Here is a 239,749-nt window from a genome sequence, read left to right as displayed (position 1 = left end):
TATGAGGTGAGTGGACAGGAAAATCTGCTGGTCCCAGCAGCAACAGACGCGGCAACGGCAGCGGCCCTGTTAGCGGAGCAGCAATAGCTTCCGCAGACCACCGCGGACCCCAAACCTAACGCCTCCAAGCCTCTCTGGGGTCTGCAGAGCTATTTCTACATACAGGCTTTATAACAATAGCTTCATTCTATAATCTCTGTAAGAGAACGCTAAAGCTCATCTGTAATAGGCGGCAAATCTGCACTTTAAATCTAGCAGTGGCACAGGGATCAGTGAATCACAGACTTATATACACTTACAGGGTGGGATGTATGAAGCTGAAAGTGTGGCCAGATACACGAAAACTACTCTTTTTTGGACTGTGGACCTGATTCAGAGTAACTCTGACCCTTTCACAACTCTGTGTCAGTCACCCTTCAGGAACATTGCTTTTACGAGCCATACGCAATTATTGTTGCTATTTGGGCTCAGGCATTGATGATGCTTACAGTACACATGCATAGTCATTCAATAATCGCACGATCTGAGAATTTGCTGATCAACAATCAGCTCTGAATAAGGCCCAGTAGCTGACATGTCTTGATAAAGGGCTATCCGCCCGAAAGGTCGATTTGCACCTTATCTGTGTATTTTGCTTCTGTTGATTGCTGCCGCCGAGCAGTGCTAAAACCCTTAGAGTGACTTCAGTGTTTCATGTGTTGTACATTTCCCTAGCGGGATTGAAGTGCACCTAAGTCTGCCAGATATATCTGTTTGAGTGCCGGGACCCACACCCTGTATATATATATAAATATATATAAAATACCACATGAAAAGCCTGTGTTTGTCCCTCTGTACCTTACTCTGTAGGAGCCCTGACATGCTCAGCACTGCCTCTGATTAAAAACCCTCCCATGTTGAGGCCACTGCTGCTGCTGTCCTCTGTCAGCCTTCAAGGAGAGAGCTACTCTGTCTCAATTGTGGGAGATTCACCCTCTTTCTCTTTGCTGGGTCTAAAATTTGATGAAACCACGTTTTTAGGTGGTTCTATATATGAATTGTATCCATACGGGCGATTCCCTAATTCTGCTGGGACTATCATTCTTAAAAGGACATGTAATAGGGTGGTTCCACTTATGAGCGCGAACCATATCAATACGGCCTTTTTTACTCATCCAGAGTCCTCACCACCATTTAGTGAACTCGAATTTATACTTTTACTTGGCATAAGGAATGCCCCTTTGTTGTAAACCTGATATCTGAATTTATACTTTGCGTGGCCCCTGATGAAGTTGTGTTGACGAAACAGGTTGGGATTGTTTTAATAAAGAAAATACCATTTGAACGAAGTCTACGTCTTATTACCAAACATCTCTAACCGACTACGGCAAATCAATGATTGTGCGATCATGTTGAATATTGATTAATGTTAGGTGGTACAGTTGGTAGCACGATCTTTACTTTCTTCATATATATATATATATATATATATATATATATATATATATATATATATATATATATATATATATATATAAATAAAATACCACATGAAAAGCCTGTGTTTGTCCGTCTATACCTTACTCTGTAGGAGCCCTGACATGCTCTGCGCTGCCTCTGATTGAAAACCCTCCCATGACGAGGCCACTGCTGCTGCTGTCCTCTACGGACCTGAGAAGCATATGATGAGCTCCACTAAGCAGAGCTCAGCACAAGCCTCTCAGCCTCTGACCTCTTGTGCGAAATCTCATGGGACTTAGTCAACTTCCAGTAATGCACTGCACACTTGTGCAGTCAGTGTGTCTTGGCCAGACCAGCCCTAGAACAAACTTGGGTAAACTAGAAGGTGAGAATGTCTGTATAACCCCATTGCTGATAAGTGGAGTTTTTAAGAAAACAAAAACATACAGTAGAATAAACCCCCTCCCTCTTGCCTGTCATGGTATATACTGCTCTGTCAGCCATGACATAGGCTGAACCAATATTCATGAATAGGTAGAGATTACTATACAGTACTTGCCTACTTTTTTTTCCTCTTTGGGAGAAAGAATACGAAAAATATGCAGCGCTAAAATACTGTTGGATTGACTTTATGGGGGAAATTTACCAAAATGGATTCGTAAAAAATAGGTGTATTCGTAGGCAGAAATACATCTATTTTTGGGATATGTAGTTCCTCGACATCTGGAGGGCCGCAATTGCCCAGCCCTGCCCTAGTGGATGGTAGGGCATGAGATAACGCCTGTTGGCACATGTCGGCTAATAAAAAAAAAACAGTGAAAAACCCCATGTCAACCTAATGCTTGTAGACCTAGTGACCGTATCCCATATTTTCATAGCCAGCACACAGCTTTGGTTTATGGCCATATTTACCAACACTTGCAATTGTGAAAAACCAAAGTAAAAAAACACACATCCTCATCCAACAAAGTCACCGGCTTATGCCCCACCCACTTTGGATGATGACATGCCTATTTCTCCAGAAGTCCTCTAAGGCAGTGGTGCCCAACCTCAGTCCTCAGGATCCCCCAACAGTGCATGTTTTCCAGGCCACCCAGCAGGTGCACAGATTATTCACAGACACATTTGAAAAGATCACAGGTGGAGCTAATTATTTCACCTGTGATTCTGTGAGGAGACCTGGAAACACGTGCACTGTTGGGGGTCCTGAGGACCAAGGTTGAGAACCCCTGCTCTAAGGTGATGTGAAAATCACACAAATTGTAACTGCAGGAGTTTTGACAAGATCAATGGCGGCTGTTGCCAGTGGGCTGCAGCAGAGCACAGGTTACGTGGGTGGGGCAGAGAGGCTGGGGGCATAGATAGCCACTCCCAGAGCACTGGGCATGCCCCCATAGTGTTGGTGGGTGTGGCTCACAATAGCGCAGTTTTTACAAAGCCATGCCCCCTTAGCTGAGGCCACACTTTTTTTTAAGGCACCTGGAGTCCTGACTGACACCACTGTGGCACCCTACTGCCCCCATTGTGAGTTTACAGGTGCATTACAATGCCATGCCCTCTCCAGTCTATAACTGTATAGCTCCAGCTGGTAAGATCCATGCATTACTACTGGTTAGCCCCTGCATATCAGTGTTGTGGTGAATTACTCCAGCTGGTCCTGAAGAGTACAACCGTCAGCAATTTAGGGGTGCCAAAATGATATCCCTCCCAAACTAAAAACATTCTGCTGGCCCTGATGCCAATTCATCATGCAAGTGAGTTCATGTGGACTATTTGTGTGCCACTTTCTTTGGTTCACTGGAACATCCACACAGTGCCCTCTGCTGGCACTGAGCAAGTACTAACATCTGGTGCCCTCCCAACTTGGCCCTAAATCATGTGTCTTGGTACAAATACTCATTTGACACTTGCAGATAGGAAGGCCTGGCTTGTGCTGGGAATGAGCGTGTAAGGAATATAAAAAAACTAAACATTGGATTTAAACTAAGCTGCTCAAAACATGACCTTAAAGCGCCATCTGCAGGTCCGAACTGTAATAGCATGTTTAGTATTGGCTTTAGCATAAAAATGTGCAAAATACATCAAACATAACACTTACAGCTGTATAAAGACAATTGTCTTACACAGGGTACACACTAGATGACCTGAAAACGTTGACCTGAACTTCTGGAGAAATAATACAGTGAATATTTGCAGTCTTGCAAAATACATGGTCAGTGGCCACAACCAATAGTCTGCAGTCATCGATGATGTCCTCATTGCTAGATTAGTAGGCTGCAATGTAACACAGGATGATCTGATCTGCAGGTACTTAAACATGTAGGGCAGAGGTTCCCGACGCACGTCAGTGGTCCAGATGCCTTGAGAACTGCATTTGGGAACCTCTTGTGTAGGGAAAGAAAAGGTTGAGAGCAATTTATCAAGCAACTAGTCACCAGCCCATGAAAATGATGAAACAGAACAGTAATGTCAACACTTGATTTGCTCCATCGAGCGCCAACAAAACAACTGAATTCCCCCTATAGGTGTGAGGAGCAGCGCTAGCTTATTGTATTAGATTGTCATGTTATGCTTACTGCATACATGACCTACAACTGTACATTGTAAGCTTGCAGCAGGGCCCTCCTACCTTCAGGAGACTCTCTGCCTCCAGGGGGCAGAGAGACGGGCAGGAGAAGAAGCTGCAGCGGCAGAGCACTTCAAACAAAATGCCCATACAAACGAATAGGAAGCCATTGATTGGCTAAGACCTCTCTCAGCCAATTAGCGAGGTCTCAGCCAATCGCTGGTTGGCTGAGAGAGGTCTCAGCCAATCAATGGCTTCCTATTTGTTTGTATGACTTTTTTTTTTTCGGTCTGAAGTGCTCTGCTCGCGCTGTGCCGCTGCAGCGTCTTCTCCTGCCCTGATCCCTGGTTCTCTGTGCCGTCCCCCTGCTCCCGCTGACGGCAGCAGCTTCCTCCCCAGCACGACTCCGAGCTGCACATAAGATTTAGCAAATTTTATGTGCAGCCCGTCCGACCTCCCGACTCCGATCTGATGCGCACGGGACCGTGCATCGGGTCGGAGGGGATGTCTCCATATGCGATTTGGGCCGTTTTCACAGCCCAATTCATCCGATTCCGGCGAAATTGTGCCCAAATCGCATAGTGTATGGGGGCCTTTATACTGTTTCTCCCCTTGAAGCTGCTGGTGGTGCTAGTGTGGGCTATCTATAGCTTTCAATTTAGCCCCTGCTGTATTTGCCAATCCCACTCTTGCACATAAAGCCAGGGTTAATGGTGGGTGTTCTCTCTGCTGACACTTGGAGATGACATCTTCAAACGCTGGAGCACTGCCTCTCCATTGCGTTTTAACAGACCCATTCACTCTGCACCCTTACCCAGGGTCATTCCCAGGTCTGACCCTGATAGCTACCTGGGATAGAGTCCCATATAAATGGATCAGATTATTTTCAGGGACAGACCCTTTTCCAATAAGCCTCACTACACACAGACCCGGCAATAACCCAGGTTTCTGCAGCAGTATAATTGTACCGTTCACATTTTCCTGTAGTTCTCAAATCAATTTTAATAATCTGAACTACAAATGCAAATCAATAAAATATACATAATAGTTATTTTCAGTTAAGAGCAAATAGAGCTGGTGAAACCAGAGAACCCCAATTGACCTGTACAAAAGAGGAAGGAGGGTAGTTAAGCTAAAAGTCCCTTTAAATCAGGAATGGGAAACCTTCGACCTTCCAGCTGTTGTAAAACTACACATCCCAGCATGGCCAAATAGCTAATCTGTTGCAGGGCATGCTGGGATGTGTAGTTCAACCCAGGATCGGATCTAGACTTTTCTTCTAGGGGGGGGGGGGGGGGGTGCAGAATCTTGACACCCCCCCTCCAATTCTGACCCCTTCCCTTCTGAGTTCTGACTCCTCAAAGTAAACAGAAAATTAATTCGCAAATCGTTACATAATATGATTTTTTTTCCTTTTAAATTGACAATTTAAAAGGTACATTTTTTTTAGGAAAAAAACAAAAAACATGACTCAGTTATTTGTGGGCCATCCCCTGATCACCTGAACACACATTTTACAAAAGCGAACGATTGTATGGACCTTATGGCACCTCCTTTAATACTATCCAAAGCTATTGATTTTCGGATAAGCAAAACAAATGTATAATAAACAATTTTCACAAAGATAAGAAAAATAATACTTCCATTAAATGAATCATCATTCCTTCCCGTTACATAAGATTCATTCATTCTCATATGAATCCAACATATGCAAATAACATAGATGAAGAAAAAAACTTGATATAGTGAAGCAAGTTTTTAAAAGATTATAGTATTTTCAAAGTGAGCAGTTACCAGCTAAACGAATAATTGCTCGCTTAGAAAATACCCCCTGCAGATCAAAACAAATAGTAAAAAAAAGCATCAATGTGATTTTTATTGTCTATTAAAAACTTACTTCACTACAGATGCAGCTGCTCTCATCAATTTGCCAATAGCCAAATGGGGTTTGCGCTCGTCGAGAAGCTCGCACACCCCATTTTCAGCAACATCCACCAAATCGCCATCTGCAAGATACCAGTGGATGGCGCGCCGGCATACACACAGAGCAGCACCATCTGTATATCAGTTTTTTTTTCTTTCCTTCTTCTATGTTGTCCACCTACACATGTTGGATTCATATGAGAATAAAGTAGTGTTGTGTACCAGGAAGGAATGACCATTCATTTAATGAAAGTATTACTATGCTTATCTTTGTTAACATGATTTATTATAAATTTTTTGCGCATATCCGTTGAAGTCTGTCTGTAAGTCTGCCGATTTACAGACAACTTCAATGGCATGTGCAGTAGCGCAGCAGCGGGGTGTGGTATAGGGTACCGACAGTCGGGATCCCGACTGGCCGGACTCAGACAGCATGGTGAGCACATCAAAGCCCCTTGCAGGCTCACTGCGCTCGCCACGCTGCGGGCACAGTGGCTCGCTACGCTCGCCACCTATTCTATTCTCCCTCTATGGGGATCGTGGACCCCCATGAGGGAGAAAAGCCGGTGGCCGTCGGGCAACCGTCTGTCAGAGATTTGACAGTCGGGATCCCGACATCGGGTAAATGACTGTCAGGATCCCGACTGCCCCTTAGCTCCTGGGCCTCATCGCTTCCTGGTGTCCAGCGGCATTTCTCCCCCATGCCTGCTGCTTCCTTCAGCCGCACGGAAGTCACCCTTTATCGGCCGCCCGGGAACCTCAGCAGCGGCTGGACCCTGCCCTCCACCTCTGCACAATACAGGCATCTCCTCGCCACCAACGATAGCTGCACCAAAACCCCGCAGCTCCAGATCAGCAAAAGAGCATGCTGCAGGAGCTGCCGGGATCTCCTCTGCTGCTGGCCACTCGCAGCTCTCCGTCGTTGGAGACTTTAGCAGCTACCTGCATTTTCAGTGCCACTGGCCATCTGGAGGCAGCACCAGTGGCGGCCGGACCCGGTCCTCCATCTTGATCCCAGTGTAGAGAAGGATCCATTGGTCCCCCCTGCATTCATCCCTAGTTCAACTGCAGCTGGAGAGATGAAGGTTCCCCATTCCTGCTTTCCAGGTGTCTATGCAAAGACGTTATGGTTCTGAAAAGCACTGCATAGTAAATTCAACATTCGGTACTTATGTAGTATCTGGGCGTCCGATTTAGAAATCTGGTCGGATCGGTAGCATCGCATCGCATGCGAACAAATCGTATGCGATGGTCCCGATTTTTCCATAGGATTCAATGGGAAAAAGGGGTCATTTTCCTTTCCCCACTATCCAAGTGGGCATGGAGTTGGATATAAACCTGTGGCGAGCCCGAAGCTTGGCGAGCGTAGCAAACCCCGCGAGGGGACACAGAATACTTTTTAAGAAAGCTGCGCTCGCCACGCTTTATAAAATCAACTCTATGCCCACTTGGATAGTGGGGAAATGAACAGGACCTTGTTAACATTGAATCCTATACAAAATCGCATCGCATGCGATTCAATGCAATTTTGCAGAAAATCGCGTCGAATCGCATCTGATTGTATGCCTTAAGGTAAGGCATACAATCAGAAAATCAGCAGCCCAGATACTACATAAGTACCCAACATTCATTTCTGCTAGCACCACAGACCTGTCCAGGTGTAAATAATGTATGTACTAAGGGAGACCTTGATTGTGGCCTAATATGTAGATTTTGGGTTAGCGAGCAGCCTTGATTATTTGTTACTGATCAGAACCCCCTACACCAGGCATTCACAACCAAGGTCCTCAAGGCACACCAACAGTGCAGGTATCAGCAGAGATGGTTTAATCAGAATCACTCAGGTACTAATTAAGTCACCTGTTCTCAAGCCTGGATATCATACACGTTAAAAGATCATCTTTCCAATCTGGCTGGTTGGAATGAAAATCTGGAAATTTCTGGGAACAAATTACAATCAACCGTTTGCTCCCAAACGCTGGAAAATGAACAAAAGCGGTCATCTGCATAAATTGAGTGTAGGACCAGTTTGTGTCTGCTTTCCATTTTAAAAGGCCTATACACACTAGAATATTATCTTTCCAATCTGGCTGGTTGGAATGAAAATCTGGACATTTTGGGGTGTAAATGACCATTTGCTTCTAAACATGGAAAATAGACACAAATTGGTCCTACAGACAAATTGATCAATTTAAGGCACATACACACTAGAAGATATAAAAGAAAAGATATTAGTGAACAATTTAGCTTGAGCGGATCATGAAAGATATTGTGCATCCACACTAAAAGATGGGTGCAAATGGCATCAGCAATATTGGCAGATTGACCTGTATATCCGGAAGATGTCAATATCTTTAACAATGAGATGAGCGGAGAGTGGGGGTTAGTCTCTCCAACCTTTTTTGGGGCGTGAGCTACTCGAGACAAAATAAACCGCCTGAAGAGCTACTAGAATAAATAAATAAAAATCTGCATAATAATCTAAATATGCCCTTTACAAATGATGCCACACACTGTAATGCCCCTGACACATTATGCCATATACCGCAATGCCCCAGACACAATGCCACACACTGCCATGTCCAATATGCGCTCTGAAAGCTGGTGACCATGCCCACCAGCCTCTCTGAATAGACCCTGTGCCATATATACACATGCCACCAGCAGTGGCAGTTACACAATGCCCCCAACACCCAGAGTAATGCCAATAACACAATGCCCCCCAGTACTGCCAGATAAACAATGCCCGCCTGATTATGGTGCCATTCTAAATAAATACTCTGGCTGTACTGTGTGCACGCACCAAAAAACAGGTGTAGCCACATGGGGTGTGGCCAATGAAAAAGGGTGTGTGATACACATATGCCCCCAATAGTGCCAGGTCTACTCCCACAGTGCCATAAACTGGTATGCCCCCACAGTGCCAGTTTCCCAGCAGCAGCACTCATTGTTGCTGCCAGGGAGAGGACAGTCTGGCGTTCCCCTGCAGTGCTGTCATGATGCAGAGGGGAGGAAAGCACAGCGCAGCGCATGCCCCCCCCTTCCCTGTGACTGTGCCGTCGACCAATCAAAGCTTGCGGCTGGCTCCTGATTGGATGCCGGCCCAGTCACAGGGATGCATAGTGAGGGGTAGGAGAGACACGCGATGCGCTCTCCTCCCCTCAGAGGGAGAAAGGAAGCGGTGGGTAATGGAGGGACGGGCGTCAGGCCTCTGCAGAGTGGTCGAGTCACCCAGATCGCTGCCACAAGCTACCAGTCGCTCATGAGCGACCACTGTTCTAGTGTGTATGGGCCTTTATGCAGATTCCAGTGTTTGTGAGCAAACGGTCGATTGTAATTTGTTCCCAGAAATTTCCAGATTTTCATTTTAACCAGCTAGATTGGAAAGGTAATTTTCTAGTGCGTATGGGCCTTAGAGTGCCTTGAGCAGGGCAGCCGAGAGGGAGGGGGAGCAGGTACTAATTACCCGGGCCCAGGCTTGCTGGAGGGGCCCTGGTCCACCCCCCCCCCCCTTACCCCTCCATCCCTCCCGTGCTGCACACACCTACAGCATGTGCTGTGCTGACAGCAGGCTCAGCATGAGCATCTCACTGACAGTGTGAGAGCTCATGCTGACTGAGCACAGCACATGCTGTAGGTATGTGCTGCTGCTGAGGGGGGAGGGGGGGGGGGCTACAAGAACACCCGCATCGACTTTAAAGTGTGCTTTCACCGCCTAAACACTTTGGGGGCATGGCCTAATTGTGGGAGTTGGCCACACCCCAAGAAATTTACCGGGGCCCAACATACCTCTCGGCTGCGCTGGCCTTGAGGACCGTGGTTGGGAATGCCTGCCCTACAGGTTAAAACATATAACTATGTGTTAGGTAGCTGGGGTACAATCAATACAGACATACAGCAGCAGTATATTTGCTTGTGCCCTATTACAAAACCAAGCTTGACCTTAACCCATCAATGTAGCTGCATCTAAAGGTGCATACACACACTGCCATTTTGCCCAGGGTGTATACAGAGCGATAAAGGGGGAAAATGGCTGAGCTGAAAATCACTGTGCATACACACAAGCAAATTTCACCCATCCAATTGATTTCCCCCAGGATGGATGGCTTTCCCATGCGGGACACTATGGAAAGCCATCCATCCCACCGCTCATCTGCTGGTAATACCGGTGGCCAGCGATTATGTGAGAGCACATCAACCTGGGCCATACACACTGGGCGGCTTTTGAACTGAAAGCAGCTCAAACTATGTATTAAGCCTTAACAAGAGATAACTTCAAGTGTGATGAGGAGAGATAAACGTCCAGCCAATCACCTGCTCACTGACTTTTTTTCAAACACAGCCTGTGACATGGCAGTTGGCAGCTGATTGGCTGGGCGTTTATCTCTCCTTATCACACTTGCATTTATCTCTTGTTAAGGCTTAATACATCTGCCCCCAAATGAGTGGCTTTCAGCTGAAAATCACCCAGTGTGTATGGGCCTTAACACTGCCTGATATTTCTTTATGGACAGAAAGAAATCCTACTCTAGCTCTTGGATACACATTGCACTAGTTACATCAGACACGCTCCCATTTCCTTCCCATTTACTCCTATCAATTTTATTTTTCTAGTGTATCCGAGTTTTGCAACAAGTATTTTGCGCATCTGCCACCTAGCATCCCAACAAATCGATTTATTCTTTTACCAAACATTTACCTTATTTGTGGATTTAATATCTATTCTGTGCCATTTATTCTTTAGAATGTTTCTTATAAATAAACCAAGCCTTTAAACTGGTGGTTACTAAATTGGTGCGATACATTACATGACATCTACCCCTCACAAAACCGCACTAATTTAGCCCTAGATTCTTTCTGCCAGAACTGGAAATGTGCAGTGACTGTGGCAAGTCTTTGGGCTGGAACGCCAGTGCACCGGTCAGATATCATCCCCCCCCCCCCCCCCCCCCCCCCACAGCCTAGTTGTAGCTAAGGCAGCGACTGTGCTCTTTCCATTAGATCAGTGGTTCTCAACACCCCCCCCCCACAACAGTTCACGTATCCACACAGAATCACAAGTGAAGTAATGAGCCGCACCTGTGGGTCTTTTAAAACGTGTCAGTGTATAATGAATACACCTGCTTGGTGACCTGGAAAAGTTTACTGTTGGGGGTCCTGAGGACCGAGGTTGAGTAGCACTGCATTAGATCATTACTTCATGCCTTGAAAATGGGTGATTCCGCAACCTATGAATATGATGGCTTACATGCAGCGGAAACCACCATTTTTTTGTAGTCCATCCGAATTTTTTATTGTCACTTTCCAATACCTTATAGTAGGAACTTGGAACCAAGAATATTAGGTGAGCCAGCTTTTATGGTGTAGAATTTTGATTTGCGCACTTTAAGGAAGGCAGTCTCATTACATGGCATTATAATTGGAACACGAAAATGTTTTGTCTAGTGGCTATGGGAGATAGGTCGACATACAGGAAGGATGAACAGGTGTCTAGGTCGACATGGTTCTAGGTCGACACATGCGTTAGATTGACATGGGTTACGTCGACAGTCAAAAGGTCGACATGGGGTTTTTCACTGTTTTTTTGACAGTGAAAAACCCAACAGGCGGTATTTCATGGCCTACCATCCACTAGGGCGTGATGGGAGAATAAAATAGTGTGCTGAGCCCGAAGCATGGTGAGCGCACGTCGTGCACTTATAACTGTGTCCATGTTGACTGTGTCGAAATCCAGAACAAAAAATAGTGAAAAACCCCATGTCGAACCTTTGAACCGTCGACCTAATGCATGTGTCGACCTTGCAATATGTTGACCTAACAGTGTCAACCTAATGACTGTCATCCAACATGAGGTCTACCCAATGATCCCATTCCGATAGATCAAGTTCCACCATAAATTCTATTGCGTTGAACCATAAGAGGGGAGCACAGATTCCCAAGAAGATGGAGACACTGCCTTACCCCAAAATATGAATCAGATAAGCACCCGGAATTAAACAGGTGAGGTATGACTGCCCGACGGGAGATCCCGACGTCAGAATCCCTAATGCCGATGCTCCGACAGGAGGGCGAGTGCAAAGAAGCCCCTTGCGGGCTCAGTGGCTCCCCACAGGTTATATTCTCCCTCTATGGAAGAATAAGGGAGAATAGCCTGTCAGTCAGGATCCCCCCTGTCGGAGCACTGGCAGTCGGTATTCCAACGTCAGGATTCCCCCCGTCAGGCAGTCATCCGGCACCCGAATTAAACCCCTTTCATAGCAATTCTTATAAGGAACAGCATCTCAGGTGTTCCGCTTTTTCTGCCCTTAATGTAAAAACCCCTTTCCAAAACCGATGGGTTCTTCACGTTTTCTGTGTGAACCTTGACCTCTGTACTGAGCTGTAAGCACCGTGCCCCATTACTTGGAAGGTACGTTACTCTTTGGTGGTAATACAAATTATGTTTTCCCGTTTATTGCCCTTTACTCATTTATAATCTTTTGAGGAGGGATAAAAACCTCATGTAAAAATATCTACATTCCAGCTTAAATCAGAAGTCACAAAAAAAAAAAGTTAAATTCATTGTCATTTATTCACAAGAAAAAAAATTTACACCACTTTTTCTTGAGGTAGGGTTGCTATTATTTTTAATGCTTACATAAAGAAATATTTCAGACAAGGGGGGATATGATGCCATTTGAGTACTGTCTGCATAGTGCCAATTGGGATGGGAACCAAAAAAAAAGCACAAAAACCTTCCTCCGAAAAAGTACCTGTTTAAAAAAAAAAAAGTGCAAAGGCATCAAAAGCAGCGTTTGATAGGACGAGGACTTCAACTTTACCAGTGTATTCATTTTCCAAAGCTTGGCCACCATAACCAAACTTTGTTACATTCCCCAGGATGTGTGGCGTATATGTAATACTGCAACATGCAGCTAAAGCAGGAAAGGGTGCAGCCTGCTTGCAAGTCAGTCTGCTTTATACATGTAACAAATGATTCAACATTCTACCACATCCTTTTGAATTTGGCGTCTCAGTTCCTAAGTCCGCAGCGCTTCCCCTTTCTCGCCTTTGACTGATTACCTCAGGCAGAAGAACGCTTCAGTGCAATATACATTATTTTCTCCCATAAAGCCATTTCTAATGCATTGCACCACATTAGTCAATGTAATACCGCCAGGATCGGCTGAAGGGAAAGCCTGTCTGTTCATATACAGAAAGCAGATAGGGCGACACAAGGCTGCTTGCTTCATATTCATAAAAAATACTTACTCGAGGGTTAATTTCTCCGTGGAAGCCTGTGATCAACACCAAATAAAATGTTCTTAACCGGGCATGATGGAACAAGATAATGCTTTTCGCTTTCACATGATGAAAAAAAAAAATCATAACCAGATCTCTAAACCGTCACCTGTGGCAGAAATAACTTGTACATAGGAAATGCACTCACACGCCACACATCCATCTTGCTGACTTTATAAGGGTGGCTAAATTCAGCTGTGTTGAGGTTTCTTTATGTAAATATATACATATTAAAATAAAGAATCCTCAACACAGCTGAATTTATATACGTATATAAATATTATATATTTTTTTTATTGGCATGGAGAAGATGGCTTCTGCTGATAAATCTGGACGAAAATGACATAAGAAACAGTTAAGTAAAACAATAAAAAAAAAATCTTATTCCAAGACTTGACAGTGCAAGTTATTGAAGGTGTGAACGGCTCAGGGCTCTGGACAAAGGGTGACTGATGCTCCAATTTAGCAAATATCAACATAAATGAGGCTAAAACGTAGAGGGATTTTTTTTCACAGTACATAATTATCCACCTAATTGATGGACAAATGCAAAATGCCAAGGAGATAAATAATAAAAAAAGTAACCCAAAGAATTTCCATTGTGCACAACACACAGAGTTCTGTACAAAAACGTTCTTTATAAAGCTCTTATGTAAAACTCATATAATCAATATATTAGGTGTGGCACAGTTTCCAATTATTTACACAGCAATATTGTTTACATTACATGGAAAATAACAAATTAATACAGGTGATGTGGGTCAAGTTCTTCCCTGCTGTTTGTAGCCACATTACAAGGGGGTTGGAGGTTTGGTCTTCACCTCCTCTTTCTCAGTCTCTTTGTCTTTGCTTTTCTTGGATTTTTTCTTTTTGTGTTTGTGTTTCTGGCTCTTTTCAGTCTCTGATTCGTTACCGGTGTGCTTCTTATGTTTCTTGTGTTTCTTATGCTTCTTATGTTTCTTCTTTTCCTTCTTCTTTTTCTTTCGGTCTTGGCTGCCTGCTGAGCTGGCACTACTGCTGCGGCTGAGTGTACCCTCTGGGCTGTGGGTATGACTGGCAGTTGGACTGCTTGGGGCGGTAGTGAGTAAGTTAGTATCACCTGCTTCGGTAGTATCCATGGGTTCGGTGTCCTTGTTTTTGGTTTCCTGAGCGTCTTGTGTTAGAACATCATCTTGTTTAATGGAGGCCTCACTGTCACTTTCGTTGTAATCGGGCACAAAAGAAGCTTCATCCGTCTCTCTTGTTAGGTCTGTAGAGAGCCGTGTTGATCGGCTTTGAGGTACCTTCGTCTTTGCAGTGTCCTTCTCACCAGCTTCTTTGTCAGTTTTTGTCTCTGGTGGGGAACGTTTGGAGTGTGGTGATTTTTTGTCACTCAAGTCTTCAGTGGTTTTTGATTTGGAGACAAGTTTTTCCCTTCCCCTTTCAATGCTTTTGTCGTTAGATGCTTGGTCTTTTCTTGGGCGTTTAGCGTCCAATGCTTTTTTATCAGACTTTGGTCTTCGCTCTTGCCCTGGACTATGGCTGCTACTCTTAGTGTCCCCTTTAACTTTTTTAGTGGTTTCAATGGATGTTTCTCTAACTTTTACTTTTTGCGAACTAGAAGAGGAGTCTTTGCTCCTCACCGGAGACTCATTCCTCCTCTCATCTCTTCTCTTGGAACCTCCATGGTCGCGGTTGTCATGTTCAGACTTTTTATCTTTGCTATCATGCTCTGGTTTCTTCTCTTCCACCTTATTGTCATGTTTAGGCTTCTTGTCTTTGTCTCTATCATGCTCTTGCTTCCTGTCTCGGTCTTTCCCATCATGCTCCTGCCTCCTTTCCCGTTCCTTGTTGTCATTTTCCGTCTTCTTGTCTCTATCAGACTCTTGCTTCTTGTCATGCTCGTTCTTCTTCTCTTTTTCTCTGCTCTCATCGATCTTTCTGTCCCTGTTGTCATGCTCTTGCTTCCTCTCTCTGCTTTCATGCTCCAATTTTCGGTCTTTACTGTTTGCATGATCAGACCTTTTCTCACGTGTAGGGGTGAAATCTTTGCTGGATGTGCTGCGAACTGGCTCGGGCTTTTCAGATATCCTTTCTTTAGAAGACTGCTGGCTGCGATCAGAATTGCTATCAGCCTGGGAGCTTCCTTTTCTTTTATCGGAAGCTTCCCTTTCAGCAGCTGGGCTATCCTTATCCTTTATTCTATTTTTGACTAGAGAGACCGATGTATCCTTTGTGGACTTGGCATGCTCTGTTGTGCCCTCAACTGCCGGCTCTCTAATTGGTCTGGGTTTATCCAAAGAACCTGGCTCTCTCTCTGGCAGAATTACAGTAGACATTGGTTTTGTTATGACGCTCATTGGCTTCCCAGTGTTAGGTGTTCCCTGTGAGTTCTTGGCATCAACATCGTCGTCAGACTCAAAATCATCCTTGTCCCACTTTGACTGTGGAACTTGGATCATTATAATGACATCTTCAGGAGGAGCTGTGCTGTCATTGTTGTACTCCTCCATTGTTTTAATAACGGTTCTCTTGATGTCTTGCTTTTCCTCAGCTTTGCGGACAGGGCTTCCACCGGTGGAGCTTGTGCTGTGTAAAGAGAAGAGTCAAAAATTACAAAAACAATAGAAAACTTATAACAAAAATAACACAATATGAAATGACATATCCCAAAGTTAACATTACATAGAAAAGTCTAAATCAGTAGTTCTCAAACTCCGGCACTACAGTCTAAGGGGGGTATTCAATCGTGGCTGCTATTTCTGCCGGTGGAAAGAACATCAATTGCCTAACCAATGCTGTTGTTTCCAACAACATGGAAGGCAGTTCCCAACAAAACAGATCCGATTTATAAAAAGAAAAGTTGGATCTGTTTTGTCGCAAAAGGCCTCGGATTGTGGAATTCACGGCCATTTTTTGTTAATCCGCGGCCGATTTCAACTGTCCTTGGACTTTCCGACACTCGGAACATTGAATTCCGACTGTCGAGTTGCAGTGGAGAGGACCAAAAACGGCCAGAGATTCCGACAGTTGGAAATCCAGATTGAATACCCCTATGTTTTAATGCTATACTTGAGACCAACCCCCCAGAAACCCCCATTTTTGATATACTAGAGCGGACACCACTTCATGTAGTGTAAGAGACAGCAGAGCAGTGGTAGCAGCTTCTTCAACTAAGATTGTAAAGTGCAACGAAACATGCTGCGATATATAAAAAACTGTTAATAAATAAAATAACAAATTGCAGTGTGTGTGTGGAGACCTCAATCAGTGCACCGGACCAGAGAGTAGCTACCAGGAAGAAGGGACAGGTGATTTACTATGAGGAGGGAGAATGTGTGCTTTGAAACTGCAGTACTGGTGATCCCATTGTTTCATAACCCAGATTTTCCCCCTGGTCTTTGTAATTCTTCCTTTACTAAATGGATACTTGAAAATATTATCTGAACGATATAACCAGTGATACCAATTTTCCTTAGTTCTCGGACATTCGGGACCAGCAATCCCAACCACAGATTTCTTTTGATATCTGCAAATTAGACACTTCCGCTCAAAAAAATTATAACAGTTCTCACTGCTAGACCAATAACTTCTTTTGAATATATCTGCTGGAAACGATCATCCACGAGAGGACTAATATCTATAATTTATTCACTAGAACTCAGGTTCTACTCGAGATTTTCATGACCTAGCATGGGAATGAGATTTAGGACACTCTATAGATTCCAAAGAATGGTATGAAATTTGGAAAAATGCTGCCTCCAGATCAATATGTGTGAGGATTAAGGAAAATCTATACAAACTGCTATATTGTTGGTATTATGGTTTCGACTGAACAGCATGGTATTAAACTAGCGCTCCTATCAAAAGATTGATTGAGTCTGTAGGAGGTATTCAATCTGCACCACCCGACAGGGGAAATATCGGCGCTCGCCTATTCAATGCTGCCATTAATGACAGTGTCAGATCTGTTTTGGCGAAAACGGACGCAAACTGTCGAATTCAAGGGTGTTTTTCGACAATCTGCGGTCGTTTTTGCCTATCCGCACACTTTCCGACACACAACAGCTGGAATATTGAGTTCTGGCTTTTCGAGTTACAGTCAGAAGAATAAAAAACGTCACGGGATTCCGACTGTCGGGATGTTCCGACAGTCAGAACCCTGGATTAAATACCCCCCCCCCCCTTTACCTACAAATAAGGATTTAACACAGAAGTTTATACACTGTATAAACCATATGGTTATGATTTAAAGCTACCTCAACCATCAGCAGATTTCACCATCAATTGTTAAAGGCACCACATAGTGCTCACAGCTTCAAATGGGGATTATACATCAGAAGAATGAATTGTGATATCTCTCAAGTATAGTGAATAGACATTTTGGGTAGGGGCAAGTGGAGGTGAGTCACAGAGAGTAAAGGAAAATCAGTGCTCAAATCAGGAAAAGGGTGAGCACACAGACTTCGGTACTCTTTACCTAGATGGGCGCCAGCGATTGAAATCGCGGACGTCGGGGGTAAAAATCGCGGTCATCGCGGGTAAATCGGGATGCCCGCGATGACCGCGATTTTCCCATAGGGAACAATGTTAAAAAGGCAGATTGACCGCGATTTTACTGTTAAATGCCTCAATGGACCCGATTTGGCCATAGGAATCAATGTTAAATGGGCCACAGAGCCCAAATAGGCACAATTAACCCTTAAATGTCCCCCCCAATTTTTAACGCCACCCCACGATCCACGCCAACCCGAAGCGTGGCGAGCGCAGCGAGCCCGCGAGGGGCGGCGGTACGCGTCCTCCGACCTTTTCATGCCTTACTATCCACTAGGGCGTGGAGTGAGAATAGAATAGTGTGGCGAGCGCAGCAAGCCACCGAGCCCGAAGCGTGGCGAGCGCAGCGAGCCCCGCGAGGGGACGCGGATACCTTCACAGGTAGACGCGTCCCCTCGCGGGCTTCACAGGTGTCGGCGTCGCCACGGACACCTGTGAAGCCTGCGAGGGGACGCGTATAACTGTGAAGGTATCCGCGTCCGCTCGCCACGCTTCGGGCTCGCCACACTATTATATTCTCACTCCACGCCCTAGTGGATAGTAGGGCATGAAAAGGTCGGAGGAGGCGTACCGCCGCCCCTCGCGGGCTCGCTGCGCTCGCCACGCTTCGGGTTGGCGTGGATCGTGGGGTGGCGTTAAAAATTTGGGGGGACATTTAAGGGTTAATGGGCTCTATGGCCCATTTAACATTGATTCCTATGGCCAAATCGGGTCCATTGAGCCATTTAACAGTAAAATCGGGTCCATCGTGCCTTTTAACATTGATTCCTATGGTAAATCGGGAGCATCGCGTCGCGGGCATCGCGGGTACATTTATGGCCGGCCGCGACGCGACCGACACGATTTCCATGTTTAACATGGGTTTCAATGGGAAATCGCGGGCATCGCGTCGGTCGCGTCGCGGCCAGACATAAATGTACCCGCGATGACCGCGACGGGCGCCCAACTAAGTAAAGAGTACCCAGACTTCTTTTCTTCTCTAATGGTACCAAACATGAAGCACTTCTTACCTAGTATAGTCAACCAATGTGGAGCCAGAACCATCAGGAGCAGGAACTTTCTTTTTTAGTTTCCCTTTAGCACGCTCTGGTTTGCTCTTGGTAATGATGGTAGGGTCACATTTCCCCTGTGCTTCCTCTGATCCTCCAGCAACCTCAGTGTTTGTAATTTTCTTTCCAGTTTCACGGTTCAGTTTGATCTTCTTCGCAGCTGGCGCAGTGGCAGTAATTTTATCCCTTTCTGGGGGTCTTTCGGGTTTTGCAATCTCAGACTCGATCTTCACTTTTGAAGGGGGCAGCTTTGCAGTCTCTGTGGTCTCGGCTGTTGAGTTTTTAACATTCGTCTTTTCCAGTTCTTTGTCTGTAATTTTATCATCGGCTTTTCGCTTGCGTTTTTCAGGCTTGGACTCCTCCGTTCTGGATTTTTCTTCTGCCTTCTTTGACTTTTCATCTTTAATCAGAGGTTTGTCTTGAGTCTTTGAGTCTTTTGATTGATCTTTTTTGCTCTTCTCGTCCTTTGATTGTTTATTATCCTGATTGTCCTTCGTTGTCTTAACAGTGACTTTGCGTGGAAGCAAAACGGATTTGTCTTCTTTTTGCGACGTGCCATGTTTTACGTTCTCATTTTTTGGAGCCTCGTCATTGGCCTTCTTTAGAGGTGGTTCATGTCCAGCATGTTTCACTTTATCTACTTCACTACTGCTTTTTTCAGCCTTTACTACTTTGGAGGAACTTTCCTTCTTCTGTTGGTTACTATCAGTTCTGCGTTTGGTCTTCTCAGATTTCACTCTGGGTTTTTCCCGTCTGTCCTTATCTGACAGAGGTTTGAGAGCAACGGACTCTGCATCCATGGGCTCGTCTCTCACTGGGGTGGCATCATCTTTACTTGTGGGTACAAAGACTGGCTCAAGCCTTTTGGCATCATCACCATGCGAGTCTCTATGTTTTCTAGAGGAGTCTGAGACAGCTTTAGGCAAGCCTTCACCTTCCTCCCCTTTTCTTCTCTTGCGATGTTTCTTATGTTTGTTTCCCCTGGAGTCACTAGATGACACGAAAAGCTCCCTTTCTTTAGATTTTCTAGAATCCTTCATGACATGAGTATCACGTGGCAAAAGCTTTTCCTGATAATTACCGGCAACAGGTCGCAATCGAGGCATCAACGGTGGAGGATAATTGTCTCTATGGCCACGATTATAAGGAGAATGTTCCCTGCGGGCCTGTGGTGGAAGAACAAATCTGTTCTCAGGGAAATTTTCCCTATTGATAGGTGACCTTTGTCTTGGCATAGTATTAACTGCACATCCTTTATAATACTTCTCACACCAGTCTCTGCAGTTTCGTTCCCACTCTCTGTAGGTTTCCTTTTCATAAGTCTCTCTTAGATCAGGCTGCCGACCATACATAGCTTTGACTTCATATGGAGGGAACTCACGGTAGCGGTATTCCCGCTCACCCTCAACTTGTTGAAGCAGTCTCTTATTGTTAGGGGAAGGTGGCCTGTACACAGGGGACCTAGATCGTGACTGGAATCTCCTGTACGGAGACCTAGATCTGGAACGAGGATATCCATGAGAGCGGGACCTAGAACGGTAAGCTCGCCCTTTCCCGTGAACTTTCTTCTGGTATGAAGGCGATCTTGAAAAAGACCGGGACCGTGACCTGCTGAAGGAACGAGAGTAGGAACGCGACCTCGAAGAACCTGATCTTGATTTGGAATATGAATAAGAACTTTTGGAGTAAGAGGATCCAGAGTACGGAGATTTGGACCTTTGAAAGACAACCAAAAAAAAAAAAAAAAAGATTAAATAGAGAACACATATAGGGCCCTTTTATTTTCCTATAATAAAGGACAGATACATGGCTCTACCCATCAGTAAATCTACTCTTGAGAAAAACCACAGTATTCCTCCTCTCACCTTGAATATGATCTCTTCCGTTCTTTTTGAATTTTCTGATATTCCAATAGTTCCTTAGCAAAATCATTTGCAAATTCTTCAAGTTTAGATTTCTTTTTCTCTCTGAAAGAAAACCATCCAAAGTGCATATTACATATGGGCTACAAATCCACTTTACTAAATAGATTCAGGGCTAGATTTACCACAAGGTAACCTAGGTGCGCCTTGTATACATGCCTATGTATACATGAACCTAACATCCAGGAAGGTTCCTTTGCTGTCTACCGGCTGTCAGTGACAGCATCAGGCTGCTGCAGTGTACGACTATTTCATATATAACATGAGAAGGGGCTGACCGGCAGATACAGAAAGGGCTGCCATCAGAAGGGTTTAGGTGGTGACACCTGTATGCTGCCTGGGAACGTAGAGGGGGGCCTGAGGTTCCAACGAAAAAGACTATAAACTGCTTCTCTGATGCAGCATCTAGAATCAACAGTGCCTGCAGCATGGCCAGAAGGCCTCTCCTGGGAAACCCCTCTTACAGACAGGTTCCTCCCCATAAGCCCCCACAACACAGCAGTAGTCCCCCTTTCTCCTGCAGTCTTCTCATAGTCTCCTTATCCCATGCAGTCTCTCGCACTGTCCCCTCCCCATACATGCCTATGCCTTTTTCCCATAAATCCCTATGCCCACTCCCCAATAAGTGCCACTGCTCCCTTCCCATTTATACCTCTGCCCCCTTCCCTTACTTTGTGACATAAGTTGTAGAAGGAGCGTTACTGTGTGGCAGAACATACATATGGAGCTTTACTGTGTGGTGGAACAGGTATAAGGAGTAACGAGTACTACCGAGTGGAGGAAGGTGTGTTACGAGTACTACCGAGTGGAGGAAGGTGTGTTACGAGTACTACCGAGTGGAGGAAGGTGTGTTACGAGTACTACAGAGTGGAGGAAGGTGTGTTACGAGTACTACAGAGTGGAGGAAGGTGTGTTACGAGTACTACCGAGTGGAGGAAGGTGTGTTACGAGTACTACCGAGTGGAGGAAGGTGTGTTACGAGTACTACCGAGTGGAGGAAGGTGTGTTACGAGTACTACCGAGTGGAGGAAGGTGTGTTACGAGTACTACCGAGTGGAGGAAGGTGTGTTACGAGTACTACCGACTGGAGGAAGGTGTGTTACAAGTACTACCGAGTGGAGGAAGGTGTGTAACGAGTACTACAGAGAGGAGAAAGGTGTGTAACGAGTACTATCGAGTGGAGGAAGGTGTGTAACGAGTACTACAGAGAGGAGAAAGGTGTGTAACGAGTACTACAGAGAGGAGAAAGGTGTGTAACGAGTACTACCGAGTGGAGGAAGGTGTGTAACGAGTACTACAGAGAGGAGAAAGGTGTGTAACGAGTACTACAGAGAGGAGAAAGGTGTGTAACGAGTACTACCGAGTGGAGGAAGGTGTGTAACGAGTACTACAGAGTGGAGGAAGGTGTGTAACGAGTACTACCGAGTGGAGGAAGGTGTGTTACGAGTACTACCGAGTGGAGGAAGGTGTGTTACGAGTACTACCGAGTGGAGGAAGGTGTGTTACGAGTACTACCGACTGGAGGAAGGTGTGTTACGAGTACTACCGACTGGAGGAAGGTGTGTAACGAGTACTACCGAGTGGAGGAAGGTGTGTAACGAGTACTACAGAGAGGAGAAAGGTGTGTAACGAGTACTACAGAGAGGAGAAAGGTATGTAACGAGTACTACCGAGTGGAGGAAGGTGTGTAACGAGTACTACCGAGTGGAGGAAGGTGTGTAACGAGTACTACAGAGTGGAGGAAGGTGTGTAACGAGTACTACCGAGTGGAGGAAGGTGTGTAACGAGTACTACAGAGAGGAGAAAGGTGTGTAACGAGTACTACAGAGAGGAGAAAGGTGTGTAACGAGTACTACAGAGTGGAGGAAGGTGTGTAACGAGTACTACAGAGTGGAGGAAGGTGTGTAACGAGTACTACTGAGAGGAGGAAGGTGTGTAATGAGTACTTAGGGTATTAAGCTTGGTGTTGCATATGTATATATATATATATATTTATATATATATATATGGGTTTGGGTTAAGATATTGCGTATAGGGTATTAGGATTGATGTAGTGGTTTGTTACGGTTTTAGGGAAAATATAGTGCTGTAAATTTTAGGAGGGAAGGGGGCCCCAAACTGGAATTTTGCCTAGGGCCCCACAAGGTCTAAATCCGGCTCTGAGTAGAACCCAACACTTTTGAACCTAACCTAATATTAATACTGTTGTCAATTTACAAAGAAAAAGTGTACATTTGAAAAACGTTTTTTTTAACTATTCTTGATGAAAAGTCATGTTAATCACTCACTCCTCTTTCAAACGACGCTGTTCTCTATAAAACTCCTCTTTGGACAGAGGAGGCGCCAGTGACTGTGCCGGAAGAGCATTGGTGTGCGCTGCCTGAACTGCTGGAGAGACCCATGGAGCAGACACTGTAGCAGGAGCTGAAGGAAATCCTGGTGGTGGAACATTATAACCTGCAGCTGGTGGCTGTCCAGGAGGGAATTGTGGAGGGAATTGAGGTGGTGGTACACCAGGCGGCAACTGAAGACCATGTGGTGGCGGTGGCGGAAACATAGGTGCTGGAGGAGGAACATACACTGGTCCTGTGGCCCCTAGTGAAGGCCCTTGGTTCCTTGGCGGACGATCATTGTGTGGGTGGCGCCCACGGCTGTGGCGATTACCAAAACAAGGGGGAAAAATGGTTAGCTATCACTAAATAACTTTGTCATCTGCAAACCAATACTACAAATATTTAAATGTGTAATGAAGTTAAATTCTTGACATTTTACTACCACAACGGGATTGGCATTTACTCCTACTAGCATTAGGCTTGAGGTACGTATTCCAAAAATAATCTTTATTACAGTTTATTTTTTATCTATGTATCACTCAAAGTGATATTATGGCGAAATTAAAGCACTTACCCATCCCATCCCATATGAGGTCTTGGCCCAGTCGGTCTCGGAATATTGGCCCTCATGAGTGGAGCTTTGAAAATAATATGGCCGTTAGTATAAAGGCAATGACTTCCAATAGAGTAGCAGATGATAGTGTGCGGTTCTTTTCTTACATTGTTAAGTACTTACTTGGAGGGGGAAGGCAGTGAGTAACATTCGGCATCTGCCCAAGCACTGGAACGTGATAGCCCTGAAAAATATAAATCAGGAATTCCATTAAAAAATTTTAAATAAAAAAAACAAAGCAATTGCACAAGATAAAGACGGCCACACCCTACTCTGGGCTGAGGAAGAAAAGGAGGGAGGCAATGAGTGAGCAGCACTATACCTGGACACACCTAGGGGCAGTGATAGAGTAAGGGAACCTGGCAGTTAGCTACATGTGCCCGGGCTCAATCAGCCACACAGTTGTCATTTTTCACAAAAGAGCTATGGAAAATGGTCGCTAGGTCGACATACATTAGGTCGTTCACTAAAGGTCAACAGATGAAATAGGTAGTCATAGCTAAGGTCGACAATGTCAAAAGGTCGACATGCATTTTTCACTTTTTTCGAGCCGACATGCGGTATTTCATCTCTTACCATCCACTAGGGCGTGGAGGGAGAATATAATAGTGTGCCCAAAGCATGGCAAGGGCAGCGGGGGGACATGGTACACTGAATTTGTGTGTGTGTGTGTGTGTGTGTGTGGGGGGTGTGAAAAAATGCGAAAAAACTCATGTGGACCTTCCCATTATCTACCCAATGCTTGTGTCAACCTTCGCCATGACAACCTATTTCATGTGTCAACCTTTAGCTGTCGATCTAATGTATGTCGACCTTCATAGTGTCGACCCTATGACCCATACCCGGAACCATAACATTACCATTTTGCATACAGATGGAGCCAGCCTCATCTAGCCATCTCTGGATAGCCATGGTGAGCCAAGGCCTATTGTTCTCAGCTGCAATACAATACAGTAAGGGATTAGCAGATGAGGGTGGCTCCATATGTATGTGCAGAAATCTAAATGGTCCCCCACCCCCCTGGGTATTTGGCCATATTTACCATTTCTTTTCTATCATCAGCTGCATACTGTTACAATATTTATACAAAATACAGTTTTCCCAGCACACACTTCGGGCCTCTCGTCTGTTTCTATGCCAGGTAAAGACTCACTTTGTCCCCAATGAGAAGGTTGTTTGGCAGCGGTAAACCACTCGGTGATGTGACGGGAACGGAGGCAGAACGGGAGCTTTCGCGCTTCTCTTGACTATCACATGGAGAGAGAAATAAAAACACAAAAAGGAAACGCGTTAAGAAGAATGTGCAATAAATAATAAGCAACAACAGACGTACAATTAACAGGACTGGGACCTAAAACGTAAAAACATTACAGAGTCGCTGCAAACAGCTGCCCAAACTTACTGAAACACTGGCTCTGGCTTCTCTCTCTCTCGTTCTCTTTCTCTCTCCCTGTGGACAGGTAACGGTAGTGCTGGTGTAGGTTCTATAGGGGGCACAGCCTGAGGTGGAGGATTAGCTTGTGCAGGTGGGTGGCTGGGAGCAGTGCTTTGAGGGGTAGGAGTTGTAGCTGGTGCAGTAGTCGTCGTCGTAGTGGCGGCAATAAGAGGATCTTGCTGGCGAGAGGAACGTGTTGGCTGAGGAGCACTGCGAGATGGTGGCGGAGCCTGCTGCCGTGGAGCAGATTGTTGTTTGCGGATCCTCTTTGTATAACCAGTTTCATTCTTAAAGTTATTGACTGCCTAAAGTAAAAAAAAAGAAACTGTCATCTGTATTACCCTACATTGAGCATAAATTAAATAAATGAAAATGATCAGCAAAATGGTAGAGCCAAGAAGAGAACACAATCCCTTTAGCCCCCCCCCCCCCCCCCTTATCTTTCACTTCCATTATTCATACAGCGTGGTTAGAAGGGGCTTCTCTAGTAGGCAGGTTCGTTGTTCGGTCCTCTCCAAGGCTAGAAGAAGAGCTGGAGTCATGTGAGGAGTCTGCATCACTGGATAATGCACCAGGAACCGCAACGTACTAACCCACCGACCTCTGCCCAATGCGTTTTGAAGCCTGTTATAACCGGGATTTGATCATTATGATCGTCGGTATTTCTGAGACTCAAATAGTCCAGGAAGACAGCCACATGTTAAAATTGCCTTGTACGCTGCCCAAAAACAGCAATAATTTGTAATATAAAGTGACTTAGCAGGATAGATTAGGAGACAGGATTGTAAAAAGTGAATACATAGAACAGTCTTGAAATACCTGACGTAAGAATTTGTTGGCGATTAAGGCATCTGGCGAGGTGTCGCTCTGATGACAAGTGGGGCACGTGTGCTCATCAGATTCCAGTAACGCTGTGCGGATACCTAGAGGAGGAACAATTGGAACAAGTTGGTATTGGCTGAACCAGTTGGGAGGGCATTCTACTAATCACCCCTGCAGTAGGTGAAAGGACTGCACTTGTTGCCTTCATACATTGTGTGCGCCATGGAGAACCAGTGACTCTGCAGCATGAGACCCGCTGTCCTAAATGGCCACAATGAGATCTGTATATTCTCTTATGGTGTGCTCAGAGGACTTGGGATTCCTTTTTCTGGACTTCATGACTTCCTGACCAAAGACTGGATTTTGGTTTTGCCATATGTGATACAGCCGAAGCTTATAGGTCTTGTATTTGTTTCAGAACATAGGGACAGATTCCATTTCAGATGCGTTTGGGGCGGCCATCACTCTCTGTAAGGGAAGGCAGCAGGAGGCATCTATTACACGCATACGCCTCCTTTTGCAGTAGTGATCTGAGCTGCATCCAAGGACACAAGGCATCAGATCGCTCACGCACCATAGGGCTTCTTTCGGCACCCATGGGGACGCAAAAGACACCTGTCCCAGAGGCGGGCACTCTCCATCCAAAGACCTGGCCTCTTCCCTCCCCCTTAAATGTTCCTCAAACGACTGCCAATCACTGACAGTCTGCTGCCATCTTGCTCCTACATCACAGGACCTATTTGTGTACGCACAGAACGTGTCCTGCTCATGTGTAAAGTACCGATCCTCAGTGCTTCGCGCATGATGTAGCATCAACAGGGTTCTGGATGACCCTTAGTATAATGAAACACGGCAAAAGGAAGGCCTTTTGTGTGTATAAACTGGGGCAGTCACCCACATACTCATGGTCAGCCATAATATTGAGCTGATCAAGTCTGTCCAAAATACTTACATTCATCGCAGTAGCTGTTGCCACAACAGGGAATGACAACTGCGTCGCTCATCATGTCTTTGCAAATCATGCATAGCAGCTCGTCTGGGATGGGGTCCTCGTCTTCAGAAGAGGACGACGGATCCTCGGGAAGAAAAGGGGGCTTTTCCTTCTTTCCCATAGCATACGCCACACTGCAATGCAAGCATAAGGAAAATGTAAGAGGTCTTCTATACAGTACAGGTGCTGGTGCTCTTTAGTGATTCACCCAGAGTGGGACACCTACGCATCAATGGTTGGTATGGCGTATTTTCCAGTGTTTGTAAGCATGGCTCCCTTCATATTGGGATCCTCCACTTCAACCATGAAGCTGCGAGGGATTCCGGTGCTCTTCTTAATCCTGGGAGCAGACTCAAAACTTTTGTCCTGGATGGAGAAAGAAACATCAGGGATTGCTGAGAAACCATCAGAAAGAACATAGATATACTATATTAGATATATGCATTCCTTAATAAAAAAAGAACTTCCTTTGGGAAGATGTAAATTGGCTGAACAGAGGCCACAGTTGGCCCCCATACACTTGGCTGACTTGATGGTGGCACAAGTCGTACCTGATTTCCCTTACGCTCCCCCAGCAGCTCCCTGGGAGTGCTTCCATCAGAGTTGGCACTGGATGTGCCATTTTTATATCAAGTGCGATATATCACAGGTGGTAAAAAGCACCTGTGATATACCGCTGACGCCTCCAATTCCGATTTATCCTGATTTATGTGCTGCACATAGAATCTCCAGGCTCCAATCCGATGTGCACAGGAAAGCGCATAGGATATGGTCTGATATAAAACACCTCCGATTTGGGCACTTTTCATTATTATATATTAGGCAGATACATCGTAATCAGATGAAAACAGGGCAAATCGGAACTGTGTATGGGCACCGTAAGGTACAGTACAAATGAATGTTTGAGCGTTGCCTATTAACCTTTAGGATCGTATCTATGCCAGGCATGTCCAAACTATGGCCCTCCAGCTGTTGTGAAACTACACATCCCAGCATGCCTTGCCATAGCTGCACACAAGCTGGAGACACTTTGTGCACTGAAAAGATATTCATGATGCTGCATTAATACTCCGTTAGTATTTGCTGCACATATAGTGATTCTGCCTGCCTCCATGCTGAAGTCATCGTGTGCGATCTGTGGCAGAAAGCGATCAACTTCCAAGTGGTGTGTCTACTTTAGAGAGACATCCACCCACAACTAGAAGGTACTGACCAGTAGTGCCACAGTAGACTCATTAGATCAGTGGTTCCCAACCCTGGACCTCAAGTCCCCCCAACAGTGCACGTTTTCCAGGTATCCACACAGAATCACAAGTGATATAATTAGCTCCACCTGTGGATCTTTTAAAATGCGTCTGAATAATGAGTGCACCTGCCGGGTGACCTGGAAAATGTGCACTGTTGGGGGTACTTGAGGACCAGGGTTGGGAACCACTGCATTAGATGATTGCCCATAGCAGCATCACAGCTACTTTCTTCCAGAGTACTGCCCAAGCCTTCACTGCAGTGTGGGAATTTCTTGGATGTAACACAGGGGTAGAAGGCACAAGAAATTTCACCCAACTGTCACCTAAGATGAGCACGAGAATAGGGGTGCGTATTCCGATAAAATGAGGACTTAACCCATCATTTCACAGCAGACACGATATTCTCTCACATCACTTTGCTTAGAGAAGTCAGGTTGGTACACTGTATAACTGCACATCCGGCAGAACACAGCACACTGTATGCATTGCAGCATGAATGCATATAACTTAAGCTTGGTACACATTTGATGATATTCTGCATGAACACTATACCTAACAAATTTCTCTTGATCTCTTCAGAGATCCAGAACAAACTATATACCTTCAGTGGTCCCCTTCAGGAGCATGCTGTCGTGACTATATAATGACTAGCAGGAACGCGCATGGTTAACGACATTGAGCACACACACTAGACTTTTTGTTTGCAAGAGATGGCTCAGGAAGGCCCTTCTAAGCGATATCTTTTCTAATCTCGCCTATTGTGTACAGGGCTTTAGTGCGCCTTGAGGGCCGAGGTTGGCAAGGCCTGGTCTAGTGTGAACGCACTAAGGGCCTTATTCTAGTTCACTCTGACAAAATCCTTCTTAGATGGACAAAACCATGTGCACTGCAGGGGGGCAGATGTTACTTGTGCAGAGAGAATTAGATTTGGGTGGGGTTTTACTTCAAAGTGAGATATATTTTATTTATTTACAGTTTCTTATATAGCGCAGCAGATTCCGTTGCGCTTTACAATAGTAGACAGTGATAAGACAAACTGGGTAACAACAGACAGACTTGGAGGTAGGAGGGCCCTGCTGCAAGCTTACAATCTATAGGGATATAGGGGGGAAACATAAGGACAGGCACCAGTAATAGCAGTTACAAGTCCAGAAGGGAAGCAATATAATACATAAGTGCCTCGGAGGGTTATGCATGTAGAACTTAAATATCATAGGCTTGCCTGAAGAGGTGAGTTTTCAGGGAACGCTTGAAAGTTTGGAGACTGGTGGAGAGTCTTAATGTGCGTGGAAGGGCATTCCATAGGATGGGAGCAGCCCGATAAAAGTCCTGTAATAATGAATGGGAGCTAGTGATCCGGGCAGAAGAGAGACGCAGATCTTGTATAGAGCGTAGTGGTCGAGATGGGAGATATTTTGTGATAAGTGCAGAGATATATGCTGGTGCAGTATGGTTAATAGCTTTATAAGCAAGTAGAAGTGTTTTATATTGAATACGGTAATATACAGGCAACCAATGGAGGGACTGGCAGAGCGGATCAGCAGACGATGAGCGTCTTGCAAGGAAGATCAGCCTAGCAGCAGCATTTAAAATTGATTGCAGTGGTGAGAGTCTGTTCTTGGGAAGACCAGTTAGGAGACTATTGCAATAATCAATGCGGGATATAATGAGTGCATGGATAAGAGATAAGTCTTGTGTGAGATAGGGTCGTATTTTGGATATGTTTTTTAGATGCATGTAACATGATTTGGAGACAGATTGAATGTGGGGAAGAAAGGACAGTTCAGAGTCGAGGATGACCCCTAAGCAACGAGCTTGTGGGGTAGGGTAGATTATCGAGTTGTCAACAGCGATGGAGATGTCAGGATGGTAACTGTTCTTAGTTGGCGGGAATATAAGTAATTCCGTTTTGGAAATATTGAGTTTGAGTTGGCGAAAAGACATCCAAGATGAGATGGCAGAGAGACAATCAGAAACTCGACCCAAAACCACTGGTGACAATTCTGGGGTTGATAGATAGATTTGAGTATCATCAGCATACAAGTGATACTGAAATCCGAAAGAGCTGATTAGTTTGCCAAGAGAGGAGGTATAGATTGAGAAGAGCAGAGGACCTAAGACTGAACCTTGCGGAACTCCAACTGCAGTGTAAATATAAAGCAGCCAGTATTTACCCTGCACAGAAACAAAATAACTTACCCAAATCTAATTCTCTCTGTACATTTTACATCTGCCCCCCTACAGTGCACATGGTTTTGTCCATCTAAGAAGGATTTTGTCAGAAAGAGTGAACTAGAATAAGGCCCTATATCATTAACGATGTCTGCTCCAGTGGGTCATTAGTGACCTCCACTGTCGTCTGTATATGCAGATCAATCCTGAATATATAGTGAAGACCGTATACTGCTCCTGTATGTGATCACGGAAGATAAATCCGTTTTCATAAAAGCTATAGTTTGTCCTGGATCTCCGGTGCCTTATCACACCCCAGGTGTGAAGGTTTCAGTGATATCAAGACTTCAACGCAGATTGAAAAATTTCAATAACTGAGGGACTAATTAAGTCACCTGTGCTCAAGCAGGACCGTCAGTAAAACCTGGAAGACTGGTGTGCCTTGAGGGTTGAAGTTGGGAGTGCATGCACTAGATATGCACAAAAATACCATTAAAGATGGTTTGTTATTGAGCATATCGTTTACAGAAAAAAAGGGGAGTTGAACCAAAGGGTTGATTAATTTGCAAACCACTGCTACGATTTCCTACCACAAGTCATGAGAAGTGTTATCTCTGGGTAGCCTCAATGATAACTCTTCCAACCAAAGTATCTATAGGCGGATATTCAATCTCCCAACTGGGGGAGATGGATGCGGGTCCCTATTCTATGCGGTCTTCCTTGATAGCATTGAACAGGGGATCTCAGCAGAACGAGCCCGACTTCACAAGCAGTCTGGCTCGTTCTGCCTGCAGCTTGCGGCCACGCCCCCTTCTCGCCCCGCTGCAGTTGAGACATTGAATCCCGCCTGCGAATTCTCGGTCGAGCGGACCGAGAACGGAACAGGGTCAAGGCTGTCGGGCCAGCCCGACAGCCGTGACCCAACATTGAATACCCCCATAGTCACAGATGGCTGGTCTTACCCCATGGTATGGAATAAGTGAACAACTTTGGTGCTTTATCTTATCCTGTAAAGTGGGAAAAAAAAGGCTATATATACTTTTCCATTCCTTTTTAAGTCTAACTTACAGGTACACAATACGATATATCATGCAATATGCAAAAATCATTATTATGGGGCACAGGTTCCCAAACGTGGTCCTCAAGGTACCAAACAGTCCAGATATCCATTGCACATTATAGATGGTTAAATTAAATTGACCGCGGCGCTAAATAAGTCACCTATGGCCAAGCATGGATGTACTGAAAACTTGGACCGTTACATAGTATCGGTGTGTATCCGGCTTTATGGTGTGTACGAATGGTGCGCCGCCGATATTGATTCGATATAAGCGGCCACCGGGACCCGGCAACGCGGGTGGGACGGAGAGTGGGGGCCGGGCTGCACTGAGCAGCATGGTGGTCCTTTAAAACAAAGAATGACACCACAGCAAGCAAACATGGTCATGCCTATAGCCAACCTCTATTTAGACATTTGCCAGTAAATAAGTAAAATAACGTAAGCCCAAACGCCCCCAAACAATGAAACACCCGACACAGATTCCACCATCACCCACAGAACAGGATGTGTGTGACCGCGACATACACATACTTACCCCATTTGTAGGACAGTTCTTTATGTAGTGACCGGGCTTTAAACATCGATAACAAGTATAAGATGGAGGCGGGGGGCCTAGCGGTTTCTTCATATAGCTGAGGAAGAGTTAGAAAGGAAACCTTGGTTATCAGAGCCCACATAACTGCGCCAGCTGAGAGGGCATGGAGGGCATGACATGGGGGGCTGACTTACTTGACAGGGTCATATTCATGACCAGACTGAGAGATCATTGCTTTGATTTTGTCCTCTTCAGATGCATTGGCTTCAACCAGATTGGGGGTCTGTTTAATAGGCAATTGTTTGGGGGGGGGGGGGGGGGGAAGAGAGATTAGTCAGATCAGAAATGAGGAGGACGTAGAATGTCCAAACACAATCAGGCACTCACACATTCAATGCCACCAATGCCCGCTCGTCCGTCCTGGATGAGAGTTGTGGTCAGGAGGGAGACACTCTGGGTCCTACCACCTCTGGATAGGATGGAACATCGCTTAACCACTACAGTGACTTTTAGCATCAAAAGTGTTTGCGAATATTTAGGCCATGTTTATACCTGATTAACTCAAATGAATAAATAAAAGTATGAGGATGACTGAAATCTCAAAGTGTGGCCACATTCTGTAGGGTAACATGCAAAAAGTTACATGGCAAAGCACATCCAGGTAGGGAGGAGCCAAAAAATGGATCATTGTCAGTGTAACCTGCAGTAAACCTACTCTACTAACTGGAACATGTAGACATGTGAGGTACAGCTTTGTGGAACTCTAAGTAGTCATTGACTAGCTAACAGGTGTCCGTGGCAAAATCCTCCACCTCCAGACTTAGGGGGCAGATGTATAAGCCTGGATAAGTGATAAAGTGGAATGTGATAACGCAGCAGCCAATCAGCTCCTAGCTGTCAAGTCATTGCCTTGAAAAAAAAAAATATATATATATATATATATATTTAAGATCTGATTGGCTGATGCATTATGACCTTCCACTTTATCACTTCTCTAGACTTAATATGGCTGTGCTATTATTTAGAAATAAAATGCTTTGTATCAAATTGATTTAAATATAACTTAATATAAAAAAACTCACTACATTGATGGAAATATAAAACAGAAAACCTGCATTTGTGAAATAATTATAGCTGTATGCATTAGCAATGTGAAACTGACCAGTTCTGTAAGCATTCTGTACGACTTCATGAAAGTGAAGAGTGCTTGCATTCTAAATGCATGGCAGTTGCAAGGGAGGGGGCGCAATTCAAATATTCGCAGAGTTTCGCAGTAGCCGCGTGGGTCATGTCTGGGCCGGACTTGTAGGTATTGATCTTTGCTCATATTTGCACAGAAAACAGCAATGTTATCAGGCAATTGGCTCCTACACAAAGTAGTGCGGCTACTACGCAACCCGGCAATGTACCTGTGTGCCTTCAATGTTGCAAGGAGATAAATAAATCAAAAATGAGCATGCTCTGTAATACTATCTTAAGCTAGGCAGTACATCATTCCCTGCACACAAACCTCTGTACTGCTAACATACTTCATACGGCAAAGCTACTGGCAGCAGCGAGTCACATTGCTTAAACCAAGAAACTGATCCACTTCACGGAAGAGTCGGCAGCAGAGCAGTTTGTTGTTTGTAATGTGTGGTTACGGCCTGATCACACCCCAGGTTTGTTGTAATGGTAATTCTGTTTTTTAACAATGCTATAACAGTCTGTTAGCTGTGGAATTTAAAAAAGCAGGTATAAACATGGACTAATTCACAACTAGAATGGGTGGCCTCACCAATCATTGCACTCGCTGGACAGGATATGTAGCAGAAAACACAAACACCAGTGAGGATTTAAAAACGGCAACCGATACAGTGTGGATGGGCCCGGCATTCACTCACAAAACAAGCAAATTGTTGAAATCTTTTTTTTTTTTTTGTTTTTTTTTATTACAAAACCAAAAATTAAAATCAATATTTACATGGAAGTTAAAGTAAAATTGATAAGACCATTATCTCAATTGCAGCTGCACGTTACCATACAGAACAGGTGTAAAATCAGCAACATTTGAAGTGCATCAGGTCATGAAATACAGCAACAAGACAACATGAGCGAAACGCCAGTTGCAAAGTGCACAGAAAAATTTAAAAAATAAAAAGGATACAATCAACTTCTACCACAAATGTACGTTTCTGGCCATTACGCAATATTCACCTTGGCACATTTTCAGGCAAACATTTCAACATTAAGGACTTGGCATGAGAACTACATTTCGTAGTCACGTCTGGCGAGCAACAGTAAAAAGGAGATGACAACTGTCCATTATTATGACTCCTCACAAGAAAAGGTTGAAGTCCATACCGTTAAATGATAAATGCTATATCCCATAATGCTCTTCTTTGCGGCAATTTTTTTTTTTTTTACTGTATTAATTCTTCACATCCCGAAAAAAGAAAAAAATATAAGATAGGTGCAAAAACCCATCGTCTTCTTGTGAAGGTGGCTTCAGCTTGGAATCCTCCTGAGAGTGAGCGGTTATTAGGTAGAAGCGTATAGACAACTCCAAGTATTCTTTCCGTCTCCCACAACTTGGGGTGGGGGAGGAGGGGGGGTCCTATCGCAGTTTAACAGTGTGTGCATGCCATTTACATTGCAAGGATTAAATTGAGCAGGTCTACAAATATATACATGTATCTTACAATGATAGAACATCTTAGTGTGTTATGATCTTTATACATATACCTTAGAAAGCTGGGCCAGAGAAAGAGATGCAGAAGCGTCATCAATCTGTTCATAGAAAATTAAAATGAAAAAATGTTCAAGTATTAAAATCAAAAAAAGCAGCAATATCAATAAAAATCACAAAGGCTTACAAAAAAATAAATAAATAAAAAACCCAACAGTCCTTATAGTGACATGATTAACACGAGGGAGCAAAAAAAGTTCATTTTACATACAGTTAGTATTACAGCAACAAATAAAAAAAAAAACATTTCAAGGGAATGCATTGCAACAAGACTCTTCATTCGCCAACTGGAATTCTAAACATCTTTGAGATTTTTTGGATTATATAATTGAATAAATATCAACCTATACAAAAATAAGGGTTTCCGTAGATTGGATTTTGTTTCGGGTAAGAATGGCGAAAGATTTCGATTGTGTTACCGTGTTTAATTGAATACAGACCATAGCAGGCTATATCTTAACGGTAATACATGTATTTTTTCATTTGGGAAGCTCGACTACCACTGCTACGGGGTCATGGATAGAAAGAAGCAAACAACCTACAATTATAGAGATTTGCATAATACAATACAGAGATGATCGGTATGCAAATGGTGGGGGTGGGACTTGTTTGTCTGACGTGGAGGGCAATAAGTAAAATTTACATTTAAATGCTGTGGTGGCAGAAACTGGGATTTATACTTTATGTGTACAGTAAGTGACTGCAGTCATGACACTGCCAGGCACCAATATCACAACACTGTTGTAATGCCACTTAAAGCAATTTTAAATTTGCAGGCATTATAACATTATTGATGCTTTAAGCAATGTACACGCTCTGAAGGGCCCGCACACATGAAGGTTAATTTCAGCTATGTAACAATGCCAACAACCTGAATGTTCAGAGAGGGCCAGTGAGGTCACTGAACGATATTGTTTAGTGTGTACGCACTAGATCGTCATTGACGATATTGACACTGCCGCAGGTCATGTAGTATGTAAGGCGTGGATGTTATTCTCGTGTCCGCATAGTCACTGCAGACATGATGGTGCTAATTAATGGATGCCTTACGGAGTAATTAATTTATGCTCCGCTCGGGTGCACACATCGGCTCACAGCATACAGAGGTGGTGAATAAAAACTCATTTGGGACGCGAAACTGCGTGATATTTAAGGGGCACTCAAAAACAATTGAATGTCCCCTAATGACTACATACCACAGCAACCAGACATCGAACAGGTGCAAAGGTAAACGCAAAATACAATTCAGTGCAATGATCTTTACCCCTGGGTCACTAGCGGCACAAGGATTCTGTATTCATACTATGAGTCATTACGAACTGGCTTTACAACTTGGGTGTTGCAAGGGCGGCGTCCTTTGCCAGTGAATCTCCAGCACACACACGCCACCTATGGCTGATCCGCCGTGATGCTGTTAATGAATTGAGCAACTCACTGGAGGACGAGCGCAAGTGCCAGCAGTATGTTACCTTATCCCTCGATAGCTTTTACAATCAGTCTGCAAAAAGATAAAATGAGCAAGTAGCTGTATCTATATTAAGGGGCATACACACGATAAGATTAACTTTTGTGCTAAGCCATTTAGGCTAGGGAATTTTCCTTGAACTTCCCGGTGTCTAGATCACCCATACACACGCAGCGATGTGTGCTAATGGGCCCTACACACACAGAGTGATATTCACCCATTTTCTGAGCGATTTTACATTATTTCAATAAATCGCTTTGAAAATGGTTGAATCTCGCTATGTGTGTAGACCACACAGTGTTTCATATGAGCCTTCCTGCAAGCAGGTTATTAATCGGTCGGGGCCAGTGTTCTCAATGAAGAATTCTGCCCCTGACACCTCGCTGAGAGACCTGAGTGAAGCAGCATCACTCAGAACACTCGATGTGTGTTGGGCCCTTAAGCGATCTGTGCTTAGTGATTTATGCCAAGTTTTTTTTTTTTTTTTTTTTTTTTTTAATAAAGGTTATTTTAAATAGCAGCTCTCGCACTCCTGCTGTACACACAGAGCAATTTAAACTCAATAAGCAATCAGACTGCATGTAATAAAGGTCTGAGCAGGCAATGGTGATGCACAGGACCGCACATCGCCATCGGGTGTACATTAAACAATTTGTGCTTAATTTTTAAGTGGCCTAGACAGATCGCTTAGAAAATAGGAAATAACATACCCGTGTGTATGCTCCTCAACAGACCATTCCTAGGTTGTAAGTGCCTCTTCGGATTGATCACAAATCAACAAATACAATAGTACGCTTCCGATGTGTTAATAATAAGCCTAAACAAAATCGCCAACACCTAAAACCTGGTAAAAGGTTACATTTTGACCAGATTTCGGGGATCTCCCCATTTAGCATTCTCCACAGAATCAGATAACCATTATGGGTATCACTAGAAGCTACCACGCGCATATCTAACAGCGGTGCTACCTGTACCCCCAGCTGCGCTCCTACGCTCTTGCCATGGAGCATCTAGGAATATATACTTTACTTAAATCAAAGCAGGTTATCTTCATAATCCTGCCTAGTCACACATGCTAAATAAGGATCCCGACTGCTCAGCTATGCCATATGTCGGGGTGGCCAAAAGGTTCATGATTAACCCCCCACCTTGGAAAGTATCTAACGGATGCTACTGAGAGATCTAGAAAACATGAACTGTCACACGTCATTGAGAAAGGAACAATAAGTGACTTTAGGTGACCATATACCTACAGATTTATCTTCAGATCTGGCTGGCTGGCACAAACACCTGGTAAGATTTGAATGACCGTTTGTCAGTTTTCCAAGAAAATAGTCAGTCATTTGCTCTCATCCATAACCATGTTTTTTTTCCAACCAGCCAGATCTGAAGATATATCTGTAGGTGTATGGGCAGCTTTGACAAATAGGCAATTAACCAGCCCACACATCTGATACAATCAGATGTCATACGGATGGAGTTGCTCCTGTCAATAGAATAGACAATTGCCGCTGTGCGCCATCCGACAGAAGAGGGCACGCGTGCACAAGCCGCTCTTGTACCCATTCTGTCAGAGCCAGGCGCTGCCTCCCCGCTGCTCCCCAGTAGCCCCCACTCGCCCTGCCTATCTCCCTCAAGCAGATTGGGAAGTGCAAGCGCGTGAGAGGCTTGCGCTTTCCCAGTCAGATGGCGCTCCTGTCCGCCAACCTACGCCCACTAAGCAGATCTGGCGAGAGTTCAGGCAGGGTAACAGGCGCTCCATCTGTACATCTAGCCTCAATACACCAAGAAGTGCAAGATTCCGGGGTTAAATGAGTCGCCAGGTCCCACACCATTCTGCTGTCTTTTTGATGAAAATGCGTCTTAGTTGCACCACAATGACACTGAGGCACCAGGAGACTGTAATATTGGACACTTGTATACTGTGTGTGACAGCCTGTACACGGAGCAGAACAGAAATTGTATTGCAAAAATCTGCAAGTGCTACAAGGTAGCACTTTATATACAGACTCCCACATTAGCCATCTGGATATGCACACTGTATCCAGATGGCTGGTAGAGTCTTGGTAGAAAAAATATGGTAGACATGGTAAAAATGTTGACACGCCAATAGTCAATACAGCTATGGTCAACATGGGTATTCTGGGGATTGTTTAAGGTTTTCATACTTTACAATGAGGCACCTGGAGCAAAGCATAGCGAGTGGATGCAGTACATGTGGGCAGGTGTCGACATTGACAACAAAACCCATGAACTCCTCATGTCGACCTTTTGGTACACAACAGATATACAAGTGTCACATATGACAGTCTCCATGTACATGGGTTTCACATTCTGTTACAACAAAGACCGATTTTTGGGCAAAAAGGACGCCTGGCACTAGAAGATTCTTATGCGATCTGCCATGCCAAGAGGAGCGGTTTGTGGTGCGGCCATAGCACAGATGCACGATGACACATCTGTACATACACATACTTGAAATCTAAGGGGTGTACTAACTTCACTGCTTTGTATTCTGGCATCTAGGCAGTCCTCATATTTACTGTAGTTGCATAGGGAACCTAACCACCACAATGGCAAGGACAAGCCTGCCTACATATTATCAGTACTACAATAACCTCTGTACCCGCATAGTCCACGCAGAATCGCTGTGACATGTTACACTATTTTATCAGCTTGACCTTGGAAAACGGATGACTCCTTTACTCAGAATCCTGGGACTTGCTGTAGGGATTCTGTTGTTGTTTGGACAGTGGCATGTCAGATTATTAGTGACAAAGAGGAAAGCAGAGAATGGAAGGGATTCTTAAGCAGTATACACACGGCAGCGATAGGGGCCGATATCGCTGGGAATAAGGTCGCTGGCGACCATATTGCCAGTGATGGGAGTGCGCTCCAGTTTTCAGAAACGGAGCTTGCACCTGCAACCAGCTGATTACCTCTGCGGCACCGCTGACAGAGGTTCCTTTTCATCAGCGACCATCTCTGGTCGCTGATGAAAAGGAGAGACTGAGCAATATATTGCTCAGCAATATATCTCCCCCGTGTGTATGGGGCTTCACTTGTTATTTTGTTTAACACAGCTTTACCTATGTAATTGTTTAGGTGGGGCTTAGCCAAATGAAAAAAAAAACACTAAATATACTGTATATATATATATATAAAAAAAAAAAAGTGCAACTTATTTTATAGAAAGTGTTCATGAAAGCCTTAAAAACGGACCAGAGATGCATCTCTTTTCAAGTCGGCTGCTTTAATGTAGGTCCCAGACTGTTGATTCTGCAGGAACAAGAAAATCCAGGAAAATTACTAAAGCTAGCCAATCCCTTCCCAAATAGCAAACCAGTAGGGTTCTATACCCCAGAGGCTGCCTACAGTCACATGGAACTAACTCATCACTACTGTCCCCACAACAATAAAAGGGCATTAAAACCGTTAGGCCCTGGATCACCACTATGTAACTAATCTAAGCAATAGATGTGCAGCCAGCCTGTAAATAGTCTGATTTGTACAGTTACCGGTTGTTTAAGTTTGGAGGAGAAGCGGAGCGCTTCTTACTGAAAAATGAAGGCCGAACCAATAATCACGGCTCCGCTAGTCTCCAAAAGCGTGTGTTGGCTACAAATCAAAATGGTGGTCAGCTAAGGGCCAACATCCACTTGTCCAATTTGGGCCTGATTTCACCAGAGTCTGATGGATCGGGAACAAATCGGATGTGTCCAACATCCGATGCCCTGTGCGCATAAGAGAGGGCCCGGAGATAATACATGTTGCACGTATGATCTCCGTGTCGAACCCCCACCCGGCGGCAGGGAGCTGGGATCGCATTTGAAGGAACGTATGTGATCCTCCAGCCGTTGGCGGCTGGAGGGGGATTGTATGCGACTTCAAGAGGAGCAGTCGCATAGTGCATGGGCACCTACTCTTTATGGATCACTACAGAATCCGAAAAATACAAAAATCCTTCTACAGCCACATTAAGGAGCGCCAGGTTTAAGATTTAAATCCTAACTCGTAAACTAGCATGGTGATCCCAACTGGAGGGGGATTGTATGCGACTTCAAGAGGAGCAGTCGCATAGTGCATGGGCACCTACTCTTTATGGATCACTACAGAATCCGAAAAATACAAAAATCCTTCTACAGCCACATTAAGGAGCGCCAGGTTTAAGATTTAAATCCTAACTCGTAAACTAGCATGGTGATCCCAATTATGGCCGACATAATACTAAAATGTCTTTAAATGATCTTAAGAATGTCGCTCGCTGTACAATTCTCTAACATTAAAGTCTAGATAAATGTATTGCACAATTATATATTAATATCTGCTTCCATGATTGAAAGATAGAATGGGGATATACGTTGTGTGGGAAGCCAATCAAATTTTCAATTATCAAGGAGATCAGATGCCTTAGGGCTAAATCTCGCATTTCCACAGATCAATAAATATTGAAAAAACTAAATTCTCCCTTAGTATGCTACGGATAGGTGGCATCACCTATCCAGGACTACCAGCATCTTAAACACTGTACAATGACAATGTACCATCTCAAAAAGTGGCTATCTTAAAAATCTTTCCTTAGAATACATTGGAGGAATCCAATTACGCACGATACGAGTCGGTGCGGCCATAGGCCGCAATTACGGTATGGTACTTATGTATTATCTGGGCTCCCATGTTAAATGCACCCCATTTTTTCATACCCCTACTATCCAACTACGCATGGCGAGGGCAGCGAGCCCCTCGAGGGGATGCGGTCTCATAAGAAAAATGGGAGCCTAGATATTACATAAGTACCTACGGTATTGCTGGAGTCACAGATCTTTGTTTGCAGCCCCATAGGACCGAGAACAAAAATGTGAAAGTCTAGCAGGAGAATGGGCCACAAGGGAGGCGTGTGTGTGTTTAAGTGGCTAAACTTGTCTACAGTACTGCTTTGGGAACCCAGACGTTTTACCGCACATTTCAGGTCATGACTCAAAAGGCTGTAAGCTAAAACTCCCGCCCCCCAATAGCGCCATGCAATTGAATTGCAATGTTTGGTGCCACCTAATGGTAGCTGTGGGGCAAAAATTGAATTGCCCCCAATCTGTAAGATAAGTGCGCTTATTTGGCCCTCCAGATATTAAACTGCACACATCCCTGCATACCCTACTACAGTTTAGCAATTTGGCCATACTAAAACTGTTGCAGGGCATGCTGGGAAGTGTAGTTCAACAGCAGCTGGAGGGCCAAAGGTTCCCATACCTGCTCTAACACATTTTGGGGCATTTATGCAGGAATGCTTGGAGAGCAATAAAGTAACAACCAGCTCACATCAGTGTTCTTAAAAGGACAGGAGGGGATTGGTACTTTATCCCTCTCCAAGCATGGCTGTGTTGCAAAATAAATACATTTTCAGATCTATGGGTAAAATGTTAATATAAATGAATAGCACAAATCGTAGCAGTGTAAGAACACAAATGAATTAACAGAACAGAAGATGCAGCTTAGCGATTACACTCAAATGCAATACACATTTCAAGGAACACAAACAGCTAAAATAAATTGTAATTTTATTTAAAAAAAACACATGTGACTCATTTTATACACATGCTAACAAAAATAAAAATGCAAATTATTGTAGGGAACAGAACTGCATAGGAAGGTTCAAATACTTGCAAAGCAATGCAAATACAAATAACCACAGGTTAATTCAAACTTGGATAATTGATACAGCAAGAGATTTGCTTATTACATCATGTGAACATCACATAATCAACATAATCTTTTGGGCATGAAATGGAGAGTTAGTGAAATGTACTAGCAGAAAGATTAAAAAAAACATTAAGAGGAAATCATTATCACAAATAAGCAAAGGTCAATTATTCTATACGTTTAGTCGGCTTCGTTGGGGATAGTATATTTGACAAACGATGAAATGTGGTAATGGCAATGTGTTAGGGCCGTAGTTAAGCTAACAGTCCCTTTTATGTAACATGCCTCCCCCCACCTTCTGAAATGCAGCATTCCTCTGCTAGGGACCCTACAGTATGGAAGAATTGAGCAGATGCTTTCTCCTTGTCATTAGTCTGCTGAGAGCATGTTAAGCAGCACTGTAGATTCAATCAGTCTGCTACAGCAGGGAGCATGTCCTCTCAGCTGCTGGGGCCCTAACCCCCCGGGAAAACTGCTAGCTGGGTATATGGGGTATCTTGCATACAAATTACTTTGAATGGTTCTAATGCTTCCCGTTGCTTAGGCTTTGGAACTGCTCATTTAATTGGAATGGTAGTTCTTATGGTGTGTACATACACACACACGTACAATCATAATGTTCACTCTAGCACCCGCCATCTTTGAAAGCACATGCAGTTCCCTGCCTGGGGTGTCGCTGTCTGCTGTGGAGTTTCTAGCACAGGTCTGGTTTGCATATAAGTACTGATCTGCAGAGCACACTGTGCTGGAAGCACTACAGCAGACAGCTACACCCCAGGCAGGGAAGAGGAACTGCATGGGCTTTCAAAGATAGCGGGTGCTAGAAAGAACACTAAATCAGCATGAAATTTTGCCTAGATAGTCCAAATCGCATGCAGATCGCATATGTTTTTTTACCTTGCGATCCCGATACGCGCTCCCGTGGTAGCACAAATAGAAACCCAGATAGACAGGGCAGCAATGACTATATAGTGCAGATCTGCACTATATTGTCCAAATCACATGCATGTCGTGCGATTCGATCCCGATGCAATCTGATCGCATCGGGATTGAATAGCAATTCGAAATCGACAGTGTGTACACACCATTACTCAGGCCTAGATGTACGTCTATGTAAAGAGGGGAATAAAGTGCTTTGCTGCATACATTCAGTAAACTAAGCTATGCAATATATTCACCATTCTGCTATGGCTTCTCTGGTATAAACAAACAGGAACAGCCTGCTGAAGGACACTCGTGTTCTAGTACTGTGAATGGGCAAGGGAGGGGGCGTGACTCCGTATGCAGCTCACAGAAGATCAATAACTCCATTTAAATTTGCAAATCATTCCCAACCAAGGGGATATACTAGTGTAGCGGTCTTCCATGCTGGAACACTGCATATACAGTGCAAGGAAGATGAACATATTCCACATACAACAAGTGCACTGTGCTTAACATTTAACATGATGTTGAAATATAGTTATTGACTAACGAGAGGTGTAAGTCAGTGTGTGACCAGTGCAATAACTGCTGTATGCAGGACAGACACCAAGGTGTGCCTCTTACCACACCGAGCGTAGGAACTTTGTCTAGCCCAAATAATTTAATTCTTGTATCAAAAAGGTCTAATTGTCATGGGAATGGCTCATGTGACCCAGCATTTGTCAGTGTACGTTAAACATCAAAACAGTGAGTAAAGAATAGGAATACAGGTGTTATATAGCATAAATACCTGAATATACTACCCCCCTATGAATAACAATGCCATTGCATTGAAGATAATTAGAAGGTTGCAATTGTGAAAGATATAAAATGGTAAAAACACCTTCAAATGGTCACAACGGTACTTTAAACGACTGTCTGTTCTAGCTAGAAAGCGCTAGCGCTCATTGTTTCTGAGTGAAAGCCCTGCAGTGTGATAAGGGACGCCAACGTGTCAGCACGCGAGCACGTACGCTGAACACAGGGGGCATATTCAATTAGACGCAGGGCTTACTGCCGCCTTTTAGCAGCCGTGTTAATTGTCCTTTAATAACTGCCTGCGGTAAGCCCAGAGGGTGCACTTAGAGATTTCTGCATGCACCTCAGGTGGTTAAGAAAATAAATCTGCATGATAACTGAATAGATCTGGGCACTTAACCCAGGAGATCAATGCCTGCAGTACATCCCATGGCTAACTGAACATGCCTGAGTGTTGCTTAGCTGGAAAGCCACTGGAGCTCAGAGCATGGCAACACTCCAAGATCTACACTTGGGCTTACCAAACTGTGGGGTAAATGTATGCAGCTTGGAGAAGTGCTATCTATCTCCATAAAGAACGGTATGTGCAAGGTGATATTGCTCCAGCCAATCAGCTCCAATATGTAAATTGACCGTTAGGAGCTGATTGGCCGAGTCACCGAGCACATTATGTTATTTATGGGGATAGAGATCACTTCTCCAAGCTTCATACATCTTATCTGTTCTTAAGGCAGCCGAAAGTCCATGTATTAAGGATATCAATGCTCAACAGACCAGTTGGCTAAATCAAAGTGACAGATACCAAGTGACCTTTACTTTAGCAGATATGCTTAACCCTTGGATTGCTACGGTTAGTGTTTGTAGATTACGCAATAGTCCAAACTATAGAATTTTTACACCAAATTAAATTGTTTAGCCGCAGTGTGCCATTCCAAATTGGAAAATGTTGTCCAATGGCATGGCTTGCCTCAAGGTACGCAGGAAAACTTGTGCTGCTTGGGGTTATGTAAAACTGGATGGTATGTGCTCTGCAAAAGATCAGTAATACTGCTTTCAGACCGCAAACCCTGCATGTGCAGTCTGTTCAGATCGCATCAGCAAACCAGCAATATTACTGGTTCACTGATGTCATGTGGGGGCACGGCGGAGCGTCATTGGGGCAGGGGAGGAGGCAGCGCTTAGAGCTGGTGCTGCTCCGAGCGCTGCCTCCTCCATAGTGTGAACGGGAAACTGGTCGCTCGACCCAATTAAGCCGTTCACACTGCACGGCAACAGACCAGTAAGAACTCTCTTATTACCAGGTTTGAATTGCAGTGTTGCTACCGGTTAGCTGTAACCAGTAACCCCTTTCACATCGCACAAATTACCAGGTCGAACTGGCAAGAAACCGGCATGAACCAGTTAATTTTGTGCGATGTGAAAGGGGTATAATTAACTGAATCGTCTCCATAGGAGTACTCGATGCAACCACCAACAGTTCACTTTATCTAGGTCACTCGGTCGGTGCACAGGTGCACTCATTCACGGACACATTTTAAGATTCACAGGTGGAGCTATTTTACATGTAATCAAGGGGCAGACGTATTAAGCCTGGTCAAGTGACAAAATGGGGATATATTCAATGCAGACGGCTAGCCTCTGACTACGAGCAGTACCGATAGTTCAGTCAGAGTATTTAACAGCCTCCCCTTCACTCGCCTTCTCCCTGAGGCGAGGTGGAAATGGCGAGTGTGGCCATCAAAACGGTGGGGCTCACTGAATTTGCGGCGAACCTCGCCATTTAACGATGAGTATTCTCGCAAAAAAAAAAAAATGAATACAGCAGCCAGCATATCAGCTGTGTTTAAAAAATTACAGGAGGATCAGACTGGCTGGTGTGTTACCACATTTCACTTTACCCGGCTTAATAACTCTGCCCTGCTGTGTGGAGAACTGGAAAGTTGGGGTCACTTGAGGACCAGGTTTGGGAACCACCGCTCTACACATTCACTGTGAACAGATTACATAACCCTTCCGAACTCCGACTCTAGACATACAGTTAATATGTCTGCATACGGTGCAGATGTTCCAACATGGAATGCTTAAATCTTATCAATGTGATAAATGTTTCTATTTGGGGTTTTATCAGAGGCGAAGGTGGTGATGCAATAAGCAAAGGGTGGGGCGCATGTTGTGCTATTAAGTAATGACATGCAAGGCTCCACATCATGACCACACACAACTGCTAATAGGATCTTAAAATCAGCATTAATATCACAATGAAAATTCACTGAAAAAGAATATTTTATTGTGTCACTGAAATGTACACCATTGTATTTCACAGCTTGTGGACTCTGAAAGACTACCTGCTGGACTAGACTGCATGACTTTTGACAAACAGGGGGAACACAGTATCTGAGTGGTGAGGTGTATGTAAAAAAAACAGTTCACCTGTAAACTTGGCTCAGTATAGAAAAACGATTATACAAAACATACTGCAAGAAAACATTTTGTATAGAGAAAGGCAAGATTCAATGCACACCTTTTAAAACATGGTACAGACACAAAGCCAGGTGTAATAAACATTCCTTCCCCATGAAGAGCAAAAATTGATTTGGTTTTACGTTGGTGAAACACATGTAATACTTTATTGCAGTATACATTACAATTAGACCTATACAAACAGATCTCGTAGTGAAACAGAACATGACAGCATGTTCACAAGTGACCGATCATACAGACGGTACAAGGTCCTGTATAACAGGAAATCATTTACCATTCAATATAAAAATACAGTGTAAGGGGGGGCGAGCACTTTCACACAAAGTGCAAATTAGGAGCAGTGGGCAAAAATACATAGTATTTACAATTCACAGGTTTAACAGAACCACAAAGAGAGCAGGGTTTGTGCCTGTGGTGTAAAGGCTGGAGTTAAGAGGTATAAGGAAAAGGGTGATTGTGGGTTTACATACTGCTTTTGACGGTCCACTCACTGGCTCTGCGCGACTTCTAGAATGTAAATGAGGAAACACAAAGAGAAAAATCAATTAGTAATTCTTCAGACAAAACAACCAGACACTAAAACAGCTGCCTTCTGAGTACAGCCACTAGAGAATGCAGTTCTCTCTAGCAACTGTGGAATTACAAGAGGGCACAATGGGACATTTATAACTGAGGTAGATGTATGAAGCAGGGATAAGGGAGAAGTGAGCCAGAGGAGAAGTGGCCCATGGCAACCAATCAGCACAAATAAATTCTATAATTTGCATAATTTAAAATTATACAGAGCAGCTGATTGGTTGCCATGATCCACGTCTCTTCCCTTCTCACTGCTGCTTCATACATCTACCTCTGTGCCTCCACATTTTGATGCACAGGGGTTATTCAACTAGTTGCTGGCAAAAACTCCCACAGTGCAGGGAAATGCTATGCAACTAAATAGCCTTTTTTTGGTGCTGCAAAATCGGAACTTATGTGAAAACTGCCAGATTGTGTTTTGTTTTTTTGCTGACTAACTCACGGTTGAGTTCATCTGCGGGAACTCGTGTGCTGGGTTCTCAATGTTATTTGAATACCCAGTGTTTCATGCCTTTGTTGACCAAATGAATCTCGGTCATCACTATGCAGATGTGATAGCTATACATATCCGCTGCAACCCACTTATAACTACTGTAGTCATCATTTTAAGTGCCAACATCTGTGAGATGTGCAAAATATCTGCTAAAAATGGCGCTCACATTTGTTATATAAATTCAACTTAAAAGTTTTATGTAAAAAAAAAAAAAAGATTATATTTCCTATATAAGGTAAACATTACAGGTCATTATTATGTAAAAAAAATGTTTGCTTGGCAATTTTCACACTTTTTTTTGACAAATTAATTTGACAGTCAAAGGGTTAATCTGACATGAACTATACAGTAGTTATTCCGATGGCAATATGTAGGTTCATTCAAACCGACGGAACGGAAAACTGTTCTGCTGCTCACAGAAACAGATGTTGGCTTACTACTAGAAACATGACAGATTGTGAAACTAGAAGGCCCGTGTAACGGTAATGTGTTACACTAGAACTTACATGACATATGTTTTGGATGCCGTTCTCAATCCTCCAATGGGAATCCTCCGGACAATGACAGATGAGTTCTTGGGAATAAGGGCCGTTTCATCTGTGTACTCTACAGAGGGCAGAGAGAAGAAAGCAGCAGATTAGAACAAGTTGACAAATGCCTATTTGTATAGACTTTAATGAGTCTTTGAGAGAATATATAGATAATTGCTGTATACAGTTCTTCCTCTGTATCCAAAAGGTAACAATTATAGAACAGGTTGATGCAACACAACGCTTGGCACGTCTTTTAAAAGTATGGCACCATAAATATACTGTGCTGTAATACATAATGCGCATATTGAGTTTGCCTCATCTACAGCAGTGTTCATTCGATCATCTGGCTCCTTTTGTTAAAACCTTTGCAGCACCTCTTTCCTGCCGGTGTGTCGCTATCTGCCTTGGTACTTCTAGGAAATCCTGTTCTGTATCTCACTACAGACCAGACTGTGCTAGAAGCACCACAGCAGACAACGACACCCCCCCCCCCATATGCAGAAGAGAAACTGCACAATCTTGAAAGTTGCAGGGAGCTAGAATGAACACTATACTGGAATACGTGCCAACTTGCCCATCCTCAAATGTGAAACAGGTATTAATGCCACGCCTTTAATTTAGATTTAGAACAGAGTTGAACGGAAATGGGTGTTGCTACATCAAGCTCCAAACCATAACTAAATGGTTACAGATAGCAAAGTGCTACCAATCGAGCAAGGACATTTGCCACATCAGACTGTGGACTGTAAGTTTGTAAAAACATTGAGGTCAACCTGCTTTCCGACACAACAATGTGTAGAGACAAGGCCATATGGTCTTTGAGAGAAAACGGTATTGCAGAGTTTTGGAAATAGCGATTACTATAAACAGTTTTGTAACAGGTGGTGACAAAGGCGAAGTTGCAATTAAGTTCACTTGGGAAAAAAAACTAAAAACATAACAATTATCAGGTATCACTCTTCCCCCGAGAAGCCTTAAATATAGCTGCAGTAATTACAAAGGTTCCAATGATGCACATTCGCTTCTATGCTATATCAATACAAAATCAACCAGCGCCGGGAATTGGATGAAAAGAAGCCAAGTAGTACTCGTGTATGGACACCTGTATTTAGCTGCTAGAGATGAAAGCTCCAGAAGATGTGCCTTCTGCGCAGAAAATTCCGTATGGTAAATGGGGCCACAAAGAATGAAAGCCAAACAAAATCCTAATGCTAACTGTTAAATTTATTTATTTATTTACAGGTTCTTATATAGCGCAGCAGATTCCGTTGCGCTTTACAATAAATAAATGCAGGTCCTATAGTATTCCTTTTGGTTTTATTTCTTCCGGATGTGATGATGCTGCCTACCTGGGAAACCAGTTACATGGCAGTGAGCAGGAGGGCTTTGTAATACCCGTGAGCTCTATCTGCTTTGTGTATAGTCCCCATCATCCCCTGCCCTCATCACACACAATTTTGTCAGCTTCACATGAGATATCTGAGTCAACAACATACCTTAGACCAGGCATGTCCAAACTATGGCCATCCAGCTGTTGTGAAACTACAAGCCCCAGCATGCCTTGCCACAGTTTTGCTATTAGGGATTACTAAAACTATGGCAAGGCATGCTGGGATGTGTAGTTTTACAACAGCTGGAGGGCCAGTTTGGAAATGCCTGCCTTAAGGCCCCCATACATTAGTCCGACTTGTTCTAAGGACAAGTCGGACCTGATTTCACCCTGCAGCTCCCCGGGAGGGGGACACACGATTAGGCACTTGATGTGCCAAGGTTTGCATATGATAAATCGCATGGATTTATCATATGCGGTCCCCGGGGAGCTGCAGGAGGAGGGAGCCGTGCGGGGAGGTCAAAAAAAAAAGCCCATACAGAATGACTAGCAAGCCATTGATTGGCTGAGACCTTTCTCAGCCAATCAGCTGCCGCTGCCCGGCAGCCAGCGTCATCCTCCCTGCCCAGCGCGCTGCTACCGCTGTCACCCTCCTCCTGCCCAGCTCCCTATGCATCCTCCCCCTGCTCGGCTCTCTATAGCCGGCATCCCCCGCCCGCTGTCATCCCCCGCCCGGCTCCGGGCTGCACATAAGATTTAGCAAATCTTATGTGCAGCCCGTCCGACCTCCCGACCCCGATGCGCACGGGACCGCGCATCGGATCGGACGGGGTGTCTGCAAGTGCGATTTGGGACGATTTCACGGCCCAATTCAGCCGAATCGGGTGAAATCGTGCCCAAATCGCATAGTCGCATAGTGTATGGGGGCCTTTAGACCCACCAGAGAGATTTTGAAAGAGAGAGTTAATGATTTGTAGCACATTTTTTTTTAAAATTAATTTAAGGTGATATTTTACAAATCTCCCGGTTGGATTTCAGGGACAATATGAAGGTCAATCAAGCGCAGGATGTCTGACACGATTATTACAGTGGCATCAGAATATAAAGAAGTTAAAACAGATTTAACAATACTGAAAAGAATTAAAACAAAGCATAAAAATGATTCTCTGCCATCTACATTTAAACCTCCCGCAGAGGTAGTAAGTGATATAGAGATTTATATACAAGTAGCACAGCCCATTTATTGCCACTTTTGCACCAAAACATATGGATGTCACCAGCATGCTGCAGTTTACACCAGAATCAGGCATGCGGTCAGTGTTTTCACTGTAAACATTTCCTGATAATAAAATGCATCAAAGTTCACCTAATGGCAACAGCCAAAATCACACAGCCAGCAACAAACATCAACAAAAGACCTCAACTCTGATTACACACCTGTGAATAACAGCAGTAAAAATGTACAAACATTACAGACTGCAGCTTGTGGAGGGTAAGCAGTCAGTCAGCCAGTCAGCAATTGGCTGAGAGAGCGCTCAGCAGCCAATCACAGGCTGCCCATTCATTGTATGGGCTTTTTTTTTTTTATTCATTACTGACAGCTCCCGGCCGGCTCCCCCTGCCCGGCTCTATGCAGCCTGTGTCCCCCGCAGCGTCTCCAGCCCCCCCTGCTCCCTCTACCTTCTCGCCGCACAGACGCTGTCCCCAGCAGCGGGGGACACAGACGTGTCCCCCGCAGCGTCTCCAGCCCCCCCTGCTCCCTCTACCTTCTCGCCGCACAGACGCTGTCCCCCGCAGCGTCCCCAGCAGCGGGGGACACAGATGTGTCCCCCGCAGCGTCCCCAGCCCCCCTGCTCCCACCAGCTCTCACCTCTTAGCCCCCCCCCCCCCCTGCTCCCCGGGTTTTTTACATGTGATAAATCGAGACGATTTATCACATGTAAAAAATGGCACATCAAGTGCCAATCTAATCAAGCTCCCCCGGGGAGCAGCCGGGGAAGCTCAGGGGGAAGTCGGGGGCGACTTGTCCTAAGGACAAGTCGCCCTAGTGTATGGGGGCCTTAACATACAGTATGCTCTGACCGTATTAAAAATTGTGATTGCAAAAATGTAAACCTCCTACACCAAAATAACATTGTGGCATGTGTTGTAATCACAATTCTTCAGTACAGTCAGGAAATCTTTACAATAAACAGACCGGTATCCAATTAGCTATGGCAACCCAGCACTTATTGTGTACTATACTCTGGTTGTCTCAGGCACCTGGAGCATAATCCCTGAGAAGCAGCGCACAGATCCGTGATAACCCAATCCGTAATGGGCACGATATGTGCAATAATAAAGACCAATTGAATACCATCCTGCATGCTACCGTCACTTTTTTACATGTACATATCAGGTGTGATATAACAACGAAATACTGCCGCATGTGTTCTCACGCGAAAACAGGACCATGTTCACCATGGGAACAAGAACACTAAATGGATTGCACAATAATGGCCATTACCCTTTTTTGTGAGACAAAATTGTAATAAAAAAAGCATTGGGCATGCATTCACATTGACCAGAGAGCTTGAGGGAAGCCCAGCACCTCCGTAGGTGCAGAGCACGCCCCCCAACAGTGACATAGCTGGCCATGCCCACCCACATTATTGATCCCCCCGGCCAAGGCCACTCCCATCAGTGACATTATGGGCCTGGGCTGCCTTACTCAAGCTGCCTGCTTTCCCCTTGCCCTGTACCTGGAGGGATCACTACAAATGCATTCTGGGCATATTCAAATGTCACGTTGCACCAGATCTCCTGCCTGAAGCGACATGCGACCCTACGGACTTCATTTCGCTACCCCTGGGGAGTGTGATCTGAAATGCTGGCACTGGCAGTTTCACGCGCTGGAGCAGAGGTACATTTGAATAGCTCCACTGGGCGCCTGCTAGTGGCCGCACAAACACTTGAATACAGCCCTCTGTGTCTATACTTGGCTCCCATTCCCATTTATCTCACTATGATATGCCAAAACTCCAAACTTTAGAGGGGGAGAGAGGCAATCGGGCAACTTATGAAGAATAACTATAAAAGTTGCTTGCGACAACGTTTCAGTTTATTAACTTATCAAGTCTTAAGACTTGATAACAGTAATAAACTGAAACGTTGTCGCAAGCAACTTTTATAGTTATTCTTCATAAGTTGCCAGAGTGCCGCTGTTTATACTATCCCTTTGTGAGGGCACCGGACCAGTACTATATGTTGTTTGGAGTGCTGGACCCTTCCCACGCATATCTATCTCAATAGGGTATAGAACAGCTATTAAGTATTCTATCCAGGCAACAGTCAGATGTGGGTACTTAGACCACATAAAAAGAGAGTACAGAGAAAACCAACAAACTGCGCTAAAATAGAAAACAAAATTTAATACAAATATAGGCATAAGGTTTAAAACAATTAAAACACAAAATACAACATATAACAAAAGAACAATCTCATTCAGAGGTCGCTGCAGCCAGCATTTTCATTACTGTCAGTAGATCAGTCACATACAGTAACAATTATTTGTTAGATGGAATCCTTATAGCGCTATTAGGTTAGTTAGTGCATGCAATAAGCTCCAGCGAAATAAAGGGATGCAGTGGTTCCCAAACTGTGCGCCTAGGCTCCCTGGGGTGCCTCAGGTTGGTGGTCCAGAACCAATTCAAGTTATTTATGGCCAATGAAATAGGTCAAATCAGTGCTTGTGGCTTCAAATTAAGAATATGTGGTTAAACAGAAGTGAATCCTGTTTCTCACCACATAAGTGGACCCAATGAAAACATTTAAAATCACAACAAATTTAATATTTTTCCTGAATTTATTATCCAACTTTTGGCCGTGATTCAAAAAGTTTGGGAACCACTGGGTTAGTGGATAATTGTCCAGATACAGATCTGATCAGTCAGCAAGATGTTATGATTAAAAGTTTGTTAGTAATGTCCTGTATTATATCTACCACTTATCCGGTTGGGGCGAGTTTTGATTAGCACTCCACATACTTATCAGGGTCCGCCCATGTGATTGTTGTCGCTGTACAATTACCCACTAACCCAGGGCTGTGCAACAACGGCCCTCCAGATGTTAATGAACTACACATCCCAGGATGCTTTGCATTAGCTTTGCTATGTGGCCATGCTGAAACTGATGCAAGGCATGATGGGATGTGTAGTTCATCAACATCTGGAGGGCCGGTGTTGCCCAGCCCTGCACTAACCCATCCATTTATTTCATCCAATGGAGCTTATTCAATGCACCAACTAACCAACCTAATAGCGCTATAAGGATTCCAGCTAACAAAGAATTGTTATATTTGACTGATCTACTAACAGTACTGAAAATACAGTGACCTTTGATTACTTGTGTTATATATTTTATTTTGTGTTTTGTGTTATACATTATGAATATGTTTGGATTAAATTTTGTTTTCTATTTTAGCGCAGTTTGTTTGTTTTCTCTGCTAAAGCGGTGTACACAATAGACATCATCATACAATGCAATGCCATCAACAATTTCCCTTGAACTCTTGGATAAATGATATAGTGAATACCCACACTGCACGATCTTGCAAAAGACACGGTCATTGGCAACACCCAGGAGTATGCATCGTTATCGACCAGCGGGAATGTTCATCAGCATCATAACAGAGCATACACACTGGACGATGTAAACTATTTGTAGTTAAGAACCTGTTATATGTATGTGTACGCAGCTTAATGTCCCACACACAAGCAGCATTGTTCACAATATCGTCTAGCGTGTTCACTCAATAGCGTTAGTAATGTGCGCTCCTGCATGTCGTTAACAATGATTGACATCTACTGAACATGCAGGGCAATATAGACAAACAGACCAATGTACCCTATGAAATCACTGAACAATATTGGTGGCCGATATTGTTCAGTGTGTACCGGTGATATGGATCAGCCGTGGCCCCTGATATGTAGTGTGTATGGAGCTTTAGATGTTAGTGTTCATTCTAGCACCTACTATCTTTGAAAACCCACGCAGTTCCTCTTCCCTGCCTGGGGTGTCTCTGTCTGCTGTAGTGCTTCACAGTGTGGCTGTATATAAATTTGGCTGTATATAAACACCCCAGGCAGGGTTTTCGAAGATAGTGGGTGCTAGAATGAACACTAGATGTACTACTAGCATGTCTGCACTCAGAATAGACTCCAGGTATAGGTCATAGAAGCAAATGTGAGGCACCATTGCTCCAGGTGTGCCCAAGCACTCGCAGTCATTGGGTCCGCTATGATTTAAGGGGCACCAAATAAAACCTTGTCCAAGTCAGCTAGGCATGACCAAGTCCCTTAGTGGCCATTGTTCTACCAAATTAGGGGGCCATTCTGTATACTAGCAACAACAGTCAGCGACACTACATTTAAACTGAAACAATGAAAAATGTGAGTATTTGGACATGCAAGCTATTGTTGTTAAGGGGGAACATATTATAACCAAGCTACCCTTATGTCCAGATTCACTAAAATTCTTCACAGAGCACTTTTATAGTTTGACTGTAGCAAATTTCACTAGACCTATAGGGTGATGTATGAAAAAGTAGATGAAAAAAAAAGTGCTAATCAACCTGCTCCTGTCATTTTTCTAGCAAAGCCTTTAAGAAGTGGATTGGTTGATATTTTATCCAAGGGTTGATACATCACCCCCATATAAGCACAAATGTAAAACCAGCTACACTCCACACAATGATATAGAAAGAAGTGATATCCAATGGGCTTCCACTTTTTCACCGATTGTTGTAATTCGCAGATGATGACCTCTCAGTAGCATAGTAACTGGGGGCACATTTACTATGCGAGAGCAAATACAATGGGATCTGGGTGGAAACTACTGCCTAGGATTGCAGCGCAATATGAGATCCTACCACCCTGGATGTACTATATGCGTCTGCCGACACAGGGACACTGCCACCGAAAGTTTAGTTTGAAAAATTTACAGTGTATTTAAGTTTATTGATGTTTGTTTTGAAAATTGTGGATTGTTCCTCATCTACTACTTTTATCCCATATCTTCTTTATTTGTATGCTATGTGTTTGGTGAGGATCAATAAGATATATTTTGAAAAAATAAAAATAAATTGAGTGTTATAAAGTACCAGCCACATTCACAAATATGCCCGAGTATCATGACTGCCTTAACAGAAAAACATACCGTCGGTAAACATAATGGGTTAAATGTATCTACATCCTGGTAACACACAGATAGTCTGTAATTTACCCTGGTAAGCACACCGCAATCTGTGCACTACATGTGACTCATTCATGTTTATGCAATCGAAAAACTCCATGTATCACACCCAATTAGTGACACAAGCAATGTCAACAAACAAGCCAGCTTTTCAGCATAGTTTCTAATTGGGAAGTGCGTACTTTGTAGACATTCTAACTGTAAACTCCCAGCTGAAGGTTTAGTATCGATTCAATTTTGACTATCTGATTTTAACTAATTGAACGTCAGATGTATTTTAGATTAAAATGCCGTACACATGGGGCGATGGGGAAGCCAGTGTTGAGCAAGGTGCTTAAGCATGAGGCAGGGACTGATGTGAATGTTCAAATATTCTCTGTAAAGTGCTGCGGAAAGTGTGCGCTATATAAAAAACGTATTATCCAGTGGTTGCACCAAAATATCCCTTCATTAGGTTTGGACTACATATACCAATAAATTGGACCAGGCAGACAATACCAATCAGGAAATGTATGACAAATATAAATGGGCACTGTTACGATTCGGACGCTTTTTATGTGATTCGGACAAATTGGGCCGAGAAATCGGGTTAAAAGTGCCCAAATCGTATATGAGCCTGGTGACCAGTTGGTGGGTTATTGCATGCGATACCTCGCAGTAATGTATGGGCACCTTTAGAGGTGAATCGCTGGTGACGGCTGATCAAGGTGTAAATTTACTAAAGCTTCTAAAAATAAAAAAAAGTGATGTTGCCCTTAGTAACCAATTAGATTCTATCATTTCTCAATTGCATCCTAGACAAAAACAAAAAAAGTAATCTGTTCGGCAACATCTTCTCAATTTTACAACCTTTACAGCGTACTGTCCCCAAAAATGCGTATTTTACCTTACAGTGGCCCATAACCCTCCCCCCACATGTTATGTATTCTTGAGGTCACCCTAACAGCATAGTTAGTATAGTGTGCACTATACTGTGGGCATGGCCCCAAAAAGAACCCCTTATGTCAACATACAAGAGCATTGGCACATAAATGGCCGGTCCCATCTATAGGAAACATCTGTGCTACATACTGTACACGATTACAAGCCCAGCAGGAACAAGCAGTCAGAAGGGGGCTTTTGTTCCACTGCAGGCCCAATGCCCCCCGCCCTGGGCCCTCCCAGCACCCCCTGCCCGAGGCACAGAGCCATTACCTTCCTGGGTCTGCGCGTTCGTGATCTGCAGGTCGCAGTCCGCAGCCTTCAGCCGCTCCCGGCCCATGATCTGCTTCTTCAGGTCGGCCAGGGAGATGTGCAGCCCATCGAAGGTCACCGTGTCGTAGTTGAGCTTGGAGGAGAACTTGTAGTGCACACACGACATGTTCCCAGCGGCGGCGGCAGCGCTAGGAGGGAGGGGGGACGCACACACACAGGCCGCACACAGCACACACACAGGCCGCACACACACAGCAGCGGCTCAGGGAGCCGGGAGAGGGGCCATGGGGAGGGGGCGTCCTGCCTCCCGCACAGCAGTCCACAAATGTCCCAGAGTCCGCGCTCAGTCCTCACACAGGTCCCCCGCTTCCGCGCTGCTCTCCTCCCCGCTGCTGCTGCTCCGGGCTCCTAGGCCGCGGCGTGACACACACAATGGGCACCGGGCCTCCGGCGCCGCACACTGCCGCCCGCCTCTCTGGGGTACGAAGTCCAATTCCCGAAACCTGCGGCCGCCACCGGTGCTCTGTGTATCCTCCTCCTCCTCACGGCACCGGGCGGGCCGACGTCGCGCACGGTCTCTGGTAGCGCTTTCGTTCGATCTCTCCTCACGGGGTTTCCAGGCAGCTCGACGAGGGCGACGCACGTAAGGTGCGTGCGCGCCCCGGGGAGGAGTGGGCGGGAGGCGGTGCTCGTCACGTGATGCGGCCTAGGCTGCTGCGCGCGCCCGGGCTTTTTTTTAACCTTTGGCAGCCCGTTATAGGGCAGCAGAATTAGGGATGGGACATCGAAAAAAAAACCAGTTAAATTATTTTTTTCAACATTGGTTACAAAACATCTCTAAAGGTGCCCATACACGTTACAATTATTGTATACAATATCACATACAATATCAGTTTTGCGATGAGATGAGATCTAGTACAAAAAGTATGTGCAGCACCTACTTTTTGTACTAGATCTCATCTCATCGGAAAATCGAGATGCGATATTGTATACAATATTGTATACAATAATTGTAACATGTATGGGCACCTTTAAGCTGCCCATAGACGGTCTTTTTCCAGGCCTTCCGTTCTGTACTATGCATAGGCGTGCACACGGGGGGGTGCCAGGTGTGCACCTACTAATGACCCGGCACCCCCCACAGGATTGCACGCAAAGTAGATTTTCAGCAGCACCTGCGGCGGTCAGGACTGCTGCATGACTTGCCTGACGCCGCCGGTCTCCAGCACGCCAAACAGATCACGGCGGCTGGGGACATAATGGCTGCTGCGTGGATGGACCTGCGGTGCTGCATCGCTCAGCTCCATAATGTCAGCCCCCCGGCCCCGCTCTGACATTTAGACGTTACGGCGCACAGCGCTCACACCCGCTCCGTCCCACAACCCACCTGTCTGGTCTCCGACTCCTACCTGCTTTATCCTACCTCCCGCCCGCTGGGTCTCCCATTATGGTTGGTGGTTATGCTTGATGGGCATTAAAGTGTGTGTCAATATGTGGAATGGGCATTATGTGGAATGAGCATTTTGGTGTGTGGCATTATGTGAGATGGGCTTTAATGTGTGATGGGCATTATGGTATTTGGCATTATGTGGAATGGGCATTACAGTGTACATTTTTGCAGCGCGCCTTTGGCACGTACTGTCCAGATTTCTAGTGTATTTAAGGGGTATGATTCTTTCTACAGCGCATATACATAAATAAGTCACCTTGTATTTTGTGTGCATTGATGCCCAATAAGAGTATATAGACACGTCCAGAAGGCGGTGATGGACACACCCCTCAAATGGTGCACCCCCTAAAACAATGGGCTGCGCACGCCTATGGTACTATGAGATGCGCGCTCCCGCGCATCTCATAGTACAGTAAAAAAAGTATGTGCTGAACATACTTTTTGTACTAGCTGTTCATCACATCTCATCGCATTGCATGTGCATACCTCCCAACTTCTGAAGTTGGGAGGTCGGGACTCTCGCGCGGCTCTCTCCCAAAAAGGGGGCGCGGCCTCGTGGAAATGGGGCGTGGCCTTGCGGGATGACGCGTCCTCCGGCCACGACCCCGTTTTCCGCCGCTCGTCGGCGCTGAATAGACGCTGTGCGCATGTGCACAGCGTCTATTCTTGGCAGGCTGGGGGGACTCCCAACTGTCACCCCCCACCGCGGGACAATGGCGGCCCGGACGGGACGCGGGAACGTCCCCGAATATCGGGACGTTCCCGCGGTAAGCGGGACAGTTGGGAGGTATGCATGCACAATGCATGCGCAAGGCATGCGATGTGTACTATTTAAGTCCCGAACAGATCCGTTAAACGGACCGTGTATGGGCACCTTCAGACCTAAACATTGGTACTCTGAAACCGATGTTAACCGATGTTTATTCTTTTTTTAAATAAACTTTTTACTTAAGCATATAATACACTAATAAACTTCTGAATGATAAATAATCCTTCTATTAAGTTTATCTTGTTGGAGGCTTACAGTCTACACACACATTGGATATATTATTCATGTTTTGTGGTAAATATTATTTGTTAGGGGGGGGGGGGAATTAAGCATTAACTAGCAAAACTTTATTGCAACAACTCACAGCACAATCTGCTATTTTTAAATATTTTAAAGGTACTTCCTCATCTTTGGAGCCACCGCTTATGTCAGTTACGTTAGCCACTACGTGAATTGCCATTGTCCCCTCACGATCGCTCACCACACATCGCGCTCGGTGGCTCGCTCTGCTTCGCTCGCCACAACATTACTATGGGTAATAGATGATGGCATGGACCCCAAAACTTACCCTTGTGGCTCTCCGTACGTGATGTAAGTTCTGTAGCGTAAGCGGTGGCTGTAAAGATGAGGAAGTACCATTTTTAACTTGATTTATAACAGTAGCAACAGGCTAATAACTTAAGTTGAACATAGAAAATAACAAATAAGTGTGTGTTACTGTTTTGTGTCTGTTTTTTAAGTCGCCAATGAATATAAAACAAGGAGTGAGCTGGCTGCCGAAAGCAGTGGCAGCACCAAACAGTGACACACAAAGAAAAAACATTGGTAAATTGAGAAAAACATCGGGGGAGAAATCTAGTGATGTTGAGGAAACATTAGATCCTCAACATTGCAGGGTTAAACATCAAACATTGGAACCATAAATCCGATGTTACTGATGAAACATCATATGATTACCCATCCCTAAGTAGAATGCCTTTCATTCAAATTCAATTGTACTTCTATTGGAATGAGAGGGAGTCAATAGTATTTTATGGAAGCCGGCTGTACTGAAAGAGGGGGAGGCCGATATCTCTGATAGTCCCAGTATAGTAAATGGGACTTCCTTATACCCCTTTCACATCGCACCTAATTACCAGGTTCATGACGGTTTCTTGCCGGTTCGACCCGGTTAATTGTGCTATGTGACAGGGGCTACTGGTTACAGCTAACCTGTAGCAACACGGCAATACAAACCGGGTAAAAAAGAAGGGTTCGTTGCCGTGTTGCTGTGCAGTGTGAACGGGTTAATTGGGTCGAGAGACCCGTTTCCTGTTCACACTATGGAGGAAGCAGAGCTTGGAGCAGCGCCAGCTCTAAGCGCTGCCTCCCCCCCCGCCCCCAATGAGGCTTCAAAGCTCCGCCGCGCCCCCAATGACATCAGCAAACCGGCAATATTGCCGGTTCGCTGATGCAATTTGAACAGACCGCAAATGCAGGGTCACACCAGTAATGAACCATTTCAAAGTCCAGGTGCGACCCTGCATTTGCGGCCAGAAAGTAGTATAATTGTAATAGGATAAAAAGGGGGGGGGGGGGGGGGTTGTAACCCGGTATTTGTACTCATTGCACATGGGGTAGCCCGTAAGTCCCGTTGTTTGTAGGAGTTGGAAACCACTTGTTTTACGGGGGAAACGATCCCGATGCGATTGTGACTGCACTGGCGATTTACATGTGAATTTGATTATTTGATTTTGACTATACTGTAAGTTTGAATAAAAGGTTGTTAATCGCATTGGGATCGCATTGCATATGAATAGCAAGACATAACAGAATTTGATTCATACAATCCACATTCGATATGCACTATGTAGTCTTGGCTGCCCTGTCTATTTCGCTATTCTGCTGAACGGGAGCACGCATCGGCATCGAATTGGGATCGAAAGGTCAAAAACCTTTCCGATCTCCATTCGAGATATATGTGATCCTGATCCGATTTTTTCTATATACAGTAGTCAAAATCTACGCGCACTGTCCCTTTGTCTGCTGAGTGTGGGGGTTATGATTATGATTGATTATAAAGCCCATATACATAAATAAGTCACCTCTTTAGTTTGCATTGAAGCCTAGTAGGCAGTGATAGACACGTCCAGTAGGTGGTCATAAACATGGCCCTCCAATGGTGCACCCCCATTGGGCTGTGCACTAAGGATGGCCACTGGTGCAGTCACCATTGAGACATTGATAGTTAAAAACTCTGTGATAGGCAACCATCGATAGTTTTAGCTATCGGTGGTTAGCCATTCTCTTTGACTGACTGGCCCAAAGGCCAATCAGAATGTGGGGGTGGGGCTTCTGGGTTGTCGTGGGCAGCGCTATGCTACCTGTCCCGGCACCTTGAAGAAGAAAAAAACAGAAACATCGTTTCTACTATGCCATCGATGTAGGGAAACCATCTAGTTTCCCCCCATCAATGGCAAAAGGATTCTGGAATCATCGATTGTCGATGTCCATCCCTACTGTGCACACCTATGACCATCACTAAGGCAGAGTTCCTTTCAAGCTGCGCTACAGGGGTTCATCTCATATGTAATGGGGGGAGATGTAGTTTAAAAATGTTAGTTAGTGGTTGGTTGGTTGGTTGGTAGTTTACTTTATCTCTCTTTTCCCAGCCCCAAAAAACTCCTATCTTCTCAGGAAAATACATAGGGGTGAATTTACTAAAGATTCTAAAAATGAAAAGAGGGGATGTTGCCCATAGTAACCAATCATGTTCTGTATATCATTTTCTACGATGCAATAGAGCATTTACAGAATCTGGTTGCTATGGGCAACATTAACCTCTCTATAGGGTCCACGCGGCCTGATTAAAAATTGATCGCAGATCAAGCAATTATGAAATCAATGCGCATGCGCCAAATAATGTCAGAAAATGTGTATGAATGGTAAACGCAATGTGGCTGGAGGTGGCTGACAGGAAGTCGGCGTTTGGGGGGGGGGGGGGGGGGGGGCTACCGGCAGTTTTCAGGGAGTGTGCAGAAAATATATAGTTTGTGTTCTGAAATATATATATATTATATATTATAATTATACAGCATATTGCCCATTATTCTGATTCACTCTCAGAGGCAAATTCCTTCTCAAATGGACAAAACTATGTGCACTGCAGGTGGGGAAGATGTAACGCCCAGAGAGAATTAGATTTGGGTGAGTTATTTTGTTTCTGTGCAGGGAAAATGCTGACTGCTTTATTTTTACACTGCAATATAGATCTCACTTTGAAGTAAAACCCCACCCAAATCTAATTCTCTCTGCACAAATGACATCTGCCCCACCTGCAGCGCACATGATTTTGTCCATTTGAGAAGGAATTGACTCTGAGTGTGAACCAGAATAAGGCCCAAAAAGTGTTCTGAAATATATATATGTGTTCATATATAGGATATATACATACAGTATATTTATATAAGGTGGTGTGTGTGTGTGTGTGTGTGTGACCAATATTTATCATGCCACTGGGCCGGTGGCTAAGCACTTGCTGTCATGTGCAACTTTGCATAATAGCGATAAGGTCTGAATTGGGCCCTATTTGTTTTCACTTCACTTTCCGAGGGAAAAAGGGTAATACATGCTGCCGACATATGTGTAATGGGCATTATGTGTGTCATGTATAAATGCATTAATAATGTGCAACATATGTGTAAGGGGCATTATGTGTGTCATTATGTGTATGAAGGGCATTAATAAAGGTTGGCATAATGTGTGAGGGGCATTATGGTTATAAGGACATTAATAATGTGTGTCATGTGTGTCAAAGGGGTAGGGGGTACAAATTACCCAGGCCAAAGTCTCCTCTGCCCAGCACACACTGCTTTGTGCTGGGTTGCAGTGTGGCCATGGAGGTGCATAAAATACAATATTTTCTCAGGATATTTTTCTAAGGGTATAATGTGAATAATGTGAGGAGTAATGTATATAAGGTAAAGTGGTACTACTGTGTGATGTAACGTGAATAAGGGACACCATCGCATGATATAATGTGAATAAAGTTGCACTACTGTGTGGCATAATTTGAATTGGGGGTACTATTGTGTGGCTATTCCCCTTCCCAGCAAGAACACACCCCTGTTTGGGCCACGTACCGAATGTGTGCACTGTTTCTATTTAAAATATTGCGGGTAGGAGCACCAAAATGATGACTGCTATGATGAGGGTTGATGGTGCTGGGAAAGGGGAGCAGGGTCAGAGGCGAAACTAGTGGTGGTGTTAGGGGGCACCAGCCAAAATCTTGCCTAGGGCGTCATTCAGGCTAGGGCCTGAGTCAGTGAGGCTAAGGGGGAGAGTCCATGGGGTTGGGGCCAGAGTTGGGCCCTCTCAGGGCCAGTAGAGTAGCAGTACCTGCTCCCATGGAGGCCGCCACAGCTGGGTTTGCCCAGAGCTGGAGCATCGGGTGGAGGACAGCAGCCACAGCCTGCATGCCAGAAATCCATTGTCTCAGCCGGGTGGCGCAGCCTGGTGACGAGGCCCAGGGATCCTGCTTGGACTGGTGGATCATCGGGCGGGGGAGTATCATACTAGCCGATGGTGATCATGCTGGGGCCGTCGCTGATGCAGCCTGTCCTGGCCAGGGGATCGTTGCATCCTGCGCCGTGGGACACTCAGCAGTCCCCCTAAGCACTTCCATCCTCATCCCTCGTCCGCCCCCTCCGTCTACCTCCTCTGCAACTATCCACCATCTAGGCCACGCTTCTCCCTCCACCACCTCTGCCACACTTCTCCTCCGGGGGCTAAGGATGGGAGCTCGGAGGTCATAGCCCGACGTACATGTGACTATCCCCGGCCCCCACCGAATGTATACAATTTGATGTATTCACCTGCAAACATCACCTGCCGTTGAATTTAGCCTTGGTTGGATACATCACAGGTTCATGTTGGACACACTCTCAAAAAATGGGGCCCCCTTATCGGCAGCACCCCATGATCCTTATTAGTCACACTATCAGTTGACTTGTAATTTTGATCAATGCTGGGGAGGAGTTTAAGAATTTTAGAATTAAGATGAATTATGCTTAATTTTGAGAGCAACGATCACATTGCCATTGCGGTCCTATAAAGTAATTGATGATATCTGGGTAGATTTTATTCTGTAATTTGTCAATGTGAATTACTACGTTTCCCCAGGGCCGGCGCCACCACTAGGCAAATCTAGGCATTTGCCTAGGGCGCCGGCCACTGGAGGGCGGTATTCCGCCCCCCCTTGCCGCCCGGGTACCTGTCCTGCGGCGTAAAAGCTGGCGGCGGCAGCGGGGGGTCCCTGCAGTCAATAAGAAATAACGAGCGCTATCCACCGGGCTATGCGGAAGCGCTTCTGTTTTGGAAACACTGGCCACACGCTGATTGGCTGAGATTCAGCCAATCAGCGTGCGCCGTGCGGCCAGTGTTTCCAAACAGAAGCGCTTCCGCATAGCCCGGCGGATAGCGCTCGTTATTTCTTATTGACTGCAGGGACCCCCCGCTGCCGCCGTCGCCGCCAGCTTTACAGCGCCGCAGGACAGGTACCCGGGCAGCAGACACCGGGGCGCCCCCACCCCGACTTGCCTGGGGCGCTCTGGTGCCTTGCACCGGCCCTGCGTTTCCCATTTCTTTTGGGAGTGTAATATTTCTACTTTGCACACTTGCAGATATCCTCCAGGTAGTCCTACTGTGCAGAGGCGGATTGTCCATAGGTTTCACGTGGAAGATTCCTGGTAGGCTGGCACACTTGCGAGGCCACCTGTCAGCCAATTAAATCGTTACCCTGCCTAGAGTTTATCCCCGCCCCTCTTCTGTCTCCCACACAAACAGCCTTTGCTGGTTTACAGAGCAGCATACTTGCCTACCCTCCCGCATTCAGCGGGAGACTCCCACTTTTTGCAGGAGCCTCCCGCTGCCCCGCAAACCTGCCCCCACCTCCCGGTTTTTGTGGGGACTCCCGCAAAGTCCTTACTGCGCATGCGCGTGCACGGATTCCCGGAGGGCGCCGGGCGCTGCCTGCACGCTGCTACATGACAGCCGGTCGACGTGCTGTGGGAAGTCTGTGTAGCAGAAGAAGCAGGAGAGCCGTCAGTCAGGGCTTCCCTGCTGCTGGCCCCGCCCACCCACTCATAGAGTGAGTGAGCTCCGTGCAATGCTCTTCGGCTCTTCCTGCTCCTGTCACCGGGTGCCATGTGCTTCATCTACCACAGTGCCAGTTCCCTGCTGCACCTTCCAGGAAGGGACAACACAGCCAGGTGAGTGCTGTCCTGTGTACTTGGGGAGTGAAGGGATGTGTGCATACCTCCCAACTTTTGAAGTTGGGAGGTCGGGACGTTCGCGCGGCGAAGCAGCGCGCGCTCCCGAAAAGGGGGCGTGGCCTCAAGAAAAGGGGGCGTGGTCTCACAGGGTGCCGCGAACTCCGGCCACGCCCCGTTTTCGACGCTCGTCGGCGCTGAATAGACGCTGTGCGCATGCGCACAGCGTCTATTCTTGGCAGGCTGGAGGGGCTCCCAACTGTCCCCCCACCGCGGGACAATGGCGGCCCCGGGCGGGACGCGGGAACGTCCCTGAATGTCGGGACGTTCCCGCGGTAGGCGTGACAGTTGGTAGGTATGTGTGTGTAATGTGGCACTGTGGGGCTATGTGTACTAGTCTGGGGGAGGGGGGCTGTAATTACTGTGGGCACTCTGTGTAGTGTGTGTGTGTGTGTGGGGGGAGACTGTGTAATGTAATGTGGGGGGGCTGTGTATAATGTAATATGGGGCTGTGTATAATGTAATATGGGGGACTGTGGGGGGACTGTGTATAATGTGTATAATGTAACATGGGGGTACTGTGTATAATGTAATATGGGGGGACTGTGTAATGTAATATGGGGGGCTGTGTATAATGTAATATGGGGGCTGTGTATAGTGTAATATGGGGGACTGTGGGGGGACTGTGTATAATGTAATATGGGGGGACTGTGTAATGTAATATGGGGGGGATGTGTATAGTGTAATATGGGGGGCTTTGGGGGGACTGTGTATAATGTGTATAATGTAACATGGGGGTACTGTGTATAATGTAATATGGGGGGACTATGTAATGTAATATGGGGGGCTGTGTATAATGTAATATGGGGGGGCTGTGTATAATGTAATATGGGGGGCTGTGTATACTGTAATATGGGGGGCTGTGTATAATGTAATATGGGGGCTGTGTATAATGCATACTTGCCTACCCTCCCTCATTTAGCGGGAGTCTCCCGTTTTTTTCAATCCTCCTCCCGCTCCCTTGCAAATCCCTCGGTTCCTCCCGGATTTTTGTCCCCTCTCCCAAAATGTTTTACTGCGCATGTGCGAACAGCATGTTCCGTGGGCCACCGCGGGGCTGTGTGGGTAGCCATGGTGCGTCACTGGGCAGCAGTAGCAGCGCTGAAGTGAGTGGCAGCAGCAGTGTGAGCGGGAGCCGGAAGCACCAGGAGCAGGAGGGCAGCGGAGAGGAGGAACTGAGGTGCGGCAGCAGCATTAAACAGTGGCAGTGAGCCGGGCAGCGGGAGCCGGGAGGCCGGGAGCAGCAGAAGGTATAACATTGGGCCTTATTTTGGTTCATTCTTTCTGACAAAATCCTTCTTAGATGGGCAAAACCATGTGCACTGCAGGTGGGCAGATGTAACATGTGCAGAGAGAATTAGATTTGGGTGGGGTTTTACTTCAAAGTGAGATCTATATTGCAGTGTAAAAATAAAGCAGTCAGTATTTTCCCTGCACAGAAACAAAATTACTCACCCAAATCTAATTCTCTCTGCACATGTTACATCTGCCCCCCTGCAGTGCACATGGTTTTGTCCATCTAAGAAGGATTTTGTCAGAAAGAATGAACCAAAATAAGGCCCATTGTCTGATTATTTAACCTCTCTCCCACCCACTAAGCCTGATCCTTATTGATCCTCTCTCCCACCACCCCCGGCCCCCGACTGGCACCCAATACATGCTCCACTCCTCCTGTCATGCTCAGTAATTTACTAGCTGAATGCCTGCCTCACTGATTATTCCAACAAGGGGCACCTATAGCTTTAATATTTGGTTGTTGTATATTTTTTCATACTATTTTATATTTATGCTGCACATTTTCTGTATAGGATCTGTATAGGATCCCCATTAGTTGCTGGCCAGCGATAAATAGATGCCTCGTGTGACACCGCGATTATAGGCCACACCCCCTCCTGCGGCAAGCCACGCCCCCTAATGTCGGGCGCGCACCTGCGGCGCACGCAAGTGTGCCTCCTCTATTGTGATGTATGCTTTCATTTTGCTACCATCTAAAATCTCCCTCAAACTGCTTTTCAAAAGTAGGCAAGTATGCAGAGCAGAGTATCTGGTGCTGCAAATACTGATCTAAGGCGGGAGCCCATCTACAGTATGGACCTTATTCTGGTTGATTTGCTCGGACCTGTATCGGACACGTAGCCTAGTGTATGGACCGCACCTGGACACGGACAGTGAAAACACGCCTATAAAGATGACCGAACTCTGTTGTTCACACCTAAAGCCAAAGGGGAGTGGCTTGCGACAACACGTGCGGGACCGAGTTCATACGGAGCTCACCCGGTCAGCTCCGACTTCCATCGTGCGGCCGAGCGGACAGCCAAACAAACAGGCTCTGCGGATGTTTCACACGCCACAGCACATGTTCGCTCGGAAGTCATTTTCCTCCCATTAACCAATTTGTTGAAAATGATTGTGTTTATTGGATACCATTAACTAATTGACCTCCAAAATTACACTACAAATTAACCCTCAATATATGTGTCACACTAAAAACAAGTAAATATATAAGAGATATGAATGCAGAGACCTGCAAATGGTTAAAGTTGAAATGTGTGCTTCCCGTGTGGCTGCCATGTTAATTAACTAAATAATGAGAGAAACTTGTATCCTGCATGGGTGTGCATTGGGTGCAGGTGCATGTAGTTTATCAATAGTGCGTGTTGATCGCCCGTGTGAATGCGGGGCCTGAGAAGCGGCTGGGCTGCAACATGAGACTTACTTTTACAGACAGAGTGTTTTTGAGCTAAAACAGTCCAAGCGCTCGCACAGTGGAGCAAATACACCGCCTCAGCATTTGTAGTGACCACCCTTGTAGACGCCCCGGTGACCTCCCAGTTTTGTTGCCGTGCTCATCAATACGCCCACAATATGCCTACTCTACATGAGTCCCTTCACTGGCCCATTTCTACTCGGAAGGCCACAAGCGTGCATGGCTTACAAAGCCTGCACATGCACTTTGCAAGTGATACGCATGCGCAGCGAGCTTAAAATCACTCTGCGTACGAATACAGGTCCAAGCAAACCGATCAGTATAAGAGCAGGGCCGGATTAACAATGGGCCTGATGGAGCTACAGCTCCAGGCCCACTCTACAAGTAGGCTCATTTTGTAACTGAGGGCAGCCCCGTGTCACTAGCCCCCTGAGAACCGGAGATACCACCAGGCAAAGCTGGAACGTTTTCTCCATAGGATAACATGGGACCCGCTAATTCCATGACTGGCAGTTCCCCCTCCAGCATCACAGAAGCTCGAGGTTGATCTCATTCGAACCCAAATTGCGAGGCCTTCAATCTGATACCAGGTTGGTCCACATGGGTTCATTGGTTCCAGAGATATTGTGGGTAAACTGATTTTTTTCATTTCTGAAATGTAATTTCATGGCTGTTCATGTTTGAGGACAGATTTCTCTGGAACCAAACGGCCCAGTTTCACGGGACCAAAATCATTTGAAACCCGGATGTAAATGGGACAGTTGGTTCCGAAAATATAGCTGGTTGTTTAAAGAAGGGGGGGCAGTTGTTTTCTCTCCCCCTCACACCAGAAAATGCAGGGAGTATGCTGGTGTAAAAGGAGCCAGCCCTGGAATGTCCCTGCATGATCCTGGGACCATATTCCTGGGTAAATCCCTGCATTTTCTGGTGTGAAAGGGGTATTAAATAGCCGGGACCTGCAGTGCTCTGAATAGCCCGGTAGCCCCCCCCATTCTCTGCCCGGCTGTCAATGGCTGTCATTTCTGCCTGGCAGTGGGTGTCCCCCAGTTACCGCGAGCATGTATTCCCCCTTGGCAATGAGCATGTAATCCCACATGGCAATGAGCATGGAAACTCTGGCAATGAGCATGGAACCCCTTGCAATGAGCATGTAGGTAAGCAGCACTTATGTAGCACCATTTTTAATAGCCATTATAGTATTAGACATAATACGTAATGGACATTATGGTGTGTGGCTTAACATGTAATGGGCATTGTGGTGTAAATTTTTAATGCAATGCCCCTGTTTGTCGAGCATATTGTGCATTATTGCTCAATCTGTTTGGCATAGTGTGTATTTTGGCTCAATCCATGTGGCAAAATGTGAATTTTGCCTTAATTTGTGTGACATAACGTGAATTTTGGTTCATTCCATGGCATAATGTGTAAGAGGCAAGTACAGTATAAGGGGGTTACTATTGTGTTGCATGATTTGTATAAGGGGTTGTAACGATCAGATCAGGTGATCGATCAAATTAACGTATGCCTCCTGTTATGATTATCTGTGCAATCAATGTATGTCTGGTATGTTTGGTAAAATCATGCCGCCTGTGATTATTATGTGGGAGATCAGAACATGTCATGTATTATGTGTGTGGACTATTGGTGACCCAGGGAGTGTAGCCATCTGTGGACTCCTCTGGAGTTAGGATGTAAGATAAGATCTGAGACCCCTCATAAACCAGATTGGGGGGGAGAGCAATAGTGTCCAGCCAACCGGCCAAAGTGGCTCTGGCCCTGCACTAAATGACCTCTTATCACTTGAGGAATGTATAAGATCTACTTCAAAGCAGGGACAAATTCTTTATGGGAAAGATCTAGGGACCTTCACTAGGCTCAGCAAGGGAATGGTTAAAAATCCCAAGGGTGGGAGGGATGAGGGAGGCTGCAGATAAAACCTCTGTACCTTGGGATAGTCAGTGTCACTACCTGGGGGTCTAGCAAAACAGGCTGTAGGCGACGAGAGATTTCTTGTGGAGGATCCCCCCACGTCAGGATCTGTATTTAAGTGTAAGATAGGTTCTGTCTTTTTTCCCTTTTTATTTTTGAAATTGCATTTAAAACTTGTGTGTACTTTTAAAATCATTGTAAAATCTTGTAACTATTTTCTAAAGCTCTGTAGTATTTCTAGGAATAAATAATACATATTCTCAGTCCTGGTTCTGTGTTCTTAAGACTCATTAGCCTCATAAGAGAAAGGCTGGAAAACGTTACCATTGTTATCTTGTATTGTGTGGTCAGGGGCGAGCCAAGCCGCCCCTTGCGCAGTTTCAGGCGCTAAAATCAGGTTTTGGCTGGTGGCAGTGTACCTCAAGGAAAGGACCCGAGTGTCCTGAGTGAACCCCAGTCACGGCCGGCGCTGCTCAGATTGACGTATCGGAGCAGGCGACCGGTGGGTCCGTGACATTTGGTGGCAAGCGGTGGGGTGGAGAATTCATTTTTCTCTTTAAGAACTTAAGTGAGTGTGGGTAGAATTTTGTGAGAAATACCCACATCACCAGAATCAGAACTCAGAGCTTTACTATAGTTTTAAAAGTCACACAGTGGATGCAATTTCTGTTCCCCTCCCTTCTCTTGTTTTTCTTTCCTATCATTTTATTTGACAAGTGTGAGACTCAGGATGGCTGATTACCAGCAGATGAGGAGAGATGACCTGGCGGTCGTGTGTGTGCAGAGGAATATCCCTTGGTCTGGCCAGAGTAGAAAACGTATGATTCAGGCACTAGTGGATGCCGATCGGACTCTAGCTGCTGGAGGAAACCAGTCCATGGACAATCCTACCCCAGGGGCTCAGTCAGCACTGGACAGTACAAACGATGTCGTGCCAGGGTCAGACACTTCTGCTGGACCCAGCAAGTCTACACTGCAGAGCGACCTTCTAGCTGCTAGCAGGCAATTGAAGAATGTGAACCCCGTATTCGCTTTGCAGCTGGTGCAGTTCTGCCAAGGCATTGTCGACAGAGAGGCTGCGGAGCGCAAAGCCACTGTGGACAGAGAGGCTGCGGAGCGCAAAGCCGTACGAGAGGCTGCAGAGCGTCATGCCGAGCGTGAGTACCAGTTGGAACTGGTGAGGCTCAGGGGGCTGATCGCTGTTGGTGAACCAGTGGAGGATGATACAGGGCATCATGATGGCGAACCTTTACGTGAGACTTTATCTGCCGTGGCTACTGAGTTAGCAGGAGATGGGCTTCGTACTGAACTTTTACTGTCTGCGGAAGTAAATAATGTGTTGGATCATGGTGTGGACTCTGTTATCAATCATGGGGAGCCTAACAAGGGACAGAGGTCCCAAATGACCGCTGACGCGAATTTCACCGGACCGCGTCATGCACAGTTCCCTGTCTTGGAAGCAGACAGAGGAAGCCAAGTGAGTGTCAGCTTGGTTGTGAGTAAGGAGCTGGCCCTGGACACTACAGCCGATGCTCAGAGAGCTGACATCTCTGCTAGCACCAGGGAGACTGTAGGATGTGTGGCAGTCAGGGAGACTGCAGAGTACCAATCCCCTACAGCACCAGAAGAGCCCAGTGGGTATATTGACCCAGTGGAGGATGATGATATGTTTACCCTACTGAGCACAGAGGAACTAACGGAAGAATGCCAGCTGCAAGGTATCTCCTGCCACAACCATACTCGTGGGGAGATGATCATGCAGCTCATCCAGGCCAGTTATGATGAGTGCAATGCCTTCAGCCAGTATCGTGCAGCATTTCGTTTCTGGGGTCCATCCGCGTCTCCTTGGGTGCTGCTGAGAGAACTGGGACAATGTTACAAATTTGCGCAGCAGGAGGTCGATGCTTGGAGAAAGCTGGATACCCCATTTTGGGGGGATCAGTGCCGCCGGATAGGTGTGGAGTGGCGTCGCCTAGAACAGCTGTTGTTACCCGCTCTGGAAGCAGAGTTCCAGTTTAAACGGTTGAGAGAAGCAGAAGCTGAGGATGTCAGCAGCTTGCTCTCACCAGGGGTGCCCCACCAGGGCAAGGTGCCTCTGCCTACTACAGCAGTCATGGAACCTGCTCAGGAGACCTCACATCACAAGGCCCAGTTTAAACTGCTGGAAGATGTGAGCAGCATGTTCCCACCCGTTGCTCCAGATTTGTTGCCGGAAGAGGCTGGCTGCATAGTGAAAGTATGCAGGGGAGAGACTATGTCGGAAATAGGAATGGGACTTTCTGACTGTATGCACACAAGTATGTGTGGGACTACTGATGTGGGACTTTTATTAACTCCACACATATCTGTCACTAACCCTTCTGAACCATATGATGCATCTCAGGTAGTATGCAACCATGCTGAACATTGCAATGTTGTTATTTTGTGTGAAGCCCCTGGGATGATCTGTGATAGTGCCGTACCTTCGGTAGAGGTGGAGGATGAGTTAGAGACAGGTATAGTGGGTAATCCTTGCCAGTTTGTGGGGTTAAATGAATGCCCTAATCTAGTTGGGAATGAGACACCCTCGCTCACCAGTGGTAGGAGTGCTGATGGTGATGTCATTAAGGTTGCTGTGCTAGAAGTTAACCCTGTTCCTCCAGTGATGTCTGGTTGTGACATGGTGCCCGGGGACGCTAACTACACAAATGGGACCGATCTGAGTTGGTTGCAGGCAGCGCATGTACCTGCCAATCAGTTAATGGTGACAACATGCTCAGATAACCCCATTCCTGCTCAGAGACAATGGGATCCAGATATAGCGGGTTTGCCATGGTGCAATTGTAAGCCAGCAGGATGGGCCCCATGTGTTGTGGAAGATGCACAGGCTAATTTGCAGGTATTGCAGGATGTCTCCCCAGGTTATGATATTGATGTTACTGTTGATAATGTGATGTCTTGCGCTACTGTGGGAAATGTGGTACCAGGTATAATAAGTGACCTGGTGGGTCCTGTGTGCACTGTAGAACTGTCAGATAGGGAGAGAGTTTCCCTTACTGCAGCTTTCCCCTCAAACCCCCCTCCTTCCTGTAGACACACAAACACATATACAGGAACACAGCAGGGGTTCCCTCCAGACACTGAGAATCCTCCAGAGAGTGCATTTTTCCAGCATCACTGGATAACGGATGCCTCTCCTGAGAACCTCAGTGGCACCACCCCAGGCACAGAACCTGCGGGTCTGGGAGGGAAGGTCAGGCTCAGGAAGGTGTCCTGGACTGACATGGAAAGCTTGGCTTTCCACGCAGAACTGAGAATCGACCCTGCACAGGCTGCCCCATACCTGGGAAGTGGGAAAGATACCCCTGGGTACAGTGAGAGGGTTGTGTCAGGAATAGAGCCAGTGGCTAGTAGGGAAGCTGCTGTGTGTAACCAGAAGGGTGGGAGGGCCCGTGAAGAACAGGTAAACTCAGCTCCATTAACCTCAGAAAAGCTGAGCTGGGATGTTCCCAAGACAGGGGACAATGACCTGCTGGTATTCCCCCTTGCAGAAACGTGCCCCCCTTCGCAATTCACACACACAGACAAAGAGGGAGAATCTCCTCACAAAAGGATGAGGTGTGAGGTGTTGAGTGAGTGGACCTTCCCCCCAGTGAAGGGGAGGGGGGGTCAGTCAGCTCAGGAGAGGTGCTGGGAAGACATGTTTAAGTCTGTATATAGTGCTGGGAGAATGCCCCACAACTGTGGTACAGTTAAACGTGCCGAGTTACGAGTCCCAGGGGGATGGCCGTTTGGGGTGTGGAGGAATGGTCTGGTACTGATCTCAGTGAGTAAGGCCAAACTGCCAGCTGCAGGGGAGAATCCGTGCCCAGGAGTACGACGCACAGCTGTGGTGGGCTGTGTCATTGCCAGCCGGGATGGACACAGCTCCCACTATATCAGTGTGCTCACAGACTATGGGTTCGAGGACACCTGTGTGCTTTTAGTTTGCCATCTCCTGCGAGAGGGACAGGGACTATGCCCATTGCCCACCCTAGCCACGGCTATGGCGTCAGGTGGTGCCATGACCGACGTCAAGTATAGTGAAGTGTTAGTACAGATCCCGCAGAATCAGTGGCAGTCTGTCTCAGCACAGAGACCACTGCTACCTGTCCAGGTGATGTAGTTAATAGCGCACCGATGAGACGGTGACGTGGGTCACCGCCTCTGTGCGCCATTTTAAAAGGGGGAGGTGTAACGATCAGATCAGGTGATCGATCAAATTAACGTATGCCTCCTGTTATGATTATCTGTGCAATCAATGTATGTCTGGTATGTTTGGTAAAATCATGCCGCCTGTGATTATTATGTGGGAGATCAGAACATGTCATGTATTATGTGTGTGGACTATTGGTGACCCAGGGAGTGTAGCCATCTGTGGACTCCTCTGGAGTTAGGATGTAAGATAAGATCTGAGACCCCTCATAAACCAGATTGGGGGGGAGAGCAATAGTGTCCAGCCAACCGGCCAAAGTGGCTCTGGCCCTGCACTAAATGACCTCTTATCACTTGAGGAATGTATAAGATCTACTTCAAAGCAGGGACAAATTCTTTATGGGAAAGATCTAGGGACCTTCACTAGGCTCAGCAAGGGAATGGTTAAAAATCCCAAGGGTGGGAGGGATGAGGGAGGCTGCAGATAAAACCTCTGTACCTTGGGATAGTCAGTGTCACTACCTGGGGGTCTAGCAAAACAGGCTGTAGGCGACGAGAGATTTCTTGTGGAGGATCCCCCCACGTCAGGATCTGTATTTAAGTGTAAGATAGGTTCTGTCTTTTTTCCCTTTTTATTTTTGAAATTGCATTTAAAACTTGTGTGTACTTTTAAAATCATTGTAAAATCTTGTAACTATTTTCTAAAGCTCTGTAGTATTTCTAGGAATAAATAATACATATTCTCAGTCCTGGTTCTGTGTTCTTAAGACTCATTAGCCTCATAAGAGAAAGGCTGGAAAACGTTACCATTGTTATCTTGTATTGTGTGGTCAGGGGCGAGCCAAGCCGCCCCTTGCGCAGTTTCAGGCGCTAAAATCAGGTTTTGGCTGGTGGCAGTGTACCTCAAGGAAAGGACCCGAGTGTCCTGAGTGAACCCCAGTCACGGCCGGCGCTGCTCAGATTGACGTATCGGAGCAGGCGACCGGTGGGTCCGTGACAGGGGTATATGGTGTGGCAAACTTAGGTGACCACATAAAAGGTGCTGAGATGTTGTCTACCAAGTTTTGGCTTTCATTATTTTTTTTATGACTGGGGTGCCGCCTCACCCTCAAGTATCTTAGGACATCGGCATCCTACTGGTGCACCTTTGGAGGGCACCCGCCAATATATCTCCCTGCTTTTTTCCAATGCAAGCCCCCTGCCTTCTCCAGACTTATATAATTAGTTGAAAGTATTTACACAAATAGAGACACACCCATGAGCAGACCACCCAACCAGAACACTGGGTCCCCCCCCCCCCCTCCACACACACACATTATTAGGTGCTAGCCACAACCCCTATTATTGCGCATAATAGGCCCATGATCATTTTCAGCTCCAGGCCCATTTATACCTTAATCTGGCACAAAACCATACCCCTTTCTATGCCTATTGGGGTTATTCGTTGAGGGACGAGTCCAATAAACAATGGAATATCTTAATCGAAGCGTTAGACGACATGTAGAGTCCTGTTTCCCAAAATGTTCAATAAGTTTCAACATCCGCTGCAGCTTGTATGAGTCTATTTTCCAATGAAATTCATCAGGGGTAAATGCGGGGACACAGGACAGGCCTTTGCTTAATACCCTGTTTTCAGCCACTGATGACGAAGAATTTAAAATTAACTCAGGCAGAGGCGGAACTACTGGCAGTGCAGACGGTGCAGTGCACCGGGGCCCAAGCCATTTCATGGGGCCCGCTGCTCTGCACCGCTGCCGCTGTTTCCATCCCTTTTTTTTTTAAACTTTAAGTTTGGTGACCGGCGTGGGTGCGGGGGCCAGAGAATCCTGCGCGGGGAGGGGGGGGGGGGAATAGATATAGTGCACGGTGCACCCCAGAGGGAGGTTTGCGGATCGGATCTCTGCTGTGGATCCGATCCGCTGCATTGCTCCCCCCAGCCGTCCCAGCCGCCGGCGCTATAGATTCAGTGTGGCTGTGACGGCTATCTTATGTTCTGAGTCTGACCTCAGCTGTGCTAGTGCAGCCTGCGTGCGCCGAGAGTACGCAGGCTGCAGGAAGGAGAACAGAGCCGCTGCCCACGGCAACTAACTCCTCCTGCCCGGCTCCCCGAGTCCCCTATGTGTTGGTGAGTTTTTTAAGGGAACCAGTATAATAAAAATAAAGGGCATCATGTGGGATGTAAAAGGTGGGGGGATTATGTGTATGTTGGGAACAGTCAGTCTAAGTAGGGTGTGTAATTGGAGTTGAGAGTAGGATTATGTGCTGGGTGGAATAGGGTGTGTGTGGCCAGGATAGTGGGTTATGGGGTGTATGTTGGGGAACAGGAACTGAAGTGCGGGATGTGTTGGGGGTAACAGTATATGGATTATATGAAGGAGATAGGGGGAGTAGGGTATGTTGGGGGTATGGGGTGCATGTGGTAAGACATGGGCAGCCAAGATGCTAGGTCCTGGGGGGAGCAGCACATGGCCACTCACCACCCATGATTCCGGGTGATGTGCGCTAAGCTCCTTGGCTGATAAGGGGCTCAAACCAGCACTGACAGACATTTGAAATAAGGCACCTGCCCACCAGCCTATCATAGTTCACGGACCGGCAGCCACAATTAGTAATTGATTGCCGGACTGCAAGCTCTAATTGGTTCACTAGCCTGCGCCATATTTCAAATGTCTGCCGGCGATTGTATGAGCTGCTCAGCAGCATAGGAGCTGAGCGCGCACCACATAGGCAGTGAGTTCTCTCCTCCCTATTTATATATCACTAATATGGGAATTTAGTAAGGGGCACTAATGTGGACATTCTTTAAGGGGCACTACTGTGAGAATTATGTGTAAGGAACATTACTGGGGGCATAATATGTAATGGACATTACGTGTGTGGTGTAATGTGTAATGGGCATTATGGTGTGCGGCAATGTGTAATGGGCATTACGGTGTGCAACAATATACAATGGGCATTACGGTGTGTGTGGCAAAATGTTTAATGGGCACTACAGTGTGCGGCATAATGTGTAATGGGTACTGCAGTGTGTAAGGGGCTCTTTCAGATTGATATCCCCGGTTGGATCCCATATTTTGATCCTGGGTCCTACCCTTTTGCACTAAATCCCTGTCACTCATTATACACTGGGCCACCTGGTTTAACCCTTCTTATAACCCGGGTTGGTCGGCCTGATGATTCAGTGTGACGCTTTGAAATCGCAGCTTGATTCGGCAATAATCAGGGTGAAAAATGCGATCTGAAAGGGGTATCAGGGGCTCTGCCTAGAGCAATGGGCACAAGTGGTACTAATATGTGGTGTAATGTGAATCACGGACACTATATTACTTTGAAACTATTATGTGTCCACGCCACTTTCCCACAAGCTATGCCCTAAATTTTTGGCACACTGTTCGTATTTTGAGTATAAGGGGGGGGGGGGGGGGGGGGGAAGGGGGCCCGAAGCATATTTGTGCACCTGGGCCCACAACTCACTAGTTCCGCCTCTGAACTCAGGGTATTGTAGTTATCACACTGCATGCACCACAGCAGGTAGCTCAGCTTCCAAGGTTGCCATCATGTTTGTTATGTCTCTCACCCACTGCGTGCAAAGTGTCAGTGACCCACGTGAAAACTGATAGTAAAATCCTGGAGAGAGCTCTTTAATCAGGAATAAACTGCCTTCTTGGTCTGGACTCTCACCCTATCGCAGGGCTGTAGAGAACCATGTAACAAAGCACATGTGCCCCGTCACTCAGGACTTCAGCCCCCATACACACAAGGTGATATTGTTCACAATATTGCCCAGAAAGGGCTTTCTGACTGATATAATTTACAATATCACTTGGTGTGTACACTCCATATCGTTAACAATGCACGCTATCACGTGTTGTTAATGACCTTCGCGTTAACGATGGTCATGCTGCAGCCGCAGTATGGCCGTCGCTCCCTCCGCCTTACATCCACCTTATGCACAATATCGGGGTTTGTGGTGAATAGTTTAATCTGTATAGGCCTTAACTCGTGGATAAACCTTGCGCCGGTGCCGTCTTTAGAAGGGAATTTTCTCCATATGTAGCTGAGATATGAAAGCAGCACTCTGTAATGTGTAAAAAAAGTTTTTCACTCATAAATCAACATATTGGAGTTACCCCCCCCCCCATTGTCAAGATACAGAATACAAAAAAACAGAGCACAAAGAATTTTATAGCGAGGTTGGTGGTTTGTAGTAGGATGAAAGAAGAACCGGTCCGTTTGTAGCCATTTGAAGTAGCCGGGCAAATTGACCATCTTAAGGGGCATACACACAGGGAGATGCTGAAGAGTTCAGCGGAGAACTTAATCTTTAAAATGGTACCTCATTTATCGATTTTGGTTAAGTATGAACGGAGAAAAGGGATCATCATTTTCCTCACTTTCGTATGGGCCACCTTTTAGTTTGTATTTCTTTTTCCTTAAATTTTAGACATAACTCAGGAGGAGGCGCAGCACAAATCTAAAGTTGGGGGGTATGACTTGAGGTATATGTAAGCTATGCTACAACCTTTTAAGTTCCCTTATTTTTATATGCTCATTGAATGGGAATATCTGCTCACTTCTTTGTTGGCTGTGGTTGGCTCTTGCGATTTTGCCGCCAATTTTATGAGTATCTAAGGGTATTTAAGTTCACCGGCTTTATGTGTTTAGTATGCTCCTAGACCCTGGAGGATGTAGATGTCCTGTTGTTCTGCTGTTTGGAAGGTACGTTTGGAACCGAAACATCGCTGTGACTATATATATATATTCCATATAAGTATTTTCAATTTCCTATTTTTATTTTCCTTAGGCTTCTTGGTTACATAACATTATTTGCAGTCATCCCCACTAGAGTCCAGCAGAACTCCATACTATTCTTTTGGCACAGACAGAATTCTGTTATTCCTGTACACAAAAAATCAAGTGGGAAGAACAATGTAATAGATCATATCTAAGTTGACTGTAGTTAATTATGTCTCAAGTCCAGACCAGGTGTTACCCTATAATAGATCCCATGTACCTGGAGAAATGAGATTGTCCTAAACCAGGGCTGGATTACGGTCTGTGGGGGTCCTGGACATCAAACTTGTAGATGCCCCTATTAATAAAAGTGAAATAATGGTGGTTTTAAAAATAGAGGATAATTTATCGGTCAGCATTGTGATTGTGTTCAATTGCTTAAGAAAGAAGATATGGTACTTTTTTTGAAAACTAAAATGCAAATCACACTTTACAAAATGTCTCCTAATGTTCCAAATATCTTGCATAATATAAAGAATAACACAATAAATAAGCATCGGCAATTATCTATTAATCCATTACTTATAAGTATTTTGTTAGAATGCACCAATAAATCTTTGGCGCATTAATGCTAAGAAAATACCAATAATATAAGCAATGGATTAAGATAAACGGGAAGAAAATGGGACTCAATACATTTGTTAAAATTAAAGGACATATACAAAAAATGGATAGACATAAGGGGGGAAATTTACCAATATGAAAAACCTAGTTTTTCGTATTGTTTTTTTCCCTACGGTTGCATATGACTGTTTAAGTCGTATGCAACCTCGTGTTCCGGAGGGTCAGTTACAAAGCAGTCATATACGACTGCTTTGTAACCCTCCGATGGTGTAGCCATCCGTATTAGCGGCCGTATATACGGCTGCTAATACGAATTATTTCTAGCAGTCTGCACGGATCAGTCAGATCCGTGCAGGCTGCAGTGTGTAAAAAAAAATAGAAAAATTAAATAAATAATAAAAAAAACGGCGTGGGGTCCCCCCCACAGCCGAAACCAGCACCAGGCTGACAGAGCCTGGAGCCGGTAATTAAAAATCAGGGAACCCGACAAATAGGGGTTCCCCGATTTTTAACAACCAGCCCCAGGCTCCAGGTCCGGGGCTGGTTCCCAAAATACGGGGGACAAAATGACTAGGGGTCCCCCGTATTTTAAGAACCAGCCCCAGGCAAAACCAGCCAGCAGGGTAATGCCACAGCCGGGGGGGAGACTTTTTATGCAAGTCCCCCCGGCCAAAGCATTAACCCTACCGACCAGTCAGCCTAGCCAGGGGCCCTGGGGGAGTGGGGACCCCCCCAATAAAGGGGTCCCCCTCCTCCAGGACTTACCTGACCAGGCTGAAGCCTGGTGCTGTCCTCGATGCCCCTGGGCGGTGGGCATCGAGCTGATAGCGGTGTAAAAAATAGAAAAACCATTGTTTTTTACTGTGGCACTACAAGTGCCAGCAAGCTGGGACTTGGATAACCACAAGTCCCAGCCTGCTGGGCATTAAAGGGCCTGCTGGGTCTTGTAGTGCCACCGTAAAAAAAATAGTTAAATAAAACACACTGACACCCATTTAAAATAAAAGTTTAATACACACATCACAAACATACTGATACTTACCTATCTTGATCCCGTAGGTAGGTCGCTGGCTCTGGTGTCGGCGGCTTCGGGGTCGGCGGCTCCGTGTCGGCGGCTCCGGGGTCGGCGTCCTGTCCGAGGATAATCCATGTTGGACCTGTGGAAGGAAATCCTACTCACCAGGTCCACCATGGATGGTCTTCTTTCTTCATCTGTCGACATCCTGGAAGTCGTCAGCAGCTGCCGGCATCTTCCGCGACGCTCCCCGGCTTTCAGAGCCGGAGAGATCCTCTCTCTTCGCCGTCTGGGCTCAGAATGAATTCTGGCCAATCAGGAGGCGCCTAGCCGCCTAGCGGAATTGGAATTCCCCCTGCTCACAAGCGCCAAGTCTGGATTTACTCAGGGCTGCAAAGGTTGTGGGGCAAAGGAGGACTTCATCAGCGGCCCTCCCTTCCAACGGGCCAGGGAACACCTGCATTTTTTGGGACACTAACAGAAACTGCTGCATTACCGCTCCCAAAAACCCGCAAGGTGTCAATGAACCTGCGAGCAGCCAGCGAAGGCACGGCTCGCACACAGGCCCAGAGTGTAGCAATTTGATCCAGGCCAGAAAGTTTGGACCTATACCAAATTTAGACAGTACCTCCCACAAATAGACCCACTCCACGGATTCAAAGCACGAGCGGCATCTAATGACACTATAATAGCTTCAGTCATGTCCTCGCTGGCCCACTGTAACTGGCTCCTAGATTTTAAAGAAATTTGCCAAGCCCTGGTATAAGAGTAGTTTCGGGACTGGAAATATATAGAAGTATGTGATCCTCGAAAGCTACCACCTTGGATTCCTGTGGCCCCATGGATATTCCCCGAAAAACAGGCCAGGACTGAAGGAGACATAAGAGCGGGTCAAGCTCAAGATTAAAAAGGAGCGGGGAGAGGGGACAACCCTATCTTGTACCCCTAGCTATCATTATGGAGTGACTTCTTTCACCGTTGATAATTAATGATGTGTTAGGGGTGGTGTATAAGTATTCAAAAAATTGGAGAAATTCACTCTCAAAGGTGCAAATTCACATCTGAGTGAATTAAACAGAATACCCCCTGTGTCCCTATAAGGATAGAAATACAAGTCACACATACAGTATAGGAGTATTTGGAGAAAAATAGACTAAGGACGTCACCAATGGAATCTGCAATATGTGGATAATTCTATTGGAAAGTGAACATCCCCAGAGCCTTTTATCCATTGGACTCTGCTTATGTTCTGACTGGAAAGAAAGTAGGGACAAGGTCCTGCAAGCTCGCATTGCAGAATAATAGGATACAGACGATAGCGCTGAACAGCTGAATCCAAACATAGAGCTGGGGAAAAAAAACCTCCTTGTTTTTGTATGAGGCAAATGATGCATTTATCCCCTGAATGGCAAGAAGATAGGCTTCCTCTTTGAACATCTCTTGATGAGTTCCTGCTATTACTGCCGTGTTCAGGATCTTGGCTGCCTCGCGCTATTGGCTGTGGCAAACAAGGCTGAATATTTCTTGTCAGCGCACATTTCCTTTCTAATCACAGCAGCTGTAGAGGAGAGACACGTTTAATGCCTCATTGTCATCTGGTTCCACGTGGAGTGTGGAGGACAGAGCCAACATGGAGGATACAAAGGCAAGTCGCAAAGCTATAAATAAACAAAATGACCCACGATCCTGATAGTGTTGCATTAACCCATTAAGGGGCTGAATCACACACAACACCGATGTACCACATACATTAATAACCTCTTTTTGTGACTGCGAATGCATCTACTGGAAACCACCAAGAAGGTACATGGTGCATGCACTGAGCGGTCTAGAATGTGTTGGACATTCCCGGGTAGGGATGGCCATCGACCATCGATTTTTAGAAACCATCGATGGTTTATGACCGATGTTGAATAGTTTTGACATCGATGGTGGAGAACCAGATAGTTTCCCACCATCGATCTCAAGCTTCAAAGAATAGTTTCATTTTGCTTTTTTCCCCAAGGGGCCGGGGCACAGAGCATTGCTACGCCCCCGACACCCGTGTAGCCCCATATTTTGATTGGCCCACAGGCCAATCAATCCAAGAAAATGGATGACCATCGGTATGGGCGTGCTATGGGCGTGGCACGGGCGTGTCGCAGGAGTGGTTGTAACCGCAGACCCTTAATTGCTCACATTGGAGACCGTACTCTCACTGAGATTCTGGACCTAGCATATGTGCAGAGAGATTTAGATTTGGGTGGGGTTTGTATATCAAACTGAAATCTATATTGCAGTGTAAAAATAAAACAGCCAGTATTTACCCTGCACAGAAACAATATTACATCCACATCTAACTCTCTCTACACATGTTACATCTGCCCCACCTGTAGTACATATGGCGTTGTCCATTAGAGAGCGATTGTGCCTTTGCGATTGAACCAGAATAACCCCAATAGTGCATTCACCGTGTGATCATATTTACAGGGGTATGGGTCACAGGGTCGACAGTAATTATGTCGACTGTCAACAGGTTGTCCATTATTGGTCGACAGGCCAAAGGTCGACACATGAAAAAGGTCGACATGCATTGTGTTGATAGGTTCAAAAGTTAGACATAAACAATGTGTCGACAGAAAATGTCGACATTAAAAGGCTGACAGGAGTTTTCACGGTTTTTGGTGTCTATGTTGACAAATGTACTCCAACCCACTCACTGAGGCTGTTTTTTCTTGCTAATGAAAATCACAGGGAAAAGAGGAACATATTTTTATTCGCTATCATTTTAAATGATAACAAAATTGTATCATGTGGTATTTTGACCTTGCAATATTAAACTGTAATGCTGGGTACACACCAGGACGACTAGGGCCCGATCCCCTCAATCTAGATCCAATTCCGACCAATTGGATGTAGATTGTGTGGTGATTGGGCCCTTTTCTGTCCTGGTGTGGACCGATACCGATCCGATGCGCGGTCCCGCGGGTCGGTCGTTATTGAGATCCTACCTGCTGGAGGTAGGATCTCAATGACGACCATACAGCCGGGTGCGGGTCGCCATCGGATCGGACCCGCTCATCGTGAGCGGGTCGTGCCCCCCTGCGTCACCCTGAGCGGGTCGGACGAGACACTGACGACCCGCTCACGATGTGCATCGTGAGCGGGTCGTCCTGGTGTGTACCCTACATAAAGGTGCCCACACACTAGAACGATTTTTGGGCCGATTGGCCGATTTTCGATAAATATTTACAGATAATCGGTCGAAAATCGGCCGATGCTCGCTCCCGTGGATCTTTTGCTAAATCTTCTGATCTTACATGCTGCACAAAAGATCATAAGATTTAACAAAAGATCCATAGGAACGCACACGGGATCTTAAGAAAAATCTTTGGTAAAGATGTGCGCTTGCCTGAAATCTTTTGTCCAGATCGGACAAAAGATTTGAAGGCTAATTTATGCGCACATCTTATGATCGCAGATCTTTCTAGTGTGTGGGCACCTTAACAGAGCTACGTATGACAAATCTATACTTAATAAATACTTGATGCAGTTGTAGCAGGACAGCTGAAGGTCTGTACCTCTCTGCACATTTTAACCTAAGGCCCCCATACATTAGTCCGACTTGTCCTAAGGACAAGTCGGACCTGATTCCCCCCTGCAGCTCCCCGGGAGGGGGACACACGATTTGGCACTTGATGTGCCAAGTTTTGCAAATGATACATCGCATGCGATGTATCATTTGCAACTCCAGGGGAGCTGCAATGTGAAGGGAGCAGGGGGCAGGGGGACATTGAGGCGGCTGGGGGGACGGACGCTGCGGGGGACACAGCTGCGGCAATTACTTACAGCTGAGCCGGGCAGGGGGAGCCGGGAGCTGTCTGTACCGAAGAAAAAAAAAAAGACCATACAATGAATGGGCAGCCTGTGATTGGCTGCTGAGAGCTCTCTCAGCCAATTGCTGACTGGCTGAGAGAGCGCTCAGCCAATCACAGGCTGCCCATTCATTGTATGAGCTTTTTTTTTTTTTCCTTCCATACTGACAGCTCCTGCCGGCTCCCCCTGCCCGGCTCTATGCCGCCTGTGTCCCCCGCAGCGCCCCCAGCCCCCCCTGCTCCCTCTACCGCCGCGCCGCCCCACTAGGTCCCAAGTCGGGTGGTCGGACGTGCAGCAGGTCCGACCACCCGACGCAGATCCGATGCGCACGGGACCGCGCATCGGATCTGAGGGGACATCAAAACTAGCCGATTTTGGTCCGATTTCGGCCAGATCCGACTGATCTGGCTGAAATCTGACCAAAATCGGCTAGTGTATGGGGGCCTTTAGTGTTAAGGTGCCCACACACTAGAACGATTTTTGGGCCGATTGGCCGATTTTCGCTAAATATATCGGCCGATATTTACAGATAATCGGTCGAAAATCGGCCGATGCTCGCTCCCGTGGATCTTTTGCTAAATCTTCTGATCTTACGTGCTGCACAAAAGATCAGAAGATTTAACAAAAGATCCGTAGGAACGCACACGGGATCTTAAGAAAAATCTTTGGTAAAGATGTGCACTTGCCTGAAATCTTTTGTCCAGATCGGACAAAAGATTTGAAGGCTAATTTATGCGCACATCTTATGATCGCAGATCTTTCTAGTGTGTGGGCACCTTTAGTATTGCGCGTTCCTCATCGCCAAGTGGCATTATATTGGGAATGTCCACTGTCAGATATAAGATGGACGCATGTCAATTTTCTATGGCTGCTTATTTAATTAGATTTTAATGTTTACTTGGTTCTTTTTCAACTCGCAAAGATTATTCCAGATAAACAGAGATAAAGAGGCCCCTACATTATTTATACAATTGAAGTTTGACAATCGCCACCCAGCAGCATGGTCATCCGATTCTGTTTCTCCAGTCCAGTCAATCACCTGCTAACTGCCATGTTACAGGCTGTGTTTGAAATAAGTAAGGAGCTGATTGGCTGGACATTTATCTCTCTTTGGCCCTTATTCTGGTTGGTGCGGTCAGAGCCGCACACGGGGCTCCGACCGCACAAACCAAGGGCCGCCCACCCGACGGATCGCCACGGCCGTCCGTACACGGACGGCTGGCGATCCGCACAAAAATGGTGGAGGCTACGCCTCCACCATGGTGGGAGCTGCCCCCTGCCTTCGATGGTCGACGACCATCGAAGGCAGGCCCGCACGCCGCGGCAGCTCCCGCAAGCTCAGACCACACGGACAATCGTCCGTGTGGGAGCTTGAAAGGGGGCTGAAAGCTGACATCCGGCGACGTCAGCTTTCCGCCCCCATGTCATGGTAATGAGGGCGTCATGCCCTCATTACCATGCATACGCCCCGCGTTTGCATGGGAACGCCCATGAAACGCGGGGCGTACACATAGGGTAATGAGGGGCTGAAGCCCCTCACGCCCCTATACGCCCCCTTTGCGGCGGACGAAATCCGTCTGCGGCGAAGGGGGCTGCACATGCGCAGAATGACCTCTGCGCATGTGCAGAACAAAAACATCGGCGGTACGGCCGCACGCGGGCCGTACCGAGCCGAGTAGAATAAGGGCCTTTATCACCCTTGCATTTATCTCTTGTTAAGGCTTAATACATCTGCCCCATTATATAATAGTCCCTATAGATTGTAAACTTGCAGCAGTGCCCTCCAATCTCTATGTCTGCCTGTTTTACCCAGTTTGTTCTTTCAGTGTTGTCATCAGTTGTAAAGCGCAACAGAATCTGCTGCGCTATATAAGAAACTGTAAATAAATAAAATAAATAAAATATAATAAATAAAATAAATTGTGCGGCTCCCAATTGTAATCTGGAAATTACAAAGCAATAAAATGAGGTAGAGATAAAGGGGTTTATTTTGGTTCACTCTTTCTGACAAATTCCTTCTTAGATGGAAAAAATCATGTGCACTGCAGGGGGGCAGATGTAAAATGTGCAGAGAGAATTAGATTTGTTGAGTTATTTTGGTTCTGTGCAGGGTAAATACTGGCTGCTTTATCTTTACACTGCAATATAGATCTCACTTTGAAGTAAAACCCCACCCAAATCTAATTCTCTCTGCACATTTTACATCTGCCCCACCTGCAGTGCACATGGTTTTGTCCATCTAAGAAGGAATTGGTCAGAAAGAGTGAACCAAAATAACCCCCAAAATCTCAGAGAGTACAAATTGATTGATATAAAGTTTTAATAGTAATTAAAGGTAATAATAATAAATCCATCTTCTGAGGAAACCGCCAGATTGTGGAGGGCGGAGAAACGCGTTAAGATCCTGGGTTATACCTTATCCATCAGGAGCACTGAGCACTCTTTCCCTACACCTGGCATGCTATATTGAATGGTGCGGCAATACACCTCCAATTGCACATGGAGCTCAACGTCCAACTGCAGCTGACTACAGGATTACCCAATACCGCCAACACACAGAGCCCTCTTCTACCTGTCTGGTCTAAGCGGCAGTGAGGTGGAAAGACCGGCAAGGCGATCAGCTGAGAGCACATCATCTCCAGTATGGGATACGGTCACTAAGTCTACAAGCATTAGGTCAACACCACTAGATCAACATTGTTAGGACTCTGAAGGGTACCACCAACCCTGACCCATAAACTCTGTTGCCTCTCCCCGCGGTCGGTGGACATGTGTGGTGCTAAGCTTCACCTCTAACAGCCGTGTTCGAAGGAGCTTGCTTATGCCAGCTCCGACCCCGATGCCGCCAGGCTTTATGTGAGACAACGTGTCCCCCGAGGCGGAGAGAGCGCAAGAGGAAAGCTGACTAAAGAGGCAAACAGGATGGGGTACCCCTAGAGTCTACAAAAATGCGGGGAATACTCCCCATAGGTGCAACAATGCACTAAGGTGGTAAATAAACAAAACATGCCCAGAATACTGCACAAGGAAATAATGACCCCTAGAGGACAAACCAGACCCCCAGTGCGAGCTTCTGCAACAATGCAGAGATGGATCCATTCAATATAATAATAACAGAATCAGCTGCAGGGAGAAACCCCTGACTTATCTGGAATGATGGTAAACAGCAGACAGAACTCAGGAGGCTGCAACACAGGCAGGCAGGACTGCTGACCGGGACCAGGAACACAGACACCATAGCACAGGCAAGGCTTGGGGCTCAGGACGCTCGGCAGGAGTACTTGCTGGAGTACACAGGGCAGTATCCGGGCTATGACAGAACTAGACAAGGCTCAGGGAGGCTAGGGAGAACAATAGGAACTCTCTGCAGTCTAACAAGCAGCTAGGACCGAACTATAACTGGCAAGGTAGTGCTGGCCAGAATGCCTTATGAAGGGCTCAGGTGATCAACACACCTGTGACAGATCCAGTCCAACTCCCAGCAGGGATAACAAGGTCATTACCTCTCAGGCTTGTGAATATATAAGTTTACAGAGGATGAGCTGCAATGGCACAAACCCACCACCGGAGGCCACCAGAGAGTAAATACCAAACAAATACTGAAAACAACACAGAACAAACAAGACAGAAATGAGCCATTTATAATGGCTCCTAACAGTACCGTACCCCCAAGGAGGGGTCAACGGACCCCAATACCAGGTTCTCCACAACATGGAAACATCCGAAAACCCTGGCATGTGGGTACTAAGAGCAAAACAAACAAAAAAAACAAAAACAAGCTTGTAACAGTGCCCCCCTGGCCATAGGTCACAACAAGACCAGAACAAGTGCATATTAACAAGCATGGCAAAGGCAACCGTCAGTGCCTCTTTTTATATTTCTTCTTTTTCCCCTGTCCCTGCTGGAGACACCAGGAAAGGAAGAGATCTCTGGTTCAAAATAATCTTCAAAAAATATAGGTCGAGCAACCAGATGATTCTTCCCTTTCTTACTTAAATGCCTAGACACATTAGGAATCGTATCTGCTTTACAATCAAAGAATAGACCATAGATTGGTTCCATTCCCCTAGGAATTGAAACTTTAGGAGAGTTCCTGTAGGGAGAAGACAGTTGAGCACATCCAGCGGCAATAGCTATGGGCTGGGTGTTTTGTACTGACTGGCCTGAGTGCTTAACTGGGGCAATGGCACCAGTGAACTCACTTGAGGCAGTGACTTTTAGGACTCCCATAGGGGTTATAGTCTTCAAAATCTCATCTAGAGCTAAGAACTCCGAGACCCATCTTGGGGGCAGTGTTCTTCGGGACCCTTTCTACAACAGTGGCCTTCGGGACCTCGGCAAAGGCAGTGGCCTTCGGGACCACGGCAGAGACAGTGGTCTTTAGGACCTCAGCAGAGGCAGTGGCCTTTGGGACCTCAGCAGAGGCCGTGGCCTTCGGGCCCCCACTTGGGGCTACAAACTGAGACATGGGGAAGGTCAACAGTCAAAGGGTCAACATGGGGTTTTTCACTTTTTTTGGGGCCGACCTATGCTGACAGGCAGTATTTCATAAGAATAAAATAGTGTGCCGAGCGTAGCGAGTGCAGCGAGCCATGCAAAGGGATGCGGTGCTACGTTTCAGTATCCATGTGGACTGTGTTGACATTCGGGACAAAAAAGTGAAAAACCCCATTCAGTCATGTCGACCTTAATATGCATGTCGACCTAGTGGTGTCGACCTTAATGCATGTCGACCTAGTGGTGTCTACCTAGTTGCTGTCTATCCAATGATCCATACCCCTCCAGTCTGGTGCCGTGCTGCTCCGTATAGAAGCAAGCAGGTATTGACCTCCTCCCAGCTTTGAGACACTTCCGCTGCTGTCTCCGCAGCCCGGTGCACAAAGACGGAGCCTATCCTGGAAAGCCACTGACCCTGGAACAGCGGTGAGCATACGGAGATGTGCAGGTTGCTGCGCCATGTTGTATGGTGAGAGTCATTTAAACTTGCTGCACTTCTATCAATATTTATTCGGAGCTAATAACCACTAACCTTTCTTTGACCAGTATATCATTACTGTTTCATCTATCTCGGACCACAAAACAGCGTTTTCATCTCATCTTTCATACAAGTAAAGCTGGGTACACATATATACAATCCCTGCTTCTTTCAACCGTTCGGCCGACCGTACTCCCGTCGGACCGTCCACAAACAACAGCCGACACGCGCGTACACACCTCGTACACACCTGTACAATTTTCTTGCGACGTACGATGTACTCCCGTCCAAACAGTCGCAATAAAAAGATTGTACCACCGTACACACTCTCCCGATTTGGGCTAGTGACACGATATATATAAACATAATTATCATAATGGGCTGGGTTAAGGGCATACCAAAACAAAGGGGGCGTGATTACAGAACGTGAACAGAAGTGATTTTCTTTTCTTTTTTACATCAGTGCTGGCTGTGCAGAGAACACGTACGTGCGTTCATTCATTCCGTTGTTTTCTACCACTTTCATCATGAGCTTGATGAAAAGAAAGGCTCGGGCTGGCATTCTTGCTGCTATGGCCACTACATTGCTGTCTCTAAATAAAAAAAAGAGGAGCAAGAATCGAAGCTGCTGGACAAGAGACTGGCTACTGAGGCGAGACACCTTCTCTCATATGCCGTTGGTACAGGAGATACGGGAGAAAAACCCCGATGACTTCCGGAATTATCTTCGTATGGATGACCCTACCTTCATGGAGCTACTGGCACTAGTCACCCCTTTAATCGAAAAACAGGACACCTATTTTAGGCGGCCTATTTCAGCGGAGCAGAGACTGGTGGCAACACTACGTTTCCTGGCTACTGGGAGGACCCTTGCGGATCTGAGGTACAGCACCGCTATATCCTCTCAAGCTCTGGGACTAATAATACCTGAGACCTGTGATGCCATCATCCAAGTTCTAAAGGAGCAATACATAAAGGTAAATATATGTTCAGCAGCGGTAGTCGCTCCGTAGTCACTCTGCCGGCTGACTAAAGTGTAGTCGCTTACCACCCGTATCTGGCCGTAGTCACTCAGCCGGCTGACTACAGTGTAGTCGCTTACCAGCCGTATCTGGCCGTAGTCATTCTGCCGGCTGACTAAAGTGTAGTCGCTTAGCGTATCTGGCCGTAGCAAGTGTAGTCGCTTATCACTCTGCCGGATTGATTTTATTAATTGAACACCAAGGGGGGCGTGGCCTGCACGGGAAGGACACAGGACGCTTTTTTCAAGGGCTCCTGCTCCTTCCATCAAAAACCTTCTCCTGGGACACCCCGGCAGTCCCCTCAAGGCCCCTGCGTGTTCTCCAGCCCGGCGGGGACCCTCCGGTACCTGGGTGAGTGTGCTGCGGGGCCGGGGGAGGGAGAAATCCCTTCCTGCAGGTTGCGGCCTACACATTGCCTCAAGCCGCGGCCTCAATTTAGACTGCACCCGGCGGCGGGCTCCAGGCCCGAATCGCGGCAGCGCAAATCGCCGCGGACCATCAGCTGGCCACTCTGGAGGTGCCTACACCTGCCCCCCACCTGGCACTGCCTGCTCAGACCTACCTGTCCACCCAGGGAGCTGAAAATTCTGTGAGAGACCCGGGTCTCTCCCTCTCACTGTCCCCGCGGCGGCCATCTTGGAGGTGGCAGGTTGGGATTATATATACAGCTGCCTGCTCCTGCTGCTTCTGGGCTAAGCCTCCTGCGGGGGTAATACACTGTAGGGAGACTAAGAGCTGTCTGGGCTGTTGCTGGGTGCCTATGGGGGCAGCTTGGACCTGCAGATATCTCACCTGTGAACGAGCTGCAGCAGCTGCTGCATGGGGGACCAGCCCTGTGCTACTGGTGTCAGACCTGTGCAGCACCCATCTCTAATACTGGTCGCTACTTCCATAAGGATGTCTTTTCATCAGATGATTTGACCAGGCTCATGTTCCCCGTTGCCTGCCCTTAACATGTCACGGCTTAGACTTCCGGTTCCGGCTCACTACAAGACGGCCGCGTGAGAGCTGAGCTCCGTGGGCGGCACCCCTACCTCGCCGGATTGCTGTCCCCCTACTCCTCATTCGGAGGCAGAACATAAGGAGAGCTGGGCGCGGTGCATGGAGAGGTTTCTCTCTCCCATGCCGAAGCGCCAGAGCCGTCGCACCGCAGTGAAGCAGCAGCTACAGCAGCCCAAGATGGCGGCCACACCTCCGTCCCCTGCAGCAGGAGGATCACGCTCTGAGGCACAGCACTCGCCCGGACAACCCTGCCAGCAACAGACAGTGCAGCTACAGGTACTGGGCACCTCAGACTCCCTTACCCACTCACTCCAGGGTACCCCTGAATGCTTACTGCGGGACATAACCAGAGAGGAGGAAGACAGGGACACTGCAGCATACCAAAGCATGGTAAAAGCTATTAAAGCAACCATTGCGCCTATGTTTAAAGAACAGGCAGCAGCATTTCATGTGAGCTTTAATGACCTGAAGGGACACATTTCACAGCTCTCACAGAGGGTTTCCCATAATGAGTCACAAGTTGGAGTGGTTTTCCATGAGGTACAAGAATTGAAGGATCACAATGCCGCCCTCCAGAAAACTGTATATGCCCTCACCAACAAGGTTGACGACCTTGAAAATAGGTCGAGAAGATCTAACCTCAGGCTTGTGGGACTCCCAGAGACAGTGCGGGGCCCCGCTCTGCAACACTTTGTCCGCAACACTCTGCCTACATTGTTGGGGGTAGAGAGTGATTGCACTGATATGGTCATAGAAAGAGCCCACAGATTGGGACCTGAAAAGGAGGGGGTAAATGTGAGACCCAGAGTCACAATTTTTAAATGCTTGAGCTACCTGCATAAGGAAATATTATGGACAGCGTCACGCAAGCAGAGAACATTACAGTGGGAAGGCCACAAGTTGCACCTGTTTCAGGACTATTCTGCTGAGGTGACTAGGGCCAGAAAGGAGTTCACCAGCATTTGCTCTAAATTAATCGCAGAAAAGAAGAAATTCGCACTGCTTTACCCAGCCAGGCTTAGGGTCTTTGAGGGGGACACCTTCAGAGACTTCTCTACAGCGGCCGATGCGAGAGCATATCTCAGGATGGAATTTGCAGAAACTGCACAGCCGTGAGAACATGCATGTGATATATATGACTTGATGGATTCACGCCAAGGTTGTCCGGCGGGACTGCATGGGTATTTTAGGAGCATGCTCCTATCAATGTTACTAGTTTAAGACAGCCGCATGGAGATATTATTGCCGTTATAAGTGTGGAAAAGTTAACACTAATATATACAGTTATAGTTATGTTATAAGGTTAATATTGGGGGGATTGTGATCTGTTTGATAATATATTGAAATTAGATAATAGGGGTGCCGGCCCTGCTACGCCGCCCGGGAAACTGGTTTAATCTAGGGGCGTAGAGGTAAAGGAAGTCAGGTAAATACCAAAACAGGGGTGTTGGTGAGGGAGGAGCTTCACTGGTGGGGCTCAATCCTCGCTGCAGGAATAGGGAATATATTGATGTGTTATCTGAGAGTTTTTTCTCTCAAGGGAAAAGTTATTTTTGTTCTTATTGTTGGAGGGGAGGGGGGGAAGGCACAGGGACCTGTCCTTCCGGGTTCTATGTATATTTTGTGGGGAAGTTGGGGGGGAAAGGGGGGTGGGAATGGGGACTCGGTGCGTCAATGTCTAGGAAGTATCATAGTGCTAATGTGTTATGGCTAATATAAAATTTTGCTCGTGGAACGTGGGAGGCATTAATTCCCCGATAAAGAGGAAAAAACTACTCTTATACCTTAGAAAACAAAAGGCGGACATAGCTCTACTTCAAGAGACTCATCTCACTGATAGTGAACATGATAAATTGGGAGCCTTGGGGTTTAAAGTTGAGGCATATGCCTCCTTTACCTCTAAAGCTAGAGGGGTAGTAGTCCTGTCACGCAAAACACTGGGAGTGGTAGTCAGCAACATCATCAAAGACCCGGAGGGACGCTATGTTGTAGTAGAGATGACCATACACGGAGAACAATTTGTTCTGTGCAGTGTGTACGCGCCCAATGTATACTCAAAAAATTTTTTTGCCCACTTATTGACAAAATTAATGCCATATGCAGATTCCCGCTTAATAATAGGGGGAGATTTTAACATGGTAGCCCAACCGTCCTTAGATAAATCCTCTAAACCAAAAAGAAGCCCTGCAAAACCAGCATTGGGGTTAGGTGAAATTGCAACCCAGCTCCAGGTGGTAGACGGCTGGAGGTTGCTACATCCCACAGACAGGGAATATTCTTGTATTTCAGCGGCACATGGAACAATGTCACGCATTGACTACATACTCCTATCCACGGGTCTCTGCGGCCGCTTACTTGATACCGGTATGGAACCGATATGTTTGTCGGACCATGCTGTGATATGGGTACTAGTGGAGACAGCCCTAGATGTAGGGGGACATCGTCAGTGGCGATTCCCTTCTTATCTGGCGTCCTCCAAAACTTTTAGAGATGCTTTAGAGGCCAAGTGGATGGAGTATCAACATAACAACATGGAACATGATGTAGATCCGTTTTTAAAATGGCAGACGGCTAAAGCGGTGCTTAGAGGGGAAATAATCTCGTTTGTCAAGAAATATCGGAAGGAAAGATCTGAGGACATAGTCAAGGCCCAGGAACTACTAACATCAACATACGCTACCTATAGCTCATCCCCTAACTTGGTCCATAAACAGAAATATTCCCAGGCCAAGACTCAGTTCGAGGCACTGCTAGAATCTCAGACATTGCGGTGCATAAGCAACACAAACTTCCAATTTTATAAACATGGTAATAAAAATGGGAGACTATTGGCCAATTTAATGAGAGGCACTAGGCCATCAGCATATATTAAATCCCTCAAAACCTCGGGAGGCGCAAGGGTACATAGGGGATCCGATATCATTGATACTCTTAGGGGATTTTACTCAAACCTATATTCCCAGGGGGAAATTAATCGGGAGAAGAAGGAAAACTTTTGGGCTTCTATTTCAGTACCTAAAATTTCTAGTTCCGCAGCGGAGCGTATTGTAGCGCCTATAACAATAGAGGAAGTAACGCAAGCTATATCTAAGCTTAAACCCCTTAAAGCCCCGGGGCCAGATGGATACTCTGGGGAATTCTACAAGATACTGAAAGCAAGGGTGGGAGACATTTTGGTGCAGGTGTTTAATGCTATACTGCAGGGCCAACCAACCCCATTGTATTTTAACTCAGCAGTAGTCAAGGTACTCCCGAAACCTGGTAGGGACCCAGAGGAGCCGAGCTCGTATAGGCCCATTTCACTGTTGAACACTGACTACAAATTGTTCACAAAAATATTGTCCGAAAGAATGAAACATATTTTGCCTACAGTTATCTCCGAGGACCAAACTGGATTTATAAGTGGTCGGCACTCGGTGGTAAATGTACGTAAATTGCTGACCGTGATCCACCAGTTGGGAAGGGAGGGGGGCTCAGGTGACCGGGTCGTTCTGTCTATGGATGCTGAGAAGGCGTTCGATCTGGTCACCTGGGACCATCTATATGAAACGATGAAGAGGTTTGGATTTCCCCCGGCCTTCATCGGAACTATACAATCTCTGTATTTACAACCATACACGCAGGTGGCATGTAATGGTCACATATCCCCCCCGTTTCTGGTCCAAAGAGGGACGAGACAAGGGTGCCCACTGTCGCCGTTGCTGTTTGCTCTGGCCTTGGAGCCCTTAGCAATAGCTCTACGAGAAAGTACACACTATAGGGGCATTACATTGGGAGCAATAGAATTGAAGGTCAGCCTCTTTGCTGATGACATGCTTCTTTTTGTATCAAAATTGACGGAATCCTTACCTGCCATCAGGAAACTGATAGAAGAGTTCGGGTCCTTTGCAGGATATAAGATAAATTTCCACAAGTCAGAGATTTTGCAGGTGCTAGGGCCCCAGACAGATGAGCTTTCCGCGCAAAATACCCTTCCCTTCAAGCTTAGTACAGATACCATTAAATATCTGGGCATAAATATTCCAGGCAAAATTAGAGACTTATACAAAATTAACTTCTCCCCTATAATTGAAGATATCAGAAAGTTGCTGGAGGGGTGGAAGGAACTGCCACTCTCATTGCTGGGAAGAGCTGCGGTACTACAGGCCATAGTATTCCCCAAACTATCCTATTACATCCAAATGCTCCCAATCCGGGTATCTAGGCAAGATATAGGGAAAATAAATACGGCCTTCTTCTCTTTTTTGTGGCAGGGCAAGAAACCACGGATTTCTAGATCTAAAACATACCTCAAAAAGGCAGATGGGGGGTTAGGAATGCCAAATGTGTTGGCCTTCAGCCAGGCAGTCTTCATGAGATATGCCCTGGACTGGCTCCAGGGAACTAGCTCCTATACTCATAGAATTCTGGAGGAGGAAACTGTCTCACCATATTCTTTGGCGGGATTGCTCCACGTTCCACGGGCAAAGTTGCCACAGCAGGTCCGGGATAACATCATTGTCAGGGACACATACTCCGCATGGTTGGCAATCAACAAGTGCATGGGCAGAAACTTTCAAAACACAAAATATGACACCTTCTGGGGAAACCCCGGATTCACTCCCGGGATGACAGAGAAGGGGTATGAAAGATGGAAAAGACAAGGAATTTTGGCAGTTAAGGATGTGTTCGACCCGGGGGGACATTTGCTCTCATTTCAAGAGCTTTCAGCTAAATACTCTTTACCAAATAGGGACTTTTTTATGTATTTGCAAATCAGACATTTTATTCAGTCAAAAGGAAACCCAATGATAGACACTGAAAGACAAGACGTAATGCAGCAAGTATTTGCTTTAAGCTCTACTGGGCCATTCCGAATTAAGTATATATATGGCGATATACTACCAGTCACACCTGAAGCAGTATGGCAAGCAATGGGGCTTAAGTGGCAGGCAGACATTCCGGGAGTGGGCTCGGGAGATATATTACATAAACACATGGGAAAAACATTGAAGGTGTTGCAGTCGGCCATGCTGCAGGAGGTGCACATAAAGACGCTACATAGAGCGTATATCTCACAAGCCCAGAGAAAGCACTTTGTCCCGGGAGAACTGGGGATATGTCTTAAATGTAAAAGCTCAAACGCAACGTTCTTCCACCATTTGTGGGAATGCGGGAGAGTCAGAAAATTTTGGGACAAGGTGATGATGTATATAAATAATATATGTGGGTTGCGCCTAGTTAAAGATCCGTTGGCTATGTTATGTGCGAATTTCTCACAATGGAATCTTCACGGCAGGAAAACAGAATTGTTTCCATTTCTCACCATGATAGTGACAGTTGCGAAGAAAGTAATCTTACGCAACTGGACTACCTCAGCATCCCCATTATTACATGATGTTAAGTCTACGCTAACGCAACTGTTGTATTTTGATAGAAAAGCCACTTTGCAGATGGTGGAGGAAGGAGTCAAGAAATTTCATGCTAAATGGGGGGTATACATAGCGTCAATGGAGGAAAATGAAAGGAAACACGTTATGAAGGTGTTTGAAGGCACAACCTGGTACCTGCTTAGATCACTAACAGATAGTTGAGGCGCACCGAGTCTTAGTTGTGGGTGGGCAAGGGAGGGGGGGGGTGGGGGGTAGTTAATGTTGTAGGGGTAGTTGATTGGTTGTTGAAATTCATAAGGAATAAGTTGTATTAGACATGTAATCAGGCGAATGTATGTAGAGACGAGGAAACTAAAGGGTTACTCTTTTGAACACACCTCTAAATAAGAAAGAGGGGTCAAATATTGAGAAGGGAAAGTGGTGCAATAGGAAAAGTGGGTTCTCAGGGATTGAAGAAAGGAAATGTTATACATCTGACATGAATACACCCATGGAAAGAAATACCAATTATGCACAGTTTTCATAGGGTAATGTACTTTATTTGCTGAATGTTTTAATACAAGAGATTGATGTTTAGTTATGTACAACTACTATTACATGCAAAACTTTAATAAAAACGTTTTGAAAAAAAAAAAAAAAATTGAACACCAAATATTTTTTTAAAGTAAAATGTTTTATTATAAACTTAGCACACCTGTAAACTTTTAGAATATAAAAACTGTATAGTAAATAGAGAAACCAAAACTACACTTTTTACATTTGATGGTAGGTGGTGGTATCCTGAGGATACTGCTCCTGGTCCATCGCAGTATGGGAGGGGGATGGGGTTTCCACAAAGCCATGGAAAGGACTGCTGGTTGAACCTGCTGCCGGTTGCTGAAATGGTTGGGCAGATTTGTGCGCAAACTGGGGATAGTGGGGATAATGACAAGAGTGATAAACTGGACATAATTATTCTCTTGAGAATCTCAATCAGCCAGGTACTGTACTAGTCTGGCATCAACCAGAGTCCTTGGAAGGTTAATGCAATTACCCTAATCAACTTTATTAGGAGCTGCCAGTGTGAACATCATTGATAAGATTCACTAAGTCCTATTATTCATTCATACGATACAGTGTATATTTTATGTTTTGTTATATATTTCTATACTTGTAGATTTTTTATTATTATGTTTAGTTTAATTTATGTATATGTATCGCATTAATGTGCTTAGTGTAGATAATGGTGCATAAATGAAAACTATATATGATTTTTTTATTATTATTATTACCTCTAATTCCTTTTAAAACTTTATATTAATCATTTTACGCTCTCTGAGATTTTATCTCTACCTCATTCTGTTTTAGAAACTGGTAACACGTCTTCTCAATAATAATAATAATAATAATAATAATAATAATAATAATAAAAAAGTCTAATTTACATTTCCCAGAAGTCTGTTCTCCTGGACACACCTTGCAGAGCTCTGGACATGCCATGTGGAGCTGTACTATCTCCAATGATCATGTGCTCCTAAATCAGTGGCATAACAATGGGGTTTATTCTAGTTCATTCTTTCTGACAAAATCCTTCTTAGATGGACAAAACCATGTGCACTGCAGGGGGGCAGATGTAACATGTGCAGAGAGAATTAGATTTGGGTGAGTTTTTTTGTTTCTGTGCAGGGAAAATACTGACTGCATGATTTTACACTGCAATATAGATCTCACTTTGAAGAAAAACCCCACCCAAATCTAATTCTCTCTGCACAAGTTACATCTGCCCCACCCGCAGTGCACATGGTTTTGTCCATCTAAGAAGGATTTTGTCAGAAAGAATGAACTAGAATAACCCCCAATGTTACTGCAGTCAAAGTGGCTTAGGTAGCCGGCGCTGTGGAGGACACATGGTCTCTGCAGATTCCAATGGGTCTGGCTGTCCGTATGGAATATGATGAAAATATCCATCCAAAAATGTCTCCTCCCTTGGAGGAGACAGGTGCTAAAGGTTCAACTGGACAAATGGATAGATGCTAGATAGATGCCTACTGGTTAGCGTATATCGCTACCCTGAATTCACAGATTCCAGGTGAATATACAGTATACAGTTGTGCTCATAAGTTTACACACCCTAGCAGCAGAATTTGTAATTTTCTGGCCATTTGTCAGAGAATATGAATGATAACTCACAAACTTTTCTTTCACTCATGGTTAGTGGTTGGGTGAAGCCATTTATTGTCAAACAACTGTGTTTACTCTTTTTAAATCATAATGGCAACAGAAACTACCCAAATGACCCTGATCAAAAGTTTACATACCCTGGAGATAGCATGCAGATAAGTTGACACAAATGGGTTTGAATGGCTACTAAAGGTAACCATCCTCACCTGTGATCTGTTTGCTTGTGTGTATAAAAGGTCAGTGAGTTTCTAGTCTCCTGAAAGTCCCTTGCATCTTTCATCCAGTGCTTCACTGACGTGTCTGGATTCTGAGTCATGGGGAAAGCAAAGGAATTGTCAAAGGATCTGCAAGAAAAGGTAATTGAACTGTATAAAACAGGAAAGGGATATAAAAAGATATCCAAGCAATTGAGAATGCCAATCAGCAGTGCAGAAAAACTCTAATTAAGAAACAGAAAATGAGGGATTCTTTGGAAACCAAATCACGTTCAGGTAGACCAACAAAAATTTCAGCCACAACTGCCAGGAAAATTGTTCGGGATGCAATGAAAAATCCACAAATAACTTCAGCTGAAATACAGGACTCTCTGCAAAAAAGTGGTGTGGTTGTTTCAAGATGCACAATAAGGAGGCATTTGAAGTAAAATGGGCTGCATGGTTGAGTCACCAGAAGAAGGCCATTACTACGCAAATGCCACAAAGCATCCCGCTTACAATACTCCAAACATCACAGAGACAAGCCTCAAAACTTCTGGAACAAAGTCATTTGGAGTGATCAGACCAAAATTGAACTTTTTGGCCACAACCATAAACGTTACATTTTGAGAGGAGTCAACAAGGCCTATGATGAAAGGTACACCATTCCTACTGTGAAACACTGAGGTGGATCACTGATGTTTTGGGAATGTGTGAGCTACAAAGGCACTGGAAACTTGTTCAAAATTGATGGCAAGATGAATGCAGCATCTTGTCAGAAAATACTGGAGGAAAATTTGCACTCATCAACCCGGAAGCTGCGCATGGGACGCACTTAGACGTTCCAACATGACAATGATCCAAAACACAAGGCCAAGTTGACCTGTCCTTGGCTACAGCAGAATAAAGTGAAGGTTCTGGAGTGGCCATCTCAGTCTCCTGACCTCAATATCATTGAGCCACTCTAGGGAGATCTCAAACGTGCAGTTCATGCAAGACAGCCCAAGAATTTACAGGAACTGGAGGCTTTTTGCCAAGAACGGGCAGCTTTACCATCTGAGGAAATAAAGAGCCTCATCCACAACTACCACAAAAGACTTCAAGCTGTCATTGATGTTAAAGGGGGCAATACACGGTATTAAGAACTGGGGTATGTAAACTTATCAGCACAACTGTATATTACTCACCTTGAAAAAGAGACCAAGAGGTCTCGAAACGTTGGAATCATTTGAGTATGTTCTTCTGTACATAAATTTTTTAGCATTAATTCGTCCCCGGAGTGTCACTTTGCCTATACCTTGCCCGTGACCTGTGTTCTGCATTAATCTAACCTCAGCAAAATGAATTGACTCTGCTAATAATGCCTCTGCCTCTGTGCGCACTAATGGAATTCAGTTTTGCAGCAACCAGTTTACAGGCTGCAGACTTGAAGAATCAAATAGCTCTAAGCAATTAGGAAGGACTGGGAAGGGAAATCTCCACTGAGCCGGCGCGTTGGTGATGATTGAAAGAGAGTTCTCCTGGGTACGAGGCTGAGATAAACAGCTGGCCCCCCAAAAACCCCAAAGCTGAGTCTGTTTGCTGCTAACTGCTGAGATCATAAGCCACTCTCACAAATACAAAACCCTCGCTGCAGCTTCCATAAGCAAATATAGCGGGGATAGAACTACGGTGACTGTGATAAATACAAATCACACGATTGTTATCTGGCACAATGATGTGTTTGCAGCTGACGGATATGGAATCTTACGTTTTTGTATGGCAGGAAACAGTCAGTCTGCTGGATGGCTTTGTCTGAAAGAACTGGCAGAGTTAAAGATCCCTACCAACCTATTTATCAGGCCTCTCTTATTTATAAATCGTATGGAAATGGCAGGTCCTTATGATATAGGTATCAGCCAGGGCTGACAAGAGCCTGCCACAGGAGATATTTCAGAGGGGTGTGACTGTACACGGCATCCTGGTGGGCACAGGGCCAGGTTCAGACTACTCGCTGGTGTTTGGATCCCAGCGAGCAGGTAGTCGCCAGCCTGCCAAACACACGCTCTCACATTTCCCCGTCCCTGTGCACGGCTGCATAAACCAGGACTCACTCAGTGCTGCGAAAGCCGCGGAGAGAAGGAGGTCGCTGATGACATCATCAGCCCTCCATCCTGACAGCCGGGAAACACCTGCATTTTCTGGGAAATGCCAGCGGCATGCCCACAAATGCCCGCAGGGTGATTGGTCAGTGAGCAAAGGCTAGCCTTTGGGTGGACGGCACGCGCAAGCACACAGCGTACCACACACTTGCGCCGTGGTTTGATTATCGGACCAGACTGAATCATACTTGCCTGCTTTTGAAAACTAGTTTCAGGGAGATTATAGTTCGTAGTAGAATTTTGCACAGCGTCCCATTGAGGGGTGCGTGTCATGCTCCACCCAAAGGGTGTGTCTAGTTCCATATATGGAGAGATTGTGAAAAGAGATTGTGAATGTGGCACCTAGAAGCGTGGGTGTGCACTGCTACATCTGGGAGGAATATTTTAAATTGACTTATATCCAAATGTAGATGAGCCACAAAGCAGTTATTAAGAGCTACTATACTTGGTACAGTGCTGGGAAATGGTGCTGATGATTTAATGTAAATGTATCAGTCTCTCATTCCTTTTATTCCCCAAAAATGTAACAGTGTAATATGGGCTAGGTGAAATGAGGGAGATTGCTAGACTAATGAGGGAGAGAGGGAGATTGCTGTTATTTCAGGGAGTCTCCTGCAGAATGCAGGAGGGTAGGCAACTATGGACTGAAGCAGCCCCACAATCCCAATGCAAGTCAAAATCAGGGGCTGGCTGGCAGTTTCACCCTGGGGAAAAACACAAGCCAGTAGCCCTGGAGTGATAGAGACTGCAGCTATGCAGCAATGGTCGCTGTGAATGTGTGGTCAGTGGGTCATGCATGCACTGCGGCAGCACTTGGAGCACATCAGAGGGGCAGACTTCCTGCCAATAAAATTGCATATTGTTATGCAAATATCACGGCCTGATCATATTGCATACGTTAAAGCAACTGCAGAAGACAGGGGCGAGATTCACCAAACTAAAAATGCCGTAAAAACCCAGTTTTCGGGGTTTTACTGCATTTTTATATTCAGCAAAGCCCCACCGCCGGGGCTTCACTGCGGGGGGTTACGCCAGTTCTAGATGGCGTAACCCCATGGAAGCCTACGGGCTTCCATTTGCGTCCCCCGCCGCCCCGCACCCCCCTCACTTGTGTCCGGGCAGCCTCCTGCTGTGCTGCCCGGACCAGTTGAGCCCTTACAGCCAGGTAAGGGTGCAGGCAGTGAGGGGGGAACCCACTGCACATCACCTTTGAGTTAATAATCGCATATGTTACTGCATATGCGATTATTAACAACGCGAATGCCGGCGATGTGCACCGGGGGTTATTAGAGAATCCCGCCAAGGGAGAGAGCAAGAGATATCGCTAGTGAGATGAAGATAGCAAGAGAGAGTGCAGGAGCAAGGGAGATTGGGCCTTATTCTAGTTCACTCTTAGAGGCAAATTCCTTCTCAGATGGACAAAACCATGGCCCTTATTCTGATTGACGCGGACTTTACCGCATACTTTCGGATCGCGTCTTTACGGCGTCTGCGCATGCGTGGAGAACGCAACGCGCATGTGCCACGCATTGACTCGGTACCAGTTCGGCCAGATCCCGTCCAGAACTGTTCACCGCTATCATTCGGGAAATAGGGGCGTATTATGGGCGTCATGCGGAATGACACATGGGCGTAGTTTCAAAGTGGGCAAAACGGGGCGGAAACATGGGCGGACACGGGGGAGTACACTTATGTTGGGGGGCGTACATTCGGAAACCACTCCGAATGCACGCGATCAAAAAGGGCAGAAATGTGCGGTGTCCACAAGTGTACTATTGCTTTGCGGACACCACTCGTTCATGCGCTAGGCGAACGTACGCCTAATGACTACAACCATTAACACCTGAACCCAATAGAATCTACTCCTTTACTCATTACTCACTAATAGGCCGCTTGTCAGTGCTTTAATTGAAACCATTGCTGCTTCAAGGAAACCTTACTAGTCCCCCACATATGCTGTACTTGTCACAGTTGTTGGTTTTATTTGCACTTGAAACAGTATATGTGTAGATTGTTTATAATCTTTTACACAGGGTGTAATAAAAACCATTGCACTTACATTGCTGTAAGGGTTAATGTGTGCAATGCATGTGTTAGGCATGCTTGTAAGGATATATTGGAATCTAATTGATTCCAATTCCAAATAAGCAGTTTTTTATGAGGATAGGTAATTGAATAAGTGGGTCATGTGATGTATTGCAGAAGATACTTCATAGTGGGTTGTTTGGCGTAAATACTCCGCTTACGTGCGGTAGCACCGCTTGGCTCCCGTTCGGATGCGGTATTCCCGAGCATACTCTGTAATACTCTGTAATACCGTGCCGAATCGGAGTGTTTCTCCCGCACACGCATGGTTTGTATGTCGTCCGTAAACACGCCCTGTTCTTAAAGAGTGAGTCCGTCCGAATGCGGAGGACACGTGGGCGTTTCTACGGACGATGGCCGCATGCGGCAAAACACCGTTGCGTGCTGACCGCTCCGTAAGAATGCGGGAATTTCCGCACAGATCAGAATAAGGGCCCATGTGCACTGCAGGGGGACAGATGTACCAGGTGCAGATAGAACTAGATTTGGGTGAGTTATTTTGTTTCTGTGCAGGGAAACTAATGACTGTTTTATTTTTACACTGCAATACAGATCTCACTTTGAAGAAAACCCCACCCAAATCTAACTCTCTCTGCACATGTTACATCTGCCCCACCTGGTTTTGTCCAGCTAAGAAGGAATTAAGAGTGAACTAGAATAAGGCCCATAGTGACAGTGCAGGAGAGAGAGAGCATAGGGAAGAGGGAGCTAGCAAAGGAGAACGCAATCCAGATGGATATAGTGAGAGTGCAGGGGAGATAGCCAGAGAGTGCAGGGAAGAGCGCGTTAGAGAGAGAGAGCATAGTCGAAACCGCGTAGCGGAGAGGGAGATAGCAAGACAGCTTCCCAGGGAGAGAGAGAGAGATATCGGGAAAGTGTAGGGAAGCAGTGGCGTAACTATAAATTTTGCTCCCCCCTGCCAAAAAGTTTGTGGCGCCAAACCCCCCCACCCCCATCTGCCCATCCGCCCATCCTGTACACAGTAGCCAATAGCCGGCCCTGTGTACAGTCAATTGAATCAGTGGGGGGATTTGTCGTCTCTCTGCCATGGCCCCACCCGCGCTGCAGCTGACTCGCCTCTGGTGCTCAGTCAGTGGACAGCAGCATGTCAGTGCGTCGAGCGGGTGCCGGCGCTCACACAGACCCCGCTGCTGCTTGCTCCCCCAAGCGGCTGCTAAGGCTGCCTTACAGTAGTTACGCCACTGTAGGGAAGATAGCGAGAGAGATCGCAGGGGAGAAAGAGAGCACAGGTGAAATAACGAGAGAGACTGCATGGGAGATAGTGAGAGAGACATTTGGGAAATAGTGAGAGAGTCCACATGGAAGATACTGAAAGGCTGCAGGAGAGATAGACACCACAGGGAAGAGGGAGATAATGAGAGGCCACAGGGGAGATACCGAGAGAGGCTGCAGTGAGCTAGATAACACAGGGGAGATGGAGATAGTGAGAGGCCACAGGGGAGATACAGAGAGAGGCCGCAGGGAGATAGATACCACAGGGGAAAGGGAGATAGTGAGATGCCACAGGGGAGATACCGAGAGAGGCCGCACGGAGATAGATACCACACGGGAGAGGGAGATAGTGATAGGCCACAGGGGAGATACCGAGAGAGGCCGCACAGAGATAGATACCACAGGTGAGAGGGAGATAGTGAGAGGCCACAGGGGAGATAGTGAGTGAGGCCGCAGGGGAGATAGTGAGAGAGGCCGCAGGGGAGATAGTGAGAGAGGCCACAGGGGAGATAGACACCACATGGAAGAGGGAGATAATGAGAGGCCACAGGGGAGATACCGAGAGAGGCTGCAGGGAGCTAGATAACACAGGGGAGAGGGAGATAGTGAGAGGCCACAGGGGAGATAGTGAAAAAGACAGCAAAGGAGAGGATGATAGTAAAAGAGACTGCAGGGGGCAGGAAGTACCTCTGTATTTGGCTCCACAGCTGATCTCAGCTCCAGCCCTCCTCATCCTGTGCAGTGCCAGGGAAGCAGGTACCAGGGAGATTGAGACGAGAGGAAGCGAGTCAGTGGTGGAGCGACTGCACAGCTTAGGGAGGAAGCTGATCTAGTGGTTGGGGGGCCTAAGCTGGGAACCTGTCTGTGAGACACAACTCTGGGTTAATCTGCTGGGGGAGGGGGGGAGTAGAGTTAGGCTGTTTAGCCAGGATTCTGGCCGCCGGTTTGCCATACCCAACCCATCTGAGATAGGCAGCATTAGAAATTACATATGTATCAATAAATGATACTGATCAGAAAGGCCCAAAAACTGGGTGATGCCCCCTGGAGAGGCAGGCAAGTCTCCAAATGCCAGAATCTCAACTTTAGGGTTAGAATTTGGGCAAGAGGATGAAGGGTGGTTAGAGTTTTGCACTACACTAAATGTTGGAGTTAGGGATGGGGATTAGGGTTAGGGATAGTGGAGAAATACTTACCGGAACATCCCTATCTAAATGGTCAATGTCAACATGGTTAACATTGCCATGATAGTGTCAAAATAGTACTGCACTGCTGGCACACACCTACGGCCTGATCGGATGCGATACATTGCGGGTGATAAAAAGCACCAACGATGTGCTGCTGATGTGTCAAACACCTCTGATGTGGCCAGTTTTCATCCTATATATCTGGCCGATCCATCAACATTGAATGAAAACAGGCCAAATCGGACCAGTGTATGGGTAATTTGAAGTGTGAGGTGAGTGCAGTTGTCACTGACCTGTTCCAATGAGTGCCTCTGATTTAGCTCCTCCCGGTGACTCCTTGCATCGTGTAATGTCTCTAGGGTTCCTCTGCTGCCTTCACATCTCCTCAGCTGTTGGCCTCTAATTAGTGTTACTGCCATGGACCAATGATCCAACTCGGTCACCTCCAACACCAGCTCCCAGAGATAGCCTCCAGCTCCACCATAACCTATGGAGCCACATCTCTGCCCTGCCTCGCTGGTTAGGAATTACAGCAGCAGGCATGGCCTTGTATCACAGCTTCTTTAGTTAGGCTAACTCCCTAAGATAGCTGCCACCCAACTGCCAACTGGTCCAGAATCCCGATGTAATTGCCACTTCACAAGCTGTCTTTCTCCCTGGGATACATGTGCCTCTTGCTGACTAGTCATTGTCATTCATTCAGTGGGTGTCGGATGACATCCCAACAGTCAGGATTCCGACGGTCAGGATACAGACATTGAAATCCTGACTGTAAAACACCCGACAGTCGAGCGCAGCGATCCTGCAAGAGTCTTCTCTGCACTGTCGGAGTACCGGCGGTCGGGATTCCGATGTTGGTATAATGACCGTCAGAATCCCAACTGTTGGAGCTGCATAACACACCCCCTTTAGCAGGAAAAGAGCAAATATCAGACTAGTTCGTGACAGTTTCAATGGGGTGCCACATTCACACCTGTCAATGTGTTATTGGAGCGTCAAAGGGCTGCACAGATGTACAATACTGAGCCCAGGAGATATTGATGCCAAATAATATCAACTGTATCCTGCTATCTTCAATAAAACATACTCTGGTTTGGAGTCAACATGTGGACTAACCTCCTTATTCAAAGCAAGCAATGACAGAAGTGTGCGTTATATGATACACAATGTATTTGCCCGCACAATAATATCATGTGTTTCAAAATGTTAAATAAAATAATAAAACATTTGCCTTTCACTTTCAAGGAATCGCAAATTTTCAGTGGGAGAACCGTGAGATGAACACTCATACCAAACAAATATCCCAAACAAACTACCCTGCCGATGGTCATGTGCATAGGGCTGCTGCCAGTCTTAAAACGCTCTTGTCATCGGCGGTCATATGCACAGCAATCATTTGAAAACGATCTACAGGAGCACTAGAGATGCAAATGCTAGGTTTGTGAGCTGGAGACATAACGCCTTCATTCACAGCTCAGACAGACAGATTGCCAAAGCAAGTGGATCTGGAAGGAATATGGACACGTACATGCAGAAGACCATAATAGGCAGATGTGTCTCTTTGGTGTCTGGTGTGTAGAGGAGTGGCCATACCTGAATATCAGGGCACTGTGCTTAAGGTGCTGCTTAAGGGGGAGTGGCTAAGCCATTTTGTAGGTCTGGCTGCACCTTATGAGACCCCATACAGGCACCAGTACGCGCCCATTTTTCCTCTAATTGGATTGGAGGAAATCCCTTCCAAACAGATCAGTTCCAATCCGAGCTAATTTTAGATGGGTTAATTGTCAAAGCTGTTAATTGGTTTGGTGCCATACATTATAGGAGGCTGTGAACCGGTTGAGGGTATGCGTCTACCATAGAGCTAGTACCAATTTCCAATGGTGTGACCGATGGTGGCGTATAAGAATATACCATCTATATTACAGTTTGATAAATGTTGCCACACGGACACATACCTCCGAACATTAATGCGTGCCAAAAGTTTGGGGCATGGCCTAGCGGCAAGGGGCACGGCCTATATTTTCGTGATGCTCGCCCCTATACTCAAGGGGCACGCCCCAGTTTCGCCGCTGTGGGGGCATGGCTAGCGGCTCTGTGAGCTGCTGACCATGCCTCCAGCCCCTCAGGCTGCAGGAATAGATGTGGTGTGCATGCAAACAGCGTCTATTCACAGATGATGGGGGGGCTCCCAACTGCCCCCCCCCACCATGGGACACTGCCCGCCCCGGGCGGGACGCGTGAACGTCCCAAATAAACGGTACATTCCCCCGAAAAGCAGTACAGTTGGGAGGTATGCGGACATACACAAGGAGAGTCGATTGTTAGCCACTTGCATAAACTCATAGATGGCCGACCACCAATAGACACGCTTTCACTTGTGACTAAAAGGAACTAGACAACACTGTTTGCTATTATTTATTATAATTAGTAATATAACCCAAAAATATTGGAATGTTATCTTGGAGCGCCCACACCTGAACTGAGGAACAAGTATACCAATAATTCCTTCTGCAAGATTGTCGCTCAACGTCCTCCGGAGATCTGTTACGTTTTGTACAGTTCAATTACCAGTTGCTGTTAATTGGATGCTTTGGATTTTTTTTTCTTCCCCGCACATATTTGTAAATAGGGAATAGTCAAAAAAGTAATCATTTTGCTCTTTTGTTTCTAGGTAGCTTAATAACATGACATTGTTTTTGTTTTAACTCGCAGCGGTTGGCAGCGGAAGACGTGCAGTCCATCATCTGATAGTGCTGACAATGTCTTGAAGCCACATCAGTAATAGTCATCTTGTTATCCAACCCAAACTTCTTCTGGGAGACTTTTACAGAAAGTTTTAAGTTCTCTGATTGGCCTCAAAAAATCTTCACGATCCACAGTGTACTTGTTACCACCCCCACACTTGTCAAAACAGCACTTTAAAACCCGTTCAGACTTCCCTGGCAACTCATCGAACATTAAAATTCTGAGCACACACAGTTTGTCTTATTATTTTTTTTTTCAAATTTCAGAAAATAAATGGAATTCTGAAATATTGATAGATTGTGCAACATACAGTATAAGAGTTTTGGATCATTGTGCTTACCTCTTACAGTAGGTACATATATATATATATATATATATATATATATATATATATATATATATACTTTACAGATACTATACTCTCCCTATGTAGTGTTATCCACTAATTAATTTATTTTCCAAAATTTGGTTAGAAAATTGCAAGGATACACTATAGTCCTATTACCAGAAATTCCAAAATACTAAATGGAAATATTTAGTGATGTATTATTCTAATATGCTTATGCATGCCTATCCTGTTGGGTGTTATGGCATTATGAACAGTTATATTTTTATATTGCACTTTATGATTGCTTTAGACTGAGGATAGTTTAGTTGCACATCTGAATCCTAATTAATTAACAGACAATCTTCCCCTGCATTAAAATATTATTCCCTATTAAATGTATTCAGCACCTTCAGAAGAGACCTATAGATACTTAAAACTTTTCCTATTCCATCCTAAAACACAAGCACTTATATAATATATGCACATTTTCCATAAGTACTTTTTGTCGGGGGTACAACAGTCCAAACTCTTGCATTGATTCTGGCTTTGTAACATCCCATACAGGAAGTATTGTTCCATACAGGAAGTAATGTTCCAAACAGGAAGTAATGCTCCAAACAGGAGGTACTGTTCCAAACAGGAAGTGACACGTTAAGTGCAATTTTTAAATTCTGCCTCTTTGTAGCTTATCTTGTGGTCTTACTGAAATAAATGATGGAAAAAGCCCATCTATGACTACTTGAGATGCTTTCCATGTTTCCTATTCCTCCAGGCCTCATTTACCATAATTGCAGCCTTCAGACAGGTGTGGTGCGCCTGTTGGAAGGATTGTTGTGTAGGGACTCCTTGTATTCTTTAGGGATAGAGTTGTGAACCTGAAGAAAGTTATGTTCCCTTTCAGAATTTAGTAAGGTACCAACAGTCATCTTGGTGGGGTCACGGGCAGTTAACGTGTAGAGGGAGATGTCACTAGTTGGAATGGTATTGAAGCTTTTGCCAACAGGAGAAGGGTCTCTAGAGCGTGGCTCTGTAGAACGTGAACTGGAGCGTCGGCGGAAGCGATACCGGTAGCTCGGTATTCGGGAAAAGGCAGATTTCTTGAACAGATCGGAGTGTGACTTTGCTCTTATTTGCCGATGCTTTTCTATAAACATGTGCACAGCTAGGACTCCAACCATCTCTGCAATAATAAATGACAGAGCCCCAAAGTAGAAGGACCATCCGTAGGAATAGTTACTCTTCTTGGAGTCACTCTGACCGGGATCACCAGCATTGGCAGAAATGTAGACAATTATTCCAATGATGTTGCTCAGCCCTGGAATAGAGTCAATAAACAAAAAATGACTTTGATGATTCATTTAAACTCAGATGCATTAAATGCAATTTAAATGCAATGATCTAACCAATATCTATATATGAATTTGTCACTTGAGACAAAGGAGTTCGGTTTTATTTCTTATTAATTTTCCATTTATATGGATATGAAATGATATCAAAACATGAAGTTCTGTCTTTTTGACTAAAAGGTGTGGTGTTCAAATATGCCAGATTTAAAAAATATATATTTATTATTAACTTTCAAGTCAGAAATAAACAGTATGACAGTTGGCTCAACAAAATACAACAGAATAACATACAGAGGATCAGATCAGTTTGAAAAGCAAATCGAACAATCAAAGCTGTTTAACCCCTTTATAGCTGGTGACTTATCATTATTCTGTACCATACACAATGATACGGTAAATGCACAAAGCAGCCATTTTGTTTTCAGTTTTCGATACTTAAAGAGGAAATACTGTATAATGCCAATGCAGTGACAAACGCAGGGTTTTTAGAAGGGCAGCGCATTGGAGTAAGTTCGGGAGTCTGGGTGAGGGTAACAGCCCTGATTGGTCTTTTAGTTTTTATACACTGGTTACAGTATGGAATACAGAATTAATATTCAACATTACAGATGGGCTGATTCGAACATTTAAAGTGGTCAGGAAAAGGTTAAACATATCATAATAAATACACAAACATAATAGACCCAGTACTGCACTTTCTAAGCTCACAATCTCCCACTTCATGGTAAGGCTCCTGTTTCTTCCTCCTGGCAGCTGCTCTCTGGTCCATTGCGATGTTTGAGGGCTCAGATCCACACATACAGTAAATGTGGTAGAAGAAGCTGGTACACTGGGCATGTGCAGCAGCTCTGCTCTATCCCTTACACAGCATGGTGCGGTGGCAGCTCTACTGATCATATTATATACCAGTGCTATTGTTGTCATAATTTAAGGCACTTGCCAAGAGGAGGGGGGATTCCAGGCCACCAGAAACCCCCCCTGCGTTTGCCTATGCCGATGCACACTATAGTACCCAGGACTGCTATTCAGAATTATTATAATAAACTACAAACTAACAGAGCCAAATTAAAAAGTCCCCAAAAAAACCTATGAAAGACTCATTAACCATTGCTTGTGTCGACGTTTTGTCAGTGTCGACCTTGTGCATGTTGACATTATGCATGTCTACCTTTTGGTGTCAACCTATGTACTGTCTACCTAGACACTGATGACGTTATCATGCAGTGTGTGGCCAGATTAAGGCAATTGTCTGAGTTGTCAAACCTTAGACCTGGATATAGGGGCTCATTCAGACACATTCTTTATGGGCCTAATTCGGCCCTGTTCCCGAAGTTGGGGGTTTGCACATGTTCATACGCGAATAGGCACACCCCGGGTGCGAATGCCTTCCATGAGATTCACACTCGCAGAGCGGATCGCTCAGTAAGGGGAGGGAAGGGGGCGGGCAGGCGGCGGTAGCAGGGGAACACCCAGCCTTTTTAGGGCGTAGGGGGAGATTTATCAAAGTTTGGAGAGCGATACAGTGGAGAGAGATAAAGTACCAACCATTCAGCTCCTAACTGTTCTTTTTTAAAAAAACAGCCTGTAATATGGCAGTTAGGTCATAGACAAGCGCGGGGGGGGGGGGGGGGGGGGGTTTGACGGCTCCCCAGAAACCCCACTCCTCTTGGCAAGTGCCTTATATTATGACAACAATAGCACTGGTATATAATATGATCAGTAGAGCTGCCACCACATCATGCAGTGTAAGGGACAGAGCAGAGCTGCTGCACATGCCCAGTGTACCAGCTTCATCTATAGTACCAAGTTTGCTGTGTGTGTGTGTCAGACTTGCCTACTTTTGAAAACTAGTTTCAGGGAGATTATAGTTGGTAGTAGAATTTTGCACAGCGCCCCATTAAGGGGGCGTGTCATGCTCCACCCAAAGGGCGTGTCTAGTTCCATATATGGAGAGATTTTGAAAAGAGATTGTGAACATGGCACCTAGAAGCGTGGGTGCTACATTGGATAATGATCATGTAAAATGACTTATATACAAATGTAGATGAGCCCCAAAGCAGTTAGTAAGAGATCCTATACTTGGTAATGTGCTGGGAAATGGCGCTGATGATTCAATGTAAATGTATCCGTCTCTCATTCCTTTTTCCCCCAAAAATGTAACAGTGTAATGTGGGCTAGGTGAAATAAGGGAGATTGCTAGACTAATGAGGGAGAGAGGGAGAATGCTGTTATTTCAGGGAGTCTCCTGCAGAATGCAGGACGGTAGGCGACTAATTCTCTCTGCACATGTTACATCTGCCCCCCTGCAGTGCACATGGTTTTGTCTATTTGAGAAGGAATTTGCCTTCGCGAGTAAACCAGAATAAGGGCATATGTGTGTGTGGAGTCCTCAATCAGTGCACTCTGGACCAGATAGCAGCTACCAGCAAGAAGAGACAGGAACCTTATCATGAAGTGGGAGAATGTGTGCTTATAAATTACTGGTTCTATTATGTTTGTGTATTTTTTAAACCTTTTCCATTTATTTATATTATTACAATTTTGATACAGCCCATACTATAGACCACCCATAATGTTTAATATGTTCCATACAGTATCCAGCATATAAAAAGACTATGGTCTACATTAATGTCCACGGTCGTTACTGGGTTCTTCTACAACTACAACTCCCCCAGACTCCCGCACTTGCAGCAATGTTTCGCATAGAGGGAGATTGGGAACTGCATTTGGAAACCCCTCTCGAGAAATACATAGGAGATGATTGGCTTGTACTTTACCCCTCTCCACTTTATCTCTCTCAAAGCCTTGATAAGCCATGAGCACACAATTAAGTAGAATGTCTCGCAATGTCTCACACATAAATGTGGCTATATATTTAGGTACATTAGGCGCCAGACTTCCAAAGTTTGTTTAATCTCCTTGCAATAGTCCCACTTTCACTGGTTTGTCCTGGTTTACAGGTCTTGAAAAGGGTGTGGCCACTTGGAATGAGGGTTAGCATCAGGCAGTTTGAATACTGTGGGTGTGGCTCGGAGGCAGGTCTTATTTTTCTGATATTTCTTTTATTAAATTTCATGTGGTCTGCATTAAACCAGGACAAGCACTGACTGTGAGCCTGGAGTGCGTACTCACCTGCTGAGACAAAGAAGATTCCAGCGCTGAGAATAACATTGTGCTTGTTTTTGTAAAACTCGCTGGCAGCGACACAGAGACCCCCAAAGAATAGAAGGCCCACACTGAGAATTGGAAAGATGCTGGAAGCTCTAACGGCACCTAAACGAGAGAGATTGGAGAGATGCTGTATGATATATTCACAACGGGAAGATATCTATTAAACTAGTAACGACTATGACTAACATAATACAAATAGTTACCAGCCTGTCAAAATAACAAAACCCAAACAGAGCAATACCAGCCACTGGTGCGTAAAACACTTACTGTAAATGCACCCGACCCCCCATTGAGTGAGGAGCAGTGTTAGCCTTTTTTACTGTAAGTATATAGGATTTATTTTGTTTTTGTCATGGATTATTTTTTTAGATCCCTTTCCCATTTCTCCTTTCCCCCCATGTCTTTTATGTACCCTTTACCCTGAAATATTGCAACAAATACAATTGATGCTTAAAAAACCCCTAAAAAAACCCAATACATTGGTTCCAAAAATATTTTTGAAGTGGACCAAACAAGTACATTTGCATACCTCCCAACCTTTTCAATTGAAGAATAGGGACACTCGCGCGGCAAAGCCCGGAAAGGGGGTGTGGCATATGCAAATGAGGGTGTGGCTTATGCAAATTCATGGGGCTTTATTTACTTAGATTAGAGTTCTGTTTACGATGGGTTGCCCATAGCAACCCATCAGAATATAGTTCTTATTTATTTTGCACCTTCTAAAAGATAATAGATCAATCTGATTGGTTGCCCATAGCAAGATCCCATTTCAAGAGCTCCAGATAATCCCCATTGATTCAAACAATAAATAGCTATTTCTCCAACCAGGTCTGACAGCCACTAGAATATAGTTATGCTTATATATTTTATGTGCAGACAAGCCTAGGATGACTCTGTTATTAGGCTACGAAACCCCCCCCCCCCCCCTCCCAATTTATGACAGTTGTCAAGTTTGCTTCTCCACGTGTCCCCTATCAGGTTTCATTCATCTCCAACGTAGACCCTCAGCCCCTTCAATAACATTTTCCAGCTGTAAGCACTGTACTGATAAGCAGCCTGGTTTTCCCAGCAGGCAGTCTGTTCTCCCAGGATTTTCGATTCCTAACGTACGAGTAATTGAACATCTACTTCTATCCTAACTCTGATGCAAGGGAACAGGTTCAAAGTTTCCAGGGTACAAAAAGACATGAAGAAAAAATAGATGTCTGCCTTTCAATAAATAAAGAGCTATACGGCTAGCCTTGGAAATGCCAGGGGCTTTCCGATTGCAAGAAACTTGTTCCATAGCATCTTCATTAATACAGAATCCCAGCAAGTATCTTGTTCCAATCATCCAGCTAGCTCGGGGCACCCTCAGCAGAACGGACAGGATTGGCTGGCGACTGGCATGCTGCATTGACACGGATGTCACTGATTATTGACCGTTGAGTGACTGAGCTCTGGAGCTACAGTGGCTGTCCGCATGCTCGCTATTATTTAAATGCAGGCAGGTCAATGGCAATACTCTGAGATATTGATTTGACTGTATGAAGTGTGACATCCGAATACAGCCTTAGTCCGTGGAATGTTTATCTGGAAAATCACAATGTTTTCCTAATGGAGATTACTGCTGTTATTTGATAATATCGCACAGGCAGAGAGACCTGATGGATCATCTGCTTCTACAATTTAATTAGGAAAATGCCAACGAGCTTGAGGGGGAAAGCTGGGGAAACGCTTTACTGAAGCTTAGCATTCTGGGTAATAGACCCCCTTTAACCTACAATATATTAAAAAAAGCTACAAAGTAGTCTCTGTATACCCAAGCCTTAGATTAACCCTTTGAGTGCCAGCGTTGTTGTGAGACATAATATCCGCTAAAAATGGCAGCGCCGCAGTCGAGGAATATGAATCACTTTAGTAGTTGCCAGCAAATGATCTGAAGTCGATTAATTGAAGTTTTGCGCCGCCCCCCCCCCCCCAAAAAAAAAAGAACAGTTGCTGTGATCATAACTGTCATTTTTAGCAGATATTTTGAACATATTTCACAGCAACGTTGGCACGCAAAGGGCTACACAGTTATCCTTCTTCGGAATTAGGAATAAAAGCAAAAAAAGAGCAATTTGCACTTAATGGTGGGGCAGATGTAGGATATTTATAGTTGGGAAGCTCATTTATAGCTTACTTTAATTCTGAATTTCCTTGTAAAAACAAAGCTGCTCACTATTGTTTGCTGCATGCAGTGGCAATCACTATTTTCTCTGCACGCAAAAAAGAAAAAGAAAGAATTTGTTCTAGGGATGGCCAGCGACCATTGATGATTCAAAGCCATTGATGTTCTAGGGCCGGTTTTGAATACTTCAACCATCGTCGATGTATAACCAGATGATTTCCCGCCATCGATGGTAGCTGTACTCCCAATGTTTTGTATTTCCTCAGAGCTGCCTGCTGGCTGCTAGCCATAGCCAGGTCCCAGTGTAGGAGCCGTACCCGGCTATTACAATGTGAGCCTGGAATAAGATGTTCCTCCTATTCAGAGTCAGCTGTCAACCACAGTTTTTGACCATACCCCCGGCTCTCATACATTAGAATGTCACACCTGACAGTTAGGAGCTGAATGACTGGTGCATTATCACCTTCCACTTTATCACTTCAACAGGTTTAATACAGCTGCCCTCATAGGTGGGAACAGGTGAGTTGTCATTTGCCATATAAAGTTTAAAAGGCTGCGGAAGAGTCTAATTGGGCGTGGCCTGGAGTTTACTGGATTGGGTAAAAACAGGAACAGGATCAGACCCTGGAACGCCGGACCAGAGAGGCTCCGGTCTGGGGGGTGTGGTCAGGGGGGTGTCCCGTGCGGTGGAGGTGCCCCCGATACCTGTCACCAGAGAGACGGGGAGGGAGAGTTTACTGTCTGTATGGTCCTGATTTGTTACAGTTCCGTCTTACTTAGTCCCAGAATGTCCTAAGTCAGGGGTGGCCAACCGGTCAGAGGTAAAGAGCCGAAAAATATCTGTAGTCAAGCTAAAGAGCCGACATCATGCGCGCGCCAAAGGCGGGTGTGGGTGTGATACAAATATGCCTCCAATAGTGCAGTGCCATATATACATATGCCCCCCACGGTGCCAGGTATGCACCACACGGTGCCGGGTATGCCCCCACAGTGCCAAAAAGCTGGTATGCCCCCACAGTGCCACAAACTGCTAGGCCCCCACAGTGCCACAAACTGCTAGGCCCCCACAGTGCCACAAACTGCTAGGCCCCCACAGTGCAAATTTCCCAGCAGCAGCACTCACCGTTGTTGCTGCTGCCAGGCGGGGAGAGGACAGGCTGGTGTCCCCCTGCAGTCCTCCTGCCATGTCACCTATGGGAGGAGAGCACAGCACACCGCGCGTCTCCTTCCCCATCACTTCCCTGTGACTGGGCCGCCCACCAATCAAAGCTCGCTGGCTGGCTCCTGATTGGCTGCTGGCCCACGAGCTCTGATTGGTGGACGGCCCAGTCACAAGGATGCACAGTAAGGGGTAGGAGAGATGCGCGATGCGCGCTCTCCTCCCCTCAGAAGGAGAAGGGATTCGGGGAACCGTCAGCAGGAGGGACTGGGACAGACGGTGGGCGGCGGGCAGCAGTGGGAGCAGGAGCCTCACTTTACAAGGGGGAGAGCCGCATGAGGCTCAAGAGCCACAGGTTGGCCACCACTGTCCTAAGTGATCGGCATAAGAGTAAAATCTTCCAGGTGTCTAATAAATCCTATGTCCGGTATAATTGCTTCAATGTATGGAATGAATTCATAGAGTCAGAGGCGTAGCTACCGTAAGGCAGCCACCGCGGCTGCTTGGGGGAGCAAGCGCCAGCGGGGCGCTCCCGGTGCCCGGGCACTCTGGTCAGACCCCCCCCTTACCCCTCCGCATGCCGCCGCCACCGCATTCAGTCCGGCACCGCAGATAGCCTCCGGGCTCCGTCTCCTGCAGTAATGAAAAATGTCACGACAAAATGGCTGCCCCCTAATAGCAGACAGTTTTTACGGATGCTAGAGGAGGCCGCCGCCTCCTCTAACATCCCTAAAAAAACTGTCTGCTGTACGGGGGCAGCCATTTTGTCATGTCATTTTTCATTACTGCAGGAGACGGAGCCCGGAGGCTATCTGCGGTGCCGGACTGAATGCGGGGCCGGCGGCGGCATGCGGAGGGGTAAGGTAATTTTTTGGCGGGGGGGGCGCCACAATATTAGTTACGCCTCTGCATAGAGTGGCCTTTCATAAAGACTAAGGGGGTTATTCTGGTTGATTCACCAAACCTTGCCTTGCGAATGGTGGCCCGGCAAGGGCGATTCGCTTGCAGGGCCTGCAAATGGATTTCATACAGTAACATCCATTCGCAGCCTTGGGGGATCATATAAAAGTAACTCTCAAGTCACACTCGTGGACACTCAGGAGGAAGTGAGCGGGCAGCTGATGTCATCCGGTGATGTCAGCTGCCCCCCCCCCCCGCACCATCGGCGCATTAGCATGAGTACGCCCTGTGTTCTCATGGGAACGTCCATGAAACGCTGGGCTTTCCCATATGCAAATGGCCCGGGCTGCCGCCCCGTGCCCCTCTCCACCCCCCACCCACAAACTTGGGTACGTGCGCCTGGCGAACACCCTGTTCACCGTGGCCGCATGCCCTCGGCGTATGGACATGCGCAGAAATGACCCTGTGCATGCGCATATGCAACCATCGATGCCCTTGCGGAGATTCGGGTCCGATTTGAATGAGCCCCATTCAGATAAATCTAAGACGATCTTTTCCTATTTGTAGACAGAATTGTGAACCATGCACGCTTGCCACCGACAGACGGTTCCCTTTGTAATTACTCCTAGATAAAAATGTCTGAGCCTGGCCCTGCTGCCCCCTCCCTTTCTTCCTTTTGTCCCTGCGCTGACACTCTCCCGTCACAGTGGAATTCGCCAAGGAGATATTTGCCGTCTGTGAGCATGCAGCCTGGACCGTATTGAGGTTGGAGGGCAGAGGGGGTAATCCATTGAAGTAAAGTCCTTACGCAGTAAATACTCCGCAGTGTCCTGCTCGTAATCTGCGTCCTCGGGAAAATGATCAATTTTCTTGCACATTCCTCGGAAGGCTCCTGCGGGAGAGAGATAACTCGTTACACAAAAGCAGCAACTCTGCCAAAAAAATATATTGGGACTTAAAGCCCAGAAATCTTGGGTCCTGCAAGGCATTAATGCAGGAAAACACAAAACACAACTAATCTGCTTAGCTGTCTTCTTCTACTGTGTGTATGTCTTTCTCCAGTCCGATGTGAGCATAGCTGTTAGTTCACAACAGGACAAGAGCGTGCCATGAGGGGTTACCAGGTTCCAGCACTTCGGAATTAACATGCAAAATATTACTTTTTTTATAAATATATATTTCATACTTACCTACTTTTGAAAGTAGAATTTTGCACAGTGCCCTATTAAGGGGGCGTGTCATGCTCCACCCAAAAGGGCGTGGCTAGTTCCATATATGGGGTATATGTGTTTAAATGCTTGTTGCAATATATTTCTAGATAACATTAGTAACTCTATACTTTGGGAAATACAAGTACAAATTCCATCGGATTGTATATATCTCTTATTTATCCCCCCCCCCAAAAAAAACAACAACAACAAGGTAACAGCTGTATAAGGCACATTAGGAGAGATCTGGGAGATTTCTAGACTTTTCAGGGAGACAAGGAGATTGCTGCTATTTCAGGGAGTCTCCTGTAGAATGGGGTGCCGTATGTCTGCCCGACAGGGGGGATCCCGACGGTCAGTATCCCGATGTCGGAGTCCCGACTGCCGGTGCTCTGACAGGGGGGATCCCGACTCACAGCGGCTATTTTCCCTGGTGGGGGTCCAGGACCCCTATAGAGGGAGAATAGAACCTGTGGCTAGCGAAGCGAGCCACCGCGCCCGCAGTGTGGCGAGCGCAGTGAGCCCGCAAGGGGCTTCTTTGTGCTTGCTACCCTTTTGGAGCACCGGAAGTCAGGATACTGACCTTCGGAATCCCCCTGTCGGACCGCCATACCACACCCAGTAGAATGCAGGAGGGTAGGCAACTATGATATATTTCATTATGCTTTGTAAGATTTTTTTTTTTGCCTTTGTCTGCAGCGCCTTTATAATAATCGAAACATAAATTCACCTGTTAATTATTACTATTATCAACATCGCCTTTTTGATGATCAAATTAATGTTAACATGATTGCAGCTTACAAATAGACAAATAGACTAAATAGGGACAACACTGAGGCACGAGGCACAGCAATTACACCTGAATATGGTTACACAATGCTAAAGGAATAAGACCCCCCCCCCCCCTCATAGCATTGAGGCTGAGTGTGTGCAAGTGTGACCGCTGCTTTTACAATGGAGATCTGTGGCACAGGGGCGCCAAGAGGGTGTGGCCACTGAATGGGTGTGGCCACTGAAGGGGGCATGACCACTGGTGAGAGGCGTGGTCATCACCCTTTGAAAAAAAAACTCCTTTGTTGGGGGTGCAGGCAGCATCGCACACCACTGCATGCCGAGAGGACAGGCTACCGCAGCCTCTCTATGTCCCCAGTGAATGCTGATTCTGCATGCCGCTGACTGCTGAATCATGGCATAATTCTGTAGTATATATATATATAAATGTTCCAATGCCTTTATTCTGACATTTTTCATCATTTCATTAGGTATCATCATACTGATGAAAATGGCGGAATAAAGGCACTAGTACCAGTGTTTCTCCATCCGGAGTGCTACTGCCTGGGGGATATACAGAGGCGTAACTACCATTGGTGCAGCAGGTGCACTGCACCAGGGCCCTCGGGGACTAAGGGGCCCATTGCTGCCCAAACCTGCAGTTTGTACCTCTGTCACTCACTGGTGTGGGGCCCAAATTATACTTTTGCACCTGGATTCACCACTTACAAGTTCTGCCGCTGCGCACGCACGCACGCACGCACGCACACACGGACACACACACACACACACACACACACACAGATGGAGCCCTCCTCATTTAGCCCTTTAATAGGATTAAGTGAGTAATAGGATTACTCTGCTAATCCCCTACTGTATTGTTCTATGTATTGTATTGCTGCTGAGAACAATAGGATAGCCATGGCGAGCCATGGTGAGCCACGACCTAAGGAACAAAGTTGAGAATGGCTCCAACTGCACACACACACCTGAGTGCACTTCACGCTTGTGCCGGGGTTGAGTGTGAAATCTTCCAGTGCACCCAAGGGGGTGATTCAGGTTAGTTTGCCAAATCAAACTCCTTCTTTAATGGACAAAATCATGTGCAATGCAGGTGGTTCAGATGTAACGTGTGCGGAGAGAGTTAGATTTGGGTGAGTTATTTTGTTTCTGTGCAGAGTAAATACTGTCTGCTTTATTTTTACACTGCAATATAGATATCTGTTTGAGCACATGTAACGATCTGCACATGTTACATCTGCCCCACCTGCAGTGCGGCATGGTTTTGTCCATTAGAGAGAGATTTTGCGTTTGCAATCTAACCTGAATTTGGCCCCAAGTGCCCATAGTAATGATAACTGAAGATAACTGCATCCACCATTACAGAGGCGTAACTACTTTTTTTGCGCCCCCCTGCCGGACATTTCGCCCCCCCCCCCCCCGAAATATTAACCCCCTCCTTACCCGTCCCCATTGCCGCCGGCGCTTCTGCCTCTAACCCGACACGCAGATCTGTGTCGGGTGACGGGCGGTCCCCGGCTCCGACTGCAGTGCTAATATAATAACAGACACTCGGAAAATGGCTGCCCCCATACAGCATTATGGGGGCAGCCATTTTCCGAGTGTCTCTTATTATATTAGCACTGCAGCCGGAGCCGGGGACCGCCCGTCACCCGACACAGATCTGCGTGTCGGGTTAGAGGCAGCGGTGCCGGCGGCAATGGGGTAAGGAGGGGGAGGGCAGGAGTCGGGAGCCGGGACCAGGTGGTAACTATAGTCCCGCAGATCCCCCATGCGCCCACACCTGCCTAGTGCCTCCCCGCCACCGCGGGGGCTGCGGGACTGCACCATTATAAGGGATGCGGTGCAGTGTAGGAAATATACTAAGAATTACACCAAGAATGTACAATAAGGAGTAATGTGTTTAGCAGCCCACCCAAACACAATAACATACTGCACAAACACTGCAGCTTAATAATAATATATTACATATCCATTTTGGCACACAAGAAAAATAGGTAATGTGCAGGTTCCATAAGTATGTGTGCTGAAAGATTAATGTGCAAAGTGCTATACTGTTCCCGTGATTGCATATTAAATAGACCTATTGTCTAACCCAGTGATTTTCAACCTTTTTACCTTGCGGCACACTAAATAAGATTTGAAAATTGCCAAGGCACACCATGAGATCCCCACAGGGCAAAACACATTGGCCCCTACAGGACAAAAAAAACCTTATGGCCTTCATATAAAAAACAATCACACTGGTCCCCACATGTAATAAAAATAAAATACATTGGCCCTTTACATGAAAAGAAGAGACCAGTAAATAACAGTTGAACTGGTGGTGGCTGTAAACTGGTTTGGGCATCTCTAGATCTGGGGGCACACTTGAGAACAGCTCAAGGCACACTAGTGTGCCATGGCACAGTGGTTGAAAAACACTGGTCTAACCCATTATATATACTTTTATACAGCATATTATTGATATATAAATGCAGCCTTAATAAGGGTTGCCGACTTTTACAATCTCCTCTCTGAGAACCCCGGAGAGGAGACTGGCAACATCACTTCTGGGGGCGGGGCCTGATAGAGACATCATCAGTCCCTGCCCCCAGTAATGCAAATACCGCAATATGCGGGTCTCCAATGAGGGGGCGGGGCTAAATACGCGCAATTTGCATTTTTAGCCCTGCCCCCTTCCACCGAAAACGCAATTTAAAGCTTCCTCCACCAGGTACATGAGGGGGAGGGGACCCCCGGAATCCGGGAGGGTTGCCCACCTTTCCGGGGGGCCGGGAGGGGGACCCGATTTTCGGGATCCTCCCGGCCATTCCGGGAGGGTTGGCAACCCTGGCCTTAATATTAAGCATATTCTACAGATATTTCAAGCAGATAATATAGCATGGGGGGAGGACTTATTCAGACGCAGGTGCAAGGCCGACAGACTAGTTGAAAAAAAATCACTTTTCCGCCTTTTGAAGATTAAACCTATTCAATCAAAGTGATGATTTTTTGCAGTCGTTTTTACCTGTTTTTTTTTTTTATAATTTTTTGCTGATGGCAATTTAATCAAAAAACTTAAGCGAGTCGGCATAGGTGAATAAAGGCTAAAAAAACAGGTGAACACGCCAGGTTTGAATACTAAAGTCCGGCTTAATTGAATACCCTCCATACTATTCACCTAAAATTAAAGAGTGCAATGGGTGCGCTTGCTATGGGGACCAGCATTTAAATGGGCCCCATCGTCCAAGCAAGCAACCCTGTGCATTGTGCACTCCTTTGTTTTTGTTAAACATTTCAGTGCCAACATCTCTGTGAGAAAACAAAAAGAGGAATGTGGGGTTGTGAGCTGCTCTTAATTGAAAAATATACTTGTAAATAAAACTTGATATATATAATCCTATAGATTAGGATGAAAAAAAAATGATGGATTGGTTGATCTAGTACAAAAAGGATTTATTATCTAAAATTAGTACATAGCCAAAAATACAATTATAATAGTAAAATGCATTGCATATAAAAATTCATATCTCACCAGACCAAACTGGGGTGTGTGTATAGCCTGGAAAGTCCCAAAAAGTCCTGTATAGGGCTGGGGCGATGAAGCGTCCTGAATGAAGCTGGGAAGGTGAACCCAATTGGGGCAGTAGGGAGGGAGGACCAGATGTAGATATGAGGAGTGGCTCAAATTGGCACGATTTGCCGACTCCCTCCGCTAGATGTATTAAAGCGGGATGTGGTCCTCAACCTCTACCTTCCTGCTGAAGTTTGTAATCCAATAACGAACCAGTTGGGGATGGTAGTGCCCGACGGTGGTCTGTGGATGGCCCAGTGGAGCCCACAGGTGGTAGGGCTTGATTTGTGTCCCTGATGCGGCAGATGGTGGGGAGGACTAGATGGTGTTAGTCAGGAGCGGCCCAGAGTGGCACAAATAACCGTCTCCCTCCTCTCTGTGGCCCTTATTCTGATCTGTGCGGCCAGATCAGAATATGCGGCCAGGACCGTGCAGGCGAATCCCCGCCTTCCATACGGATCGCCACCTCCGTCCGTACGCGGATATGTGGCGGTCCGCATGAAAGTGGATGGGGATACGCCTCCTCCATCTTGGGAGCAGCCCCTGCATTCGATGGTCGCCGAACATCGAATGCAGGGCCGCACGCTCCCCCAGCGCCCGCCACCCTAGACCACACGGACACTTGTCCGTATGAAATCATGTATGGGGGCGGGCAGCTGACATCCGGCGATGTCAGATGCCCGCCCCCTACACATGCGTCACGGCTTCATTACCATGCATACGCCCTGCGTTTGCATGGGAACGCCCATGAAACGCGGGGCGTATGCATAGGGTAATGAGGCTAAGTAGCCCTTCACGCCCCTCTCCGCCCCCTGTGCGGCGTCTAAAGAATAGGTACGGCAAAACCGCCTGCACATGCGCAGAGTGACCTCTGCACATGCGCAGTCGGAAACCATCGGCGGTCCGACCGCATGCGGAAAAATACGCACCGATCAGAATAAGGGCCTGTGAGAGTTGTGCAAAATATCCGTTAAACATGTCAGCGTAAAAGAAGGGGTGTGGTATAGGGTTCCGACAGTCAGGATCGCGACAGTCATTAGCCTGACATCGGAATCCCGACTACCCGGACTCAGACAGCATGGCGAGCGCAAAAAAGCCCCTTGCGGGCTTGCTGCTCTCGCCACACTGCAGGCACGGTGGCTCGCTACACTCGCCACCTATTCTATTCTAGTCGGGCACCTGTCTGTCGGCGTTTTGACAGTCGGGATCCCAACGTCGGGTAAATGACTGTCGGGATCCCGACTGATAAGACCGCGTCCGGCACCCAAAAGAAGAATATATTTCCTATTTACAGTAAGGCATACCTCCCAACTTTTGACCTGAAGAAATAGGGACACTCGCGCGGGGCTTCCGAAAAGGGGGTGTGGTGTATGAAAATGAGGGCGCGGTTTATGCTAATTAGCCGCAACCTCATTTTCATACGAGAATAGACGCTGTGCGCATGCGCACAGCGTCTATTCTACTAGATTGGGGGGTCTCCCAACTGCCACCCCCGCAGCGGGACAATGCCTGCCGCGGGTGGGACAGCGGGACAGGACCCGAAAATCGGGACTGTCCCGCTGTAATCGTGACAGTTGGGAGGTATGAGTAAGGTATCATTAAAGGGAATTTTGATGAATAAATTGCTTGCCAATTTTCATAGCTGTTTTGACAATAACCAGGGTTATATGTCTACTGGACACTGGTTCAGACAAGGCAGTGGCCTGTCTGCCGAGGCAGGATTTCAATCATGAAAACTAACCCGGTACAGGTTGAGTATCCCGTATCCGTAGATCCCGTATCCGAATTATTCCAAAAAACGTGCTTTTTGGAACAATTTGAATCCCCCCCCCCAACCCTTTTTTTTTATACTTACCAAGTCCCCCGGAGTCCATGGCATGCCTTCAGCATCCTCTCCGGCGTCTCTAGCGGTCCCAGGAGTGCTTTGCGCGACGGCACCGGCGCGCCTGGGAACTCGCGCAATGCACTCTTGGGACCGCTGGAGACTCCTTAGACAGTGCTGAAGGGCTGCTGTGAAACCACCGGGCACCACCAGGGGACAGGTAAATTCCTTTATTCGGAATGCTTGTGGTCCCGAGCATTTCGTATAAGGGATACTCAACCTGTATTACTTTTTATAAATCTATTTAATATAATAGAATGATTTGGAAAGTCATTTCCATTTTGTTTACAAATATCGCCAAGTACTATTTGTTTTATGGACTTCCTTATATGGGTGTATTCAATGCGGCCGGTGAGGGGGTTAAACAGCGAGGATTGCAGAAAACCAGCGATCCTCGCTGTTTGACCCCCTCTCCAGCCGCTCGCCCTATTCAACGTTCTGGGTAAATCCTCGCCGGCGAGAATTCCCCAAAACAGCGAGACCCGGGGCTAATGCAGAAAAGCCGCTGTATTTAGCCGCAAGTCTTGCTGGTTCAGGAGCCGCATACGCAAATTCCCCCTCGCTCAAAAAACGGAGCAAGGGGGAATTGGCGTATGAGGGGGGTGCGTTGAATACTGACAGGGCGAGTGGTGACAGCGAGCAGGAATGCCCTGCTCGCTGTCGCCGCTCGCCCACGGCATTGAATACACCCCTATGAATCACAGTGAACTACTTGGTGGTTATGTAATGCAATTTTAATGGGATCTTTTAATGTATTTTTTGACGATATTTTTTAACAAAGGGGACATATTCTTTCAAATCTTTCTATTAGATTACCGGTAGTTATATTTATTAAACGTTTAAAAAAAAAGAAAGAAAAAAGATTATTGGGGTTTTTGACGCATTTCTGTATTCTCTGTTGCCCCTCCGCAGTGTCAGCGCTGCGGAGGGAATCCCTGCAAAAGCCTATGTGCTTCTTACCGCAGCGCTGTGTGAGGGACCCGTCATGGATCCTTCCCAGCATGCCCTGCAGCCAGCTCCGGTGCTCTGCGCAGACGGACTCACGGGTCACAGACCCGGAAGTCCAGTGCCAGAGCCACATCGCAAGGGACAGCTCTTATTGCAAGAGCTGTCCCTTGCGTTAATAATCGCATATGTTAGAGCATATGCGATCATTAACAATGGGGTATCCGGCGGAGGGGGCGTTAGAGGGCTGCAGATGTTAGAACATCCCGGCCTTAATGTTGGAAAGTATGATGTATCCAATCTGGTGGAGAACAGTGTCAGGGGTCCCCTTATAATTTTTTCTATGGGGCCCACCAAATTCTAGTTATGCCCCTACATATAATTATCTATATAAGGGTGTGGGGGTACCAATATTAATCTTGCCCCAGGGCAACTGGGATGAATTTATGCCACTGTAAGTGTAAGAAGTGAGTAATGGCCTTTAGACTTGGCAGTGACCAGATCATTCACTACTTTAGTCAGTGCTGCTTCTGTGGAGTCTTGGGAATGAAAGCCTGACTGAAGTGGGTCCTGTGAATTGTGAGAGTTAAGGCCCACACACACTGGGCGACTTCGAGCTGAAAGCAGCTCAGTTTCATTGTTTGAGCTGCTTTCAGCTGCAAAGCCACCCAGTGTGTATGGGCAGGTGATGAGCAGTGAGAGCTGATCTACGCCCCTGCATCATCACCAGCAGTCGCTGCTATGGAAAGCCGTTCACTGCAGTGAAAATCACTGGCCAGGGGTGTATGCACTGCACTGAGCGATTTTCAGTCCAGTGTGTATGGACCTTTAAGAAAGTGTGTGAGGAAAGCAGTGGCGTAACAATGGGCCACAGACCCCTTCGGTCGCGGGAGGCGCTGTGTAAGTGCATGGCTATTGTAATGGTGCCGCCGCTGCACAGAGGTCTGTGCTGTGGCCGGGACCCGCTTTGGTAGCGTCGGCAGTGCCCTCCCCCCGGCCGCCCATGCTCCCCCGTGCCTTACCCTTCCGCTTAGCAGCAGGGACCTGCAGATCTTGTCTGCAGTGCGGTCCCGGCTCCCCTCTTGGCTACTGGTGCTTTGGAAATGGAGCATCATAAAATGTCCGCTCCCATACAGCAGACAGTTGCTGTATGGGGGTGGACATTTTGTGATGGACCATTTTCATAGCAGAAGCAGGAGGGGAGCCAGGACCGCACCGCAGAGAAGATCTGCGGGTCCCTGTTGAGCGAAGGGGTAAGGCGGCACAAGGGGGGCATGGGCAGCCACGGGGGAGGGTTGCTAACTTTACTGGGGGGGGGGGCGCTGCGAAACAAGATGAACAGTGTCACTGAAATACAGCTGCCGAACATTTAAAATTTCCATAATTACAAGAAACTTGTTCTGTATCTATGGACACACGTGAAATATACTCCTGCATAATCTGCAATCCCTTGACAGACGCAGGATTTTTAGAGGGGGGTTTCCAGATGTAATCCAAAGTCTCCCACTCTTTAGTGCATTGGAGTAAGAACGGGTCTGGGGGAGCGGTAACAGATCTGTAAATTAGATTTTTTTATACACTGGATACAGTATAGAATAGGGTATTCATATTTAACAGTACAGATGGTCTATAGTATAGGCTGTTTCAAACATTTAAATAAGATAAGTGGTCAGGAAAAGGTTAAACATGACATAAATAAATAAATACACAGCTATAATAAAACCAGTACTGCACTAAGTTCATATTCTCCCACCTCATACTAAGACTCCTGTCTCTTCCTCCTGGCAGCTACTCTCTGGTCTATGGCGATGTTTGAGAACATAGAAAACTTGGTAGAAGAAGCTTCCTCAAGGCATGTGCAGCAGCTCTGCTCTGTCCCTTACACTGATGTGGTGGCAGCTCTATTGATCATATCATATCATATACCAGTGCTCTTGGTCTCGTTTATCATAATTTTTTTTTAAATTGAGTCTATATTTAGAAAATGTTTCACTTTTACAACACATAACATACATTTGACACACAAAAAAAAAACCATACCATACATCCAACAAATAGAGATTACTATAGCTCTTATCTAGGGATTTAACATAAAAACATGGTACATAACACTGCTAATTTAAGGCACTTGCCAAGAGGAGGAGGGTTTCTGTGCAACCAGAACTCCCCCTGCGTTTGCCTATGCTTGATTCCAAAATGTTACCAAGGAAAGGAAGTATCATACCTGTACTGTGACCAAACATACAGTTATACTGTACAACAGCGATAGACTGGTCCGCCGAATCGGCCCTGGCATTTGTGCATGCACGAGACCTCTGTCACGCGTGTGCCGGGCACGTGCGCACGCACACATGCACTGTGCATGCGCGTGTTGCCTCTCCCGGCTGCAGGAGAGAGGGGAATAGCGGCATGTGATGGACCTCAGCGACGCACAGAGAGAGCCGCCGGACCCGCCATAAGTCCAGCGCCTCTCTCTGTGCGCTGTTTGGGAGATTTGAAAGATTAAAATGGGCCCACCTGGCCATTGCCCCCTCTGGCATTTGCCAGAAGTGCCAGATGGCCAGTGCGGCCACTGCTGTACAAAGTCTCTGCCACCGCTCTGTAAAGTTATCTGTCTTGTGTATGGTCTAGTCTAGTGGCTTCACACATTATTCAGTGCACTACAGAAATCTTGTGGGGTTTATACTGTTGTCCGACGGCACAGTGGGAACTAAAAGTGGTCCTGGCGAAATGTCTAGCTGTGGTGTCATATAGGCGCCAGCAAATGAAATGTAGGCTGAACCAGCACCAAAATAGGCGGGATTAAAAACACTACACCTTTGTGGAAGCCGTTGGCAGTCTAGTAGCCCCCAGACCTTTAAGCTGCTGCGACAAACCACAAACCTCCCCATTTCAAATAATAACTCACCTGCCCCCACTGAGACCGAGCACAGAAACCCCAAAACCTCCATCAAGCAGACAGACATCTCCCCTATTACAAATATCAGAGGAGCCAAGAAACATCCCAGAAATTGTTACCAAGTACAGAATAATATATTATATTATTATTCTGCACTTTATGCTCATAACAGCCTTCCCCCGCACTCTCCATAAATAAAGCTGCACTGAGTTCTGCCATTGTGCATCGAATGCATTACTGGGAAGTGAACGGTTAACAAAGTTAATACACCAGTATAAGAGTGCGTGCCTGGGTTCGTTCCATTGTGTGTGAGTCGGGAGGAGAGGAAAATCGATTCTGCGCTGGAGGGAAGGGCAGATGTAATGAACCAGACATGATTTCCATGTCCTCACATTTATGTTGGATTAGGAGGAAGCGTTTCCGGCTGCTGTTATCTGTGGGTGATTTACAGACATGTGTAGAACTTTCTGTGCCCACATACTGTATAACTTTAGTGTCTCTTGTATAATAGCTTCATGCTCTGAGAATAGCTAATTCCTAGCGGTGGTTATAATTGTATAAAAGCTAGTATAGCAGGTGTTTCCCTATTCCTAGTACAAGCACATATCATCTCACTATGCTGGTTACAGCTCGGGTTCCAACATAGTTGTTAGCAGGACTGCAAATTAAATGTTCCGAGCTCTGGTGCTCTCAAGGAGCATAGACAATTGGTAGTCTTTGTGGATGGACTCTGTCATGCGTATCGGCATCCAATCAGATTTCATGCTGCTATGCAGGAAGGGGTGTGGCCACACAATAGTTGGTGCATGGCTCCACCTCCTTGGCTGGCCTAGGTCTACTGACAGGACCTAGCTTGGGTACAATGTAATGGTCCCCCTTCTGTTGGGTCCCCTGTGACCCATGTTGCTAATTCACAACACACCCAGAAGTGATACTCGGTGCCAGCTAAGAACAGGTTCTCCCCAATATAAAGGTATACATGGCAAATAAAAGTGTTCCTAAGCTGCACACAGGAGTTTGGTCCGACCCTTCTTCAGATGTACAAGCAATACCATTGTATGGATGGTGGCCCTCTATAATACATTTTGATACCCCAATGGATATTTTTTGGAGAAACCGCCTGTCTTGGATGTAAACCCACCATAATGGTAGTGATTAACCCTGATGAGTTCTTATCTATATGGAAACTCCAGCTCTCACCAGGGATAGACTGAATGACTGTGGGAAAGCCAGTCAGGAGGTCATTATCTGAGGGAGAAACAGAATAATCTATAAGCACAGCCTGTTGCAGAGTATCTGGCAGGCAGGTTTGTGTCCGATCGAGTGCTCACCTGTCAATGTCAGGTGCAAGTGTATTTCTATGGATGCGGTTTTATAAAATTGCCCTTTGAGAAGCAATGATATACCAATGCTTTATTTATAGGCTGTGTAGGAAGCAGTAAAGCGAGGAGCACATTTCATGGAATGAACTTTCAATTTATTATGTCTGGTAAATAACATTTGTCTCCTAGACCCCTGGCTGCAGGTACAGGAGGAGCTGCAAAACAGGCAACCAGGACTTGCTGCCACAGGGGCTGCTGGGATTTGGAGGAGAATGGGTAAGAATAGAGCAGTAGGTGCGGCAGACTGTTGGGGATTGGAGGATAATGGGTATGACTAAAGAGGTAGCAGTGGCAGGCTGCTGGGGATTGGAGGAGAATGGGTAAGAGTAGAGCAGTAGGTGTGGCAGACTGCTGGGGATTGGAGGAGAATGAATATGACTAAAGAGGTAGCAGTGGCAGGCTGCTGGGGATTGGAGGAGATTAGGGTAGGATAGAGCAGTAGCAGTGGCAGGCTGCTGGGGATTGGAGGAGAATGGGTAAGAATAGAGCAGTAGGTGTGGCAGGCTGTTGTGGATTACAGGATAATGGGTATGACTAAAGAGTTAGCAGTGGCAGGCTGCTGGGGATTGCTGGATAATGGATATGACTAAAGAGGTAGCAGTGGCAGGCTGCAGGGGATTGGAGGAGATTAGGGTAGCATAGATCAGTAGCAGTGGCAGGCTGCTGGGGATTGGAGGAGATTAGGGTAGGATAGACCAGGAGCAGTGGCAGGCTGCTGGGGATTGGAGGAGATTAGGGTAGGATAGAGCAGTAACAGTGGGAGGCTGCTGGGGATTGGAGGAGAATGGGTAAGAGTAGAACAGTAGGTGTGGCAGACTGCTGGGGATTGGAGGAGAATGGATATGACTAAAGAGGTAGCAGTGGCAGGCTGCTGGGGATTGGAGGAGATTAGGGTAGGATTGAGCAGTAGCAGTGGCAGGCTGCTGGGGATTGGAGGAGAATGGGTAAGAATAGAGCAGTAGGTGTGGCAGGCTGTTGTGGATTACAGGATAATGGGTATGACTAAAGAGGTAGCAGTGGCAGGCTGCTGGGGATTGGTGGATAATGGATATGACTAAAGAGGTAGCAGTGGCAGGCTGCAGGGGATTGGAGGAGATTAGGGTAGCATAGATCAGTAGCAGTGGCAGGCTGCTGGGGATTGGAGGAGATTAGGGTAGGATAGACCAGTAGCAGTGGCAGGCTGCTGGGGATTGGAGGAGATTAGGGTAGGATAGAGCAGTAACAGTGGGAGGCTGCTGGGGATTGGAGGAGAATAGGTAAGAGTAGAGCAGTAGGTGTGTCAGACTGCTGGGGATTGGAGGATAATGGATATAACTAAAGAGGTAGCAGTAGCAGGCTACTGGGGATAGGAGGAGATTAGGGTAGGATAGAGCAGTAGCAGTGGGAGGGAAATGGATATGACTAGAGCGGTAGCAGTGGCAGGCTGCTGGGAAAATGGATGAGAAAGGGAAAGAATAGATTTAGCAGTGGCAGGCTGCTTGAGTTGAACCCAATGGGAGAGAGCATACAAAGTACCCTGGCCTCCCCAGGATTCTGGTGGTGATTAAATATGATGGATGTCCTTTTGCCCCAACCATGGTCCCATCACAGCGGAATTGTGGGTGGCAGAGAGTTGAACTGATGACCTATAGCTTCCTATTGACAAATAAGGTCACTAGACTGTCCACGTAACACCGGGTGCCGGACGTTGTCCCGACAGTCGGGATCCCTACAGTCATTTACCCAACATCGGGATCCCCACTGTCAAAATGCTGACGACGTTGGGCTAATGACTGTTGGCGTCCCGACTATCAGAACAATATACCACACCCGTAACACTGACATTTGCAGAGGCTGCTTGCACAGATGCTAATGGGGCCACACAATAGTTTTGTTAGCCACGAGAGGAGCAACGGGTAGATTATTCAAGGGAAAAATGGGCCTAAGGGTCCTGTACTCTGGACTTGGACCGTAGGAATGTTAGGGACCCATCTGATGAGGACACCTGGTCATGGTAGATGGTGGATGGGTCAATTTTTTGGACCAAACATTATGCAAATAACCTCATTTGTATTCCATGTTAACCCCTTCCCGACATTTGACGTACATTTACGTCATGGTCGGGAAGTACTTCCCGACACATGGCGTAAATGTACGTCATGGCTTGTAACTGTCACCGCGTCTATAGACGCGGTGACAGTTTCAACATGTCTGCTGTCCCTGACAGCAGACATGTCCCTGCATGCCCAGGGGGGGCTGCGATGCCGCCCCCCCGTCGGCGATCGCTGTGATTGGCTGTTCAGTGTGAACAGCCAATTACAGCGTTTTCTGTGTCACCGGCGAATAACGTTCGCCGGTGACACGCGATCGGAGGTGATTGGTGCTGTAAAGTACAGCACCAATCACCGCGGGGTGTAAGGGTGACACTGGTGTCACCCCACCTCACCCCGCCCGCCCCCAAAGGCCGTGATTGGTTCGTCGGACCGACGGACCAATCACAGCCAAGGAGGGAGATTTAAACTAACGGTGACTGCACTGCAGACGCCATTCCGGTCTGGAATTGCGTGCAGTGCGGTCACCGTGCCTAGCTGCCGCAGTATACTGACCTGAACTGAGCAAAATACTTACCTGATCACTGCTTCATTACTGCTTGTAGTGTGCTGGATGCTTCCTGGATCCTGTTACTACTTGTGACTTCCTGTGAACTTGTGCTGCTGCAGTGTAATAGCGTTAGATAGAGAGAGATAGAGAGAGAGAGATAGAGAGAGATAGTGTCAGAGAGTGCTATATTTTGTGCTGCTGCAGTGTGATATAGTTATAGATAGAGAGATAGAGAGAGAGAGATAGAGAGAGATAGAGAGATAGTGACAGATTGTGCTATATATTTTTTATATAACTGACTGCTGCCCCCCCTTTTGTGCTGATCAGTATAAATTAACTGATCAGCAACTTTTTGGGGGCGCAGGGTTTTTTTTATATATATATATACCTGTCAGTGCTGCTGCTGCAGTGTTATAGAGTGATAGATAGTGAGAGATAGAGAGATAGAGAGATAGAGAGAGATAGTGACAGAGAGTGATAGAGACTGCTATATTTTGTGTCTGCTGCCCCCATTTTGTGCACCCCCAGCAACTTTTTGGGGGTGCAGGGGTTATTTTTCATATATATAACTGTCAGTGCTGCTGCTGCAGTGTCATAGAGTGATAGATAGTGAGAGATAGAGAGAGATAGTGACAGAGAGTGATAGAGAGTGCTAAATTTTGTGTCTGCTGCCCCCGCCTTTTGTGCTGATCACTATATCTGAGGTGATCAGCAACTTTTTGGGGGTGCAGAGGTTTTTTTTTTTTATATATACCTGCCAGTTGCTGCCAGTTGCACTGTCAGTTGCACCAAAGGTTGTGCACCTGCTGCCCCTCACTGGTAATCAGTGTCGCATCACTGATCACCTTTTTTTTTTTTGAGGCTGCTGTGGGGTCTTTTTTTAATTTTTTTTTTACACACACTGTGATTTTGTGGGTGTCCTGTGGCCACTGTGCGCTGATCAGTGACGTACATCACTGATCAGCTTTTTCGGCACAGGGTTGATCTTTTTTTTTTTTTTTGATCAAATTCCTGTTGCCTTTGAGCACTGTTCAGTGACGGACGTAACTGACCAACATCTGTGCTCAATTTTTGGCGCAGGACCTTTTTTTTTTTTTTTTTAACCCCTTCAATTTTTTTTTTTTAACCCCTTCAATTTTTTTTTTTTTAACCCCTTCAATTTTTTTTTTTTTGTATAAAGTATTTTTTTTTTCTGCACTACATACACACTACACACTACATACCCCCCGGGTTGAAATAAAGTTTGTACCCCCCCCTACACTATACACGTGTTGAAACATTTCACTACCAGTAACACAAAAATAAAAATGGCATCCCAAATGTCATCCCAAATGTCATCCCAGTCATCCAGAAGAATGTATTCAGCGGAGGAGGCATATGCCATGCTTGCCTCTGACTCTGACACAGCCAGTGATGCAAGCGGGGAATTTGAAGGCTTCGTCTTAAGCTCCTCTTCCTCCTCTAGTGATGAGGGACCCCCTCAAAGACGCCCCCGTAGAGCAGCTGAGACCCCCCCCCAATAATTGATCTCGTATGGACCCCACCACCAGACAATTTTGAGCCCCAGGTTCCTGAGTTTTTGGCCATGCCAGGAATCCAATTTGATTCCACAGGTCTCAGAGAAATTGACTTTTTCAAATTATTTTTCTCTGATGATTTTATAAATTTAATGGTGGACCAAACTAATTTATATGCCCAGCAGTTTATTGCTCAAAACCCCACGTCATCATTTGCTAGGTGGACCCCTGTAGATGCAGTAGAGATGATGACGTTTTGGGGTCTGGTGTTTCATATGGGCATAGTAAAAAAGCCAGAAATTAGGCAATATTGGAGTACAGATGTTCTGTACAGCACCCCATTTTACCGTATGGCCATGCCCCGGGCTCGATTTGAGACGATCCTTAAATTTTTGCATTACAACGATAATGCACAGTGCCCACCCAGAGATGATCCCACCTTTGACCGGCTATTCAAAGTCAGGCCGGTCATTGATCATTTCAGTGCCAAATTTGAAGAGATGTACATCCCAGATAAATTCATTTGCATAGACGAGTCCCTTATACATTTTAAAGGAAGGGTTAAATTCCGCCAGTACCTTCCCAGTAAGAGGGCAAGGTATGGCATAAAAATGTATAAGCTGTGTGAAAGCACCTCAGGGTACACCCACAGGTTTAGGGTATATGAAGGGAAGGATTCAAGAATTGAACTGCCAGAATGCCCCCCCTCCCTCGTAGGTGTTAGTGGAAAAATTGTCTGGGATTTAGTGCACCCCTTCCTGGATAAAGGTTATCACCTCTATGTGGATAACTTTTACACCAGCATCCCCCTGTTTAAGGCCCTTGGTTCAAGAGGTACAGCAGCTTGCGGTACTGTGCGCAAGAACCAAAGAGGTCTCCCAAAAACGCACATTGCCCAAGTAATGAGAAGGGGTGAAAGCAGGGGAATATGCACCGAAAATATGTTGTTGGTCAAATATAAGGACAAGAGGGATGTCCTTATACTGACAACAATTCACGGAGACAGTACCACCTCCGTCCCTGTACGAGGTACCAGTACCCACACCTCAAAACCTAATTGTATCCTGGATTACAATAGGTACATGGGCGGAGTGGATCTTTCAGATCAGGTACTGAAGCCGTACAGTGCCCTGCGGAAAACAAAAATCTGGTACAAGAAGCTCGCCGTGTATATCATCCAGATGGCACTGTATAACGCTTACGTGCTATTCCGTTCTACCGGCCAGAGGGGGACATTTATGCACTTTCAAGAGGAAGTCATAAAGGGCCTAGTATTTGGGAACCAGCAGGCAGAGGGCCCCAGTACTTCTAGTACTGGCCCCCGTATTGTACCAGGGCAGCATTTTCCTGATGAAATCCCCTCCACTGGAAAAAAGGGCAGGACACAAAAAAGGTGCAAAGTTTGCTATAAAAAGGGAATAAGAAAGCAAACTATTTTCCAGTGTGACACTTGCCCCGACAAACCCGGCCTATGTATAAAGGAGTGTTTTAAAATATACCACACATCTATGGATTTTTAGGTTCATCATTTCACCGTGCTTCGGGGGTCTTGCTAATGCCACATAGCACCCACCATTCATTCCACCAGAATCTGAGCCGCAAAATCCAAAAATCACTCCTTCCCTTCTGAGTCCTGCCATGCACCCAACTGGTATTTTTTGGTCACATGTGAGGCATTGCCGTACTCGGGAGAAATTGGGGCACAGATTTTGGGGTGCTTTTTCTCCTTCATACCTTCTGAAAATGAAAAATTTTGAGCCAGAACTGCATTTTTGTGTAAAAAAATGTAATTTTTCATTTTCACTGCCCAGTTGTATCAAAATTGGTGAAACCCCTGGGGGTTTGAAATGTACACTATACCCCTAGATGAATTCCCTGAGGGGTGTAGTTTGCAAAATGGGGTCACTTGTGGGGGGGTTCCACTGTATTGGTGCTTTGGGGGTCTTGCTAATGCGACATAGCACCCACCAACATTCCACCAGAATTTGTGCTGCAAAATCCAAATATCACTCCTTCCCTTCTGAGTCCTGCCACTTTTTGGTCACACATGAGGCATTGCCATACTCGGGAGAAATTGGGGCACAGATTTTGGGGTGCTTTTTCTCCTTCATACCTTCTGAAAATGAAAAATTTTGAGCCAGAACTGCATTTTTGTGTAAAAAAATGTAATTTTTCATTTTCACTGCCCAGTTGTATCAAAATTGGTGAAACCCCTGGGGGTTTGAAATGTACACTATACCCCTAGATGAATTCCCTGAGGGGTGTAGTTTGCAAAATGGGGTCACTTGTGGGGGGGTTCCACTGTATTGGTGCTTTGGGGGTCTTGCTAATGCGACATAGCACCCACCAACATTCCACCAGAATTTGTGCTGCAAAATCCAAATATCACTCCTTCCCTTCTGAGTCCTGACACTTTTTGGTCACACATGAGGCATTGCCGTACTCGGGAGAAATTGGGGCACAGATTTTGGGGTGCTTTTTCTCCTTCATACCTTCTGAAAATGAAAAATTTTGAGCCAGAACTGCATTTTTGTGTAAAAAAATGTAATTTTTCATTTTCACTGCCCAGTTGTATCAAAATTGGTGAAACCCCTGGGGGTTTGAAATGTACACTATACCCCTAGATGAATTCCCTGAGGGGTGTAGTTTGCAAAATGGGGTCACTTGTGGGGGGGTTCCACTGTATTGGTGCTTTGGGGGTCTTGCTAATGCGACATAGCACCCACCAACATTCCACCACCAAAAATCACTCCTTCCCTTCTGAGTCCTGCCATGCACCCAACGGGTATTTTTTGGTCACATATGAGGCATTGCCATACTCGGGAGAAATTGGGGCACAGATTTTGGGGTGCTTTTTCTCCTTCATACCTTATGAAAATGAAAAATTTTGAGCCAGAACTGCATTTTTGTGTAAAAAAATGTAATTTTTCATTTTCACTGCCCAGTTGTATCAAAATTGGTGAAACCCCTGGGGGTTTGAAATGTACACTATACCCCTAGATGAATTCCCTGAGGGGTGTAGTTTGCAAAATGGGGTCACTTGTGGGGGGTTTCCACTGTATTGGTGCTTGGGGGGTCTTGCTAATGCAACATAGCACCCACCAACATTCCACCAGAATCTGAGCTGCAAAATCCAAAAATCACTCCTTCCTTTCTGAGTCCTGCCATGCACCCAAATGGTATTTTTTGGTCACATGTGAGGCATTGCCGTACTCGGGAGAAATTGGGGCACAGATTTTGGGGTGCTTTGTCTCCTTCATTCCTTGTGAAAATGAAAAATTTTGAGCCAGAACTGCATTTTTGTGTAAAAAATGTAATTTTGCATTTGCACAGCCCAGTTGTATCAAAATTGGTGAAACCCCTGGGGGTTTGAAATGTACACTATACCCCTAGATGAATTCCCTGAGGGGTGTAGTTTGCAAAATGGGGTCACTTGTGGGGGGGTTCCACTGTATTGGTGCTTGGGGGGTCTTGCTAATGCGACATAGCGCCCACCAAAATTCCACCAGAATCTGAGCTGCAAAATCCAAAAATCACTCCTTCCCTTCTGAGTCCTGCCATGCGCCCAAATGGTATTTTTTGGTCACATATGAGGCATTGCCATACTCGGGAGAAATTGGGGCACAGATTTTGGGGTGCTTTTTCTCCTTCATACCTTATGAAAATGAAAAATTTTGAGCCAGAACTGCATTTTTCTGTAAAAAAATGTAATTTTTCATTTTCACTGCCCAGTTGTATCAAAATTGGTGAAACCCCTGGGGGTTTGAAATGTACACTATACCCCTAGATGAATTCCCTGAGGGGTGTAGTTTGCAAAATGGGGTCACTTGTGGGGGGGTTCCACTGTATTGGTGCTTTGGGGGTCTTGCTAATGCGACATAGCACCCACCAACATTCCACCACCAAAAATCACTCCTTCCCTTCTGAGTCCTGCCATGCACCCAACTGGTATTTTTTGGTCACATATGAGGCATTGCCATACTCGGGAGAAATTGGGGCACAGATTTTGGGGTGCTTTTTCTCCTTCATACCTTCTGAAAATGAAAAATTTTGAGCAAGAACTGCATTTTTGTGTAAAAAAATGTAATTTTTCATTTTCACTGCCCAGTTGTATCAAAATTGGTGAAACCCCTGGGGGTTTGAAATGTACACTATACCCCTAGATGAATTCCCTGAGGGGTGTAGTTTGCAAAATGGGGTCACTTGTGGGGGGGTTCCACTGTATTGGTGCTTGGGGGGTCTTGCTAATGCGACATAGCACCCACCAAAATTCCACCAGAATCTGAGCTGCAAAATCCAAAAATCACTCCTTCCCTTCTGAGTCCTGCCATGCGCCCAAATGGTATTTTTTGGTCACATGTGAGGCATTGCCGTACTCGGGAGAAATTGGGGCACAGATTTTGGGGTGCTTTTTCTCCTTCATACCTTCTGAAAATGAAAAATTTTGAGCCAGAACTGCATTTTTGTGTAAAAAAATGTAATTTTTCATTTTCACTGCCCAGTTGTATCAAAATTGGTGAAACCCCTGGGGGTTTGAAATGTACACTATACCCCTAGATGAATTCCCTGAGGGGTGTAGTTTGCAAAATGGGGTCACTTGTGGGGGGGGTTCCACTGTATTGGTGCTTTGGGGGTCTTGCTAATGCGACATAGCACCCACCAACATTCCACCACCAAAAATCACTCCTTCCCTTCTGAGTCCTGCCATGCTCCCAACTGGTATTTTTTGGTCACATATGAGGCATTGCCATACTCGGGAGAATTTGGGGCACAGATTTTGGGGTGCTTTTTCTCCTTCATACCTTATGAAAATGAAAAATTTTGAGCCAGAACTGCATTTTTCTGTAAAAAAATGTAATTTTTCATTTTCACTGCCCAGTTGTATCAAAATTGGTGAAACCCCTGGGGGTTTGAAATGTACACTATACCCCTAGATGAATTCCCTGAGGGGTATAGTTTGCAAAATGGGGTCACTTGTGGGGGGGTTCCACTGTATTGGTGCTTGGGGGGTCTTGCTAATGCAACATAGCACCCACCAACATTCCACCAGAATCTGAGCTGCAAAATCCAAAAATCACTCCTTCCTTTCTGAGTCCTGCCATGCACCCAAATGGTATTTTTTGGTCACATGTGAGGCATTGCCGTACTCGGGAGAAATTGGGGCACAGATTTTGGGGTGCTTTTTCTCCTTCATACCTTCTGAAAATGAAAAATTTTGAGCCAGAACTGCATTTTTGTGTAAAAAAATTAATTTTTCATTTTCACTGCCCAGTTGTACCACAATTGGTGAAACCCCTGGGGGTTTGAAATGTACACTATACCCCTAGATCAGGGGTTCCCAAACTGTGCGCCGCGGCTCCCTGGGGTGCCGCAGCACGTTGACAGGGGTGCCGCGGCTAGTGCACACACTAAGGCAGCCGCATGTCCTTTCCACTGTGCACCGCAATGCAAGTGGGGACTCGGAGTGACCGAGTGAGCGGCAAGACGAAAGGGGGCAGGGGGAGCGGAGTCAGTCGGCGGCAGGGGGAGAGTAGGAGGGATGAGGAGGAGGCGGCTTATGCACTGGGGGTCTGGAGTCAGGACTTGCTATGCTGGGCGCACGGCTGTATGTGCCCCGGGCTCCAGGGCAGGAGGCTGTGCTGCAGGTCGGGGCAGGAGGCTGTGCTGCAGGCTGGGGCTGCTCGCTCCGTGCAGGAAGCTGGGACTTGCCCTGTCCCTGTGCACTGTGACTGCAGCAGGCCGAACGCTGGCTGCCTGCTCTCTGCAAGGGCCTGGCTGCCTGCCAAATCACACTATCCGCAGCATGCTTGGAGCAGCCTCTTCCATCTCACTGGGCTGCTAGGTACAGGGAGGGCAGAGGGGTCTCACAGGTACAGGGAGGGCAAAGGGGTCTAACAGATACAGGGTGTAGAGGGGTCTGACAGGTACAGGGAAGGCAGAGGGGACTGACAGGTACAGGGAGGGCAGAGGGGTCTGACAGGTACAGGGAGGACTCTGACAGGTACAGGGTGCAGAGGGGTCTGACAGGTGCAAGGAGGGCAGAGGGGTCTCACAGGTACAGGGAGGGCAGAGGGGTCTAACAGATACAGGGTGCAGAGGGGTCTGACAGGTACAGGGAGGGCAGAGGGGTCTGACAGGTACAGGGAGGGCAGAGGGGACTGACAGGTACAGGGAGGGCAGAGGGGTCTGACTGGTACAGGGAGGGCAGAGGGGTCTGATGGGTACAGGGAGGGCAGAGGGGTCTGACGGGTACAGGGAGGGCAGAGGGGACTGACAGGTACAGGGAGGGCAGAGGGGTCTGACGGGTACAGGGAGGGCAGAGGGGTCTGACGGGTACAGGGAGGGCAGAGGGGTCTGACGGGTGCAGGGGGGGCAGAGGGTTCTGACGGGTACAAGGAGGGCAGAGGGGTCTGACGGGTACAGGGAGGGCAGAGGGGTCTGACGGGTACAGGGAGGGCAGAGGGGTCTGACAGGTACAGGGAGGGCAGAGGGGTCTGCTAGTTACAGAGAGAGGGCAGAGGGGTCTGCTGGGTAAAGAGAAAAGGCAGAGGGGTCTGCTGGGTACAGGGAGAGAGGGCAGAGGGGTCTGCTGGGTACAGAGAGAGGGCAGAGGGGACTACTGGGTACAGAGAGAGGGCAGAGGGTTCTGCTGGGTACAGAAAGAGATGGGAGAGGGGTCTGCGGGGTACAGAGAGAAAGAGGGAAGAGGGTTCTGCAGGGTACAGAGAGAGAGGGCAGAGGGGTCTGCTGGGTACAGAGAGAGATGGGAGAGGGGTCTGCGGGGTACAGAGAGAAAGAGGGTTCTGCAGGGTACAGAGAGAGAGGGCAGAGGGGTCTGTGGGGTACAGAGAGAAAGGGCAGAGGGGTCTGTGGGGTACAGAGAGAGAGAGAGAGGGCAGAGGGGTCTGCGGGGTACAGAGAGAGAGGGCAGAGGGGTCTGCGGGGTACAGAGAGAAAGGGCAGAGGGGTCTGTGGGGTACAGAGAGAGAGAGGGCAGAGGGGTCTGCGGGGTACAGAGAGAGAGGGCAGAGGGGTCTGTGGGGTACAGAGAGAGAGGGCAGAGGGGTCTGCAGGGTACAGAGAGGGCAGAGGGGTCTGCATACACACATAATGCCCCGATAGAATTACTCTCTGCTTGCAGGCAGGGGGAAAATCATTAGATCGTGACACACAGCTGATGGGGATTGATCTGGGCAGGGTGGCGTTTACCTGCTGCAGGTCTGAATCTGGCTTTTGGTGCATGGCCCTGATAGAAAGCATGGGCTGTGATTTTTTTTTTAAAGTGGGTCCAGGTGACCAGGGTGCCTTGAAAAAGTCATGGAGACCCAAAGGGTGCCTCGGACTGAAAAAGTTTGGGAACCACTGCCCTAGATGAATTCCCTGAGGGGTGTTGTTTGCAAAATGGGGTCACTTGTGGGGGGGTTCCTAAATTTTAGCATCTTATGGTGCCTAGAAACCTACATGGTGCCTAAAAAATAATCTCATAAAAAGGAGGCTCCAAAATCAAGTAGGTGCTCCTTCTATTATGAAGCCTGTGGTTTGGTCAACGTGCACACTAGGGCCACATATAGGATATTTATGAAAACAAAAGAATTGGGGGAATCAATTTTTAGTCACATTTCTCTAGTAAAATGTACTGTGTTCCTTAGAAAAATGTATTAAAATTGCAAATCTGCAAAAAAAAATGAAATTTTGAAATTTCACCTACACTTTGTTTTAATTCCTGTGAAACACCTAAAGGGTTAACAAACTTCCAAAATGCTGTTTTGAATACTGTGAGGGGTGCAGTTTTTGAAATGGTATCATTTATGGGGGTGTCTCACATACAAGTCCCTCAAAGTCACATCAGAACTGAACTGGTCCCTAAAAAAAATCAGTGTTTGAAATTTTCTTGAAAATTTGAGAATTTGCTATTCATATTGTAAGCCTCCTAGTGTCCAAAAAAATTAAAAGGAAGTTGAAATAATGATGGAAACATAAAGTAGACATATGGTCTATGTTAGTTATTAACTATTTTGAGTGGTATGATTATTTGTCTCACAAGCAGAAAATTTAACATTTTGCAAATTGCAAAATTTTCCATTTTTTCACGACATTTTGGTATTTTTCACAAAAAAACACAGACTGTATCGACCCAAATTTACCACTAATTTGAAGTACAATGTGTCACGAAAAAACAATCTCAAAATCACTGGGATAAGTAAAAGCAAAAAAAAGTTATCCCCACTTAAGTGATACATGTCAGATTTGAAAAAAGGGCTCTGTCAGGAACGCAAAAACTGGCTCTGTCAGGAAGGGGTTAAATGGCAGAAGTTTATTATAATTTTTATGAATCCAGTATTCTTAGTGGTCAGAGTGTCCACCATTATATGGGATCACTTTACTTCTCACTGATCTCTTATCGGAGACCGTGTCCCATCGATTTAAATGGATTAGCTGCAAATTCTAATAAATATGACCGTGTAGAGCTGCATCTTTAAGGGAGTTTTTTGGGCATTATCTAAATAGTTTCACAAGTCAATAGAAATGGCATATGTCATAGAAGGATGCGCCCATCACATTTTCCCAAACCAATTATCAGGGCTACAGATGCTTTAGCAACTCTGAGAGCCTTGTCACCGAGGTTCGACACCTCTCATCTCCCTCTAATTGTGCCCTAAGTGCACAGAGGTAGAGAGGATATTGAGCGGGCATCAGCGCACTTGCTCAGTGACACAGAAATCCTATCTATGGCAAAGCAAAAAAAAAAAAGAGGGAATAATAGGAGAGAAGGAAGCCAGCGGACTATATAGTACTAAGAACACCATCATTACTGAAACATGGCTTAGAAATCCAATATGGAATTCAGCACAGCTTCCCAATCCATCACACATGACTATCGCTGCATTTGTAAGATCATTTTTACTTTATATCCAAGACCTATGCTTGAGGGTGAGATGATGCAGAAACACTGCTAGTTACTCTTCTGCTGGCTCGTACACATCGGCATTGAAAAATGTCACTAGATCAAGGCAAATGAAAGACAAAATCTGTCAGGGATTGCGGTACTCACTGTAATTGCACTGTCCGTGCACGTCACTTACCGGCCCGCTGGTGCACTCTGTATCGCAGAATGACCGCTGGAGGTGTTTGGCATTATGGGCCTTATTCTGGTTGGTGCGGCCGGGCCGTACGCGTACGTTCCGGGGTTTTTCATGATCTGCGCATGCGTACAATCGCCAATGCGCAGGCGCGAACACTCCACAACGCTTACGGACGGGTCTCTCCGTGCGAAAAAACCTGTACGCGAGAGTACGGGCATTGGGGGCGGCATAGGGGCGTGTTGAGGGGAGCAGCCGAAATAATGAGGGAAAATGGGCGTAAACATGGGCGTACACGGGGGTGTGCACCAAAAATGAACGGTGCTACTACCGCACGATCGCCTAAAGCACCGTTCATTTCGGACACAAAACAGGCGGCCGCCAACCGCCACCTCAGACCACCCCTACAGATACCGCATGCCAGCGTGCGCCTGGGTTTGATAATTTACGCTGATTACTACTCAAACACATACACCTGAATGTAATAAGCAATGCTGCAGTCTATTAAGTCCAAACCATGATTTCACTACCTGCAAGCCACACACAGCACTCAAACACATTGGAAGCTTATCTTTCTATACTTCTCTACATTTAAAGGTTTGTTTAATTTAAGGTAAGAATCTTTTTAAGACCTGCTTATATATGCTAAGATAGGTATTTGTTAAACAGTTATACACATTCACTACGTGCTTTCATAGACTTTACACAGTAGCACACTCAATCTACACAAGTCGACATGTGTCAACGTGTTCACTCTAATACAAACATAGGTTTTGTATTTATGATACAATAACATAAACCACATCTAACACCTACAAAGGATGTTTCAGCAATGTTTTAAGCCCATGCCCACTATTTTGCACATTAATTAATTCAATCAATTAATTAATTTTCATAATTATAGTTGAAAGGCAAGATTTGCAGGTCCATATATGTGAAGGGTATGCCAGCGTACACGGACGTACGCTCACTCTCACGAGCGGTGACATAAGCTGAGTTTTCTATTGAAAACAATAGGGACCCGTCCGTGCAAGCTGGCGTACGCTCAGATAGCCGCAAGAAGTCGGTGGGAAGACAGACGAGAGACGTCCGTAAACGGTGGCGTACGCTCTGTTGTACGCCAGTTGTCGGAGTGTAAGGGCTGGTCCGTCCGTGTACGTTGGCGTACGCTCAATTCTACGCCACTCCCCTTCGACGTTGTTTCTGGCCGTACGTATGCGGCTGAGTTGTGGGTGGACTTAACCCCAACGGCCGCGTACGGAGAGCGTACGCTAATAGTGAACGTACGCACGTTTGGCCGCTCCGATCAGAATAACCTCCTATGTCCCTGTGTCTATTCCAACTACAGCCATGATAAATAATACAATTACTAGAGCTGCCACCACATCATGCAGTGTAAGGGACAGAGCAGAGCTGCTGCACAGGTCCAGTTGTAGCAGCTTCTTCTACCAAGTTTGCTATGTGTGTGTGTGAATCTGTATTCTCATTCAGTGCACTGGACCAGAGAGCAGCTGCCAGGAAGAAGAGACAGGAGCCTGACCATGAGGTGGGAGAATGTGAGCTTAGAAAGTGCAGTACTGGTTCTATTATGTTTGTGTATTTATTTATTATGGTATGTTTAACCTTTTCATGACCACTTTTTTATATTATTTAAATGTTTGATACAGCCACTATATAGACCAGTGGTCACCAACCTTAATTGGGCATGAGCTACTCGAGACAAAATTAACCCCCTGAAGAGCTACTAAAAATAATAATAAATAAATAATCTGCCATACTGTAATGCTTATGACACATAATAACACACACCGTAATGCCCCTAACACATTATGCGGTACTTATGTAATATCTGGGCTCCCGTTTTTCTTATGAGACCTCGTCCCCTCGCGGGGCTCGCTGTGCTCGCCACACTATATAAAATCAACTCCATGCGTAGTTGGATAGTAGGGGTATGAAAAAATGGGGTGCATTTAACATGGGAGCCCAGATAATACATAAGTACCCACTGTGTCCCACAGTAAGGCATCTAATACATTTTAAATTACATGCTTGTTGTCAGGGGTTAATGCTCATTGTCTGGGGTCAATGATCATCCCCAGGGGTTAATACTCATTCCCAGAGGTTAATGCTTGTTGCCCAGTTTTAATGCTCATAACCAGGTGTTAATGCTCGCTGCTGGAGGTTAATGTTCATTGCAAAAATTAATGCCCATTGCCAGGGGTTAATACTCATTGCCCGAAGTCAATGCTCGTTGCCAGGGGGTTACAAGGCATCAGCACTGAGCTCCCTTTCAGATGCAAGAGGTCAATTATGATCTCTATTGTCTGTCGAGCCACCTGGATCACTGCGGCAAGCTATCAGTAGCTTGTGAGGGACAGGTTGGCGACAATGGATATAGACCATCTATAGTGTTAAATATTTTTACTGTATTCCATACATACAGTGTATAACAAGTCCAATGTTTACAGTAATGTCCAAGGCTAGTACTAGGCTCCTCTACCACTCTCCTAGACTCCTGCACTTGCTCAAATGTTCCGCAGAATGAGATCGTGGATCAATTTGCTCTCAACTCAACATATGCCCCATTATAACTTGTACTAAATACTTTGCTTTTGCATCTCGGGTTATACCTTGAAAAAGGTCTCTGTATAGCCCGAAACGCTGTGGAGGCGCTCACCTGGTATGCTTGTAGAGACCTGCCGTAAGTCATCTTTAGCAATTTTTCCTTTTCTTGTGTGGGGGTACTTTCATCCGGATAGGAAGGTACCCCCAAAGTCTCCAACCACCAGGCAGCTTTTGTTTCCTTTTCGTAATTTTATGTATTTTTACCATTTATGTGGCTTCTCATGTGGATTTTTTTACTGCAAATAAAATTCTTTGTCATATGGAGGACTGGATTAGACTACTTCCTTTGGTATCTTTTGGGAGAGGATCCAATGACAAAACCTTTTATTGAACATAGGGTTCACCCTTGGTAAGTGTTACTTGCAAGGGCCACCTACTCGGGGACCCCTCTGTTTTTGAATCAACCATTGTTGTGCCATAGAAGATTAAAAGAAATATAAATGTGCATATAGGGCACTAGCAACAGGTCAGTGTACCTGAGCTTGCCTTCCGCGGGACACGTTGCTGTGTACGAATACTGAAATTCGGCTTTTCCTGAGGAATAAGGAGAACCAATGTTTCTTTTTTTTTAAAAGGTGTCGGGACACTGAGCATTGCTCCGCCCCCGACACCCAGAAGCCCCGCCCCGACACCCAGAAGCCCCGCCCCTGAGTTCTGCGTTCAGTCAAAAATAATGGATGAATATCGATAGCTAAAACTGTTGATGGTTATCCATCAAATAGTTTAATACTATGGATGGCGACTGCACCGATGGCCATCCCTAATCGGTAGCAGCCGTGCTTCCGGGATGCAGTCACTGGGTGTGCAGGCCGGGGGTGGCAGTGCCGGTCACTTGTGTGCACCACATGACCGGCCTGCTGCTTGGGATGTACCATTTGATTTGAGCTTGTTCACAGAGCAGCATGGGACATTCCGGAGTATGTGCATACCCAGATCAAATATATATCATAAATGATAAACGCTGTCCTGTGAACAAGCTTAAACCGAAACGTACTTCCCAAGCAGGAGGCCGGTCACTTGGTACGCACATATTTTACTGGCGATGGATATTTTGGATCTCTCCCCATCTGCCCTCACTGACGCATGTGCAGCGGGTCCTGAACTCCTAAGCAAAGTGAATGCAGTAGCTATACCTTTGCTTTCATCCCTTTCCTGGGACAGATTAAGGGCCACATGGGTCTGGAAATGATCAAGGGCAGATTGTGAGAGGAGGAGGAGGAGCTATGTGTGGGAGTGACCAGCAACATGTGAGTGTGCACATCTCCTACACATCAGCAACGGGGGGAGATGTATGAAACTGGAGAGAAATAAAATGCAGGGAATTAAAGCATACTTGCATGTCTCTTCTCTGGGAGAAGCCCATAGAGGAGACACAATAGGCCACTTAAGTCTGTGATGTCATCAGTAACCATCCCCATGACTGGGGAACGGTTACGATTCACAGCTCTGCAGGCCAAACTAATGTAATTCACATGTTTTAGCCACACCAGTCCACAGCGACCAACATTGTAGTAACAAAACACCAAAAGCGCCACAACCCCAATTTTTTTATTGTTTTTGGGGGTGTGACCAGCGCTCCCATAGCAGCCGTACAGCCCAATTTATCTCTTCATTGATCACCGCTGCTCAGCAGTGCTGTCGAGAGGGGCGTGGGGAGCAGATACTTTTTACCCACGCTTGGGTATAATGGAGGGGCCCAGGGCCTGCGTCCCCATTCTCCACTGCAGGAAGCCGGGCAGTGGGAGTAGAGGACAGCCTTTTGCTGCAGCACAGCCTCTCTCCTCCGCACAGCTTACGTTGCTCAGTGCCGTGAGCTCAGCGGGTGGCAGAAGCAGCTGCAGCACCAGCCTGTCTTCTCTCTCCCAGAGCAGTAGAGATGGGTAGTTCGTGAGTGAACCAGTTCTTTTAAACGGATATTTTAAAAGAGAGTGAGCTGTTGCTCACTAAAAGGTGAATGGTCCTTCTTCGGTTCTTCTTGGATGCCTGTTGTTAATATGTTTCGTTTTCATACAATGCATTTGCCGGAGCACAGCAGTGCCACACATGGTAGCTTGGAGGTACTGTACAGACTGATTCATTAGAGCTGTATGAGTCAGTGATCTGCATGAATCAGTGAACTACTGAACTGCTGAACTCACTGAACTATTGAACTGAACTACTTGAAAGGACTCATGAGTCATCAGGGCAATGTAGTTCATCCAGCTCCGCAGAGTCCACTCCACACCATGTCTGAGCTCAGCACTGCCACCTGTGGCAGCTGAGATGTACTAACTCCGGGGACTATTGCACTGCTTTAAAAAAAAGTGTCAGGATAAATAGAAAAATAAGTGAAAATAACCACCTGTGAGATTAATGTAGGAAATTCGCTTTATATTACTAGAATCAGTTGAAATGTAAATAAAACAAACAGATTCTACACTTAGTGCACTCAAACCGTAAATAACCATTCTTTTTATTCAAAGCGAGTCAGCGAGTCATTCAAAAGAACAGTCTCTCCACCACTCTCTTTAGTGAGTCACTTTGCCCATCTCTACAGAGCAGGCCTCCAACGCGTCGGATGCAGTCGCGGTCAGCGACCAGTACCACCGCTAATTTTTTTATGGGGTATAGCCACACCCACTCCCTCTGGTCACACCCCCTCCCATTGGCCACACCCCCTTTTAACCAAGGCCCGGCAGCGCTGACGGAGGCCCTGCAGCTCAGCAGAGCAGCTAGGATCTTCGGCTCCTCCCACCGACATTGCCACCTGCGGGAAGGACAGTGGGACCGTCTACAACTAGCAGGACTGTCCCGCAGTAATCAGGACAGTTGGGAGGTATGGTCAAAGAGACTCTAAAATAATAAAAGAAAATAAACACTATAAGAGAACAATAAGGCTTGCTGCACTGCAGCGTGTATGCCCAACAGATTGCAAGACTGGTAATAACTACTTTTATTTTATTACGGTGTTTGTTCCCGATTCATATGCACTATGTCTGATCAGTATGCTGGCGTTATGAAAGCATATGTTACTGGTGTTCGCTTGAGCATTACTCTACATTTAAGAGAAAAAACACAGTTAATGGAGTTTTTCATGCGATGTTATGGTTGTCTATCTCTCCAACCACATTTGCCATGTTCCATTCCCTGGAGCAGAGTCTAATTTCAAGGCTGCTGTAAAACAATTAGAATAAAATCCCCCTGCTGTTTACTCTAACTTATAGCTGCATTAGTGCTGTCAGTGGGATACAGTAGGCGGCTGATAAAAGGGAGATATGGCCAAATTACATACACTGAGACAGAACACATTTCTAAATCAACACTGGCCAATAAAACAAACCTATGGCTGCACATCGCAAGCGCATCTTCGGACCTCGGCCTGCCTTGATTTGTGCAAGTGTCCTAATATTTTCAGGGCAAAGCGCAGAAATGCATAGAGGATTGTGTGAGTGTAATGAAGGCATTCGTAGAAAGGTTCCGTTAGCCCATCGGTGCGTCTCAGTCTAATGAGCGCACAGACGGGAGGCTTCATTCTGCAACGTCAAATTGTAGCAATGCGAATGAAAGAAGAGAGCGGACGTTTTTAACCCCTTCACTGCTGAGATTTCTCGCCTCTGTGGGCAGACCATTTTTTCAATGTCGTAAAAATAATCATTTTTATTTATACAGGTTGCGTATCCCTTATCCAAACTGCTTGGGACCAGAAGCATTTTGGATAATGGATCATTCCTTATTTCAGAATATATTTTTACATCAATGAGGAATCTTGCATTTATGTTGCATAAACATGTCAAACACATAAAATACACACAAATATATATTATTTTTGCATTAAACAAGGTTTGTGTACTTTCAGGCTCTGAATTTGAATGCCAAGCAATCATTTTCTTGCACATATTTAGTGCCAGTTACATATCATGTCCCCAGTAGTGCTGTTACAGATGTCCCCAGTAGTGCCAGTTACATATCATGTCCCCAGTAGTGCTGTTACAGATGTCCCCAGTAGTGCCAGTTACATATCATGTCCCCAGTAGTGCTGTTACAGATGTCCACAGTAGTGCCAGTTACATATCATGTCCCCAGTAATGCCAGTTACATATCATGTCCCCAGTAGTGCTGTTACAGATGTCCCCAGTAGTGCCAGTTACATATCATGTCCCCAGTAGTGCTGTTACATCTGTCCCCAGTAGTGCCAGTTACATATCATGTCCCCAGTAGTGCTGTTACAGATGTCCCCAGTAGTGCTGTTACATATCATGTCCCCAGTAGTGCTGTTACATATCATGTCCCCAGTAGTGCTGTTACAGATGTCCCCAGTAGTGCTGTTACATATCATGTCCCCAGTAGTGCTGTTACATATCATGTCCCCAGTAGTGCTGTTACATATCATGTCCCCAGTAGTGCTGTTACAGATGTCCCCAGTAGTGCTGTTACATATCATGTCCCCAGTAGTGCTGTTACATATCATGTCCCCAGTAGTGCTGTTACAGTTGTCACCAGTAGTGCCAGTTACATAATTTATAGAGCTACAGATGGAGCAGCTCCCATCGAATAGCCAACCGCCAGCCGCCGACAGGAGATGGAAGGGGGCGCGCACACGAGACCCTCACGAGTTCCGTTCTGATGGAGCCCTCTGCAGCCTCCCTGCCGCTCCCCCGTCTGGGGGGTGGAGATGGGCGTGGGGTGCCGGGCTGGGCCATTTGTATATGTGAATGCCCAGCGTTTCATGGGCATTCCCACCCTTACATATGCGTGCGCCTTCACCTTCATTCGATGGTCAGCGACCATTGAAAGATGGGGGAGGTTCCCATTTGTATGTGAATGGATGTTGATGTAAAACATCCATTCGCAAGCCTTGCGAACACATCCCGCGTGCGAATGGCTGGTGCCGGCTAACCATTCGCAAGGCAGGTGAGGGTGATTCGCAAGGATGTGAATTCGCATCTGAGAGAGTCAACCAGAATATGTTGATGTTCCCAAAGAAGCAACTAATGCTCAGCCATTGTACATGCTTAACTACAAGTGTATAGGTGGAATGTACTACGCATTGCATAAAGGGCCTGATTCAGGACTGCTAGCTAGGCTGGGCATATTTGGAGCCTAGCGAGCAGGTTAACGCTGCCCCGCCGAACGCACACACCCTCCCACCACCCGAATCTCCTTGCTGCGCTGTGAGTGGATGTATACACTTACGCCCGCACAGAGGAGAAGTCATGCGATAGTTGCTCACCATCCAATTACCTCTGCTCGCAGCAGAAAACTAGCCCAGGACTGCCTATTCCGCTGCACTGCTTTCTCTCAATCGGAGAACGGCGCTGACGTCATGTGACATCATCCACCCACCTCGAGCAGGCAGGGGAACGCCTGCAGTCCCTGGGGCCCACTCAGCGTTTCTTTGAGCTGACAGTTTTTCTGGGCACGCCCATGAAATGCCAGGTTTCCACCCTCTGGCTACCAATCAATGTGCAAACGCCCCAGCGAGTGAAAATCTCACCAACGGCATTGGCTGCGGGGGTTTGCACATGAGGGGCCAAATTCGGACCTCAACGAGAATGTCTGAATAAGCTACTGCCCCCCCCCCCCCATTGTCTAAAAACAAACCTGACTACAAGTGCAAAGTGCCTTTAACCACAGAAGACGTAGGGCACAGAGACACAGGTAACAGAGCCTCAGCGAAAAAGATGATAGGCCCCTTGCACATGTGGGCCCCTTAGGCTTCAGCCTACTCAGCCTAATAAACAATACAGCCATATCAAACCCTGGTGTCTGCAACAAGGGCCTCGTTTTGCCTTACTCCTCTGTTAATGAGATGAACAGATGCGAATGCATGTAAGGAATCACAGAATTCCTCCTATTCACTGAGTCCCGGGGGGACTTTTTATGAAGAATCGAAATGAGGTTTCCACTTTTGATTTTATTTGCCAATTACTGAGGCTAAAACTACTGATTTTCTTTCACCTACTTAAGAAATGTCGAAATTGTTTTCCACTAAATAAACCGAACTGTTAAATTCCCCCGGAGAGTGCTGTGTAAACAGACTTTTTGTCTCCCCAATGGTATAAAATCAGTCTCCAACCGAATAAACAAAGACAGAAAAGAGCAGAGAGCGAAAATGAGAAAGAACGGGCAAAAAAACCCCAAAACAAATAGTCGAAAGAAATTATTGTTGATAGCAAAGTTCATTACAAAGCAATTTTCTGAACAGGTGAATAATGTCAATATGGCATGCCGCAGTGTACTGTGGGATCAGACGCTGCATGTTTACCAGAGCCCTGGCTCATACAGAACCACATCTAATAACAGTCAAATCCCAGGACCCCGTCTACCAGGAAACCGCGCGCTTGGAAGTTGACAGTTCTGCGAGTGTCCCGTGGAAAGTGTAGTACAGGAAGGACAATAATTCTATGGTTCAAGTTCCATATCTCAGTGACAACACAAGATGAAAGCTGAAGGCAATTGTGCGGTGTATAATTGGGTTCAATGTGTTTAAGAATGGAAAGCAAACGCTGTCTCTGCTTCTATACGGTGGTATTGTCAAAACACAAATATCTACGGTTGGTTTCTTTCCTCCAGACGCAGTGAAAAGTGAAGTCAAGTATTTAATAGCAGACAGGTAATAGCCTAACAGTGAGGGGAGATCACAAAATTAATTAAAATATGCTGAGTCTTTCAGTGCGGTGGGAGTTATCGCTGCATTGGTAACGACGGCCAGTTTCCATGGTAACTGTGACAGTGTGTATTAGGGTACACGCATGTGCAGCTCTCTTACACGTACACTATAAACTGACACTGACAGATATACACAGCATAAACCCATAAGCTTATTCTGTAGGCTGAACATGTAGTAATGAAGATGACAGTTCTCTTGGAACAAGTGACATCACACTTTCCTGCATTTATTTTGACATGCAAAATGCTCAAATACCAGAAGTAGTAATGGTGGCACTAGTAATGGTGGCACTAGTAATGGTGGCACTAGTTGCTGTACAATTCCCGGGAACTTTTTGATAGTATTTGAGTAGATTCCTGGGACACAAATATTCCAACTTTATCTTTTGCCCACCTTGATTATTGTAACCTTACCTACCGATCTTTCGCATCACCCGTCTTCAATCCATCCTTCCTTTTCCCGCTCAAATGGGTGAGACTTATCAAAGCTTGGTGAGAGATTAGTGGTCTACTGAATAACAGACACTAATGTGTGGTGTAATGTGAAATACAGGCACACATGTGCAGTGTGCTGTGAATAAGGGCCACTACTATGCACGGTAATGTGAATAACGGACACTACTGCGTGGTGCAATGTGAATAACAGACACTACTGTGCGATGTAATGTGAATAACGGACACTACTATGCAGTGTAATGTGAATAAAGGACACTACCGTGTGGTGCAATGTGAGTAACGGACACTACTGTGCGGTATAATGTGAATTACAGACATTATTGTAAGGTGTAATATCAATAACGGACACTACTATGCAATTTAATGTGAATAAAGGACACTACTGCGTGGTGTAATGTTAATAACGGACACTACTGTGCGGTGTAATGTGAATAACAGACACTACTGTGTGGTGTAATGTGAATAAGGACATTACTTATGGTGTAATGTGAATAACGGACACTACTGCATGGTGTAATGTTACTATCAGACACTACTGTGTGGTGTATTGTGAATAACAGACACTACTGTATGGTGTAATGTGAATAACTGACACAACTGTGCGATGTAATGTGAATAATGGACACTACTGTGCGGTGTAATGTGAATAACAGACACTACTGTGCGGTGTAATGTGAATAATGGACACTGCTGCATGGTGTAATGTTACTATCAGACACTACTGTGTGGTAAATTGTGAATAATGGACACTACTGTGTGGTGTAATGTGAATAACCGACACTAATGTGCAATGTAATGTGAATAATGGACACTACTGTGTGGTGTAATGTGAATAACTCAGAAGCAGAACTACTGGCGGTGTGTATGTCTGGTTGACCCTCGCACATAGAAGAGGCTGCCCTTCTCCTTTCTACAGCGTCTGCCGGGACCCAGCGCCATTGTGCAGTTTGCAGTGGGTGGAGCAGTTCAAAGCAGCTACTAGTGAGTGACATTGGGGCAGTAAGAGCATATCCTAAGAGTATTATGAGTATTTGATATATTGATTATCTGGCTGGCCAATAATAATACTGCTCCTACATATACGTATCATATACTCATATGTATCAAATACCCATATCATATACTCATATATCATAAACTCGCTATATGTATATGTGTAAATACATTCATCTGAATCCACTACAAAGTGAGTGAACACGCAATCTGAGCCAGATTGCGTGTTTATTCACTTTGGTGCTGATTCAGATGGATGAGGGAAATTTACTAAGATGTATTATTATTATTATTATTATTATTATTATGTGGCATAATGTGATTTTTGGCTCCTACTGTGTGGCATAATGTGAATTTTGGCTCAATTCGTGTGGCATAAAGTGAATTTTGGCTCAATCCGTGTGGCATAATGTAGATTTGTTTGAAATTTGGCTTATTCTATGTGGTATGATGTGAATTTTGGCTCATTCCACATGGCATAATGTGATTTTTGGCTCATTCTGTGTGGCATAATGTGTAATGGGCAAGTATAAGGGGGTCTACTATTGTTTTGCATAATATGTATAAGGGGTATATGGTGTGGTACACTACACTCAAAGACATGCCTCCTTTTGAGTGATCACATCCCCTTTCCCAGAGCGCATACTACACTCTTCACGTTTCCATACCTACACTTCAAAATTTCCACATTGACCACTGTTATTATTTTACGGTGGCCATTTATATCATGGCTGACTGCTATCCACTGGGATAGAGGGGGGCAAAATACCTGTTTGTACCAGGTGACAAAAAGGCTATATTCACCCCTGTAGAGGATGAGATAAATTAGAGCCATCTCCTCTCTCAGAGACCACAGGGCTATTCCTCCCTTACCACAGCGAGCAAGAGATCTGAAATCACAATCTCGTGACTGCTGTGCTGTGCCATTCTGCACATACCTTACAGACACAGCAGAACCTCTACACAGGGCGTGATGTGAATAACCTGCTTTTTGTCAATATCAAAAGTGTATGTTATTACCTGCACCACCAGTCTATGGTATTACCTGCTCCACCCCAGTGTATGCTATTATCTACACCCCCCAGTCGATGATATTATCAGCACCCCAGTCTATGATATTACCTGCCCCCCTGTGTATGCTATTGCCTGCCCCCCCATGTATGGTATTACCTGCCCCCCCCCCCCCCCACACACACACTCGTGTAAATATATATGCATTCATGCATGCTGTGTATGTATGTATGTATGTATGTATGTATGTATGTATGTTGTGTGTGTGTATGTGTGTGTGTGTATTTATGCTGTGTGTGTTGTGTATGTATGTTGTGTGCATTTGTTTCTGTGTATGTATGAATGCATTTGTGTGTCTGCATGCTTTGTGTTTTTTTATGTATGTGCAGTACCTGTATGCTATGAGTGTGTGCATTTGGTGTACATTAGCTTTGTTTATGTGTTTTGGGTGTACAGTATGTTTACTGTGTTTGTGTTTATTTAGTCCTTAGGTGCCCCCCTTGTCTTAAGTACCCCAAGCCCCCTGGAGCCTTAATCTGGCTCTGAATTGTGCATGGTGTTATAAATAACGGACAGTAATGTGGTGTAATGTGATTAACGTACACTACTGTGTGGTATAATGTAAATAACGGACACTAATGTGGTGTAATGTGATTGACGTACACTACTGTGTGGTACAATGTAAATAATGGACACTAATGTGGTATAATGTGATTAACGTACACTACTGTGTGGCATAATGTAAATAACGGACACTAATGTGGTGTAATGTGATTAACGTACACTACTGTGTGGTATAATGTAAATAACGGACACTAATGTGGTGTAATGTGATTAACGTACACTACTGTGAGGTATAATGTAAATAACGGACACTACTGTGCTGTGTATTGTGAATAACTGACACTACTGTGCGTGTAATGTGAGTAAAAGACACTACTGTGGCAGTGCAGTGAAATATGAGTAATGGTTAGTTATTGTTAGTGAATGAATGCCGAGCTGCAATGCCATTCCAATCTCTGGCAGGAACTATTTTAATTATTCTAAAGCACAGAAGCCAACAAAAGGAAGACAACAGGGGTATGTCATAGCCCCCCGCAGGGCAAACTAGTGTAGTTTATGTGGAAGTGTTCCTCGGTGGACCTGCTCCACCGGCTAACTAACCATCTAACAGAGTAAGGGTTTATAATTCTATTTTTAGTCTGGATTTTGACTGCTAGAGTAGCAGGTGGAGGCCGCAGGCAGTGGGCCCATTTGGGCCTTTCCCCATACTTGCCTACTTTTGAAAACTAGTTTCAAGGAGATTATAGTTAGTTGTAGAATTTATTACAGCGCCTCATTGAGGAGGCATGTCATGCTCCACCCAAAGGGCGTTTCTAGTTCCATATATAGAGAGATTGTGAAAAGAGATTGTGAACGTGGCACCTAGAAGCGTGGGTGTGTACTGCTACTTCTGAGAGAAATCTTTTAAAATGACTTATATCCAGATATAGATGAGCCCCAGAGCAGTTAGTAAGAGATACTATACTTGGTAAAGTGCTGGGAAATGGTCCAGATGATTCAATGTAAATGTATATATCTCTCATTCCTTTTCCCCCCACAAATGTAACAGTGTAATGTGGGTTAGGTGAAATTAGGGAGATTGCTAGACTAATGAGGGAGACAGGGAGATTGCTACTATATCAGGGAGTCTCCTGCAGAATGCAGGAGGGTAGGTAACTATGCCTTTCCCTGTACCCTGTGGGCCAGTCCAACCCTGTCAATGGTGAATTTTGAAAACGGTTCTGATCACAGTTTGATATAAAAGAAGGACAAGTATTATTTTATTGATTACCATGAGGTGCCTCCTTTGTGCTCGCTGAGGTTATCTGACTTGGTAAGGCCCAGTGAAGCACCTGTGTACCATACAGGACCTACAAGACAACCAATGGGGCATTAGGCCCCAGCAATCCCTCCAAGCCTTGTACGCAGTACACCTGCTGACCACCAATGAGATAGGGCACATATCTTCTTGGGCACTGTGCCCTGGAACCCAACAGTTATTTAGTTTGGGTAGAAGTCCTGTTGCCTGCACTAGTCATAGTACCTCGAGGAGGTTACGTCGCCCCCATGGCATCTCCAATGCTTATATACTGTATAATGTAGTCTGCACTAAGGGCCTGATTCAGACCTGTTTGCTAGGCTGCGTATATTCACAGCCTACCGAGCAGGTAAATGCCGCTCCACCGAACGCTCGCCCCCACTGCCAGCCAAATCTGCTCACTAGCATGCAAGCGGGAGAGAAATGATTTGATGGTGCCCCCACCATTTGTGGGCACTCCAGTGAAACGCTGTGTGGTCTTCTGCGTCCACCCCCTGCCCGCCCCCTGCCTTCCCAACACCCCGGCGAGTGTGAAACTTGCCAAAGGCATTTGCTCCAGGGGGTTGGACATGCGCATATTTGCACATGCGCATGCACAGACCCCTAACATGAGACAGGGGGAGTAAATTCGGCCCGCACCGCGGGTGGGAATCACCCCCTAAGTTTATCCTCTCTGTGGGGCATTTAGGCCTTGGGGAAGTACGAGATTGCCTATTTTGTGACCATAAAGGCAACAATTTCATCCTTAATAAACAGCTGTTTAAATGAATTGTAGATGATGTAATGTGTGGTACTTCCAGACCCTGATAGTAATATTCATTGCTGCCACCTTGCAAACAGGATTTCCCTTTTAAGCCCACATTAAAAGTAGGTCAGGGTGATAAAATGATGCTGTTTGCATTGCCTGTTTGTACTGCATTATTGATGGAGTGCTGCATTGCCTGTTTGTACTGTATTATAGTGCTGGCTAGGACAGTTCACAAGACCTACTGCAATTTTTGTTGCACACATTTGGAACTGTGTGGGCATTTATGTAACATAAATGCCCACACAGTGCCAAATACATAAATGCCCACACAGTGCCAAATAAATAAATGCCCCCACAGTGCCAAATACATAAATGCCCCCACAGTGCAGGTACAAAAATCCCCCCCACAGTGCCAAATACATAAATGCCCCCACAGTGCAGGTACAAAAATCCCCCCCCACAGTGCCAAATACATAAATGCCCACACAGTGACAAATAAATAAATGCCCCTACAGTGCCAAATACATAAATGCCCCCACAGTGCAGGTACATAAATGCCCACACAGTACCTGTGCCAGCGACAAGGGAGGGGAGTGCAGTGGGACACGGGCTGGTGGGCCACTGCTGAGCGGGTAGGTGCTCATCAATTTCCGTTGGTGCTCGGGCCCTCAAGCACCCACAGAATCGGCACCTATGCACCAAGCGACCATATACTCAGTGGACTGTGGTGAGATTATTAATGTGGATGGCAGAAGAGCTATCCGGTGATCTTTTTACCAAAAGGCTTGTACACAGGACATGCGCCCTCCCCCTAAGGTTAGAGGAGAGGACGGTTCTGACCCATCGAAGGAAGGGGTTCTTTACAGTAAGGGCAGTAAGATATGGAATACTCTGCCAGACAATGTTGCGATGGCAGACTCAATTGATACTTTCAAAAAAGAATTAAACACATTTTTAGCAAAAACAAGTATCCAGGGCAAATACGTTCATAGCCACACAAACAGGGGGAAATCCATTTGTAATTACTCACCATCGAATGGATTTCTCCCTGTTCACAGCTGCTGAGTAAGTATAGATGTGCTGCGGTGACTGTGGGGAGATGGAGGCTGCAGCTGACGCCAGCGGCCCTCCCTCCCCAACGGCTGGGCACTGTCTGAGTCTCTGGGGCACTCCCAGAAAACGCCTGCAGCCTCATCTTGCGAACAGCCAATGATGGCAAGCCATTGCTGGCTTTATTCACAGAAGGGGGGACGCAGTGCACATGCACGCTCATTCAGGGGACCACGCTAGCTGTAATAAGTCAGACATTTGTTGTGATTGGGTGTTACAGAGGAAGATGTACAAATAATGCATCATCAACTACAGTGCACTGCTCCCTCTTTGTACTGTTCTGCTGTAAGACCAGGCCAACTACAGTCCAGCCGGCATGGGAGACCAAATAAACTGTCTGAGTGTACAAGCCCTGATAGATGCAAAAGAGTGTCTCAGGAAATCTCTACCAACCCTTTGTGTGCGTGAGCAGCACCTCAGGGGCTCAGTACCCCGGGGGCTCTGTACCCCTGGGTGACAACAAGCATGTAACTCCCTTTGAAAATGTGCATGTAACCCTCCTGACAACAAGCATGTAACCCCCCTGACAACAAGCATGTAATTCTCCCCAGGGCAACGAACATGTAATCCACCATCGCAACGAGCATGTAATTCCCCTTGGCAACAAGCATGTAACCACCTCATGGCAATGAGCATGAAAATCCTGGCAAGGAGCATGTAACCCCTGATAATGTAATGTTATTTTTGACACGCCCCTGTCCTTGTTTTTAGTGTGTGTGCAGATGGAGCCTTCTTCAGCTCGCCTTCTCTGGAGAGCCATGGCTCACCAAGGCCTATTGTTCTCAGAAGCAATACAATACATAGAGCATTACAGTAGGGGCTTAGCATAGGATTAAGTCCAAAAACTCTGGCTCACTTAGGGGGTTATTCTGATTCACTCGGAAAGGCACAATCACTCTCTAATGGACAAAACCATGTGCACTGCAGGTGGGGCTGAGGTAACATGTGTAGAGAGAGTTAGATTTGGGTGGGGGGTGTACTTCAAACTGATAGAAACAATAAAACACCCAACTCTAACTCTCTCTGCACATGTTACATCTGCCCCACCTGCAGTGCACATGGTTTTGTCCATTAGAGAGTGATTGTGCCTTTCCGAATGAATCAGAATAACCCCCTTAATCCTATTAAAGAGCTAGATGAGGATGGCTCTATCTGTATGTGTGTGTGTGTGTGTGTGTGTGTGTGCGGGGGGGGGGGGGGGGGGTCGGCACCAATACATTTTCTGGCACAGGCAACAAAATGTCTAGTCATATTTTGTAATATTTTGTGTATGAGACACTACTACAGCCATTATATACCCTTTCTTTCAGCATGCAGTTTCGGCACATACTGGGCGGGATGTATTAATATACATCGCTGCCCTTCGCCGCCCGGCCGCTGCGATGCCAGCGCATATGTACTAACATATGTGGCTGGCATTGCAGTGTTGTGACGGAGGCCCCCCGCGATACCTGTAATGTGGTGTGCTCTCTGTCACCTCCCAGCCGCCTACTGCTCCCCTCATGCTGGGAAAGCTCAGCGTGGCTGTCCCTGGTGTGTCCTCCTCCCCCCTGCAGCCAAAAGGACGTCTGGCTGCCTTGCTAGGGGGAGGAGGGGTTTACCTTCTGGGTCCAGGAGGACCTGCAGCAAGGTAAGCCGGAGGGAGGGGGAGAGGGGGGTTGGCGGAGGTGGCGGGTTGGCGGCGAAAGCGGCGGGCGGTGAAAAGAAGCCCATAGTCTTCTATAGGGTATTGCCACCCAAAGGGGAGTAGAAGCTGATTTAAGGAAATATTTTTTTAAATACAGTTTTTTGCTTTTTTAATTGAAGCTTGGAAATTAAAAAAATTGCGAGAGATAATGTACTGCAAATCAGCTCCCAACTGCCACTTATACAAACACAACCTGTAAGACAGAAGCTGATTGGCTAGTACTTTATCTCTCAATTTTATCTCTCTCTCTCTGAACCTTAATTAAGAAAATAACAGGGCTCTATTTATTATCATTTGTAGTCAGCACCAGAATATAAAGAATCCTTACTATCACAACTGAGCAAACCGGAGCAACTGAGGAGATGCGAGGCAAGTGGCAACGCGTTATATTGCACCTCCAGGCTGGCATGAATGGCGAGTATCCTGCCTATCGTGCATACAGTACTCCAGTTATAAGAGCAGGTAGAAGCACTGGGTAGTCCTATGGGTGCAGAGGCAGAACTCTGGGAGGCAATGGAGTCATCTGCCGCCGGGCTCCTGCTCCCAAGGGGGCACCTCTCCTCCCCTGCAAGTTTGAATCAGTTAATTGAAAGCAGTTGATATTGCTAATGTGGCTGACTCCCCCTTCTAACAGCATTTTTGCAAGTGTCACACCCTGTATTAGATCCCATGACCTTACTGGAGACAGACACCTTACTGATTGAGCTATTTGAGGGGGGCACCAATACTTATCTTGCCTCCGGGCAACTGGGATGAACTTACTCCACTGTATGGGTGGTACATGGACCAAGGATAATTTGCACTGCTCACACCCGGCACCTTATCGGGTGCATTAAATCTTTATTGTTCTTTAGTGGTCAATTTTATCCCAATTATTTTCATGGGAAGCAAAGCTGGAAGGAAAAGACAAAGGCTAGCCCATTTCACCTACCCCATAGGGAGTGGCGTGTAAAAGTACTAGGCTCCCCAATTTCATTCAGATTCCTTATTTCGTTCATTTCACTCTTGATACCGCAGCAGCTCTATAAAGCCAAGTTAAAGTCCCGTATCCGCTGAGAATAACACACGGTTCATCCGCTGTGCCTTGCTACCAGCACCCTTTCAACCTCTGGGTTAACAATATATAGCTCAACGTTCACCCGCCTCTCCCTTGGCAGCGATACAGCTCAAATTTACAGCAGAACTTGCCCTGGGGTTATTTTTATTTTAAAAAACCCTCTAATGTGGCTGAATCATTTAAAGGTCACAATTCTGAAACAAGGAGCTTTGCTTTAATACGCCAGCTTTGTAGAAATCTCACACTGATGTGACAGGAGGTCACGCATGTTCCCAAGCAACACGCAGCTAGCTCTGTGTCCCAGAAGATGCTGAAATATGCTCTTGTGGATGAGACGTCAGGGATAGCGGGCAGTCCTGGGATGTCCGTGGGCAGCATGATGCGTGGGCACACGAGGATACTGAAATTTGAGAGAGCAAGGGAATTCACCCGATCAGTCTTGCCGGGGAATACACCCTGTAGGTCTTATTACATTTATTTATGTAATACATGTTTTTTATGGTATGAATGTAATGCTTTACCATTTACTTATATGGTATATACCCATGATTACAAAGAAAGGCCGCTTCTAGGTACTTCCAAGAGCAGTGCAAGCTTTTATAATAAGCAACATCCAGAACTGGTATCCCCACCACATATGCAGGGGCGTAACTAACTATTTAGCGCCCCCCCCCCCCCCCGCCGCATGTGGGGGGGCGCCCCCCCCGCCGCACCTAACCTGCCCCCCCTTCTTACCCGCGGTCTGCGTCTCGCCCGGCTCTCTGTCGGGACCTTCCTGACGTCACGGTCCCGGCCGGCTCCTGCTGCTACAATCAAAACGGACTCTTAGAAAATGGCTGCCCCCATACTGCAGACAGAAAACTGTCTGCAGTATGGGGGCAGCCATTTTCTAATTGTCAGTTTTCATTGCAGCAGGAGCCGGCCGGGACCGTGACGTCAGGAAGGTCCCGACAGAGAGCCGGGCGAGACGCAGACCGCGGGTAACTATAGCCCCGCAGCCCCCCCGGCGGCGCCCCCAATTTCTCTGCGCCTCCCCGCCACCGCGGGGGCTGCGGAGCTATAGTTACGCCACTGCACATATGTCATCAGCCTTAAGGGATTGTAAAAGTAGCTTAGCAATATGGCCTAAATTGCATATGGCAAATTCCATCTCAAATGGACAAAACCATGTGCACTGCAGGGGGGGGGGGGGGGGGCAGATGTAACATGTCCAGAGAGAGGTAGATTTGGGTGAGTTATTTTGTTTCTGTGCCGGGTAAATACTGGCTGCTTTATTTTTAAACTGCAATATAGATCTCACTTTGAAGTACACACCCCACCCAAATGTAAATCTCTGCACAGGTTACATCTGCCCCCCTGCAGTGCACATGGGCCCTTATTCTAGTTGAATCGGTCTGATGCGTATTTTCGGACAGGAACCGAGTGTTCTTAGCCCCACCTTCCGTACGGATCGCTCACACTGTCCGCATGCGGTAAGACGACGACCGAACGGACCGCAAGTGGATTTTTCATGTGAACACCTCCTCCCTCTGTGGGAACCTCCCCCATTAGATACGCCTCTGCACATGAGCAAACACCAACCATCGGCCATCCGTCCGCATTCGGAGCCATTCGACTCAGAATAAGGGCCATGGTTTTGTAAATTTGAGAAGGAATTTGCCTTTGAGAGTGAACCAGAATAAGGGCCATAATTCCATGTCAGTCTGCAGACTTGTGTTTCTCCAGCATCTGGATTGTTAGAGGATTTCTACCTCTGTTCCAGATAATAAAAATCACTTTGCTGTGTAGAACGAAGGTAAACTAGTTACAAAGGCCCTTATTCTGATCGGTGCGGATATTCCCGCATTCTTACGGTGCGGTCCGCACGCCACGGTGTTCTGCCGCGTGCGGCCATCGTCCGTAGAAACGCCCACGGGTCCTCCGCATTCGGACGGACTCACTCTTTAAGAACAGGGCGTGTTTACGGACGACATACAAACCATGCGTGTGCGGGAGAAACACTCCGATTCTGCACGGTATTACAGAGTATTACAGAGTATGCTCGGGAATACCGCATCCGAACGGGAGCCAAGCGGTGCTACCGCACGTAAGCGGAGTATTTACGCCAAACAACCCACTATTATGTATCTTCTGCAAGACATCACATGACCCACTTATTCAAATACCTATCCTCATAAAAAACTTCTTATTTGGAATTGGAATCAATTAGATGCCAATATATCCTTACAAGCATGCCTAACACATGCATTGCACACATTAACCCTTACAGCAATTGAAGTGCAATGGTTTCAATTAAAGCACTGACAAGCGTCCTATTAGTGAGTAATGAGTAAAGGAGTCGATTCTATTGGGTTCAGGTGTTAATGCTTGTAGTCATTAGGCGTACGTTCGCCTACCGCATGAACTAGTGGTGTCCGCTAAGCAATAGTACACTTGTGGACACCGCACATTTCTGCTCTTTTTGATCGCGTGCATTCGGAGTGCTATCCGAATGTACGCCCCCCAACATAAGTGTACTCCCCCGTATCCGCCCATGTTTCCGCCCCGTTTTGCCCACTTTGAAACTACGCCCATGTGTCATTCCGCATGACGCCCATAATACGCCCATATTTCCCGACTGATTGCGGGGAACAGTTTTGGACGGGATTTGGCCGAACTGGTACGGAGTCAAGGCGTGGCACATGCGCGTTGCGTTCTCCACGCATGCGCAGACGCCGAAAACACGCGATCCGAAAGTATGCGGTAAAGTCCGCGTCAATCAGAATAAGGGCCAAAGTGCTGAGCTAATTAGAGGCACTGACACACTGTGACTGTATTTGATCATGGCTTAAATCCAGTTTATTCCTGTATGGGGAATTTTAAATGGTTTGATCCGTTTTGCGCAAGCCATGAATTTTAACATTGTGAGCGAACCTTGGAAGCTTTACAAGGCCATTGATCAAGCAGAACCAGGCCGAGGTTAATACACCAGAAATATGCAGTGCTGCTGTGAGACAGGCAGGTGGAGACTGATTGAAATACAGAAAAAATGGATACTGACCCCATTGTGCTGTGGGTGATAGCAGTGAGAGGATGCAGGTACTCCCTGGAAAAGAACTGGGTGCCGGGTCACATTATGCTGGCACCATGCATAATAGCAAAATGTTTATTAACCAGTAATAACATGCTTCTATGAGCAGAAAACGGGATTGGGGGGTTTAATAGCCCCTTGATGTATGGCAGAGGGGGAAGTGAGAGCTACAGGGGCGGTGAGCATTAAGTGGAAGGGGCAGTGAGAGCTAGGCAGAGGGGGCAGTGAGAGTGGGTGTGGTACAGGGGTCCGACAGTCGGGATCCTGACAGTCATTAGCCCGACATCGGGATCCCGACTGGCCGGACCCAGACAGCATGGTGAGCGCAACTAAGCCCCTTGCGGGCTCGCTGCGCTTGCCGCACTCGCCACGCTAGGTAGAAGAGGCAATGAGAGATAGGCATAGAGGGCAGTGAGAGCTAGGCATAAGGGGCAGTGAGAGATAGGCAGAGGGGGCAGTGAGATACAGTATAGGCAGAGAGGGCAGTGAGAGCTAGGCATAGGGGGCAGTGAGATCTAGGCAGAAGGGGCAGTGAGAGATAGGCAGAGGGGGCAGTGAGATATAGCCAGAGAGGGCAGTGAGAGCTAGACAGAGTGGGCAGTGAGATCTAGGCAGAAGGGGCAGGGAGAGCTATGCAGAGGGGGCAATGAGATCTATGCAGAGGGGGCAGTGAGAGCTAGGCAGAGGGGGCAGTGAGAGCTAGGCAGAGGGGGCAGTGAGATCTAGGCAGAAGGGGCAGGGAGAGCTAGGCAGAAGGGGCAGTGAGAGATAGACCGAAGGGGCAGGGAGAGCTATGCAGAGGGGGCAGTGAGATCTATGCAGAGGGGGCAGTGAGAGCTAGGCAGAGGGGGCAGTGAGATCTAGGCAGAGGGGGCATGGAGAGCTACTGTAGGCAGAGGGGGCAGTGAGAGCTATGCAGAGAGGGTAGTGAGAGATAGATAGAGGGGTCAGTGAGAGTTAGGCAGAGGGGGCAGCGAGACCTAGGTAGAAGGGGGGCAGTGAGAACTACTGCAGGAAGAGGGGGCAGTGAGAGCTAGGCAGAGGGGGCAGCGAGAGCTACTGTAGCAAGAAGGGGCAGTGAGAGCTAGGCAGAGGGGGCAGCGAAAGCTACTGTAGGAAGAAGGGGCAGTGAGAGCTAGGCAGAGGGGGCAGTGAGATCTAGGCAGAGGGTGCAGTGAGAGCTATGCAGAGGGGACAGTGGGAGCTACTGTAGGAAGAAGGGGCAGGGAGAGCTAGGCAGAGAGGGGCAGGGAGGGCTCCACAGAGGGGGAAGTGAGTGCTATGCTGAAGGGGTAGTGAAAGATTATCTTTAAGATGCCCAAATCTACCCCGATGCGCGGTCCCGTGCACATCTGGTCAGACCCTACAGATTGAACCTGCTGCAGGTTCAATCTGTTGGATCGGACCCATCAGCGGCACATCGCAGGTGCTTTGTAGCACCCACAATGTGTTGGTCCGATCCGTAGGTGTGTGACAGCGGTGAAGCATCAATGTCACAAACCTATGTGCAGCAGCCAGGTCTGGGCAGAGGTGTCCGGGCAGCGGGGTCCGTGCGGCGCGGGCAGCGGGGTCCCTGCGGCGTTGGGCAGTTAGTCAGCCAGGTGTTCCGTGTGGCAGCTAGCGCTACTTAGTTCCCAGTCTCTGCACGAACCCCGCTTACTTACTGCCCAGCACCACAGGGACCCTGCTGCCCACCCCGCGCACCGCAGCTTTTTTGGGGGAGGCATCATTTAGCCCCGCCCTCTCCTCGAATATCCGCAAGTCCTGCGGTATATGCAGTACTGGGGGGGAGGTCCCCGACCCCCTGAAGTGCTGCTGACCGTCTCCTCTCCAGGCTTTAAAAGTAGACAACCCTGTTATATTCTCCCACCATGCACCAGTGGATGGTAGGGTATGAAATACGTTTGAATAATAATGTCAATCAACCCTTTGACTGTCGACCTTGCCAATGCCGACCTAATGCTTGCTTGTGTCGACCTTCCGACACTGTGGACCTTAGTCCTGCCGACCTATTTCACGTGTCGATCTTTAGTGATCGACCTAATGTGTGTCGACCTTGCGACCATATCCCGGTGAATGTGTGGGGTTAGCATTGGAAGCTGGCCGGGAATTCCATGGTCCCTGAAGGAGAATCTGTACTATTCATGTGACTCATGTACTAGGGAGATTTACGTAAACACCCCACTGAGTCAGCCGTCGCTAATCAGATAAACAAAAGCTCTTAATTACTTTTTAAATAAACCAATTTCTTAAAAGTGTCTGAGAGAGTCTGATATGTGTTCTAAGCAAACGTTAGTGTTCAGCCCTGGGCCACATCATCTTATGTTTAGGAAATTGGTTTTCTGCGCAGGGATAAATGACTTGGCGAGCAGCGCTCTGCGGCAAAGATCATAGAAGATACCTTCACTAAATATTTATATTACAGATTACCCATCTGCCGTCCAGCTAACATACAGTATCTGCAGATGTCCTGTGTATCTAATGGTGCCCATAAACTTGTGCAATCGGATGCGATGAACATCGGAAGTGCTTTTTTTACAGCATCTGATGTCGCATGCCACTGGGGGCTGGAAGAGGGTCTGGCGGGTGTTGGTGTAGCTGGTGGCAACCACACCGACACTGCTCCTGCCGCCCGCTGCCCGCCGATCGCATTACGAGCGATTGCATGTGGATACAAACCGCACATGCAATTCGATAAATATTATGTGCAGCACATAATATCTATCGACGCATCGCTTGGGGTGACACATGTGATGGCATGTGATCCATGCAATTTGTTGCAGCGGTTTATCGAAATCGCATGGATCGCATGCCATATCTCACAAGGGTATGGGCACCATTAGACTCCCATATCCTGTTCTGTGTTGAACGATATCTCCCAACTGTCCCGATAACAGCGGGACAGTCTCGCTAATTGCAGACTGCACTGCTGTACTTCAAGTGGGTCGCAGCAGGGCTGGATTAAGCATTCGGGTGGTCTGGAGTCACTTTAGACTTTTAGACTTTAGGCTTGTCATTACTGCCCGCAAACTGCGCTGGAGAATATTACACTGTCAAAACACAGAGTAAAGGCAGTATAAACTTAGTTAATGCAGGGGGGGGGGATTACTATATATACCACATGAAAAGCCTGTGTTTGTCCCTCTGTACCTCACTCTGTGGGAGACCTCACAGACTCTGATTAAAAACCCTCCCATGATGAGGCTGCTGCTGCTTCTGCTGTCTATGGGCCTGAGAAGCATGTGATGAGCTCCAATAATCAGAGCTCAGCACAAACCTCTCAGCCTCTGACCTCTTGTGCAGTCTCATGGGACTTAGTAAACTCCCAGTAATGCACTGCACACTTGTGCAGTCGGTGTGCCTTGGCTCCCGATGCCTTTAGCTTAATTTTTTTTAAATACATGCCAACCACAGAGGGGCTAAGATAGAGTGGGGTCCAGGGATACTGACCACCCTGAGCCCCTTAATCCTGCCCTGGGTCACAGTCAGCATTCACCAGTAGTGATTGCTGATGTCAGTGCAGGGAGGGAGCCCGGGGCTGCTCAGCTGTTCAGGGAGCACTGGGCATTCTCCCAAATTGACCCCCTTGGGAGTGATTCCATATGATTTTGTACTTTAATGTCATTTTTGCATAAGACTTATCTCATGTGATTGATCAAGCCGAGATAAATCACATGATATACATTTTTTGGCACAGGTTCTCAAACTCGGTCCTCAGATCCTGGATTAGGGGGCTGGAAGGACTAGAAATGCCAGTCAAACTTCCTGCGATATATCTCATGAGCAAAAAGAGCTCCTTTTTCCTTCCGATTCCATGCAATTCCGATAAATCCATGATGCAGTATGAGCGATCTAGGGACTCCTATCTTACGCTCAGGAGACCGCACATCGGATCGATGAAAAACACAAATGATTTGAAACTATATATCATCCCGAAACATTGCAATCAAATGAAATCGTGCAAAATCGTTGCAGTGTATTTAGGCTACGATTACGCAGCTTCAAGAAACACAGACGGAAGGCATAATAACATCCACACATGGTGCTATGTTTTGTGCAACAAGCAATGAAAAGCTAAGCCTGGTAAGTTACCATAACATCAGTGTACATACAGTAAGGTAGGTGATGCTAATGTAAGCTCTGATTTCTCCACAGGAAGCCTATAGCAGGCATGGCCAAACTCTGGCCCTCCAGCTGTTGTGAAACTACAACTCCCATCATGCCATGCCACAGTTTTGCTATTAGGGAATGCTAAAACAATGGCAAGGCATGCTGGGATGTGTAGTTTCACAACAGCTGGAGGGCCACACTTTAGGAAACTATAGGAAACACTTGTGTACAGCAGACGTGTTTTTTTCAGCTGATAATTCCTATTGCACCTGATATGTCACATCATAAAAGCTGCTGCTATGCTTTCCTGTAACCTTTGTCACCACAGAAAAGGAAAAGGTAGACAGGGTCACTGAAATACCTATAATTCAAGCAGCACTTCCCTCAGAAGTACAGCAAGTGTGTTATCGGGAGCCATCTAATGCGTGTCAACAGATACATTATATGTCATATCAAAATGACCCGCAGCAATTATTACACTCAAAATAGGAATTTCCTGACAGATGCGATGGCTCGGTCTATAATCTATACAGTTCTACTCAGAAGTATGAACTGAAAGTCTCAATTTAAAGGAAATTAGACCACTTACAGACCCCCCTTCCTAAGATCACCACAGTACGTTTCTATTATGAACTCTCACCCCTGCACTTCACATGAGTTCACAATGGCTGTATATAATGTACCTATGACAGGCTACTTGGAAACTTTAGTCTAAGGGGCCTGATTCAACAAGCCCCACAGAAACATAGTTGCCTGCCCTCCTGCATTCTGCAGGAGACTCCCTGAAATAGCAGCAATCTACCTCTCCCCCTCATTAATCTAGGAATCTCCCTCATTTCACCTAACCCACATTACACTGTTACATTTTTGGGGAAAAAAGGATTGAGAGACAGATACATTTACATTGAACCATCAGCGCCATTTCCCAGCACTTTACCAAGTATAGTAGCTCTTACTAACTGCTTTGGGGCTCATCTACATTTGGATATAAGTCATTTTACAAGATTCCTCTCAGATGTAGCAGTACACACCCACGCTTCTAGGTGCCATGTTCACAATCTCTTTTCACAATCTCTCCATATATGGAACTAGACACGCCCTATGGGTGGAGCATGACACGCCCTCTCAATGGTGCGCTGTGCAAAATTCTACTACCAACTATAATCTCCCTGAAACTAGATTTAAAAAGTAGGCAAGTATGCCACAGAAATGTGAAAATCGTGAAGTGTCAAAATGCAATCACAATCCGGTAGGATGCAATCACAGTTTGCTTGGCAGCGGGGGCGGAGACCTGCATTAGGGGGAGTGGTCTGGACAATGCAGGTGCATTCAAAACCGTTTCCGAGTGGTTCGTGGTGCAGCCACTGCAAGCCCAAAAATGGCTGTGCAGGCAGCGGGCTACCATGTGAAATGCAATTGCATGGCACTTCTGTGATGCTATCACTATTGTGGATTTTGCTCATTGAATCTGAAGTACATCTGTGATGTCACCGCAACTATCTGCCTACAGGATTTTTTTTCCTCTTTCTTATTTATTTTGTCATTTCAATAATCCGCCTACACTCTGCAAGTTCTATCATTATTCCAACCAAAATAAGCAGCGAGTATGACAGTGGCCTAATTATCTGCAAAGGATGTCACTTGCACATGCAAATTTGTGGCACTGTGACATCACAGCAACTTTTGCGAAGCATTGACTGGGCCTTGATATGCAAATGATTCCCCGTGTGGCCATAGCTGTCAGCGGTTCCTGATCACCCACTATATTCGCTCTGTAGAAAATAAACACCTCAATAATGCAGCCTTATTCAATGTCAGGTTCCGTTTTTAGAATATGTTAATAATATACAAATAGTACTGCAGAAATCTTGAATTATGCAATTAAAATAAAGACAATGGAGTACAAAGCAGACCGAGTGCCATCCCAGAACTTCTGCCACACTAGGCCTGGTGCCAGCATGCCCTCAATGCCAGCTCTGGTTCGGGCTGTTTATAAATAAATTCCACTTCCCGCATCTTTTGATCAGCCAGCAGTGCACAGTGTATGCAGTGAAATGAGCCTTTCCCAAAACGCGCTTCACTGCCCGAGCTCCCCTCTAACTCACTTCAACATATCGATGCAGCTACGGAAACCAATTACATTTTTTTTTTATTATTTACAAGATTCTGGCTGTGGACCTGGGAATGCACCTACAATGAGCAGTTCCCCAATGCTAGTACTATGATATAATGGGGCTTTGGTGTGTCACAGTACTGAGTAATTACACAAGTTACCACTAGCGAGAACAAGGTATTGGGAAGCCTCGTTCGACCATGGCCTATTTTCAATGAGGTGGGTCATGAATTATAGATTATATTGTACACGAAATAATGTGAGAGGATTAGCCGGAAGGAGTAAAGACACAGAATTCCTCCGCTCACACGCCTGTATCTCACAACGTGTTCTCACGAGTCCGCTGTGTCTGATCTGGAGGTAACATGGCTGATTATTTAGGTCATGGGCTTCCCAGCCATCTCTCAGTACTCTCGCCGTATGGAACATTCAAGGTAGATGGCTATAAGGGAGTTGTATGGGATTACGTAGCAATCTGGCTGTTGTCTGCTGCACGCGGTGCGGGCATCACTGCATTAATCTGCAGGAAGGTTTATACATTGTCAGGGTTATACCATAGAGGCCACATGGCAACATGCCCGAGGAAGCAAGGACCACAGGGAAACAAATAGTAGTTTTACAGTTTTTTTTTTTTTACTTGAATTCTTATTTTCTGCGCATTTAGGGCCTAATTAACCCTATCTGTGGGAGATGTGCAAAATATCCGCTAGAAATCCCACTCGCTCACATTTGTTATATAAATTCAAATAAAAAATGTTGTGCTAAAAAAAAAAAAAAGGTTATATTTCCTATTTAAGGTAAATATTACAGGTCATTATGAGGAATACAAATGTTTGCTTGCCAATTTTCACACCTATTTTGACAAATTCACTTGGCACTCAAAGGGTTAAGAAGTGATTGCAGGATTTGTTCTCAAAATGGGCAAAACCATGTGCACTGCAGGTGGGGCAGATGTAACGTGCAGAGAGAGTTAGATTTGGGTGGGTTTTATTGGGTGTGGGCAGAGTAAATATTGGCTGCTTTATTCTAAAGGGTGTATACACGGTGCGATTTGGCCAAGCGATTTTGACTAGATAGTGAAAATCGCCTAGAAGGTTAACAAAAAATCCCCAAGTGTTTCCCCCTTAACACACTGATGCGCAGACCCGCTACGTCAGTATCTCCTAGCATAGATAGACTGTGCAGGCAAGGCGATTTTGACTAGATCATAGACTATCATTACTTAGATAAAATCGCTTGCTCAAAAACACATAGTCGAAATTGGCCATTAGCCAATATCTCACTGTGTGTACGTGACGTTACACGTGTTTTCAGTTTGAACACATCCCACCCAGATCTAATTCTCTCTGCACTTATATTTCCCCCACCTGCAGTGCACATGGTTTTGCCCATTTTGAGAAAAAAATTGCCCTGCAATCAGGTCTGAATTAGACCTGATTCAGATTTGTACACAAGCCCTTTGATTTACGTACAAATCCGTTGGTTTGTCATCTGTGCATGTGACTACCAGGTCTTGCGATATCGCTCACAGCCTCCCTTAGCTGCAGTATGATTGACATGCTGTGGTGGTTGGAAGGAAAAGCCAGGCCTGGAGCAGGCACTGTTCTTCAGTTTGTTCTGGGCCCAGAATCTGCCTGGTCTAACACGGACTGCCTAGATCCAAACGGCCGGTTCCAGGAGGCTTAATAAAGCTGGGTATATTATATATATATATATATATATATATATATATAAATATATATATATATATATATATATATATACAATGTAGTGGGGATGGCGGCACTCGGTTCAAATAAACAACACGGCAGACGTAGTTACCAACGTTTCGTGGCCAAGGTTGCCACTTTATCAAGGTGCCAGTTCACTCACTACGTGAGTTATGAGGACCGGCACTTGGAACATCGGGATACACACATGGGCCCTTATTCTGGTTGGAGCGGTAATATCCGCTTGCGTTCTTGCCGCCGATGTTTTGTGTCTGCGCATGTGCAGAGGCGTCTCTGCGCATGTGCGAGCGGGACGCACGGCCACATTCTGCATGAAATGTGTACACTACGAACAGGGGGTGGAGAGGGGTGTGAAGGGCTGTTTGGGCTCATTACCATATGTTTACACCCCGCGTTTCATGGGAGTTCCCATGCAAACGCTGGGCGTACGTATGGTAATGCGGCCGTGACGCACGTGTAGGGGGCGGACATATGACATTGCCGGATGTCAGCTGCCCGCCCAGATCCCTGCTTTTGCACGGAGAAATGCCCGTCTGCGACCATCGAATGATGGGGGAGGTTCCCTGAGATGGAGGAGGTGTATTCATGAGAAATACACGTGCAGTCCGTTCGGACAGCTTCTTACCGCGTACGGACGGAGTGAGCGATCCGTACGAAAGGCAGGGTTTAGGACGCACGGTGCTGGCCGCATATTCGGATCCGGCCGCACCGATCAGAATAAGGGTCATGATGAGGTGCCTTCCACAAAATGAAGTATAAAAGCGAATTTCCAAATTAATGAAATGGGAGGCGGCACTTTTAAAAACGTGATAACTGTATTCAAATCATTTGAGTGAAAAAAACGTCAGCATGAACTTGTCAACAATTTCAGAGCATTGCGCCCCTTCCTCAGGACAACTGACAGTACAAAACTCAAAATGTGAATTGCAGAACTGGTTCTGCACTTCACAGTTATCACGATTTTGAGAGTGCCGCCTCCCGTTTTCATTCATTTGGAAATTCGCATATATATATATATATATATATATATATATATATATATACAAGCGATCACTTATTGTTCATTTGGACTCTCTTATAAGGACATTGAGTGACAGTATGCACCACACTTCTGATGAATGGTCCGAAATGCATTAAGTAAGGCGCATACTCTTTGTTAAATTTAAGAAGTGAAAGAATGGGGTCTACACTAATCTGCGCAGTTAAAGCTGCCTATATTTCGGGTTCAAGTGAAAAAAGGACCCACCCAGACCTTTTTTGAAAACTGTAGAGGAGTTGAAAAATATTTGAACCAGTGAAATAGGGTGCTAAACAAGTTGGTGTGAGGGAAGAATATTCTTAGAAAAAAGAGACTAATACTCCCCTGTTTTGGTACTTGTTTCCTATCTGGGCGCCCGCTAAGTTAATTGCGCACCATGCTATTATCCGTAGAGAAATCTGATCGCATCGCATCGTACACATACACGATATTGAACGATGCGATGCGATGCGATCCGATTCGATTTCCCATAGGAAACAATGTTAAATGGCTCAATTTAGCCAAATTATCATAGGAACAATAGTAAATGGGCCAAAAACACCCCTGAACATTGAAATGTCCCCCCAAAAGTAGTTGACGCCACCCCGCCATCAACGTGAACCCGAAGCGTGGCGAGCGCAGCGAGCCCGCGAGGGGCGGCGGTACACGTCCTCCGACCTTTTTCATGCCCTACTATCCACTAGGGCGTGGAGTGAGAATAGAATAGTGTGGCGAGCGCAGCGAGCCACCGAGCCCGAAGCGTGGCGAGCACAGCGAGCCCCGCGAGGGGACGCGGATACCTTCACAGGTAAACGCGTCCCTTTGCGGGCTTCCCAGGTGTCCGCGTCGCCATGGACACCTGGGAAGCCCGCGAGGGGACGCGTATAACTGTGAAGGTATCCGCGTCCCCTCGCGGGGCTCGCTGCGCTCGCCACGCTTCGGGCTCGGTGGCTCGCTGCGCTCGCCACACTATTCTATTCTCACTCCAGGCCCTAGTGGATAGTAGGGCATGAAAAGGTCGGAGGACGCGTACCGCCGCCCCTCGCGGGCTCGCTGCGCTCGCCACGCTTCGGGTTCACGTTGATGGCGGGGTGGCGTCAACTACTTTTGGGGGGACATTTCAATGTTCAGGGGTGTTTTTGGCCCATTTACTATTGTTCCTATGATAATTTGGCTAAATTGAGCCATTTAACATTGTTTCCTATGGGAAATCGAATCGGATCGCATCGCATCGCATCGCATCGTTCAATATCGTGTATGTGTACGATGCGATGCGATCCGATTTCATTACGGTGCCGTACGTAGAAAACCTGGGCGCCCAGATAGGAAACAAGTACCCCTGTTTTTGACCTCCTTTTATAAGTCTCCAAAAAGGAGCCTTCTGCATCAAATCCCGGATTGGTGCAATGTGAGACAACCGGAGGGAGATCACGGGCTGCACTTGGTACGTTCCGGAGTGAGCTCCGTGCTTGGTAAGGGGTAGGGTAGAGCTGTGTCAGGCAGGTGGAGGGCAGAGAAATGCCAGTGGCTCAGCTGGCCGTACTGGTGGTGGTGGCTGACCCGGCTGGGTGTGCGGGCCCGGGCGATGTATTACTCCTGTAACACCACCAGTCTCACAGGCGCCCCCTCTGGTGACCAGAGGGGGCGCCTGTGAGACTGGTGGTGTTACAGGAGTAGTACATCGCCCGGGCCCGCACACCCAGCCGGGTCAGCCACCACCACCAGTACGGCCAGCTGAGCCACTGGCATTTCTCTGCAGAGAAATGCCAGTGGCTCAGCTGGCCGTACTGCAGAGAAATGCCAGTGGCTCAGCTGGCCGTACTGGTGGTGGTGGCTGACCCGGCTGGGTGTGCGGGCCCGGGCGATGTACTACTCCTGTAACACCACCAGTCTCACAGGCGCCCCCTCTGGTGACCAGAGGGGGCGCCTGTGAGACTGGTGGTGTTACAGGAGTAGTACATCGCCCGGGCCCGCACACCCAGCCGGGTCAGCCACCACCACCAGTACGGCCAGCTGAGCCACTGGCATTTCTCTGCCCTCCACCTGCCTGACACAGCTCTACCCTACCCCTTACCAAGCACGGAGCTCACTCCGGAATGTACCAAGTGCAGCCCGTGATCTCCCTCCGGTTGTCTCACATTGCACCAATCCGGGATTTGATGCAGAAGGCTCCTTTTTGGAGACTTTGAAAAGGAGGACAAAAGGAGGTCAAAAACAGGGGAGTATTAGTCTCTTTTTTCTAAGAATATTCTTCCCTCACACCAATTTGTTTAGCACCCTATTTCACTGGTTCAAGTATTTTTTAACTCCTCTTAGTTAAATTTGGCTGGACTGCAACATATCCTTCCTGGACCTGAGGAATATTTGGGATACCGGTGCCCGGAGTTTCCTTCTACCACCTGGATCCAGGGTCGGACGGGAGAAAATAAGAATTTGCAGGAGCTTTGCCAAATAGATGTGTGAATATATGCTATTTATCATCTTTCATTGTGAGTTCCCTGTATTGAATAAAACCATTGTTATACTTGGAAACTGCACCATGATCTTTTTGTATTGATATACCCCATATCTCTAATATCCCATTAATTTGGGGGAAAAGGGTATATCATTTATGTTGTTCCATGTATTGGCAAAATCTGAATTCATCTGGATCAGTACCTGTTGAAAGTTATGTAGAATCCATCTTTCACATTTATCACAAGGTTTAGCGCTAAGTGGTGTCACCGATTTTTTTTCTATTCACTATCACGTCATTTTGAGTGTTCATGTTGACAGGACACTTGGTGTTCACCATAAGCTGCATATTTCCTGTTTATTTGCGCTATTGTTGGTAAAATACTCTATCTACCAACTATTGGGGTGCAGTTACAGTATACAGCAAACAAATAAAGAACAGCAAAATGTATTTTTATTTTGTACTTCTTTTTTATGGACGGCCCTTGGACAACACTGCGTGGCCTGTGGAGGCAGAATAATCACACACTGAACTTGTTCTGCTTCTTCTGACAGTATATGATGTACAGTCTCTGCACTGCACCCCTCTGCAATCTGCACAGCACCTCTCTGCAATCTGCACAGCACCCCTCTGCACACTAATGTAATTGTAATGATGACTGAGTGATTGATGACAACAAGTACAAGTTCAAGTTTAAGTTAAACACCCCAGTGACAACCCCCAAATGCACCGCACACAACACCCCTCTGTCTACTCTGCACAACACCCCTCTGTCTGCACTGCACAGCACCCCTCTGCACACTAATGACTGAGTGATTGATGATGACAAGTATAAGACAAGTTCAAGTTATGTTAAACACCCCAGTGCCAAACCCCTCTGCAGCCTGACTCTGTGAGAGCTGTGCGCAGCAGTAAGCGTGACTGTGAAATGGAGCTGAATTCTCGGGCCGCCGAGCTTTTATAGAATTGGCGTCTCGCGAGAATCCGACGCCGAGAAACTCGTGAGCGCAGCTCGCGGGCATTTGGGCCGGCTATGTTCAGAGCGGTTCAGATTCCGTGGAAATTTTGTAACCGTTCAGCATATGGACATTTGTAGTTGGCCAACATAAGTGATATTTTGTAGGAAAGTAAAAAGATATATTTAGAGAAATGTACTAAGATGGAATGGGTATGAAGATCATACCCATTCAGTCCCATTCACGCTCCGGACTCACTGTTTGACTTACTCACGAATAACTGGATTAATCTGAGTTGCTGATTTTACGAAGGGCAGTTTCAGCCGAATTCCACTGTACGAATGAGTAGTTCATCAATTAAACTCAGCCGCATTTGGCCATAGAGTTCTATTGAATCGGCATTTGTATGATTGAATTCAGCTGTGGGTGTGCACTGGGCACTTTTTGTGTTTTGGGTTTGGATCTGTTCCAAAACACCGCCATTTTCATGTGTTCTGTTTTGTGTTTTGGATTTGTGTTTTTTTTTTAAAATAAACATAAAACCACTAAAATTGCAGAATTGGGAAGGGGTTTGCTCCTACACTATTATTAACCTCAATAACATGAATTTTCACTCATTTCCAGTCTATCCTGAACATCTCACGCCTCACAATGTTGTTTTTAGGCCAAAAGGTTGCACCAAGGTAGCTGGCTGACTATGCTAAGTGACACAAGTGGGTGGCACAAACACTTGGCTTATTTTGGAGTGGCACTACAGCAGCAGACAGGATGGCATTTTGAAAAACTAGGCCCCAAAGAGCACATAATGCCCCCAAAAAAGAGGGGCAAGATGGAATTGTCCTTAGGCCCTCCCACCCACCCATATGTTGCATAAATAGGACATGCACACTGTCTTTAACAAACAATTCATTTCAGCCACAGGGTCTACCACATTACTGTGGCTGAAATGATTGGATTGTTGGGCCCCCACAAAAAAGAAGCAATTAATCTCTCTTCTGGTACAAACCGGCTCTACATAGGCAAGATGTTTTCCTCATCCTCCGATTCCTCACCACCTTCAGTGTGTACATCCTCATCTTCAGAAATTAGCAATTTGTCCCCGCTGGACTCCACAATCACAGGTCCCTCTGCAAGTCCCTGGAGGCTGGTCTTCATTGTAGAATTGATAATTCATTTTGAACATCATCAACAACCTTGTATGCCGCTCTCTAACTAAGTTCCTGGCTGCACTAAAAACTCTTTCAGAGTACACACTGGAGGGGGGACAACTCAACTCACTGGAGGGGGACAAAGTTGAGCCAGTTTGTACAGGGGCATCCAAATTGCCTCTTTTTCCTGCCAGTACAGGTATGGACTGTCTCCATTTTTTCAATGGTAACATCTTATGCAGCAACAGTAGACATGTCAGCAATTGTTGACAGGTCCTTCAGTCTGGACCAGATGCCCAAACTCGCTCCTGCCTTCCCTGTGTCACCACCATTGGGTAGGAAATCTTAGTTGTTTCCTCGCAGCCACAGGTGTAAGAGAACGTTAAGGAGGAGCTATTTGCTGTGCTTCAGATGAAAATCTCCTGACCAGCAGGTCTTTGCACCACTGTAGACTTGTGTCCGACAGAAACAGAGACACAACATATGCTTTAAATCGAGGATCGAACACGGTGGCCAGAATGTATTCCTCTGACTTTAATAGACTGACCACCCTCCTATTCTGGCAAAGCGTACGAAGGGCTTCATCCACAAGGCTTACATGGTTTGCGGAATCGCAGTGCTTTAGCTCCTCCTTCACTTTCTCCAGCTGCTTCTGCAACAGCCTGATCAGGGGAATGACCTGACTCAAGCTGTGTCGGAACTGACATCACATGGCTGGAGAACCTTGCACAACACAGAAATAAGTCTCCACTGCACTTGAGTCAGGTGCATCCCCGCTCCTTTGTTTATGTTGTAGGTGGCTGTGTAGGCGTCAATGGCCTTTTGCTGCTCTTCCATCTTCTGCATCATTTACAGGGTGGCGTTCCAGCACGTCACAACCTCTTGTTTGAGGTGATGACAGGGCAAGTTCAGAAGGGTTTGCTGGTGCTCCAGTCTTTGGCAGGCAGAATGGTGAAAGTGTCCCACAATTTTGTGGGCCACCAAAAGCATCTCCTGCACGCCCCTTTCACTTTTAAGTAAATGCTGCACCACCAAATTTATTGTGTGGGCAAAACATGGCCCATGTTTTAATTTGCCCATATATAATGCCCACACAATCTTGCTGGCATTGTCCGATGCCACAAATCCCCTGGAGAGTCTAAGTGGGGTAAGCCATTGCACGAAGATTTCCTTTAGTTACTCTAAGAGGTTGTCGGTGTTGTGCCTCTTACTGAAACCGATGATACACAGCATAGCCTGCCTTGGAAGGAGCTGGCGTTTTGGAAATGATGCTGCTGCTGCTGTTGCAGTGGAAGGCGATGCATCTATCCAATGGGCTGTTACAGTCATATAGTCCTTAGTTTGCCCTGTACCATTTCTCTACATGTCCGTGGTTAAGTACAACCACATTTTTCAGGACACTGAGGACCTTTTCATTATATCTCTGTACATCCTGGGTATCGCCTGCCTAGTGAAGTGGAATCTAGACAGAATTTGGCACCAGGGACACAATACCTCCATCAAGCGTCTAAATCCTACTCCACCAATGGCGGACACCGAACGCACGTCTAACACAAACTCAGCTGTCAAGGCCTGAGTTATCCTCTTTTCCATAGGATGACTGCTGTCATACTTAATCCTCATTGCAAACGAATGTTAGATGGTAAATTGCTTAGTGAAAGAAGTAGTGGTGTTCCGACTTCCCCTCTGGGGTGATGAACGATTCCCAGCAGCAACAGCAGCAGCAGTAGGCGTAGCACTGTAGGGTTCTCCGGAGGAATCTCGGATAGAAGAGGAGTCAGTCATGGCCTGCAGAACTACCTCCTATCCGGATCGAGGAGGAATTTGATGAGGAGTGACTTGCTCGTGTGGTTTTTAGGCGCTAGGATACAACAAGACCAATGGATTTAGGTGTCCCTGAAATACTTACGGTCATAGCCACGGTTTCTGAACTAAACAGTGACTTATAAACAAGATTTAGGTGATGCATAAGCAAGGATGTCCCTAGGTGGCCAACGGCCTTACCCCTGCTTATTGCAGCTCTACATATGGCAAGACAGTTGTTGTCCGGATCTAGATAAAAATTATTCAGACCAAAGAGCTTGCTTGTTTTATTGTGGTCAGGGGGCAACTTGATCCCCACCTGGCTGTCTAGATGTCTTTTTTAACCATTTCGGTGGTATGCATGGAAATTTGACGTTAGGGGCGCACCACCATCTGTCAGCACCAACATCCCCCAAGGTGCTCCCCCACCAGTAGCTCACCCTGGCGATAGTTTGTTGCCCCCCCCCCCCCAACAACAAATCTCCCCGTCCCTGCTCAGGGAAGTTTGGTGTCGCTTAGGGGTGCACAGTCATGCTCGGCCATTCGTGTGTTCAGACGCTCGGGCGAATCCCCCTAAGTGGCCACAAACTTCCCTGAGCAACTGCCAACAGCCGAAGCTGTCAGCAGCAGCCCCACAGGTGCAGGGGCTCCACCAGGAGTGCTTTGGCTGCCCCTTATGTGGTGGGTATTTCTGGGGCAGCACAAACCTGCCCTGGTAGGTAGGTTTGTTCTGTCCCAGGAAAACCCACCACTCAAGGGGTTAAATAAGGTTTTCATTCCACGGTATCTGTGCTCTATTTCTATGGGACACAACTAATAATTACTTGAAATTCACCATCTAATATACTAATGCCGTAACTGACTAACATCAGACCAGACCGGGGCCATATATAAATATATCTTACAGCTAGGACGTCAGCTTTTGTGTATTCACCTTTGACGAGGATACCGTATATTTTAGCTGCTATACTCATGATTTTTTTGTGATTGTGTCGTTAGATATTGGAGGTTATTCTGGTTGACTCGCTCGGATACAAATGAGTTCGGAGCGCATTTCTTAGCCTACCCTTCACTGTGCGCATGTGCAGGTTCACTCAACCACGCACGGACGTGACCCAGCGAACAGAAATATCCTGCCGAGCACGTTCGGGCACAGTAGGTGTAATGTGGGCATATCGAAGGGCGCGGTTTCTAAAATGGGTGGCAACTGGGGCGTATACATGGGTGGTGACAAGTGCTGGGCGGCGGCCTCGGTCAAGTGAGCAAACGCTTGGACCACTCCAGATAAAAAACACACACTCGAAAAAAAGCAAGTCTCACGCCTCGCAGCCCAGCCGGCTTAGCGGGCCCACATTCACTCGGGCAATCAACACACACAATAGCTACATTATTTTCAGCTGCACGCAATCCACACCCATGCAGCATAGACATTTCTATCATTTATCAATTACACGGCAGCAACACGGAAAGCAAACTTTTGCAGTTTAACCATTTACACTTCTGCATTCATATCTCTTATATATTTCATTGTTTTTACCCACAAATGTAGCAGTATTAACTGCTATTATGTGCCAATTCTGTACCTCCAACCTTAACACACACACACTGTGGTGTGTTAAACACCAGCCGGCTGGTCGCACGTCTGCACACTGGAAGTCCCTTCGCTCCCTGTGTGCGTGTGAGATCTGGTTGCTCAGCTGCGTGTGAATGTGTACACAAACGAATCAACCAGAATAAGGGAGATTTTGTGTGATATCATTAGAGTAACACACTGGGCAGTATTCAATGCCACCGGAGAGGGGCTTTATTCAGCGAAAAAAGCCATCCTTGCAGCTTAACCCCCTCACCGGCCGCTCGCCCTATTCTATGTTCCAGGGAAATTCTCACCATGGCCCTTATTCTGATCGGTGCGGATATATCCGCGTGCGTTCGGGCCGACGATGTTTTGTGTCTGCGCATGTGCAGAGGCGTCTCTGCGCATGTGCGAGCGGGGCGTACGGCCAAATCCCGCATGATCTGTGAACACTCCGAACAGGGGGTGGAGAGGGGCGTGAAGGGCTATTTGGGCTCATTACAATATGCATACGCCCCGCGTTTCATGGGAGTTCCCATGAAAACGCTGGGCGTACGTATGGTAATGCGGCCGTGACGCACGTGTAGGGGGCGGACATATGACATCGCCGGATGTCAGCTGCCCGCCCAGATCCCTGCTTTTGCACGGAAAAATGCCCGTGCGGTCTGAGGTTGCGGGAGCTGGTGGAGCACTCGGTCCTGCATTCGATGGTCTGCGACCATCGAATGATGGGGGAGGTTCCCTTAGATGGAGGAGGCGTATTCCGTGAAAAATACACGTGCGGTCCGTTCGGCCAGCTTCTTACCGCATACGGACGGAGTTGGCGATCCGTATGGAAGGCGGGGTTTCGCACGCACGGTCCTGGCCGCATAATCGGCTCTGGCCGCACCGATCAGAATAAGGGCCCATCAGAGGACAGCGAGGATTCCCCGGAGTAGAGATGAACATAGCAGCGAGCCTCACTATTTTGACAGCCGCACTCTCCGTTTCCACCTTGCTGAAAAGAACCAGCGATGTGGAGATGGCGAGTGAAGGGGGGTCAGTTGAATATGACCCGCGAGCTATGACGGCAAGCTATCGGCACTGCTCACCATCATAGCTCGCTAAAACGCATTGAATATATGCCATTGTCAGTAGGTACAGCGCTGTGGGTAGCTTTTCTTCTTTTTCATTGTTCCAATGTACTGAGCCAGCTCATCTTCATATGCAGCAGTAATACTACTTTATTTGTTTATTTAATAATAGCGCCGGGACCTTGAGAGCAGCAGCGAATCATTATGTTCATTATGTTTACTCGCACTCTATTTTCCTTTCATGACTGGTAAAATGAAATGTTTTTACATACAATGCCAGGCCGGAGCTGGTGAGGAAACTGCAGTAGCACTGGAGGCCTATGTGAGCCTATAAGTCTTTAATACTGTACATTGGCTAACCCACGTATCACCAATTACAGACAGTGCCACAGTGGTAAGTGATGGGGGCACAATAAACATCGGAAAAACAAATCGGTTATACATTAGCACATTCGGAAGAAAAAAACATTTATCACAGGGTTGACAACCCTCCCGGAATGGCCGGGAGGCTCCCGAAAATCAGGTCCCCTTCCCAGCTCCATGGAAAGGTGGGCAACCCGCCCGCATTCTGGCGGACCCCCTTCCCATCTGCATGTCCCCGGTGGCAGAAGCGTTAAATTGCAGCGATTCACGGCTTTTTGTCGGAAGGGGACGGGGCTAAATATGCAAATAGCTCATATTTAGCCCTTCCCCCTCATCAGAGACCCGCATATTGCGGGATTTGCATTTCTGGGGGCAGGGACTGATGATATCCCTATCAGGCCCCGCCCCCCAGAGGACTACCATTGGTGCAGCAGGTACATTGCACCAGGGCCCCAGAGGACTTAGGGGTCCATTGCTGCCACCCACTGCAGATTGGCCTATTGTGAACTTGGGTGGGACTGGAAAAGGGGGGCCAAATTATACATTTGCATCTGGGTCGATCACTCACAAGTTCCACCACTACCGCCCCCAGAAGTGATTCTGACAGTCTCCAGGTTCTCCCGGAGAGGAAACTGCAAAAGTCGGCAACCCCGGCTTATCCGGTGCCTGACGGCTCCCAGAGAGTCGGGATTCTGGCAGTCATTACTCCGACGTCGGAATCCCGACTACTCCCTCGTGGGGGTCCACGACCACGGTCCACGGTCCGTGCCCCGATATCAGCCTCCAGCTGTATCAAGCTTCAAAAGTGATAAAATGGAGAGTGATAAACAGCCAGCCAATCAGCTCCTGTCTGATATTTCTCAAACACAGTCTGTGACATGGCAGGTAGAAGCTGATTGGCTGGCTGTTCATCACTCTCTGCTTTATCACTATTGAGGTTTGATACATCTGGCCCTCAGTGGGGTCAATTTACTCAGAATCTACTTTTTATTTATTTAGCAATTTACAGAAGATAATAGATAGAATCTGATTGGTTGCTATGGGCAACAGCCCATCTTCAATAGAACTCCCATCTTAGTAAATGTAATGTAATGTGCCTGTGATTCCCCCTGCCCTTGCCCATGACGCAGCCAGTCAGTTTAATTATAATAAGTGCCTGGCCTGCGCATGCTTTTATTTCATACTACAGTAGTTAAAAGTCTGTCAAAATGACGGCTTAAGGCCCATACACACTGGGCAACTTTGAGCTGTAAGCCACTCAAAACAGCAAGTTAGTGTACCACTCAGTAATTATTGGCCGGAAAAACTTGGGTGACACCCAGTGGGAGCAGGGGCTGGCTGGCAACTTTCAGCCTGGGGGGCAAAACAAGCAAGTGGCCCATCACCATCGCCATAATTTCACCACCCTACCCTCTTCCCTCTAGTATGCAGCAAGGATTAAACAATCCTTCCCCACACACACACAAATACAACAGAAATGGGTAAAGTACGTGCCGAAGGCGCGCTGCAAAAATTTACACTGTAATGCCCATTACACATGTCACACACCGTAATGCCCACTACACATAATGCCAACACCAAAATGCCTATTTCACATAAAGCCATCATTGTAATGCTAATTAAACATAATGCCACACACGGTAATGCCCACTACACACAATGCCACACACGGTAATGCCCACTACACATAATGCCACACACCGTAATGCCCATTACACATAATGCCACACACCGTAATGCCCATTACACATAATGCCACACACCGTAATGCCCATTACACATAATGCCAACACCAAAATGCCCATTACACATAATGCCAACACCAAAATGCCCATTACACATAAAGCCATCACTGTAATGCTAATTAAACATAATGCCACACACGGTAATGCCCACTACACATAATGCCAACACCGTAATGCCCATTACACATAATGCCAACACCATAATGCCCATTACACATAATGCCACACACCGTAATGCCAATTACACATAATGCCCATTACACATAATGCCACACACCGTAATGCCAATTACACATAATGCCCATTACACATAATGTCACACACCGTAATGCCCATTACACATAATGCCAACACCAAAATGCCAATTACACATAAAGCCATCACTGTAATGCTAATTAAACATAATGCCACACACGGTAATGCCCACTACACATAATGCCAACACCGTAATGCCCATTACACATAATACCAACAACGTAATGCCCATAAAACATAATGCCACATGCTATAAAGCCCATTACACATAATGCAAATACTGTAATGCCCATTAAATATAATAAAGCCAATTACATATTATACCATATAACTGCTGCTTACCTACATGTGCATTGTCAGAAGTATATCACATGTTGCCAGGGGTTACATGCTTCTCTCCAGGTGTTTCATTCTTGTTGTCATGGGGATTTTTTGCCAGGGGGAGCCAGGGAACATGCTCTTCGCCAAGGGGTTCTATAATTTAAATAGAGCGCCAGCGCTACCCGAATCCGCACTTCCGGGTAGCGCTGGCCACGCTGTTCTATTCTGACCGACACTAGAGGTATGGCAGTACCTCTAGTGTCTGTCTCCTATAAGGCGGCGGCCATTTTTGGAGAGGCCGTCGCCTTCCATTTGTGCGGCCAGGAAGCCGGGGAATGGATCAGCTGCAGCGGTGACGGCCGCGGGCGGCAGCGTATGCAAGAAGCACACCGCGGCCCAGCGTGCACACAGTATTACCGGCCTGGGGGGCATGTGGCACCCTGCCCCCCGGCCCAGCCCGCCCCTGAGTGGGAGGCAGGCAGGGAGCTCATGACTTACTAGTAAGTCAGGGGAAGGCTGCTGTGCCTGGCCCTGGACGAATCACTGAGCCTGCCAGTGAGCCTAGATAGTTGTACACTGTGCAGGCTAAGTTATTATAGTGAGTCAGGGGCAGGGCTGCTGTGCCTGGACGAATCACTGAGCCTGCCAGTGAGCCTAGATAGTTGTACACTGTGCAGGCTAAGTTATTCTAGTGAGTCAGGGGCAGGGCTGCTGCTGTGCCTGAGACAAGTCCTCCTGAACCTGTCAGCCATGACACGGGAGACGAGCCCCAGGCTTGATTCACTTCACTGAACCGAGCACGCTGTCTCGACTCAGTTCATTGATCACTCTGCCCATGACTATTTGAAACATATAATTTTGCTTTCACTTTCTGTTAAGAGTCATTTGGTCTGTTGAGTGGCCTCTAGTGGTCATTGGTGGTACTTCACCTCAAAAAGATCTTTTATATATACAGTAATCCTATGCTCTCATCTTCAGACGGGCCCCCTACCCGCGAAACTAGCCACTGGCCAGGAGAGAGGCAGGGGTGAGGTAGTCTACCCTGTTCCGGATTAAAGGGTCAACACTGTTGAGTTATCATCCAGATACCGTACGCCCCTGCCTCCTACTTTTGCTCCGCCCACTTTGAAGAACCCAGCAGCCATTGCGCATGAGTACGCTGGGGCGGCAAACCCTGACGGCGCATGCACTGTGCAACCACCAAATGGCACTGACTTTTGGAGGAGGACCCTGATATGATAAATATCACTGAGGCCTTACAAGACTTAAGGCTGACATGCAATGTGTCGACCACTGAAGGTCGACACATGAAATAGGTCATCATGGGTAAGGTCGACAGGGTCTAACGGTCGACACAAGCATTAGGTCAGCAATGGGAAGGTCAACAGTCAAAAAGGTCTAAATGAGTTTTTCTTGTTTTGTTTTAGCCGACATGTGCTGACATGCGGTATTTCATGCCCTACCATCTACTATGGCATGGTATGAGAATACAATAGTGTGCCTCGCGTTTCGAGGCACACTATTTGCCATCCCAGGATTCTCTCTGTGCCCCTGTAGGAGGGCAGCCTAGTGGCAGAAGACTGTGCTGCTTGGCCAGCCCAGGTTTCTCTGCGTGTCTGGATTACCCCATCATTAGTCTTTGTGCTGGACGGCCAGTTCGGCCTTGGGTAACAATGTATCATTTGAGTGCACCTTCTAGAACCTGACCCTAGAGAATAGGGTGGGACCTAATGGGAATTTCGTTCCGTTTCCAAGCTCCCATGTATCTTTCTCAACGGAATCCCCATTAATCATCTCAGGGCGGACATTTATAAGATTTTTTTATGGGTGTGGGTTTAAGGTTATACAATATGGCCGTCATTCAGAATGGATCACATGTGTAAAGCCGTTCACGGGCATACACACGCCCTTACTGCATTTGCAATTAGAGCAATGCGACCGGAGTCGTAGTCTGGGATAAAACATGGGGACCATTGGTTGCGATGGTCATCTGAAACGGCAAGAGGGGCACAGAGAGAATCCTGGGATGGCAGAGCAGCCAGCCTGACTGTTACTGACCAGCAGCCTTAGAGCGACTTTTATCCTGGCCGGAGATGTGACATCAGCCGCCCCAAGCAGGCATCCGCACGCTTGTGTTCGCAGGGGTATGGCCATCATTTCTATTAGTGCGCACATAAAACGCTAGGCATTCCCCTGCTTCCGCCCCCCGGCGCACCCTCTGCTTCCGCACCCTGCCCTCTTTTATTGGCGCAAATGACAGCGCGAGTGTGAAACTCCCCAAAGGCGTTCGCTCAGGTGGTTTGCACATGCTCATATTCGTGCATGCGTAGACACCCGCCATCAGCTGGGGGACCACATTCGGCTCGCTACGAGCAGGTCCGAATCACCTCCAAAGCCCAGAAAAAAGGGTAAAATGTATTATTAATTTTGCACCTGTTTAGAGGTAAGAGAAGTGTCCCTATTTTACTTGTCGCTACCGTGTTTGTTTTTGGGGGGCACAGATATCGTTTTATATATATATATATTTTATCACCTGTTGAGGGTATTTTATTTTAGATTTAATTCTTAAATAAATGTAATGATCTTGGAATCGTGAAATCTTAACATGATTTTTTGTTGCAAATCATTTGTGGGGCAAAGTATTTTATACCACTTTCACACTGCCGAAACGTTTTCAAAACCGGTATTTTAAAACGGTATTTAAAACGGGTCTGAACCTTCACATTGCAGTAGATTACCGTTTTAAATACCGTTTAAGTACCATTCACATCAGTCAACCCGTTTAATCCCCTAAACACGTTTCAAGGCAGAATGCAGGGGACAGCCTATCACAGGTCTGTAATCTGTTGATTTGACTAAATACCGTTTCAGAGCCATTCTCACTGCATAAAAAACAGCTATGAAACGTGTAGGACTCTGCTTTTTAAACGTTTTGAAATACCGGTTATCTTTAACCGGTAAATGAACTCTGGCGCTTTCCCACTGCAGCCTTAAATGTTTTAAAATGGAAAAAAAAAACGGCAATATACCGTTTAACAAGTGCGGTGTGAAAGGGGTATAAATGACTATTAAATAATTCTAAAATCAACAAACAATCCACTGTGACGATAAAGCAATCATCAGATCATTACTTTGCTAATGACTTCAGGAATCTGATTTCCCAGTATTCCAGGGCAGCGTCTGAAGTAACCCTGCTATAGATGGGATATTGTATCGCAGGCCAGAGTGCGCACATTATCTGCTACTGTCGTCATGTACAATTCATTTCACATCCCAGCACAGATAGAAGCTTCTGTCTACAAAGAAAAGACTGTGTTGTTGTCATTGCAGTCCTGCTGTGCTGCCACTGTGCTGCCAGGGTAAAGGGCAAATACAGCTATACAGCAGTAACATAGCAGCGATAAAACCATATTCTAAAGGGAAGAGAGAGATAACTACGGCGCAACAGGGAAAGTGGACACAAGACTTAATTTAAAAGGAAACAAAAACAGCAATCTTAGGGGACTATTTATCAACAAGTGATAAAACTTGTTGTGATAACACTCACTGTGAATAATTAAAATAGTTTGCATATGATAAATGGTGCTCCAGCCAACCAGCCCCCAACTGTCATTTTCAAACCCATTCCAGTTAGGAGCTGATTGTCTGGAACACCTTTATCGTAATTTTATCATTCACAATGAGTGTTATCACTAGTTGATAAATGACTCCCTTAGAATGTACAATGATAGTGATTGTTACCATTTATCCCCCCCTCTCTCTCTCTCTCTCTCTCTCTCTCTCTCTCTCTCTCTCTCTCTCTCTCTCTCTCTCTCTCTCTCTCTCTCTCTCTCTATCTATCTATATCTATATATATCTATATATATATATAGATATATACAGTGCCAGATTAAGGTCTAAATGGGCCTGGAGCTGAAAATGATCAAGGGCCTATTATGCACAATAATAGGTGTTGTGGCCAGCACCTAATAATGTGGGAGGCGTGACCAGTGTTCTGGTTGGGTGGTCTGCTCATGGGTGTGTCTCTATTTCTGTAAATACTTTCAACTAATTATATATGTCTGGAGAAGGCAGGGGGCTGACATAGGAAAAATGCATGGAGATATATTGGCGGGTGCCCTCCAAAAGGTGCACCCCTGCAGGATGCCGATGTCCTAAGATACTTGCGGGGTGAGGCGGCACTCCAGTCATACAAAAAATACTGAAACTCGAAACTTGGTAGACAACATTTCAGCACCTTTTATCTGGTAACCTAAGTTTACCACACCATATACCCCTTATACAAATCATGCAACACAATAGTAACCCCCTTATACTGTACTTGCCACATGGAATGAGAAAAAATTCACACCGACTAAGTCAAAATTCACATTATGCCACACATTAAGGCAAAATTCACATTTTGGTACATAGATGGAGCCAAAATACACACTATACCAAAGCAGTAATGCACAATATGCTTCATAAACAGGGGCGTTGCGTGCCGAAGGCACGCATTAAAAATTTACACCATAATGTCTATTACGTATTATGCCAAATACCATAATGCCTATTAAAAATTAAGCTACATAAGTGCTGCTTACCTACATGCTCATTGCAAGAGGTTCCATGCTCATTGCCATGTGGGATTACATGCTCATTGTCAAGGGGGAATACATGCTCGCATTAACTGGGGGACAGCTACCGCCGAGAGAAATGGCAGCCATTGACAGCTGGGCAGAGAGCAGGGAGCTGCCCGGCTGTATTCAGAGGACTGCAGGTCCCGGCTATTTGAAATAATACCCCTTTCACACCAGAAAATGCAGGGACTTACCCGGGAATATGGTCCCAGGATCATGCAGGGACATTCCTGGGCTGGCCCCTTTTACACCAGCCTAGTCCCTGCATTTTCTGGTATAAGGGGGAGAGAAAACAAACCACCCCCCCCCCCTTTAAACAACCAGCTGTATTTTCAGAACCAACTGACCCATTTACATGTGGGCTTCGAATGATTTTGGTCCCGTGAAACTGGGCCGTTTGGTTCCAGAGAAATCTGTCCTCAAACAACATGAACAGCCATGAAATTACATTTCAGAAATTAAATAATCAGTTTAACAGCAATATCTCTAGAACCAATGAACCCATATGGACCAGCCTGGTATCAGATTGAAGGCCCAGCGATTTGAGTTCGACCTCGAGCTTCTGTGATGCCGGAGGGGGAACTGGCAGCCGTGGAATTAGCGGGTCCTATGTTATCCTATGGGGAAAACGTTCCCGCTTTGCCTGGTGGTATCTCCGGTTCTCAGGGGGCTAGCAATGCGGGGCTGGGCTCATTGGAAAGCCCTGGCCCTCAGCTATAAAATGGGCCTACTTGGAGAGTGGGCCTGGAGCTGTAGCTCCACCAGGCCCATTGTTAATCCGGCCCTGGATATATATATCTATCTATATATAGATAGATATATATATACTGTATATATGTCTAGTGTCCGTTTGTATGTCTGAAGCAATGCCATTACAAGGTAGCAGACTAAATTAGCTTCGAGCAGGCCCTAAGGCTGTTTTGCAATCAAATCATTTGTCTCTCTTCCCTTATATTATTCAGTGCCTCCTTCCCCATTCTTATTCCGGGTCTCTCTTTCCCTCTCCCCCCCTATCTCTCTGTCCCTTTCTTTCTCTCCTTCTCTCCTTCCACATCTCTATTTCACAGTATCTCTTTCTTCTTCCCCTTCTTCCTCCATTGTCTCTCTCTCCTATCCCCCAGTCTTACCCCATCACCCTAAAAGCAGGCTGTTATAAATGGGGGTGGGGGATCTTGTGTGTGGGTTGGGAGGACAGATGCAAGCCTGTATGGGTTGTGAGTAGTCCTGTACTTGGATTAAGATAACGGGGTAGGCTGTTGTGGGTTCCTAACATGGGTTTGTAAAAAAGAGCAGTCTCCTTGGGGAGGGCCAGAGAATAGTATATGAAGGGGGGGTGTCCTGTGGGGGCTGTTGGAACAGAGCGCAGGATGTTGGAGATGCATGCAGGTTATTGCTATTTTTGGAGGAAACCAGAGTACCCAGAGTAAACCCACGCAAACACGGGGAGAATATACAAACTCTGCACAGTTAGAGCCATGGTGGGTATGGAACCCATGACCTCAGTGCTGTGAGGCAGTAATGCTAACCGTTACACCAGCCATGCTGCCCGTATTTAGCAACTGATGGTGATAAATGTATGTAAAACATATTACTTAGACAGTAAAGATGGGCCCCGTTCATCTCTGGGCCCCATAGCAGCTGCACCCCTTGCACCTATGATAGTTTCACCCTAGCATGCGCAGCCTATCGATAATCCCTGGCCTGTGAATTCGCAGCCGTGCAATTAGGTGTGAATTGGGCCCTATATGCATTTAATTCCATGTATCCAGTGTAAGAGCACATATGGCAGATTTCGGAAGTAGTGTATTGTATCTGTTTTCCCCTATAAATCTGAGCACAATTTATATTTTGCACTGTTGTAGAAAACCTAAATAATTGAGGTTCTGCTACTCCTAATTTCACACCCCTGTCTGAATGGGTAAGTTCTATTGGAATGAGGACACTTATTACATAGAAGTAGGCAAGAGGATTTTTGTTACCAGCAGCCCTGACTGGCAGTTCTGCAGCAATTTCTTAGCATGATCTAATGCTAACAGAGTGTAATGCCCGGAGAGCAGGCATGTGGCTGTCAGCACTCAGACATGGTCACCCTCTGCCCCGATCCCTCCGCTACCATTTACTAGATCATTACCTCTTCAACTTCTCTGGGGCTCCATCCTGTCAGTCTCTGAAAGTACTGGGCAGCTTCAACAGAAATTAGCACCAATGCTTTACAAAGTTACCAAGAGCAGTTCAACATCTCCTTATAATTTAATCTGCAGCCACACACAGAAGGGGTTTATGTTGTTTAAATTTCAAATGAAATACCTTTTAAGTATGCATCTGATCTTAGCCCCATCTTACAAATCATTATCTCATTTTCAAAATCTCTCTGGAGGCAAAACAAGTATGGCTGTCATGTACAGTTACAGCCTATCAGCAGTTCAGGTGATGGCAAAGGAGCAGTAGAGGGGTATTTTATGTTGCAGAGGGCTCTTCCAAAAATTTTCTGATCGCTACATAATATGCCATGTGACTGTGGTTGCTATGGTCATGACATTGTACAGAATTCCTGATTATTAATAGCAGCCTGCAGGAAAAAAGATGTATAGTAATTATCAAACTTAGTCTTATAGTCTGTGCTTTGACTTATTCTAAAAATACACCTCATTTTGGAATGAGATTTCTACCGTATTGCCTGCGTAAAAGATAACAATTTTTGCTTGGTGGTAGCATATTCAAATGAGGTTCATTTATTTCTGTAGGCGACTGTATTTTGTGGCTTATTATTTTCAAAGTCAAGATTTACCAGATTCCAGATTCATCACCCTCACATCGCTGATGTTTAGCGAGGCTCCAATCTCCTTCAATTTCCCTTTTAAGTCAAAGTAACATGACATGTCTTTGATTAAAATGCAGAAGACAATTCTCGCTCACTCTTCGAGCCTGAAAATGAAAATCCCATCTCGTTCTGCTTAGATGCTGTAATTCATGTGCTGTGTTCTGTTTGCTTTATTTGGTCTGTAATTGTCGGCGCCTTAAAATATCTACAATGGAGTTGGCCATTTTGTGAGGTGGAAAAATGTTTCTATTAAATTGATAGGTTGTACTTTATTATGACATATTATATAAAGATATTTATGGATTTTATGCCTTATTGGTTCCTATGGGAATATTTTATCTGTTTTTTGATCAATACCTGTTTAGACTACAAAATGGATACCTCCATCCACAGAGACTGAGGGGTACATTTTGTGGCAGGGACAGCATACTTCCACATGAAGGGAATGTGGAAGATCCAGTCCAGTATTTAGAACAGCGCAGCAGCAGCAGCAGGGCTAGAGAAATCCACTCTGGGCTTTTTAAGATGTATTGTGAATCACTCTCTGCTTATTAACATCACCTGTTACTACCTCTTAAATGTTTGTCCAGAGCAGAAGGTCATTGCTCCCAATGCCTAAAAGAGGCTGGGATATAGGTGGGAATGTGGGGATTACATTAGCTGTTCTCTGGGGTGTAAACCTGCTATGCTGTAACTGAAGAATTTCCATACTGTTACCTTGTATGTTGTCTTTCTGTTATAAATAAAGAACTACAAGACTTTACTGCTGTCCAGTCCATGTATTTCCTTAAAGCTTCTACAAATGGGAAAAAGTGATGTTGCCAATAGCAACCAAACTGATTTTATCAATTTCTAGGATGCAACAGTGAAATTATACACAAATTGGCAGCTATGGGAAACATTACCTCTTTTTGTTTTTAGTAGATTTTGTAAATGTACCCCTCAGTCAGGAACAGAATCAAAATCAGCTTTATTGGCCAGGTATACTTGCGTATACTAGGAATTTGTTTTGGGTTTGTTGTGCAGCAGCCAGGTGAGTAACAAGCAGCGGCGGCTCTTACCTCTGCGGAGGAGAGGGCTGGCGTGATGTGGGCCTCCGCTGCCGCCGCTGTGCCCCTGGTCCCCTCCAGCTGCTGCCACATATCCAAGGCTGCTGGTCCCTGTTGCGTGGTCAGCGCATGCGTAGTAGCTTCTTCTGTACTGCACATGCACTGGCCCCAGCCTCAGCCTATGGGCTGCTTTTGCAGCAGCCCCCAGAGGCATATTCAGGGTCCTGGGTCCGGTGCATGCGCATTATCATCCTCGTACTGCGTATGTAAGGAACCCAGTTTTTATGGGCTGCTACTCAGCACCTCCCAATAGGACTGCCTTGGGTGACTGGCAGGTCTGACTTCCAATAGGAAGTCACTGCCAGTCACGGTGAAGCCAGACCAGTCTCACAGACTGCATCTGGCTTCACTTAGGCAGAGAACAGGGAGGAATTTTATCTGGGGGGCTGCAGACCTGCAGCCCATAGGTAAAAACCGCCTCTGGTAACAAGTAAACAGCATACAGTATAAACAATAAACAATATAAACAGGTGGGGGAACATGTACAGTCATATAGAAAGTTATTCCGAGGGGACACCATGTTAGATTATGTGCTAAGGGTTATGGTGCGACTAGACAGTGAGGTGTTCATGAGTTCACGTGTCAACAGGTGAACCGCTTGAGGAAAGAAACTTTTTAGGCGTCTGGTGGACCTGGTGGGAATAGCCCTGTAGCATCTGCCTGATGGCAGCAGGTTAAACAAGCCATGGTCAGGATGTAGTTGGTCCTTGACTATCTTCATTGCCCGCTTTTTTGCTCTGGACAGGTACATGTCCTGGACAGAGGGAAGGTCTGTCCCGATTATCTTCTCCGCAGTGCTGACTACCTTTTGGAGTCTGCATCTGTCTCTCTCGCTGGCGGAGCCGTACTAGACCAGTATTGAGGCGCACGGGATGCGGTCATTTGGTCTACTGCATTATGGTCGACAGTCATTAGGTCGAATCCATTAGGTCGACATGCTAAAAGGTCGACATGACTCTAGGTCGACATGATTCTAGTTCGAAAGGTCATTAGTTCGACAGGTCATTAGTTCGACAAGGTCATTAGTTCGACATTGTCTATGTCGACATTCACAAGGTCGACATGGAGTTTTTCACTGTTTTTTGAGCCAACATGTGCCGACAGGCGGTATTTCATGCCCTACCATCCACTAGGGCGTGGTGGGAGAATAAAATAGTGTGCCGAGCGTAGCGAGGCACCGTGCCCGACGCATAGCGAGCGCAGCGAGCGATGTGAGGGGATGCAGTGCACTTTAAACTGTGTCCATGTCGACTGTGTTGACATTCAGGTAAAAAAACAGTGAAAAACCCCATGTCGACCTTGTGAATGTCGACATAGACAATGTCGAACTAATGACCTTGTCGAACTAATGACCTGTCGAACTAATGACCTTTCGACCTAGAATCATGTCGACCTTTTCCCATGTCGACCTAGAGTCATGTCGACCTTTTAGCATGTCGACCTAATGGATTCGACCTAATGACTTTCGACCATAATGCAATAGACCAAATGATCCCAACCCGAGGAGCACAGTACAGACTCCACAATGTACACAGTGTATAAATGAGAGCAAGTTGAGCTAAACCCTCTCTTTTGATAATTATTTTTGATTAATCTATTGTCAGGTTTCAATAGACCATCCACTTCCACAATATGTTACTGAAAATAAGTGCAGGTGGTTGTGTATTTGGGCATGTGAAAACTATTACAGTTTATTCTAGTGGTTAGTCATTTTATCAATGGAGAACTTGTATACAGGTTGAGTATGCCTTATCCATAATGCTCGGGACCAGAATAATTTTGGATAACGGATTATTCTGTATTTCAGAATATTTTATATTTCAATGAGGTATCTTGCATTTATGTTGTACAAACACATCAGACACATGAAATACACACAAATATATTTTATTTGTACATAAAACAAGGTTTCAAAACATGAAACAAAGTTTGTGTAAAATCTCAGGCACTGACTGTAAATGCTAAGCAATAATTTTCTTGCACATACTTAGTGCCAGTAACATATCATGTCCCCAGTAGTGCCAGTTACAGATGTCCCCAGTAGTGCCAGTTACATATCATGTCCCCAATAGTGCCAGTTACATATCATGTCCCTAGTAGTGCCAGTTACATATCATGTCCCCAGTAGTGCCAGTTACATATCATGTCCTAGTAGTGCCAGTTACATATCATGTCCCTAGTAGTGCTAGTTACATATCATGTCCCCAGTAGTGCCAGTTACATATCATGTCCCTAGTAGTGCCAGTTAGATATCATGTCCCTAGTAGTGCCAGTTACAGATTTCCCCAGTAGTGCCAGTTACAGATGTCCCCAGTAGTGCCAGTTACATATCATGTCCCCAGTAGTGCCAGTTACATATCATGTCTCTAGTAGTGCCAGCTACATATCATGTCCCCAGTAGTGCCAGTTACAGATGTCCCCAGTAGTGCCAGTTACATATCATGTCCCCAGTAGTGCCAGTCACAGATGTCCCCAGTAGTGGCAGTTACATACTGTATCATGTCCTAGTAGTGCCAGTTACATATCAAGTCCCCTTTAGTACCAGTTACATTTCATGTCCCCGGTAGTTCCAGTTACAGATGTCCCCAGTAGTGCCAGTTACATATCATGTCCCTAGTAGTGCCAGTTACATATCATGTCCCTAGTAGTGCCAGTTACATATCATGTCCCTAGTAGTGCTAGTTACATATCATGTCCACAGTAGTGCCAGTTACATAACATGTCCCCAGTAGTGCCAGTTACATTTCATGTCCCTAGTAGTGCCAGTTACATATCATGTCCCCAGTAGTGCCAGTTACATATCATGTCCCTAGTAGTGCCAGTTACATATCATGTCCCTAGTAGTGCCAGTTACATATCATGTCCCTAGTAGTGCTAGTTACATATCATGTCCACAGTAGTGCCAGTTACATAACATGTCCCCAGTAGTGCCAGTTACATTTCATGTCCCTAGTAGTGCCAGTTACATATCATGTCCCTAGTAGTGCCAGTTACATATCATGTCCCCAGTAGTGCCAGTTACAGATGTCCCCAGTAGTGCCAGTTACATATCAAGTCCCCAGTAGTACCAGTTACATATCATGTCCCCAGTAGTACCAGTTACATATCATGTCCCTAGTAGTGCCAGTTACATATCATGTCCCCAGTAGTGCCAGTTACAGATGTCCCCAGTAGTGCCAGTTACAGATGTCCCCAGTAGTGCCAGTTACATATCATGTCCCCAGTAGTGCCAGTTACAGATGTCCCCAGTAGTGCCAGTTACAGATGTCCCCAGTAGGGCTTTTAGACAGAATTTTATTTTCTTACTTTCTGAAATGTATGGTTTTTGGAATAATTTGGATAACGGATATTTGGATGAGGGATACTCAACCTGTATTGGCTCACTAAACAACCATACATTCTGATTTTCCGTTAGGCAAATTAGCCCCTAGTTGTTTCAAACTCCCTTTTTATGGGACCATTGAAAAAATATTTCACAAAACAGGCATCACTGTTTTCTGCGGGTAATTCATTTAGCAGACAGTTGGTGTTAGACTCCTGTCACACGGGCAATTTGTGCAGAAAAAAACCCAGTCATATAGAACAACGGTTTTGTCTAAGTATTGTGGCAGGGACAGCGTACTTCCACATGAACATAATGAGGATGATCTGGTCCAGGTTTTAAAGCAGTAGCAAGAGCAGCAATTATTGGGATGATTAGCAGCACCTGTGCTCTCCTGATACAAGGGTTTCCTGGTCATTACTCCTGATGGTGGAAAAGCTGCCCAAGTGATAGGCCGGTGTGTCGGCTACTGTAGGGATCACTGGAGCCTTCTGAAGAGTTTGTACTGTGCTGTGACACCTGTATGCTGCAATGCTGTAACCATTCTTGCTTATACTGATTACCTGGTATGCTGTTACCTGCTACAATATAAAGGCCAAGTCTTCATCTTATCCAGTGTATGTGATTGCTTGTCACAGTATGTTACGTTTGAGGCGCCAATGCTGTAATCCCACTTTTTTAAACATGAAGTGTCACACAGTTGTAGCAAGTCTGTTGATATTCCAGAATGTCCCCCAAACTCAGGGCCCAATTCATAGGTGGATGCTGGGGCGATGTTTTTGCAGGTGTCACAGTATGTTTGATCTGTACATGTACAGGAGATGCTCTGTGCATGTGCAGATCAGAAATCAGTTTGTGGGCAGGATGTACTAACTCTGCCTGTGCATCTCGCCATACATCGCATCCATACTAATGGCATATGCACTAACATTGCGATTAGTAACGAAAACACGTTACCCTCTGCATTGAAGCCCTAATGTGCGGGTTTCAATGCATACAGAAATGCAGTTAAAAACCCTCTGGCTGTTTGGGGGTGTGGATGTTTAAAAAAACGGAGGGGGCTAGCAGGGCTCCCAGGGAGGACCTCTCTTTCTGGCCATTGTTCCGGCATGCCTGGTGAAACCTCAGCGTTCCACAATCAGGTTCCACAGCTGCATAGAAGCACTGCTGGTGCGCCATCTGTAACCAGCTGGGGGGCCCAGCACCAATCTACATGGCTGCCACCCAGTCCCTTGATTTTCTGAACTCGGGACTCCATTGACGGCAGTCCCTCCATATTGGTGGCCCTGTGTATTGGCCCTGTTTTTTGGGCATGCTGAAGCCAATAGCCGTGTCCTGTGTTGCAAGAATTATGTCCCTGCAGATGTTCTGATGCTATAGCAGTAAGTGTCATTAACACTGGACACCCCTCCCCTCCTTGAGTCATTAGCATATTATCACACAGCTGCTATGTCATTAGCCTCTATCTCTAAATCAGGCACACAGTCTGGCCTTTATAAGCGAATGAAAATGCCCAGCAGTCATATATTATTATTAAGAAAAAGAACAAGAAAAAAAATGTAATAAGTCAATAGTCCCTATTCTCAAAAAAATAAAAAACCTCCCTTGATCTTTCTGCTCTCTAATAACTGCCCGTAAACACTATCAACAAGTCACTCCTCCTGCAAACCCCTCTCACGAGTCTCCTCTTAGTTGTCCAATCACTCCTCTACCTTTCCGTGCCATACCCTTGCTTTCTGTATCCTGTAAGGATCTGTCCTTGGTACGGTTCTCTCCTCCCTCTACAATTCCTCACTCAGAATGTTGATCAGCACCGTTCACCTCCAATACCACCTGTACGCTGATTTACCTGTAATTACCAGTTGTAATGATCACAAAGGTCACATTTGATGACACAAACTTCAAACAAGTGAAACCAAGTAATCATATGAATATGAATCCTCACAGACATCCAGTAAATATCATCATCTGTGCGTAGTGTACAATTTATTAACCCAATTATTAAAAGATCACAAATCCAATTTAGCCAGTAATAAAATGCACCATACATAGATATCTGCAAGACTGGACTTCTAAATAAATGACAATAAGTAGGTGGCTGGTTGCTAAGGGTAACATCTCCACTTTCCCTTTCTCCAAAGATTAATACATCTCCCTCTGGTTGTGTGCAGTGTTACAAACTTTAAAAAGACAGAAAAATGTGCTCACGACAGATAAGGGAAGACAATTTTGTCCCCATAATTATTAAAAATTCAATTATCCAAAGATGAATTGAAGTTCTTTAAATGAACTAAGAATTAATATTCTTAATCTTAACCCAATATGTCTGAAATAGTAAAAATAAACACAGATGATTACAATTTGCTGATTTGACAACTTAAAATGTACAAGATCATACATCGTATTTGCCCACTTCAATACGCTTAGTTGTACTGTATATGACCACGCATAAGTCAATCATGGGGGGGAATCTGGTTGACACGCAAGGCGCCACCCGCACAAATGCCCGCCCGCTCTCATGCCGAATATCCCAGCACGCATGCAAATGAATGTTTAGCATAAACATCCATTCACAGCCTTGCATGTGGGAACAGAATCATTCGATGGTCGCGGACCAAGCACTTACAGATCTAAGACACCTCTCTGGTGTCTTAGATCTGAGGCCGCCCTATAGGGGAAAAGGGCTGGCAGCTGAAATCCACTGACATCAGCTGCAGGTGCATTTACAAGGGAACGACCAGCGTTTTCATGGAGACGCCCATGAAACACTGGTTGTTCCCATGGGCATAGCCCCCTGCCGGTGCCCCACGCCCCCCACCCACACTGCTAGGTGCGAGCGAGATAGTGAATAATCAGTTTGCCATGTCCGCTCGCACCAAGCGGCTGCACCTGCGCATACTTGTGTTTGTGCACGCGCAGTCGCAAACCATCGCTCCCCTGTGCGAACGTGCAGGGGAGCGTATGGATTAGAATAAGGTCCATGTGCAAACAAAAAAAGGTTCCAGTTTTCAAGAAAACCCATCAGCTTAAACCACTCTCATCAGGGCTGCAAGAAGGTGGCGGTGTGGTTCAGTGTGCAGCAGTAGAACATTCCTCACAACGTTTGTTCCGCTGTAATAGGGACAGTTCAGAGGGATGTTAGAGGGACAGCTCTGTGGCATTTTGAATGGAGCCAGCTGCAAACCAATAGGAGTCTACGGACTGGCAATGAGGAGCACCCTCTCCCAATTGGCTGCTTGACCGTGAGTCCCAATTGGTTCATGGCTAGCTCCACATTGAAAGTAGTGCTTCAACTGAGGAGCCTCGCTGTCCCATATATGGCTGCTCTGGATTCCTTCCCTGTGCTGCTGCTGTAGTCCTGGTCCAACGCGGCTTTGTCCCAGGATCAGCAACTGGCACCCAGAGTAAGTTGTAGATGCTGCAGGAGGAGCAAAAGGTGAGGAGGGTGAGGCTACTCTAACACTGCAATTTAGATGTGCGTTAGGACACGCCCCTCTCTCATCTAAATCTCTCTGCACATGTTACATCTGCCCCATCTGCAGTTCAGCATGGTGTTACCCAGATGCACAGTAACATGCTCTTTTTGCTTAACTCCCAACTTGGTATCAGTTCCGCTATGTTTAATATTTGCAATAAATCTAATTACATACTGTGACGTATGACAGAAACTTGTAACATATTGATTTATTTTGAAACTACTTTAAGACCACTTTGTCTTTGGAGTTTGTAGTTTGTCCTTAAATTGGAGGTGACACCGAGAATGGTACAGATATGATCCATACACCCCCCCTCACTCCCACATTCCTTTCTACTGTACAACCCTATGTATCCCCTGTATCAGATTACCAAATGTTCAAATCTTTACTCAAGCCAAGAACTAATTTTGCCTTATGTAGCCACTCCCTCCTTATCATACCATTACTATTTAGTATAAGATTAGTTAGGCCGGAGACTTGGGTGGTGGGTTTCCCAATTGCATATGCTCACAGCTTTTACACAGCTTGTTTGTCCATCAGACACACATAGCTGATCACATTGGCGCAGTCCCCGCACAGCTTTATCTTACTAGGGGCAAAAATGTTAATAAATCTGGCTCATGGTTCCATTTAGGAGCACTTACTGCTGACTTAAGGAAGTCGCATCCAATCACCCCTTGAACCCCCCGGGTCTTCCTGGACGGCATGGTCATCGTTGTCCACAGCTTGCAAAAATGATGAGGATTGGAAAATAGCAGCAAATCAATTCAGAAGCCGCTCACCAATGAATGTTTTTTTCCACTGTGTGCAGTCTGTGCGTAGGCCAAGGACTTACTCAGCTGCTGTGATAGAAACAGACTGACCGGGGCCGGAGTGGACGTCACATGACTTCCCCGCAAATAATGGGGGCTGGCCTGGGGTTTCCCTGACACTCCCAGAAAACGGCTGGTTACCACCCACAAATGGCAGCTTTCAGCAACATCACCTTGCGTATGGCCAGTGATTTTATCACAGGATGGCCTTGCGCATGTGCACTACAATCCATACGCATGAGCATTCTATTGATAATTGCACGACCTGCAAATTCTCAGCCATGTGATTAGGACTGAACAACCCCCTGCAGCCAGCACACGATACATCGATCCTTGCATCTATGTTCATACGTCATAACCAGCCTCCCCTGCACAATGGCGTGTGAGTCACTGTTCTACATAGAAAATGAATCTGGAGAATGTTAGGTCTTCCCTAAGCTATAATTCCACTGGTCAGAAGACATACACAATATTTGACTGGTCTGCAGAGCATTACTTCCATGATTTATTTATTATTTATTTATATAGCACACACATAGGGGGTTATTCTGGTTCACTCGCAAAGGCAAATTAACTCTCTCATGGACAAAACCATATGTACTGCAGGTGGGGTAGATGTAAGAGAGTTATATTTGGGTGGGTGGTGTATTTCAATCTGATATCTATATTGCAGTGTAAAAATAAAGCAGTCAGTATTTACCCTGCACATAAACAAAATAACTCACCCAAATCTAACTCTCTCTGCACATGTTACATCTGCCCCACCTGCAGTGCACATGAATTTGCCTTTGCACATTCCCTACCACATGTACATTCGAGGGTTCATTTTTTGGCGGAGCCAATTCACCTACCAGTATATTTTTGGATTGTGGGAGGAAACCGGAGTACCCGGAGGAAACCCACGCAAACACGGGGAGAATATAAAAGCTCTGCACAGTTATAGCCATGGTGGGAATCGAACCCATGACCTCAGCGCTGTGAGGCAGTAATGCTAACCATTACACCATCCGTACTGCCCCGTATATATAACACATGGTAGGAATAGAACCCATGACCTCAGCACTGTGAGGCAGCAATGCTAACCATTACACTGTCCGTGCTGCCATGATGAGGTGCTGCCTTCCTGCCGCACCCGTAGGCCACATATCCCGCATTAGTGTGTTAGGAAATAACAAAGAAAAAATATAATTCAAGTCCATTATAAATCAGTGGAAGGCAGAGGAATATTACATTCTATTAGGAGAATGCCTTGACCCATGTACCTATGCTACTGTACCTTGCACGCCGTGTGTTACTTTTTTCCATCTGTACACGCTAATTAATAATAACAATTAGTAAACAGTGTCTGAGGGAAGGCGTCAACAACAAAATAAAATGAGCAAAAGGTGACATATTTAATGTGTGACAGTGACTCCGCTCTGATTGCAGCCGGAGAAGTAACATTTTCAAAACAAATCGGCAGAATATTCATTTCATTTTGCACTCGGCCATAAATTGCTTTTTCAGGAGAAAACTGACGCTAAGTGTTCCTCGTGGGAGCCCGCAATGGTTTCTTCTTACTGATGCTCCCTTAGTATATCGCTGGCACACCACAGGATGAATGGATGCTTGTCCCACCAGCCCACTTCATCATAGACAATCCGCAAAATGAGAGTTTACAAACTCAGCGGTGAATGTTATTCCTTAAATGAAGGAAAGGTGAAATGCGTGGATTGTAGCACTGGAACGTCACACCTCTCCTGGAGCAGACTGCGCCACCATGGGCTGTAATTACAGCTTATCTTGTTATAGACGGTAACAAACTCTAATTACAATGATTATTTGAGGGCAGACATATTTTGACTGGAGAGACTAAAATCTTTCCCCATAAACAGTGGAAAAGTCTGTAAACCATCAGGCCCCGAAGGGTATGAAAAGCCGGCAGCCAATGGGATGCAGTTATAATCCCAGGCGTTGGGTACCAGAATCCCAATGCCGTAATCCCGGCTGCTCAGAACATTGGTGCCGGAACCTCTAAATGGATCAGGAAACCAACACTGGAATTCTGACAGCAGGCACCCCGAATGTATGCCAGGGCGGGCCATGGTTAGGTCGGGGAAGGGGGTCAGGTTTAGACTGCAGGGAGTGGAGGGTTAGGATGTGGGGACGAAGGTTAGGGTTAGGCACATACTGTAGAAGGGAGGGTTAGGGTCAGTGTGTATAGTAAATTCTCAGGGCAGCAGACTGTGTATTCAGATTCTGACATTATAGGTTTAGGAGTAACATACTGATATCATAGGTCTAGTTGGCTTTTCATAGGAGTGTGAGCTTTTATAGTGTTCATTGCAAACTATATTCTGGGTTCTGACTTGTCAGATAACAATGGTACCGGAACACTGTGCACTACGTATCGTTACTGTGCAAGAGCGCCAGCTTCCGGGTTCATTGGGAGCATAGAAGAACATGTGACCTGGGTTTGTTTCTATAGAAACGACACAGCCTCCTGCCAATCACAAGTAGCGGTTGGGTTACTATATCTAATGTTTTCTTGTGTGAAAATAACATTCCACATGCAGCGTACTACAAACTAAGAATGTAGTAGTAAAAATGTCAAAAAAAGTAACTACGGGCCATATGGACTAAGCATTATAGTGTCACACCCTCAAGGACACACCCTACCTCATTTCCCAATATCACACCTCTTTTGTTTGGTGCATTGGGCATCACTGTGCTTTATTATTATATGTATGTTACATCATACTTCATTCTTAGGACAATGGTGTATTCATTACAGTGCAGAATTTGGTACAATATGTGCCCAGATGATGCACTGTAGCCTCCATGGTGTCCGCAGGGCATGCCCACTCTAATGGTTGGCCAAGCATCTATGGTGGTTGACCATACTCATGCAGAGTCAGGGAACACCTGCTGTGATGGGTGGGCACACCCCCTGCAGAAGCTGGTCACACCTCCTGTGATGGGTGGCCACACCACCTGCAAACACTGGTCTCACCTTCTGTGCTGGGTGGCCACACCCCTGCAGAGGGCTGTCACACCTCCGGTAATGGGTAGCCGCACCCCTGCAGAGGCTAGTCACACCTCCTGTGATGGGTGGTCCTTCAACTGCAGAGGCTGGTCACACCACCTATGGTTTTACTATGACTTCTTTGCCAAGTTATAATTCAATAACAACAACCTGAAGATACAAACCAAGAAAAAAAGGGGCTGGTTTTCTGGCTGCATCCTATAGACTGCCACACTGATTTACTGTAAATATCCACCTAGTTTTTTTGCTTCACAGGATTGCTACTTGTAAAGAAAGATTTAAGAGTCTCCCGTGGTAATTTGCATATGAGGCCAATAAAGTTTATTGACAGTTTTGCACCTTCGCTAACCAATCTGTTGGCAGATCTATGGACTACTTATCAGGGCAAAGGCAGAAATCTGGAGCTTTAGGCCATCAGAATTTATACATAATATGACACAATACAGCAATAAATACGAGTCAAATAAGATTTGTATTAATCTCTAGAACTGTACAGATGAAATGAGACTTCAGTGGGATTAGTTCCCTGCAATAACCCAGCTGCCAGGACATATATATAAGAGTTAGCATCAAATCTGTCCTCTTTACATGGAGGAGCGGTCCACTTTAATGAATGCAACCGTAAGTGGCACGTACATGTATAAACCAAATTTTAATCCTTAAGATTATAGTAGAGCCTCTAACAAAGAAGTAGAGAAATTGCTGCTCAGGGCATGCAGGGGTGAATTTAGGGGGTCAGGCTGCCCCTAGGCACAATTTTTGGCCGCCACTCCCCCTATTTTAACATATTCAGCCACCACAACGCACCTCAGTATGGACTGGATGGACCCGGTGGGAGGGAGCCTAAAGGTGGAGGAACAACACACTGGGCTTGGTGCTTGGCTGCTCGGCTCAGCTGTCCCCGCCCCTGCAAGCTCATCCTATACACAGCAGCCAATAGGCTATGTGTATAGTATAGCGAATGGGCAGTGGCTCAGCATGCGGAGCCTCCGGAGTTATGAGCTCCGCCACCGACATGAATCATGACAGCGGCGGTGCTGCTCGTCACTCGCCGAAGCCAGCTCGGCCATGCTGCTGCAGATGCCTGGTCAGGTCACTCAGTCTGGTCACGGGCAGCCTGCCGCCCTTTATGGGTGCCGTTCCTAGGCCCTAGGAACCTTTTTCTGGTTCTTTTGTTCGCTTGCACATTGGCATGCACCCGTGTGAATGGCAAACGCACTCGCACACACTATGCGAAGCTATGCCCATACCACGTGAGAACTTGAGTGTTGGCAACGGTACACAAATAGGAGTGGTCTCAAAGTACCCGCAGTTGCGTGTGCGTACGCATATTCTCATGTCTGCCAGCTCAGCCACTGTGTGCGCGCAAACATCCTCTTTGGGTGAATTCATTTGCAACTCTGAAAAGAAAACCAAGATTTGCGGCGCTGGTTAAATAAAAAACTGATATGCTATTTGGATTGACTTCACAATTTTATGGTAAAAATTATTATTTTTTTTTTTAAAAGTATCACAATTTAATAGGCCACATGGCCACACATAGAATACAAGAACTAATTAAAATGCATTGGTGCAGAAAGCAGAACTCGGATGTGGCTTAGTACACTGCCCGTTCCTATAGTGCCTGGAAATTTTGTGATGGGACCGCCTCTGTAAACAGAGTGGGTTATAGTTACCGTCCTCTATATAGAAAGGTATAAGACTGCGCTGTACCTGCAGTGTGTAGATAGGGCTGCTGCACAATATCCTGTGGTGCACTACAATAGCACCTTGGTAGAAAAGACCGTGGGGGAGGGAATAGGATGTGAGTGCGCAATCCCTACTGCTAAATAACAATTAACATGTGACACCTCTTTGGTAAAGAATAAAAATCTTTTATTAATTTGTGCAAAATAACACAACGTTGATCATTTGTAAGATACACTTAAAGAAATAAAATGGGAGTGTCTCCTAATACCGGTATACATGAACTAGACATACAAACATGAAACATAGAAAAATAATGAGAAAAAAATAAAAAAAAATATAAAAAATCCATAGGGGCCTGATTCAGCTCCTGCTAATGGGACGAATGTTCTATTAAAAAGGCCAAAGTTGTGCCAAGAATAAAGTCCTGCAATGAGGATGATAAGGGTCCTGTAAACCAGGATACCCGCTGTATGGACGATAGGTGTGGGGGTTTGGAAAGGGTTTTACCTTATTTTACCTTACCTTAACTTTGTCCTTTTTTAATACAACATTCGTCCCATTAGCAGGAGCTGAATCAGGCCCCTATGGATTTTTTTATATATTTTTTTATTTTTTTCTCATTATTTTTCTATGTTTCATGTTTGTATGTCTAGTTCATGTATACCGGTATTAGGAGACACTCCCATTTTATTTCTTTAAGTGTATCTTACAAATGATCAACGTTGTGTTATTTTGCACAAATTAATAAAATATTTTTATTCTTTACCAAAGAGGTGTCACATGTTAATTGTTATTTAGCAGTAGGGATTGCGCACTCACATCCTATTCCCTCCCCCACGGTATAGTTACCGTCCACCTTGCTCGATTTAGGGGAAGAATGGATCCTGATGGAATACGAATTTCCCTTTTAGCGTCCAAAGTCCCTTTAGAGTGGAGAGTCCTTATGCAAGGAGTGGGGCTTGCCACTTGGTGCTGGTAAAACAGGTATAAGATTGTATCCGGTCCTTTCAGGCTGGTTCGGGCAGATGAGAATGGCAAATGTTTGCTGGAGCCAGTAGTAGCTTCTGCTTCTGGGGTTGGTGTTGCGAATTCGCATGCAAACATATCAACCTGAACAACCTCCCTTGTGACAAATCCGGCCCTGCTGGCATGCTGATACATGTAGTTCCACCACAGACCGAAAACCAAAATCCCAGTTTCATGTATAGACTACTGTACATTCTCAAGGCGTATCCTTAACTCTAGGTATATTATTTGTATTTTCCTTTAATTTATGCTTGGACATTTTCCAGCCAGTGTTGTGCGTGTGGCCACGCAGCATTTTTAGACTTGTCACGCCGTTGAAAATATAATGAGGCAATTAACGCCATCAAACATAAAATATTAAATTATTATGTGGCTGTAAAATATTATTTTGCAAGCGTCGTTCAGTTCGGCAGTAATGTGTTGCATTTAATGTATACTGTACACCTCGATATATCTTTGTTTTACTGTACATCCCTTTATATCAAAATCTCGTTTGCATATCATTGTTCAGGGTCATAAATTTGGAGAGTGTTGGTTTTATGCTAAAATTGAAAATTGATGACTGAGTCGTTACCCTCTATATCCCGTTGGCTTGATTAAAAATGAATGCTTTGCTTATTTCGATGTCATTGTGTATACCGAGTGTTTACCATTTTAACGTTTCTATTGCTACCTATTTATACACGGCATACAAATGACTTTGCGTTCTTGTATTGGCTTTCTTCTCATCTATAACATTGTGCGGCTGAATCTCAGTCGGAAGCATTCGCGGCTGCTTTTCTGTCTGGCCGCGGATGTCTGCTTACTGTTTTCTGCTAATGCAAGAATCCACCTGTGTATACTAATAAGCCATTCGTCTGTATGTGGAAGCCGAAGCCACTATCATTAGTATTGGACTTACACCAGGCCCATGCCGGCTGTAATAGATTCGTCAGTTCCATGTCTGTCCCTGAACTAGGGATGGCCATCAACCATCGATGACTAGAAATCATCGATGGTTTATGGCCGATGTCGAATAGTTTTGACATCGATGGAGGAGAACCAGATGGTTTCCCACCATCGTTGTCAGGCTTAACTGAATCGTTTTGTTTTTATTTTTTTCATTAAGGGGCCGGGACACGGAGCCCCCAACACCCGAGAAGCCCCGCCCACAGGCCAATCTTTCAAAGCAAATGGATGATCATCGATATGTAAAAACATCAATGGTCATCCATTGCATACTTATGCACCATCAATGGCCTGTTGCACTTTTGCCATCGATGGCAACCATTGATGGCAAAGGCAACGATGGCCATCCCTACCCTGAACTGAGCACTGAGTCGGCTGACACACCCATAGCACACTCACCGCATGCACATGACACTCACATGAGATGGACCAGTTCCGTGCGATTGCATTATCACCGCACAGGGAAATAGATGTAAAGAACAGAGAGGTCTGCCGGCAGGTGGGCAAACGGATGAATCTGTGCGAACTACCGAACACCATCTGTGACTTGGCGTATGGGCCAATTTATTTCATTGGTGCATGCGCAGTAAGCTGACATCTGCAATAACCTTTCTACATGCTTCAGAATCAGCCCCTCTATAAGTTTCCCTCGTTGTTAATTAGATAATTTATAAACCAATTAGCTAAGGTTAATAAAGGTCACAGAATGCACAAATGGATGGACTTTATTCATGTTTGAGGCCCAGTCTGTGCTGTTCAATCATAGGACAGGGGGAGCAGAGAGTGCGTCCTGGTACTTTAGATGGGTCCGAGCTTGTTGAAGGGCCTGTCGGAAGCTCGGGTCAGTTGGAAAGGGGTGCCAAACATAGTGGTGCAGACCAATCATTGCCCCCCCCCACCATCACCACCACCACCACCACTGTACAGGACGGTTTCCGCTCTCAATAGCCCTGATCATCGAGGAATCAATTATAGTATGTTTGATCAACTCCACCCAGAACACTGCCATGTCCCCTCCAGCACCGTGTTATTGCAGGGAGACCCTCAAGTCCGCAATGGGATGTGGCCACACCCTTACTTTTTGAATCGTAAAACATTTTTTTTTTTTATGTTTTTGTAGTGACAATAAAATTGAAAATCAAATGGAAGTGAGATTGGTTTCTCATCTTGGGCTGGATTCTGGAGTCTGACAAAATATCAATATCGGGATCAGATGAGCAATTTATTTCTATCAAGTTGCGCTGCGCATGCCCAGAGTTGCAGTCGTGACTGAGATGCACAGTATCAGAAATGTCTTGAAAATGTGCTGGGTGTTCCATGGACACATGGCGGTGGTGCTTATGATGGGCGTGCTACGGGAGTGCTGCAGGTATGTCACTAAAGTGGTTGTGAACTCAGACACACAGTTGCTCACACTGCAGGCCATGCTCTGATGGACAGTGTGCACTTAGCAAGGGGCTGGTGCGAGTTCCAACGGTGTGACTGATGGTGGAATCACCAAGAGGTAAAGATGCTAAAAGTGGACGTATCTACCTGTACAAGCAGGCGCATGGCTGTACACCAGGGAAGAACACTGAGCAGTATTTGCATAAAGTCCCAGAAGAAAGACTCAGGGCCCTTCTCTCATGACTACTGTTGTGTGGGGAAAATGTATACAGATGGTGTAATGGTTAGCATTACTGCCTCACAGCGCTAAGGTCATGGGTTCTATGCTCACCACGGACCTAACTGTGCGGAGTTTGTGTGTTCGCCCCGTACTTGAGTGGTTTCCTCTGGGTGCCCAGGTTTCTTCCCAAAATACAATGATAGGCTAACTGGCTCCAGACAAGAATTAAGCCTAGTGTGTAAGTACATGGGTAGACTAGTTGGGTCAAGTGGTTTTTATCTGCTATCACATTCTATGCTACTGTATGAAACCTAGGATTCGAAGTGTCACACAAATGCCCCCTAGCTGTGAATTCTGGGTGTGAGGGTATTGTACACCAGGCTGCCATCCTTAGAATCTCAAATGCTTCCATTTGAGCATGTGCACAGCTAGTTCTGTTTCACATAATGAAGACTACAAAGCAATGAAAGAACAAGCTGGAGTGTTTACTACAGGCCTAGCGTGCGCTCTCTTACTATGCAATAGAAATATATCATGAAACACAAATTTATTGTCATCATCAAAAAAATGTTGCCGTCACATTGATAAATTGTGGTCCAACGCAGCCGCCACGGCCCTCTCCTTGAGTGGTCCTGGCACGTTTGTGTAGCCTGCACCTCTCCCACAAAACATTCGGTTGCCGCTCCCGGTCGGTAATGTGGTCTGTGATGGCAGTTTCAGGGCTTGTGCGCTCCAGGTACGCGAATGCGCAGAAGTGCATAAATCGTTGAAAAGGGATTTGCGCACTTACACACCAGGGCCTGAAAATGGCCCATAGTGCGTACACACTGGACTACATTTTGATTTTGTCGTTCTGACCCGTAGGAATCATCAAAACCATTAGGAATGTGAGATGGAATTCTCTGATCCCAATGAGTAAGAGCGGAATGCACAATAGTGAGCATTGCATCATCGGAGTGACAGGTGAAGAACAATCAGGGAGAGATCTTCAAACCTAAAGATCATACATGGCTAATGAACCAATCATATTCTAGATATAATATGACAGGATGCTATGGTTATCTTTCCCATTTCTCCTATGTAGAAGGCCTTATACAGCTCCCCTTATAACTGCGCCCCATAAGTTCAAATAGTACCAGTGCCAGATCCTGACGTGAACCACACAGGCAATGAATGTGACTGCAGTTCTGTCCACATACAGCGGAGTATGAGGGTTATACAGACCTGATAGCACGGCTGGGAATTCATAAGCTAGAGGATTGATCGATAGACTGCACATGGGTACAGCCCGTAGCATGCATGCGTGGGGCCATCCTGCGATGGTGATTGCTGGCCGTGTGCAAGGTGATGGACTGAAGCCGGCATTTGTGGGTGGTTTCTGAGAGTGTCAGGGAAACGCAGTGGTGCACAGGATAAATCGTGTGGCCTCAGCGTTGACCCCAATCCGACTGTGTCTATCACAGCCGCCGAGTAAGTCCTGGGCTACGCACAAACTACACACACTGGGAATATGGATTCGCAGCTAATTGCTGATCCAACTTGCACAAGGCAGGATTTCACCTTGGCTGGGCTCCAAAAATAAGCCGCCCAGCGATCAGGTCTAAACAACTGCCTATACCCGCATAGGGATATCCCGGACCTTGGAGATTGTATCATCTCCCAGAAGAAGAAGCCTGGAGCCATGTACAGTGTGAAGGACGACCTACTTGGGATATTCCGGGTGATAATGGGGTCATTGTTGGCAGAGTGTTGCGCTGCTTGATAGTGATGTTAATCGACACAACAATAATTAAAGATAATAACTTGGTAACATGGCAGATGTTCTGCAGCAGCAGCACCGGTACTTGTGTATTTTGGCGGCGCCCATCGCATCGCATACCATAACGTATACGATGGTATGCGATGCGACGCGATATCGTACGATAGTGCACGATGGCATACAATTTTGAAATTGTATGCCATTGTACATGGCATACAATGCCATACGATGCGATGCGATTAAACATTGTATAAGCACCCTAATGGGTGCTTATACAATGTAAAGCACATGGGTGCTTACAATGTTAAATGCACCCCCACGCCACCCCCCCACTATAAACGTAAACCCGAAGCGTGGCGAGCGCAGCGAGCCCGCGAGGGGCGGCGGTACGCATCCTACGACCTTTTCATACCCCCACTATCCATGTCGGCGTGGAGTTGAGAATAGAATAGTGTGGCGAGCGCAGCGAGCCACCGAGCCCGAAGCGTGGCGAGCGCAGCGAGGGGACGCGGATACCTGTGAAGCCCGCAAAGGGACGCGTTTACCTGTGAAGGTATCCGCGTCCCCACGCGGGGCTCGCTGCGCTCGCCACGCTTCGGGCTCGGTGGCTTGCTGCGCTCGCCACACTATTCTATTCTCAACTCCACGCCGACGTGGATAGTGGGGGTATGAAAAGGTCGTAGGACGCGTACCGCCGCCCCTCGTGGGCTCGCTGCGCTCGCCACACTTCGGGTTCACGTTTATAGTGGGGGGGTGGCGTGGGGGTGCATTTAACATTGTAAGCACCCATTTGGGTGCTCAAAAGCACCCTTTAGGTTGCTTATACGATTTTTGGTCGTATAGGGGATGGCATGCGATGCGATGCGATGTGTCCGTCGTACGACATCGGGGGCGCCGCCAAAATACACAAGTACCGCAGCACCTCACGCACACAGATGACAGACTTGCGTGGCAGCTGTAGTTAAGCATCATGCAGCTTGGATGAGTTGAAGTCTCTGGCACTGCAGGAGACCAAAGGCTGCAACTCCTTGCAGTCTGACTCTCCCTGGAACAACCATCCGCCACAGTCCCACAGGTGAGCAGATGTAAAATGTGCAGAGAGAGTTAGATTTGGGTGAGGTGTATTCAAATTGAAGTCTAAATTGCATCGTAAGAATAAACTAGCCAGTATTTACCCTGCACAGAAACAAAATAATTCCCCCAAATCTAACTCCCGGGTAGTTGCAGTATGCCCTGCACCCTCCCCCTTATTCTGGTAAATAAGATGAACTATGTTCCCCTATTATTCATTCCTGCACCCCCAGAAGATGCACTAATTGCTGACATCAGGGAGAGGATGGCACAGGGCAGCTGACATAAGAACAGTGTAAAGTAAATGTGTTTCTTTTTGTTGCCCTTTATGGGGTGACTGCTAGTTTTGGTAGGGTAAGTGGTTGGCTGGAGGGAACTGACGCCTCAAGTAAGCCCTGGGCCAGGAACATTGCCTCTACCATCATCTATTTAACTCAGTGGTCAGGGAACAGGGGTAAATTACCCATCATGGAGTAAAAATGAAATTCCTGGAGGTAATGGACGGTCATTCTGATCTATCCTATGATGTTGATGGGCTGCGCGAATGCAGATATGCTTATGCACATGTACAGGCCCTCAGTGCAGGCGGGGGGCATGTGGCCTGTAGACTGGAGTCGCGCCCATGGGAACGCCAAGAATTTCATGGGCGTCCCCATGAAAATGCTGGGCATTCCCATGGTAATTAGCCTGTGACGTGGGTGCCTGGGGGTGGGCAGCTGACGTCACCCGATGTCAGCTGCCCCCCCCCCCTCTTCCCGTACCAAGGCGCCACAGAGATTTTCCATGCACGCAAGATGCAAATGGCTGCTTGTGCTAAACATCCATTCGCCGTGCAGGTGAAATTAGGGTGTGCGCTGTGGGCAGACGTTCCTGACGGCCGCGGGCAGCATTTACTTGATTTGCAAAGCTGTGAATTTCGCAGCTTTGCAAGTCAATCAGAATAACCTCCAATGGACGGTTGCGCTGCCGAGACACAGCCGGGCATGCATTTGAATCAACCCTCAGGAATTTCATTTCATGGCATATATAATCTATATATATAGATTCTATACGCTGCATGCCCGGCTGTGTGTGTTATAGTACTGTAGTGTCCAATGACTGGACGTAGTGCAGTGCGTCAGGCCCTAGTGTATAACACGCTTCCCTGCGTCATGCCCGGGCACCGCCTCCAAGACCACCCGCTTATTCCGTAGGGTCAAGTACTTCCGCTGTAGCACAAATTTTCTTTACCTGGTTATAGGCTCCTATCAAGGTATACCCATCTCTGGTCTGCACAGACTGCCACTATAGCACCTTAAAATACTGACACTCATAGTTGCCTGGACGTCACATTATTAATGGCTATACCACACACAATTTTGTACCACATACAGCCATACGTTATCATCATCATTCTCATCAACGGCTGCCAGGCTGTGTACCCTACTAGCAGGATATATCATCAATTTCTGGGGGTACAGTGTGTATTAAAATTATACAGTATGATTTCCTTCCTTTTAAATCAAGGGGGTAACGTCGGCGTATATAAATATATCTTGGGGTAAAGGGTAAAAAAGTTTATTGACCTCTGATTTAACTGAATGCACAATGGCCTGTTGCCATCATCCCACATATCTACCAACTAAAAACCAAATGTTAATAGACCAACTGTAACATCATTAATGGAGCTTAGGCCAGAAAGAGTGGGTGAGGAGCAGTGTGTTCCATGGGATATGGGGGGGGGGGGGGGGGGGGGGGGGGTGATGGTCCAAATACCTAACTCTTAAGGGCCCCTTACACTTGTGTGATTTTGTCAGATTTGACCCAATTCAGGTGGATTGGGTCAATCTATCTGACAAAATCTGATGTTCCAGTCTGGCAAAATCTTATGTGTAGGACCCAATGCACAATACCGTGCCATTGGGTATAACCAAGAGATTGCATGAGATTGATCCTCCTGCACATAGGATAAATCTCGAGTCAATCAGGTCCAACTTGTTGGACAATAAGTTGAACAAGTGTAAGGTGGCCTTTAAGGTGCACACACACACACACACACACACACTGTACAATTTTTCAACCAATATCGTTCATGATGGCCCTTCTGAACGATATAGGTCGAAATATCTTTCAGTGTGTGTGTGCTACGAACGACGAACCATGAACGATGATGCGCATACCCGCAGGTCATTCATCAGGGTTGTTCGTCGGCTGTGCAGGCAGCTCATTTTGGATATCTTTTTTAAAAACCCATAGACTGGAGCTAGATCTTTCGTCAAATCGGTCAGTGTGTGTGTGTGCATCACATCTTTCGTCCAGAACACTGGGGGAGTTCAAGGGAAATTGGTCACCAATGTCTGGTATGCAACCTCCTTGTATGTCTCTATTTTACAATGCAATTTCTAAGCCACAATTACATGCACCATTCACGGCTTTGTGTCCTTTAGACTTTGATGTAAAGCAGTAATTTAACTTCTCCATAGAAATCTGGATCAAAATTGGGCCCCGACTATATCTTTAAATCTCCCGGATTACAGTACTCTAAGCTTTTTTTTACAATTGCCTTATATTCCTAAATAAAGCTGCATTCTGTATTCTGTATCCTAAGCCTTACAATGCATCCCTTTAAATAAACAATATACATATAATCATACATATGTGTAATGATCTAATAATATTTATTACAGATTAGATAATTACAACATGTGTTATGTCAGTAATGTTTATAATTTAATTACAATCTTAACTTTCACTGTATTCTGACTCATATGTTATTGATACCCCATTATATACTACATAATAATGCACTACTTTAGCTAACTGGATTGTTAATGAACTGTACTACATAATGTATTAGATGCATATAATGTACAGTACAGGCAGTTTGTGGCGAACGCGCGCACACACACACACACACACACACACACACACACACACACACACACACACACATATACTGGTTCTAACCAAATCTTTATTTTCTAGTAGTGAACTCCCAGAATGCATGCTGTCAGAATTATGACATCACACAGTAACATCTATGAAATTCACCAGGAATAATATATATGGGCTATAGTCATCTGTTACATTGCAGAAGTCATATATCAGGTACAGTATCTTACACTGAATGATGTGCAAGACCTTCTACTGTGCACCATACAGCTATAACGAGCCACACAGGAGTTCCGTATCCATGTAAGGATATAGGACTGCAGGCTAAAAGTGCTTTCATTTAGGACATGAAACACAGGGAGACTTGTAACATCCCCAACATGTAGGGGATGTTACAGGGGGGGGGGGGGGGGACATTATTATGTATAATATTAAACTGATGATCTCACTACTCAACCGTTATAACAGACAACACCGCTGTTTATAACAAGATCAGTGGATCCGAAGTAAACCTAAAGTCTATTTAAATATTTAAAAAAAATATATATATATATAAAGATGTCTTATTTTAGCAAATTAAATAAATGGTTTGTGCAAATACTGGGTCCAGGCTAAATATAATAATTCCCCTTGATCTCTTTTGCAATATAAAGGAAAACAACGGAAAGTATACAGTATTTAGCACTTTGCACCTTTTTCAAATTAGAGGTGACCTTCAGTTGTGGTTCTGTTTTGTGCACACAAGACCTGCTATGAATCATGTGTGAAAGTGGTCTGAAAGATGAATTGTAGTATTTTCGGTGTAGTTCCATTCTATCTCATTTAGCATATACAGTATATAAGGTGAATGGATCTGGAAGTCAAAAACATGAAGAGATTGGAGAAGGCTTGATTAATCTCTGCAATGGAAAGAAGATTAAATACAGGGAGAATCTGTGATTTAGGCAAGGCAAGTAGTTTCACAGTCTTGTTAACCCTTTACAAACCTAAGATAAATAAGAAAAAGCCCATCTTGGACCACAACATCCATTCTCCACTCAGCTGGTATAGACAGAAACAAGTTACTGTATATTGTAGTATTTTTCTTGGTTTATGACATGTGGGAGGGGGTTAGAGACTCCCAAGATGAACATTAGTGACCAGTAGCAGATATTGTTTTTTTTTTTTTTTTTTAGATTTATGACTTTTTCCAAATAATTGTATGTCGTGATAAGGTTATAGTAAAAAAAAAATACACAAAATGATCAGAGGCTGGATATATTGAACATCTGCTAATGACACTGTTGCTTAATGAGTACACAGTGAGTGTCAATAGCACTACTTTCTGTCACTTAGCTGGACCCTGGCCGTGAAGCGGTTAACCCTTTCAGATGAGCAGAAATCCATAGCAATTCTCTGTTAGGTATCTCCCACACACAAGCTAATATTAGAAAATATCCCACATTGGGGAAAAAAAATCAACATAGATACAGAAGAAGTGAGTTATTGTCAAACTGAGACTTTAGATCCAAGGATGAGATCTGGGTAGGTGAGATGAAATAGAGAAGCCAGGGAAAGAGTTCTCTGGCACGAACTTATTGGGTGGGAGTTGACCACTTTAACCTTTGAATACAGATATAATAATAATAATTATGTAATATATAATTCTCTATAAAAAGAGTATTTGCACCAGGTGTTTAATACAATCATAAGAAGCATTTATGTTCCTCCTTACAGGGCCTCTCCAGGCATTGACAACTTGTGGCTCTGAAGCTATCGAGGAACCAAAAGTCTCAACCTGCCCTCCTGGCTAGCTTGGCAAGGCATGCTGGGACTTGTTGTCTCAGCATCTGCAGTTCTATAGGCGGTTTGCCTTTCTTCTGATCTACAAGTATCCTTTCATTCTACTACAATACTAATTACAGTCCAGTACTTCAGATCTGCCACCCTGACCTCATCCAGCAGAGATAATTCCCTAATCTTGCTTCTTCGCTCTCATTTTCTACTTGCAATCTTTTAGTTGAGTACATTTGCTGCACAGAGGAGTAAAAAAGTCATTTATTCAGAGAAAGTTACTGTGATAGGGAAATACTTGGGGTGAAGCAAGAGCACTACATGATCACACTGCTGAAGTCAGTCATGCTGGCAGGACCAATACTGCAGCATTAACAGAGGGGAGATGGTAGAACATATTTATAGCATATATTCAGTGCTAGATGCCAGACAACACTGCAAGCGAGGACAAAACAGCATAAACACAGCGAATTATGTACATGGGTTACAGCAATGATTCATAGGGCAAATCTAATGCTCCCTGCTTAGCATATATTAAGTCACTGATTACAAATGGCATCCACAGCAATGCATCTTAATGGCAGGAACCGGTCTAATTACTCACGAAATATTTTCAGATATAGAAACTGAATTTGTGGTATGATAACGTCATGTTGCACACTTTACACAGTATACAGTATATTATTATATATGTCTGTATTAAAACAAGATATACCTGCACTTGAAACCATATTCAGGCAACCTGTGAATTATTTGCGGCCCTAAAACTACAAGTACCAACATGATCTGGCAGCCAGATGTAGGCTGGCCATGCTGGAACTTGTAGTTGGCAACTGCAGAAGGGCCATAGCTTGCTCAGCTACATATGCAACAGTTTACAGTACAATGGTCACAGGTGTCTACAGAAGGGAACACATACCTTCAAGGCAGCAAGTTCTCCATAACCCTGAGTGAGTCATCACCTCTTCGTTCTTCTTGCTGGTTTCATTGTCATTGGTGGATTTAGCCTTGCAGACCCCTCTAGAATACAGCCAGTAATCCGTGCCCACTGCAATGGTCATCAGACTGAAAGCAGCAAAGGCCCCCACAGTAGTTATTAGCATCTGAACACCTCTGTCACACATCCTCATGCTTGGTCATGGTAGTTGGACCCCTTGCTAGAGAGGAACCTGGGTTAGGTGACAACCTTTTAGGAGAGGTCAGGCAGGTACTGGTACTGGAAGTGTATGGTTTTAATCCAGCAAAGTGAGAGAACTTTTCAGTGCAAACTTATGTAGGAAGAAATGCAGACTCTCCATTAAGTAGGACTGGAAGTCTGTACTCATAACCAGTTTGCTCTTCACTTTAGAACTTTGTCTGAAGGTTTGGAGAAAATAAATTGTATTTTAAAATCGAATATGTTCTAATGCTCCCAGGCAAGGCACTGGCAGAGATCTTAAAGTTTCCCTGTGCTCATGGTGACTAGAAGATCCCACAACATGCAAGAATCCTGATTCTTCCTCCCTCAGTATGGCGGGGGCAGAGGCTGTGGTGCTGAAGGGACAGCTCATAGCCAGTGTCTGAGATGTGCTGATTGCCCAGTGTGGTGCTGAACGGACAGCTCCTGCGTTCTGCGCTCCCATATACAGTGCCTGAGATCTGCTGTGTGCCCAGTGTGGTGCTGAACGAACAGCTCCTGCGTTCTGCGCTCCCATATACTAAGTATCACATGTGCGCTGCGTCAGATGCTGGATCCTTTTGTAAATCCCTATAAATGTACCTTTATTGTAAGATCCAAACTGTTGCTGCACACTTGGTCCATGGATCCTGGGTTACCTTGCAGCATGAGCCTAATGGGGGACCAATGTCAATTCTAAGGTGCCTGATTTGGGGCTTTTGCGTCAGTTTAGCACCTTCGTTGGGATTTCCTTTTGGCACTGGAATCTATCAGCAGAAAACCACAGAAACCTCTCCTCATAACTGTTGCACTAAGTCTTTGGGGTCAAAATTCAGTCCATCTAGGCAGAAATCCATCAATCCAAAGGCGATATCCCAAGCTAGGAGGAAGCACCATGGGCACCTTCATCCCCTGTTGCTGGCTTTTGCCCAAGCTGTCTTTGGAGAGGTGAATGCTGAGTTATGCTCCTAGAAAGACGTGGCACAGACCTGCCCTGGCAGCCCACTTTTGGATCATTAAAATATGATGGATTCTAGAGACCATGTGCCTCTCAGGAAAGTTTCTCCATGTCCGGATCATTCCAGTTCATGTGTCAGAACGGGGTCTCAGTTCATGTGTCAGACCTGAAACCTGCTTCTCTTATTCTATCCCTAAAGTCTATGCTCAGAAGATGGTAGGTCCCCAGCCACACCTACCTATCTCCCCTTCTTATGTTACGGGTCTCCTGTTGACTCTTCTCTCAGTGTTTTGGCTTACAGTCCCGATGTTACGTCTTCTGTTGCTGCAATAAACAGTCTCCCTCCTTTTCTCTCCTCTTAATCTATATAGCTCCAATCTCTGCCTCTACATTCTCCTTCCCTATCGCCCTTCTCTGCCATTCGCCCTCTCTCAGACATCCCAGATACCGTCTCTTCTTACCTCTCTCTCTCTCTCCTTACTCCCTTCTCTCCCCCTCACAATCTCTCTCTCTGCCTCCCTCTCCTTATCCCCCACCCTCTTCCTCTTACTACCCTGACCCTGTCTTTCCTAACCTCTTTCTCTTAACTCTGTCTCTTCCCTTATCCCCCTCTGTCTCTCTCTCCTTACCGATCTCTTCTTACCCCCCCCCCCTCTCTCCCCTCTTACCGATCTCTCTTACCCCTCTTTCTCTCAGCTCTCTCTGTATCCCCTTATCTCCCTCTTTTTTACTCTCTTCTTTTATCTGTCTCCTTATCTCTCTCACTCTCCCCTTACCTATCTCCCTTCACCTCTCTTGCCTTACCTCTCTCTCTGTCTCCCCTCACCTCTCTCCTTACCTTTCTGTCTCCCCTTACCTCTTTCTTTTTTCCTTACCTCACTCTCTCGATCTCTCCCTTTATCACTCTGTCTCCCTATCTCTCTGCCTCCTTACCTCTTCTCCTTACACCCCCCCCTCTCTCTCTCTCTCCCTCCCCTTACCACTCTGTCTGTTACCTCTCTCTCCCCTTGCCACTCTGTCTCCTTGCCTCTCTCCCCTTATCTCTCTCTTCCCTTACCACTCTCTGTCTCCTTACCTCTCTCTCTCCCCTTACCCCAATCTTTCTCCTTGCCTCTCTCCCCTTACCAATCTCTTTCTCCTTGCCTCTCTCTCCCCTTACCACTCTCTGTCTCCTTGCCTCTCTCCCCTTACCACTCTGTCTGCTTACCTCTCTCTCCCTTTATCACTCTGTGTCTCCTTGCCTCTCTCCCCTTACCACTCTCTGCCACCTTACCTCTCTCCTCTTACTTCAACGCTCTGTCTCATAGTTAATATTACACAGCTCTACCCAGCTCTGGTCTCCTCGCCCGTCCAATACCACTCACACTTTCATTATGCAAAAACTGAAGTCTACTGATGCAAAGAGAACAAGACCCGGGAGAAGTCACGTTTGTTTAAAGGGGCAGCGCAGAACCTCCTGATAGGGGGGGGGATACAGTCATCTGAGGAGCGACTCACACCCGTCCGGCTGTATAATTGCCCTGATCTGATTGCAGGGCTGTGCCGGCTGGAGATGTCACTCCCGGAGCATGGTTATGCATTCTGCCAGCGCATCTCCAGCTCTGAGTCACTAAATAGTGGCCAAATAATACTGATTATCCCTGCAAGTGTTTACAGAGAGCCAGGGTGACTGAGACAGAGCAAGCCTCCATGTCTGCCTGCGATCCAATGTATTCTGTCTGTGTGGCTGATTTCCTATGGATTTCCCATTTCACCTATCAGTATATATGCATTATAGGCAACGTGTGAGCTGCATTTAGGGAACTAGAGCATAATGCAAATCGTTCTCATTTGAAGGTTCCAGCTGCTTTAAGGGGGTAATTCAATCCTGCTTGCTAGGTTGCGTTAGCGAGCAGATTAACGCCTGCCCCCTGGCTGCGCTCTGAGCAGATGTGTAGGCTTAAGCTGTGTACACATGGTGAGATTTTACGTTCGATTTTGACTATTTAGTCAAAATCGACACGAAAGGACATGCAGCCTCATTCAATGCAGATTTGATCCCGATGCGCACTCCCGTTTAGTGTAAATCAAACAGTAAAATAGACTGTGCGTGCAAGACTGTGTATTACTGATCAATACTATATAGTACAAAGTGAATTAAATTTGTTTGCCGTTCGATTCAAACCTAATCGAATAGGGATTGTATAGCAGGCAAAGCGCACCGTGTGTACGCAGCATTACACATCCCGCGCTTGCGCCTGTGCAGAGGAAAAATCATTCAATGTTACCATCGAGTGACTTTTCTTCTGTTCGCAGACGAAAGGAAGCCCAGGAGCTACTTTTCACCAGCAGGCTGTTCCATGAATTGGGGGCGGGCGCTAATGTCATGTGATGCCATCCTCCTGCCCTGAGCAGGCAGGGGAACACCTGCGTTACCTGTGGCCACTCAGCATTTCTATGGGCGCAGCTACCATTTTTGTGGGCACGGCCATGAAACGCCGGGTGTCCACAACAGAATGCCCTCTGCCAGGCACTCAGGCAGTGAGTGCCCTGGCGAATGAAAATTTCATGATTCTGGTTGACCTGCAAAGCTGCGAAATTAACCTATTTAATATAAGGGTGCTGTTGCTGTTAATGTCTATAAGGACATTTCAAGATATAGCTTTTGCAGCAGATCTGTTGACAATGGGGCTAATTCAGCACAGCCCAGATAGAAAGAGACGACGCCCCATGCTAAAATGCCAGAGAAATCCAAACGGATCACCAATCGCTATCCTTTTGCAAATCTGTTGCCGAACCATCGAACAATTTTGCCGTCTGTGCAAATGTGAGTAGCTCAGAGGCTTCCACTAATCTGCGACTGAGACAGGCTAGGCGTGGACATCGATGATGTCACAGAGGCTCCTCCAAAATGCCTGGGTTCACCTGTAGGTTTTTTAGACACATTGGGGTGAAATGTAATAGGATGAGAGATTTGGTAAGAAATCTCCAGGGCTTTTAAAGCGGCAATAATTTACACTGCAAAACCAGTTTAATTTTGCAGTGTAAAGGATTGCCGCTTTAAAAAAAACATGGAGATTTCTTACCAAATCTCTCACTTTCTGAATCTCTCATCCTATTACATCTCACCCATGTTTAATTGTGGATGTGATGAACACATCAGTACTTGTTTCCTAGCACGGCGCCCCCGATTTTGATCGAAGTGCATCTTATACAATCGCATCGCATCGCAGGCAATATAGCGGCATGCGATGTGATTTTTAATTGTACAAGCACCCTGATGGGTGCTTGCAATGTTAAATGCACCCCCATTGTCAGCACCACCCCCACTATCAACGCCAACCTGAAGCGTGGCGTTGATAGTGTAACACTTAAATGTTTAGGACCTGGCACTGGCTGGTGGTTTCTAAAGTTTGACTCTGGGATCCAGTGCTGTAGAGAAGTGAGTGCTGGCTCCTTCCTCCTACTGAGCACAGTAATACTTCCACCTATTTGCAGAGCTAGGCATTGCTGTCACAGGCAGCACTAAAGCAATCAGCCAGCACTTTTCCGGGAGCCTCCAGAGAGGTGTGTAGAGAGTCTGCAAGTTAGAGGAAGCAACGGAGTTACGGAGAGTCAGCTAGGACTCTGCCCTGGAGGGAATTGGGAGTCCGTAGGGCGGAGGTTGGGTGTAAATGACACAAATCAGATCAAGTTAGCTTTGTCCTCTCCACCTGCAAATGCCCAGAATGATCAGCTGCCTCTGCTCTCCAGGCATCTTCTACCAACTCTACATTTGTCTCCTCACTTAGCTACAGTGTGACTCAACAAGGCAAATGTATTAAGCCTGGTGATGTGATAAAATTGAAGGTGATAATGCCCCAGCCAATCAGCCAGAGGCGTAAGTCTGGGAGGTAATGGAGTCATCTGCCTCCGGGCTCCTGCTCCCAAGGGGGCACCTCTCCTCCCCTGCAAATTTAAATAAGTTAATTGAAAGCCTTCAATATTGCTTCTGTGGCTGACTTCCCCTCCTAGTAGGACCAAAGACATCACACTCTCTTTATTTTAAACATAACATACATAGCATACATACATGCCTACACACATGCATACGTATATTTATATAAGGTGCTCTGTGTCTGTGTGTGTGTGTGTGTGTGTGTGTGTGGGGGGGGGGGGGGGGTTGGGGCACCAATATTCATCTTGCCTCCGGGCAACTGGGGCAAACTTATGCCACTGCAATCAGCTGTTACTTTTTCAAACTCAGCCTGTAACTTGACATTTAGGAGCTGACTGGCTTCTGCTTTATCACCTTCCCCTTAACCACTTCACCTGCTTAATACATCTTCCCCAACATTTTTACCAAGCTGTAAATGTCCACGTTCTGCCCTGACTTACTACAAACTCTAAGGGACCCATTTATCAGCATCCGCATCTGAGGATGCGGGTGTGCAGTGATAACATCAGCCACCTTGCGATGTGATAATTGACTACATAGCACAGATGTATCAATTATAGCACAAATGTATCAATAATCGCATATCTCAGCCCTGTGATTCGACAGCTGAAGCTTTCTTTATTATCACACTAGCTGAACCGCCCGGCGTTGCCCGGGAAAACCTTGGTTTTTTTTTTTTCCAAAATTGCTGAAAAATGTAATCTTACAGTATGCTGTGGCAAAGACCTAAGATTGTAATTTATTGAAGATTTCACCATAATGTTAGAATGTGTTTGCATTGATACTCAATGACGGCAATGAATTCAGGTGTGGTGGTGTTTTTGAAACACAACGATCCTGAGTTGATAACTTGTATGTGTTGATGAATTCTACATCCACTCCTGAGATTTAGCACCCATGACAAACCCTCCAACATCTGAGGGTCAGAAATCGGTACAAAATCAGAAAGGGATGTGGCCACACCTCCATTTCTATACTTTCAATGGTACAGTTTCTAGGATGTGTAAATACAGGCGCTGAGTGCGTGGAGACCGGGGTGGGCGTTACTTACCGCGCCATAATTAATAAAAAATTCAACGCTCCCTGCCACTCCCGCTCCCCTCACCAATCCAGCCTGTAGCAGTCTCTGAGGTCTGGAGATCTGTAAAGCACATGCACCGGGCATCTCTACCGGTGGGGCAGCCCCTGAGTGTGGGAGCAGGTCCGCGGGCCTGGCCACATGACGTCATAACGCGACGCAGGCTACCCGCACCACTGCAATGCACCACTGGGAACGGGTGCAATGGGCCAAATTCTTCCCTACACCCGCCGGGCCAATCCACCGATCCAGCCATCGCAATCATCAATGGGTGCATTGATAAGGTTTGGAGTGTAAGAAGTTGAAGAATAAGACTGAGATAAAGATTTTCCATGTTAAAGTGTACAATTTACTCAATAAATCATGAAACTATATAAGTGTACATAGAAGTACAATCAAGAAATGAAAGTAGGATTAAAAAATAAGTTCTGATTCAAACTGATAATTGTTTGGATAGGGGTGGGTTGTTAAACAAATCTATAGGTGGAGGGGGATATGGATATTGTGGGCATAATTGGTGTTTGGTACACCTACAGGGGGTCCTCATTTGATGGGATTTTCACTACAGTGTCATGGTCACAGTGTCACCATAAGGGGATTCCCAATTCGGGTCCAGGTGGTCTTTTAGGAACCCTTTGCAATCCTGTAGGTCTCTTCTCCTTGAGCCTACGGTCTCCCTTAATGATAGTCAATCACTGAGGGAGACCATAGACTTTAGGAGAAGAGACCAACGGGATTGTAAAGGGGTCCCTAAAAGACCACTTGAACCCCAATTGGATTTCCCCCTACGGTGACAATGTAGTGAAAATTTCTCATCAACTGGGGACCCCCTGTAGGTGTACCAAACACCAATTATGCCCACAATATCCATACCCCCCATCACTTATAGATTTGTTTGGCAACCCACCGCCATCCAAACAATTATCAGTTTGAATTAGAATGTATTTTTTAAACCTACTTTTATTTCTTGGTTGTACTTCTATGTACATATATTTTTTTTCACGATTTATTGAGTAAATTGTACACTATAACATGACAAATCTTCATCTCAGTCTTATTCTTCAACTTCTTACACTCATAACTTCAAACAAATACATGCAGCGCTCATGCCCATCGACCAAACATTATCTGTGAACCAAAAGAGTCTGGGACACCCTCAAGGCAGAGCAGTGCCTAACATACAACTGACAGGGTGAGTGCAGTGTACCCACTTTGTATTGATCAACAGGTGCATTGGCCAGGACAAAGATTTCTCAGTGCAACTGGCTGGGGAGCGCAGTGACAGGCTGGAGGACTGGAGAGACGGATATGCGGAAAAAAGAAAAAATGGTACATTAGGTACAGTTTTTATTTGCTGGTACAGACTGTTAAATAAACGTCAATTTTTTATGTGTTCTGTGTGTTTGTGTGTGTTGTACTGGTTTTGTGTGTGTGATGTAGTGTATGTGGTTGTGTGTGTTGCATGTATCTGTCCAATGCGTAAGTGTGTGAGGTGTGCTATGTATATACAGTATGTGTATGTTGTGTCTTTGTGTATTGTGTATATGTGCAATGTTTAAGTGTGTGTTTTGTGTATGTTGTACTGTTTTTTGGGTGTGTATGGTGAATGTGGGTGTGTGTTGTGTTGTTAGAGGTATGTTATGTGTGTGTGTGCTGTGTTTATCTGCCCTATGTGTAAGTGCGTAAGGTGTGCTACGTATAAATGTGTGTGTGTGTGTAGTGTGCCGTGTGTATCTGTGCAATGTTTAAGTGTGTGTGATCTGTGTATTGTACTGTTTTTGGCTGTTTGTTGTAGTGAATGTGGGTGTGTGTTGTACTGTGAGTGGTGTGTTATGTGTGTGTGTGTTGTGTGTACAGTATCTGCCGAATGTGTAAGTTTGTGAGGTGCGCTACATATACATGTGTGTGTAATGTAGTGTGCTGTGCCTATCCTGGCAATGTTTGTGTGTGTTTCTGTATCTGCACAATGTTTAAGTGAGTGTGTTTTTTGTGTTTGTTGTACTGTTTTTGGGTGTGTGTTGTAGTGTATATGGGTTTGTGATGTACTGCATGTGGTGTGTTATGTGTGGGTTTTGTTGTGTGTATCTGTCCAATGTGTAAGTGTGTGAAGCTCGCTACGTATATATGTGTGTGTTGTGTACTTTGTGTGCGTATGTGGTGTACTGTGTGTGTGTGTGTGCACGTGTACAATGTGTACATTTGTGTGTGATGTGTGGTCTATGTATATCCTCATTTATTCCTAATTGTTTAAAGTCTCCACCATAATGTTAGAATGTGTCATTCATACTCAATGACAGCAATGAAATCAGGTGTGGAGTTGTTCCTTCGCAACGGTTTCCCAGATCGTCGATCCTTTTCCCAGATCATCAATTAAGGCAAATTAAAACTTGGTGTTTTTTTAATTTCTTTTTTTTTTTTTTTTTTATTTCATTTCTTTATTCAGTTTCATTCAGTAAATACAAAAATCCACATTTAAAAAAACAATTACCGACACTTACAAACATTTAAGGACTAACTTCACATACATACATACATTGCGTGTTATTTTGACTGTTCACATTTCATATACTTAATATTTTACTACCATGGAGGTTTAGTGTATCTTTCCCTCTATAAAGGCTTAGATAGAGTCTTGAATTCTGGCATAGATCAGACTTTAATCCCGTAGAAAGTTATTTTCCCTTTTTTTTCTTTCTTTCTCCTCCCTCCCCTCTCTCCTCCTCTCCCCCCCTCTCCTTCCCCCTCTATCTCTTTCTTCTTCCCGCTCCCTTGCTATTCGTTTCTTAACACGGTTTTATTTTGGCAGCTTTTCTTTTTTTTCTTTTTTTTCCCTCCATTAAAAAAAAAAAAAAAAAATTCCTATATATTACAGTGGTTATTTGTGAACTATATCTTTTACCCACCAATTTTCTTCACTCAGTTCTGTGTTCTATATTGTCTTAAATTTCATAATAGTGAGATTGTGTCCAGTGTTTCCACACTGCATTAAACTTACTTAACGATTTTCGTTCTTGTGCAATGTGTTTTTCTTGTTTTATTACATAATTTACCCGTGCCTTCCATACTTCAATATTTGGAGCTATATTAGACATCCATTGTCTACCCACAATAATTTTTGCAATTGATACAAGATTTATTATATATTCTTTACTATTTCTATCAATATTGCCCCCTACTATTCCTAGTAGACAGCATTTAGTGTTCAAAATCTCCTTTGGAATACCTGTCTCTACTATAATAGCCGTGACTTTTCCCCAAAACTGAAAAACATAATTGCACTCCCATATTAAGTGAAAAAAAGTACCAAAAATATACGAACATTTCGGGCAGGTGGAGTTAGTTCTTCCCGCGAACTTCATCATCCTTACCGGAGTCATATATGATCTATAGAGGATGAATAACTGTGTCTGCTGTATTCGAATGGAATTTGTTGCTTTTACAATCCCCGCTTTTGCGGCTACCCATTCTGACTCAGTTATTTCCCCTACTTCATTTTCCCATTTTTCTTTCACCTTATCCAGATTATCCTTAAACTTATTCTCCATTAGGGTTCCGTATATTTTAGATACTAAACTCTTAACATTGGGAGTGTTTATCAATCTTTTAATTTCCGATTCGCCAAAACCTGCCTCTGATATTTTTACACGTGTTTCCAATATACTTCTAAGTTGTAAATATCTAAATAAATATGTATTTGGAAGTTTATATTCTTCTTTTAGTTGTTGGAATGTCTTTAACCCATATGGTCCATAGACCTGGGAAAGAAATATTATAGAATGGGGGTACCATACTTCGTTTAGTTGTAAAAACTTAGTATCCTTAGGGGTCAGTATATCTATAATTCTAAAGTCTTTATCTATCAGTTCATTATCCAGTATTCTATTGGCCTCTTTCCAGACCTTTAGCGCCTGGTCTATTAATGGAGAGTCTCCTTGCTTTTTCTTCCCCTGGATTAATCTGTACTTAGGGGGTATATTGGGCGTGGATGTTTCTACTAATCTTTTTACCAGATGACTATTTTCTTCCTCTTCCCTTACCCAGGCTTTCAGATGTGCCAGCTGTCCTGCTATATAATAACCTCTGAAGTCAGGGAGCGCCATCCCCCCCTTGGCTCTAGGTCTCGTCAGGTCGTTAAACTTAATCTTGGGGCGAGCCCCATTCCATATAAAGGAACTTATTATACTATTTAGTTTCCTAAATAGTGGTTTGGGAAGATATATAGGTGATTGTTGTAGTATGTATAATATCTTTGGAAGCACTATCAACTTTATCAAATTGACCCTCCCGATGGGTATCATGGGCAGCTTACTCCAGACTTTGATTTTATTTTTAAGCCATTCCATCATGGGTTGCACATTTAATTCTATAAATTCTTTCGGGTCAGCAGATATCTGTATCCCGAGATATTTAAAATTTATTACCCTCTTAAGTCGTGATGGTAATGCTTGTGAGCCGCTGTCCATGTCACCCACCGCGAGAATATTAGACTTAGTCCAGTTTATTCTGAAACCTGTGTAGTCTCCGAACTCTTCAATTACATTTAATATTATCGGGAGAGTGGTACTATAGTTTTTCAAAAATATTAGGAGATCATCCGCATATAATGCTATTCTCTCTGTCTGATTATTAATCACATAGCCCAAATCCACCGGATGTTGCCTGATCAAACAGGCTAGCGGTTCTATCGCCAGGGCGAACAAGACAGGAGACAACGGACATCCCTGCCTTGTCCCCCTGGCGAGACCGAATGGCATGGAAGTCCATCCATTCGTGGATATTCGTGCGGTTGGGCTATGGTATAATAATTGTAACCATTTAATGAAATTTGGGCCAAACCCATATGCCCTAAGTACCTCCCATAAAAATGGCCACTCGATTGCGTCGAAGGCCTTTATCGCATCCAGCGATACCACAGCTCCTTGATTCTCCCTTAAATCTTTTATCTGCAGATGCGAAAAAAGCCTTCGAATATTGACACTGGTCTCCTTACCGGGCATGAATCCTGTCTGATCGGGGTGGATCAATCTGGCAATTATCCTATTTAATCTGTTTGCAAAGATTTTAGCTGTTATCTTGGCCTCAACCGATATAAGCGAAATAGGCCTGTACGAATCCATTTCCTGAGGGTCTTTCCCCGGTTTAGGGATCAGTATTATTTTAGCTTCAGTCATGGATTTTGGGATATTCCCCCCATTAAACCCTTCAGTGAGTGTTTGAAGTAATAAGGGTGCTAATGTTTCGGAGTATTTTTTATACGTCTCGACTGGTATGCCATCCAGGCCTGGCGCTTTCCCTGAGGGCATAGATTTAATAGCCTCTATAATTTCTTCCATTAACAGGGGTGCCTCCATCTCATTTTTACAATTATCGTCTAGTTTAGGGAGATTAACATTATTAAGAAAATTTTTTATGCTATCACCATCGTGTTGTAATTTACTGGAATATAAATCTTTAAAATAATCTACAAAAGCTTCTCCTATTTGCTGAGATGTATGAACTATATTATTAACCTGGTTTTTAATTTTTAGTATTGTGTTGGGGGGCTTTTCACTTTTAGCTAAATATGCCAGATACTTCCCTGACCGATCCTCGTTTTGGTATTTCATCTTCGCCCTGTGTTTCATTATGGTCTGGTTAACCAACTCAATGGCCTTCATCCATTTATCTTTAGCCTCCTGCCACTCGATATATGTCAACTCTGTGTTGTTTAAACAGTATTCTTTTTCTTTTTCAGTATACTTTTTTTCTAACTGTACTATATTCTCTCTGCTTATCCTTTTTTCCTCAGCTATTCTTTTCCGTAGCGTACCTCTAATATATGCCTTCAGAGCATCCCACACCACCGTTATCTCTACTGACCCCACATTGATATCCCAGAAATCTCGCCATTGGGACGCAAGATCGTTATTTTGATCTATTTTATGCAGCCAATTGGGGTTAAACCTCCAAAAGCTCTGACCCATTTCGCTGCCTGAGTCAAATTCCATATATATCGGAGAGTGGTCCGATATACCTCGGGCCTTGTACTCTATCTTGCGGACCTTTGGGGCAAACTCTCTGGATATCAATATCAGATCTATCCTTGACAGGGTTATATGCGATGCCGAAAAACATGAGAATTGTTTATTATCTGGGTTGCGCAACCTCCACGGATCAATCCACCCAATGTTTTCAATATATTTGTCAAATCCGTGATTGCTTCTACCTCCTCCTATACCCTCACGGTTCTGCCTGTCTATCTGGGGGTTCAAGACATTATTAAAGTCCCCGAGACACAATACAGGAACGTCTGGCGAAGTGGTCATAAATTCTATGGCCTTGTTTAAGACCCTAAAAGAAAACGGTGGTGGCACGTATACTGCTAAGATCATCATTTGTACTGAGTTAATCATGCAATCTATAAATACATAACACCCATATGGATCAGTGGCGACTCTATTACAGGAGAAAGCAGTTGATTTTCGGATTAAAACCGATACTCCCCTGGATGATGAAGTAAATGGTGCATGATATGCATGACCTATCCAAGGTTTTTTTAATACCTGTAGCTTATTTTTGGCTAAATGAGTTTCGGATAAACACATAATATCTACTCCATAATTTTTCAATTGGTTCATTACGAGGGATCGCTTAACCCCATCGTTTAAGCCTCGTGTGTTCCATGCTAAAATTTTAACCATTTCTTATAGTTTGGTATATATTCCCAGTTTCTTATTCTGCCCTTATAATGAACCAGTTTTTCACATTTTAAGCCTCCACATTTTTCAAAAATCACGCTTTTATAACAAACATTACATATAACAAATAGACAAGCAAGTACAAAAACACCCCTCCCCCCCCCTCCCCCCTTCCCCCCCTCCCTATATACCAGTTCTCCCAAGCTGAGTATACTTAATCCCTATCCCTGTATTTTTTCCCTTAGGGGCTAGACTATTCCTGACCACCAACGGGCGGTGAGCCCCCTGGTGAGTTTTTACTCAGTCATTGTCCCACTGCCTTCCAGCTGATGTTTTCCCGGAGCCCATTTGTCGATCCAACTTGCTGCGTCCTTTGGGTTTGTAAAGAATACAGTTTCTCCTCCTGCCACCACCCTCAACTTAGCAGGATATAACATGGAGTAAGAAAGTCCTTTTTCCCTTAATCTTCTTTTGATTTCCATGTATCTCGCTCTTTCCTTCTGTGTCTCAGTTGGATAGTCGGGGAAAATTGATATTTTTGCCCCGTTGTGGAGTATTGGACTTTTTACTCTGGCCATTCTAATTATGGCGTCTCGATCCTGGTAGTGTAGCAGCTTTAAGATCATTGTTCTCGGGGGTGCCCCCGGAGGGAGGGGTCTAAAGGGAACTCTGTGTGCACGTTCTATTGAGAAAAACCTCGAGAATATTTCACCATCAAATTTTTCACGTAGCCATTGCTCCATGTATTTAATTGTGTCCCCTCCTTCCTCCTTCTCGGGCAATCCTACTATCCTTAAATTATTCCTCCGGCTCCTCCCCTCGAGATCGGATATTTTAATTTTCATCTCTTTCATTTGGGCATTTAATTTGTCCACTTTCGCCCCTATTATATTGTTACCGTCCTCAATTTGTGAGACCCGGGACTCTGTCTCTTTTTGTTGTTCTTTAACTATTTTAATGTCCTGTCTCATATTTGCCACATCAGTTTGGATGTCTGAGATTTTTCCCATAAGTCTCTGTTCAGAGCCTGTAATCGCTTCCATTAGCTGTTGTAGGGTGACCTCTTGTGTTTCTGGAGGGGTACTGGCCTTTACTGGGGTTGACATAGGGGTACTAGTTGGGGTCTGCACCTTTGAACTGTTACTGGGTTGTGCGCGTGCGTACCTTTCCAACCGTGCCGCGGCACTAGTGTTTCCCGTTTTACCCATGTTTGCAGCAATATGTCTTTACAGTGACCTTATCCTGGGCAATATTTGTCTCACAGTGTGTATATTAAGCCTTTAGGTATGCTTAATATGCAGGGCAGATATATCCACTTGTGCCTTCGTTATCTCTCTCATGCATTCAACACTGTGCCCTGTATATCACAGACAGTCACTTCAAACAGATAAAAAGTTGGCTTGTATTACCTGTTGTCGCTGTTTCCTAACAGGTTATCAGGGGGACTGGAGCTTACAGTGGATCTAAACGGCAGTAATGTTTTGTCCCCGCACGTATTTTTCCAGGTGTCTGTATGCCAGTGTTCAGGTCAACAGTAGTAGTCGACTTTACTGCTGCTGGAGCACGTTGTGTTTCCACCAAGACAGACTCTCCCCTTTCTTTACTGGCCAACAGGCGAGCAGTTTTCTCCTCTGCTTCACAGTCTGCACGCCACCAAAGCAGTCCTTTACCCCTCTCTTCAGGCCACACACGCACCTCCTCTGGTCAATGGCTCTCACTCCGCTTAGACCAGACTTTGTGTGCTTATTATTCTCCTCGGTCTGTTTCTGGACCAAGCCGCAGTCCCACACTTTCACTGTAGGCTCTATCACCCGTCCGTCAGTAACACCGGAGGTTTTGCAGCGATATCGTCACTCTGGTGCCGCGCGGCTTCTCCACAGCCGTCTCTACCCGCCGGCACACTTCCTCCTTCACAGGATGCCGCGTCACCTCCGCTGCACCCAAGGATCTCTCTGCCGTCCGATCCCGGCAGTCACCTCACTCGCCGTCAGGTCAATCACCTCTCACGTGGTTTAGCGGGGCAGCAGGGACAGCTTTTTACTTCACCACCACGATAGGCGCCGGGCACGCCACGGCTTGTCGGGCACGTCAGCAGGTCAGCTGCCGCTCAAACAGCTAGCGGGTCCACGAGACAACGGGAGCAACCGGGTAACTGCAACTCTACTCGGGCTCCTGGAACTCACAGCGTCGGGCAGCCTTATTTGCTCACAGGATCTTTCCAGGGAGCTCACCTCGCTACACCTCACTCCCGCCCTGCCGTGGTCACGCCCCGTGTTTTTTTAATTTCTAAGTGAAATTTCCCAAAAACGGCTTCGAGGTGCACACCACCCTGTACAGAGGTATCTTGTTGCTGAATTTGGTGGCTCTGAGTGCCACGGTGTGTCCGCAGTGCAACGGACACGCACACACACACACACGCACACAGACTCTTCAACTTATTATATAGATGGTCAAACGTTTTTTTTTTTCCACATTTTTTTTTTAAAGAAAATTTGTACAGATCACATTTCCCATTATATGTATGGGAAATGCAGTCTGCTTACTTGTAAAATGTCAATTGAAGGGTTTGGAGCAGGTTTTTCATGAAAACTGCTCTTAAGGCCTTTAGGTAAAATAATGTGAATAGGTGAGAGAACAAGCCCTTTGTCATTATTTTAGTAAAAAATAGTAAATGAGGTCCAGCGTGTCCATGCTGACCTCCCTCTCATTAATGGCATGGCTCTGTATTGTTTCAGAATTATAATGAATTAAACATGAATATGTTTTAAAAGCTTCCCTCCAATTAGGCATGAAACCAAGTGTTATAATGGGAAACAAACAAGCATCGTTTGTAGCATTTTATCATAATTAATATTAAATGTGTAATCGCTTGTGAATGCTTTTCACATTAAATTATTTGTTAATGATGGACACAAATACTGACTGTGCTTTATTAAAGTGGTAAGACTAATTGCTAATTTATTCAACATGCAAATCTATTATTATTAATAATAAGAAAAATATAATAAATAATAATTTGTATATGTATAATGGAAGTTGTTATTAGACAGTACCATTTTCCTCATTCTGTGTATATATAGGGGAGATGTACTGGTGAGAGATAAAGCACCAGCCAATCAGCTCCTAGCTAGCTGCCATGTTACAGGCTGTGAATGTTACCGGGAAGATGGTACCGGCTGAGGAGTAGGGACCAACTTACTATAAGCAAGGCAGGAATCAGGTGTTGATGCCCTGAAGCTGGTATAGAAAATTGGGCAACTGTCCCGGTTTCTGGGGGACCCCCACTCCCCCCCCATCGTGGCTTCCTCCCCCTCACCTCGCCATTTAAATAACCAGATCTGCCAATCTCCACGGAGGGGGCGGGGCTAAAGTGACATAAATACGTCATTTTAGCCCCGCCCCCTCTGAGGAAATCGTCAAATCTAGTCAGTTGCCGTCATGGGGTGGGGCTTAATGACGGCACGCTTAGGCCTCGCCCCCGAACTCCTGCTGAGAGTCTCCTCTCTGGGAGAAGCCCGGAGAGGAGATTACAAAACCCTGGTATAGATCAGAGAGCCCCACAACCCAATGCCCACTCCAAAAAACTGACACTATATAAATATAAGGAGGACCCCTTATAAAGTTATGATTTGTGGGAATTAAATGTTGTTTGCACTCTATACAAGTCCATGGAGTGCCATCTGATCCTTACAATGGAAGGATTTGTTTTGTGGGTACTTGTTTCCTAGCACGGCGCCCACCATTTTGATCATAGTACATCTTATACAATCGCATCGCATGCAATATAGCGGCATGCGATGCAATGTTATTTTTAATTGTACAAGCACCCTGATGTGTGCTTTCAATGTTAAATGCACCCCCATTGGCAACACCACTCCCACTATCAACACCAACCCGAAGCGTGGCGAGCGCAGTGAGCCCGTGAGGGGCAGCGGTGCGCGTCCTCCGACCTTTTCATACCCCCACTATCCACGTCGGCGCGGAGTTGATTGTAGATAGTGTGGCGAGCGTAGCGAGCCATTAAGCCCGAAGTGTGGCGAGCGCAGCAAGCCCCGCGAGGGGACACGGATTACTTTACATGTATTCCGCGTCCCCTCGCTGCGCTCGCCACGCTTCGGGCTTGTATTCCGCTGCGCTCGCCACGCTTCGGGCTCGGTGGCTCTCTGCGCTCGCCACACTATCTAAATTCAACTCCACGCCAATGTGGATAGTGGGGGTATGAAAAGGGTGGAGGAAGCGTACCGTCGCCCCTCACTGCGCTCACCACGCTTCTGGGTTGGCGTTGATAGTGGGGGTGGCGTTAACAATGGGGGTGCATTTAACATTGTAAGCACCTATTAGGGTGCTTGTACAATTAAAAATCGCATCGCATGCCATTTGCTGGCATGCAATGCTATGCGATATTTCATTGTACAAGCACTCCTGTTAATTTAACATGAATATCGTATCGCATCGCATCGCACACCACTAAGTATGGTATGCGATGGGCGCCATGCTAGGAAACAAGTACCGTTTTGTTATATTACCATTCTGAGGAGAGCTCTGTGGCCACCTACATGTGCATATAGTTATATACCCCTCATCCCGCTAACCCTGTTTAACACCATTATACCACTGTTGCTCATCTGCAGTTTCTGTCTCTCACCCCTCATGACTCAGTGACAGCCACTGTGCCCTCCTCCCTGCACACCACACAGTCTCCCGGCTCCTGGTGTTGCAGCTAGATACCGTGCGATGTCTCCAATCAGACCAGTGAGGCCGCAGGTCACAAGTGCCACTGATTATGATAGACAACACTTCTCTAAGGAAGCAGGAAAGACACGCATTGAGGGACAAAACAGGAGGTACCCTGTTTAGGGCTGGAGCCGGTGCTAACTAACTCCATTGTTTCTTGCATTTCTGCCCCTGTATCCTTTATGGTGCTGTGTCTGAATATCTGAGATAAAATTATAGTGTTCTTTCCGGGAAGGCCACACCCCTTCATTGGATGATCACACCCTGTCAGCTGGCCCACATTCCCCTGATGGTTTCTTAATACCCCAGCTCGACACTGGTACCAGGACATGCTGTGAAATGCAGGTCATACTTGCCTACTTTAGAAAAAGCAAGTCAGGGAGATTGTAAAGGTGGCACCTAGAGGTGCGGATGTGTACTGCAACATCTGAGGTGCGTGTAATATAATGACTTACATCCAAATGTAGATAAGCCCCAAAGTCATTAGTGAGATCTACTGTTACGTGTCAGCGCCTGCTCATGTATTGTGTTTTACAAGTGATTCCATACAAGTGGCCATGAGAAACCTTAATTAAAATGTATGTAGCAATAGGGATCAGTGTGCGTTATGAACAATGCAGGGGGACGCCACCGATGATTCCATTTGAATGTATATATATGTCGGATTTCTTTTTTTATTTTATTTTTGCCAAAAATGTAAAAACTGCATAATGTGGTTTAGTTGCAATCAGGGAGATTGCTAGATTATTCAGGGAGTTAGGGAGATCGCTGCTATTTCAGGGAGTCTCCTGCAGAATGCTGGAGGGTAGGTAGCTATGTTGCAGGTTTACACCTGAATGACCACAGGTTATCCATGCCTGTCTATTCCTATGATCATTTTGTATTATGCACCTTACAGATATATGTTATGCCACAAAGTAGAGTCCCTTATGCATATTATGCCACAGTGTAGCACCGTTTTAGACGTGCTTGGTCTCCTTAGTATAATGTGCAGATGTTAACTCTTTGAGTGTAGTAGACACAGTGCCAGACTCTATGAGGACATGAACTGATGAGTAACGGAGGGGGCGCATTGAGGCTGCACATGGGGACTCCCCTCTCCTAGTCTGCCCCTGCTTTCAGGGTTAGAAACCGCGGTTTCTGTAAAAGCTGGAATGATGATATTTATTTTCCTCTGCTCTGTCATTCACGGCAGCTCAATGATTCAAAGTGACCTTGTACTAAACCATTGTACATTCAGGATTTGTACAAGGGTTTGTTACCTGAGCAGAGCAATCACTATCTGTATTATAGACACTTACTGTATGACAGGTTTTCTGTAACAATGGTTGAACCATGAAAGTGACTGCTCTTTATGAGGTATTGTAGGAACCAGACAACACATTCAGTCCCATAAATGGAGCAACTACTGTACATAACAAATAAATATACATATACATACATATTTGACATTAATTAAACAGATACATATTTGACAATAATTAAACAACAGGTGGCTAACAGGCGGCTCTCTGTGGTCCACAGCTCATTACTGACATTTACTATTAGATATATGTGTTATAGCTTGTACCATGTGTGTAAACTTCCTGCTTGTATGTTATTACAGATAATGTAGCGGTCCCTTTCATTGAATACATGTTGCTTATTACTGAGATTAAAGGTAAAGTGAAGCCTTTTGAGGCTAGAGGGATGCCCAATGGCTCCCATGAAGTGTACCAGATGGCCTGTCACTGCAATGCCCAGACTATAAGCGGTGACATGTAGTTAAATGGTTAAAAGCTACAAGCTGTCTCTTAATTGAGTGTTATTGCGCATGACTAATCAGCCACAATAACATTACATTTCTGAGTCTCCAGAGTTAAAGGTGAGGCCGATTAGACTGCAGGTGCATGTTGTTTACTTAGCGCTATAAAAGGGTCTACATATGCCCAAGACTGTCACTGTGATATAGGAGCATCAGAGTGCTGTACAGCTGTACAGTGCTTAGCATTAGAGAAATTGATACCTCATCATATTGACTGTTGCATATCTTCCTTCACCTGTATCTTGCTCCTGTCACTGTGGAGGAGTCAGCATTTTGGTGTCACTCCCTCCAATTGCATTCTGTCAACATTTATACTGTTCCCATTCTGACCCTGTCAACATTCCAAATGTTGGCATGTTAAATGTCAACATTCCAAACATGTCGACATCCTAAACATCAACATTGAGATGATGTTGACATGATGTTGTTGACATTCTGAATATCATCAGCCTTACTACATGCTGGTGACAAGCTGCACCTTTGTCCCTCCCCCCCAACTGCCTGGACCCTATGCAAGCATATCACCTGTACCTACCTTATGGCGTCTCTGCATTTATGTTTACTTATGAGAACGAGGTGGGCTTATGGCACCAGGACTATCTTTATTAATGGCTGAATTTTGGCATATTTGGATGGTCTTATTTAATTGGTCAAAGTGAGTCTAGAACCAAGTCAGGCGGCTGTCCCAGGGGCAGATTATTATCAATTAGTAGATGTACAAATCATACATAGATATTGGTGGAGCTTCTCCTTATGGAGCAGGGAAGATGACACAATAACGGGAATATTGTGCTGTGCCCATCTGTAATTGTGAGATTGCAGGCCTGCAGAACGTCTTTAGCACACGTTCCGCTAGCAGAGCCGTCTATTCACTGATTAAAGACAGTGACTAAGGATGTAGGACAGACATTCATAGAAATAGATTCCATTCAGCAGCATGCAGTAAGCAATTTCTGATTAATTTTCTGATTAACCAGAACGGTACTGACATTCAGGAGAGAGATTTCTCCTTCACTTCAATATATCAGAATAATATTTCCACTGGTAAAGTGTTCCGAGCTGTGGCTGTCATCCCGGTCCTTGCATGAAGATTAGAGAAAATTATCCACTTTAGGAGCTGACGGGGATAATTCCACTACTGTACCTGACACGTCACACAGAGTAGTATGAAAGATATTCCTGGGGCATACACACAGTGCGATTTAGGCTTAGCTTTCCTTACGATTTTGACTATATAGGGCCATACACAACCCTCTGACAAAGACAAGATGACATGATGTTTGGGGGACTGCAGGTTTTACTTTGTGGGTGCTCAGGTCCACACAGAAAGTAGCAGAAACTCACATTAGATACCCTCTGCCAGAGAATGTAACCCAGGCTGATGAAATATCAGTGCGAAAGTGGACAAATGAAATGGGCAATACTGTGGGTAGAGTGGGTGACAGGAAGAAGGTGACATGGGCAACAGTGGCCCCCTAGTCCTCAGGGCCCCCAATGTACTGCACCAATGGTAGTTCCACCACTGCTAATGTTACTCTTACTACAGTAAAACCCACTCATTATTTATCATTAGCTCCAACCATTATTTAATTGTTTTCATCAATATTTAGTGTGCAGGAAAAATGCAGGATCTATAGAGGGCAGGGTTCCTAGGCCGTGTTTCCACGGTAAGCATCAATATCTCTGGAAGTGCCAAGCTTTCCTATTGGACACATTTACCGTACAGGAAATACTGCTTGCACTACTATAAGCAGTGCAGTCAGGAAGGGACGTACTTCCTGACTTTTCCTTGACCGAACCAAACATCGAGGCTTCTCCACCAAAATTGGGATAGTTGTTGGCTGCTGTTTATGTCTACAGTTCAGTTGCTGCTTATCTTAATGTGGAAATGTTGGGGCTCTGTTTGGAAAAGCCTAAGCATAGAATAAAATATCAAAACCCACAATCAGCATAGAACTCTTTTAGGCCCTTATTCTGGTTGGTGCGGCCAGAGCCGCACACGGGGCTCCGGCCGCACAAACCAATCCCCGCCCACCCTACGGATCGCCACGGCCGTCCATACACGGACGGCTGGCGATCCGCATAAAAATGGTGGAGGCGTACGCCTCCACCATGGTGGGAGCTGCCCCCTGCATTCGATGGTCGTCGACCATCGAAGGCAGGTCCGCACGCCGCGGCAGCTCCCGCAAGCTGAGACCACACGGACAATCGTCCGTGTGGTAGCTTGTATGGGGGCTGAAAGCTGACATCCGGCGACGTCAGCTTTCCGCCCCCATGAGTTGCGTCATGGCCTCATTACCATGCATACGCCCCGCGTTTGCATGGGAACGCCCATGAAACGCGGGGCGTACACATAGGGAAATGAGGGCATGATGCCTCTCACGCCCCTATACGCCCCCTTTGCGGCGGACGAAATACGTCTGCGGCGAAGGGGGCTGCACATGCGCAGATTCACCTCTGCGCATGTGCAGAGTAAAAACATCGGCGGTACGGCCGCACGCGGGCCGTACCGATCCGATTAGAATAAGGGCCTTAGTATCACCCATGATTAATAATTAAGCCTCTCTTCTTGCAACGATCGCAAACATTAAAGAATAGTGTCTGCTTTTAATAACTAGAAC

General features: G+C 45.9%; 2 protein-coding genes across 7 annotated transcripts; both read right to left on the bottom strand.

Moving 5' to 3' along the window:
* Positions 1–12,481: 12,481 nt before the first annotated feature.
* RBBP6 (RB binding protein 6, ubiquitin ligase) lies at positions 12,482–57,074 on the bottom strand. 6 transcript variants are annotated; one of them, XM_083152925.1, is made up of 19 exons: positions 56,373–57,074; positions 47,591–47,690; positions 46,486–46,522; positions 39,338–39,394; positions 34,647–34,691; positions 32,117–32,205; positions 31,923–32,019; positions 31,290–31,334; positions 27,135–27,274; positions 26,870–27,042; positions 25,915–26,018; positions 25,063–25,400; positions 24,814–24,907; positions 23,784–23,844; positions 23,622–23,685; positions 23,003–23,365; positions 20,658–20,759; positions 18,754–20,508; positions 12,482–15,778 (listed from the first exon to the last, which is right to left on the bottom strand). In XM_083152925.1, exons 1-19 carry the CDS (start codon positions 56,536–56,538, stop codon positions 14,002–14,004), a joined length of 5,607 nt encoding a protein of 1,868 aa, XP_083009051.1. In that variant the 5' UTR covers positions 56,539–57,074; the 3' UTR covers positions 12,482–14,001. The 6 variants fall into 6 exon arrangements, with proteins under 6 accessions (XP_083009051.1, XP_083009052.1, XP_083009053.1 ...); XM_083152926.1 differs by lacking the exon at positions 31,290–31,334; XM_083152927.1 differs by lacking the exon at positions 39,338–39,394.
* A 50,635-nt stretch (positions 57,075–107,709) lies between these two features.
* Positions 107,710–219,529, bottom strand: CACNG3 (calcium voltage-gated channel auxiliary subunit gamma 3). The gene is made up of 4 exons (XM_083152924.1): positions 217,725–219,529; positions 117,917–118,000; positions 112,859–112,999; positions 107,710–109,695 (listed from the first exon to the last, which is right to left on the bottom strand). The coding sequence occupies exons 1-4, from the start codon at positions 217,933–217,935 to the stop codon at positions 109,178–109,180; spliced, it is 954 nt and encodes a 317-aa protein (XP_083009050.1). The 5' UTR covers positions 217,936–219,529; the 3' UTR covers positions 107,710–109,177.
* Between the last annotated feature and the right edge of the window lie 20,220 nt (positions 219,530–239,749).

The sequence above is a fragment of the Crinia signifera genome, chromosome 7 (genome assembly GCF_055691185.1).
Source record: "Crinia signifera chromosome 7, ASM5569118v1, whole genome shotgun sequence".
Classification (NCBI taxonomy): domain Eukaryota; kingdom Metazoa; phylum Chordata; class Amphibia; order Anura; family Myobatrachidae; genus Crinia; species Crinia signifera.
This window is presented reverse-complemented; position numbering and strand designations above follow the sequence as displayed.

Coding starts and splice junctions, on each gene's coding strand:
- CACNG3 (XM_083152924.1), bottom strand. CDS start 217,935: ATGAGGATGTGTGACAGAGGTGTTCAGATGCTAATAACTACTGTGGGG. Junction 113,000..117,916: donor CACTGCGGAGTATTTACTGC/GTAAGGACTTTA, acceptor TCTCTCGTTTAG/GTGCCGTTAGAGCTTCCAGC. Junction 109,696..112,858: donor AATCTTCTTTGTCTCAGCAG/GTGAGTACGCAC, acceptor ACTCTATTCCAG/GGCTGAGCAACATCATTGGA.
- RBBP6 (XM_083152925.1), bottom strand. CDS start 56,538: ATGTCGTGTGTGCACTACAAGTTCTCCTCCAAGCTCAACTACGACACG. Junction 23,845..24,813: donor ACCTTCTCATTGGGGACAAA/GTGAGTCTTTAC, acceptor TATATTTTTCAG/GGCTATCACGTTCCAGTGCT. Junction 15,779..18,753: donor ACATTGGTTGACTATACTAG/GTAAGAAGTGCT, acceptor CTCTTTACACAG/CACAAGCTCCACCGGTGGAA.